This window comes from Crinia signifera, chromosome 1 (genome assembly GCF_055691185.1).
Source record: "Crinia signifera chromosome 1, ASM5569118v1, whole genome shotgun sequence".
Lineage (NCBI taxonomy): Eukaryota > Metazoa > Chordata > Amphibia > Anura > Myobatrachidae > Crinia > Crinia signifera.
Window position 1 is genome coordinate 107,397,417 of NC_139217.1, and position 285,230 is coordinate 107,682,646.

Below are 285,230 nucleotides of genomic sequence, written 5' to 3' on the forward strand. Positions count from 1 at the left end.
AGTAGGAGTGGTAGACAGTCTTATATGTGAAGAAATCACTCAAATTACGGGATTTGCACCACTGGCGTTCTATTTTACGTGACTGATTTCATAGTTGTCTTTTTATTTTGGAGTGCCACAGCTGGCATCTAAGCCTGCGTGGGTTGTAATGGGAAGCTGGAGCCACTTCATCAATGGCTGTTTCTAGAGTCTGGTACAGGTAAGAAACAGAAGAGGCAGTAGAGGTAAATGTAGAAATTGGTGAGAGCTGTTGTTGCAGAGAGTAGAAAAGTTGTGGAAAGTTAATAGTATAAGTATTTCTGCAGGTTAGAGTTGGCTTTCTTGATTTCAGTGTCAGTGAGCTTGGAGTAATGGAGGAGAGCGAGAGGGTGATGACATTGTGAAAAAGGGGAAAAAATCCTAATAGAGTCAACTTAAAATTATGTGAATGTGAGTGAAGGAACTAATGGTAGAACTGTGTATGTGAAGGATTGTGACAGTAATATACCTACTCCACCTCCTTTACAGTTACCAGGCCTGGAGGTGTGAGTGAAGTGGAAACCACCATGTGACAGTGCTGCAGGCGAGGCCGTGTCTGAGTGTGTGAGCTAGGTTTCTGTAATAGCCAGCAGGTTGAAGCTGTAAGAGATGAAGAGGTCATGGTCCTGGATAGATGTTAATTTGTGGCAAACAGAGCGGAATAAAGACATGAATAAGTTCATGTTGACCTTATTCATGTCGACCATGTCAACCTAAAGCTTGGTCGGCCTTCTGCCAATGTCGACATAGGATATGTGGATCATTCTTAGGTGTCGACCTAGTCACTGTTGACCATTACTGGTCAACCTAGTGACTGTTGACCTACACATTGTCTATCATCTATACCGTAAACCTTGAAATATGCAGTTAATCCTTGAGATTCATTGAAAATAGGAGAGACGGGGAAGGGTGTAACGGAGAGCATGTACACGATAAGCTCATCGGCACGCACAAGTACACCCAAGTATTTACGCTTCCTTCCATATTTCACATTGCAACCAGAAATAAAGGAATGAAAATCGTGAGGTTATCTGCCAAGAGGTTGCTCCAAATTGGGAAGCCTCTATAAACTGGAATAAGTTGTGGAACTCACAGGGAATACTGTTAAACACATTACAAAGGAAATGCAAAATATAAAACAATATCTGTTTTTGACCTGATCATGTTTAGAAGAATTCTGTTGAAATACTCAGGCATATCACATTTTCAGTAAAATAATCAGTTATGCAGCTGGTGTTGACACTATATTAAATATCCAAAAAGCTATTAGACATCAAGTTTACAGTTTGCCACGCTGATGTAGGTTATTTGCTAAGAAACAAAACCAGAACAAGAACCTAATTTATCACAACTCACAATTATCAAAGTGGACTGGAGGGTCATCCAGAAGTAAGCGTTTAATACCATGAACAACTTTAAAAACATATAATTGTGGGATTTTCTAAATGTAATAAAACAGATAAAACTCAATCAATCTTCAAACAATCTTATTGCATGTCCCTTTTTATGAAGGCTTCCACACTATCTATTCAGAAGATGTAAAATAACCTTTACGTGTGTATTATCTTTATACAATTACTTTGTGAATAAATTAAACCTAAGGCTGCGGCTACACATACTGTAGTGGTGCAGTGGATCTTGATCAGAGGGAGCCGCTAAACCACAAGGAGCCTACACTCTACATAGTTACATAGTTGTTAAGGCTGAAAAAAAGACTTCTAGTTCATCTAGTTCAACCTTGGTTTATTAGCTTAACCCTTGTTTTATGTAGTGAATACTGATATTTAAAGATTGTTATTTTTAATTGTACCCCTGGATGTTTTTAGCCAATAAATGTTTGTCTAACCTTATTTTAAATGTATTTATTGTGTCTGCCGACCCCACCTCACCAGGAAGAGAGTTCCATAGTTTGGCTTCCCTTACCGTGAAAAATGTTTTCCTTCTAAGAGAACAAAATCTTTTTTCTTCTATTCTGAACTTGTGCCCTCGTGTCCTAGAGTCCTTCCTTGTAGTAAAAAGGGCACCTGACAGTTCCATATATTGGCTCCTGATTTGTACATGTTAAGAATGTCCCCCCTTAAACGTCTCTTTAGCGCAAATAATCCCAATTTGTTCAATCTGCCCTCCTAGCTTAAATTCTCTATTCGCTTTATTAGCTTTGTTGCTCTTCTTTGTTTTTTCCAGTTCTATGATGTCCTTTTTATAGTGCGGGGCCCAGAATTGTGCTCCATATTCAACATGTGGTCTAACCAATGCTTTGTACAATGGCATAATTACTTTTGAGTCCCTAGTTTCCATACTCCTTTTTATACATGCTAGTATTCTGTTTGCCTTGTTTATTGCTAAGTGACATTGAGCACTACACCCAAGTTTGTTATCTATTTGGACTCCTAGATCTTTTTCAAGTTCTGAATTACCCAATGCCTCCCCGCTTAGGTTATAATTAGCACATTGGTTATGTCTCCTCGGGTGCATAACCTTGCATTTATCCACATTGAACCTCATTTTCCACTTTTTTGCCCATTGATTGAAGCTCCCAATCCCGGTATTTCGGGATTAGAACCCCATGTAAAATTCACTTTTTTTTTAAAAAAGCTGGGCAGCACTGAGCACCTTAGTATATGGCTCAGATGCTTGTTTATAATAGATTGAGTCTGTGTTTATGGCACTGAATTCCGAATGTCTGCAGCACTGGTCACTAGAGTTACTCCCTTAGTACCTAAATTTACAATTTGGAAAATGGTGATTAGTGACTTTGTGCGCTGTCACCTTTCTATTTATAACCAATGAAAGTGAGTTTAGATACAAAAAGTTTACTCTCCTTATCTTACTTTTCTTCACCTCTTCAGAGGCTCTCCATTAAAGTGAGTTTGTTGGAGACAGGGTAAAATCAAAAAAGAGACCACTATAATGTGTCTTAATGCAAGATGGAGGTTTACCAGATTTTGGAGATAAAAAGCGCCTGCAGAGAGATCTTTCTCTCACAAAGGACACTGGTTCTTCCGGATAAACCAGGCCGTCAGGTAACTCTGAAGTCCAAAAACCTGGATTCCTCCCACCAGCTTTCTGCAACGCGTGTCGGAACTACCTTGTTCCTTCCTCAGGCTGTATATATCTCTACAGGCGCTTTTTATCTCCAAAATCTGGTAAACCTCCATCTTGCATTAGGACACATTATAGTGGTCTCTTTTTTGATTTTACCCTGTCTCCAACAAACTCACTTTAATGGAGAGCCTCTGAAGAGGTGAAGAAAAGTAAGATAAGGATAGTATCTTACTTTGTATCTAAACTCACTTTCATTGGTTATAAATAGAAAGGTGATTGTCTATTTAACGGTCACGGGCCTCACTGGGAGGGTGACAGCGCACAAAGTCACTAATCACCATTTTCCATGGCTCAGATACTGCCCGGCTGACTGCTACTGACCACCCGGCGGTGCCGCTGTTCGGGACAATGATCTGTGCCGACAAGCATGACAGCGTCCAGGCTGTGCAGCGTGACCCCTGACATCACATGCCCCGGCCCCACCATGCCTGTTAGCACAGATCACAGTCCCGATCCCGAATGACCAGCCGCACGCCAGCTGTGCTGCACCTAGCTGCCCGTCCGTAGGAGGAGGACTCCTCCTCCTTCCTGTCACCACCAACATAAGTGACTGCACTGTCACAGGAGGGATGGGAGGATTGTCGGGGGTGGCTTATTAGGTATTTTTAATGACATGTGCGGGGCGGGCAGTTTGGGGGGGAGGGGTCATTTTTCTTTTTATTATAAGAGCAGCCAATCCTGGGGATCCCGGGATTGAGCATTTTTCAATCCCAAATCCCGGGATTGAAAAAATGCCCCGGGATTGGCATCCCTAGTGGAGACAACATAGGTTGATCTAATTACTCTGCTCAATTTTGTGTCATCAGCAAAGATGAATACATTGCTGAGTATTCCCACCCCAATATCGTTAATAAATATGTTAAATAAAATGGGCCCTAGTACCGATCCTTGTGGCACTCCACTTAGTACTTAGATCATATTTGATACTGCGCCATTCACAACCTCTCTGTTCTCTATTACACAGCCAGTTCCCTACCCATCTATAAATTCTTACCTCTTACTCTCTGGTATCTTAGATCTGCGGGCTTCCTGTACAGGAAGAGGGTGGGCAGCTGACATCAGCTGCACGCCCACCGCACCCGCATCATCGGCAAATTATCATGGGAACGCCCATGAAAAACGCTGGGCGTTCCCATGGGCACAATGATGGCCTGTCATCCCACGCCCTCCGCCGCTGTGTGCAAGCAGATGCCGAATAAACAATTTGCCGTGGCCGCTCACACCAAGTGGATGCACATACGCATAAGATCTCTCACCGTTGCAGATTCACACCGGTGTGTGATAACCAGAATGACCTCCATAGGCTCCTATCGGCTGGCCACACCATGCATCTCTAATAGTTTGACAAACCTCTGCTGCGGGTGGCCACACCCCTTCTGGAGATTGGCCACACCCATTCTGGAGATTAGCCAGACCCCTAAACAAGGGCCTCTATTACAACATCCCCTGGTTGACCCTTCATGCCTCAGTCCAACTCTGTAATTCACAATCAGAGCAGATGGGCAGCATTCACTACATGCCTTCTAATGAAGCTCCAGAGGCTCTAGCCAGGGAGATAGATGCCTCCTGGCTCAGCTTGCTCCTGCTCAAGGGCCTCTAGAATCACGGGGCCATGGGCGACTGAACAGCGTGCCTATTTGTTTCATCATTTTTTCACACACAGAATATCTGGTGTTTGCAGACTATGGGGTTTATTCTGGTTCGGGCGCGACGACTCCACAACGCTCACGGACGGTTCTTTCCGCGCGAAAAAACCTGTCCGCAAGAGTACGGTCATTGTGGGCGGCATATGGGCGTGTTGAGGGGAGCGGCCGAAATAATGAGGGAAACTGGGCGTAAACATGGGCGTACACGGGGGGTGTGCACAAAAAATGTACGGTGCTACTACCGCTCGATCGGCGAAAGCACCGTGCATTTCGGACACAAAACAGGCGGCCGCCACCTCAGACCACCCACAGATAACGTGAGAGCGGACGCCTGGGTCTGCTAATTAACGCTGATTACTACTCAAACACATACACCTGAATGTAATAAGCAATGCTGCAGCCTATTAAGTCCAAACCATTATTTCACTACCTGCAAGCCACACACAGCCCTCAAACACATTGGAAGCATATCTTTCTACACTTCTCTACATGTAAAGGTTGCTTTCATTTTAGTTAAGATTCTTTTTAAGACCTGCTTATATATGCCAAGGTAGTTATTTGGAAACCATTTACACACATTCAGTGAAGGCCCCCTTACATTTGTCCGACTTGTCATAACGACAAGTCGGACCCGATTGTCCCAGCAGCTCCCCGGGAGGGATCACATGCGATGGCACTTCATGTGCCAAGTTTTGCATGTGATAAATCGCATGCGATTTATCACATGCCACTCCCGGGGAGCTGCAGGGACAATGGGAGCGGGGGACAGCAGCAGGAATATGCCCGCAAACAGAGAGTGGGCGGGGGGGGGGGTCGGGGTGCTGGGAGCCGGGCAGGAAGCCGCTGGGCAGGGAGCAGGGGGGGCGGCGGCGCAGAGTACCAGGGAGCCGGGCAGGAGAACACGATGCAGCAGCAGCACTTCCAAAAAAAAAGAAAAACCCCATACAAACGAATAGGAAGCCATTTATTGGCTAAGACCTCTCTCAGCCAATGAGTGATTGGCTGAGAGAGGTCTCAGCCAATCGCTCATTGGCTGAGAGAGGTCTCAGCCAATCGCTCATTGGCTGAGAGAGGTCTCAGCCAATGAATGGCTTCCTATGTGTTTGTATGGCCCTTTTTTTTTTAAGTGCTGCTGCTGCAGCGTCTTCTCCTGCCCGGCTCCCTGGTACTCTGCGCCGCCGCCCCCCCTGCTCCCGCTGATGCTGCCCGGCTCCCTGCGCCTGACTCTGGTAGGTCCCCTGTTGTGGGGGAGCACGGCTCCGGGCAGCACATAAGATTTAGCAAATCTTATGTGCAGCCCGTCCGACCTCCCATCTCCGATCCGATGCGCACGGGGCCGCGCATCGGGTCGGAGGGGATGTCACCATATGCGATTTGGGACGATTTCACGGCCCGATTCATCCGAATCGGGCAAAATCGTGCCCAAATCGCATAATGTAAGGGGGCCTTAAGTGTTTTCATATACTTTAAACAGCAGCACACTCAATCTACACAAGTCGACATGTGTCAACCTTTTCACTCTAATACAAACATATTTTTTGTATTTATGAGAAAAATACATAAACCACATCTAAGAGCTACAAGGATGTTTCAGCAATGTTTTAAGGCCATGGCCACTATTTTGCACACAATCTTTGTATTGTACCCAAAATACATAACTTTACCACTTTCTGATGTGCTATGAATTGGATTTTACTACACTCCGGATGTAAGATGCCACCAATCACATTATTGCAATCACATCTCTCTAACAAAGGATTCGGTACTTGTGTAGTTTCACGGTGCCAGTATGGCGCTGTGCGTCTGAGTCCCCTTGCGGGGCTCGCTTCGCTCGCCCACGCTGCGGGCTCGGTGGCTCGCTACGCTCGCCACGCTATTTAAAATCAACTCCATGCCAGCATGGATAGTGGGGATATGAACTATCCATGTTGGCATGGAGTTAAGTGACTTTTTTAACATAGTTTGTGGCGAGCGTAGAACCCGGAAGTAGCACGGTGCCATGCTGGCGCCGTGAAACTACACAAGTACCAAGGATTCCTACATCTGCTTATGACACTGAAAACTCATATATATTTAAATATTTAAACATTTTTGTTCACAAGCAATTTTATCATGTTTGGTCGACTCACACATCTTTATACCTGTACCAAGACCTGACTGTTTTTTTATGGAGGACACATATGCATTCCCAGTGGCGGATTCAGGGGGGGGGCACCCGGGCACGTGCCCCCCCTGTCATTAATTTTGTAGCTGAGGACCAGGGCTTTCCAACGAGCCCAGCCCCGTGTCTCTAGCCTCCCGGGAACCAGAGATATCGCCTGGCAAAGCTGTAACGTTTTTTTCCCCATAGGATAATATGGGACCCGTCAATTCCGACCTCCCACCCGGTTCCGGCGCTGCCAGTTCCCCCCTGGCATCGCAGAAGCTTGTGGTTCCATTCCAAATCGCTGAGCCTTCAATATGATACCAGGCTCGTCCATATCGGTCAATCGGTTTCAGAGATATTGCATGTAAACCAATTTTTTTTTATTTTTGAAATGTAATTTCATGGCTGTTCATGTTCTTTGAGGGCAGATTACTCTGGAACCAAATGTTCCAGTTTCACTGGACCAAAATCATTCAAAGCCCACTCAAAAGTTCTTCAATATGATATTTGTCTCATGTAAATGGGTCAGTTGGTTCCGAAGATATAACCGGTTAAATTAGAGAACTGGTTAAAGGGGGGAAGGGGTGGTTTTCTCTCCCCCTCACACCAGAAAATGCAGGGACTAGGCTGGTGTAAAAGGGGCCAACCTGGGAATGCATTTTCTGGTGTGAAAGGGGTATTTTTTCAAATAGCCGGGACCTGCAGTGCTCTGAATACAGCCAGGCTCTGCCACTGTCAGTGGCTATCACTTCTGCCTGGCGGCAGCTGTCCCCGTTTACCGCGAGCATGTATTACCCCTTGGCAATGAGCATATAATCCCACATGGCAACAAGCATGGAACCTCTGGCGATGAGCATGGAACCCTTGGCAATGAGCATGTAGATAAGCAGCACTTATGTAGCATAATTTTAATAGGCATTATGGTGTTTGGCATAATACATAATGGACATAATAGCGTGTAACTTAACGTGTAATGGACATTATGGTGTAAATGTTTTATGCGCGCGTTTGGCGCACAATGTCCCTGTTTATGAAGAGTATTGTGAATTTTGGCTTAATCTGTGTGGCATTATGTGAATTCTGGCTCAATCCATGTGGCATTATGTGAATTTTGTCTCAATCCATTTGGCATTATGTGAATTTTGTCTCAATCCGTGTGGCATTATGTAAATTCTGGCTCAATCCGTGTGGCATTATGTGAATTTTGGCTCATTCCATTTGGCATCATGTGTAAGGGGCAAGTATAATGCGGTGTAGTATTTTGTTGCATAATGTGTAGAAGCTGTATATGGTGTTGTACACTACACTCAAGGACACGCCCCCTGTTGAGTGGCCACACCCCCTTTTCTGGAACGCGCCTTCGGCGCGCGCACAATTGCATCCTTCACATTTGTCGTCATGGTGGGCCTGCATACTTTAATTGCTAGGGCCTATTTTTAGTCCCATTCCCACCCTCTCTCTGCCGCTCTCTTAGCATGTACACTGGCACCACTAACACTGCCCCTCCCCCACCTAAACCCTCTTTTATCATGGTGCCCCCCCTGTCATTTTATCCTGGATCCGCCCCTGTGCATTCCTACACAAATGTCCCTTTTGCCCCTTGTTTGCCTACCTCACCCACTCCATGAGGAAATCATTGTTCTGAACCTGGTTTTACCTACTAATGTAGGAGTTACCTCACCTGCACAGAAACTGCTTTCTCACCTATTAAGTTGGTCTGCACATGTGCAGACACAAACAAATTAGCTGGGAAAAGTTGGATATGAACATGTGAATGGCCATGGAGAGGGTTATACATGGGAAACTTCTACAACACTTCAATAAATGCACAAAAATACCCTGGTCAGTAAGTACACATAAATGTATTATTTCTTTGACACAAGAAATTACACATACAACAATTGTTTTGTAATTGTGAAATAAAATGTATTTGCTGTTCAGCATCACAGCTTATTAGAAAATGTAATTTCATAAATAAAATTAAAATATGAAATATTTACATAAATAACAATCAGCCAGAACAAGAGGTTGCATATCTCCAAACATGTGTTACCCAGCAACTGCAATGGTGAAAGAAATGTGGACACCAGAATACGACCTGCAACAACCAGGGAGAATACTAAGCACGATACACACCACCAAAAATAAAACCCGCATTTCAAGAGGTCAAAATAAGCAGTTTACTGCCCTTCGCACGAAAATGGATAGATGGCCAACTCAGGAAGTGGATCCACAGTGCAAATTAAAAATTTGGGGTCCAATCAGAGAGGAAGTGACCCAGGTGTCATTATTTTGGCCCTTTTTTCCCCTTTTTGGATGGGGCCTTGGGGACAGGGGCCTTTGGGACTGAAGGCTTGCGCCGTCTTGGGCCAGTGGACAGAGGAGGGTCAGCAGAGGTGGAAGCTTGTGGAGCAGTTTGGGGTGGGGCAGCAGATGGGGGTTGTCCCTTTGGGACCTGGCGGGGGTGAGCAGCGGCTGAGTTGTTGGGCAATGCTTTGCATGCCAGCCGCCAGAATGTCATTCTGGCGTTTGAAGGCCTCAAACTGCTGCGTGTTGGTCTCCTTCCAAATCCACATGAACTCCACAAACTGATGCTGACGGTCTGCACCCTCCACCCGATGCTGCTCGATCCTGTCCAGCATCTCCAACAATCTGCCATCATATGAGGCCAGTGGATGGGTGTGGCGTATTGGTGGAGGCTGGACCACTTGCTCCACTTGTGGCTCTGAAGAGGAAGATGCTGCCGGTTCATCAGGTGCTTCCTGTTCTTCTAGGATCAAAATTGAAACCAATGTCACCATCACATACACAAACAATCTCTCTTACCACAAACAATGCATTACTGTGACTTACCATCAAAAGCAGCAGCAAAGACCTCCACGGGAGCTCACTATCCATATTGGATACCCCCCTGACCTCGCCCACATCAATCACATCCAACGAGTCCTGCTCCAGGGGGGTATATTCCAAACTGGATGGGATAGGCCCCCTCCCGGTGGACATGCTGTAGTTGTACTGGTGAGTCATCTTCCTCTTCAGTCCAGTTTTGAAGTCTGACCACCTTCAAATTTATTCAAAAATAAATCAACATGAGATATGTGCACCACTTGCTAGTGAACATCATTACTACGTTACATTTCCTAGTGTGGGTGATATTTTTTTTTATGCATACGTTTGACACACACACATTAATGTCTCCATTATGAGGCATTTCAGTGTCTCATCTCATTCATTATGCCTCTAAATGCACATACATATCTCACTATGCAGAAATGTCAGCAGCCATGGGCAAATTATCCACCTCCACCTGTTGTGAAAATACACATCCCACCATAGCTTGACAGTGTTGATATTATGGATTAATTTAACTATGGGAAGGCATGCTGGGATGTGTAGTTTCTCAACAGCTACATGTGCACAATTTGGACATCTACAACTCTTTTTCAACAACACACTTTCTGTTGTCCCATCACATACTTCACAGGAGCAGAACTGTGCCCATAACCTCACATCACACCAATGGTGCATGTTTCATATATTAATGTGGGTTATTAGACATGGTTGTGTAAAGATGTGTCATTGAAGTGTAGCACTATCTACAAACACACCTTTCTATTATTCTGAAAACATACATGTAACATATGTACACACATATGACATTATCAGGGGGAGAAACACACTTGCCTTTTCTTCACTGATGGCAAATCTCTTCCCACTGTTGACACCTGGTTCACTTTCTTCCAAAGCTTTCTCCTTGCACTGCCAACCGGCTTCCTGGTAGCCAATTCTATCCATTCTCGTGCTCTGGGCACTAAAATTCTCATCTCTGCCTCTTGAAATGCAGGGTTTCTCTTTTTGGTGGTGGTATCCTGCTCAGTACTCGGCCTAGATGGTGCAGGTCGTTTTCTGGTGGCCCCAGTTCTCTCACCATGCAGCTGCTGGGTCACACATGTTTGGAGAGATGCAACCTCTTGTTCTGGCTGGTTGCTTGGCCCTTGTGGTGCTGGTGGCGTTGCAGCAGTGCCTGTTAGTGAGGGGCCCCCTTGCTCTTGGGCCCTCCTTTTCCGCTCCTGCTCCCTCTGCCTCAAAGTGTCAAGCAGGGATTCTGATCTTGCTCTTTGAAGGGCGTCCTCAGCTGCGGAATCATCTGAGCTAGACATGTTTGCAGCAATTATGGCCTGCATCTGACTGGATATTTATATGGTAAACTCCCGCCTTGAACAAGGGGGCGTATATTTTTCCCCGTAATGTAGTAGCTAATTTACACCGATATTTCCCGCCGATAATTCCCGCTTAAATTACGCAGGTCACAACGCACCTGAGCATTCACCTGTACATGCACATACACAGGTTGTTGACCATTGTGTGCTACATGGTTAAATGTGTGCACATGTCACTTCAATGATGAGTGTTTTCAGGTGATCTCTGTTGAAGTACGTCTATGCTTTGTTAAACAAATTTAAAAACATACCAAGTTACAATGCTTTCCTTACATTTGTTATGAGTAATAATTTGTCATACACCAACATGTTGTATGTAGTAGTACGTTTATTTATAAGGCGCCGCAAAGTGTCCGCAGCGCCGTACATAGCAAACAAAAAACAAATGACAAGGTAACGTACAGGGTGTGTTGAAAAATACAGTATAAATAGGGGTATAGCTGGTAGAAATAAAATCAGCATCAGTTCAGAAGTAGGTGTCAAAATTGACGAGGAGACTGAAGAAGAAGTAGAGGAAGGTAAGAACAGGACAGGAGGACAGGTGAGGTAAAGAGGTAGGGTGAGTACGTGAGGCAGGAGGACCCTACTCATAAGAGTTAACATACTAAAAATAGGTGGGTGGACGAACGAAAAACAACAGGATAAGTAGGAACGGAGGGGAACGGAGGCAGGATAGGAGGATCAAAAGAGGTTAGGTGCGTTGTTATCAGCGTATGTATTAGTACATGGTTGCGTGTATAATTTTTCGCACACTGTATATACAGTACGTGTCTCCCTACACTGAAAGCATAATGTATGTTATGGTGTGCATATCGGAACGGTCCGCGAAAGTGTTGATTCGCATACATATTGTTAATGTAAGATGGATTAATAAAGTTAACAAAAAAAAACTACCTTTTCGTCCAATCAGCAACCACCAAAACTTATATATGTACCTGCAATTAATAACTGCGCCATTGACAATATGTCTTCAGCAAGGGCTAACCCCTTTTCCACACAGGAGCTGCTGGCGTTGGTCCAAGTCATGGACCAGCGCCTGGGGCCCAGGGGCCCATATGTATCAAATTCTGAGAAGCGGCGGGTGTATAACGCTGCCCGCCGCTTAATCTACGCCCGGACCGGCGTCCGCAGGAGCCTGGGGCAGGTGGTGCGGCGCTGGTCTGACCTGCGGCGGCGGCAGCCAGTGCTGCTAAGCACAATTCGGCGCCATATTGGGCGATGTAAGTATATATTTACAAATATGTCTGCATTTGTTAGCAAAGATTTCTGTCGTTTTTATAAATATGTGCATGAGTATGTGGGTGTATATGGGGTATACATGGGGGGTACATGTGGGGTATATGGGGTATATGGGGTGTACATGGGGGGGTATATGGGGGGTATATGGGGGTATATGGGGGGTATATGGGTGTATATGGGGCTGTTTATGGGGGGTATATGGGGGGTATATGGGGTGTATATGGGGGTATATGGGAGGTATATGGGGGGTATATGGGTGTATATGGGGGGTATATGGGGTGTATATGGGGGGTATGTATGTATACGGCCTGATTTTGTGTGTAGTATATTTATTGATTAGCATGATAAATGTATTAAATATATCTTAAATGTTCATTTGGAATGTTATGAGCATGACTAATGTAAATTTTTCTTTCCCCCATTTTCATGAAACCCAACCTTCAATTTCTATACAATCAACATGAACATTTCAGCACGCGCCAGGGCACGCATGGCAGCCCGTGAGGAGGCAGCCCAACAGGAGGCAGCCCGGGAGGAGGCAGCTCGGCAGGAAGCAGCCCAGCAGGAGGCAGCCCAGGAGGAGGCAGCCCAGCAGGAGCCCGAAATGCTCCAGGAAGAGGAGGAGGAGGAGACATTGGGGCCTGCTGGTGCCCACCCCATATCCACCTCACCTTCCACCAGCCACTCCCCTACCCCCACCTACTCCACTACCCCCATCCCCTCCCCACCCCATTGCCAACCCCCCTACATCTCCCCACCACCCACCCCCAAGCCTTACCAATCCCCACTCCAACCCACTACCTCTATCCCAACTCCCATCCCCCTTGCTCCTGACCCCCCCCCCCCCATCCAGAACCACAGGACAGTGGAGACCAGGATGGCACAACTAGCCGTAAGTAAATAATGTGCCTAATGTTTACATACACATTTCTACACATAAACAATCACAGCACCCACATATGTGTATCCAACATCATCATTAGTTGCAACATATCATTGCAGTGCGACCCTGAGGTGTGGCCTGTCCTCCTCCAGGAACAAGGGTCCCCTTGGTGTATTTTTTGAGTGTGGGCATGCCTCACCCCTTGAGTAATTGACATAACAGTACATCCAATGACATATCCAACAGTAGTGGTGTTGAAGTTATGTAGGCCCAGCTGTTGTGTAACTACACTTCCCAGAATGATGTGCAAGATTAATTTATAGATTGGTTTGTTAATAGTGTGTGAGGCCATGCGGATGCATGCTTTTCGAACTTAGGTGTAGGCCTATAATTTGTACAGCAATGGCCAACATTTTACTAAGTAAGGAGTGGTTAAGCCACAACAATGACATTACCCTTAAATAGCACAGGTTAATTGTGAGGTTACAGGTGAGACCCCCAGCACAAACCTTCCAATTGTGATACGGCATACATTCATCCAAGAAGGAGGAATTTATTTCATGGTATGTAATATGTACAGTATGTGTGTGAAAACATTATAGTCTTTTGTACCGTGTTTACAGCAGACCCATCTTTAATGTAGTAGAAAAATGTATGTGGCCTTCACACTTAACTCACAACTTCTTATTATGTTCAAATACAGCAAAGATTTGGGTATATTCTATATTAATTATAATGTTTATTTTTCCCTTCACTACAGACACTGAACAGCACCAGGATGAGGTGGCCCGGATAATGAGGGAAATCTTCCTGACCCTCCTATATTTGGTGAATAGGGGTTTTGGGGGGTTCTGCACACAAAGAAAAGATTAATGCCCTCTATTGGACGGGCAATGGACCACTGTATGTCGGTTCGCAACAGTGGGGGTGCTATTCCAAACGGTTGGCATACAAAAACAAGATAGAAAAAAAGTGTTTGTATGGATGCACTCCTTATGAGCAATCAAAGGAAAAATTTTTTGGAGTTAATTCCTTTTCAAAAGGTTTTTACTTCTAAAAGTGTGGTAGCTCCTTTTATCTTTATTAATGTCTGAATGGATAAGGGGACAACCACATATAGCGAAATAAGAGGTTAAGAACACAAACAAAAATTTTTTTCACATTAGTCAACATATAGTGTTACATAAGAGAGAAAGTTGTGATTTGAAAGATTTAAAAGTGTAGGTAGATACGACTGCTGGTGCTTAGTATTCTGTTCTAAGTTGGGGTAAATTCCCCATTCGGGTCCTTGTATCTATTTTTATATCAAAGAATCTTGTATTAATAAAGACTATTTTACCACTGGTGTTTATTTTGTTATTTACTTCTTCATTTTGGCTTTCCTAGAAACCGAGTATCACAATGCTACAGTAAATATTTGTACATGGTATTTGTAAAAATTTTCCCCAATACGGTTATTTTACCTCCTCAAACACTCTGAAGGTCCGAATACCTAATCTATGTTTGTTTGGTTATTTGTTAGGGGGTAAAATTCCCGACCACTATTCAGGGTCAGCTTGAAGAAGCTCATTAGCGAAACACGTGTTCTGTCCGTGTAGCGCTAGGTAGACTGTGTGGTGCTTAGCCTAAAAATGTATTTTGTACAATTATAATGTGTTCAGCGTCCTTGTGAATCTTTATCCAGATACCTAGCAATAGCTGTCAGTAGCAAGACCGCGCAGCGGTCTGGGTATCTATACACCCCTGGCAAACTTTGTAGCAGTATAGCACCGTATTTAACATAGATGGTGTTTGAATATATACTGTATATCCCGCATCTCGCCAGTAGAGGGTGCCATATACCTGTATAAAGCAACCAGTACTATAGAGGCAAATTGTTTGCAACATAGTAAATAATTTGTATCTCCATTGTCAATTGGTATCAAACAGAAATAAGTTGCAGTATACTGCTCTGGCTATATGTAAAAATTCTGGATCCACATAAAGTGGCAATAGAATCAGTACCACTAATATTTTAAAATTGTTTTTGCAGTAAATTTGAAGTAAGGGACATATCCCTAGAAAAAAACACAATAAAGTGACTCTGCATATATGATTTAAGATTGACTACCACTATAAGTGGAGAAGACACCACATCCTAATTGATTACCACGAATATAAGTGGGACTCTACACCCCCCAAAAAATACTGATTGGTCTATCCTAGAAACGACTCCCTGGGGACTCCTAGAAACTATCCCCCGAAAAAATTTCAATGGACTTTATCTGTGGGGAATATACCCCTAATTAAAACAGACTCTACAATCCCTCATACGAGATCTCATATAGAGGCTCCTGCGGAGAACATATCTCTAAAAATTCCACGAAATTACATTCGTGAAAAACCTGTGGAAAATACATCGCAGGATATAAGTATCGTGTATATAAGTGAACCAATTTTGATGTTACCTGGAAAATCTTAGTGGGGAATTTACCCCTAATCCTCATACACCACATCTGTGAGGCTTCGTCAGGGGAACCTGCCCCACAATATCAATACAGCATCACAGTGTGGAACATATATTAGGTACCCGCACCTACGATATATGGGGAATTCACCCCTAATTTATGATTAACATAGCATAGATGACCCGCATGGGAAATTTATCCCTAATTTCAACTAGCTGTACCTAATATACAGATACCCTTTCCTTTGAGTACATCTGAGAGGTTCCATCAGGGGAATTTGCCCCATAATATCCAGATAGCTTCACAGTGTGGAACACACCTATGATATATGGGAATTTACCCCAAATTTGCTATTAATTCAACTTAGGGACCCGCATGGGAAATTTACCCCTAAATTCAACCAGCTGTACCTAGTACACAGATATCCTCTCTTTTTGAGTAAAACTCTCCACAGGAGTATATTAATATCAGATACCTCAACCACTTTAGAGACTCGAGTGGTAAATCTATTCTGAACTTTGATAAAGCATATCTGAATAGTGGTCGGGAATTTTACCCCTAACAAATAACCAAACAAACATAGATTAGGTATTCGGACCTTCAGAGTGTTTGAGGAGGTAAAATAACCGTATTGGGGAAAATTTTTACAAATACCATGTAAAAATATTTACTGTAGCATTGTGATACTCGGTTTCTAGGAAAGCCAAAATGAAGAAGTAAATAACAAAATAAACACCAGTGGTAAAATAGTCTTTATTAATACAAGATTCTTTGATATAAAAATAGATACAAGGACCCGAATGGGGAATTTACCCCAACTTAGAACAGAATACTAAGCACCAGCAGTCGTATCTACCTACACTTTTAAATCTTTCAAATCACAACTTTCTCTCTTATGTAACACTATATGTTGACTAATGTGAAAAAAAATTTTGTTTGTGTTCTTAACCTCTTATTTCGCTATATGTGGTTGTCCCCTTATCCATTCAGACATTAATAAAGATAAAAGGAGCTACCACACTTTTAGAAGTAAAAACCTTTTGAAAAGGAATTAACTCCAAAAAATTTTTCCTTTGATTGCTCATAAGGAGTGCATCCATACAAACACTTTTTCTCTACCCTCCTATATTTGTCCATTCTCTTTGGCCAACTGGAGGCCCTCGTTTAATTTTTTGTTGAAGTTTTATATTTTTGTAAAAAAAAAAATTTTTATGTACAGTTAGAAGTTGCCTGTGTTGTTAATCATAAATATGTTTGAGGGTTTGTAAGGGCAGGTACATACAGATGTGTAATGTCAGTTATATTGGTAATTTGACGTGAGGGGTAACAATTGCTGTGTGAATGTGTGAGTTTTTGAGTTAAAGAACACATAGTGAAAATGCATGAATGTTTAATGTTGTTAGATTAAAACATCACACATAACATCAGGGTAGGTATACATGTTAAAAATTCGGATCACACTAATTATGGACATAATTTAGTACATACACAGAAACACCAACATAACTTGATTTAAAAGTAACAGCAATGTGGGGACACATAGATAGTGATTAAAATGCAACATTAGAACATAATAAATATACATGTAAGGAGGGATAAAATGTATTTTTATTAGGGTGTTCATTAAGGTAGACAATTGAGGTAATAGAAAACAATAATTGAATGACAATTAGAATAATTCATTTAATTGCCTTAATCATAGTTGAAAGGCTAGATTAGCAGGTCCATTATGTGAAGGGTATGCCAGCGTGCACGGACGTACGCTCACTCTCACGATCAGTGTCATACGCTGAGTTTTCCATTGAAAACAGTGGAGACCCGTCCGTGCACGGTGGCGTATGCTCAGATTGCCGCAAGATGCCGGTGGGAAAATGGACAAGAGACATCCGTAAACGGTGGCGTACGCTCTGTTGTACACCAGTTGTCGGTGTCTAAGAGGTGATCCGTCCGTGTACGGTGGCGTAAGCTCAAGTGTACGCCACTCCCCTTTGTCTGTGTTTGTGGCCATCCGTATGCGGATGTTTTGTGGGTGGACTTTCGTTCACCGTCCGCGTACGGGAAACGTACGCTGATACGGAACGTACGTACGTTTGGCCGCCTGAACCAGAATAAGGTCCTATGAGAGCTGTATAATATGTGACAGTGCAGCAATATAAATGAGCATCTTAGGAAGTTTACTCGTTTTTTGTTTTTTTTTGTATGTACACTATCTTTATAGTGTGTGTTATTTCATATGATATTGAATATATTAAATGTTTTTATATTACATGAGACTTGTTTACTACCAGAGACTGCACATCCATTTTTCCTTGCTTATTTCTGGGTGTGAAAGCTTTGCACATACCTTCTATTAAAAGGAAGTAGCACCTCAGTACTTCATAAAGTGCCAAGTGTGACATACTTTTTTTATTTGTATTTTCTTTCCCTTCAAAGCTTTGTTCTATTTTCTCTATACCCTGCTTGCTTTACTTCTCTTAGCAGCATCCAAGAGTAGCCTCCAATCCTGTTAATGTTCCATCATCTCTTATATCACCGTTCTATCACCTTTATGTCTTGTGGAATCTTTCACCTTGCTTCATGGTGTTCAGGAAACTATTCCAAGTTATTTTCCAGAAAGTGTACTTTCACGCTTATTGAAACAACCTGATGCTTTGTATTTTCTAACTTGTTTTCCACTGTTTGCTTGTATTTGGAATCCCTGCAGTTCCCTAAGTTCCCCATCTATTCCTCCTCTTGCATTTCTTCTCATTTCCCCCTACCCCCCTCTCTCATGTCCTCCTCTCTATTTTCTCTCATTGGGGCAGATGTATTTAGCCTTAACAAGAGAGTAGAGTATTAAGCCTGAAGAAGATATAAAGTGGAGATAAAGTGAAAGGAGATAAAGCACCAGCCAATGAACTGTTTAAAAATTACAGTTGGGAGTTGATTGGCTGGTGCTTTATTTCCTTACACTTTGGGGGAAATTTACTAAAGGAAATTTGTAAAAAATATGCTATCAATACGAATACGATTTGCCGTATTTTCGGGATAGTAAATGTCAAAAATAAGTGTATTTATGGATACAAATACACCTATTTTTTACAAATTTCCTTTAGTAAATTTCCCCCTTTATCTCTTCACCAGGCTTAATACATCTTCCCCATTATCTTCTATTCCTCCTCTCTATCTCTCATCTCCTCCTATTCCTCCCCTCTCATTTCCTTTTCCTACTTCCCTACTTTATCACTTTTGAAGCTTAGTACATCTGGCCTATAATATCAACAGTGGCTAACTTATCTTACATATGTGTAGAGATACACATCCTCAATCCCTGCATTTAGCCCTATTTGGCATGCCATGAAAAATGCCTTTTCTTTAAGAAAGTCACATTGCTGGGCTTGGAGGATGGTGTCTCTCGATTTTATAAGAAACAGAACATAATTATATTGACCTTGGAAGATTCTACCCAAAAATAGTCTAAACTCTTTGAGGCAACCACCTGGTTTCTGCGACAATTTCAATTCCAGGCTGATCTATGCTGTGTTTTACCACTGAATTGATATACGGTCCCTGGGTCGACAATGTCTAGGTTGACAGTCACTAGGTCGACCACTAATAATTGACAGTGAATAGGTCGGCACCTAAGAATGGTCGACATATCCTATGTCAACATTGGCAAAATGCTGAAACGAGCTTAAGGTAGACATGGACATGGTCGGCATGAAAAAGGTCAACATGAGTTTTTTTGGTACTTGTTTCCTAGAACGGCGCCCACTAAGCAATTTGCTTAGTGGGCTATTCTGCGTAGGGAAATCGCATCGCATTGGCCATTTTAGGGCCATGTGATGTGCGATGCGATGCAATTTTCCTATGTAATTTATTCACTGCTCTCTCAGCCCCGGGCCATCTCATCGCATCTACCGCAAAATCTCATGTGATCGCATGCGATTTTATATGGTGTGCGATGCCATGACATTAGGTATACAATAATATGATTGTATGTCCCCAAAAATAGGTTTAACGCACCGCCCACTATTCACGCCACCCCGAAGCGTGGCGAGCACAGCAAGCCCCACGAGGGGAGGCGGAACGCATCCTCTGACTTTTTCATTACCCCACTATCCACATCGGCATGGAGTTGATTTTATATGGTGTGGCAAGCGGAGCGAGCCACCGAGCCCGAAGCGTGGCGAGTGCACACGGAATACATGTAAAGTAATCCGCTGCACTCGCCACGCTTCAGGCTCAGTGGCTCGCTGCGCTCGCCACACTATATAAAATCAACTCCACGCCGACATGGATAGTGGGGTAATGAAAAAGTCGGAGGAGGTGTTCAGCCGCCACTCGCCACACTTCGGGGTGACGTGGATAGTGGGGGGTGCGTTAAATCTATTTTTGGGACATACAATCATATTATTCTATACCTAATGTCATGGCATTGCACACCCTATAGAATCGCACGCGATTTTGCAGGACATGCAATGCAATGCGATATAGTGGGGTACAATGAGGTAAAAAAATGACATGAAAAGATGCGATTTTCCTACGGTTCCGTACGTAGGAAATCTGGGCGCCGTTCTAGGAAACAAGTACCGGGGTTTTTTTAAAGGTAGTTTTTCGTACTTTAATATACAAGTAGGAATAGAGTGAGAATATAATAGTGTGCCGAGCGCAACAAGACACCATGCCCAAAGCATGGTGAGTACAGCGAGTGCTGCGAGGGGACGCGGTACACTTATACGGTGTCCATGTCGACATAGACACCAAAAAAAACTGAAAAACTCATAACGACCTTATACAAGTCAACCATGTTCATGTTGAGCTAAAGCTTGTGTCAGCCGTCTGTTAATTTCGACCTAGTGATTCTCGAGCTAAACATTGTCTATCATCTATACCATAACCCACTGAATTCTGCCCTAATCTGCAATTCTGTACCCTTAACTCATGACAGAGTTTCTGAATTTATAAGTCTTGTGGATAATTGTCTTGTGTATTATGCTTTCCGCCTCCCTCATTTCCCTTACCAACTTTATATTATGATTGCTTATCTCCTTTATATTTAGCCAGATCTGTCAATTATGTGTGTGTGTATAACACTGGGCGGAGTTACACAGCCCCCCGCCCAGTGTTATATAAACACAATCTTTTTGCATCCTCTCCCTTCCTGTGTCCCCCATTACCCGCAGTATCACTTCACTGGAGCGCTGGGCCAGCCGCTGTTGTAGGGACACCTGACAGCCGAAAGGCTCTCTTCGCTGCCTTCCGGCTATCAGTATGCGGCTGCTGCTCTTAGGGGTGCACACGGGGGGCTGTCAGTATGCAGCTGCCGTTCATAGGGGTGCGGATGGGGAGGTGGCTATTTGCTGCTATATTCTCTAAAGAGCCTATTTTCTGTCTATTACTATCTGTGCGGGGACCTACGCTATGTGCTCTATTATTGGGTGGGGAACTTATGTGCTGTATTAGTAAATGAGTGTATGTGCTATATTCATTTCTGGGGGCAGGGGTTTGGCCCGCTGTATTGCCCCTGCAGTTCAGGCCCTGTCGCCACACATGTTATCGTGCCCAGTGTGATGCGATGATGCCATATTGTGTATAGTGTTGTGTATAGTGTAAGGACCATTACAATGTTTGATGTAATGTGTACGGGGAATTACATTGCATAGGGTATAGTTACATTGGCATTACGGTGTGTGTATAGTGCAACTGGCATTGCAGTGTGTGGCGTATAGCGTAAGTGGCATTGCAGTGTGTGGCGTATAATGTAAGGAGCATTACTGCACCAGGCATATAGTGTAAGGGCCATTACAGTGTGGCATATAGCGTAAGGTGTATTGCAGTGTGTGAAGTATAGTTAAGTGGCATTACAGTGTGTAGCGTATAGTGTAAGGCACAGAACGGTGTGTAGCATATAGTGTAAGGCGCAGTACAGTGTGTAGCATATAGTGTAAGGCGCAGTACAGTGTGTAGAGTATAGTGTAAGGCGCAGTACGGTGTGTAGCATATAGTGTAAGGCGCAGTACAGTGTGTAGAGTATAGTGTAAGGCGCAGTACGGTGTGTAGCATATAGTGTAAGGCGCAGTACAGTGTGTAGAGTATAGTGTAAGGCGCAGTACGGTGTGTAGCGTATAGTGTAAGGCGCAGTATGGTGTGTAGCATATAGTGTAAGGCGCAGTACGGTGTATAGCGTATAGTGTAAGGTGTATTGCGGTGTGTAGCGTATAGTGGAAGGCGCAGTACGGTGTGTAGCATATAGTGTAAGGCACAGTACGGTGTATAGCGTATAGTGCAAGGTGCATTACGGTATGTGCCGTATAGTGGAATGTGGATTATGGTGTAAGTGGCATTACGTTGTGGGGCATATAGTGTAAGATGCATGACGGTGTGGTGTATAGTGTAAGGGCTGTTGAAGCACCCTGCCGAAAATGCCAATAAAGCATTAAAACGTTGGTATGATATACCTCTAGTGGGACCTTTTCCTTGGCTGAGTGCCGCCGACCGGACCATATTGTGATTCTGGACTCAGTTCCAGCTTCTTGGAAAGCACCGCCTGTGTACAGCTATTGCTGATTGTCTGGAGTCGAATGCCACCATCTACAGTTTAATATATATATATATATATATATATATATATATATATATATATATATATATATATATATATATATATATATAAAACACCATCCAAACATATTAAGCTTAACACTAACACAGAGAGTTTTTCAAATTAATTCTGGCCAGCAACTTTACAGACAAAGAAGATGTTGATACATTTGTCAGAGATGACTGATTAATGTTCTCTGTAGCCAAAAACATTTTGAAGCCTAAAATAGCACTGGGATTTAAGTTTGACGAGAAAGGTATGTATGATCTATGTAACAGCGCTGATGAACCACTCGATGTAAACATTAGTCTTATTTTAACATGCACGATTTAACAACAGTAGTCTATATGGTGTAACACCAAATTCATATTTAGAAAGACAAGACTTGTCCATAGTTACCCAACCACAGAGGGCACTTTTGTCTCATATAAGTGTATATATGTATATATATGCAACCAAGATCTCTGTATTATCTGATTAATATGTAGTTATTTTCTCATTCAGTGTGCAGGGGTATCTCCAGGTAAGCTGGCTCTCAGACGTTATAAGCCATTATCATGTGGCCTTACACTGGGGCCCTTATTCTGATCGGTGCGGATATTCCCGCATTCTTACGGAGCGGTCCGCACGCCACGGTGTTCTGCCGCGTGCGGCCATCGTCCGTAGAAACGCCCACGGGTCCTCCGCATTCGGACGGACTCACTCTTTAAGAACAGGGCGTGTTTACGGACGACATACAAACCATGCGTGTGCGGGAGAAACACTCCGATTCTGCACGGTATTACAGAGTATTACAGAGTATGCTCGGGAATACCGCATCCGAACGGGAGCCAAGCGGTGCTACCGCCCGTAAGCGGTGTATTTACGCCAAACAACCCACTATTATGTCAATTCTGCAATACATCACATGACCCACTTATTCAATTACCTATCCTCATAAAAAAATGCTTATTTGGAATTGGAATCAATTAGATTCCAATATATCCTTACAAGCATGCCTAACACATGCATTGCACACATTAACCCTTACAGCAATTGAAGTGCAATGGTTTCAATTAAAGCACTGACAAGCGTCCTATTAGTGAGTAATGAGTAAAGGAGTCGATTTTATTGGGTTCAGGTGTTAATGCTTGTAGTCATTAGGCGGTCCGTTCGCCTCCCGCAGGAACGAGTGGTGTCCGCAAAGCAATAGTGGCCTTTTGGACACCGCACATTTCTTCCCTTTTTGTTCGCGTGCATTCGGAGTGCTATCCGAATGTACGCCCCCCAACATAAGTGTACTCCCCCGTGTCCGCCCATGTTTCCGCCCCGTTTTGCCCACTTTGAAACTACGCCCATGTGTCATTCCGCATGACGCCCATAATACGCCCATATTTCCCGAATGATTGCGGTGACCAGTTTTGTACGGGATTTGCCCGAACAGGTACGGAGTCAAGGCGTGGCACATGCGCGTAGCGTTCTCCACGCATGCGCAGACGCCGTAAAGACGCGATCCGAAAGTATGCGGTAAAGTACGCGTCAATCAGAATAAGGGCCTGGGCTATTAAGCCCAGACATAAATGTTATTGCTTATGGGATGGGTTTGGGAATGTGGTGCCCCCTGTGTTGGTAGGGCTGGTCTGCTCCATGTTAGCACACCCTAACACTTTATTAACTCTTATTTTTCCTATCACATTGTATATATTTTGTATTTTAATCCCACCTTCACTTCCCTACATAGCACTTATGTGCTTCTCATTAACCCTTACTAATTTTCATTTGTGTGCTGCCCTGGAGTACTCAGCCTGTGTCGGCATGTTGGGGGCCCACACCCCAGACCCATACCCAGTATTAGGGACCCCCAGTGACAGAGAGGCCTTGACGTACGGCCTGGGGGCTTAGCCCTATATCTGCAGATATATGCAACCAAGATCTCTGTATTATCTGATTAATATGTAGTTATTTTCTCATTCAGTGTGCAATTGGGATACAAACTGGTTTTTTTTCCTAACCAGATTTACCCCTCCCTTTTGGCACCTGAATGACACACCTCTGATTGAGCAGCTTACCAACAAAAGTGTTGTGCAGTTGAGAGGCATAGATGGGTCAGCATTAGGAGGGATTGCTGACACCTGAGTGCCATTGGAGAAGCCAGGGGTATCTCCAGGTAAGCTGGCTCTCAGACGTTATAAGCCATTATCATGTGGCCTTACACTGGGCTATTAAGCCCAGACATAAATGTTATTGCTTATGGGATGGGTTTGGGAATGTGGTGCCCCCTGTGTTGGTAGGGCTGGTCTGCTCCATGTTAGCACACCCTAACACTTTATTAACTCTTATTTTTCCTATCACATTGTATATATTTTGTATTTTAATCCCACCTTCACTTCCCTACATAGCACTTATGTGCTTCTCATTAACCCTTACTAATTTTCATTTGTGTGCTGCCCTGGAGTACTCAGCCTGTGTCGGCATGTTGGGGGCCCACACCCCAGACCCATACCCAGTATTAGGGACCCCCAGTGACAGAGAGGCCTTGACGTACGGCCTGGGGGCTTAGCCCTATATCTGCAGATATATGCAACCAAGATCTCTGTATTATCTGATTAATATGTAGTTATTTTCTCATTCAGTGTGCAATTGGGATACAAACTGGTTTTTTTTCCTAACCAGATTTACCCCTCCCTTTTGGCACCTGAATGACACACCTCTGATTGAGCAGCTTACCAACAAAAGTGTTCTCATATAAGTGTGCAAGATAATTGTCTCAACCCGGACTCTGAAGAATAGGCAATCATTAGTGACAACGCTTTGGTGCGCTGGTTGCTACCAGGGCCGAATTAAATGCCTAATGAGCCTGGAGCTAGAAATATTCAAGGGCAAATTACGAGAATTGAGGAGGTGAGGTCAATGCCATGTAGGCGTGTAGAATCCATGCCCCAATGTCTCCCTAAATATCTAAAAGCACGGAAAATTCATAAATGTGTAAAATAATAATGCAATTTTAATAATTATGGTGTATGATCAACTAGGGTGGCCAATCCCAGGATCGGGATCAATGGGATTTCAATCAATTTAAAAACCGCAGGTATTTCAATCCTGGAATTGGAGTTTCCAATCCTGGGAGTTCAGGATTAGACTGCGCATGCGCAGTCTAATGCCGGGCAGCACCTGTGCACTTGCTCATACGCTGCATGACTGTTCCCGATGCCCGGCCTGCAGCACTGCGCAGCGTGATCGTCAAGGTCATGCTGCGCAGACCGAGAAGCTGCTCAGCCCACCCACAGCTGCACTGCATGCCCCCAGACTGGCTCCCAGATGCGCCTCCAGCTCGCCAGTTACCTGGCCCCGGGTTCCAGATACCTGGCACCAAGCCGCACCTCCAGCAGCACAGCATCGCTCCCCGGCCCACCTCCCAGCCACCCGCCAAATTCTGGGATTGAAAAAATGCCCTTGGATTGGCATCCCTGCCATGTGGCCAGCTTGTGTCTGTCTGGTGAATATCATTCTGTCAAGATGTTGGGCCTATTTTTATGTGGAGTCCTGGAGCTCCATCTGCTCCATTGTTAATCTGGCCCTGGTTGCTACTAATTCTATATTCAATCTAACTAGTGTGCACTATTCTGCTGGCTCCAGTAGAAATGGCAATCAGGAGACTGTCATAGCAAAAGTGACACTGTATTAGAGCACATTATTGGGCATATGGAAATGTGAGTGCTGACTGACTTTGGAAGTATATATGGTACTTATATGTTAGTTGGGCGCCCACTAAGATATTTGCTTAGTTTTACGCAGCCACGCTTCGGGCTTGGTGGATCGCTGCGATCGCCACACTATATAAAATCAACTCCATGCCGACATGGATAGTGGGGGTATGAGCGTACTAACTATAGTGGGCGCCAAACTAACATATAAGTACCGTATATATGTGTGTATATATATATATATATATATATATATATATATATATATATATACACACTACCATTCAAAAGTTTGGGACACCCCAGACAATTTTGTGTTTTACATGAAAACTGCCTTTTATTTATCAAATGAGCTGTAAAAATGAATAGAACATATAGGTAAGACATTGGCAAGGTTAGAAATAATGATTATTTGAAATAATAATTTTATCCTTCAAACTTTGCTTTAGTCAATACTCATTTTGTACCAATGACAGCATTGCAGACCTTTGGCATTCTAGCTGTTAATTTGTTGAGGTAATGTGAATACATTTTACCCCAGGATTCTTTAAGCACCTCCCACAAGTTAGATTGGCTCGATAGGCACTTACCATACAGACAAGCTGCTCCTTCAATAGCTGGTGTCTATAATGGCCACTCCATTCCAGGATACCAGCTGCCTGCTTCTTCCTTAAATAATTCATTCAGAATTTGGAGGTGTGCCTTGGGTCATTGTCCTGTTGGAGGAGGAAATTGGCTCCAATCAAGCGCTATCCGCAGGGTATGGCATACCCTTTTACCTTGTACAAATCTCCCACTTTACCAGCACCAAAGCAGCTCCAGACCATCACATTACCTCCACCATAATTGACAGATGGCATCAGCCCACTTGCTCTGCGTCTCACAAATGTTCTTTCTGATCCAAACACCTCAAACTTAGATTTGTCTGCCCATAACCCTATTTTCAATGTTCCTCTGTCCAATGTCTGTGTTCTTTTGCCAATATTAATCTCTAATGTCCTTGTCATCTTGCTTAGTTGTTCACCACTTATCTTTCTACTCTGGTTAGAGCCTGTTTGTGCTGTTCTCTGAAGGGAGTAGTACACATCGTTGTAGGAAATGTTCAGATTCTTGGCAATTTCTCTCTTGGAATAGCCTTACAATTAATGAACAAGAGTAGACTGTCGAGTTTCACATGAAAGTTCTCTTTTTATGGCCATTTTGAGAGTATAATCGAACCCACAAATGTGATGCTCCAGATACTCAACTAGCTCAACTAGGAAGGACTGTTTTATAGCTTCTCTTACAAGCAAACCCATTTTCAGCTGTGCCAACATAATTGCACAAGGGTTCAAGGGTTTTCTAATAATCCATTAGTCTTCTAACACAATTTGCAAGCATTAGAACACTGGAGTAATGGTTGCTGGAAATGGGCCTCTATACAACTATGTAGATATTCCTTTAAAAAACAGACATTTGCAGCTAGTCATTTACCACATTAACAATTTATAGAGTGTATTTCTGATTCATTTAATATTATCTTCATGTGCTTTCTTTCAAAAATAAGAACATTTCTAAGTGACCCCAAACTTTTGAACGTTAGGGTCTTCCCAAAAACAGACTCTCAATCTTAATGCTGCTGCTAGGTTGATCTTCCTAGCAAGATGCTCATTGGCTGCTGATCCGCTCTGACAATCCCTTCATTGGTAGCCTGTATTTTACCATATTCAATATAAAATTCTTCTACTCACATATAAAGCTATTAACCATACTACACCAGCATATATCTCTTTACTTATCACAAAAATATCTCCCAACTCGACCACTCCACTCTGTATGAGATCTGCATCTCTCTTCTGCTTGGATCACTAGCTCCCATTCACTATTACAGGACTTTCATGCCATGGAATGCCCTTCCACACACACAATAAGACTCTCTACTAGCCTCCAAACTTTCAAGCGTTCCCTGAAAACGTACCTCTTCAGGCAAGCCTATTAAATTTAAGTACCACACGCATAACCCTCTGAGGCACTATAGGTATTATATAGCTTCCCTTCTGGACTTGAAACTTGGTGGGACTGCTATGCTATTACTGGTGCCTGTCCTTGTGTTTTCCTCCTAGATCCCTGTAGATAGTAAATTGCAGCAGGGCCCTCCTATCTCAATGTCTGTCTGTTTTTACCCAGTTTGTTTTATCACAGTACAATTGTAAAGGGCAACGGAATCTTCTGCGCTATATAAGAAACTGTAAATAAATAAATAAGTATATATATATATATATATATATATATATATATATATATATATATATATATATATATAGAAAACAATTTTCATCGATGCGCCCAAGTTATATCATAAGTTTCCAATAAGAATATAAAGGCTGCCCATCACACACTGTTTCCAGTTGGCATGGAAACCACAGAAATACTACAACAAAGAAGTGATGGCGCCACAGGATGACTTCTTACACTATAAAACCTTCTAGGGTCATCAACAATAATAAAAAGTCCCAAAAGTCCTTGAAAATATTTATTTTCATAAAAGGTTCTTAAAAGATGATAAAATTTTCACTTTACAGCTGATGCTTTGTTATGATGTTTGCGACACTTGTTTACAGAGCTGGATTATTTTCACATAGGAGGAAAGCCAACGCGTTTTGTCAACATGTGACTTCATCAGGGATTTTTCAGTTCTGACATTAGAAGTCATAAATAGGAATTCCACGTAATTTTCTCAACAGTCCTTTAGGTCTGTGACATAGTAATCAAGGTGTCATGGACAAATAAGAGGCTAATCAAGCTCCCACACAATTGACCCTATTAGATGTGCTCTGCTGGGGTATCTGTGTCAGATTATTTGTCCATAGGAATAGGAAAATTAACATCAATCGGTAGAGGAATATGTTTCATTACGTAAGGACTCATAGTATAGTCCATGTGGCTATTATAAAAAATTACTAAATATTTTCTTACCATTTAGGAGGCTACCACCACTACTTACTGCAGATGAATATGTGGACTCTGAAATAACCATGAAGTCACCTGAATGGGACATGTAAATGCTTCTGCATTGTTTCAATGTTCATTTCAGGATTAAAACATACGTCATACAAAGAAAATGGACATTTATCACATGATACAGTAACATCACTTGTTGACATGACACTCAGGGCCTTATTCATGTATAGAAAAATCGGTACTTGTGAGTTATCCGGGCGTCCGATTTGTAAATCGGGTCGGATCGGGACATCGCATCGCATCGCATGCGACCATCGGATGCGATGCGATGACCCGATTTTTCCATAGGAATCAATGTTAAAATGGACTGAGTCCATTTTAACATGGAATTCAATGGGAAAAAGGGTCCTTTTCATACCCCTACTATCCAAGTGGGCATGGAGTTGGATATAAACCTGTGGCGAGCGTAGCGAGCCACCGAGCCCGAAGCGTGGCGAGCGTAGCGAGCCCCGCGAGGGGACACGGAATACCGTCCCCTCGCGGGGCTCGCTACGCTCGCCACGCTTCGGGCTCGGTGGCTCGCTACGCTCGCCACAGGTTTATATCCAACTCCATGCCCACTTGGATAGTAGGGGTATGAAAAGGACCCCTTTTTCCATAGGAATCATTTTAACATTGATTCCTATGGAAAAATCGGGTCATCGCATCCGATGATCGCATGCGATGCGATGCGATGCGATGCGATATCGCATCGCATCGCATCTGATTGTATGCCTTAACTTAAGGCATACAATCAAAAAATCGGACGCCCAGATAACTCACAAGTACCGAAAAATCTAGCAAATTTGCTCCTTTATTGTTTTCAGTGCAATTGCCATATAAGAATAAAGTTATCCAGTATTTGTGGCCTACTGGACATGCACATTTTGCCAGTATTTTTCCTGCATGCAAAACAAATAAATTAATTTGCACCACTTGTATTGCAACACTGTTTGTCCAGATGCTAATTGGCAAATAGCTATTTACACAAACATGTCAAGACCAGTAAATTAGGCTAAATGATGCAGGCGATTGAAAAAATAAACACAGTTTACATATTTTGTGCATAATGTGTGCATATATAAGCTATTCAACTCAAGTCAATTGTGGCTTACCCTAATCATTGTGCACCATGTGTGCTGACCGAAAAAGGACATGGTTTACACCTGCAAACGTATTCTGTACTTAAAAACCTAACAGAGGCTAATTAGAGCTAATTACAGTAAGTAAAATAAAGAGAACAGTAATTTGTTGGGGGTTGTGGACCAGGCACCACAGGAAGTTAAGTACAGCTTCCAACTGCAAAACATTGGCCCTTATTCTGATCGGTGCGGATATTCCCGAATTCTTACGGTGCGGGCCGCACGCCACGGTGTTCTGCCGCGTGCGGCCATCGTCCGTAGAAACGCCCACGTGTCCTCCGCATTCGGACGGACTCACTCTTTAAGAACAGGGCGTGTTTACGGACGACATACAAACCATGCGTGTGCGGGAGAAACACTCCGATTCTGCACGGTATTACAGAGTATTACAGAGTATGCACGGGAATACCGCATCCGAACGGGAGCCAAGCGGTGCTACCGCACGTTAGCGGTGTATTTACGCCAAAAAACTCACTATTATGTCTATTCTGCAATACATCACATGACCCACTTATTCAATTACCTATCCTCATACAAAAATGCTTATTTGGAATTGGAATCAATTAGATGCCAATATATCCTTACAAGCATGCCTAACACATGCATTGCACACATTAACCCTTACAGCAATTGAAGTGCAATGGTTTGTATTAGACCCTGTGTAAAAGATTATAAACAATCTACACATATACTGTTTAATGTGCAAATAAAACCAACAACTGTGAACTTGCATAAACCATTTATTTGAATGCAAAATTAACATTTAAATAAAAAAATATAAAATAATAAATTAGATAAGTAGATCTCGCAGGTCCTGGAGATCGGCTAGTAATAGCCGCAAATGGTGCTCCGCCCGCAGGAGGGCCCCACGAACCCCCTCATCTGCCGGTGTGGTGTCATCTGTGGGCATGTCAAAGGGGCAAAAATTAGTCATGATATTCATGCATACATTTCACATACTGCGACATAAATTGCACAAATGCTAGGTGACATGTGTATATATATATATATATATATATATATATATATGTAGAGAGATAGAGACATACATAGATAAATAGATATGACACACACATATATACATACATGCAAACTTATTTACTACATACTGTGTTTTTTTCCCTCTACCCTTTACTCTGCAGAAGACATAACAGTTATAGTGTTTCTTCTCATTCACAACCCACCCATGACTAACCAATGACAAGCATGTCATGGCCTCCGTCAATAAGAACTTGTCACAATCTCCTCAGTCTAAAGGCCCCCATACACTAGGGCGACTTGTCCTTAGGACAAGTCGCCCCCGAATTCCCCCTGAGCTTCCCCGGCTGCTCCCCGGGGGAGCTTGATTAGATTGGCACTTGATGTGCCATTTTTTACATGTGATAAATCGTCTCGATTTATCACATGTAAAAAACCCGGGGAGCAGGGGGGGGGGGGCTAAGAGGTGAGAGCTGGTGGGAGCAGGGGGGCTGGGGACGCTGCGGGGGACACATCTGTGTCCCCCGCTGCTGGGGACGCTGCGGGGGACAGCGTCTTTGCGGCGAGAAGGTAGAGGGAGCAGGGGGGGCTGGAGACGCTGCGGGGGACACGTCTGTGTCCCCCGCTGCTGGGGACAGCGTCTGTGTCCCCCGCTGCTGGGGACAGCGTCTGTGCGGCGAGAAGGTAGAGGGAGCAGGGGGGGCTGGAGACGCTGCGGGGGACACGTCTGTGTCCCCCGCTGCTGGGGACAGCGTCTGTGCGGCGAGAAGGTAGAGGGAGCAGGGGGGGCTGGAGACGCTGCGGGGGACACAGGCTGCATAGAGCCGGGCAGGGGGAGCCGGCCGGGAGCTGTCAGTAATGAATAAAAAAAAAAGCCCATACAATGAATGGGCAGCCTGTGATTGGCTGCTGAGCGCTCTCTCAGCCAATTGCTGACTGGCTGAGAGAGCGCTCAGCCAATCACAGGCCGCCCATTCATTGTATGGGCTTTTTTTTTTATTCATTACTGACAGCTCCCGGCCGGCTCCCCCTGCCCGGCTCTATGCAGCCTGTGTCCCCCGCAGCGTCTCCAGCCCCCCCTGCTCCCTCTACCTTCTCGCCGCACAGACGCTGTCCCCAGCAGCGGGGGACACAGACGTGTCCCCCGCAGCGTCCCCAGCCCCCCCTGCTCCCTCCACCGCCCCACTAGGTCCCAAGTCGGGTGGTCGGACGTGCAGCAGGTCCGACCACCCGACGCAGATCCGATGCGCACGGGACCGCGCATCGGATCTGAGGGGACATCAAAACTAGCCGATTTTGGTCCGATTTCGGCCAGATCCGACTGATCTGGCTGAAATCTGACCAAAATCGGCTAGTGTATGGGGGCCTTAAGTTCAGTGATGGTTCGTGGCATGGGAGTTATGCAAATGTCAGGAATGCACAGTACACATCCTCAAAATCATAATTCAGTCTAAACCAACCTACAATTCTGTGAGGGCCAAAAAACAATCTGAACTACAGGGGGTGTTTAGGTAGAGGAGGCTCCAGGGACACTGGCAACTTGTGACTCCATTCCAAGGTAGGCCGGCCCATACTCCATTTATAGCATACATCCTATAGTTTATAAATAACATTCAACAACAATATAGATTCCACTATATGATGGGTCAGAATCGAGCCTTGCAGCAGGTGAATTTAATCCACAAATGATCCACTCATCCCTTTACTCCAGGATCCTGTTTAACTACAACGGTTATGTGGCAGTCAAAATGGAGCTCCAAGCCATCCCACAAACCTGTGTAATTCAGAGGTGTCCTGGATGAAAGGGATGCCTTGGACACCCCATCTAACCCGTACCTGTATCTGTAGCTACCCACTTTGAGTTCTGTATTAATAGTATTGTACCAAATTTTTTCTTCACCACTGCTACATAACAAATACCAGTACAACTACTTCATGAATGATGCATTATGTAAACATACCGATCTGATGGGACTCCGGTGCCTCACACGCCTCCTCCCCCTCGGATTCGTCCAACTCCGGGGCAACCGTGGCCTCCTCAGCCACCTCCTCCGCCAGCTCCTCCGCCACCATCACCTCCTCCACCTCCTCCTCCGCCACAATCACCTCCTCCACCACCACCACCTCCTCCACCTCCTCCTCCTCCGCCACCAACACCTCCTCCACCTCCTCCTCTGCCACCAACTCCTCTTCCACCTCCTCCACCACCACCTCCTCAGGCACCTCCTCCTCCTCAACCACCTCCTCCACCATCTCCTCCACCTCCTCCACCATCTCCTCCACCATCTCCTCCACCTCCTCCACTTGCTCCTCCACCATTTCCTCCTCCTCCTCCACTTGCTCCTCCTCCACCCTCGCCGCCACCTCCTCATCACGCTCTTGGAGCTCTTCCTCGGCCAGGGCTGCCTCGGCCTGTTCACGTGCCTGTCGTGCTCGGGCTCGTGCTGTGTGGTAGAAAAAAAAATCATGGTCAATGTCGGGTCATTGGGGCACATGTATTAATCCATAACAAGACATACATGGAAGGGTGATAATGTTGGCAAACGATGCTTGAAAGTAGCTCCTTACTGGTAATGGACTCCAAAATGTGACATTTAAGTTATTAAGTGATTGTTAGTAATTTGTTCAATCATTACAACCCTGGCATTTATCAATGTTGAACACATATTAGATCTGGCACATTGTATGCATCAGAATCATGAATGCTATGTCATTACATATAAAAGCCACATGACTGCATGTTAACCAGGAAGAAGCACACATAACAGTCTATGGACTTTTAAACCCATGGACACCCACTTATCATGAGACACATTTTATTGTTTATATTTGCTATGATGTCAGTGCGAAATTTCCTAGCTAAAATACTCACAATCAGCTATTTCGCCCCTAATCTGCTGTAAAAGCTGGGGCTGGCGCCTGCGGAGGTCCGACCACCGCCTCTCTAGCTGCCCGATGGTCCTCCGCACCCGAGTGCGTGCGAAAATCCTGCGCCCTGCCGCAGCATAGGCCCGCCGCTTCTGCCCATTAGTGATAAAGGGCCCCGCACGGCCCAGCCTTGTCTCCATGACGGAGACCAGAGCCCTCAGTTCCGCAGGCGAAAAAGGCTCTGCCCTGCGTGTCTCCGCCATGTTAACAATGGCATCAATCAACCAATCAGGTGGTGGCATTGGTTTATCACAGTTATTTGTGTTAATAACTTTATTGTTCATCTTTACATGAACAGCGTCTCTGCGCCAACACAAATGGTGACAAATTCGCATGCCTTAAATACAGTAGTGCTGATGTATGGGAATGAACAAATCTGATATATATAAAACACAGTGTGTATGCACTTAGCTTAATGGATATCATATCTACAAGGACCATGGAAGAGCTTACCTTAGACCCTGACAAGTCCAGATCTGGAGAAAAATGATTCTAGCAGCAATTCACTATTTATAGGCCTCTCACATGTGTGGTCTATAACAGTAGTGATGAGTATTGCATGACTTGTGGCCTGGATTTTCTAAGGGATTGGGCTACTTTTAGCTTGCAATCAAACTCCACAATACCACAGTAGTCATGAACCAAATGTCATGTCATGCTAGCAAATAGCATGTGTATTGTGCGATAGTCACAGGTGTATCAGAAGATTCTATGCAATGTTAGAATTGGTGACCAGTATTTCATGTCGAAGTTTCGCCAGGTTTTACACACGTATGCGGCGCGAAAAAACAGCGACGTACGCTCGCGCACGGAACGCAGCTGCCGCTCATGTCCGCCAAACAGGATACACAAACAGTATATAAAGGTGTATTAGAATGTGACAATGTTGTTGCTAACATGTCTGGATCACAAGCAGAGGTGGACCAGGAGCTGCAGCAACTATTTGACCACATGGACTCCAGCACCTCCTATGTGCCACTGCACATGCGGCCAGTGGGAAATGAGGAGGCTGCTGGCCCTTCTACAGCAGGGCAACCTGCACCTGACCATTCTACAGCAGGGCAACCTGCACCTGGCCCTTCTGCAGCAGGGCAACCTGCAGCTGGCTCATATGCACCATCAGCAGAATCATTTGGAACACAACCGGGGACTTCACAAGATAGTACCATGGCCAGCACTTCAAGTACAGCGACACGTGCCAGTAGGCGTGGGCGTGGCAAGGGGAGAACGAGGGCAACAGAGGAACCAAGTACAAGAACTAAGGCATATGAAGCACAGGAGCTTGCCATCCTGGTTCCCCGAGCACGTGATTGGATTGAGTGTCCATCGGAGAGGCTGACACACACACGCAGATGGAAGATTTGGGAAGACATAACGGCAGAGATTAATGAAGTTGCGCCACAAGTTCGTGAGGTGGACCATGTCAAGAAGAGGCAAGTTGTTTTGTGATACATGTGCCCAGTAATAGACAAGTAATGATTGAATTTATGCTTAGATGGATTTGGCAAATGGCCGGTGAGGTTGTTACGATACACAGACATTATTGACATGTTATTTAGTTGAGAGTTAGAGTAGGGTGATTGTGAATGTGTATTGTAACGGTTGATATCATAGTTGCATGTAATGTTATCTTTTTGACATTAAGCACATGTCGTAATATGGAGCACAGAGCAATGGCTGCAACAGCAAACATCTGGAGTGACATGTATTAATATGTCTACTTACATTGCAGGTGGCAGGACTTCAAAACCAACCTGAAGAGGAAGATGACCAAGCGGTGGGAACACAGCCAGAGATCTGGGGCCGGGCCCATGCCATCAGGGCTAGAGTTCACCCCCCTGGAGTTGATGGCCGAGAGCTGTATATCAGTTGAGGAGGTCAGGGGGGTGAGCACGATGGATAGCGAGGCCCCAGCTGAAGTGTTTGCGTCTTTTATTGAAGGTAAATATTTGTCATGCCATAAGCTTGTGCAAGTAATTATCTTAGAATGTGTCCTAATTGTGTTTATCATTTTCCACAGACACCCCACTGCTTGGTGACGACTCTGCTCAGGAGGTGGAGGAGTCCGTGCCACCTGGCCCCAGTGGTAGGCCTGTGCAGCAGCAGCCATCGGCCCAAGCCGATTTGGCCGCCTTGGCCCACATGCTTGGGGACATAAACCAGCAGGGAGAGTTGGCATCAGAACGGATGCGTAGGACCGAGGAGATCATAGCGAGCTTGGTCAGCACCCAGCAGGCCATCGCTGGGAGCATGCAGGCCATGGCTGAGGCGCATCAGGCCATGGCTGCAAGTGCTCAGGTGCAGGCCGAGCAAGCCACCCGCCAAAATGATCTCCTCCTCCACCATAATGAGCTTATGGTGGAGCTAGTTAACAGCAACAGGGTCCTAATGTCATCCGTTTCTGGTGCATTACCACCAGCAACACTCCCTGCTGGCAGGAGGGGTAGACCAGCCAACCCCTCACCAGCATCTGCTCCACCTGCCCCAGCATCTGGCCGTGGCCGAAGAGCTGCTGCACAGGCCAAGGAGCCTACCAAGGCCAAACGTGGTCGCAAATGAACTTGTGGCTGCATTAATCTCCACCGTTATGTCATCCCAACTCTTCCATTGTGCTGTGTGTGTCAGCTTCTTGTGTCCAATCACGTGCTGAGGGTAACCAGATGAGCCCTTGCTTCAAATGTCCTTTTTGGTTCCCCTGTTGCCCTCTTTTGCCTGCCATTACTGTCAGCTGTACTTGAAGTGATGTTGCTAAGTCCCCGGTTGTGTTCCAAATGATTCTGCTGATGGTGCATATGAAGCAGCTGCAGGTTGCCCTGCTGCAGAAGGGCCAGGTGCAGGTTGCCCTGCTGTAGAATGGTCAGGTGCAGGTTGCCCTGCTGTAGAAGGGCCAGCAGCCTCCTCATTTCCCACTGGCTGCATGTGCAGTGGCACATAGGAGGTGCTGGAGTCCATCTGTGTGCAATTATATTTGTTTTGTATTATAATTTATTTTGTTACATTCCTGCCATGGGTTTTTTTTTGGGGTTTTTTTATTTTTTTGTCATTGCATCACAGTGGCATTGACTGTGAAATGTATATAAATAAATTTCTTTACTTTACCAAAATTGTGTGGTTTAATTAGTACATGTAGAATACACATGTGTATTGATAGGATTAATATTCAGTGATGTCCATTCTTAGCAGTTTTAAAGTGTGGGACAAGTACAGCATATGTGTGTGTTTAGTAAAGGTTCCTTGAAGCAGCAATAGTTTCAATTAAAGCACTGACAAGCGTCCTATTAGTGAGTAATGAGTAAAGGAGTCGATTCTATTGGGTTCAGGTGTTAATGCTTGTAGTCATTAGGCGGTCCGTTCGCCTACCGCAGGAACGAGTGGTGTCCGCAAAGCAATAGTAGCCTTTTGGACACCGCACATTTCTTCCCTTTTTGTTCGCGTGCATTCGGAGTGCTATCCGAATGCACGCCCCCCAACATAAGTGTACTCCCCCGTGTCCGCCCATGTTTCCGCCCCGTTTTGCCCACTTTGAAACTACGCCCATGTGTCATTCCGCATGACGCCCATAATATGCCCATATTTCCCGACTGATTGCGGGGAACAGGCGTGGCACATGCGCGTTGCGTTCTCCACGCATGCGCAGACGCCGTAAAGACGCGATCCGAAAGTATGCGGAAAAGTACGCGTCAATCAGAATAAGGGCCATTGTACAGAAGATGATGTTGCTCAAACCAAATATACATATAATAACAAAATAAATATTGTTCAGGGTGTGTGTTACTGTGGAGATGACCATCAAAATGTTAACACCAGAATGATGACATATTCTACATGTCAACATTCACAATGTCACATATAGAACCCCTTATAGGAAAGTGTATGCTGCTAATATCCCAGGGTTGCCGACTTTCAAAAAATCCTCTCCGGGAGAAGCCCGGAGAGGAATATTGCATTACGAGTTTTGGGGGCGGGGCTTAACGGTGACGTCATTAAGCCCCACCCCCATTACGACAAATAGTCAAAATAACTGATATCCATGGAGGGGGCGCGGCTAAAACGACACGATTGTGCCGTTTTAGCTCCACCCCCTCCCCTGAGACCCGCGGATTGCGGCATATAAATGCCGCGATCGGGGGGCTCAGTGGGGGTCCCCCTGATTCCGGGAGGGTTGCCCACCCTTCCGGGGGCCGGGAGGAAGGACCCGATTTTCGGGAGACTCCCGCAAATTCCGGGAGGGTCGGCAACCCTGTAATATCCTAGATATGTGCTGCATTCCCAAGGCACAGCAGATCCCATTGGAATCTATGGGACTGCAATGTGCCTATAGGCTGAAAGCTCCAAAAAGCTTAACTCAATGGACAGTCTGGCCAATGGCTAATGCCATCATTATAAATTCGGGCTTTATTAACCTTGTTACAGTGTATCATTGATTTAGTTTTAACTATTGCATATGCAGTAGATGTATTAGATCTACATAGAAAATCAGATGCCCTGGGCATATGAACAAACAGATCTGGGCATGAGGGCCCTGGCTTTTGGTAATCATGCTAGTCCTAGTATGATTTCCTGACATTCAAAATACAGATGGTCAAAATGCTGTATTTTGACTGTCAAGCATTGGCAGAAAGTCACAATACAGACATGTTCAAAATGCCGACATTTACTATGCCAACATGGTCAAAATGCAGACATTTACAATGCCGACATGTCAAAAAGTTGGCATTCTTCTGTCTAGATCACTTCGTGTGTACAGAATGAGCGATCGCGATCTACTATTTAAAGTAACCTTTTTTTTTGCTTAGCCCAAATTGCTTAGCACAAATCTCAATGTGCGTATGAGTGAAAGATCAACGGAAATTGCCTACCCTACATTGCTTAGCACAATAGGCTAGCACAAATCTCATCCTGTGTATGTCCCTTTATACCGCTTTCCACCAAAATGCTTGATCCAACCAGAAATTTCAAACACGGATCCAACTCATGCCAGAGCTGGGTCAGACCCGTTCACATCACAGGATGGACCTGGCATATTGACGGGTAGGAGCCCTTTTCAAATTGCGCTCATTTGCAGTCTTTCTGTTCTGATTTCACTGCAGGTGGCATCATCTCCAAGTTCCGATGATCCTGCTCTCTATACTTTTAGTATGACCCAAGTTGTGTTGTTTATATCACAGGCTACGCCCTTCGATAGGGGTGGATATGTGACTTTTGTTGAAAATTAATGTCCCACTGATGCCAGTTTTAGAATTAAAGGAACCTGCTTATGCTTACTCTGAGCACCATCAGTGTCAGAGTACTACTGTAGGTCTGAAACCTTATAATCAAACATTAATTATGCCTTGCTTTTCCATGTATCAGACCCCACCTTTAACAAATTTGAGTTTGTAACCATGACCTCAGCCTGTTAACCCTATATAAATCCATGGCCAGATTTACTGTAAGTCTCAGCCCGCCCCTAGGCACCACATTATTTGCGCCCCCCACGCCTATTATAGGGAGGGAGTTAAAGGGGGGAGCAGCACATTTACGTTCAGCAGCGCAGGCTCCTGATCCCTGGCAGTGCAAAGCTCCCTCTTCTCAGCCAGCGTAGCATCTCCTGACTGGTCTGACTGGGTGCAGGGGGAGCTTGCTGCGGGTCCTAGAAACAGCTTGGGCCCCATAGCAGCTGCACCCCCTGCACCAGTGGCGTAACTACAGGTTTTGCGCCCCCCTGCCGAAATTTCGGCAGTGCCCAATAACACATTACACACATAATAATAACTGTACCACATACGGCGGTATGGACCACTGCAGTATAACACATTACACACATAATAACAACTGTACCACATACAGCGGTATGGACCTCTGCAGTATAACACATTGCATACATAATAATAACTGTACCACATACAGCGGTATGGACCCCTGCAGTATAACACATTACACACATAATAACAACTGTACCACATATGGCGGTATGGACCCCTGCAGTATAACACATTACATACATAATAATAACTGTACCACATACAGCGGTATGGACCCCTGCAGTATAACACGTTACACACATAATAATAACTGTACCACATACGGTGGTATGGACCCCTGCAGTATAACAGGTTACACATATAATAATAACTGTACCACATACGGGGGTATAGACCCCTGCAGTATAACACATTACACACATAATAATAACTGTACCACATACAGCGGTATGGACCCCTGCAGTATAACAGGTTATACATATAATACCACATACGGCGGTATGGACCCCTGCAGTATAACACGTTACACACATAATAATAACTGTACCACATACGGCGGTATGGACCCCTGCAGTATAACACGTTACACACATAATAATAACTGTACCACATACGGTGGTATGGACCACTGCAGTATAACACATTACACACATAATAACAACTGTACCACATATGGCGGTATGGACCCCTGCAGTATAACACATTACATACATAATAATAACTGTACCACATACGGGGGTATGGACCCCTGCAGTATAACACATTACACACATAATAATAACTGTACCACATACAGCGGTATGGACCCCTGCAGTATAACACATTACACACATAATAACAACTGTACCACATATGGCGGTATGGACCCCTGCAGTATAACACGTTACACACATAATAATAACTGTACCACATATGGCGGTATGGACCACTGCAGTATAACACATTACACACATAATAACAACTGTACCACATATGGCGGTATGGACCCCTGCAGTATAACACGTTACACACATAATAATAACTGTACCACATACGGTGGTATGGACCCCTGCAGTATAACACGTTACACACATAATAATAACTGTACCACATACGGTGGTATGGACCCCTGCAGTATAACACGTTACACACATAATAACAACTGTACCACATATGGCGGTATGGACCCCTGCAGTATAACAGGTTACACATATAATAATAACTGTACCACATACGGGGGTATAGACCCCTGCAGTATAACACATTACACACATAATAATAACTGTACCACATACAGCGGTATGGACCCCTGCAGTATAACAGGTTATACATATAATAATAACTGTACCACATACGGCGGTATGGACCACTGCAGTATAACACGTTACACACATAATAATAACTGTACCACATACGGCGGTATGGACCACTGCAGTATAACACATTACACACATAATAACTGTACCACATACGGGGGTATGGACCCCTGCAGTATAACACGTTACACACATAATAATAACTGTACCACATATGGCGGTATGGACCCCTGCAGTTTAACTGATTACACACATAATAATAACTGTACCACATACGGCGGTATGGACCACTGCAGTATAACTGATTACACACATAATAATAACTGTACCACATACGGCGGTATGGACCACTGCAGTATAACTGATTACACAAATAATAATAACTGTACCACATACGGCGGTATGGACCACTGCAGTATAACACATTACACACATAATAATAACTGTACCACATATGGCGGTATGGACCCCTGCAGTATAACACATTACACACATAATAATAACTGTACCACATACGGTGGTATGGACCACTGCAGTATAACTGATTACACAAATAATAATTAACGGTACTTGTGTAGTTTCATGGCGCCAGTGTTTGTTTATTCATCCAGACAGCTGTGTTTACATTTTCTTATAAAATTGGCAGCCTGCCAGAGTCCGTCTGTGATTACTTGAACTGTGAAACTTGGCTGGTTTCCAGACTCCTACACTGTAGCGTGCAGGCTCAGTCAGTGTGTGTAGCGCGCAGGCTCAGTCAGTGTGTAGTTAAAGTATGAAACTTGGCAGCTTTTCAGAGTTCTATACTGTAGTAAGGTAGCGCGCGCTCACTGTAATAAGCTACGTTTGTCAGTGAAATAGTGTTATTTTTTTGCGCTGTAGTAGCGTCTCAGTCACAAACTGCATCTGTAGCCATTAACAGCGTCTCGTTGGCCGCAACAAGAGGTTGCGTCCCAGTAACAGTAGTACTCAGAAATAGCGTTAGAAATAGCGTCTATTTCACCTGAGTCACAAACAGAGTTGTGTCAACCTGTTAATAATGACACCTGTCGACTTAACAGCTGTTGTCTTTGTTTACTCCACTATCCCGAAGCATGGGGAGCGCAGCGAGCCCCGCGAGGGGACGCGGTACGCATCCGACCGACCTTTTCATACCCCCACTATCCACGTTGGCGTGGAGTTGATTTTATATAGTGTGGCGAGCGCAGTGAGCCACCGAGCCAGAAGCGTGGCGAGCCCCGCGAGGGGACGCGGAATACATGTGAAGTAATCCACGTCCGCTCGCCACGCTATATAAAGTCAACTCCACGCCAACACACATATTAATAACAGTACCACAAACAGCGGTATGGACCAATGCAGTATAACACATAGCACACATCATAATAACTGTAGCTGTGTACACACAGGCCCTTATTCTGATTGAGTCGGACAGTTACACATTCGTTCGGATTGCGTATTTCTGCAGAGTGCGCAAGCGTAGCCTACGCATTGCGCATGTGAAACTGCGGCACTCCAAACTCGGTCGGATCGCTATACAAAAAATGTCCACCGAAAATGCTTGGACAATATGGGCGTAATGTGGGCGTATCTATGGGAAGTCAAACATTTGTTTGAGAAGTGTCATGAAAGAAATTAGTATCTATGGTACTTGTTTCCTAGCAGGGCGCCCAGATTTCTTATGTACGGAAAAGTAGCGAAATCGCATCGCATTACTTTATAGTAGCATGCGATGCAATGCAATGCGATTTTCCCGTTCCCGCTCCCTGTCATTTCCGCCCCGTCAGATCCTCTCAGAAATCACTCTGAGGTGATATTCTGTCGTGAGAAGAAGCATACCTCAGAGATGGTGGTGATTTTTGGAGATTATTGAGTATTTTATTGCGATTAGTGAGATGGCTGCATCTGTGACCGTGTTCACACTGCCTCAGATGGCATATTTAAGGCATGCGATGCGATTTTTCATTGTAAAGACCCGATTTTTCATTGTATAGTCACCCATGGGTGATTTCATACCCCCACTATCCAACTACGCATGGAGTTGAATTTATATAGTGTGGTGAGCGCAGTGAGCCACCGAGCCCGAAGCGTGGTGAACGGACGCGGATTACTTTACATGTATTCTGCGTCGCCACGCTTCGGGCACGGTGGCTCACTGCGCTCGCCACACTATATAAAATCAACTCCATGCGTAGTTGGATAGTGGGGGTATGAAATCACCCATGAGTGACTATACAATTAAAAATCGGGTCTTTACAATGAAAAATCGCACCGCATGAATTGTATGCCACTATATTGCATGTGATGCGATGTAATACAATGAAAAAATCGGGGGCCCAGATATTACACAAGTACCATAATCAATTCCACTCCAACGTGGATAGTGGGGGTATGAAAAGGTCGGAGGACGTGTTCCATCGCTGCTCGCCACACTTCAGGGTGGCGTTGATACTGGGGGTGACGCAAAACAATGGCATACATGCTTACAATTGTAAGCACCCATCACATGTAATACTATACACAAATCACATTTCATGCCACTATCACCATGTCATAGTAAGCACCCATGACAACTCATCGTATGGGTGCTTGTACAATGAAATATCGCATCGCATCGCATTTAGTGCCCTGCGATCCCATGCGATATTTCATTGTATAAGCACTCCTGTGCACTTCATATGGACATCGCATCGCACAGCACTATACACGCTGCGCGATGCGATTTCACTACGGAGAATAGCCCAGTAAGCTAAATGCGTACTGGGCGCCCTGCTTTGAAACAAGTACCGTATCTATTATCGATGCCATGTGCGTTCTCTTGCACCATTACTACATGTACACCCTGGTCACAATTAACAGTAGTCGACATGTGTCAACTCTCATCTTTGTATGCAAAAATAACCATTATGTGATTATGCATTTATACGATCATGTACTCTAAGCTCACTGATGTGTTAAAAAACATGATTGATGCCCTTGTTTTGCGTAACTTTAGTTTGGCCTGTCCTGCCCATTTCTCCCTTACCATCCATCCATGCTGTTTAGGGCCATTGCCCCAAAAATCTGAAGATATGTCTTGTACTTTACATGTGATGTTGCTATGTCCAAACAGTCACACCCTCTCTACTATCTTCTACAGCAGGGCTGAGCAACACCGGCCCTCCAGATGTTGATGAACTACACATCCCAGCATGCCTTGCATCAGTTTCAGCATGGCCACATAGCAAAACTAATGCAAAGCATCCTGGGATGTGTAGTTCATTAACATCTGGAGGGCCGGTGTAGCCCAGCCCTGTTCTACAGGGTGCTACATCAATAGGAAGTACTCAGATTGGTTGCCCATAGCAACCGCACATGTGAAGTACAACTCCCTTCTTAGTACATTTCCCCCAATGCACACGTGTCCATTCCTGAAACCAAAATACTGTAAGATTCCTTCATCACTCTCCAAACGCAACACAATATGGGTGTGGGGACCCACATTGCACATAAATCTAGCTGCAAATCTGCAGATATATAATTTCACAAACAACACAAAGGTCACTTTAAATCAGTGTTTTATTTAATTTTTTTTTCCTGTTCTGTTTCACAGGCAAAATAATCCTGTCAAAGTAAAACATAACTGAAATAAAAACACAGGCAGGACAAAATATAGCATCAGCAGAATCATCTCTCACACAATAGAGGATTGCCCAAGTGATACACCACACCAGCACTGACAATGCATCAGCCACAAATCCTGGCAGCCATGTTCAACATGAAGGAACAAAGAAATAACGGCAGAGACTAGGGCCCAGTTGGTGGTGATCATCTCCAAGCTCATTGTGGCGGAGGAGGAGGTCATTCTGGCGGCTAAGGATCTCATTTTGCCGGATGGCTTGCTCAGCTATAACCTGTTGGCTTGTAGCTATCGCTTTCAGGACCTCATGGTTCCTATCCTGCCGCTCTGCTGCTTCCACTATCTGCTGCAGAATGCCCCTCAGCAGCTGCACACCAATATCCCCCTCGGGCTGTGTGGGACCATGATGCAGATTGGCAGGTTGAGGGGTGGGAGGTCCTTGTGTTGATGGAGTGCCTGGGGACGGTGGAGGCCAATCTTGGTCTATAAATATAAGGGGAAAAAAAAAAACCTTTTAGACCCATGCTATAATACAATGGAAGAAAACCAGAAAATGCCACGTTCAACATTTACCTCCAAGCTCAGCCGCGAACACCTCCACCGGGGGCTCGCTGTCCATATCGACCACTCCCCAGATCTCCTCGATTGTCAGACAATCCTGTGCCAGGAGATCCAGGGAGGTAAGCTCAAGATGTTTGGGCATTCTGCCAGCCCCGGTGGTCTGGCTGTGCCTCCACCGTCCTGCCAGCTTCTTCTCTAGGTTGCTTTTGAAATCGTGCTACCTAAAAAAGAGAAATTATCATCGAATACATAATATACCAATTGATATAATTTTGGCAACATCATTTGCATTAAATTTAAAGCATGCACATAGCACTTACAGCAATGTACCATATTTATATGGTGTGTTCATACCGCCTACTTATCACATCCAATCCAAATACACATAATTGTAGAAGTGTTTAAGGTAACAAAATCTATATGTTTCCTCCCATAAGGTGTGATACAGCCCATGGGGTCTTATTTGGTAAGATGTGAAATACACCTAACAGGTGATGTTGGTTTGGGCAACCAATCACATGCGGTCCAGCAGCCATCAATTCTGCTTCTGATTGGCTGCTGGACTGCAAGCACCTATTGGCTAGCGGTCCAGCGGCAGACTTAATAGCAGCGGGCAGGGCAGCTGAGCGAAACCGGGCAGAGCAGGGAAGGGAGTGGGCTGCACGGCTCTGATGCCCTTTGATATCTCAGCGCCCGGAGCTTATGCTCCACCCTCCCTGCGCCCCTGTCCGAACCAGCCATGTGGGAGTCAGGTGCATGGCTTATATGACTTTATTATATGTTTCACATTCATTTGCTGTATGTTAAATGTTCATCTATGTCAGTGCTGAGCCAATCTACTTTCTTCCCCTAGATGCAGGCAGCCTACTATGCGAAATGTAAGTATTACCCCTATATTACATACACTTTTGGTTCAGGCATAACTAGTATCACCAGCAGCAGTTCCCTGGGGGGCCTAGGTCATGCCCACCAGCTGATGCACCTCCGTGTGCATCATGTGATGGGTAATCTCAGGGGTAGGGATGGTCTCCTGGGGAAGGGGTAGCAGAGTCTACAGCTGACATGGGGCAGCATTATCTGCTGCTCTGAGGCTCAGCTGGTGGGTGGCTTATGCACTGGGGCTAATGGGGTTTAGTACAGGGACCCAGATCTGGTTACCAGGCACAGGAAGTGACCCACTCTGCTGATTCCTAGGACAGGGATGTTGTATAGACTATATACAGATGTGTCCTCCTGCTTTGATGCTACATAGTGTACGCAGTGCTTCTCGCATCTCCCAAGATGAGTGGGTGCGAACATAAGAGGACCGAGAGTGCAAGTGTATGAATAGAAGGGCAAGGGGGCATGCGTATAAATGGGAGCTCCGCGGGTGTGAGTATATGATTGGGAGGGCTGCAGGTGCGAGCGTATGAATGAAAGCGTATGAATGGGAGGGCCGTGGCTGCGAGTGACGGAATGGGTGGGCCATGGATACAACTGTATGAATGGGAGAGCCACAGGTGCAAGCGTAGGAATGGGAGGGCCACGGGTGCAAGCATACTAATGGGAGGGCTGTGGCTGCAAGTGTAGGAATGGGAGGGCCACAGGTGCGAGCATAGGAATGGGAGAGTTGTGGCTACGAGTGTAGGAATGGAAGGGCCACAGGTGCGAGCATAGGAATGGGAGGGTTGCGGTGTGAGTATAGGAATGGGAGGGCCGAGGGTGCAAGAGTAGGAATGGGAGAACCGGGGGTGTGCATGCTCACAGCTTCCCTAGCATAGTCGCAGAGTTATAAGAGGACACATCTGTAGGTGCTACACTGCCTTACTACCAGCACCTCACATGGGGGGTTCTATTGGTTTACTCTTTCTGACAAAATCATGTGCACTGCAGGGGGGGGGGGGGGGGGGGGCAGATGCAACATGTGCAGAGAGATTTAGAATTGGTGAGTTATTTTGTTTCTGTGCAGGGAAAATACTGACTGCTTTATTTCCACACTGCAATAGAGCTCACTTTGAAGTAAAACCCCACCCAAATCTAATTCTCTCTGCACAAGTTATATCTGCCCCACCAGCAGTGCACATGGTTTTGTCCATCTAAGAAGGATTTTGTCAGAAAGAGTGAACTAGAATAAGGCCCATGGTAAGGAAGCTGCTGTATAACTGTATGACATGAGGAACTGATATGTGATACTAATTCTCCCAATCTCATTCTTTTTTACATAGGGATTAAAATGATCATAAACATAAAACATATGAGCATTGCGGCTGCCGTAGTCTTGCCGATCGTATTAATTGTGTGCATTGGGTAAGTTAGTAACCACCTACACAGCGGCTTACCTTTTATATAGCTACATATTATTATTATTATTATTATGTAATGTCTCACAGACTGCATCTGGCTTCACTACAGTGGCGGATTTTTCCTGGGGGGGTGGGCTGCAGCCCTGCAGCCCATAGGTAAAAACCGCCACTGATTATTACTATTATAGAGTGTATGCCTGTCACATATACCATGTCCCAGCCCTAGGGGACAGTATACTATACAGGGCACTAATAGAGGGAGGTCTGTAGTAAGGAGGAGACACTACACTCGCACATCACTATATATATTATAAAAATATATATATAGTAGGTACAGATAGGCGGCACTCACAGGATTTCTTGATGAACAAACGTGTAATTTTATTTCAAACACGATCCAACATGTTTCGGGTCTTGCCCGTCCTGAGGACAGGCAAGACCCGAAACATGTTGGATCGTGTTTGAAATAAAATTACACGTTTGTTCATCAAGAAATCCTGTGAGTGCCGCCTATCTGTACCTACTATCTGCAAGGGCGTAAGACCCCATCGTGGAGGGCACCGGGTATTACTAACTTATTCAAACAGCGAGTGCCAGGCAACAAGAATATATATAGATATATAGATATATATATTAGGGCGGAGTGAAAAAACTGAAATTGAGAAATTCAAAATCGGCTAGTGTGGGAAAGTTGTGACTTGACCTGAATAAGAAACGTGCAAAAGCATTTTGATCTGAGTCAACATCTTCTGTTCTGGCAAGAGGCCTAAAGTTTCACTTTTTAGGTGAAAATGACGAAACCTATGAAGATGCTCCAATCTAGTTATAATTATGTCCGGATGTCTTAGAGTGGTTCATTAATATACTTTAGCATAGTAAAAAACAGTACGAGCTTGTCCTAGTGCAAAGTGACTGACTGGCGGGAGAAAAAATCCCTAATAATTGACCCATTTTCATGGTCACAATTGTGAATATTGTGTGTTTTCTCCTGAACGTGTTTATAATAGAAGAAGCACAAATACTCTAAATGGAATTTCATTGACACTGTGTGAAATATAAAACTGCATAATAGCCCTTAATCAGACCTGATCGCAGTACAAATTTGTTCTCAAAATGGGCAAAACAAATGCTGCATTGCAGGTGGGGCAGATGTAACGTGCTGAGAGAGTTAAATTTGGGTGGGGTGTGTTGAAACTGAAATCTAAATTGCAGCAGGTATTTACCCTGCACAGAAACAAAATAACTCAACACAAATCTAAAGGTGGCCCTACATCTACAGATCGATTGTCAGATCTGGCTGGTTGGAACAAATACCTGGTAATATCTGAATGACAGTTTTTGGCAGTTTTCCAGCATTTCAAAGCAAAGTGCTCTCATCCATTACCAGTATTTTGTTCCAAACAGACAGATCGGACAATAAATCTGTAGATGTATGGCCACATTAACTCCCTCTGCACATGTTACATCTGCCCCACCTGCAGCTGCATTACAGCATATAATTATGCCAAAGATAAGCCAATATATTAACAGATAAATACATTAAAGTGCATTATGCTGTAATAAGTATTGCTGATCAATCCTGCCTAGCAGGGCTGTCTTTTTGTATGGGCTTAATGGGCACTTGCCCAGGGGCCCCCGGCGTATAAGGGCTGTATGTTGATAGCTGAGGATCCCCTTTTTCCAGGGATACCAAAATTTTGAAAATCGGCCCTGGGGAACTGCAGATATCCAACTTCAAAGCAGCAGTCCACATCCGACCTGTTAATTACAATTTCCAGTCATATTTCTCAGGTTCTCTCTGACACTAGCGGCTTGTCTCTATCATGCCCAGAACCAGAGATATCAGCCTTCAAGCAGCCGGTCCCTGCTCCAGCTCCAAACGTCTGGTGTAGTTTTATATTTTTGTCAATGGATTGCTCTGGCTCCTGATCTCTGATACCCAAGTTCCCAGCACCTCCTGAAAGTTGGGACTCTAGGTTTTTATACTAGGCTAAGAAATCTATTTCCAGATAATGGCGATATCTGCAGTCAAACAAGCTGCCCTTCCACCGGAAAATGACGAATATTAAGCCCACTCCATTATCCAACCGTCCCCTGTGTATAAAACACCCCCTACCTCCCTGGAAGTCATTTACAAGGGACATACAGCTCAGTGCCCCCTTCCACACGTTAGTGTTCACCCTCCCACCACCTGTGCAGTAAAGGAGTAATTAGCAGAAGTTACTGCTCCAGGTCCTACATGTTGAATGGAAGATAGAGCACCCCCTGCCACCCGTAGGACATCAAAGCTGCTGCTGATATCACCCCCCACCCCTAGGAGGGGAGAATGGGTAAGGGCCCCAGTGCATTGCTTTGCCCAGGTGCCCACACTGCTGTTAAGACGGCCCTGCTGCCTAGAAATGAACACAGTGATTGGCATATATGTACTGCTGGACACCACTCATAGAATGATTAACCTGTTATTTTTTGAATAAATGTTCTTGTTTTTTTTCCCCTAAACATTAGATGTATTTGTTTATTTATTTATTTACAGTTTCTTATATAGCTCAGCAGATTCCTTTACGCTTTACAATAGTAGACAGTGATAAAACAAACTGGGTAATGACAGATAGACTTGGGGGTTAGAGGGCCCTGCTGCAAGCTTACAATTTATTACATCATAATACACTTCAACGTATTTAACAGTTAATATATTGGCTTATCTTTGGCATAATTATATGCTGTAATGCAACTCAATCATGTTCCCAGTATAGGGGATGCAACACTGTTTTTCTGTCAATAAACAGAAGTGATATGTAAAATGATACATTAGACAGTTTACACTTACTTGTAATACTTATTGTAACAGTTACTGTTTTTCAATAACAGACTGCAACAGTTATTTCTTATTTATATACACAGGATTGTCTATCTTTGTATATGCACTGCAAAGAGAGCAGCATAAATCCAATTTCATGTATTTCAGTGACACTGTGTGAAATATAACACTGCATAATGGCCCTTAATCAGACCTGATCGCAGTACAAATTTGTTCTCAAAATGGGCAAAAAAATGCTGGACTGCAGGTGGGGCAGATGTAACATGTGCAGAGAGATTTAAGGTGGCCATACATCTACAGATTTATTGTCCGATCTGTCTGGTTGGAACAAAATCCTGGTAAAAGATGAGAGCAAATGACAGTTGAGCATTTGCTTTGAAATGCTGAAAAACTGTCATTCAGATATTACCAGCTGTTTGTTCCAACCGGCCCAATCTGACAATCGATCTGTAGATGTATGGCCACCTTTAGATTTGTGTGAGTTATTTTGTTTCTGTGCAAGGTAAACACTGGCTGCATTATTTTTACACTGTAATTTAGATTTCAGTTTCAACACACCCCACCCAAATTTAACTCTCTCAGCACGTTACATCTGCCCCACCTGCAATGCAGCATTTGTTTTGCCCATTTTGAGAACAAATTTGTACTGGGATCAGGTCTGATTAAGGGCTATTATGCAGTGTTATATTTCACACAGTGGGCCTTATTTTGGTTCATTCTTTCTGACAAAATCCTTCTTAGATGGGCAAAACCATGTGCACTGCAGGTGGGGCAGATGTAACATGTGCAGAGAGAATTAGATTTGGGTGGAGTTTTACTTCAAAGTGAGATCTATATTGCAGTGTAAAAATAAAGCAGTCAGTATTTTCCCTGCACAGAAACAAAATGACTCACCCAAATCTAATTCTCTCTGCACATGTTACATCTGCCCCCCCTGCAGTGCACATGGTTTTGTCCATCTAAGAAGGATTTTGTCAGAAAGAATGAACCAAAATAAGGCCCTGTGTCACTGAAATTCCATTTAGAGTATTTGTGCTTCTTCTATTATAAACACGTTCAGGAGAAAACACACAATATTCACAATTGTGACCATGAAAATGGGTCAATTATTAGGGATTTTTTCTCCCGCCAGTCAGTCACTTTGCACTAGGACAAGCTCGTACTCTCTTTTACTAAGCTAAAGTATATTAATGAACCACTCTAAGACATCCTGACATAATTTTAACTAGATCGGAGCATCTTCATAGTTTTCGTCATTTTCACCAAAAAAGTGAAACTTCAGGCCTCTTGCCAGAACAGAAGATGTTGACTCAGATCAAAATGCTTTTGCACGTTTCTTATTCAAGTCAAGTCACAACTTTTCCACACTAGCCGATTTTGAATTTCTCAATTTCAGTTTTTTCACTCCGCCCTAATATATATATATATATATATATATATATATATATATATATATATATATATATATATATATATATATATATATATTAGGGCGGAGTGAAAAAACTGAAATTGAGAAATTCAAAATTTTTTTTGCCCATTTTGAGAACAAATTTGTACTGCGATCAGGTCTGATTAAGGGCCATTATGCAGTGTTATATTTCACACAGTGTCACTGAAATACATGAAATTGGATTTATGCTGCTCTCTTTGCAGTGCATATACAAAGGTAGACAATCCTGTGTATATAAATAAGAAATAACTGTTGCAGTCTGTTATTGAAAAACAGTAACTGTTACAATAAGTATTACAAGTAACAGTGTGAACTGTCTAATGTATCATTTTACATATCACTTCTGTTTATTGACAGAAAAACAGTGTTGCATCCCCTATGCTGGGAACATGAATGGGCTGCATTACAGCATATAATTATGCCAAAGATAAGCCAATATATTAACCGTTAAATACGTTGAAGTGTATTATGATGTAATAAATTGTAAGCTTGCAGCAGGGCCCTCTAACCCCCAAGTCTGTCTGTCATTACCCAGTTTGTTTTATCACTGTCTACTATTGTAAAGCGCAACGGAATCTGCTGAGCTACATAAGAAACTGTAAATAAATAAATAAACAAATACATCTAATGTTTAGGGGGAAAAAAACAAGAACATTGATTCAAAAAATAACAGGTTAATCATTCTATGAGTGGTGTCCAGCAGTACATATATGCCAATCACTGTGTTCATTTCTAGGCAGCAAGGGCCGTCTTAACAGCAGTGTGGGCACCTGGGCAAAGCAATGCACTGGGGCCCTTACCCTTTCTCCCCTCTTAGGGGTGGGGGGTGGTATCAGCAGCAGCTTTGATGTCCCACGGGTGGCAGGGGGTGCTCTATCTGCCATTCAACATGTAGGACCTGGAGCAGTAACTTCTGCTATTTACTCCTTTACTGCACAGGTGGTGGGAGGGTGAACACTAACATGTGGAAGGGGGCACTGAGCTGTATGAAGGGTCCCTTGTAAATGACTTCCAGGGAGGTAGGGGGTGTTTTATACACAGGAGACGGTTGGATAATGGAGTGGGCTTAATATTCGTCATTTTCCGGTGGAAGGGCAGCTTGTTTGACTGCAGATATCGCCATTATCTGGAAATAGATTTCTTAGCCTAATATAAAAACCTAGAGTCCCAACTTTCAGGAGGTGCTGGGAACTTGGGTATCAGAGATCAGGAGCCAGAGCAATCCATTGACAAAAATATAAAACTACACCAGACGTTTGGAGCTGGAGCAGGGACCGGCTGCTTGAAGGCTGATATCTCTGGTTCTGGGCATGATAGAGACAAGCCGCTAGTGTCAGAGAGAACCTGAGAAATATGACTGGAAATTGTAATTAACAGGTCGGATGTGGACTGCTGCTTTGAAGTTGGATATCTGCAGTTCCCCTGGGCCGATTTTCAAAATTCTGTTATCCCTGGAAAAAGGGGATCCTCAGCTATCAACATAGAGCCCTTATACACCTGGGATCCCTGGGCAAGTGCCCATTAAGCCCATACAAAAAGACGGCCCTGCTAGGCAGGATTGATCAGCAATACTTATTACAGCATAATGCACTTTAATGTATTTAACTGTAAATATATTGGCTTATCTTTGGCATACTTATATGCTGTAATGCAACTGCAGGTGGGGCAGATGTAACATGTGCAGAGGGAATTAATGTGGCCATACATCTACAGATTTATTGTCCGATCTGTCTGTTTGGAACAAAATACTGGTAATGGATGAGAGCACTTTGCTTTGAAATGCTGGAAAACTGCCAAAAACTGTCATTCAGATATTACCAGGTATTTGTTCCAACCAGCCAAATCTGACAATCGATCTGTAGATGTATGGCCACCTTTAGATTTGTGTGAGTTATTTTGTTTCTGTGCAGGGTAAATACCTGCTGCATTATTTTTACACTGCAATTTAGATTTCAGTTTCAACACACCCCACCCAAATTTAACTCTCTCAGCACGTTACATTTGCCCCACCTGCAATGCAGCATTTGTTTTGCCCATTTTAAGAACAAATTTGTACTGCGATCAGGTCTGATTAAGGGCTATTATGCAGTGTTATATTTCACACAGTGTCACTGAAATTCCATTTAGAGTATTTGTGCTTCTTCTATTATAAACACGTTCAGGAGAAAACACATAATATTCACAATTGTGACCATGAAAATGGGTCAATTATTAGGGATTTTTTCTCCCGCCAGTCAGTCACTTTGCACTAGGACAAGCTCGTACTGTTTTTTACTATGCTAAAGTATATTAATGAACCACTCTAAGACATATTGACATAATTATAACTAGATCGGAGCATCTTCATAGGTTTCGTTATTTTCACCTAAAAAGTGAAACGTTAGGCCTCTTGCCAGAACAGAAGATGTTGACTCAGATCAAAATGCTTTTGCACGTTTCTTATTCAGGTCAAGTCACAACTTTCCCACACTAGCCGATTTTGAATTTCTCAATTTCAGTTTTTTCACTCCGCCCTAATATATATATGTGGAGTTTCCACAATGGGATGGTCTATGCTACACCACCACCAGGATTTTTCTGGAGGGAGGGGGCTGTGTTTCTAAACCTGATATTACTAAAGTCCCATACACACTAGGCAATCCCCTCCAACTTGGATATTGGTGGCGACGGGAACACGGCAGGATGCTGGCATCAGCAAGTCTATACACAATTGCAAATGCCAGTGTTAAAAGAAAGTGAAAGCTGGGGGGAGGGGGGCCACATGGGGTTGGGGTAAGGGCTATGCTGCATAGCTGTTGTTAACAAGGTCCTTCCTTGTCTGTACATGCAGGACAAGGGAGAGGGCTGTTAACAATGCGCTGGAGCGTGCATTGTTAATGACGCAATAGTAAAAAATATCATTTAGAAGGGCCCTTCTGAGCGAAATAAATTTTTTTCAATTTCTTATATAGCGCAGCAGAATCTGTTTCGCTTCACAATTGTAGACAGCGATAGAACAAACTGGGTAACAAAAGACAGACAGAGGTGGGTGAGCCCTGCTGTATGATATCTTTTACTATCTTGTCTAGTTTGTATGTAACACATTAATCCACGTTAGTAGTGCCCCTTAAACATTGAAAAAGCTCTATTACAGTGCGAAAAGTGTTGGTGGACTTTACAAGTGACTGAACTCTCCAGATAGTACCACAACAGCTGCTTTGAGCCCTGAGAGACCTTAAATCCAGCTGGTCATTTTTAATACGGTACCGTATGGACACTATATATATATATATATATATATATATATATATATATATATTTTTTTTTTTTTTTTCAGTCACTTTTTATGAGGCAAAACTGCCCCCCTTCCATTTATTTATTTTTTCTTCTTTTATAAACCCACTTCAATGTCATGTATTGATTTTTATGCTACATAATTGTTTCCAATATGTGCTGCTAATTCATTTTAGTTCATTCACTAATTAAAGACTGAATATTTTATGAAGGTTACTTGTATCTACTTTTAGTATTCCATTATTAATGTTAGCGCAGTCTACTTGTTTTCCTTTTTGTATTCTGTGGTACTCTTTACATAGAAGGGCTCCCATCGTGGCCATCTCGGGCATTGAATGCACTAAAAAATCGGGTGCGATGCGACCGACGCGATGCCCGCGATTTCCCATAGGGAACAATGTTAAATGTCTCAATTGACCCGATTTTCCTGTTCAATGCCTCAATTGACCCGATTTTTCCATAGGAAACAATGTTAAATGGGCCACAGAGGCCAAATAGGCACCCTGAAGTGTGAAATGGCCACCCCAATTGTTAACGCCACCCCACGATCAACGTCAACCCGAAGCGTGGCGAGCGCAGCGAGCCCGCGAGGGGCGGCGGTACGCGTCCTACGACCTTTTCATACCACCACTATCGGGTCTGGGTGGGCATTTAACATTGAAATCGCATCGCATGCCATTATAATGGCATGCGATGCGACGCGATATTAAAATTGTACACTCATCCCGGGAAAAGCCTCAAATCGGGTCCATCGCATGCCTTAATTAGTGGTATGCTATGCGACGCGACGGGCGCCGTGATAATACACAAGTACCCATTATGCCTTACAGAAGTAGCACCCCCTACACATTATGCCACATATTAGTAGTGTCTCCTACACATTATGCCACTCCCCTTGCAGCAAAATGCATTCATTTGCAGGTCTATAGGGAGGAGTTGCGGCTAAAATAATGTAATTCTTATGGAATAGCATCATATTGGCTTTGTCCTTTCCCTATTGACATGTGCTTTCCTGGGTGGGGGTTCGGTATCCAGCTCCACCCCCCTGCCTGCATGCACCACTGAGGGGGAAGGGTGATTTTTAACAGTATATCAGAATAATAATAGCCTCATCAGTGACAACCAGATAGTCCTGTACTACTTTTTTATTACTGTGTACTGTACTGTACTACCATATGCTGCCATGTAACACTGCTCTCTGACACCATGCAGGACATGTCTCATGCTGGTCTGTTACTGACCACTTTCTCTTATATTTACATATTTATATTTACAGAATTATATACACGCACAAGGAAGGGGAGGATATGGAGATTACCCGGAAAGAAGGTAAGGACAACTAGGATCTGACCAATAATCCATGACATCACGCCAGAGTAAAGGAGGCAGCATATTAATGAGAGATAGGGTATATGTCCAGGGGAAATGGGTTTGTTATATATGGTGGCTACTACTGCCGCCTTCTGTTACACATGGTGGGTGGTATGTACAGTGCCTATGTACATCCTTGCTGGCGGGTCGCCAGAACGTACGCGCTGGCGACCCGCCAGCGAGAAGACTGAGACGCACGTGCGTCTCACGCGCACGCGCGACGGAAACCCTGTCCGTCTCCGCCTCAGGGAGACGGACAGGGTTAGGGGGGGTTAGGGGGGGGTGCGGGCAGGCGGCGGGGACCCCGGGTTACCGCCGGCAAGCCGGCGGGGACCCGGGGAACTGATGGAAGCGCCGTCGGAAGGGGACGCGCGCGCCCTCTCGTGCGTCCCCTTCTCACCATCGCCATGGCGCTGGCGGGGGATGGCGGCTGGCGACGCCAGCGCCATCCCCTGCAAAGATGGGACCTGACCCATCTGTACTAATGGTAAAATGGGTCAAACCTTAGTAAAGGGTTGTTTTTGGAAGTTCATCTGCAATTGCCATATGTACATTAAAACTTTACGGTGCTTGTACCTGTATGTCTGGATGGCATGCTTAATAGAAGCCTATGGGCTTCTTTGTACAAAAATCCCTGAAAGGGATCCAACATCTGGAAGCCCATACATCACAAAGTAAAGCCCTTATCGGAAGTGCATGTAAGCAGCATTAATAAATGCATTTGATAGGTGGCAGGATGTAGTCCATTCAAAATGCAATGCTTAGTACATAATGCCCAATGTTGTGTTAGACTTCAAAATACTTAACGCATGTTTCCTTATGTCTCCTTCCCACAGGCTTAGAGGCACAAAGAACAATCTGCCAAGGACACCTTAGCCCCCTGCCTCCCACCATCTGCACACCTACCACTTGCTCCTCCACTACCATCTCTACTACCACCTTCATCACATCTACCGCCATTCCAAGACCAATGTGCCCCCTGGCTGCTCTGAAATGCTGAGCCACACCACCACAGATGGCGTATACCAAAGCCTGAAGCCAGGAACAACTCTACACTGGGCAACTTCATAGAGCACTGATAATGATGAGGCCCAGAGCTGATCTGCCTTGATGGGTCACACATCATAGAGCACTGAGAATGGTGGGGCCTGAAGCTGATCTGCCTTGATGGGCCACATCATAGAGCACTGAGAATGGTTGAGCCTGGAGCTGATCTGCCTTGATAGGCACATCATAGAGCACTGAGAATGGTGGAGCCCGGAGCTGATCTGCCTTGATGGGCCACATAGAGCACTGAGAATGGTGGAGTCTGGAGCTGCTCTGACCTGATGGGCCACAAGATCAAAGATGCCATATGGCGAAGCCCGGAGTCAGGGACATGAAGCAAAAGACAATGGGGGTTATTCTAGTCCATTCTTTCTGACAAAATCCTTCTTAGATGGACAAAACCATGTGCACTGCGGGTGGGGCAGATGTTACTTGTGCAGAGAGAATTAGATTTGGGTGGGGTTTTTCTTCAAAGTGAGATCTATATTGAAGTGTAAAATCATGCAGTCAGTATTTTCCCTGCACAGAAACAAAATAACTCACCCAAATCTAATTCTCTCTGCACATGTTACATCTGCCCCCCTGAAGTGCACATGGGCCCTTATTCTGATCTGTGCGGATTTTTCCGCATGCGGTCGGACCGCCGATGGTTTCCGACTGCGCATGTGCAGAGGTCACTCTGCGCATGTGCAGGCGGTTTCGCCGTACCTAATCTTTAGACGCCGCACAGGGGGCGGAGAGGGGCGTGCAGGGCTACTTAGCCTCATTACCCTATGCATACGCCCCGCGTTTCATGGGCGTTCCCATGCAAACGCAGGGCGTATGCATGGTAATGAAGCCGTGACGCATGTGTAGGGGGCGGGCATCTGACATCGCCGGATGTCAGCTGCCCGCCCCCATACATGATTTCATACGGACAAGTGTCCGTGTGGTCTAGGGTGGTGGGCGCTGGTGGAGCGTGCGGCCCTGCATTCAATGTTCGGCGACCATCGAATGCAGGGGCTGCTCCCAAGATGGAGGAGGCGTATCCCCGTCCACTTTCATGCGGACCGCCACATATCCGCGTACGGACGGAGGTGGCGATCCGTATGGAAGGCGGGGATTCGCCTGCACGGTCCTGGCCGCATATTCTGATCTGGCCGCACAGATCAGAATAAGGGCCATGGTTTTGTCCATCTAAGAAGGATTTTGTCAGAAAGAATGAACTAGAATAAACCCCAATGTGAGGGACATGTGTTTACCGGCATCTGGTAGCTGAAGACCCCAAAATGTTAAAATTTGCCAGTGGTGCCCATACCACAATGGTGCCATTGGTTATTGTCATCCAACAAGACCTCCATTCCCTCCCACAGCAATAAACCTTTGCTTAATACATTCTTGTCTTTGCTGCACTTTCTGCATGTTCTGTGTCTATGTATTTACTAGCTATAGAGGTTACATACAGGGTGAGGGAACATACGCTGATTCTTCCACATTACATACACAGCGCTGTACACGGTCTACACATCTGACCTCTGCATAATAGGACTATTCTCCAGGACCTGATTCTATAGCATTTAAGTTACACCATACTCTCCCAGCTATTCATTTCGGGGGCAGGAAGCGGTCCATCTTGCAGAGGTTCCTGATAAAAACTGAGATTTTTGGTAGACTACGTGGGAAAAATTGCAATTTCCATCCGTGGTTTTTACAATCATACATTAGAATAAAATGGAATGAAATATCAAAGCACCTTTATTGTTTTAGACCATGAAAAGAATAGAATAGAAACCCTTAATTTATCCAGCATAGAAAACCGCAAACCTGCCCATACAACTGATTTATAAATACAGTATAGCTAAAAAATAAAATCATACTGCAACAACATTAACCAACCCAAACTGGGTCCAGGGCCATAACCCCTTTAGAAAGATGGAACCCCTGCAAAAATGGGGGTCCGGTACTTGTGTACTAGCACGGCGCCTATCGCATCGCAGACCATAAAGCATGCGATGGTATGCGATGCCATGTTATACAATTTTAAATTGTACTACGAGGTGACAGAAATTACGTGGCGCAGTGCTGCCTCAATTCACAGTTCCCTGAAGTTACACCCTAATTTCACAGAATATACATATAGAACAAAAAAATTGGGAACATAGAAAAGATGGCGCAATAAGATACTTGATATTCTTATTCTAATGGGCTTCTCTCGAGATTCCAGCCGGAGTTATTCTCGTTTCGATATTGACAACCGGGATCGTGCCAGCTAAGAGTGAACAGCCACCTCTTTTTTCCTGCGGATGTATGTATTGTTTTTATATTTTTTAACATTAGATTTTTATTGAGAAAATATTTCTTGTTTTAGTTGCACAAAATATCAACATATGATATAAAACCATTACAGTAATTGAGCAAATAGAAAGGAGGGATGGGGGTACAGGGGTACAGAAAAAAGAAAAAGGACGAGATTGGGAGGGGGGGTATGGGGAAGGGGGAAGTACATCAGGTACACAATGTCTCAACGACCACAAGTTGTAAATATTCTACTTGGCAATCAATCAACGGGTCAATCTCAAGTCAGGACAGGGGCCCTTGGGCTTAAACTAGGGGATCTGAGGGAAGACAGACCAATCGGGACGTTTTGCGTGGAGAGGCAGCCCGTTCTCTCCCTATAATTGGACCACTTAAGCCACTTTGTGCGTATAGATGGGGACATTGTGGAAAAACCGTGATCAACTGTCTCGAATACAAAATGTTTGTGTATCTTATTTATAATCACTGATATGTTGGGGATTTCGGGTGATTTCCACAGGTAGGCCAGGGAAGCTTTTGTGGCTATCAGGATATGACCCAGGAGGTATTTGTCTTCTCCAATCGTGTCTTTGGGGAGGTAGTGGAATAGCGCCACTAGAGGATCTTTTGGGACAGTCACCCCCAGTACCTCTGAGATAAGTAGGAAAACCTCACTCCAGAGTGTGTGAATTGCAGGGCAGCGCCAAAAGATGTGCAAAAGGTCTCCCGTCATTCCACAATTCCTCCAGCAGCTAGCTGAAACATCTGGCCAAATTGTATGTAACCGCACCGGGGTGAAGTACATTCTATGAATCAGTTTGTAAAACATTTCTGAGTGGTTTACACACCCAGAAATCTTAAAGCTCGATTTAAAAATAGCTTCCCAAATTTCTTCATTAAAAGTGTTAGGAAGGTCTCTCTCCCACTTAACTTGTGCTGGGAACTTCACTTTTTGCTGTACGCTGAGTAAATATTGATACCACCTAGAGATATTCCCTTTCGTAGACTGGGAGGTGAGGAGGAATGTTAGGATTTTAGGGAGACCACTCTGGACTGGGGATTTTGGCATGTGTTTCTGCACCCAATTCCGTACCTGCAGATATTTGTAAAAATCCTGCTTCGGGATGTTGTATTTAGATTGAAGGGAAGAGAAGGGGGCTACAGTCCCATCAAGAAGAACATCCTGTATAGACTGCAGGCCTAAATCTCGCCAGGTATTTAGCTGTAGGTCCTGAATCGTGAGGGCTATGGAATGGAGGGATAACTGCGGGGTGGGCAAGGCCTTATCCTGAATGCTATGGATCAGACCGTGCCAAGCGGACAAGGTCGCCAGAATCGCTCTACAGTTCCTGGCTTCTCGGGTAGCCAAGGCCTCCGGCATCCAGGGAAGATCTGATAGGGAGAAAGGTGAAACTGCGTTCTGTTCTATGGATACCCACGGTTTGAGAGCATCTCTAGAGAACCAGTCCCTAATCTGGCCAAGCATACACGCCGAGTGGTATTTTTCCAAATCTGGGTACGCCACCCCCCCTACATTTTTGGCCAGAGTTAGAGTTGATCTAGCTATTCTCGGCCTTGCCCCGCCCCAGATGTATTTGGATAATAAGCGGTTAAATTTATTGCACAGAGCTTTAGGGAAGGGTCTAGGGATTGTACGAAAGAGGTACATTAGCTTGGGGAGTAAAACCATTTTTGCCGCTGCCACACGGCCGACCCAAGAGACTTCCTGCATCATCCACTCTTTTGTGATCTTTTCAAATGCCCTATATAGTGGGTCAAAGTTACAGTTCATTAGGTCCCCTTCTCTAGAAAGATTAACTCCCAGGTATTTAATCGATTTTGATTGCCATGAGTATTTGTATTTTTCTTTTAGTCTACGTAGGACCTCTTCCGGGACATTTATAGGAAGGGCTTCTGTTTTTGTCGTATTTAATTTGTAGAAGGAAATGTCTGTATAGGAGTCTAGGATACTGTGAAGGTGTGAGAGAGAGGTCTCAGGTTGGAGTAGGCATAATAAAATGTCATCAGCAAAGAGGCTGATTTTATGAGAAAGCCCGCCAATCTCAGGTCCAACGACAGATTGCCTAGATCTAATACATTGCGCTAGGGGTTCAATGGACAAGGCAAACATCAGGGGCGATAGGGGGCATCCCTGACGTGTCCCATTGGAAATATTGAATGGGGTGGAAGAACAGCCATTAGTGAATACCGAGGCCGATGGGGCGGAGTATAACGCTAACATGGATTGTAATATTCCTCCCTTGAACCCAAACCTAGTGAGAGTGGCCTTCATGTAGTCCCAGTTGAGCCTATCAAAGGCTTTTTCCGCGTCCAGGGAGAGAATTAGCATTGGGAGGCTCTGGAGTTGACAATACTCCATTAGGTTAATGACCCTCCGGGTGTTGTCGGACGCTTGCCTGCCCAGCACAAAGCCCACCTGGTCCTGGTGAATGAGTTTGGGGAGTAATGGCGATATTCTGTTGGCTATCATCTTCGCAAATATTTTGATATCCGTGTTTAATAAAGCTATGGGGCGATAGTTTTGTACCGCAGTGGGCGGCTTGCCTGGCTTCGGTATAGTAACTATTCGGGCCCCCAACATCTCCTTAGGAAAGGAGGAGGAGTGAGAGGCTTCGTTAAAGACCGACAAAAGCACAGGTGCAAGTGTAGTCTTAAATGCTTTGAAGAAATTAGAAGGGTAGCCGTCTGGGCCTGGGGCTTTATCTGGGGGGAATGAATCGATGGCCGCCTCTACTTCACTCAGCGTCCACGGGGAGCCAAGTGCTTCGCATGTCACTGAGTCAAGAGAGGGGAGGTCTAGCTTATCAAGGAACTTATTTATTTTAGTTAAGGTTGGTTGGGGCGTGTTGGGATCATCTTTTAGATTATACAGTTGCGAGTAGTACTCCGCGAAAGTGTCGGCTATGGTAAAAGGGTCAACTACTTTGGTACCCCTGGGGGTGTAAATTGCATGTATGCGTTCTTTGGCTCTACGGCCTCTCAATTTGCGGGCCAACAGGCGGCCTGCCTTATTGCCCAGCGTATAATATCTTTGGTTAAGCCTTTGGATATTACGGTGGACTTCTGTAAGGGAAAATGTGTTGACTGTATCCCGGGCGATTAGGAGTTGTCTAAAAAGGGCTTTATTATGAGGGTCTGCTTTATGGGCTTTTTCTAGTGTGGCTGATTTCCTTTCTGCCGAGGCTTGGCGTTGTTTGTACTGTCGCTTCATTCTAGAAGCCACTTGTATTGCTGAGCCTCGGACCACTGCCTTCAGCGCACACCAATGCGTGAAGACAGAGGTATCCGAGGGGGAGTTGGTTTTGATATATGAGTCCAGCGAATCTGACAGAGTCTGGCGAGCGTCTGGTTGTGCTATAAGATGTGTACCAAGTCTCCAGGAGCCCGGGGCGATTGTGCGTCTACTAACCTCCCAGCTAAGCAAAAGTGGGGAATGGTCTGACCAAGATATTGGGAGGATACTAATCTTGCTAATGGATGCTAGTGTCTCTCTATCCACCAATGCCATGTCAATCCTAGAGTACGACCTGTGCACATGGGAGTAAAAGGTATAGTCTCGCACTGAGGGGTGTTTGGATCTCCAGGCATCGAATAAGGCATATTCAGCGAGCAGTTGACGAAATTTAGAGGAGGGGTCGTTAGGTGGCCTCTGCTGCCGGCTTTGGGTTGGGTGTGAACGATCAATACCAGGATCGAGGACCATATTGAAATCTCCTAGTATCATTAAGGCCCCTTTCATGTGCTGTTGGAGAGTTCTGCAAAAGTTTCTGCAGAATGCTATTTGTTTGGCATTTGGAGCATAGCACGAGACCAAAGTGGTTTCAATATTATTTAAATGGCCTACAAGAATCAGGAATCTCCCTTCCGGATCCTCATATTTAGATGACAGCTGAAATGTACAGTGTTGAGCTATAAGTATTGCTACACCAGCCTTTTTTGTGGGACCGTTGGCCGTAAAACAGTGAGGGTATCTGGAGTCAGTGAAGAGGGGTGGGTTATTTTTTTGAAAATGAGTCTCTTGGACCGCTACTACTTGTGCTTTTAGTTTGTGAAAATAATTTAAAGCTACCTTTCTTTTAGAAGGGGAGTTTAAGCCCTTTGCATTGATAGATACTATGTTAACCATGACGGGCATAAGGGACAGCTGGCGTGGCGTTGATGGAATCGAGAGTATAAATTACTATACCTGATGTATAAGTAGGAGGTGTACAAGGCGACATAAAGGGGAGACATAGGGGAACTAAAACAGAAAATAAATAAAAAGACTAAGTTGATCTCTCTTGAGATCCTAGCCAGTCGCCATAACGAGGCGGCTGTGTACATAGAGTAGGGGGGGTAGTGGCATACCCCCCACCTTCTACCGTATCTCAGTAATTTAGCATAACTCTAACTAAAGGGGGAGGCCTCAGCCCCACACGACATATAACTATAAATACTTAATCAGAACATAACTGGAGTGCGAAGTAACATGCATAGGTAAATAGCAGGACCTTAAATTCTTGACTGAGGGAACTGAGGGATGTCCCATAACGTGGTAAGTGCTTCAATATTAAGCAAGACATACAATCACACTATAGGTACTTAAACCAATCCTAGCTGGAATACAAAATAACATATATAGGTAGGTAATAGGACCCTAAGTTCTTGATTGAGAAAACTGAGAAAAGTCCCATAACGTGGTAACTGCTTCAATATTAAGCAAGACATACACTCAGACATTAATGCACATTTAGATAATGGGGAAAAGAAGCGTATATCAAACAGGTAACAGTCAGAACAAGATAACTAGGAGAGCTTACCCCCTACTCAACCACAGACCAGTCCTGCTGAAGCCTGCGGTTGGAGGAGTCAGTGGAGATGGGGTCGGTAATGTTCCACGACTGTAGTAGCCTCAGGCCTTCTTCTACAGAGTTGATAGGGACAATGGAGCCTTCACGCGTCACCAACAATTTTGTGGGGAAGCCCCATCTGTAGGGGATACCAGCTTTCTGTAGAGCAACTGTGATAGGCTTCAGTGACCTGCGTTTCAGGAGCGTTGCGGCAGATAAGTCCCCGAAGAGCTGGATATTCCCAAGGGATGTAGCCGTGTCAGAGGATGGTCTGGCAGCTTTAAGCAGAGCTTCCTTCGTCTGGAAGTAGTGCATCCGTAAAAGGACATCACGAGGGGCATTATCCGGAGCCGCCCTGGCTTTAGGCAGGCGATGTATTCGGTCGATAAGGAGGGTTGCAGTAGAAGACTGCGGTAAGAGCCCCTTAAAGAGGTTGATAGCATAGTCATGAAGGCTACTATTCGACACCGATTCAGGGATGCCACGCAGCTTTATGTTATTACGCCGCAACCTATCTTCCAAATCCGTAACTTTGTCACGTAGCGCTCGGACCTCCGCCTCAAGTTCATTATGAGAATCTAGTAGGCTGTTGTGTGACCCCACCACCTCCTCCATCTTAGTCTCCAGGTGATTAGTGCGCCCACCTAAGTCGTCAATCGAATGTTGGCAGGCTTGTAGTGTGGCGCGGAATTCCGCGGTGACGTCATCTTTAAATTGGGATAGAAGACACTTCATCGTGCCCACCGTCAGAGCGTCTCCATCTCCCATGGGGACCACCGTGGAGCAAGGAGCTGGCGAGGCGACCGGAGATGTCATGGGAGACGGGAGATGAGAGGCCGTGGGAGTGGCGGGAGGGATCACGTCTTTAGGTCTAGGTTGTTGAGAGGGCGGTTTGAAGAAGGAGATTTGGGGGTTTGGTTTTGGGGTCTTGGAGCGTTTGGCTGGCATGTCAATTGCGCTGTTCAGCTATGGAAGGTATCCGTTCATTGAAAGTTACATAACAATGGGTTCCGTTTTCATAGGTGAGACCGAGGAATCCCCCTACTTTTGGCAGAAGGCGGGAGGGATCATACGTGCTAAATTGGCATAGATAGGAGTTTTAGCACTTTGAGAAGTCCCATAATTGAGACCAAAATGTAGGGCAGTCTTTTCTTTTTCAAGCTGAATCTGCCACGGCTAGTACCCCTGGTGGAAAATAAGGTGGACCCCGTAGCCCACCGCAGGGATTCTGTGTCTCTAGGTGTTGGTGTGACAGATCACACAATGATTAACCCCAGGAAGGTCAGTGGCGATGAAAGGCAGAGCTGTACCTTTAAATATGTCCCAATATAAAGCGATATAGAGCAGTCACAGCAGTGGGGACGGGAATGTCTGTATTCAGTTAGTAAATGACCAGGGCCTGTCACAGGGGGGGAGGGCCAGGTATGAAGCAGCCCGCAGCCCCCAAGCTCAGGGAGTAAGATCCCTTTATCACTCTCTGTGTGGACGCAGAGCCTAAGAGGCCCTGACTGGTGAGAGTGAGGGGTGTCTGCCCCACTCAATATGGCCGCTGTCCACTACCTCCAACGCCTGGTGTGGGGTATGGAAGGGCGCTTCTCTCTGGGGGTGCCTGTGTAGGTAAGGGCTATGAGGTGCTGTCCTCCGCTGCCCGCTGTCTGGGGTGAGGTGTGTGGCTGGGGGAGCAGCAGGGGGAGCGCAGCTGCAGCTAAGCTCAGCTCCCAAGATGGCCGCCGCGTCCTCAGTGAGAAGCCTGAGGCGGCCTCACAGGCTCTCCCTACCTTCTAGGAGGGGGGCTGAGCCCCTGGTGATGTCTGGCAGCGGTGGGGGGCACCTCCGGAGCAAGAACTGCTGAAAAACGGGTTCTCCCGTCGCGATCGCCGCTGCGGAGCTCCGGCGGCGGGTGCGGCTCAAAATCGAGGCCCCGGCTTGTAGGGGTACTAGGCCGCAATCCGCAGAGACCTCTAGAAGGGGTCTCCCGATTCCGCAGCTGTTCCCACGCTGTCCCCCGCTGGTCTGGGGTGTTGCTGGGGTGGGTAGGGGTGCTGATGATTACCCAAATAGTGGGTTTTAAGGCACTTTGTTGGAAGGGCAAGCAGGAGCTCTGGCTTCTTGCTTCCTCCTTCTTCCTCGCTCAGGCCGTTTTTATATTTTTTATTCATCTTGTTTTTTATTGCTGAAGTTTTTTGTAAAATATTTTGAAGTGGATTTTGTGTGAGGTTGGCCCTCACAATCCATTTTTTACGGGATTTGTAAGGAAAATGTTTTTTTGGATTAAAGACTTTGTGATACCTTTTTATATCCACTTCTGGGCTCCAATTTTCTGGTTCCACATAAGGAGTGGATCAAAAGAAACCGCTACGGGTGTGTTCCCCCCACTTAAAGGGGTGAGTAGGGTACGCACCTTCTCCCTTTTCTAGGAAAATATATCCAAGTGTTTCGCATACACCAAATTATACCTTGGGAAATATTTTTCCTTTATTTCTATGATATCTGCATCGGGGAAGATCCAGGGTGATATCCATATTCATTGAATCCATCTTATCCAGAGAGAACCGTGAGAAAGAAACCTTGATAGGTTTTGTACTCTACAATTACATCGTGAGTAGGGGTACGCCTACACTTGTTACCATCTATGAAATAAAGTAAAAGATACTTTTATATGTGTTCCCCCATCACTTCCTTACGTAAGTAAGGTATGCGCTTTAACCACAGCCCTTCTCTTTATCCACGACACCCCCCTAATTATAAGGTGTAAAACCTTTTGAAAAAAGATCGTAGACATCACCTCGTTTTCTCTTTTTTTATGTACACACGAAAAATTTGGGTCATACCAAATACCCCAAATCTGAGGCACCCCAAATCCTTTAAATCACAGGATTGTTCACACTAAGGAAGATCCTACATAAAGAAACCTTTATGAGCTTTATACCATCTAAATGCACCGTGAGTAGGGGTACGCCCACTTATCTCCAAATCTTAAAGAAACCTTTATGTGTGTTTTCCTTCTGTTTATCACGTAAGTGAGGTACGCTGCCTTTGGTCTAAATACCCTTGTTCAGCGGCCCCACGCACTTATTCAATTGTGACATGTGGAGACTATAGTGGAACTAAGACACCTTTAATTTCTTTCGAGCACAACTTCGGACAAATTCCGTCAACACATTGAGGACCCACCAGTAACATCTTCAGGACGTACCAAAGAAACCTTGATGAGAGGACCATCCCCACGACACAACGTGAGTCTGGGTACGCCTGCTGAATGCACTTACATCACGCTTTGTCACTACCATAAAAATGGTTTATATTAATTGACACTTCACACACAGTTGTGTTAATCAATCTTTGTAATCTTTATTTTTTTTGGATTGCCTTACTCGAACACTTACCTGTAACCGGTTGTCAATATCGAAACGAGAATAACTCCGGCTGGAATCTCGAGAGAAGCCCATTAGAATAAGAATATCAAGTATCTTATTGCGCCATCTTTTCTATGTTCCCAATTTTTTTGTTCTATATGTAAATTTTAAATTGTATACCATCGAATTGTATGGCATTGTATGCCATTCTATCGCATATACAATGGTATGCGATTTAAAACTGTATAAGCATCCTAATGCGAGCGCAGCGGTACACGTCCTACGATTTTTTCATACCCCACTATCCACGTCGGCGTGGAGTTGATTTTATATAGTGTGGCGAGCGCAGCGAGCCACCGAGCCCGAAGCGAGTGGGCGCGGAATACATGTAAAGTAATACGCGTGCACTCGCCACGCTTCGGGCTCGGTGGCTCGCTGCGCTCGCCACACTATATAAAATGGACGTGGATAGTGGGGGTATGAAAAGGCCGGAGGACACATACCGCTGCGCTCGCCACGCTTCGGGTTCACGTTCATAGTGGGGGTGCATTTAACATTGTAAGCCACCATTAGGGTGCTTATACAATTAAACATCGTATAGGGGGTTTATACAATTTGAAATCGCATCGCAGTGCATCGGGTGTATGCCATGCCATGCAATGCGATGCGATTATATGTCGTGCGACCAAATATCGTGGGCGCCGTGCTAGTACACAAGTACCGGGAGTCCCCTTCGCAAAACCAAACCTGCTACGTATAATTGTATTTTAAAACTGTCTGAGCAAAGTCTACACAGAATTCTTCTGGCCAATCTGAAAAAAAGATTTTATGGGGGGAATGTAATATGATGTGATAATCTGGCCTGACAGATCTTATTTATTTCTGTTTAGACCAGACATACACTGTTCCAACCTGACCTTCTGTCAACTACTGATTATTAAAGTGCAACATCTGCCTGCCACCTTAGTTTTAAATGTGTGAATCCCACCCATGTCTGTCGTTATATGTGTTTTTTATTTTCGCAGTTCTTAAAATAAACTAATAAAAGCTATATTTTATACTGTTATAGGACCACCAATATAGGACATCTCTTTTTCTTTTTCTAAACTCTCTCCATTTCCATATGTCCAGTGGTAGCACACCCCCGATCCTTTCAAAAATCATTTACACATAAGGACATTAAAGGGGGTCCGCCTGTATTCACCTTAGTCTTGTGCGACTGGCTAACTTCCCTCTCCTTTTCTACTGATGTGAGAATCAGAAAGAGACGGTCAAATGTGCAATTTTAAGCCAAAAATCACACATGTAATAGAGTTCGATTTCATAGCACACACCAGAAATCGATTGCGATTTCTGGTGATTTTTGTCAGCAATGGGAATGTGTAGATTTGTTAGGCAAGGTGCAATTTTTTCAGTAACGGAAAAGCGGTTTATTTGTTAAAAGTAAACAAAAACCAACAAAGGGACCCCTGGTGCAGTATGGTTTATAGCTTTATATGTGAGTAGAAGTGTTTTATATTGAATACGGTAAGATGCAGGTAAACAATGGAGGGATGGGCAGAGTGGATCAGCAGACGATGAGCGTCTTGCAAGGAAGATCAGCCTAGCAGCAGCATTTAAAATGGATTGTAGTGGGGAGAGTCTGTTCTTGGGAAGACCAGTTAGGAGACTATTGCAATAATCAATGCGGGATATAATGAGTGCATGGATAAGAGATTTGGTAGTGTCTTGTGTGAGATACAGTTTTGGATATGTTTTTTAGATGCATGTAACATGATTCGGAGACAGATTGAATGTGGGGAAGAAAGGACAGGCCAGAGTCGAGGATGACCCCTAAGCAACGAGCTTGTGGGGTAGGGTAGATTGCTGAGTTGTCAACAGCGATGGAGATATCAGGATGGTAACTGTTCTTGGTTGGCGGGGATATAAGTAATTCCGTTTTGGAAATATTGAGTTTGAGTTGGCGAGAAGACATCCAAGATGAGATGGCAGATAGACATTCAGAGACTCGGCCCAAAACCACTGGTGACAACTCTGGGGTTGACAGATAGATTTGAGTATCGTCCGCACATTTATATTGTCTTATTTTGGGACTGAAGAAGAGAAAATGACTGATATTGATATTAATAGTATATTCTGTGTAATAGGAGCTCTATATAAATACGCTGATGACTGCATGATTCTAACCATCTCAAGAAGATTGTAAGCTTTCCTACAAGCTATAGGCATTATTAACTTGTTTGCTTTAATATGATGGCACTAGTATTTTACATTTAGTAGCCTCATCCAGTCTCTTAACAATATTCTCATTTTGAATTAGTATAAATAAAGATTGCACGTAAAAAGCCCTAGTAATTAATTCCCCCAACTGACCTTTTCGGTCTTTCTTACTTCAAACCACTTCCGTGCGTCAGTAAACATCTTGCACGTGTAAGAGCCAAGGCTGCTTTAATCATCCTCTCCATTGCTCCATGCACAGCTGCTAAAGATTAGAAAGTCATATAAGACACAGGCTTTGCCATGGTAGCTAACTCTCGTTATAGAGTGCAATATGAATGTTGATATACAAGCTCTGATATTTTGTCTTGCTTGCTTTTTTCTCTTACCTGTATTACCTGAACAATGACTCAAGATGAGCAAAACACTTCAGCAGCAACGATGATTTAGGATGCCCAAACAAACAGGCGCAGTACGTATCCCTCATTAAAGATGTGGTCAGTGGACTGTACTAAAAGGACTAATTTAAGATAACTGTATATATAGAAACATATGGACTAGCCAGTCTGTCCTTTAGGGTTAAGGCATTAGGTATTATAGTTAGGATTAGTTTAGCGGATTAGGGGCCTAATTCAACATGGATTGCTAGTCAGAGTAGATTGAGACAAAAAATGTGTTTTAACATAGAAAAATAGAATTTGACAGCAGATAAGAACCACTTGGCCCATCTAGTCTGCCCCTTTATTAAACATGTTACCTCAAACCATATTCAATCCTTATTTTTTTTGTAAGGATATCAATATGCTTATCCCAAGCATGTTTAAATTGTACTACTGTATTTGCCTCTACCACCTCTGATGGGAGGCTATTCCACTTTTCCACTGCCCTTTCTGTGAAGTAATTCTTCCTCAGATTTCCCCTGAATCTTCCTCCCTCTAGTTTCAGTGCATGTCCTCGTGTTCTGTTGCTCCGCTTCCTGTGAAGAAGGTCTGCCACCTGTACCTTGTTAAAACCCTTGATATATTTGAAAGTTTCTATCATGTCCCCCTTTCCCTTCTCTGCTCTAAACTATGGACATTAAGATCTTTTAGTCTTTCCTGGTACGTTTTGTGATGTAGGCCATGCACCATTTGCCCTTCTTTGTATAGTCTCTAATGTATTTATATCCTTCTGGAGATATGGCCTCCAGAACTGGACACAGTACTCTAGATGAGGTCGTACCAATGATCTATACAGTGGCATTATTACTTCTTTCTTTCTACTGCTGATACCTCTCCCTATGCAGCCAAGCATCTGACTTGCCTTCTTCATTGTTTTGTTACATTGCCTACCTGCCTTTAAGTCCCCTGAATTAGTGACAACTAGATCCCTCTCTTCCTCAGTAGTTTCCATTATAGTGCCATTTATATTATAATTAGTCTTTGGATTTTGCATTTTTTGGCATTAAAGTGTAGTTGCCATGCTCTTGACCATTCCTGTCTAATCTACCTAGATAATCAATCATTTGTTTTACCCCTTCTGGTGTGTCTACCCTGTAGCATACCTTTATATCATCTGCAAAAAGGCACATTTTACCCTCAATTCCATTTGCAATATCACCAATAAAGATATTAAAAAGCACTTGTCCAACTACATATCCCTGGGGGTACTCCACTTGTAACCTTTCTTTTTTTTTTTTAACGCAACACAATCGCAATTTGAATGACAAGAAGCTGGCGTTTGTGGGTGGAAACCTACTGTTTTTGGGTGTAACACAGCCATGTCCAGGTATGTTTGAGGTGGGTCTGGGACATCAGTGATGACCGCTTCCAGCCTATCTTAGTTGTAGATTAGTGGCAGCTTCAGACCTACTCACAATTGCACAGACAGAAAAAACTCTTAGATGGTTTGGGAATTTAATATGGATTTGTGAATGGATTGCAATTACCAATCCATTCGCATTTCTCTCGCAGTTTAGCAATGGGTGTGTTTTCTGTTCCTTTCGGAGTGGTGGTTTTCTTCTGGCAATTCACTGCGGATTCTCACATTAGCGAACCATGCTAAATTAGCCCCTAGATTAAGTGGTTTTGGCTAGGATTAAGGTCTGTTTGGGGGTTAGGGTATTAAAGATAGGATATTCATTTTGGTTTAGCAGTTTGGGTAAAGGTATTAAGGTTATGGTTGAGAGTTTTGGCCTTGGATAGTTAGGGTATTAGGGACAGGAATAAGGTATTAGAATTAATGTTTAGGTTGAGGGCTAGGTTAGGGTACTAGGATGAGGGTTAGTGTAGGGATGCTATACATCCTGGATTTACAGGGATTATAATGGATTCAAGTTACAAGCCCCAGCTACTGGGAAAAGTGGTGTAGAGGGGGTGGTTTAGTTGTCCGGTGGGAACAGAACCCCAGCCTAAAGCAGCATCAGGAAGAGAGTCATGAAGAAACAGACGGACAGGTCATCGAGGTCCAGCTGGAAAAAGTGTCCAGAATAGAGCACAGGAGCTGTAGACAAAAGACTGAAAGCAGTAAAAACAGAAGTTTACCAAGCAAGTGTTATCTCCTTGCGATATCCAAGTAGGGTACTCAGCAAGTAGTGTCCAGGTCAATTGTCGGGAGACCAAAAAGCTGTTTCCTTAAAGTAGCAGAGAGTAAATGTAATGAAACTTAAAAAATAGAAATAACACTTTGAATAAGAACACCACAGCCTATATACTAGTTAAACAAAGGCATGAAAACGATCTAGGAGTATATGGTGAGAGGCTAAAATGTGAAAACAATAAAAGCATGCAATGATATATAAATGGAGAGGGAGGGGGAAGAGAGGCCATAGTTGGCTATGCCTGATGTAGGTAACTATGGCCCTCCAACTGTTGTGAAACTACATATGCCAGTATGCCTTGCCATAGTTTTAGCATTCCCTAATAGCAAAACCTTGGCAAGGCATGATGGGACTTGTAGTTTCACAACAGCTGGAGGGCCATAGTTTGGTCATGCCTGACCTAGCTCTTACTTGACCCAGATTACCGGTCATTACCATTTTTCCTTCCTTTCATCATAGGCACTTTGAAACTTATAGAAATAGCTATCTGAGATACCCATTCTCTATGTGCTTTGCACATGACCTGGAGGCCTACGGAAGCACTGAGGTTCTTTCCTGCAGCAGTTGGAATTAGCGGGGGTTGTATACAATGTGGAATTTCCAGTTATAGAATCCTAGAGTGTTTTAGGCTGGTAACAAAAATCACAACTTGACAGCGGACCTACAATCTTGGGGACTTACCATATACAGTTACCAATCTGTCACTTGATGTGTAGGTCTCATGTGTGAGGTCAGCCCATGCTGCAGGTGTACGATAAATCACTGGACTGGCCTTACTGTAGTGTAATGCGATCAAAACTGCAATTTACATGTTATATGGTCATTAGGTTGACCACTAATTGCCAAAAGTCATTAAGTTGACATGGATTAGGTCAAGGTATTCTAAAGGTCGACACAAGCAAAGAGATGGCGTTTAAAGTTTGACACAAGAAAAAGGTTCAACATGGAAAAAGGTAGACATGAGTTTTTCATGATTTTTTTAATGGACTTGTTCATACTTTACTATCCCAGTGGGCAGAGAGGAAGAATAAAATAGTACGCCGAGCGCATCGAGGCACCGTGACAGAAGCATGGAGAGTGTAGCAATCCACGAGAGTGGACACAGTACACTTATACAGTGTCCATGTCGACCTTTTCACAAAATTGTGAAAAACCCATGTCAACCTTTTCAAGGTGGATATTTTGATCATGTTGACCTAATGCATGTTGACCTTTGTAATGTGTCGTCCTAATGACTGTCGAGATAACTAGTGTCGACCTAATGACCCATACCCATTTACATAACCTTCCACATATGAAGGACCAAATTGATCAGCGACCTGATGATGGCATGTGACCATAAGTGCATTCAGGCAGTCTGCGGGGGGTTATTCTGGTTAATTTGCTCGGATGCGAATTTGCAGCCTTGCAAGTACACCAAACCCTGCCTTGCGAATGATGGCTTGGGCTGCGAATGGATGTTTTACATAAACATCCATTCGCAGCCTGCAGGGTAACACCCACATAATTCGATGGTTGGCGACCATAGAATGATGTGGAATGTGCATGCATATGTAAGGTTGTGCCCATGAAACGCTGGGCATTCCCATATGCTAATGGACCAGCCCGCCGCAAGGTCAGATGCATGCACTCGGCGAACATGGGCCTGTTCGCCATGGCTGCATGCACCAAGTCCCTTATTCAGATCTAATCGCAGTACAAATTTGGGTACTTATGTAATATCTGGGCTCCCGTTTTTCTTATGAGACGGCGTCCCCTCGCTGCACTCGCCACACTATATAAAATCAACTCCATGCGTAGTTGGCTAGTAGGGGTATGAAAAAATGGGGTGCATTTAACATGGGAGCCCAGATAATACATAAGTACCCAAATTTGTTCTCAAAATGGGCAAAACCATGTGCACTGCAGGTGGGGCAGATGTAAAAAGTGCAGAGAGAGTTCCATTTGAGTGGGGTGTGTTAAAATCTAAATTGCAGTGTAAAAATAATGCAGCCAGTATTTACCCTGCACAGAAACAAAATAATTCGTCCAAATGTACTGTAACTCTCTCTGCAAATGTTACATCTGCCCCACCTGCAGTGCACATGGTTTTGCCCATTTCGAAAACAAATTTGTACTGCGATCAGATCTGAATAAGGGCCCAAGTGCATGCACATGCGCAAACATCAGCATCAGCCTAGTCACTGCCATCTAGGCTTCCATTACCATCACTGCTCCTTCCTACAGTGGGTGAACGTAAATGTTTGGAAACAACTTTGCATAAAATTGAAATAGAGGCACTGTAATAGCAACAGGCTTGTGTGTAGCAGAGCGAATACACTGCTGAGAGCCCAGAAACTGACTTGCATATAGAGGTTAGTACATATTAACACTGATTTAATGTTAAATTCACACTACCCCATTAAAAATAAGCATATACATTATTGGGAAGATTGTGCAATGCATCTCCTCAGTAAAACTTTCAGCTAGCTAATAAAACCAAATTAGAATATGTATCATACTGTATAAGGGATTCATATAAAAAGCTTGCCAATAGTTCTGCATTACAGGATATAGGAAATCATGGACACCATTTTATTGCTGGTGTAAATTACAGCAAATATCCAAGCATATGTTTTAGCGATGGTTTTAGAAATTACAGATATGATGTATGTTGTGTTTTATGAGATTAAGAGATAATATATTGGCATCATTCTGGATATATTATATCTGCTGAAGTAAATACCTCTTATGTTACATCATTCCATCAGTGTGAACTCAGTAACTATCCTACTATGTGAGAAATAAAGAAACATTGTGTTCTCTAGCGGTCATAGAAATATTATGTACAGTATGCCCTTAGCAGTTGTTTGTCTAGTGGGACAATAGTCAGTGTTACTGATTTTATACCCAATTGCCAGGTCAAAACTGGGAATTGGAACTCGGGACAATCCCAGGGTGGACCCTGCTTTAGACCTATTTACATTGACCCTGGTTATTGCTGTAATCGGATCAATATACTGGATGAAAACTGGCCAAATTGGACACTTATCTCCTCCCTTTATACCTGGGTTTGAGTGTTCAGCAGTAGCTCGTCTGAGCTCCGATGCGTTACGGGTCCTCACTTGGCGGCAGTGACCTCCTGCCACTACCGTTGGGTAGCGGTTCCTCGCTTGGCGGCAGGAGAGGAGAAAGTGACCTCCTGCCGCTTCGCCGTCGTGTAGTGTTTCCTCGCTTGGCGGCAGGATGTCACTCTCTTGCTGAGTGAGGTGACTTCCACAGCGTGAGATTTTGCGCCTTCTCCATTGCCTCATGCTGTGCTCATTTGTCGCCACCACCGCCGCTGGTCCAATTGGACCTCCTGTATCTGGTAAACTTTCATAAAAAAAAAAAGAAAAGAAAAACCTGTGTGTGTGCTGGCTATTTGTGCAGTGCGCATCAGCTTTGTAAAGTGCGCATTAGTTCAATTTGACTGTGACTCCAGCCTACATACTGCTTTCACTGCTGTATAATGGGCATCATGTTTGCGGCATTTGTATAATGGGCATCATGTGTGGACATATGTATAATGGAGCATCACGGTGTGGGGCATATGTATAATGGAGCATCACGGTGTGGGGCATATGTATAATGGAGCATCACGGTGTGGGGCATATGTATAATGGAGCATCACGGTGTGGGGCATATGTATAATGGGCATCATGTGTGTGGCATATGTATAATGGAGCATCACGGTGTGGGGCATATGTATAATGGGCATCACAGTGTGGGGCATATGTATAATGGGCATCATGTGTGTGGCATATGTATAATGGAGCATCACGGTGTGGGGCATATGTATAATGGGCATCACGGTGTGGGACATATGTGTAATGGGCATCACGGTGTGTGGCATATGTATAATGGAGCATCACGGTGTGTGGCATATGTATAATGGAGCATCACGGTGTGGGGCATATGTATAATGGGCATCATGTGTGTGGCATATGTATAATGGGGCATCACGGTGTGGGGCATATGTATAATGGAGCATCACGGTGTGGGGCATATGTATAATGGGCATCATGTGTGTGGCATATGTATAATGGGGCATCACGGTGTGGGGCATATGTATAATGGGCATCATGTGTGTGGCATATGTGTAATGGGCATCACGGTGTGTGGCATATGTATAATGGAGCATCACGGTGTGGGGCATATGTATAATGGAGCATCACGGTGTGGGGCATATGTATAATGGAGCATCACGGTGTGGGGCATATGTATAATGGAGCATCACGGTGTGGGGCATATGTATAATGGGCATCATGTGTGTGGCATATGTATAATGGAGCATCACGGTGTGGGGCATATGTATAATGGGCATCACGGTGTGGGACATATGTGTAATGGGCATCACGGTGTGTGGCATATGTATAATGGAGCATCACGGTGTGTGGCATATGTATAATGGAGCATCACAGTGTGGGGCATATGTATAATGGGCATCATGTGTGTGGCATATGTATAATGGGGCATCACGGTGTGGGGCATATGTATAATGGGCATCATGTGTGTGGCATATGTATAATGGGGCATCACGGTGTGGGGCATATGTATAATGGAGCATCACAGTGTGGGGCATATGTATAATGGTGGGGCATATGTATAATGAGCATATGTATAATGGGCATCATGTGTGTGGCATATGTATAATGGGCATCACGGTGTGGGGCATATGTATAATGGGCATCATGTGTGTGGCATATGTATAATGGGGCATCACGGTGTGTGGCATATGTATAATGGAGCATCACGGTGTGTGTGGCATATGTATAATGGAGCATCACCGTGTGTGGCATATGTATAATGGGCATCATGTGTGTGGCATATGTATAATGGGCATCATGTGTGTGGCATATGTATGATGGAGAATCACTGTGTGTGTGGCATATGTATAATGGAGCATCACAGTGTGGGGCATATGTATAATGGGCATCATGTGTGTGGCATATGTATAATGGGCATCATGTGTGTGGCATATGTATAATGGAGCATCACAGTGTGGGGCATATGTATAATGGGCATCATGTGTGTGGCATATGTATAATGGGCATCATGTGTGTGGCATATGTATAATGGTGGGGCATATGTATAATGAGCATATGTATAATGGGCATCATGTGTGTGGCATATGTATAATGAGCATCAAGGTGTGGGGCATATGTATAATGAGCATCAAGGTGTGTGGCATATGTATAATGGGCATCATGTGTGTGGCATATGTATAATGGGCATCATGTGTGTGGCATATGTATAATGGGCATCACGGTGTGGGGCATATGTATAATGGGCATCATGTGTGTGGCATATGTATAATGGAGCATCACGGTGTGTGGCATATGTATAATGGAGCATCACAGTGTGGGGCATATGTATAATGGAGCATCACAGTGTGGGGCATATGTATAATGGAGTATCACGGTGTGCGGCATATGTATAAATGACATATGTATAATGGAGCATCACGGTGTGTGGCATATGTATAATGGGCATCACGGTGTGGGGCATATGTATAATGGAGTATCACGGTGTGGGGCATATGTATAATGGGCATCACGGACTGCACTATTGGGGTAATATGTGTATCACACCCCCATTTTCATTAGACGCACCCAATGTGGCTACACTAATTTTTTGGCGCGCGCACACAGTACGGTATGTGGCATAAATAATGTGTCTGGGGCATAACAGTGTGTGGCACGTGTAAAGGGCATTATTTGTTTGTTAGGTACATTTTTCATGTATATAATCGCACCATCCAGTAAATTTGACTAAGCAGCAAATAATTAGTAAGGAATACTTATAACAGTCCCATACTGGGTAAAATAAGATCACTCAGAAACAGACATTGCTTTATCATGAGCATGCATCAGAATAGCACGCAAGTCTGGCTACCCATTCTGGACACTTCTAAGATATGGTGCTCTTGTGTGTGTGTTCCCCACTGACACTCCCAGCTAACACCCTGAAATGTCATGCACAAAGAGACCCAGTGGCACATACAGCCTCCTCCAAGATGCATATGCTTAGCTCTGTGCATGAGCAGGTGGCTACAAATCGCTACTTGTGTCAGAACCAGGAGCAAGATATGTATTCTAAAGAGTATGATGCAGACGGCAAAGAGGAAGTGGTGGCTATTTGATAGAAGCTTGAGTCTAGATAAGCCAACATACTAATTTTTTTGATGGCCACATCGAGCCCATTCTTTGTTAAACCTACAAGTTAATGTCCATTAAATAAAGTGAAAGGAGGATCTCATTCAAAGTGTAAAAGTGTTTATTTGATACCAGTGCATTAGTTCTCCTTACTTAAAAACGAGGTTCTCCATGACAGTGCCAAGTTGGCACTCTCATTTATTGGGCATCTACCTCAAACCTTTAATCTAATGTCGCTAGACATGCCCTCTAATGATGAATGAAAGATAAATTCTGTAAGATGACGTAATAAGTTAAAAGGCTTGTGCTAATCTTTGGAAAACTTGGGGGAAAAGAAATGAAATGTTCGGAACTAAATTAAAGTAAGAGTTTCATTAAATATGTACTTTAAGGGTACACCCGGGATGAAAAGAAAGGAACATAGTTGTTCCAGCTGCTATAATCTTTTTTTATACATATTTTGTGGTTTTTCAATAGAATGTTTTACAGCTTGTCGAAGCATTAGAAATAAATCAAACCGCTCCATCCCATTCCATTCTCTTTACAAGGTTTTCACTCACCACTGGGAAGATAAAATATCAGTTTGGCTTGGACTGTAGAGGAGTATATCATTTCTCAACACAGGTGGCCTCACTGTTTTCTCCCCACTTCCTCATCCTTGCCACCAGAATTACCAGGGGCATCTTCTAATACATGCTTAATGACATCTGAAAAACAAATAGCTGTGTACATGTTTTAGCTTCATTTTTCTGGATCAGATTTTGAAACCATTCTGATAAATACAGAAAGTAAACTTAGGATTTCGGAAGGATGTATCTGTGTTTGTAGTTAACTTGGTCAAAACACAAATAATGTCCTAGTGAAAAGTTAGCGATTAGCACAAAAATGAATAAAACAGAATGGTTTGCTGAAGGTAAACTCAGGTCTTGTCGAAATTGATAATATCGGCAAGCAGCATTTGGGCACCAGGAAGCCGGGGCCAGGAGCTTGAAAAGTGGGCTGAAAGAACAACTGTATACACGATGGTTAGTCATCATTGCACTGCCGAATCATATGAAATGCTTTAAACAGCAATCCACATTTGTCCATTTCCCATGGCTGGTGTCCCAGGGTCTACATTCTGCATGGCAACATTATGATTTTTGAGAAAACCATACAGTGTTTTCAGCAATGGCCAATTTATTTAATTGTATTATTATCATTAATTTATATAGCACCACAAGGCAACCCGCAGCACCCAGTTACAGTGTTCATAAACAAGTAAACGAAACAAGACAACAGTGAGCATGTGACAGTGGGTTAGAATGAGAGTTGGCTGGGTTAGGTGAAGAAGAGGCTTTGAGAGCCAGTTTAAAGTTTTGTAGATAGGTGGAGTTTGAAATGGAGAGGCAGAGAATTCGGAAATATGCAGCAGCATGTGATAAATCTTGAAGGCAGGAGTGGACCAGTTGGCAGGAGAGGTGCAATGGGTAGGAGTGTAAAGGGAGATAAGGTCAGAGCTATAAATGGGATAGAATTGCGTGAGGGTTTTGTAAGTGAGTGTGAGAAGCTTGAATTCTGACAGTGAAAGGGAGCCAGTGTAAGTGAGAGAACGTGGATGTACTGCATTTGGTGTGAAAGATAAGCCTGGCTGCAGCATGGAGGATAGATTTGAATGGAAATGTTGGTCAAGGATGCCACATAGGAGAAGATTATAGTAGTCTTGTTGCGAGATTACCATTGAGTGGATGAGGGTCTTAGTAACATCCTGGAATAGAAACGTTCTGGTCCTGAAAATATTTTTGAGATAAATACGGCATGTTTGCGAGAGGCGCTAAAATGTGTGATTTGAAGGAAAGGGAATTACTCCAAGACAGAGCACTTGGGGACTAGAGGAGATAGGAGTGCCACAGAGGTGGGGTAGTGAGGGAGGGTGGAAAGATGATCAGCTTAGTCTTAGCCATGTTGAGTTTAAGAAAGTGCTGGAACATCCCAGAAGAAATAGCGGAGAGACAATTTGAGAAACGAGTTAGGAGAGCAGGTGAGAAGTCAGGGGAGGATAGAGGTAGATTTGAGTATCGTCAGCAAAAAAGATTTTTGTAAGAACTTACCGTTCAAATCCCTTTCTCGGAGTCCATCTTGGTGACACAGCTTTAACCTTGGGATGTAGGAGGGTCCGCAGGAGCAAGGCAACTATGCTGACTTCTTTGAGAGCAGGCTCCTCCCTTCTGCATCCCAGAGTTCCTCAGTTCAACTTCTAAAGCACACTGGAGTACATTACGCAGTACAACGCCTGAACATTTTATAATGCACAATCAACATAACAATGCATGAACGATATACTTACTGAGCGTAAGGGAGGGATCGCTGTGTCACCAGGATGGACTCAGAGAAAGGGATTCGAATGGTAAGTTCTTACAAAAATCCCCTTTTCTCGTCCATCCTGGTGACACAGCTTCAACCTTGGGACGTTCAAGAGCTGGTCCTTTGAGAGGCTACGCTCAGGCTTACAGTTCTCATTACTGCTTGCCCCAATGAAGCATCCTCCGACGCGAACTCATAGAACCTATAGACTTTGGTAAAGGTGTGAAAAACATATGACCAGGTGGCAGCCCTGCATGACTTCTCCACTGTGGTCCCATGACGCACAGCCCAAGAAAAAAACACAAACCTAGTGGTATAGTCTCTAATCCTATGGAAAACAAACACCTAGCTACTCTCACAAAATGGCTGCAGTCAGCAGCCAGTCAGCACAGCACCTACTCCCGTGGGCACCTAAAACGAACTGAGGGACTCTGGGATGCAGAAGGGAGGAGCCTGCTCTCAAAGAAGTCAGCATAGGTGCCTTGCTCCTGCAGACCCTCCTACATCCCAAGGTTGAAGCTGTATCACCAGGATGGACAAAAGAGAAAGATAGTTAAAAGGGCTAATGAGCTCATCTAAAGAGGATGTATACAGCTTGAAAAGGAGAGGACCAAGAACAGAACCTTGGGGGACATTTACTGTTTGTGGAAGTGGAGTCACTTTTAGATGTGTAGTAAGTGTCAAAGTCCAGAGCAGAGTGAGGAGAGGTGAGGAGGCGGAGACAGGCAGAGGAGTTATTTTATATTGAACAAGAGGAGTCGGGGGTTTTAGACTGGGAGATGTGGTTCTTGATGTATCACTGTTTAGTGAGGGAAAGGACAGCACTAAAGGATGAGAGCATAAGATTTAAATTGCTGTCTTGTAGCAAGATTTCCTCCACTGTCTCTCAGCAGCACGTGAGCATTTTGCCAATATCTGGTGCATTTGGTGTGCCAGGGTTGAGTTGCTGATCTGCAAGGGAGAAGAGTGGTCAGTGGAGCTACAGAATTAAGAGCAGAGGTAAGGGATGAGTTGTATAGGGAAGTGGCTTGTTCAGGTCAAGAGAGAGAATAGGAGAGAGCAGTGAGTCTAACAGGGAGGTGGTGTCAATAGCTTCAATGTTACACTTAGTGATGGCAGCCTTAGGAGGTAGGTATAGAGAGGAAGAGAGATGACTTTAAAAAACAGAAGGTGGTGGTCATAGAAGGGAAATGGGGAGTTGGAGAAGCAATGATGTGAGGTTGAGGTGTTTAGTGGCAGGGGATTTTGTGGGGTTATTGATAGGGATGTTAAAATCACTTAAGATAAGTGTGAGTGAATGTCAGAAGAAAGGACGTGAGTGAGCCAGGAAGCAAAGTTGTCAAGGAATTTAAAGGGAATTACAGGGGGAGGTAAATGACAGCAGGTTAAAGATAAACAGAATGGGGGGCTTGGCCACGGCAGGGAGGACGTAGGAGGCAAACCTCAGAGGTCCCTGGTCCGATATGCTGTAAGATACCCCTGTAATACCGCCTGACCGCAGAGCCCGCTCACCTGTTGCTGCCCTGTGTTGCCGGGACCCCTGCGACTGCGGCGGTGTGGTCTGCCCGTAGGTATCCTGCGCTGGGGAGCTGTGGGAAGCGGCGTGGCCTGCATACACCCAGGCCTCCACTTCCGCTCATGTACATTCGCCCTCCGCCGCCTGTGTGCTGCTGTGCGGCTCCCTGCAGAGCGCCGTGATGGGCGGATCCTTGATAACACCTCCGATCAGACACCCGACGCTCACTGCTCCCGCGGGTGCCGATCCCTTCTACTGCTGCCATCTTGCTGCTGAGACCTGCCGGGACCCGCTGAGACCCGCTGGAGAGGCGAGTGGTGAGTGCGCTGTCCCTGCACATCAGCCCTGAGCTGCCCCCGAAGTGTGTGTGCTTCCTTGGCTGACCCTAATACACCACTCCCGGCTTGTCTGCTGCCTCCTTGGCCGGCCCCATTACATCTCCTGGGAGCTGGTGACAGGGGGGCCTCCCTCCATACTCGGGCACCTGGTTATCCTGGGAACTGAGCTGGTAGCAGGGGAGCCTCCCTCCACATTTGCCGCCCTGTGCATCATTATACGCGGAGGAGTAGTGATCTCAACACAGATCCCGTGTGCGGCCTGCTGCTTGGTGCAGGCCTGCACATAATATATACCGATCGCCCTACTTGCTCTCTCACCTCCCTGGTGCATCATGAGGAAGGCGCAGCAGGCTGCTGCCAAGCTGGAGAAATTTGCCCGCGGTTCTACCACGCAGACCACCGCACCGCCTGCTGACCTCGAGGCACCCCAGCAGAGTCTCGCTGCCTCCGATGCTGCCCCGGGGACTTCACCGACTCCTCCTGTCTCATTCCAACAAATACTGGAGGCACTTGCTGGCACCGAAAAGCGGCTTGCAGACAGGATCGGCCAGGTATAAAGTGATTTATCATTACTAAGACATGATGTACAGCCCATCCGGGAGAGAGTGGGGGAAGTCAAAACCCGTGTCTCTACTATTGAGGACACTTATGGCCCCCTCAAGGATAATGTGTCTACGCTGAGTAGTCAGGTGGCGACCATACAGAATAAGCTACTGGATATGGAGGGGCGTTTACGCCGCAACAATATCCGTTTTGTTGGGCTGCCGGAGGGGGAGGAGGGTGCTACGCCGGAGGCTTTCTTGGAGGCCTGGCTCGTGGAGACTTACGGCAGAGACTCCTTTTCTCCCCATATTACAGTGGAACAGGCTCATAGGGTCACCTTTCGTCCTTTGCCCCCAGACGCACAGCCCCGCACGTTCATTGCCAAACTATTACATTATAAGGACAGAGACGCTGTTCTACGGCTGGGCCGCACTGGGGGGCCGCTGATGCGCAATGGGGTGAGGATCTCGGCATTCACGGACTTTGCAGCGGGGGTCCAGAAGGACAGGGCGCAATTTGCTTCTGTTAAACGGAGATTCCGTGATCTGGATTTAAACTATTCAATGATCTTCCCTTCCAGGCTTCGTGTGGTTGCAAATGGCGAGACCAAGTTCTTTAACACTCCTCGGGAGGCTGCCACCTGGCTGGACCACTTTGCACCTGCGGCCAGACAGATGGCCCCTGAGTGATAACACTGGCTTATTTAATGGTGATATCCTAATATTCATTTGAAAGTAAATTTGCTCCGTACTTGGCCCATCATTGCAACACGTGGCTTATGGCATGGGTAATCCTTGCTTGTAAAACATGCATGCTGTTCTCAGAAATTATGCCTCTGTATTGGGAGTTGACCGCTATGGGAGGTGCGGGAGGTTCTACTTTTGGTTGAGTTGGTTCATTGATACGGCCTTTTGTATTCTTATGCTCATACCGGTTTCTGGGGTTATATGTTTATTGGGCAAATGTATATTTATATATATGCTATAGTTTAATTGATTGGGGGGGGGGTATTGTGTGGGCGGGCGGGAGTCATATCTGGCTATCAAGGATCAGGGGGCTCCCTCATTTTGGTGGCTGGTACATAGATTGCCCTCAACCTTACTACTAGTCGGGCCATTCCACCTGCGCTGGTAGTTTTCTGGGGTTAGTTATTGGGTAGGGTGGAAGGGTTCTTTTAACCCTTCACCTTTTTTGGGTGTTGTTAGGGATAAAGTATACCGTGGTTTGGGATGGTATGCGGGGTGGCTGGGTGGGGTTTTGACTATATGTCTCTCTGTTCTGTTCTGTTAAACTTAATTTATCTACAATTTTTTTTTTTCTGGATGTGATGCTATTTGTGCTTTTCCTTCTAACTGCTGCTCAACTGATGGAATTAAGTATTCGGGATATGCATCTCGGCTGCCTGCTGGTGGTTATAAGTTAGGATATGATCCGGCGGCCTTGCTGCCCCGAGCATTATTACCAAAACCTCAGAATGTCTCAGCTCACCTGTTTGACGTGGAATGTCCGTGGTTTGAATGACAAAATCAAACGCTCTCTGGTGTTTAAACTGCTTAGGCGGTATAACTCTGATGTGATGTGCCTGGTGGAGACACATTTGGAAGGAAGCAGGCTTCTATCACTTCGCAAGCCGTGGATAGGATGGGCCTATCATGCCTCACACACCACCCACTCTAGGGGAGTTTCTGTATTAATTAGAAAATCTGTGCCATTTGTGCTGGAATCTGTAACCTCCGACCCCTACGGAAGATATGTATTTATAGCTTGTAAATTGTATTCTACACCTATTCTCATTCTGGCCATGTACGTCCCACCTCCCTTCTCCTATGAAACCCTGAAGAAGCCTGCGGCCTTCATGGCAATGTCACCTGGCACCCCTGTAATATGCCTTGGGGACTTTAACAATGTGATGGATTATTCCCTTGATAGATGGAGGGAAAGCCGGGGTCCTACTGGTATGCCTGGTCCCACGGTTTTCGCTTCCTTTGTCAACAACTTGGGCCTGGTGGATGCATGGCGTTCTGCTCACCCACTTGACAAGCAGTACTCCTGTTTCTCTAAATCTCATAACTCCTTCTCTAGGATCGACCTTGCCCTGGTCTCCCCTTCCCTGATCCCTAAGATACTAGAAGTCCATTAAGAGTCCATGGGGGTGTCGGACCACTCCCCATTACTCATACGGGTTAACACGGAGTGCCAAAGGGGTCAGGTGTTTTGGAAATTACACCCAGCCTGGCTCTTGCAGATGGGGGTGGGCTTAGAACTAGAAGCTTTATGGGAGGATTATTTTTAAAGATAATGAGGGCTCTGCTTCGGTGGCTGTGGTGTGGGATGCTTTTAAGGCTTTTCTGCGAGGCACCTTGATAAAGCGTGTGGCCACCTTAAAGGCCTTTAGTAGACGAAGAGGGGAGGAATTGGAGGCCCAGTGTCGCTCCTTGGAGTGTCAGTACTTGGTTGATGGGTTGGCGAGCTCTAGGGCTCGCTGGCTTGATGCCCAGTCTAACTGGCTGCAGTTCCAATCTAATCGAAATTTGCGCAGCTTGCTGTTTGGTTCCCATAAATATTTTATGCACTCTGACCGGCCAGGTAGCTTTCTTGCTCACTTGGTACATGCGGATAGACCTGGGGCGACAGTTATGGAACTGCTAGATGACAGGGGAAACTTGGTAGCTACTACCCCAGATATAGCCGAAGTTTTTCTTTCCTACTATCAAACTCTCTATAAATCCCAGCTAGACTGTACCCAGGAGGCTCTACAGACATTTGTGCAGTCAGCACACTTGCCACAGCTAACATTAGCAGCTAGGGAGACGTTGGAAGCACCGTTAATGCTGGGGGAGGTGGAGGGGGCCATCGTTGCCTTTCCCGGGGGTAAGGCGCCTGGCAGTGATGGCATTCCTACAGAACTGTACAAAAAGCATGTGGAGGTCTTTGCCCCAGGCTGTTAGCGCTATTTAACAAACTGTTTGAGGAGGGTGTTTTAAATTCTTCTTCTATGTCGGAGGCCGTCATTGTCGTGCTGCCCAAACCTGGGAAGGACCCTAAATTACCAGACTCATATAGGCCTATCTCCCTGATCCCTACTGACGCTAAAATACTAGCTAAGATCCTGGCTGTTCAACTGAATTCTGTTATCTCATCTGTTGTACACCCAGACCAAACTGGCTTCATGCCCGGAATGTCAACTTGTGTCAACCTCCGACGGGTGTATACTCATCTTCAGGCTCCCCATGGGGAGGAAGGCACTCCGGCACTGGTTTCCTTGGATGCTGCTAAGGCGTTCGATTCCGTGGAGTGGTCCTTTCTGTGGGAAGTCCTGGGGAGTATGGGGTTTGGCCCATCCTTTGTTAAGTGGGTGTGGCTGCTGTACCACCAGCCCCGAGCTAGGATTGCTGTCAATGGCTATATTTCCCCTCCTTTTCTCTTGGCAAGAGGCACAAGACAGGGTTGCCCCTTATCTCCTGCACTGTTTGCCCTCGCTATTGAGCCACTGGCCTGCCTGATACGGAATCACCAGGGTATACAGGGCCTGGGGCTGGATACAAGGACTGATGCTATAGCCCTGTATGCTGATGATGTCCTCCTCTTTTTGAAGGACTACAGTGTTGCCATGCCCCTGGTTCTTTCCACGTTTGCTACCTTTAGCACCTATTCAGGTCTCACCATCAACTGGGGCAAGTCAGCTATAATGCCACTGCAGGGTGCCCCACCAGCTTGCCCGGTGATCCCGCTTCCCTTGTGTTGGGTGTCCCAATTCAAATATTTAGGCATTGTTATTAATAGTACTCCCTCTGACTACACACCTCTAAATCTAGCTCCAATCTTGGCATACATTAAGGATAGATCCGGCCCCTGGTGCAAGCTACCCCTCACTGTGACGGGGAGGGTTAATTTGATAAAGATGGTGGTGTTGCCAAAGCTGCTGTATGTCCTACAGCAGTCCCCTGTGTATATTCCTATTGCGTTTTTCAGGAAACTAAATGGCATGCTCAGCTCACTGATTTGGGCCAACAAGCGACCCAGGATAAAAATAGACACACTGACTAGACCTAGGGTCGCTGGTGGCCTGGCTCTACCACACTTTAGGTATTACTACTATGCCACACAGCTCGCCCATCTTAGGCCGTGGGTTCAGGATGCCAGTGTGGATTCATTACATGCTGCATTTATTCATCAAGTAATCCCTAGATGTACTCCGGTGCAGCTGCTCTTGGGGGCCAGGTTGCCTCCTCGCTGCCCCCCTATATTGTCCCAGGCACTAAAGGTGTGGAAAAATGCCCAGGCCCTGGTTAGGTTCTCAGATATTGACCCTGAGACTTCCCTGTGGCACTCTACTCAACTCTCCGAGTTGCGAACTCTTGTGGGGAGGCGATTATGGGCTTCCAGGGGAGTTATGTCGCTAGGCCAATTATACCTGAATGGGGTGTTCAAATCTTTTCAGCAACTAAAAGAGGAATTTGATCTACCACAACATTTCTTCTTTCGATACTTACAATTAAGGCACGCCTTACAGGCACAGTTTAAAGACTCCCCTCCTACCTTATCTCCTTCCCCCGTCAGGTCTTTCTTAGCTACTCTCAGTGGACGGAAAACAGTTTCCTTAACTTAACTCCCTTCTGCTATTCAACCATCATTTAGACCCCCTCACTACACTTAGAGCCCAATGGGCGCTTGACCTGGGCCCTATGGATGAATATGACTTGATAGCCGCTAGGGAATTGCCTCGCCTGGTGACCACTAGTGCTAGAATTCAACAAATTACATCGCACATACTTGACACCGGTAAGACTAGCCAGGTTTGGGGCTCGCTCTTCCTCTGCTTGTCCAAAATGTGGGGCTGGGGTGGGTACCTTCTGGCATCTACTATGGGACTGCCCGCTAGTAAAGGTCTTTTGGACTAAGGTACAGCAAGCTTTGGACTCCACGGGTATCGCCTCTAATATCTTGACACCTAAACTATGCGTGCTGGGAGCTGCTGATGAGGGGGCTTTGCTTCTGGCGGATTTACTGTACGTTATAAATGTGTGTGGTCATCATTGCCTGCTCCTGGATGGCCTCCACCGGCCCTGACTTCTCCACCCTTCGGGCTTTGATCAATTCCACAATCGATCATGAACGATATGTCTATACGAGTAGAAAGGCAAGTGTTAAATTTGAAAAAATTTGGTCTAGGTGGATGGAATCTACTTATTATCCACGAGAGGGAGCTGTTTAGGAGTACAGACCATTTGTTATCGAGCAGCCAGGGGCTTATGAACGTAGGCAGCTATTGACATTCGGGGTATGATAAATGGCTGGGTGGCACATCTGAGGTCAATGCATCGAGACATCCAATTAGCTACAATACTATTATTATTGTTGTGGGTTAGTTAGGGAGGGTGAGGGAGACTATGTTAAGCTCTCAAATGTTTTGATTGTTTTGTTTTCTTGGTTTGTGTGGGGAGAGAAAAGGAAACTGTAATTATATGTACAAGTACACGTGCAAATTTTCATAATGTGGCATGATGGCGATTGCCAGTCAGATACATGTACTCTATTTGCTTTACTCAATACGCATTTTATAGATGCAACGAGTTCATCTACCCTAGCAATGTACCAATCGAGCAAGTTAATCTTGGTTCTGTTATGTCCTCATATTTGTAATCTCGGTATATATGGACTGTAAAAATTGGCGAAGTAATGAACACGCTGTACCACAATTACTGCTGTTAATAAAAATCAACTTTATTCAAAAATAAATAAATAAATAAACAGAATGGAAGAGGTGTATAGCATGGACCTCAAATGTAGAGAATTGAGTAGGGACCAGTTTGTTACAAACAGATCTAGCATTCCAGAGGGCACAGAATAGGGTGTATGTGAATGAAGTTATCAGGGTTGTTGTAACATTGAGGTGATATAATTTTGGAAGGCTGGGGCACAGAGGGTATAGTGGAAGTGCTAGATCCTGTGCTAGGAAGGGAAACTGCAGGAGTAGGGCATGGAGGGAGTACATTTTGAATCTGATGAAGGTGATTTGAGGGGACAGGGTTAGAAGGGAGGGAACAGGGCAGAATGGTTGGGCAAATAGGCCGTGATGGGGCTAAAGTAAATGACAGTGGGGTAACAGAAGAGTAGGGGGAAGGGAAACATAGGGGAGGATGAGAGACAGAGGAGAGATTCGAAAATGTAAGAGACTGGGGGGTAAATTTACTAAGATGGGAGTTTTATTTCACATGGGATGTTGCTATGGGCAACCAATCAAATACTATCTAGTATCTTCTGAAAGGTGCTAAATAAATAAGTAGAAGATTCTGATTGGTTGCCCATAGCAGCATCTCATGTAAAATAGAACTCCCATCTTAGTAAATTTACCCCTGGGTGTTTATTTACTAAAATGGAAGTTCTATTGAAGACGGGATGTTGCTATGGGCAACCAATCAGGTTCTATGTATTATATGCTAGAAGGTGCTAAATAAGTAGATTCTGATTGGTTGCTATGGGCAACATCGCATCTGCAATATAACTCCTATTTTAGTAAATAAGCCCCTAGGATAGAAGGATAGATGTGGTACCATTGAGCAAAATAAGGGATTAGGTAGATTGGAGTGTTGGGGGTGTTGACAGCCTGGACATATTGTTCATGCAGCAGGTATTGCTAATAAGAATACAAAATTGGGTGCAAGGTTTTTACTGCGCTCTCCCTTCTCCCTTCTGCACCCTGCTGCTGTGTGCAGTGTTCAGCACAGGCAGGGAGGCAGCATCTTCCCTGCCCTCCACCAACCTCCCGGCTCCGGGACAACCGCTGCTCCCAGAACTCTATGGCCACAGCCAAGGTAGGGGTGTGGGGGTGGCTCGAGCGGGACTCAATCCCCGCTGCCCAGATCCCTGCTCCCTGGGTCGCTGCCCCCCACTGACCAGATCCCTGCTCCCAACTGCTTGCCAGTCTTTCCCATTGGGATGGGCCCTAGAATTGTTGTGCCCAATGGGAAAGACGGCCCTGGTGTAATGTCAGCAAATTTCAGACTCAAGTGCCAAACTGAAATTCATTTCATGAGAACATAGTCTACACAACATGGCATCCAATGCAGATCTAAGGTAGTCTGTCTACACTGTGTAATATGTAACAGAATAATTTCTGAGTTGCCATTTATCAGTGGTTAACACTGGAAAAGACAGGACCACATTTGCATGGAACCCTAAAGTTGTATGTTATGAAGAGGATAATTTTTTTTTTTTTTCGGACATCTGGTTCCCTTAGAAAAGTTCTCAGCCTGATGGTCAGCAACATGGAGTTTGTACTGAGGCAAACATTAATAATGATATCTAATATTAGTATTAAAAATTTATCGCAAAGTTTAACAGTGAGAACAGTTCCTTTCCTACTCTATATATATCATATATAGATCTACAATAGTTTAATTTCAGATATGTTGTATTCACATTAACATGCTCTTCAATTTCAGACTCATTTATTGAAATCACTATTCTGCCCCCAATAGTCCTATGCATTTACAGCAAAATCACTTTTCTACTTCATCTGTTTCAGAAATGTGCAATTACTACATAAATGTGTCCCCATACATCTAGCCTCAATATGTAATACATACAGATGACAAGCGGATGGGATGCCAGCGGTCAGTATACCACACCGGCATCCCAATGCAGGGAATCCCTCCATTACTACAGCATAACCCTACCCATTCAGCTATCCCTCCCCTAGTGCCCAACCCTAACTCAGTTGCCCCTCATCCTAGCCTTAAGTCCCCCTGCTGGTGCCTAAACCTAACCCTTCCACTCCCCTGCCTAACACTAGCCCCATATGATCAGGATGATGGCAGTAGGGATTGCAACGTCATTCTCATCATCAATGTTGACATTCCAGCTCCCATTTTCTAGCCAATAGTCCACGGGGATGCTAACTGCATCCCCTTAATATGCCATGCAACCTTAGTTGCAATGTGATGTGACTAAATTGCTTCATAACTACACTGATTCATTTGTGACACTTAATAGTATCTTGAAGCTGTTTTGGTGCACTACTTCGCAACGAAGACTCACATTCACATGGAGTGGTTATAGGATGATTGGCTTTGATTTTGCAATTACTCTGAAACTATGGATATGTACTCCATCTAGTTGCTGCCTATACTGCGGATTTGTATCTACCCAGTCTCCTAGTAGTGGTGCTATTATTATACACTTTATCTTTGTATATGCACATTGCCACTTTTTATGGCGACAAACTAATATATTGTGAAAACATTGGATGTTGCTGGCCTTTTTATTTTTAGATTTTAACAATATTATAATAATTTTATTTATAGCCCTTTTTCTCCAACAGGACTTAAAGCACTTTACATACTGTACATCAAAACCAACTCATATAATAGAAGGTGCAAATAATACAGCAATATAAAAGCTACATGGCAGCTAGTGATGGCCAAGGAATCCCAAGCTGTGGCAAAGGCCGGGCGAAGGGTTGCTCCCTCATTTGAAAAAATGGACTTTAGAAATTGTTTAATTTTCCTGTCAGTGGGTTCTTTAAGGGAGGTAACATCAGGAATGGGGAGGGTAGAAGTCTGCACTAAATGAGCAATGTACGCGTCTACAGCAGGTGGGGCTTCCCAGCACTTTCTATCACTTTCAGATATAGAAAGTTCCTTCTTACTAAGCGTTTCAAGGAATTATTTCCTATTTGAATGTTTCCATGCTTCTTTAAATAGGAAGAGAAAAAATATAAGATACAGTGCTTGGGTTTTTACTGAAAATTATTTATTTCCTATCTAAAATAATTTTAATGAATAAAAAACATCACATAAGATTACAAATTGATAAACAGGGAATTCCCACAAGAAAAACATATATATATATATATATATATATATATATATATATATATATATATATATATATATATATATGGGCAGGTGTGGTGCGGCACTCTCGGCATAATAAGACACACGAAGTCAACTTGTAGTCAACGTTTCAATTTTATAGGCAAATTTTGCCTATAAAATTGAAACGTTGACCACAAGTTGACTTCGTGTGTCTTATTATGCCGAGAGTGCCGCACCACACCTGCCCATATCTCTACCTGTGAGGGCACCGGCTCAAGTTACAAACCTGTCTCTGGGAGTGCCGATTCTTGGACAAGTATATATATATATATATATATATATATATATATATTTAAAATCATTAAAAATGAATGGGTATCAATGGGTATCAATGGGTTCCAGCGATGTATTGGGATATATTGGAGAGAGTTTGTATTATGTCCAAAAACACCTGTAGAAATATATTTACCAGACCAATGGAGTCTCCTTATTAAAGGGAGATTTGAAGAGAGTCCCGGTGATTGCCCAGTAATGAGGTTTGCAATGAATTCCCATCACATTTGGGACTACTTTCCCAATTAATTTAGGGTATATAAAGGACAACCCAGGCTACACCAAATATTCTATCTCCTGATGAAGGCGTGTGAACACGCCGAAACGCGTTGAGCCAACGTCACTAATGTTCCAGCCTGTATTTGGAGAAACTCCCTTTCTAAACCTTTTCCAGCTTAAACCTTTGGAAGTACCACACCAGACTTTGGCCCTTATTCTGAATCGGACGGTACGGCCCGCGTGCGGCCGTACCGCCGATGTTTTTAGTCTGCACATGCGCAGAGGTCAATCTGCGCATGTGCAGCCCCATTCGCCGCAGACGTATTTCGTCCGCCGCAAAGGGGGCGTATAGGGGCGTGAGGGGCTTCATACCCTCATTTCCCTATGTATACGCCCCGCGTTTCATGGGCGTTCCCATGCAAACACGGGGCGTATGCATGCTAATCAGGGTATGACGCCACTGATGGGGTCGGAAAGCTGACGTCGCCGGATGTCAGCTCTCAGCCCCCATACAAGCTATCACACGGACGATTGTCCGTGTGGTCTCAGCTTGCGGGAGCTGCTGTGGCGTGCGGCCCTGCCTTCGATGGTCGACGACCATCGAATGCAGGGGGCAGCTCCCACCATGGTGGAGGCGTACGCCCCACCATTTTTATGCGGATCGCCAGCCGTCCGTGTACGGACGGCCGTGGCGATCCGTCTCGTGGGCGGGGATTGGTTTGTGCGGCCGGAGCACCGTGTGCGGCTCCGGCCGCACCAACCAGAATAAGGGCCTTTATCCGGACCAGTTTTTTACCACCATCTTGGAAGCCAATACCCAGTACCACTCTGCAGTGACCAAGCGAGGTATTTGCATACCATAAAATCTGCACAATTAAATTAATTGAGTGACTTTGGAATCCATTAATGTGCAATCACTTGGTCTGAGATTGAGGATCTGAGTCTGTAATGTGTAGAACCTCCCTTACAGCCTTTACCAGGGCTTCAACTCTATCAAGAGTTATATACTCCTCCCTCTTAAAAATACAAGAGTCCAGGGATCTAATGTTAAAAAAACAAAACATAGGGAGGTGTTGTGTATAATGCAAAGTTTGGGCTATTGCCACCAGGGTCCATCCACTGAAGACTAATGGGAATATAAAATCATCAGTAGTTTGTATGTATTTTCCTTAATATGCAGTGGAGATAGAGGAAGCGTAGCTGCGCATTCCGTAAGCATCTACGATCTCCCCTAGATCAGCTTTTCAGGCAAATAGTACGGAAACAAGGCCATTGGTGGTAGCTTATCATAGGCACAAAGATTGACAAGCTGTGAGGGGTCTTTTCTTTACTAGTTGTGAACTGACAATATGGAAGTGTAGTAATTGGAGAAACTGAAAGACAAATATATGAGGAATATTACATTTCTCTTAGGAAGGTGGAATCACTGGTAATAGTGCTTAAAAGGGGATTTTTGTAAGAACTTACTGTTCAAACCCCTTTCTCTGAGTCCATCCTGGTGACACCGCTTCAACCTTGGGTCCGCAGCAGCAAAGCACCTATGCTGACTTCTTTGAGAGAGGCAGGCTCCTCCCTTCTGCATCCCAGGATACTTCAGTTCAACTTCCAAAGCACACTAGGATACATAACTCAGTACAACGCCTGAACATCTTATATGCACAATCCATATATAACCAATAACATGACAAAACATGAATGGTATAACCTACTGAGCGTAAGGGAGGGGTCGCTCTGTCACCAGGATGGACTCAGAGAACGGGGTTCGAATGGTAAGTTCTTACAAAAATCCCCTTTACTCTTTCGTCCATCCTGGTGACACAGCTTGGGACGTTCAAGAGCCGGTCCTTTGGGAGGGTACGCTCAGACTTACAGTTCTCATCACTGCTTGTCCAAATGAAGCATCCTCCGATGTGAACTCATGGAACCTATACAATTGTGTAAAGGTATGAACAGAGGCCAGGTGGCAGCCTTGCACAACTGCTCTGCTGTAGCCCCATGACGCACTGCCTAAGAGGAAGCAACTGACCTGGTGGTATGGGCATTAATCCATGAAGGAATAGGTCTACCTACAGATGTACTGTAGTAGGTCTCATCCTTGCTGGCGGGTCGCCAGGACGTCCCCTCTGGCGACCGGCCAGCAGCCTCGCCAGCGAATATACTGAGACGCGCGTGCGTCTCATGCGCACGCGCGTCTCAGTCTCCGTCGCCAGCGCGACGGAAACCCTGGCCGTCTCCGCCTCAGGGAGACGGACAGGGTTAGGGGGGGTTAGGGGGGGTGCGGGCAGGCGGCGGGGACCCCGGGTTACCCGACCCGGGGGAACGGATTGAAGCGCCGTCGGAAGGGGACGCGTGCGCCTCTCGTGCGTGCGCGTCCCCTTCTCGCCATCGCCATGGCGCTGGCGGGGGATGGCGGCTGGCGACGCCAGCGCCATCCCCTGAAAGGATGAGAGCTGCTCCATCTGTACAACATCCAGTTTTTTTCAACTTGTCCCTATTTTTCGCCCCTTCCGGAGGAGAAAACACCGGGAGCACAATCTCCTGGTTCAAATTAAAAGAAGACACTACCTTAAGTAGAAACTTAGGAACTGTTCGAAGCACAGCCCTGTCTTCATGAAAATTAAAGAATGGGGACGTGCAAGATAAGGCCCCTAACTCCGAAACATGCCTAGTCGAAGCAATGGCCAACAAAAAGGCGAGTTTCCAAGAACAAATTTAAGGTCAGCCAACATTAACGGTTCAAAAGGAGGATTCTGTAATACAGACAAAACCAAAGACAAATCCGAAGGCGCCACCGGCTGCCTATACGGGGGTTTAATCCTCATGACTCCCTGCAAAAAGGTCTGAACCTCAGGCAGAAAAGCCACCCTTTTTTTTTTTTTTCAAGAAAACAGATAAGGCTGATAGTCTGCAGTCTTTAAAAGTACAGCTAAGTCCTGCTGAGAATCCATCCTGGAGAAATTGCAACAGCCTTGATACCTTGAATCTAGAGGTGTGCACTCTCTGATGCTCACACCACCTGATATAGATCTTCCAGACTCGATGGTAATTAGCTGCTGACACAGGCGTGCGAGTCCTGAGCATAGTCTGGATGACCGCTTCCGAAAACCCCCTCTTCCTCAATATGGAGGTTTCATAAGCCAGGCCGACAAATTTAGACGAGCTAGGTCCAGGTGTAGAAATGGGCCTTGTTTGAGTAAGTCCTGTCGAAGAGGAAAGCGCCAGGAGTCAGTCAACAACTGCAGTATGTCTGAATACCACGACCTCTTGGGCCAGTCCGAAGCAATCAGAATGGTTTGCACATTCTGGGATCTGATTCTCTTCAACACCCGGGGAATCATGGGAAATGGAGGGAACACGTAGACAAGGTTGAAATGCCATGGGACTGTCATGGCATCCACTGCCCAAACGGTCGGATCCTTGGTCCTAACACAGAACCTGGGAACCTGACAATTTTTCGTGGACGCCATCAGGTCTATTTCTGGGAGGCTCCAATGAGACACTATCTTCTGAAAAACCTCCTTATGAAGCATCCACTCTCCCTCCAGCAGCTCCTCCCTGCTGAGAAAATCTGACAGCCGACAGAGCGGGAATGTTCACCTCTGCCCAGCTGAAAACCGTTGAGACCTCCAGCATGGCCATTCTGCTGTGAGTCTCGCCTTCATGATATAAGTACGCCACAGCCGTGGTATTGTCCGACTGTATATGGACTGGTGATCCCTTCAGAAGATCCTCCGCCTGAAGAAGAGCGTTCCAAGCAGCACGAAGTTCCAAGATGTTGATTGGAAGTCTGGATTCTTCCCTGGGCCACAGACCCTGCAACCTCAGATGAAGGGCCACCGTCCCCCAGCCCCTGAGACTGGCATCGGTCGTAAAAACCAGCCACTCCCACGAGCGAAGGGAGCGCCCCAACTACAGAGTCTCAAGATCCGTCCACCAGATCAGGGACTCCCTTGTCTCTCGAGACGGCAACAAAGACTCTTGCTTCATGGTCTTTCAATTCCCTGACCAACTTGAGAGAATGTGCCACTGAAAAATCCTCGAGTGAAACCTTGCAAACTGCAGCGTTTCGAAGGCCGCCACCATCTTGCCAAGTAGTCTTACCCCTTGCCAAACCGTCGGATTGGGGGACTGTAAGATTAACAGTACCAAGTGGCGAATGTCCACGACCTTGGATTCCGGTAGAAACACTCAGTGTGTGTGTCCAAAACCACCCCCAGAAACTGCAGTCTCTGCGTGGGTGTCAAATGAGACTTCGGAAGGTTCCACAACCACCCCTGATCCTAAAAAAACTTTGTCGCAATAGTCAGATGTTTTTGTAGTACCTCTGCTGACTCTGCCTTGAACAGTAGGTCATCCAGGTAAGGGACAATTACTATCCCTTTCAACCGTAGGAACGATGCCATGACCGCCATCACACTTGTAAAGACTCTCGGCGCTGTTGCCAGACCAAAAGGCAGAGCCTGAAACTGCCAATGCATTTCCTCTATTGAGAACCGTAGCAGCAACTGATGTTCCTTGAAAATAGGTACATGCAAATAAGCATCCTGGATGTCCACTGACGCCAGAAATTCTCCCGATTCTATGCTTAATAGCACTGACTGAAGAGATTCCATGCGAAAATGGTCCACCCATAGATGCAGGTTTAAAGGTTTAAAATTTAGAATGTGTCTGAATGACCCGTCCAGCTTGGGGACCAGGAAAATAATTGAATAAAATCCTTTCTTCCATCCCTCCTGAGGTACCGGGACCACAACCCCTTTCTCTACAAGAGACGTTGCCGCCTCCAATAGAGCCCTGCGCATGCGAGCTTCTCGTGGTAAAGGAGTAGAGAAAAATCTCATTGGAGGGGGGGGGGGGGGGTGTGTTTAAAGGCCCCAAACTTGGATCCAGAAAATTTTGAAGTAGGAAGAAAGGTACTCTACCCTCCTGTGGTTGCTTTATAATGGAGCGTCTCCAGAGACTTCTTGGATTCCCCGTCTGCCTCCCAAGCTATTAGCCACAGAGCTCTTCTAACAGAAATAGAAGTGGCTGATACCGTTGAGGCCATCCTAGCCCCTTCTTCCCCAGCCTCACAAATATATTCTGCAGCACGCCTAAGCTTCTCAGCCAGTGAGAAAGCATCTGAATCAGGCTGAACTTGATTTCCTTAGGCCTCAGCCCATTTAATCATGGCTTTGGCTATCCAAGCAGAAGCAATAATGGGACTAAGAGCAAACCCCACCCCTTCAAACACTTCCTTAAGGCAACCTTCCACCTTTTTGTCCACTTGATCTTTAAAGACTGCACCCCCTTGAACAGGCAGTGCCATAGCCTTTGACAACCTAGCCACAGGTGCATCCACTATGACTTTCTGCCATAATTTTACATGTCCCTCCGGCATTGGGTACATGTTAGCAAACCTCCTTGACATAAGGAGCTTTTTATCAGGACATTTCCATGCTTCACCTAACAAGGAAACCATGCCCTCCTCCGAGGGAAAGGTCACCGTATCCCGGCGAACCTTCTTAAAGACACAGTGTGAAGACACTTTTTCTTCCTGAGTCAAGCTTAAAAAGTCTGCTTGACTGCCATAATTAAATCCTCAATACCGGGAACAGAAACAGCAACCTCCTCTGACTGATCCCAAACTGTACCTTCTACGGAAGCTCGCTCCCTCTGAATCCAAATTTAACAGAGGAGGAGTGGATAAAGGATGTCTAGGAGAATGACACTCAGAAGATTTGGCAAACTGTTCCATCAATACATTTAACTTATGGACATTCTGAGCAGTGTTCTGCATGACTTGCAACATTAAAGGGTCCCCTTGGGATGGGCCCACTGAACCCCCATAAGTCTGGGAGGATGCAAAGGGCCAGGAGAATTAACTAAATCATCTCTCTGTTTAAAGCCTTCACTAAGGCATCCATAGACCTCCCCAATGCAGCTGCCCACGCAGGTTCAGGCTGCTCAGGCCGCTGTGCTTGTGCACCACTGGGTACAGACTCACATGAAGGGCACAAATCCCCCTGATCCATCTGTTCACTTGATAATTTTTCACCACAAAATCTGCAGTAAACTAATGAGGCTGGCGCTCCCTCCCCCACAGCAGCAGGACTACACCCTTCAGCCATGTTAAAAACACAGTGCACAATGTCAGGCAATCGCACAGAGCAATATATACTGTGTACTTATCTGCTTGCTGTGATGACCTCAGCAATCGGTGGGGACAGCGCTGCCCAAGGATAAAATTCTCACTCTCTGCTGTACAGCAAAACTTGCATTAAGCCCTGTATCAGCTCCGCAGTCTTGGAGAGAAATGACGCCAGCACCAAGAGCAGGAAGAGACCAATTCCCTTGCTGCAGCAGGGGAGGAAGCTAAAAAGGGCACCCTTTTCTTCCATCTGCTGCGCCCTAGTGTTTCATCTAACTCCAGTGCCTACCCTTCTTTGTGGGATCATTTGGAGCTGTCCAGCAAAGCTGGACTCCTGTAATAAGCTTCACCTCCCTGGACGAGATTTCAGCTTATAAGCTCGTCCAAGATGGCGCCCGCAATCACGGGGGTCCGTCCCCTACGATCCCCCCCTGAGCAGGGAGCCGGTTCTGGGCCCCCAAGGGCCAAGGAAACCTCTATTTTAATAGAGGTAAGCTCTGTGCAGAGGGAGCAGCCTGCTTCCCTCCGCACACAGAGCGCTGAAAGGACGCGCTTCTGTCAGCCTCTGCTGCGCTCTCAGTGTGTGAGAACTTCAAAAAGAAGTAACACACTGGATAAAACCTGCACTTACTTGTATATTAATAAAATAAAAAATTCCTAGCTATTCTATCCAAAATAATCCAAAAGAAACGGCTGCAGTATGCACAACACCCACTCCAGTGGGCACCTAAAACGAACTGAAGTATCCTAGGATGCAGAAGGGAGGAGCCTGCCTCTCTCAAAGAAGTCAGCATAGGTGCCTTGCTGCTGCGGACCCAAGGTTGAAGCTGTGTCACCAGGATGGACGAAAGAAAAAAACTAATGGTACTTATGTAGTACCAGGGCGCCCTATTAACATGCATACGATTGCGGAAGGAAATCGCATTGCATCGCACATCCCATTTTAGTGCCATGCGATGCGATCTCAGTAGTTTATATGGATGGACGTTTGTCAGTTACCGTAGCTATGCTTTCAGAATAAACTTAAGCTACGGAAATAGCATAGTCAGTCAGAACTTGCGTAAGTGTTCACGGTCACTGTCAGATTCATTCTGAGGTGATTAACTGAGTGATTGCTGCTTCAGTGAGTACTCAGAACGTGACAGAGGTGACAGGCGTGGCAGGTGATCAACTCACCATGTTCACCTTGCCTAATTCTGAGGAGGTGCTGTTTTTTAAGCGACACCAGCAAAATTGCGTGAACGGCCATCCTATGCAGCTGTCCATGAAGGAAAGCATGTGGCGCTGCCACATAAAGGCCTGCCGTAAAAAGGTCAGTGTATGAGCAGCCCACTTGTTCCCGGTTACCCTTCATCACCCTTGTCCTGTTCATATACTCGTGGGCGGAGGAGATGATCAGTGTGGCATATTGCGAAAGGGAACTGCACATGTCCATCAAAACCACCGTGCAGTACAATAGTTTGATGAGGAAGGCATGTGCTATCGATTTACTGTCCCAGCCACATAGGCAAATTGGCGGTCGAAGTTGACTAAAGTCTCTTCGTGAACTCAGGGGTCCACACCCAAAATATTGAGCGGATGTGGGGGGTATGCAAATGGAGGAACAAAAGCCATAGAGCAGGGCTGGGCAATTGCGGCCCTCCAGATGTTGATGAACTACACATCCCAGGATGCTTTGCATTAGTTTTGCTATGTGGCCATGCTGAAACTGATGCAAGGCATGCTGGGATGTGTAGTTCATCAACATCTGGAGGGCCGCAATTGCCCAGCCCTGCCATAGAGGAACATCCCGGCAACTTTTGGAGTCATACCTCCAAGAATTCATGTGGAGGAATAGTCTGGGTGCTGCAAACCCATTTCAACGTATTCTGCATGCTCTCACTCCTGCCCAAGGCAAATTCACTGCCTTAATAGTGACAGAATTTTTTCTTGTTATCTTCATTAATTGACATTATTTTTGTTACTTTTCTTTATTACTGTTTATACATGTCATTAATTATTGTGTTTTATTGATTAATAATTATTAAGTAAAGTTACAGTTTACGGTTAACACATGTCCGAGACCGAAGCGTGGCGAGCGGATGCGGAAAACATGTAAAGTAATCCGCTTCCGCTCGCCACACTATATAAAATCAACTCCACGCCGACGTGGATAGTGGGGGTATGAAAAGGTTGGGAGGACGCATTCTGCCGCCCCTCGCCACGCTTCATGGGGGGGGGGGGGGGGGTTTGTGCCTAAAAATCACATTGCATTTCATTGCAGTGTAATAAAGTTAATTGCACCGCACCTGATAAAACCGCATGCAATCACAAGTGTCATATGGTATTGATAAACAAACTGCGGGCACACATACATATCAAAAAGTAGGTGACTAGCTGCTTGGAAACACTATAGACGCCACAGAACGCAATTAGCGCTGGACCGGAAGTCCAGTATGCGTTCCAAACAGGTTTCCGGAAGTGACGTCTCCGTTCCACCCGGCGCAGAAGTCCGAAGGTATCAGAGCTAGGGTGTCAGAGGTCGCGCAGAGCCACTTCCACTAAATGAATCACTGTAATGGGAAGCTCCATTATGAAACAAGGCATAATATATCGAGCTGCATCAAGTGCATTCCACATCAATAGTAGCCATTTTAGAAATGGGTTCAACAGTGTTATATAGTCTACCACACAAGAGAGTAGAGTGCGGTCTCTCTGGAGAGAAATATATATATATATATATATATATATATATATATATATATATATAAATAGTGGAAGAAAGCAGCGGCACTCTGAGTCTTCAAAACGGTGCAAAAAAAGTGAAAACTTTACTGGTCTACAGTTTCGGGGATATCACCCCTTCATCAGGACAAATACATGGTGCAAATACAATCAATAAATACACTCCAAACAACTCACCCACGCCCCCCCGCGTTCCCGCGTCTCCGTGGTCCTGCCCCGTACTTCCGGCCGTATCCAGGTGTGTCATGCTGCGGGGCGGACGTGCGTCACTAGCCCGCCTCACCGTGACGCTGGTGGTTACCTTGGCAACCTGTAGTCTCTCACTCTACTGGCTAGCCCGGCCCCCGTCCTGTGTCACCGCTCCCGCAGCATCTGATATGCTGGCTGCCCGTAGGATTCAGGGATGGTTGCCACGGTGATCTGGGGCGCCCCTGAAATGTAAACACAAACATTTGTAAAATCGTGTACATTACTGTGCATCATAAAACATACATAGTGCATATCATACAGACGGGTACTAACATCCTGTCTGGAAATATCTTGGGTACTGAATGTGTCACATAAAAAAACATGTCCAAGTGCCTGAACAATTCTCCACACTATCTTGAGCCTTACTCAAGTGAAACAGGAGGCACTTCTCTATTTACACCCTTGTGTTACCAGCACCTAAGGTCTGGTTATCAATATCGTGCTCTCCTACTGGTAAGTGCATCATCTTTTTGAAAAAACAAGTATCTCATGTTGACATTAGTGAATTTAGATAAAGTGCTTAAATGTTGAGAAAGATTTCTCTAAAGTGTTTTGGTGCTAAAAGAAGGGGCCAGGGTATATCTGGAAGAGCCAGCACCCAAGGCCCTGTGCAAAATAAACTAATATTAATATTAAAAAGCTGAGTTAAGGTGCTTCCCATCAGCACACATCAGGAGATCTTATTTCTAACAGGGATAAAAAGCCTTTTCACTAATATCTTTATGAGTAACAAGGATGGGTTAGAGGTCTCATCGATCCCCCCCCCCCCCCGAGGGGCAGTGTGGACACCTGAACACCCCAATATAGCCTGTATAAACCAGTTATTTCTATTTAGACTGTAAGAATAACCAATATGACTATAAATTTACAAAAAATTGATCAACCCTAGGGACTCATTGAGTCCTTTGGGTTTCAGAGCAGACATTACAAAATATTGTGGAACAACAAAACAGGTCACAGAGCCCCATAAAATTAACCCTTACCAGCGACAAAAAAGAAATTTGTTTTCTAGACATTTTACTGAAAGTGGAGGCAGGAAAATTTGTCACATCGCTATACTCTAAACCAACGGACCGCAACACATTGTTGCAGTTTGATAGCCACCATCCCAGTTCAGCAGTCCGTGGACTGCCCTATTCCCAGTTCATCAGGGTCTGCCGTGTAACCAGCGACTCAGATGAATTGGAACATCAACTCACCAAAATGTTTAAAAAATTCAGAGAACGAGGGTATACTGCCAAGGAATTAGAGGAAGCCCAACTCAAGGCCAGCAAACAAAGCAGGGTAGACCTGATAACCCGGAGGGAGAAAAAACAAAAAACATCGGTATTCCTGTGGGTTAATCAGTTTAACAGAAACAGCCCCAAGACAAACAAAAAGGCCAAGGAGTTGTGGCCAATCTTGACAACAGATCCTGAATTACAGTTCCTCAAAGACACACGGCTGATGTCATGCCACACCAGAAGTAGGAACATCAGGGATTATGTTGTCAAGACCGATATTTCACAATTTAGCAAAGCTGCTCCCAGGTATGGCTTTCTTAGCAGACGGAATGGCTGTTACAAATGCCTAGGATGTCGTACATGTAGCTATATGGCCACAGGTGAAGACATTCTTCATCCCCACTCAGGGAAAAGGTTCAAGATCAAGTGGCCTCTCTTGTGTACGTCTAAATTTGTGGTGTACGCGGTGATGTGTCCATGCGGGCTCTATTACATTGGCAAGACAGAGTGCCAGTTTAAGGTCCGCATGGCGCAGCACCGCCAAGCCATCCGCTTGGCCCTGAACACAGGGACCAGCGAGCAACTGGTGGCACGGCACTTCGTGGCCATGAAGCATAGCATGGCCACGTTGAGATATAAAATAATAGATCAAGTGCCAGACAGCCCCCCCGGGGGGGGGGGGGTAACAGAGGCAAAGCCCTGTTACAATTGGAATCCCGCTGGATTTTCAGGTTGGAAACTCTGAAACCCAAAGGACTCAATGAGTCCCTAGGGTTGATCAATTTTTTGTAAATTTATAGTCATATTGGTTATTCTTACAGTCTAAATAGAGATAACTGGTTTATACAGGCTATATTGGGGTGTTCAGGTGTCCACAATGCCCCTGGGGGGGGGGGATTGATGAGACATCTAACCCATCCTTGTTACTCAGATATTAGTGAAAAGGCTTTTTATCCCTGTTAGAAATAAAATCTCCTGATGTGTGCTGATGGGAAGCACCTTAACTCAGCTTTTTAATATTAATATTAGTTTATTTTGCACAGGGCCTTGGGTGCTGGCTCTTCCAGATATACCCTGGCCCCTTCTTTTAGCACCAGAGCACTTTAGAGAAATCTTTCTCAACATTAAGCACTTTATCTAAATTCACTAATGTCAACATGAGATAATTGTTTTTTCAAAAAGATGATGCACTTACCAGTAGGAGAGCACGATATTGATAACCAGACCTTAGGTGCTGGTAACACAAGGGTATAAATAGAGAAATGCCTCCTGTTTCACTTGAGTAAGACTCAAGATAGTGTGCAGAATTGTCCAGGCACTTGGACACGTTTTTTTATGTGACACATTCAGTACCCAAGATATTTCCAGACAGGATGTTAGTACCCGTCTGTATGATATGCACTATGTATGTTTTATGATGCACAGTAATGTACACGATTTTACAAATGTTTGTGTTTACATTTCAGGAGCGCCCCAGATCACCGTGGCAACCATCCCTGAATCCTACGGGCAGCCAGCGTATCAGATGCTGCGGGAGCGGTGACGCAGGACGGGGGCCGGGCTAGCCAGTAGAGTGAGAGACTACAGGTTGCCAAGGTAACCGCCAGCGTCACAGAGAGGCGGGCTAGTGTGGAGGGCGGAAGCCGGAGAGGTCAGGGGGGTGAGAGTCCTCTGGTCGCCCGGACAACGGCAGTAAACAACTGACGCACGTCCGCCCCGCAGCATGACACGCCTGGATACGGCCGGAAGTACGGGGCAGGACCACGGAGACGCGGGAACGCCGGGGGGCGTGGGTGAGTTGTTTGGAGTGTATTTATTGATTGTATTTGCACCATGTATTTGTCCTGATGAAGGGGTGATATCCCCGAAACTGTAGATCACTTTTTTGCACCGTTTTGAAGACTCAGAGTGCCGCTGCTTTCTTCCACTATTTGCATACTACTGGCTCTTTAGCCAGCACAGGAGGGCAACTGAGGTAGGGAATATAGATTGTAAGCTCCACTGGGGCAGGGACTGATGTGAATGTTCAACTATTCTCTGTAAAGCGCTGCAGAATATGTATGCGCTATATAAGAAACTGTTAATAAATAAATATATCAAAATGAACCTGTGTCCTCAACTATACATTAAGAGACCGCATTACAACCCTTGCAAGATGTACCTTGAATTAAAGAAACAAAAAAATATATATTTTAAAGACTAGGGACAATTAATAATTTATTAGTAATATGTATAAATAAAAATAAATCAGAGTAGAGAAATGGAATAATTTTAGTATTTTTTTTAATGGAACATGTTTAAATATCAAAAGATACACAGAGATAAAAAGTGACTTAAGTTACAAAACAGAAAAATTATGTTTGGTACAAGATACTAAATACTATTTTACAGAAAAGCAAACAAAAAATGGGTCATACAGTATTCTATGTTACACAAACCTAGAAAAATAAAACAAAAAATGTTTAATCAATAAAAACATATTCAAATAATGGGTACTCTTTACCTAGAAGGGCGCCCATCGCATGTACTAAAAAAAATCGCATGCGATGCGACCGACGCGATGACCGCGATTTCCCATAGGGAACAATGTTAAATGTCCCAATTGACCCGATTTTCCATAGGGAACAATGTTAAATGGCCCACAGAAGCCAAATAGGCACCCTGAAGTGTGAAATGGCCCCCACAATTCTTAACGCCACCCCACGATCAACGTCAACCCGAAGCGTGGCGAGCGCAGCGTGCCCGCGAGGGGCGGCGGTACGTGTCCTCCGACCTTTTCATACCCCCACTACCCACGTCGGCGTGGAGCTGAGAATAGAAAGTGTGGCGAGCGCAGCGAGCCACCGAGCCCGAAGCGTGGCGAGCCCCGCGAGGGGACGCGGACACCTTCACAGGTATACGCGTCCCCTCGCGGGCTTCACAGGTGTCCACGTCCCCTCGCCATGCTTCGGGCTCGGTGGCTCGCTGCGCTCGCCACACTTTCTATTCCCAACTCCACGCCGACGTGGATAGTGGGGGTATGAAAAGGTCGTAGGACGCGTACCACCGCCGCTCGCCACACTTCGGGTTGACGTTGATCGTGGGGTGGCGTTAACAATTGGGGGGGGGCCATTTCACACTTCAGGGTGCCTATTTGGCTTCTGTGGGCCATTTAACATTGTTCCCTATGGAAAATCGGGTCAATTGGGACATTTAACATTGTTCCCTATGGGAAATCGCGGTCATCGCGTCGGACGCATCGCATGCGATTTTTTGGTCGCATGCGATGCGACCGACGCAAATTTTTTTCCTTACGATGCCCACGATCAAAATCGTGGGCGCCCTTCTAGGTAAAGAGTACCAAATAATGTAGACTAGGATCACATTATTTTTTTTACAATAACGTCTTTTTTTTGGTCATCTATAGGTCATCCTATAGGTAGTTTACTTATCTGAACGTTTCACGTTAAACTTTCCACAGCAAATATCATGTAAGCTATAACAGTTTACCATATCATGCTGTTTAATTCTCTAACATTTACAATTTCAGCCATTTCCCAATATCATGATGGCACTTCCACCTTTATATTAATTAACATAAGTATATATTAAATACGTATTAAAGGACACATTGGTACATGTGCTAAAATTTACCCACAGAAAAAAAACTTATCTTGAAAAACAAATTTACAAATTAAAAACAAAAGTAAAAAAGTGCATAAAGTTGTTCTTGTGTAGGTCTTTTGTTGGGGATAATTAAATTTAAAAAAAGACTACCACAATATTTAAACTGATGAACATGGATGAGATAATACCAATACTTCTCTCAAAAGGCTTAAAAAAGCTTGGAAATTAAAAACACAAACTTGGGGTTAGGCGATAAAATTATATATTTCAACAATAAAAAATAAAAATTGAAGTTTTCATATGTGAAAATGTTAATGTTAGCCATTTATTGGATCTTGGTTAAATCACCTGATGAAACGATGCATCATGAAATCAATGGTTGTACATCTTGGGAATTTGCCAATGGAGCTCTCTTCTACTGGTGTAAAGACTTTAATCTGTCGCATGTGGGTGTCTCTTCCATTCTGATGATTTGCCAAAACTGCTATCTGAATCATAAAGGTTCGAATAGGCTTTTTATGTGCATCGGTTAAAGGGACGTGTATCCAACCACTGGGCTCCACCAATTCAAGTTGCTGCAAAATAAAGCACATATTGAATATATAGATTAAAAAAAAAAAACAATCCTAACGTAACATTTTCTTTTATATTCTAAGCAACATTTATTGTAATAAGGGTATTGAGTTAATTTACTGACGGACGAAATACCGATTGACAGAATCCCCACAACCGAATGCCGATGGACAAAATACAGACAGGTACAGAACACAGCGATCTTAATACTGACAACATTTAATATCGACACTCAAACCACAGACAAGCCACAATGTTGACAGCCAAAATATTGACACAAGTACTGAATAGTTTTTGGTGTTTTTTCCACAAAAACCATCACGTTCATACTTTTCCAGCCCAGTGGGCATAGAGGGAGAATATAATAGTGCCCGAAGCATGTTGAGCCATGTGAGGGGATGCGGTACATTAATACAGTGCTTACTCTATGTCGCCATTACAAGTGTGTCGGATATTGATCATTGGTAATTACACCCTGTCTGTATAACAGTGTCGGTCAAGTGGTTGTGGTATTTAAATTTTGGTAAATCATACTAAACCTATGTTAAGATCAGATATTGTAATGTGAAAAAATAAAAATAAAAAGACAATGTCATATCTGCTCTGCTGACAAGTAGGTCATGAGCAGAATGAACTTTCTGGAAGAAATGTTGTCCAATTAAAGCAGGAATATTTTTGCCTAGTGTAAAACTTTTTGTTTTTTTACTATTTAGGATTCCAGGAGGTATATGTAACAGGGTCTGAGCTTTCCGGAGGTGAAGGATGCTGGCCAATCACGGACGTAAACACACCTCTAGATCTCCATCTACCTCTAGATCTCCATCTACCTCTAGATATCTATACACACACACACACACACACACACACACACACATATACATACACAAGAGGTTTAGGGCAGCACTCGCTGGACTTCACAGAAGAATAACACCTGGACACAGGTCTGTTCTGTTCAAAGTCACATAGATCACAAAACTGGCCAGTATTTTACCCATCCCAGATCTGGCAAAAGATTTCCCATAAAGCATGTGTTGGGGTGCACTTCTCGTTTTGTGATCTATATGATCACTTGTCCCTGCAGTCTCATATACGTGGGCAAAACTATTTGTACGTTCAGGGAAAGAGCTGGTCAGCATCGCTCTGTGATTAGACTGGCATTAAATGGCAAAGAAGTAGACCAGCCGGTGGCTCAACATTTTGTCGAAGCAAAACATTCCCTTGCAACCCTGAGATACAGATTCATTGACCATGTGCCGAAGTCCAAGAGAGGGGGAGACAGAGAGAGAGCGCTATTACAGCTAGAAACCTTCTGGATTCATAAATTGAACTCAGTGGCACCATTGGGCCTCAACGTCAATTTCGTTTGCCTGTTTCTCTTGATGCGATATTTCCACATCCTCTCTTTTTTACAGAATTTTTTGGTGTTGTTTTTGCCTGGTTGGCACTGAAACCCACGGGGAGTACCGTGGGTGCAACATTTGTTTTACATAGGTCCCGCCTTGATAAGCCACCTTATTGGTTAACAGTTATATCGTGTATGTGGCTGCATATTGTTTAGTAGGTCATTGTATGACACATCCAGGATTAGACCTTTGAAACGAATGAAGCTCCCTGGTGCTTTGACCGAGGGTTCTGACATACAGATGGGGCAGGCTTCATCCTGGCTGGCGGATCGCCAGAACGTCCCCGCTGGCGCTCCGCCAGCAGCCTCGCCATCCATCAGACTGAGATGCGCGTGCGTCTCACGCGCACACGTGTCTCAATCTCCGTTGGTGGGGTGACGGAAACCCTGTCTGTCTCAGGGAGATGGACAGGGTTAGGGGGGGGGGGGGGTGCGGGCAGGCGGTGGGGACCCAGGGGAGCGGAGGGAAGCGCCGTCAGAAGGGGGTGCGCGCGCATCCTTTTCTCGCCATCGATATGGCGCTGGTGGGGGATGGCGGCTGGCGTCGCCATCGCCATCCCCTGCCAAGATGGGACCTGCCCCATTTGTACATTGTATTTATTTAGCATGAATAGTTGCCTTGTAGTGTTTCGCTTACATTGAAATGTAATTGATTGTCATTTTGCAACATTGTAAAGTTCAGATGATATTACACATTAGTTTGCCTTGCTCTGATAATGACACGGGTCAGAGGTGCATTTTGTTTTTAAAAATGTAAATTGTCTTGTTGGTTTAGGAGAGTCGACAGCTTGTCGACCAGGGTTCACATGTCACTTTGTATCACTGTCAAACATATACAATTTTTTGTATATATTATTTGTTGTGCTTTGCATTTTCCCCAGGCACTGGCTCAGGTTGTGCGAGTATTTGTTTAAACTGGTGGTCATTGTGTTTATTCCTGGAGGAGGGCACCTTGTGGAGATTGTATGGATCTCCAGCGTGCATACGGCGGTGCAAGAGATTCCCTGTCTGACTGAGATTGGCCCTAACACGATCACCAGGGGATTGACATGCGCAGTAGGGCGCACATCCCGAGAAAAGAGATTTTTGTCCACTCTCGTTTTCAGTATAACGCAATTGCGCACAGCACGGCAACCTGACCTGACGCTGGGGGAGGGACACCGCACGCACTTGCACTTTCCAGCATCACTTGATATTTAAAAGTTGGTGAGTTTGTATTGTCAAATTGTGTTCTTGATAAAAATCTGCAATAGATTGAAACTTAACAGAACAGACCTGCGTCCAGGTGTTATTCTTCTGTGAAGTCCAGCGAGTGCCACCCCAAACCTCTTGTATTGTTGGTGGAGAGAGAGTCCCTGCCAGGGAGGGCACCAGGGTCCGTCTTTTTCGTCTTTCTGGTGGAGTTGCCGACCGCACGACAGATAGATATATATATATATTCTGTGTTTTGACAGTGTAATATTCTCCTGTGCAGTTTGCGTCCAGTAATGAAAAGTGGGAGATGGCCCCCTTATCTAAAGTAACCTGGCCCTGACCCCCCCCTTCAAGAACACAGTACCCGAAATGTACAGAATCATTGTTTTTATTCACTCTGCACAATCATCCCATTGCATTATATAAACCCTTCAGCTAAAAGCAAATAAAGGTTCCTGGCTGTACAGTAAGTTGCATCATGGGGGCTACCTTTCAACAGCATAGATCCCAGCTGCTAGCTTAAGGCAAGTGTGCCAAGTACCTCCACTTATCACAAGCTGGGCCACTGCAAAAATGTTGGGCGCTATGTGAATGCTTATGGTGTATTTATGTTAATCCACCAAATAAATGTAGTAGTAGTAGTAGTAGTGATTCAGTGTAAGAGATGCAATGTATGCAGAAGAATACAAATAAATAAGAGGGCCATGATGAATAGTTCAAATGTATCTATGTGATCAGAATTTTTTGACAAAATAGTAATTAAATAGTAATTAAAACAATACAAAACTGCTTAGTGAACATGAATTAAGAGCATTTTGTTGTGAAATCGTCAAAATACAGCATGTTAAAAATTCAGAGTTGCTGATCCCTAAACCATAAACTTAAGGATCAATTCCTCTACGCAAGAGTACCTGATATAGCGAAGTCTGTACACAGTAGTATTACCAGATGTATAAAAGCTTACAGGAGCGTAGCCTAATGGGGGACCAGCCCTCATTGCATCATGCTGCTACTTCATTCAGTTTGTTTTGATAACTGGTGGTGCTGTAAGTTATGTCACAGCAGATTAGGCACTCCCAAAATTGGAATTATGAGGCATGATAGAAGAAAAGACGTAGGAGCTTTGTTTTCTGGAACAAAATGTCTCATTAGAAAAAGAAAGCTAATGAGGTTTATAGAAGAGATTACAGCATAAGACTTATGTTGACTGGGAGCAGGGGAAAAAATGGCAAGCACCTCAATTTGAGGGTTTTGGCCACCCAAATAAATTAAAGTTTATTTCATGTATCTCATAAAAAAAATGTTAACACCAATAAAGAGGACAGTTAATAAGCGTGTTGGACCACCAGTATCGCACCATGGCATGGAGCCTACCAAGACCTGGCAAATGTAAAGTAGGAATGGTACAATTCTCTCACTACAATGTGACTCAGAGAACGTCAGTATCATGCTCATCAAACTACAGGGTGACCACAAGTGCTTTGCAGTTTGTGACTGTCGTTCTGGAAGACAGCATGGATGTCAGGATAGAAATATTTCAACAGGGATAAGATGATTACTCACACTCACTGAGCAATACATAGTGGTGTTCAATCTAGGATTTTTTTTAGGGCAGGGTGCTGACCAGTGCCAGATTAAGGTCTAAATGGGCCTGGAGCTGAAAATTATCAAGGGGCTATTATGCGCAATAATTGGGGTTTTGGCCAGCACCTTATAATGTGGGGGGCGTGACCAGTGTTCTGGTTGGGTGGTCTGCTCATGGGTGTGTCTCTGTGTAAATATTTCAACTAATTTTATATATATATATATATATATATATATATATATATATATATATATATATATATATATATAAATAAATATACACAGTATATATAAAATGTGTGTCTGTGTGTGCTGGAAAAGACAGGAGGCTGGCACAGGAAAAATGCAAGGGGTTTAGTATAGGGTGCAAAATGGCAAAGGCATTGGCATATGCAAGGGTCTTGCACAGAAAAGAGGGAAAATAGAATATACCTTCCAGCGGTGGCTGCAGACTTTGGGCTTCATTGCCGACCATGTATCTCCAGCACTGAGAGCATTGGATGATATATATGCACACTCCCTCCAGCCAAAGAGTGCAATGGAATATAATATATATATATATATATATATATATATATATATATATATATATATATATATATATATATATATACATACATACATACATACACACACATACAGTATAGACGCATGCACACACAATATCTTCCCTGGCAATCCGGTGTTCTAAACCTGGGAGTCCATTCTGTACAGTCGCAGGAAAGTAGGCGGCACACATAAGGCTCCAAATTTATTAAAAGTAGTGCTGGTGCATTTTAATGCGCATATATATATTACATAAATATATATATATATATATTACAAATTCTGACACTCGCAGGGAGATATATTTCCGGGTGCCCTTCAAAAGGTGGGGTAAGGCAGCATTCCAGTCATAAAAAAAATACTGAAAGCCAAAACTTTGCAGACAACATTTCAGCACCTTTTATGTGGTCACCTGAGTTTACCACACCACATACCCCTTATACAAATCATGCAACATAATAGTAACCACCTTACTTGCCTCTTACACATTATGCCACATGGAATGAGCCAAAATTCACACCAACTGAGCCAAAATTCACACTATGGCAAATGGATTGAGTCAAAATTCACATTTTGCCACATGGATTGAGCCAAAATACCCATTATACCAAATGGATTGAGCCAAAATTCACAATATACTTCATAAACAGGGGCATTGCGCACCAAAGGCGCGCATTAAAAATTTCCACCATAATAACCATTACATGTTAAGCCACACACCATAATTTTCATTATGCCAATTAAAAATGATGCTACATACGTGCTCATTGCCAGGGGTTCCATGCTCGTGGTAACTGGGGGACAGCCGCTGCCGGGCAGAAGTGACAGCCATTGACAGCTGGGCAGAGAGCAAACAGTGGTATCTAATTCATACGTTTATAATGCATTCTATTATTTATATGTATATATATTTTCACATGAATAAGGTTGACATGCAATAGGTCGACATGAAAATGGTTGACAAAGAAAAAGGAAAAAGTTCAACAAGAGTTTTTGCTGTCGCTGTTGACATGGACCTCCAATTAGTTTAGCGCTTCGCTTGCCATGCTTCGGGCTCAGTCTTCAGGGCTATGCCGACATGGATGGAGAAGTAACAGGTCCATTTTGCTTGTGTTGATCTATTGCATGTCAACCTTGTTCATGTGTTCACCTACTGCCTGTTGACCAATAGTGGATTAACCTAAACACTGTCAACCGAATACCAGGAACCATTTTTGAATGGGTGTTTATTGTGTTAACACATAGTCAATGTAACTATGTATTAACACGTGTTAGCACATTTGAATATATGTCTCTATATATCCTCTAACAACCATTTGGTATCTGTAAAGACAGTGTGAAGAACACTGAAATCTTGATTAAAAGCATATTGTATTTGCCTTCATTTAAGGATAGGAGTGGTACATATACATGGTGGAACATAGTGATTTCCAATTTAAGTTGTCAGCCCCTAAAAACTTCAACCAATTCCCCCAGCTTAGACACTTTCTCTCCCATTGACTCATCTTACCGATTGCATTTAACATTCCTCAACAAAAAAGGGTCTAATTGTTCTTCAATACACCATTTAAAACTGCTGCTTCTTCCTGTGACCTCCATGAGAACTAGGGAAAGTGCTGGATCTAGAGGACTGGACAAAGATTTGAAGATGTTCCTCTGATGGTACTTTCCACCAAATTTGGTGGACATGTCGACAACTCTTGTATATCTGGTGAGACAGGCCTCCTGACACAAAAATAAATGATTATGTTATATAGTCACTGCCACCACTTGCCATATAGCAGCTGACCTAAATAAAGCTGTCCCTTCATTATTTCAAGAGATAACTTCCAGAAAACCGAATTTACTGTATGGAATTCAGAAGTAGTATATTTAATAATTTATATAAATCGTTCTAAGTTTCAAGACCCTGGCTCACTACACAATTCTCACTCCCAATACGAGTTAGGCTGAAGCATCCTGATACTCTGATATGATCCCATCATGCCACATCCTGTGACACCCTTTCCCCTCTCTCTTTCGCTCTCTTCAAATTGCGATTCATCAGATCAAAAAGACCTCCTACCAATCTTCAGTAGATAACTGGCGGTGTTTCACTCAGCAAACTTCTTATTCACTGCTGCAGAAAAATTGTAAGTTTTTAACACTTTACTAGTCAACAATTTTTTTTTGAATAATTGATTATGGGTAACTGCTTCACTGAGGACTATACCATTAACTCCAACATGAGCCGCTGCTTATTGGGTCTGTTTTACCAGCCTGAAGCAAAATCCCTGATAAGCAGCAGTTTTTCTGGGCTGCGGCGGTGAAAACACACAGGTATGAATGAACCTCTGTGTTTTTGCACGAAACAGTATTGTTTTTTTTACAGATCTGATTGGTTACCCAGTATAAAAAAATAGTTTAAACTGATTTAAAAAAAATAAAATAAAAGAAACTCCAGTTTTACACTACTGATGTTCCATCACACCTAATTAAAGGGGGTATGCAATTAGGTGTGATTGCACTAGTGTGATTTGGGCTTTTTTTCATCTGATTGTAAGGCATCAGGCTGAGGAATCAAATTAAAAAAGGGCCCAAATTGCATGCGTTTATTCTCCAATTCAGATCTGATGGCAGAGAGTGTCACTGCAGCACCAAGGAACCATTGGATCCCCCAGGTAGGAAAAGGATTGCATACGATACATCGTATGCAAAAGAACCGTGATCCTGCTGCTCGGGAGGTGCCGTGATATCGCATATAAGGCACGGCATGCAATGTCTCACTGTAGTGGATAGGGGCAAATTTATTTATAATCCTTTCAAATAAATACCAATGAATAGAGCAAAATAATATTCTTTAGTTTTCACTTCATATTCAAATAATTATTAATGGGCCAATAGGACCACTTACATTATACTGACAAGACATTAACAAAGTAAATACATTTCCCATGCTTTTCTGATTTATGATTACGGTAATCGCAGCTACATAACGTAAGTATCATCATTCTTCAAACAAAGAATTCTGCTTCCTAAACTTCTGTAACAGGCAGTTAAACGCATACATAATCCTGCACAGCACAACCCTTGTCGCAAGTCGACATTTCAATCTTTTTTACCTCATAGGGGTATATTTAATCCTGTTTAGGCGAGCTATGACACGAGCAGTGCCTGCCCTCAGTATTCAACCCACCCCCCTACACTTGCCGTTTCCACCTTGCAGTTTCTAAAAAGCAAGGTGAAAACAGCAAGTGTGGCCGTCGAAATGGTGAGGCTCATGGCTATATGCAATTGCGGTGGCTGCATTTGTGGCGAACCTCGCTGTTCTGAGGAATCCTCGCTATCAGAGGATGGCAAGGATTTCCCCGGAACAGTGAATACAGTGAGTGGCCGGCAAGGGGGATTGACGGCGAGGATGGCTTGTTTCTGTCAAGCCATCCTTGCCATACAAACCCCCTAGCCAGCCGCATTGAATATACCCCATAGGGCAGTATTCAATGAGGCCAATTCGCCATGTTTTATGGTGAATTTGTGCTATTTTCGCGTTGGAAGGTGATTTTTTTATGTCAGAAAGTGAATCACCCTATTCAATGTGCACTTTTCGCCTTCTTTCTAAGTGATTTTCGCCGTGTGTCGCCGTGTAGCAAATCTTTTCATGGTGAAGTGGAAAGTGAACTTTTAAAATACGTTTTTTTTTTTTTTTACATTTGGTGTAAAAAAATCAGGAATTTTATTCTGTGAAGGGGCATGCTATTTTTATTCATGTGCTTATAGCACATGAATATATATTTAATATTTTTTTTACACATAACAGCCAGCAGGGGGCCGGGAGCCGCTCATTAGATATTCATATATTCACTGCTCCCGATCATTACATATGCACGATCAGGAGCAGTGAATATCTGGTCCCCTGCTGGCTCTCCCGGGGGCAGCTTGTGCTGCCTGGGTCCCAGGGAGCCCTCCTCCCCTCCACATACATTCTGGGGCAGGCAGGGAGACTTCCATCTCCCTGCCTGCCGCTGTCCCACGGCTCCCTGCGGGACGCCGCAGGGGTTAAGATTTTCTGTCAGGGGCAGCGAGCCCCTGCGACGTTGAATAGGGGGATAGCAGGGGGACAGCGAGGCTCCGGAACATGGTGACAGTGCAGCGAATCCTAAACAGGATTCGCTGCATGCCGCGATTATGTACATTGAATACTGCCCATAATCTTAATACAACAACATCCCATTCTTCACTTTCACATACTCTTAACCCATGGGCAACTTTCCTGAGTAACCAGATCAAACAAAGATCCTTTGCAATCTGACTTGACCAATATGCAATTGCTCCCATCCTTGTGTCTCAATGTCCATTTCCATATACAGTGTCAGCCTGTGAGCAGGGTCATCCTATCTCTGTGTCTGACAGTTATTACCCAGTCTTATTTAAAATCGATTGTAAAGCACAACGGAATATTCCGGCACTATATAAGTAACTTAATAAAAAATAATAAATATTAAATATTTGGCTAATAATAGAACGGTAACAGAAAAAAATGTAACCAAGACAAAACAGTAGGGTAAAGGAACTAGAACACAGATAAAAATATATGAATTTTGCTCTGGGAAATACTGTACAAGCCAGAGTTTCTACTTCCAACACGGCGCTAGATAAAATGAAATAACTATTAAAGCCACTATTTATTATTACTGCAAATTTTGCTGAAAAACAAATAATCCCATTTTAATGATTCATATAATTGTCATGTTTGCAAAGGATTAAGGTAGTGAGCAAGGTTTACTTACAGAAAGTGATGCCTACTTGTACTGTACAAAACATTTCATAATTTATTAGCATTAAAGGGAAATTAGCCATCATTTATTGAATTACGGCACTTCTAGTAAAAAAAAAAAAGTAAAGGAGGCTGAGAAAAAAAACAAGCCATTTTGTCAGAAGATCTGCATGTATGTTTTCCTGTCTGGAAGGTTCTCAATAACAAAATTTCACACAGAAAAAAAAATGCCTGCTCTCAAATTTATAGACACTTGTCCTTTAACAGATATCATAGCTGTGCCATAGCACTGTACCTGTCAACACTTCAAGTGTTACAATCTGGCCTGAAGCCATTTCTTTTTTATGTAGGAAGAAGACGATCTTGTAGCAGTGAGGCAGTAGTTCCAAAAAGGGAGATGTTGCCTGATCCAAAAGAAACTTCCACAGTTCCAAGCAAGTTGAAAGGAGAGACCCTACAAGAGACGCTTTAAAGGAAAAACCCAAACAAAAACAAGCAGAATGGATTCTAGTGAAAGAGTCAATTGTAGGAATAAAGCTCTTTCACAGCAGCAAACAGCTATGAGACATTAAGACCACCATGTAAGGAGATGACTTCTGCATCCTTGGCAGTTCCTTGTGCAAGATCAAAAGCTTTGATATTCACTTGAAATAGCTTGAGAAAGGTAAAGCTAAGAGAGGTGCAGGGCTGACAGAACAAGCTTGGTGGCAGGAGTAAACAAGTTCCCCGTGTAAATCACATGAAATAATAAAATGTACAATTAATAATGAACGGAAATATAATTAGATTTCTTAAAGAGAACCTCTTACAATTGTGTTGGTGGTTTAGGTTGTGCTGAAGGCACCATGTTATAGCATATTTCTATGCTATGTATAGGTATACTTTCTGTGCATCATATGAAACATGTAGGCGTCCGTATAGTTTTCAGAGCTGCTTTCTATATAAAGCATGGGTGACTTAAGGTAGTTTGTATGATCTAGACTGTATACTAACTCTTCCATGGAGTGGCTCTATTCGCCTACAGAGGCCAATAACCAGAAATGTGACCGATACTCTACGCCATAAATTATGAAATTGAAAATGAAGCCTCCTATGTGAAATATTAACCAATTAAAAGCCACAAACAACTGCATGCATAATTTAACTATTATTTTACCATTGACTGGTAAAGTATGATTTTAAAACTGTATATATAAAGGTTTATCAGTATTTAAAGGCTATAAAGTATAAAGGGCTAGTTAAAAGATTTTACAAAAGCATACAAGTATCTAGGTACTATGACCGTTTTCTCCACAGTGCTGTTTTTCATAATCAGCTTTATTGGCCAGGTATACTTGCGTATACTAGGAATTTGTTTTTGGTTTCCAGCCAGGTGGGTAACAAGTAAACAGCATAAACAATATAAACAGATGGGGGAACATGTACAGCCATACAGAAAGTTATTCAGAGGGGACAAAGTGTTAGATTATGTACAAAGGGTTATGGCGTGACTAGACAGTGAGGTGTTCATGAGTTCACGTGTCAACAGGTGAACCGCTTGAAGGAAGACACTTTTTAGGCTTCTGGTGGACCTGGTGGGAATAGCCCTGTAGTGTCTGCCTGATGGCAGCAGGTGGCCAGGCCAGGATGTAGTTGGTCCTTGACTATCTTCGTTGCCCGCTTTTTTGCTATGGACAGGTACAGGTCCTGGACAGAGGGAAGGTCCGTCCCGATTATCTTCGCAGTTCTGACTACCTTTTGGAGTCTGCATTTGTCTCTCTCGCTGGCGAAGCCATACCAGACCAATATTGAGGAAAACAGTACAGACTCCACAATCGCACAGTAGAAGAGGAGCAGAAGCTACTGTGGGATGTTGAGCTTCCTCAGTTGCCTAAGGAAGAATAGCCTCTGCTGCACTTTTCCAACAATAGTATCAGTGTTGGGCCCCCATTTAAGGTCCCGGGAGATTGTGGTTCCTTGGACCTTGAAGGAGTCCACTAGCGACACCACACTGTCAGTAATTGTTAGCGGAGGAACACCAACAGCCTTCTTCCTAAAGTCCACTACCATCTCAATGGTTTTGAGTGGGTTGAGCTCTAGATGGTTGCTGCTACACCGCCGGGCCAATCGGTCTACTTCTTGTCTGTAGGCTGTTTTGTCCCTGTCCTTGATAAAGGCCAATGACGGTAGTATCATTGGCGAATTTGATTATCTTTACTAATTGCGCCTCTGAGGTACAGTTGTTGGTGTACAGGGAGAAGAGCAGGGTGACAGTACACAGCCCTGGGGGGCTCCTGTGCTGATGGTCCACACTTGGGAGGTGAATTTCCCTGCTTTCACAACTTGTTTTTTATCAGTCAGAAAGTCCACAATCCAAGAACACCTAGCTTCAGGGACTCCTAGGCGGAGTAGTTTGGGGTGGAGGATGTTGGGGATGATTGTGTTGAAAGCCGAGCTGAAGTAGACAAACAGGACCCTTGCATAGGTAGCAGGCATCTCCAGGTGCTGCAGAATGTAGTGCAGGCCCAGGTTGATAGCCTCCTCAACAAATCGTTTCGCTCGGTAGGCGAACTGGAGGGGGTATAGCTGGAGCCAGTCACAGCTTTCAGGTGGTTCAGTACCAGGCGCTCGAATGTTTTCATTATCACAAACATCAGAGCTATTGGCCGGTAGTTGTTCAGATTTGTAATAGTGGATTTCTTGGGAACCGGAACAATAGTGGAACTTTTGAGGCAGGAGGGAACCTTGCGTAGCTCCAGTGATTTGTTGAAGATCCTGGTGAATATGGGGGCAAGTTGACCCGTGCATACTCTCAGGGAAGATGGTGACACCCCCATCAGTACCTGGTGCTTTCCTTGGTTTGGCCCTCTTGAACATCTCCTCCACCTCTACTTGGGCGACCTGGAGTGACTGTAGTTGGCTGTCGACATTTGGGGCAGCACAGAGGGTATGGTTTGGTTCACAGTGAAGGACTTTTTGAAACCTGCAATAGAAGTTGTTCAGCTCATTAGCTAGGTCTTGGTACATGGCGGTGGGTTTGGGTGTTTTCTTGTAGCTGATTATAGATTACATTCCTTTCCACACAGATACAGGGTCATTAGTGGACAGGTATTTTGTCAGGTTGTCAGAGAACCACTTTTTTGCTAGCCTGATTTCTTTTGTTAGGGAGTTCCTGGCTCGGTTGTATTGTGCTCTGTCACCGCTGCTGTAGGCCACCTCTTTGGCTCGGCGGAGTTGTCTGAGCTGGGCGTTGAACCAAGGCTTGTTGTTTTTGAAGATGCGGTAGGTCTTTGTGGGTATACACATGTCCTCACAGTAGCTTATGTAGGATGTGACTGTCAGTCAGGTCATTCAGGTCAGTTGCCGAGGCTTCAAAGACCCTCCAGTCCGTTGCAGTCGAGGCAGGACTGGAGTTTCAGCTTAGCCTCGTTAGTATATTTCTTAACTGTCTTGACGACAGGCTTAGCCACTCTCAACTTTTGCGTTTAGGTAGGGAGTAGGTGGATGAGACAGTGGTCAGATAGTCGGAGTGCAGCACGGGGGATTGACCAGAAGGCAGACTTAAGGGTGAAGTAGCAGTGGTAAAGGGTATGCCCTTCACTGGTGGGGCACGTGACTTGTTGTTTGAACTTGGGTAGCTCCTTGCTTAGGTTAGTTCTGTTGAAGTCACCCAGCACTATGAACAGAGAGTCCGGGTGTTTTTGCTCAATGTTAGATATGCTGGTGGCCAGGTGGTGCAGGGCTCCCTTTGCCCAGGCAAGGGGCAGGATGTACACTCCCACTAGGACAATCAAGGCAAATTCACAGGGGGAATAGAAGGGTTTGCAGTTGATACATAGCATCTCTGGGTGAGGGCTGCATGATTTGACTAGGATCGTGGTGAACCAACTATCATTGCTGTAGAAGCAGATGGGCTGTGGCTCGGTCTGGGGCCACCGTCACACTGCTACCTCTGTGAATGGTTCTCCATGGGCGCCGGTCCACTATCCAACATCTGCCTTTCAACTTTGCTGCATCCTTTTCTGCACAGGGCAGCGTGGACTGTGAGGGCTGCCGATCTACCCACCTCCCGCTCCATCAGGCCCATTACGGGTGGTCTGCTCCAGGGGTGAGCTCCATTTCAGAAGGGTTCTCTGCTGTGCTTGGTCATCACACTTGGTAGGGTCACAGCACTCCAGGGGGTGATGAATGAGGACAAGGACAGGGGGAAACATAGTTTGGTTGATCTACACAGCTTCGAGGCAGCCTTCTGCGGTGCCATATTTGTGGTATCCAGTATGATAAAAACACTTTCTCATGTCTGTGAGTGATCCAGGTTATTGCTGTGTCCAGTTGCTTCTTTCTTGTACAGGGATGTATTTTGAACAGGTATTCATTAAATAAACTACAAGTAACTTTCTTTTTCAGTTGCTAATTTAGTGATTTAGTCACAAGCAGGCTTGTGGAGAAGTGTTAGAAGCCATTCCCCATGTGGGTGTGAAACCCCAGTGTGAGACTTTCGAAGTGTATATTCTTTGTAGAGATAACATGTCTCTTGGGAATAAACTGGGGCCCTGTGTTATAACATGGTTGAGGAATCGTGGAATCCAGGGGCTGGGGATATTGTAAGGGAATGGATCCGAGTTATTTTCTGAACAGAGAAACATATGTAACTGGATGAAAAGCATAGGTAACTGATGTCAAGGGGTCAGAGATAGTTAGTTTTCCAGTACATTGTTTTGTGATGTTCCCTGAAGATGTAAAGCCAGTAGAAGGGGCAGGGGTTTAAATCCAATCCAGTGTGCATCTCAGTGCAATAGTGCAATCCGTTTGTTCTGGAGAGACATCCGTATAGTGAAGTACAAGTTAAAGGTAAGTTCCTGGATATTTTTGTTGATTCTGAAGTCAGCTGTGTAGAATTTAAGCTGTTTTGTAGAGATGTTCAGGAGCATGTAAAGTGTGAGGCAGCAATCTTAAGCACCTTCTCCTTCGGTGCTCCGCCCGGCAAGTGCACCCTGCAGCCCGGTATTCCCCTGGCTGGGCAGATTGGTGGAAAACCCAGCCAGCAGGACTACAGCTATTTCAAAATGTGTACTAGCTCAGTCACGATCCAATCAAAGCTTTTGGTCCTGCAGCTAATCAGAAGCAGCAGTGGTGGCTCCAGATTGGCTGTCATACTGCAAGCTCTGATTGGCTTGCGAGCTTGCACAAGTTTTGAAATAGCCGCTGACCTGTTGGGTGGGTTGTCCACCGCACTGCCCTCTCACCGTGCCTCCCTCTCTCTAGCGCGGTGTCTCCCATCTCACCTGGCCGGGGCTCCCTCTCTCCGGTGTGTTACCCCCCCTTGCAGCGAGGAGGGGGAGGGGTAATCCCTCCTGGCAAAGAGCCTGCAACCCCTGGCGAAGAGCATGTAGGTAATACCGCTTTCAGACCGCACTCTAGACCCGGGTTATTGCCGTGTTCTTGCGGCCCCAACACGGGTCAAGGTGCGCTCTGTAAAGGCCACCACGGGTCGAGCAACACGGGTGTTCAACCCTGGTATTGACCAGGGTTGAACACGGCTATAACCCGTGTCAAGTGCAGTGTGAACGGGTGCCTGGGTCAAGCGACCCGTGTCCCGTTCACAGTATGGAGGAGGTAGCACTGTCAGCTCCAAGTACTGCCTCCTCCCGAGCCCCCGATGACGCGCCGCCACCCAGCTCCGCCCCATGAGACGTCACTGACTCGGCAATATGCCGTGTCGGAACTTTAAGACCGCAATGCTGTTGCTCTGGGGATGGGACCCGTGTCCTAATCCCGTGTGCGACACGGCATTTGCGGTCTGAAAGTAGTATCAGCGGCACTTATGTGGCATAACTTGTGATGAGCATTATGGCGTGTGGTATATGTAATGGGCATTATGGTGTGTGGTATAATAAATATGTAATCGGTATTATGGCGTGGAATAATGTGTAATGGGCATTATGGTGTGTGGCATAACGTATAATGGGCATTACAGCATGTAATGGGTGTGTGAAGTGTAGTAGGCATTACAGTGTAAATTTTTAGTCTTTGCTTTTAGTGTGTTTGGTGGTGTAGGACTTTTTTTTTTTTTTTTAACTGCAATGATTGCCAATAGGCGGTGCTAAACGCATTCCTGACAGTGCAGAGCCCCACCTTTTTTTATTGCAAAGACCTCCACCCAGCTACTTCTTGATGCCACCCGGTCTTGAAAAATATTCTGCGGAGAACACTGTATGAATTTACATTTTGCAAGTCTACCTCCATATTATATACTACTGTACACCTCGCTTTAATTTATAAGCAGTAATATAAATCACAGAGCAGTACAGTAACCATATACCGTCATAATACAGCAGGTTGAGAGCTTATGAACCCCATCATAGATAGCATAGATTGTGCACGTTTACACAACATACATCAATGTACTAATAGTGAGTAGTGGGGATGTTGCCCATATTAAATATAGTAACATCTCTTATAAGTATTACATACTGTAAGATTGGATCACTTTTTTATTTCGCTAGTGCAGCCTTCTGATTTATGTTCAGAGATTCTTTATTATATATATATATACACATACACACACACACACACACACATATATATATATATATATATATATATATATATATATATATACACACACACACACACACACACATACACATACATACACACACACACTGTTCATTCTAGCACCCGCTATATTTGAAAATCCATGCAGTTCCTCTTCCCAGCCTGGGGTGTCGCTGTCTGCTTTGGTGTTTCTAGCACAGGTCTGGTTTGCATATCAGTGCTGATATACAGACAACACTGTGCCAGAAGCACTACAGCAGACGGCGACACCAGGCAGGGAAGACGAACTGCATGGATTTTCAAAAATAGCACGTGCTAGAATGAACACTATATATACATATACTAGGTGATTCATCGGGTGCTCTTCACACCGTTTTAAGGGGCTCCGCCCCCTTAACCGGGGAAAACGGTTGTTGCTTGAAATATGGTTTGTGCAGGAGGGGGCTTGTGGGGAAATACTGGTGGTGTAGGAGTTGTGGGTGTTTAGTGGTGGTGGGAGATGGGAGCGGGTGGTGCGTGACTGGGACAGCTGGGTTTGTGCGGGGACTTTCTCCGGGCACAGTTGTTTAGTGGTGGTGGGAGAGGGGTGTGGGGTGGGTGGTGACAGGGACGGGGGGTTCTGGGCGGGGACTTGCTCAGTGATATACCTGGGCGGGGTAGGTGTTTAGCAGCGGTGGTAGACTGGAGCGGGGTGGGGGGTGACTGGGACAGTCGGGTCTGGGTGGGGACTTGTTTCGGACACACACACACACATACCTGGCCGGGTCAGCTTTTATGCGGCAGCGGGGTGGACGGTGACAGGGACGGTTGGTTTTGGGCAGGGACTTGCTTAGTGATATACATGGCTGGTTATAGAGATGGGCAGAATGGGTCATTAAAAAGAGCTGGGATCAAGGGATCAATCTGTGCGAAGTTCCGGATCTTTTAGACGGATCGCCGACTGGCTTAAAAATGGGGTAATTGGATAATAACGAATCATAATTTGTTGTACAATCTTTTATTGGCGTAAACGGTAAAAGCAACATTTTTTTTTTTAAACAGTGAGCTGAACAAATAAGAACATACATGACCGAATGCCCTGTCTGTACCCGGGTAAGCTGTTTAACGGTGGTGGGAGAGAGGGGTGGGGAGTGGGAGACTTGCTGAGCATAGGGGGATTTTAGCGATGGGGCAGCTCTGGCAGCTATGTGTTCAAAAGCCATAGCAATTTCCCCTGCCGCATGGAGTCCTGTCTGTCATTCTGGGACTGTGTGTGGGCGGAGTAAAAGAGGCTCTGAGTGAGCCTTGACTCCGCCCAGCGTTATAGACACACTCCCAGAATGATTGACACATGTAGCTAAATATATAAGAGATATACACAACCCAGTGCCCCATTCAAAGTTATTGTCTGTCCTATATTTAACAGAGATACTAAAGTCGGTTTATGTATTTATGTATATGCTGCAAACACTGTCCTATACCTGCATTATATAAAGTATTATATAGAATGGAGCCAGAATAAAGATCCAGATATTGCATGGAATTCAACACCACATTGGGTATGTTGAAAATAGTCATGCAACCTCATGAGCTAGATAGGATTTGTTATATTGCTGGTTCAACAGATTTGACCTTCACTAAGATACAGTCCAATTTAAAGATAAATATAACTTTCCTACAGCCATTGATTCAATGGCAGTAGTATGCCATTTATTGCCATTGATACAAATACTCAGAGGAGATCCTGTATGGTCAGAAACGGCCATGGACTGTCAAACTCGTGGCCAGTTTTTGCCAAAACGGCCACGTTTTCACCAATCCACGGGTTTTCCAAAATTGAAATCTGGCTGTCACATTACCGTCGGAAGAACTGAAAATGGCACGGGATTCCAACTGTGGGGATGTTCCAACAGTTGGAATTCCGGATTGAATACCCCCATAGCGGCAAAAAGTGTATTTCCATAGCTGTTGCAATTTGCTGGTCCCTAATGTGCAGGACTTAATTTGTTTTGCAATCTATAAGATGATGTCTGCACCTGATCTCAATAATTAGTCACTTCGTTTAGGAACAAATGGTAACTGCATTCCAATAACTAAAACATCTCTTCAAGTAACTGCAGACCACTGTAAATACATCATAATGTCACAATCCATAGGGGAAAAGTGTGGCTCCCTGTCTGGGACACTGCATTGATAAGTATGGGATCACAGGTGACCATCTTCAATTTATGGGTAATAGTAAACACCCACCGATCATGTCCATACATACAATGTGCAACAGGACAGGGAATAAAAATAAATGCACAGTTCTGAATTCCTGCAATCCTATTCATTACATTAGGCTTATATCATATAACTTGTCAGCACATCTTCCGTATTTTTGGACAAGCTTTATGCTTTATATTGTTTCATATCATTATACAATTTTTATATTTAACCAAGAGATAGACAACTATCAATTACCACACAGTGTAAAAAGCTGGCACCATTTTAACACCCAGCCAGCACTTCTAACCTGAAAAGGACTTTTCAGTGACTTACAACAGAGGATTCATAAGGCATCACTGATGTCAACATTGGAAGTAATTAAGGGACCTTCCCTCTTGGCCACACACAACGATGCAGTACATGAAGCGTCTGTGTTTGCAGACATATTAAACATATCCTCATGGTAAATTGTAACTGCATTTGAGAACAGTGTCAGGCCAGAAGCTTGGCTGCGATTGAGAAGCTTAATTTGAGAGGTCTTGATGTCATGTTTGTATTGCATGCGTAAATTACTTGAATTCCACTACAGGCACCGCCCTGCAGAAGATTAAGAGTACGACATTACTCACATTAGTCAAATAATCATCAATAGAGAGCAGTATCAGACATTATCCGCATTACATAATAAGCATTACCAAACCGCAATAGACTAATAAATTTAGATATTGCTTAGTTTCCAGTCAAAGAGGACCAGTAAGTTGATTTAGAGCCCATTCTCACTGGCACTATGCTTGCCGTATATAATGCAACTTCAAGACGGTGTATATACAACACTATGCACTAGTCTCTGATCAGCATTTAATATACAAAAATGTGGTTCATATGCACTGGATAGGTGTGCATACATTTGCAGAACAAAGCTCCTCATTCATTTAGCTTTGATTTCTCTTTGCTCACATGAAAAGGACGGCTCTGTGCAAAATACATATGGGCCATGCAACAACACTTTCCAACCACAAACTCCTCAGCCATGAGACAGACAGCCAGGGCTAGTTTGCATTAGAACAAGAGGATGCACATGGGATCTTCCATCATAGGGCAGTATTCAATGAGAAAGTTCTCCGTGCATGGAGAGCGTATTATTTCGCTCTCCATGCACTCTCCGTGTTTTAGCGGAGATTCTCCCTGTTCCAGAGCCTCCTGCTCCCACTATTCAATGTAGTTAAGACTCGCCGCCTCTCGCGGCGAGTCTTAACCCCTGCAGCGGACGAGCGTCCGCGGCAGGGAGCTTTCAGGGAGCCGGGGGACGGAAGCAGCCAGAGAGATTAAAGTCTCCCTGGCTGCTCCAGAGGAATGTGGAGGGGAGGTGGGCTCCCCTGGACCCAGGCAGCACAGGCTGCTCCCCCCTATAGCCAGTGGGGGACCCAGTATTCACTGCACCCGATCATGCATAATAACGATCGGGTGCAGTGAATATATGAATATCTAATGAGCGGCTCGAGCGCTCCGGCCCCCTGCTGGCTGCACTGTGTGTTTTTAAATTAAATATATATTCATGTGCTATAAGCACATGAATAAAAATAACATGCCCCTTCACAGAAAAAAAAACCTGATTTTTTTACACCAAAATTAAAAAAAAAACCTTTTAGTTTAAAAGTTCACAGTCCAGATCTCCATCAAAAGATGGAGAATTTCTAAACGGAGAGAGACGGAGAAAATCACTTAGAAAGACGGAGAATATTTCACATTGAATAGGGTTGCTCGCTTTTGGAGAGCAAAATGCTCCGTCCAAGGCGAACAAAGCACAAATTCTCCATAAAACACGGAGAATTTTTCTCATTGAATACTGCCCATAGAGAGAGAGAGAGAGAGAGAATGAACTTTTAATAAAAAATAACTCCCAATCTATAAATATTAAAATGTTTTCTTTTGTAATCAAGTGAAATTATTATATTCTAATTTTTATTATTGTAATTATTGTAATGTTAAGATTTCCTATGTTTTTGTTATTCACAGGCATTCTTTAAGGGGCATATACACGGAGCGATTTAGTGCTCTTTTCTAAGAGATCTGACTAGATCACTTAGAAAGTAAGCACAGATCACTGAGTGTATGCCACCAAGCCATGGCGATGCACGGTCCCACACGTCACTATCACCCACTAGTTAAGTCAGTGCATGCAGTTAAAATCTAATGACTGCACATCTGTGTGTGTGCAGAATGAGCGACAGTGATCTACGTCATGCTGAACCACTAGTCTGACTTTTATTATGCTTAAGTAAAATTTTCAAAATTGCTTAGCACACATAGCTGCATGTGTATGGGCTCCACCCAAGGCAATCTAGACACCGGTAAAATCGCCTGCCCTAAATAGCGTAGCAAAAACATGTTTACTAAATTGAAGGTTTACAAAGCTGGAGATATTCCCAATAATAACCAATCAGTTTATACTTATTTATCTTAAGCACCCTACACACAATGCCAATATTTTCGGGGTTGCGGCATCAGCAAGTGCATACTTGCTGACTCGATAGGGAGCGACGGTGGGGGGGCGGCAGGGGAAGTGACTGCCATGCTGCTGTCTGCAACGAGGACCTCCTTAGCTTGAACCTGCAGGAGAAGGGATGGGAGTATGCATTGTTAACGGTATTGAGCCCTTAATGAGCTATATTGTTCATAATATCATCTAGTGTGTATGGGGCTAAAACCCTTCTAGAAGAGAATAGCAAGAATTTGATACATTTTTCGTCTTGTAATGAATAGGAATAAAATGTAAAAAGAATAAATGTAACTGCTGACTGGAATTAGCCTTATGGTGTATACACACTGGGAGATATTTTGAACAGTAGCCTTTGTTTTGCCTCTATTAAACAATTTCATTCAGGATATCATCTAGTGTGTATGCAATGAACAATGGCCCTTATTCTAGTTGGTTCCCACGGGGGACCAATGTTTTGCGTGTGTGCAGGCCCATTTCTGCGCATGTGCGGACACAGGGTGCGAGCAGGCACGGCGAACAACATTTTCGCTGTCCTGCTCACACCTAGCAGTCCAGCTGGGCTAGGTGTTCCCATGGTAATCACCTGCTTCCAGCACAGAGTGCTCGGAGATCAGAGACACCATAGAGGTATCTCTGATCTGCGAGCACTGGAGAAATCATTGGATAGTCGATGACCATCGAATGATTTCTTCCTGGCTGCGAATGGATGATTATGCAAATCAGCCATTTGCAGCCTTGCGGGGATTCGCAGGGGATCGTAGCATGTGAGGGGGGGGGGCAGTACTGCGAGCGGAGTCTGGTATACTCGCAAGGCTGCGAAATTCGCAGTCTTGTGAGTCAACCAGAATAAAGTCCAATGTGTGCTCCCACAGGTAATTAACAATGGTTTCTGTCAAATCTAACAGGCAGCTGAATTTTGGCTCTGTTGTTCAAAAAAAGCTGCATTTTACTACACTAACTAGACCGTTTGTCTTTCATTACATGCACAATATCGTTTGTCTAGGATACTGGAAAGTTCAGGGGAAATTGTTTAACAATATCTTTCACTGAACAGATCATCTTTTGTGTATGGGCCATTAGTTGCACAGCGTGGTGGACATGGTGCGATTATATGACAGTAAGGGTAATCCCAGGAAGACAAAATTGGCAGGGCTCCCCCTCCTCCTTGTGCTATCAACATTAATAGCCATAGTGTCAAAATGTAGTCTTAACAGGGGTGTAAATCTAATTCAGAACACATACCCTTTTTTTACGGTGAGGATGTAGATTGTTGCATGTTTAGTTATGGGGTCACTAATCCGAGCCAAGGCTCACAAAATGGGGAGGGTGAAGCTCTCAAAATCCTCCGTATACACTGGTGCACACCTGCATCAGACAACATAGTGTGATGCTGGTTATACGTAAGCCCAGTAACAGAGCACAGGAGCACACTCTTCCTGGCTGTACATAAGTATAGTGACATGATGGCCTATAGGTAAACTACAGCTGCATATGACAAAACGCAACCGGAGTGCACGTGGCACTGCTGCTGTGGCTACGAGTACCTTTCCCTTCTCTTTCCCCTGTATATACACAGCTGTGATCTGCCACCCTCAACCCGCAGATGGTCAAGTACGGATTCTTCCTCCTCGGTTCCTTGCTCACTGTTCCCCTGGAATGAAGGATGCTTGACCCGAGGAGGAGTCATGAGTATGAAAAAGTTTGTACTGCCTGAAGTATGAAGTTATCTTGCTGAGGGAAGCGCTTCAGGAAGCACAGGGCTTGTGGACCAAAGTATGCCACAACCTGACAGGCTATAGAGCAAGGGAATGGTCAGGTCAGGCTCAGCAATCCCTGCATCAAGCTTGGGTGTTATAAGAAGAGGCCCTGGTAGTAGAAGGGGTGCCGGATTACATCCTGACCGGGATTCCAGCGGTGAGAGTACAGACATCGGAATCCTGACTGTTTAAATGCCTGACCGTCGGGTTCCTGACTGACAGGGGCTATTCTTCATCGTGTGGGTACACAACCCCCATAGAGGAAGAACAGAACCTATTGTGAGCTCTTAAGGGGCTTTGTTGTGCTCACCCCCTGTTTGAGTACTGGTGGTCAGGATTCCAATGTTTACTGGAGTTATACTGACTGTCAGAATCACAACTGTCAGGCCAACATACCACACCTGTTAGAAGTCAGGGGCAAACCTCTTTTCTATCTGGGAAACCTGTTCCTACAGACCCCCCCCCCCCCCCCCCAAATGACTGTCCTAATTACATCCACATCTGAATTAGACCCGCTGGGCTGTACTCTGACAACAGGCTGCTATACATTTGCACAAATTTAGCAAGTACTCTCCTCCTACATAGAGTAACTACCGTATTAGTGCCGGTAGGGTGCAAAAACCCTTTTTGTTTAATTTACTTATTAAAATAACATTTTTCTTAGGTACAAGTTCTGAATCTCATTAATCAACTTGACAGTGCCTTTAAGCTGGCACTGTCGAAGCCGAAGCATCAAATTCCATGTAGGCATTTACATCCTGTCTGTATAATAGTGTCGGACAAGTGATTGTTGGTCAATCATACTAAACCCCTTAAACCTATTCAAAAACCATTTTCTAGAGACCCCCCCCAAAAAAAAATAAAAAAAAACCCCTTTGTACAGTAACTGCCATTTTGACTGCCACAAGGAGAGCATTGGAAAGTGATACAGCAAAATATATTAAAGCTATATGCATGCTGTTTTATGCAGAAAAAGTGAAAAAGAAAGCAGTCTGTAGAAAGGGTTACAGTTATACAGCGTGTAAAATGTAGTGTAAAACTTTTTTTTTTTCCCCATGAAGACATTTAATCTTGGACTCTCCTTGCCTTCTGATGTCTAAATATAAAGGGTTTGGTGTTTGTTGTTGGTCTGTGTGTCCCATTACTTTAAACTCACTATTAGTTACAGATGGGTGAGACCTTATTACATATCTGACTCAGGGACCAGCATCCGTTAGAAAACATCACACAGAACTGTATAACATTATCTAGTAAATGCACTTTTGCCAAGTCACTAAACATCTGCTAGATCTGTATATTAGGGTATGGATCATTAGGTCACAGCATTAGGTCGACATGACTTTAGGTCGACATGGGTCATTAAGTCGACATGGGTAGGGTCGACAGGGTCATTAGGTCAACATGGGTAAAAAAAGTCGACATGGGTTTTTTTTTTCGCGGAATGTCAACACAGTCAACGTTAACACTAAAACGTAGCACCACGTCACCTGTCATGGCTCGCTACATTATTTTATTCTCCCACCACGCCCTAGTGGATGGTAGGGCATGAAATACCTCCTATAGGCACATGTCGTGTCGACATTAACATCTTCTGCTGACACCTATACAATGAATTTACAATGAATTTACGCCGCCCTTAATCAAGTTTAGGATCATCTTTAAGGTCTATAAACACAGGTATTTACAACAAAGGTTGCAATGACTGTACAGCATATAGCCCAAATATTCTTGTTTATAAAGATCATGTATTTTTCCCAGCATTAGAATGGAGCATTAGTAGAATTCAGTGGAAAGGAACTTTTAACAATGTTACAGCATTAAAGGTGTGTACACACGGGGGAGATATATTGCTAGCAATATATTGCTTGCAATATATTGCTGAGTAATATATTGCTCAGTGTACTTGCAATATATCTCCGCAATATATTTCTCAGCAATATATTGCTCAGTTTCCAGTTTTTCAGATGGACCAGCAATTTCCCCTGAAAATTGCTAGCAATTTTGACTAGATTTTTTTTACCCTCTATTTAAATTCATTTATGATTGACATGGGTTGTGGGAAGTCCTTCTGGAAGGGAATAAAAGTGTATATGGTGTATATACAGATGTAGCAGGGGTCATCTTTGTAGGGGCAGGATAATCTAGCGGCAGCAGCCGCTAGTGCCCCGCTCCTGCCAGGGGTGTGGGGGCACAAGACGGCCGTGCGGCCCCTGCCACCCCGACACCAATGCCCCCTTCATTTATATTGAGCCCACATACTATTGGTGTGGGGCAGCATGGTAATGCTCATGCTGCCCACCGATGGTGCAAATCACCATCGATGGGCAGCATGAACATAATCATGCTGCCCGACACCAATGCCCCCTTCATTTTTTTTCATGTCACATACTATTGGTGTGGGGCAGCATGGTAATGCTCATGCTGCCCACCGATGGTGCAAATCACCATCGATGGGCAGCATGAACATAATCATGCTGCCCGACACCAATGCCCCCTTCATTTTTTTTCATGTCACATACTATTGGTGTGGGGCAGCATGGTAATGCTCATGCTGCCCACCGATGGTGCAAATCACCATCGATGGGCAGCATGAACATAATCTTGCTGCCCGACACCAATGCCCCCTTCATTTTTTTTCATGTCACATACTATTGGTGTGGGGCAGCATGGTAATGCTCATGCTGCCCACCGATGGTGCAAATCACCATCGATGGGCAGCATGAACATAATCATGCTGCCCAACACCAATGCCCTCTAAAGACAGCCTATGCACTGACTAGTGCGGCTGTGGGGCGCGCAGGAGGTGTGGATGCTGGCACAGTGGGGGGGAGATTTGCGCAGCAGCTTCTGTGCTGTATGCGCTGGCATTGACGGAGGAGGAAGCAGGGGGGGGGCGTGTGTCACGCTGTGACAGGGCGGGTGGGCGGGGCCTGCCCGGCATGTCACGCTGTGACAGGGCGGGTAGGCGGGTCCCGGGCCGGCATGTCACGCTGTGACAGAGCAGGTGGGCGGGTCCCGGGCCGGAATGTCACGCTGTGACAGGACGGGTGGGCGGGTCCCGGCCGGCGCTGGAGGGTAGATATCGCTGGTCTCTGGTGCACAGTGCTTTGTGCACCAGCGACCAGCAATTTTTAGGCAGAATCGGAGGAGCAAGCTCCTGCGACCAGCGACCATGAAGGGCTGGCCGCGGGAGCGCGCTCCCAGCCATTTATCGCTGACTGCACATTAAATCACTGGCAATATGGTCACTGAGCGACCATTTTGCCAGCGATTTCATGCCTAATTGCAGCAGTGTGTACACAGTGCTTAATGAAGCGGATGAAGAAAAACAAATGCACAGTCAATGGCAAAACAAAACAAAACAATGTGAACATTCACAAATGGTACATTATTCCTGCTGTGGTTTCTATGCTTCATTGAAATTAAATACCTCATAATTGTTTAAACTTTTTGGATCAGACCCAAACTATTTTGAACACCAATTGATAAATTATTTTTAAAATAGTGTGAATATTATCTAAAATACAGTGGATGAATTGACTGATGTTTTTCTGAAAAATTAACAGGAAGGGCACTGGATAGGCAACCAATGTGAGGATCCAAATTTTGACCTGGTCTAATAATGTCGCTTTTTATTTTCCATGTACATGCGTAAATCCAATCAGTTTACGATGCAGAATATATAAGTAATCAACAGAGATTAAAATATTTAAAACAATTCTGAGAAATATTTCACCATAATTTAGTTGCATTGTATCACGTTTGCCAACAAAACTAGGCTCCTTACAAAATAAGGGTACTAACTGAAGGATATTCAACAGATGCTGACTAATGTTGTGTCCACACCATTCTCTCTATATTTATCTGTCTATCTATCTGTATATACTCAAAGTGTGGCGACTTTTTTTTTTAAGAATGTTGGACTGCCTACTGCCTTCACTCTCCTGAGTCCTGAACACTGTGGCCGACAATGGGGTGGCCTGTTGCACCCCTCACCTGGTGGCTGTAAGGTTGCAATCTACTGCTGCTGCCAATTTAACCACCAGTTGCCTGCTCGCAGTGCCTCCCTGTCCAGGCCTCGCTGAGTGATCCTGTGAAGATGTTAAGGATGGGATGATAGATGACATGGTGTGCATTAAATGGATTTGGATGCTATGAGAGTGTGTGCAGTGATGCTGCGTTGTATAGCCCACCCGTTTCCACTCAGCAGCAGTGTGTAGCCCCTCCCAAAGCGGTTTGCATCTGTGTGCGTGTCAGCATCTGAGAGTCATTATGTCTGTGGCTGTCTGTGTATGAGCGCCTATATGTAATCAGCCTTGTGTCTGTGTCAGCTTCTCAGCATCTGCCTGTGTTTCAGCGTCTGTCAGTCGATCCATGTGTCAGAAAATGTGGGTCAACCCCTAACACTAGTCATGATGCTGGGACATTACTAATGAAGTTGCAAAACAGACAAGTAAAAAAAACATCTGCCAGTAACAATCAGAACAAAAACAGGGAAAGCTACTGTTCTTAAGGGCATTGTATTAAACAACAATGCTCCATATAGTGTAAATAAGTTTTTATTCACAAAACATCACACCTAATTACAAGAAATTAATAACAAGGGGCAAAGTACCGTTTCTGGCCTTCTAATCAAGGCTATGGATAAAGGTGTTAGACACAGTGTTCTACCCCTTTCACACCAGCCTAAATTCCCGGGTTGGGTCCGGGAACAACCCGGGACTAGTTCTGGTGCTCCAGGGTCCTTCCAGGGTTACTGGCTGGTGTGAAAGGTGCAGGGACAGGTCCCTGCTTCCCGTGTTGCCTCTGCTAGTGCTGATTTGCTAGCAGGGCAAATTCCTGTTGTGGTGGACACTCACAGACACGCCCAGGGACAGCATACAGCGTGCAGGGAGACAGTGTGCATGTTCTGTGGCACAACAGACCCCAGAAGTTCATTTTAACCCCTTAAAGCCTGCAATGTGTGCCATGTCTTGGACAAATGAGGAGGTGAGAGAGCTATTAATCATTAGAGGGGAAGATGCTTTCATATGCCTTTTAATTTGTTTTATACAAGTAAACAAAGGCTGAAACACTACAAATGCTTTGGGTCTTAATTATTAATAATCAATAATCTAATGTGAGCCTAAAAAAGGCCATTTTCAATGCTATTCTCATAGAAATGCAGGGTCATCCCGGGTTCAGTGTGAAAGGTGGCGACCCGGGTTGTCCCTGCTTCAAAAGCATGTGTGAATGGGGCCCAACCCGGGAATGTCCCTGCTTGTCCCTGGAATTTAATTCCCGGGTTTGTCTCTGCATTTCTGGTGTGAAAGGGGTATTAGGAGGTCCCGGGTGTCCACAAGTCCACTCACATTTGTCTTCTTGTTTAAAAGTTCATTTCCACAGCACCTACCACGTATCCACGTTTCTGCTTATAAAAAGCCTTCCTCAGGGTGTCAGAGGCGAATGTGAGTGGACTTGTGGAGATACGGGACCTCCTGAACACTGTGACTGATACCTTTACCCATAGCCTTGATTAGAAAGCCAGAAATGGTACTACGCCCCATGTTATTAATTTAGTTTAATTAGATGTGATGTTTTATGAATAAAAATGTATTTATACTATATGGAGCATTTTAGCTTTATCCGAGGTATATGAAACATTCTAACTAGTGGAACGCCGGTGGAAATATTGGAGGATATACATACCATGGAGCCTGAGGATATACCTTTAATGCATTATCAAATTTTCTATTCAATGAAAAGTGCAATTTGTTTGAGCCTTGTTTGAGTTACACGGATTACAACGTTGGAACAATTACTGTGGAATATCGCACCTATCATACGGACATTTATATCCAAAGTGGGAATGCTAGATCTAATCTTTTGTTATATGGTATTGTCTTTTGGATTTAGTTGGTGACTATTCATTGGATTATAGCTGCACCCTTTGGCCCTTATTCAGATCTAATCGCAGTACAAATTTATTCTTAAAATGGGCAAAACTATGTGCACTGCAGGTGGGGCAGATGTAACATGTATAGAGAGAGTTAAATTTGTGTGAGCTATTTTGTTTCTGTGCAGGGTAAATACTAGCTGCATTATTTTTACACTGCAATTATATTTCAGTTTCAACTCACCCCACCCGAATATAAATCTATCTGCACGTTACATCTGCCCCACCTGCAGTGCACATGGTTTTGCCCATTTTGATAACAAATTTGTACTGCGGTCAGATCTGAATAAGGGCCTTTTTTTGAAGCGCAGATTCTCTATCCGTTTTTATTTGCATTTGGTTAAAACAATACTGATTGTTTTTAGAATATTTAATAATCATAATTTGTGCCCTGCCCATTAATTTAGCAGACACATTGATAAACATTTTGAAACCCCTATTTCCCTGGAGGACTACTTCCACCCCATATTTAGGTATTCATATCCCTCCCACCTCTAGGTTGATGTTTGAGGAGAACTGGCCTATAATGATTGATGATCTCTCCACCCTTACTAAATCATTGCTAACATGTAAAAAAAAAAAAAAAGGAAGACCCGTTAGTTTAACATCAATTGTGGGTAAACTATTTGAAGGATTTTTAAGGGAAGGTATCCAGGAATATTTAGATCATCACCGTCTACTCAGTACTAACCAACATGGGTTCGTGAAATATCGTTCATGCCAAACTAATCTACTAGGGTACTATGAAGAGGTTAGCAAAAACCTCGATAATGGAAATGCTGTAGATGTGATTTTCCTAGATTTCGCTAAAGCATTTGATACTGTCCCACACAAGAGATTAATAAAATGGAGAACCTAGGATTGGTAGGGAATTGGCTATGTAATAGAGAACAAAGAGTGGTTGTGAATGGTGCCGTATCAGATATAATACCGGTACTAAGTGGAGTGCCCCAGGGTTCGGTTTTGGGGCCCATTTTGTTTAACATTTTTATTAACGATATTGGGATAGGGTTACTCAGCAATGTATCCATCTTTGCGGACGATACAAAACTTAGCAAAGTCATCAAATCATCAGAAGATGTCACCATGCTTCAAAATGATCTTGCAATTCTAGATGAGTGGGCAAAAAAATGGAAGATGAGGTTCAATGTAGATAAATGTAAGGTTATGCACCTTGGGAGACACAACCAGTGTGCAAGTTATAACCTTAGTGGAGAGTAACTGGGTAATTCCATACTTGAAAAGGATCTAGGAGTCCAAATAGACAGCAAACTGGGATGAAGTGCCCATTGTAATGTAACTACAAAAAAGGCCAACAAAATTCTGGCATGTATTAAGAGGGGAATGGAAACTAGGGACTCAAGGGTAATTATGCCACTGTATAAAGCATTGGTGAGACCTCACCTCGAGTACGGAGTGCAGTTCTGGGCCCCACACTATAAAAAGGACATCATAGAATTAGAAAAAGTCCAAAGGCGAGCAACAAAGCTTATTAGGGGAATGGAGAATTTAAGCTACGGTGAGAGATTAAGCAATTTGGGACTATTTACATTAGAAAAGAGACGTTTAAGGGGGGACATGCTCAACATGTACAAGTATATCAAGGGCCAATATAAGGAACTGTCACACACCCTCTTTTCTACTAGAAAGGAATCTAGGACACGAGGGCATGAGTATAGATTAGAAGAAAAAAGATTTCATTCAGCTAGTAGAAAGAATTTCTTTACGGTCAGAACAGTCAAACTCTGGAACTCTCTTCCCAGAGAGGTGGTAACGGCTGGCTCATTAAATGCGTTCAAGGCAAAGTTGGACAAACATTTACTGGAGAAAAACATCCATGGGTACAAATAAGAAATATAATTTGTCTGTAAAATACCAGAACCTACCAAATCAGCAATGGATATCTATACCAGGTTGAACTAGATGGACGCAAGTCTTTTTTCAGCCTTACCTACTATGTAACTATGTTGTTTCTTGGTTAGATACTGTAGAGGCTGGTGGCATTTAAAATGATTAGACTCCCAAAACTCATGTACCTTTTTTTCATACAATCCCGTACTCCCCGCCACTTCCTAGTCAAATGCCAGGCCCTGGTAACTATTATTTCTGGAAGAAGCCTCCTCCGAGGTTAGCAAAATCACGTATGTCACAACCTCAACGCAGGGGAGGTCTAGCTCTTCCAGACCTTGACCGTTACCGTGAGGCTTGTGTACTGGCTCAGCTGCAGAATAGGGCTCATGATCTCTCTCCCCCCCCCCCCCCCCCCCAACAGCCTGTTCAGCTGTAATTGAACAAGATAGTTGTGCTGGATTATCCTCAAGTGACCTTCTGTGGGTTCCACAGACAATGCGACCGAGTGTGTTACAGCTCTTACCCGCCATCAAAGCTACCAAGTCTAAAACAATTTTAAAACAAAGATTCCTTTACTCATACTCCCACCACTCATACTCAACACACCTTTGAGAATGTTAAATATTCTTATCCCCAATATTAGCCTCTCTAAATGATTCCCCTTGCGGCTGACAATGTTAGGAGATATTTTTGAGGGAGTTCTCCTGTTACCCTTTTCACAACTGCAGACGCAATTTGCTTTACCAACCAACAAAGTTCCTACACTATATGCAAGCACCATACTGGACAAGGAAAGCGGTAGGTGCATTTGTCACATTGCGTCCCTTGCCAACTGTTCTTCTGCCTGAATTGAGTAAATAAGGAACTAGGGGCAGCATCTCCTACTGGTATGACCGCCTTAACAAGCTGTGCCATCTGCCTAAGTCCTCCACCCAGCAACGTTGGGAGAGAGATATAGGCCTTCAGTTCTCTGAACATCAGTGGGAATTAATCTATACTACCTCTTTCACTTTGTCAAAATGCTTGAAACACTCCGAAATGCATGTTAAATAGGCTTTATTTGACCCTGGATAAACTAAATCTATTTTGGCCCACATGTTCACAGTTCTGTAGGAGGAACTGCGTGGAAGTGGGACATATTTATCATGTGTTTTGGTCATGTCCAAAGATTCAAAGTACTGGACAGGTGTTTTTTCGGTACTTATGTAGTATCTGGGCTGCCGATTTTTTGATTGTATGCCTTAAGTTAAGGCATACAATCAGATGCGATGCGATGCGATATCGCATCGCATCGCATCGCATCCGATATCGGATGCGATGACCCGATTTTTCCATAGGAATCAATGTTAAAATGATTCCTATGGAAAAATGGGTCCTTTTCATACCCCTACTATCCAAGTGGGCATGGAGTTGGATATAAACCTGGGGCGAGCGTAGCGAGCCACCGAGCCCGAAGCGTGGCGAGCGAAGCGAGCCCCGCGAGGGGACGGTATTCGTCCCCTCGCGGGGCTCGCTTCGCTCGCCACGCTTCGGGCTCGGTGGCTCGCTACGCTCGCCACAGGTTTATATCCAACTCCATGCCCACTTGGATAGTAGGGGTATGAAAAGGACCCATTTTTCCCATTGAATTCCTATGGAAAAATCGGGTCATCGCATCGCATCGCATCGAATCGCATGGTCGCATGCGATGCGATGCGATCTCCCGATCCGACCCGATTTAGAAATCGGCAGCCCAGATACTACATAAGTACCGTTTTTTCATTGATCTATAAAGTGCTTGGAATTTTATTGTCCCCATCCCCACAAGTGTCCTTTTTACATATCTATCCCCCAATAGTGTTAGTGAATCAACGCTATGTATTGGGCCATATCTGTATTGCAGCACGTGCGGCCTTGGCTCAATGCTGGAAACAAAGCTTTCCCCCATCTATTCAGAAGGTGATTTCCAAGGTTCAGCTCCATTTCTTAATGGGATCTCCGCTCGCAAAATGGTAGGCATGGTATGAATATGTTACAGAGGGTGAGGGAGCGGCCCTTATACAAAACTTGACTAGGTCCGACCCATTGTAATTTAGTCTCAATGAACTTGCTTGAGTGATGGTAGAGGTTTATGTCCTTACCATGATATCCACAGGGTGCGCAATGTGTATCCTGGATAATACGACTTCCATGGTTGCTTATTGTTTTGCATTCAAATGGTTTATATTTTGTATTAAGTTCCTAGCATGTACCGCCTGGAATGTACCGACATTCCTACTTTTGTTTGGTACATTATCACCTCCCTCCTTTCCGATCAATGTTTCTTTTGCATGAAAAATATAATAAAAATTATAGATGGAAAAAAAAAAATCAATTTATGTTTTGCTTAGGTTTTTTTAGAATCTGGTCACATGCAGATGCTTGGCACCTATGCAGCAGCCAGTATCCTGCCAATGTCTGAATTCTTACATATACTGCTGATGAGCTGCAATAGTCTAGTTTTCATGTACCTGGTACTGTAAAAAAGGATGGTGAATGGTATGTCCATATTACATGAGGGCTCTAGAATGATAGGAATCACTCTGCCCATCTGGTCTGCCCTAAACATACTATGCATAAATGAGAACCTGGTAAACAACAGGTTGTACATCAGGGATAATTTACCATCAGTCACAGCCCAAATTCTTAACAAATAATCTAGCAAATCCTCCTTTCCAGTAATGTCTGTACATTGCGATAAAAATGCTGATAGATCTTGGACAAAGAAAACGTCTGGGCTCCCACAATGCAATCCACTGACTACCCAGAAAATACAGATTTCTACTCTATGAATTACTGTGCAAGAATCTGTCTAAAGCCTCAAAGTGCCAACATTCCGTACACAGAGTCTTCTGCTAACCTGGCTGCCAGCAAACTCCGTACAATGCGCTATAGCCTAATAAGATTAAAATGAAAAAAGGCACTCAAGTTTTAGTTTGTAAGGTATTTATATTACGGTTTTATTGCCATCTCGGCAGGAAACCAGCTCAGATAAAATATCTGTACTTACCCAATTACAAAGCTGCTGTCGCTAAGCCCATAAAGGACAGCCATGAAAAAAAGGTATCTGCATGCCTTTATATTTTTGCCAAAACATTGTTTAAAATGTTTTGATTCGTGAAGTAGTGTTTTATAATTCTTTCCATTTTTCAAAGTCATAATAAAATAGTTTCAGGAACGCCCGTCATAAAGCACAATGCAGAATACCATCTCTTTCCATTAATACATAATGTTCCATTAATACTTAATACACTAAAAGTATAAATTACATTTTAATATTAAAGTTAAATAATACTTGCAAAGGATAATATGTACAAGGAAGTATTACATTTACTTCTTACTTATATACTTACAGTATCATAGCTTCTCATTTTAGCCAGTAAATATTACTTAGACCACCTTCTGTAGACAAAGGGCTGTATTCAATGCGGCCAGCGAGGGGGGTTAAACGGTGGGGATCGGCAAAAACAAGTGATCCTCGCCGTTTAAGCCCCGCGACAGGGAAAACCTTGCTGTCAGAGGACGCAGAGGATTCCCCCAAAGAGCGAGGCTTGCGGCTAATGCTGGGAGCCTGCTGCATTTAGCTGTGAGCCTCGCTGTTTAGTGGCCGCATATGCCGTTTCCCCCTCGCTTTGCACTGCTTGCTGTCACAGCTAGCAGAAACCATTGAATACACCCCAAAGTCTGCCCTTTATCTGTATAGCCACACACTGGATACACACCTGCCTACACGGAGGAGCAAGTCTTCAGCTTTACATACTTGAAGCTAATATTTAATCAACTGTGAACAAGACCCACTAAACCTCCCATGGGGGTTACCTTTGTGCTCAAATTGGAAACTTGGCAGCACTTACATTGGTCACTTTAAGAATGACTACAAAGTAATCTTTTCTTATATTAATCAACACTCATCAAAAAAATTTTGGCCTAGGGAGGGCGTGAAAAAAATTCTGATACTGTACCGCAGGGTTCCTCAAAGCACATGGGAATAGGAATGGGGGTCGATCCTGTTAACCCCGAAGGGTGCGAGTTGCCATTGAAGTGCCATTTTCATGCTGGAATTAACCCTAACTCGCACCCTTCGCAGGGCTGAATTATCTGAAATTTGCTTGTACCCCTATGGAGGTGTGAGCACTTTCCAGCGAATTTGGCATGTCATAAAGTGCGCCTAGTGTAGCGATGATTCGCACTCTGTGAATCATCCGCGCACATCAGGGTTAATAGGATTGACCCCTAAGAATCTAGAAAGAGGGTTGTTTTCCATAAACATCTTAACAAGGGTAAGGGGGTATCTGTACCAACAGGACTAAAACCTTGAATTGTGTTTCAGTCACAGAATAACTTACATAACAATTAAATGTATCTCGAATTTTAGCACATATTTCACCTTAGCACCTTTATTAGTGAAACCCCCCCTTAAAATACAGCACACCCACAATTGTCTTTTTACAATTTGTATTGAGGCTTGTGTCTTGGATTTTCTCCTTGAGTTCTTTATTTGCAAACATATAAATGCTTGACCTTTCAATGCTCATATACGTGAATATTGTTCCTGTTGTCAGTTCTACTTGTTGTTCTAGTGCTAGCTAGTGTAATTTTTTTAATTATTTCTATAAATGGTACATTTTCAATCTAATTTGATAATACCCCTTTTACACTTCCTGAAATAGCCCAGGTTTTTCAGGCAGTGTAAATGCACCCAGTTGAAAGATCCCAGGTCGAGCGATCAGATATTTGAACGAGGGTAGCGAGCAGGGTTGAACACGGCATCAACCCAGCTCGCGGGGCAGTGTAAATGGGTAACCTGGGGCGATGCGACTCTGGTTCCGTTCACCGCAATCAAATAGCCAGCACTGGGAAATACAGTCACCTCAATGCACCGGCTCAGGACAGTCACACCCAGGTTGGAGCCACGTCCAAAATCCTGGGTGTGACTCGGCTGTAAAAAAGAGGTACAGGTTGAGTATCCCTTATCTGAAATGCTCGGGACCATGAGAATTTCGGATAAAGTTTTTTTTACTGTTTTTTGGATTTTATTTTATTTAACCCCCCCCCCGATGGTCCCATGGTGTCCGTCAGGATTTTCTTCAGCAGTCCCAGGGGTGCATTGCGCGAGGTTTGCAGGCACGCCGGTGACGCACAATCCACTCCTGGGACCTCTGAAGAAGTTCCTGAAGGCCACCGTGGACATTGGGGGACTACAGTAGGTAAGTATGAAAAAGGGGGGGGGGGGAATAAAAATTTGGAATATTTCGGATAAGAGATCTCCAGATATGGGAGACACTATCTGTACTAGAGAGAGTGCTCCTATGCCAGAGTAGTTTATTTTCCTGTTTCTTGCTCCTGGGTACACCTTTTTCTTATAAGCCAATCACAGTCATAGAAATAAAGCACGCTATGTTAACAATTGTTAACAAGGTTATCAGGGACTATCAAAAGTCCAATTGAATAGCCTCAAGCAATAAAACCCGAGATGACTCTTTTCTTCACTGCGGGTGATTGAATTCCCCCCCCATAGTTATATTTCACACTTTATACTTTTGTAAATCTTCCTAGAAATAAAAGAAAATATAGAAATGGGTCTTTCAATAGAATTTGTAATGTAAATAAATTGTAATGAACATGATAAACCACCTTTTTCAATTAAAAAAAACCACTGATTTAAATAAGAGAAGTGTGCAAAAGATGAGGTTAATAAACACTGAAAAGTAAGACATGCAAACAAAATTAATCTGGTGCCTTTACAAATACAGAACAACAAATGTTCCAATGCCCCTGACTAACACAGAGCCTTTATTCTAAACAGAACTTTCTTTGAAAAATGATGTGTGAACAGCAGGCAGTGATGTTCACACAAGTATACTGCATGCAGCCCAGCAGGCAAGTTTTATATATTTTTTGGATTGTGCTCTGGAGGTGCTGGCACAATAGAATTTAAATACCATAATTGCTCGTTTCTCTGAGTGCCAATCCCCTGAAATACCAGGTACAAGAAAACGCATGTAAATTATGGTCAATAAAATACATTCATCTAGTCTACTCAAAAGATGTAATTTCTAATCACGACACGTCAAAGACAGAAGGAGTAAAGAAAAAAAAATGCAGCAATAATGCAATGTTCCCAAGGTTCGTTTTACAAGGACCGCACACAAAGTGCTTTTTCCCTTCCTTCCCAACTCCTACTAGGAACAGCATTATTTGCTAAAATAGTAAAAGCTGCCAATAGAGAAGGTACGTCAAAAGAAATAGAATTAAAGATGGAAAAAGAACAAAAATGCAGAATCTCAATAGAAAAACACATTTCTGAAAGAAAGGAATTTACAGCAATGCGATTTTGTTTGCGATAGTCTTATTGGTGAAAACAAGTTTGTCAATTAAACAAAACGGACACCTCTAAATGAAGTGGTTCAATATCATACTTTCTAATTAGACTCTTTTCAAGGGTTTGAGGGCACTTTTAAAAAAAAACAGCCTTGGTTCACATGATAGAACAATGAGAAATTTTTACGAATGGCTGAACGCTAACCCTGACAAGTGTGGAGAGCCAACTACAATACATTATATAGTAGCATAACCTGCCACCCACGTTGCTGAGAGAACAGCTTTCGAGGACAAGCACTGAGCTGTAAAACCACAAAATCCCTTATTACACATTGTATTTCGCAGTTTAGGTAAAATACAACATTTTGTTTCTACAGCAGAGTTAAGGTTTATTTTCAGTTTGGCTAATTTTAGGGTTTATTCAATAGGCGTAAAGTAATCTGCTTTCTTAGCCTGTATTCCTGAGTTGTCTATTTTGTTCCAGAGAAGAAAACAAAAGTATCTTCTTGCAGAAACACACTGAGGTCTGACATCTGCTACCTAGCTGTTTCTTTCACTCACTTTCATAGACTTCCATTTCTTATAGGACAGCCTGTGCAATTGGAATTGGATTTCAACCACTCGGGACTGTCCTCGGTGTATGAACACTGTACTCATTCTTTAAAATATTTAAGTTGTACAATAACTTCAAGGAAGTTAAGAAAAAACAATATGTAGAGTATTAAAAAGAAATGCTCAAAAAGCAAACATTACATTTTTGAGACCCAATGCTGTGTTGTTCAAAGAGCTTATGGGATCGTACTGTGCGACAAAATAAATGAAAGAATACATTTAATAACTAATACCTAAACGCTTTGTGAGTATTCAAAGAATAAATAGTTGCTTGTTAAGTTTGTACAATATAAATGACAACAAATTGTCTCCTGATAGATTGTCACCTGTCTCCCCCTCTATCTAGAGCAGTGGTTCCCAACCTTTTTTCTCTCCCGTACCCCTTCATTAGGATTTTCATTGAGGAGTACCCCCTCCTCTCAATTTAAAATATAGATAGTACTTACGAGTGGAGAGGAAGTGAGCGGTATGCGTATCCTTATGCATGTCCTTATATTAAGGAGTACCCCAGGTTGGGAACCACTGATCTAGAGTGTAATTTCCTTAGAGCAGGGTCCTCTTCTCTTGCATATAGATAGTGGTAGGTGCTCAATTAGTTTAGTAATACCACTCAGGTGCATGGGAGGAGGAGTACTACTGAGTAAGTAACAATACATGGTTTCTCCCAGCTCACTGAATGGTATTAGGAACCAGTCTAGAACACTACATGAAAATAGAATTCAGAGATATTGGTTACATATATTTGTGCAAATTTATGTGAGAGCGCCCAAGCCGTCGTCAAGGCTTCTCTGTATATTGGGGGTCCCTAGCGCTATATCTAGGTGCAGGGTGCGGCACCCCCCCAAAAAAACAGCATAAACTAGAAAGCCCAGAGTAGCACACCAGTGAAAAACTATAGTGTAATAGAGATTAGGGAGAGGAATCTGAAGCTATATACCCTGCACCTAGATATAGTGCTAGGGACCATTTTACTAAGATATTCTTCAGAAGAACCCTTCTAAGTGATATTTTTTTAACAGGTCTAGTGCATATGGTTAATGACTTAAATGATGCACACCAAAATCCCCCCCCCCCCCCTTCCTTCATCATCTGTGCATGCAGCTGAATCTGACTAGATTGTCGCAACTGCATGCACAGCCACAGGCCCGGTGACGTCACTGAAAGAGAACAGTAACCAATATCATTCAGTGTGTATGCACTATATCACATGACCAGCGGCACAGAGGAGCTCTACTCATTGACAGCTTCTCACTCGTAATAACTCATCTCCTCCAATGGCATCCCCCCCCCCCCAGTAGTTTGCAAACAACCCCTTATATATGTAACCTAAAGAGGTTACATAGTGTTCATTCTAGCACCCGCTATCTTTGAAAACTCATGCAGTTCCTCTTCCCTGCCTGGGGTGTCGCTGTCTGCTGTAGTGCTTCTAGCACAGTGTGGTATGTATATCAGCACTGATATGCAAACCAGACCTGTGCTAGAAACACCACAGCGGACAGAGACACCCCAGGCAAGGAACAGGAACTGCATGAGTTTTCAAAGGTGGCGGGTGCTAGAATGAACACTAGTTACATATTAGACATCCTGCAAATGATACAATGTTGTCAATAACTTCCCTTGATTTCCCGGACAAAGGCTATAGTAGTGACTACACACTGAGCAATCTTGCTAAATATATTCGCAGTGGCCACATCCAGTAGTTGCGGTCGGTAACGATATTTACAAATCTTCTGGCATGTTCAAAAGATCAGAAGAAGTGACCGATGACCAGTGGGAATGAGTATTGGCATTTCGATAGTGTGTACACACTGGACGATTTAAATGATTTGTCATTCTGATCCATTAACCCCTCCTTAATGCACCTGAGTAATATTACTGAACTAATTGAGCATCTATCACTATCTGTATGTATGTTGTTAGAGGCAGAAGGGAGCCCATATTAGATGGAGATGTGGGTCCTGATAGGCCACATGGAGTAGTCTGGGGTTGCTCCAAGGTAGGTAGCTCTTAGTTTGAATATATCAAGTAAGGAGCCATTATCATGTGGCTCCTTGCTGGTTAATAGTAGACCCAATTTAGGGTAACGGTGGTGTGGGGTGCGGTGCTCCTGGACTGGTTGGACTGGGTGGCTTTAGAGCGGCATGCCCTTAACTTCTATTAACACTTTTCCCTCACTAACACTCTCTCTCTCTTATTTTAATTACATTTCATTTTATCGCTCTCTCTTTATATATAGCTTCGGCTTCCTATCACTAATTATTAACACTTAGTATCTCACTGGCGTGCCGCACTGGGCTTCCTAGCTTATGATAGTTTTTGGGGTGCCACACCCTGCACCTAGATATAGCGCTAGGGACCCCCAATATACAGAGAAGCCTTGACGTGGCTTGGGGGCAAATCATACACCTGCGCAGGTATATGTAACCAATATCTCTGAATTCTATTATCATGTAGTGTTCAAGATTGGTTACTAATACTACTCCGTGTGCTTGGGAAAAAATGTCTTGTTTACTTACTTAGTATTAACCCCTCCTTAATGCACCTGAGTAATATTACTGAACTAATTGAGCATCTACCACTAGCTGTATGTATGGTCAAAAGATCAGAAGTGACCGATGACCAGTGGGAATGCGTATTGGCATTTTGATAGTGTGTACACACTGGACGATTTAAATGATTTGTCATTCCAATCCTTTGGCATCATCCAAATCTTTTAAAATGCTGTCATGTACCCAGCTTTACATGTCAGCTGCATTGTGTATTAAGAATTGTGGTGCTAATTGTTACTGTTGTCTGATTAAGGTACACGCACATTAGCCGATTATGGTCAACAATATGAATGACAATGTTTTCATGCACCTCAGCATACTGTACATACTATATCCTTAACGATGCATGATCTTGTGGATTGTTATTGGCCTCCTCTGTCATCTGATAATATAGTCAGGATGTGAATGAACACATATTGCCTGTATAACACTGCGTAAAGTTAAGTGAACTACACATACACAAAATTAGTAACATTTAAGGGGATAAGGTCATTAGGTCTACAGCAACTAGGTCGACAAGCATTGGGTCGACACCACTAGGTCGACAGGCAACAAGGTCGACATGGGTCTAAGTCAAAACAAGCATTAGGTCAACAGTCAAAAGGTCGACATGGGGTTTTTTACTGTTTTTTTGAGCTGACAGGTGGTATTTCATGCCCTACCATCCACAAGGGCATGGTGGGAGAATAAAATAGTGTGCCGAGCGAAGAGAGGCACTGTGCCCGAAGCATTGCGAGTGAAGCGAGCATTGTGAGGGGATGCGGTGCACTTCAAACTGTGTCCATGTCGACAGTGTTGACATTGGGGTAAAAAAAAAAAAGGTGAAAAAGCCCATGTCGACCTTTTGACTGTCGACCTAATGTCCTGTCGACCCAATGCTTATTGACCTAGTTGCTGTACTGCAATTAGCAGGGTCTCTGAATCAAAGAGTACCGCTAAGGAATGGTTTTAGCCACTAAAATCTTCCTTAAGCATTATCATGGTTAGGACTTCTTTTGACAAGTCCTTATATTTAGACTGATGGAGATTTTCATTTACAGTTCACTGGATGTGCAATAGGCTCCAACATGGCCTCACTTTTACCCTTTTTTATTCCCAAAAGAGAGAAATGGATTGGTCAATCCACATATGGTTAGAAATGAGATTTATCCATACATAAGGTACAGCATATATAAACTATTGATATTGTTACCAAATGGTGTGGATTTATTACTCTCAAAGGATACAAATCCATAAAATAGAACAATGGATATAATATGAATAGTATGGATGTGAGAAATAGGATAACCAAAAGGAACAGTCTCTGTATTTGAAATACACAGACAGAAATATTTCTATAAGCTAGTATGCACACAAAACAAAGTATACCTATTAAAGCTGGCCATACACAAAAAGAAATGGGGCGGGATGCAATAAAGGAAAAATGCAGTAAAACCCCTGTTATCAGTATGCCGGAAAACCGGTTTTTGCTGCGGGGGTATCGCCTAATATTGTATTGCCCTTATTGTTCAAATGCACTTGTTGAATCTATCAAATAACATATGGGAGTAAATGACAAGTGACCATTTGCTCTGAAATGCCATTAAACTGACAAAATGGATTTAACCAATTTGACTGATTGACCATGTGTGTCTTTTTCAGTGTTTGGGAGCAAATTATCAATTGTCATTTGATCCCTTAGATCACCAGATTTTTGTTTCCGACTAGCCAGATTAGTCAATAAACCTTAAGGTATATTGCCAGCTATACTCGAACATGCTGAGGGCTAAACATATTACCAGAAATCCTAGAGATTGGTTAAGTGGAAAAATAATGTATATTTCAGGTTGAATGATGCAATTTAAAATTGTAAAATATACAAGATACTTTGTAGTATGTTTGTGAAAAATTCCTTTTTCTAGCAGTCTAAAAACCTAACGTATATAGGTCTATTCTTATATGCATTGCATAAGAGCAATGCTGAAAGAAGGGCATCAAAGTGCACTTTAAAAACACAGAAATTTTCTCCTGGAAATTTTTTGCACCACTCGGAATGCGAGTTACATGATTGGTGTTGTGTACCATCAAAGAAAGTCACCCACTGGCAATCAAAGGGCCACTAAATTATGCATCACAACCCCTATATAAACACCAGACCCACCATTTTGTCTTTTGATAAGGGTGTGAGGCATTCTGGGAAGGAGGGGAGGATTTTTGAGAGAGAATGAGAGAGTTAGAGTGCATTGTTTTTTGGGCAGTATGGCTTCTAATAGGAGAGCAGTAGTTCAGTACAGGATGAAGGAGGTTGTCTTCATCATACCAATGACCGTTGGTGGGGATGCCAGGGTTCAAAATACCAATGCTGTTATCCCGATGGAGGTAATCCTAAAAGGTGGTCAGGTAAGTATACTTACCGCCACCCTGCCATCCCTTAAATCTAAGACTTGCTTCCTGCAGAAAAAAACAGGCTGAGGGAGCAAGGGTGTGGGTGTGTGTGTGTGTGTGTGGGGGGGGGGGGTGTCAGAGGAGTAAGAGGCAGGAATAAACATTCTTTTTACTAGCTACTTGGTGAGCAGGTTCACCACATAAGGCTATGTGAATGCTGTGAGTATTTACATATGTGATTAATATTTACTTATGTGGTAAAACATCTGGAAGCAAATTTGATTTGCGGCTTTTAATAAAGGCAGAAAACATGCGGTTTGAAAGGGGTGCTGAATGACTCACCTACAGTCGGGACCCCCACGGTCAATATACCAACGCTGAAATCCCAACTGTTCAACTGCCCGACAGTTGCGATCCCGACACACAGGGGCTATTCTCCCTTGTGGGGGTCCATGACCCCTACAGAGGGAGAATAGATCCTGTGGCGAGTGAAGTGAGCCAATGAGCCCGCAAAGGGCTTTTGTGCACTCCCTTGTGTGTCGGCATACCAGCGGTTGGGATACAGATGTTAGTATACTGACCATCGGGATCCCGAACGTCGGCAAGTCATACGAACCTTTTACATTACAAAATGCATGTTTTGAAAAATTTCACCTATTACATCTGGCCCAGTAACACACTGTATATAATTGTTGGTACGTTATATAAAAGTGCAAGCAAACCGAACCAAAAAAAACCCATTAATATATGTTTTATGTGCCGATATATATGTCTGTGCTTTAGAAGTACTTTTGCAGAGATGATGGCTTACAAATTTGTTAATACGTTCTTGCTTTACATAACTGGCATGCAGAGCTCTAGAGGAAACATTTAGATAATTTATATACTCTATACGGTTTCTAAGGCGGATCATTTTGTAAATGTACAGTTGGAGTTTAGGCAATGTATTTATCTGTCAGCACACATACTCCACCCGCATTACACCATAGGGCTTATCAGCCAAGAACTGTTAGAAGAAAAAATAAAAAGCCTGGGAATAAAGGCAGCACTATAAGAACTACCGCAGACATGTCACATTTAACTTCCAAAATTAAATATGTGGTCTCCTTCATGAGGGTCTCCTTCCACAATTAATGAAGAAAGGTATTAAAGCAGAATGGTTGGGGGCGGATGTCTCTATGGAGCCTTCATGGTCATTGCTCCACAAACACATGAGTTCAGAGTTATGCTGTGTACACACGGCACAATTTGACATTCAATTTTGACTATATAGTTCAAATTGAATTGGAATTGCATAGACATTAAATGGAGATAGAACATGTTTTTAAGCTTTCTATCCCGATTCGATTTGAATTCGCGCTCCCGTTCAGCTCAAATCAAAAAGCCAAAAAGAAAGTGCAGCAATGACTATATAGTGCAGATTGAATGTAGATCTTATGAATTGTGTGTAAAAAGCACATGAGTTAGCAAAGATTGCATAGCAATCGAATCTCAAAGGAATCTCACAGTGTGTATACACCTTACTGTACAGAAAATAATCAGGAGTAATGCTGCCCATATATTTGGGAGATATTGCATGCAATCATTCGATTTTGACCACATCTGGCCGATAAATAGAATGACTGTATGCATTCGAACATCGCGTTGATAGATCTTATGTGCTGCACATAATATCTATCGAATTGCAGGAGGGATTGCATGTGGTTTTTAACCACATGTGATCACTAGAAAGCAATCCATGGTTGGGGGGCAGAGGGACCACTTTTGGCGGCATAGGGTTTGGAGAGAGGGGGCCAGAAGGAGCGCTCGTGGCATGGGAGAGGGTGGCGGAGTAGCATAGCGCTAGAAGTAGCATTAGCGGGCGGCAACAGAGTTGTTTAAAACACTGGACAGCCCAATGCTTGACAGAGAGCTCAACCAATCAGAGGACTGCCAAGTGTTTTAAACAATTCTGACACCACCGCTGACCCCCGCCGCCCGCTAGCGCTACTTCTAGCGATATGCTACAATGCCACCCTGTGCCTGACCTCTTCCAGCACCCGATTTGCCATCTCCAGATGGCATGCAACATAAGGTGCTGAAAGGGGACACTTTTTGCACCACAAGCTGCAATCAGATTCGATGGACATCTCACTTCGATGTCGAATCGAATCCGATCGCATAAGTGCATGGGTAGTACAAGAGCGATTTCAAAACAGACTCACAGTATTGAAATATAGCACATGGACAAAAACGTAATGTTACTGGCAGGGTAGCAGCAAGTTTATTTCTGTATTTTGTTAACAAACATGCACTATTTCAATAGGAAGTATTCTACACCATTTCAGCCAGCCATAGGACAGGTGACCAGTCCCCCCCCCCCCCCAAATGACTGCGATAAGCAGTCTTATACAGTGGAAATAGCCAAAGAATTAAACTTCTGGAAATTTACTAGTGATTATTACAAAACAAAACAATTTTGCAGTAACCTATGATAACTGGTTCCTACATACTACTTCATAGAACATTTGAAAATGAAAAAAATGTTTTGACTGGTTGAGACAGCCTACTGCACAATACCAAATTTTCAAAAGGCATTGGCAAAAATGGTCTCATAAAAGGACTAAAATCGGCCGCAATTTTGCCGGCAATGTAGCAAAAACACGTGGATTGGCAACCTCTTTGCCACTTCCAAATTTTCCGCCTATGCGAAAAATCTGCACTTCAATTGAATAAATCCAATTCCCCACTAACCCTAAAAAAATTAGAAAAGTACAGATTTTTCACCAAGGAAAAAAATGGGTACTAATTCTATTTCCTCAAATTATTCTGTTATCTACCAAATTTTCTCAGCTTTAACAGAATTATCTCGGTGTTGCACTAATAAGCATGACTTTCGAGGTCTCAAATTTTGAGTGCCAAGTTAATTTGTCAAAATAGGTGTGAAAATTGCCAATCAAACATTTTTATTCATCTTAATGACCTGTAACTTTTACCTTTTATATCAAAAATATTACCGTATATACTCGAATATAAGTCAGCCCGAATATAAGCCGAGGCACCTAATTTTACAACTAAAAACTGGGAAAAAACGTATTGACTCAAGTGGGACCCTCACTCGAGTATAAGCCGAGGGGGGCTTTTTCAGCATAAAAAATGTTCAGAAAAAGTAGGCTTATACTCGAGTATATATATGGTATATAATTTTTTTCACAAAAAACTTTTTTATTTGAATTTATATAAAAAAACGTGAGTGACGATGGCATTATTAGCAGATATTTTGAAAATCTCTCAGATGATGGCACTCAAAGGGTTAATGATAGAAATACACAGCATATATTTTATTTTACATCAATATGCAGTCTGAAAATGGGCAAGCATTTAAAAAGAGCCAAAGCTACAATTGAACATGAGCAACAAGCAACTATTTGAACTAAAGCAATATGTTCTCATTTAGTATAACAAACAGATTAGACAATGTAATGAAATGTAAACTGTTGAAGTAATTAATCTAAAGTGTTCACCAGCCAACTGGTCACCCTAGTGACAGATGACCATAAACATAAACAAGGGTCAAGACAGATAATCCTAGAAATAGGAACAACAGAATGTATTGAACTGCAACAGAAACCAAATGGCTGAAGTTATTTTGTATAGACCATTAAATATTATTTAATATAAATTTAAGAGCCCTTTAGTAAGATAAAATTAATAATGATATTCCTTATTTCAAAACGCTAAATGGGAAATTAATTCATAGCAGCCTCAAAACACAATTTTGTATTAGCTGAATTTAGCATTGAAAAAATAAATAAAAAAGTTAATATTCTAGATACGTTACAACCACCATTTACTTCCTGCCTAAAAAAGTAGTAATGGTAATATCATCACAGTGCCTATGGGCCAAAATATACGCCTCTCAGTGTCCATTATATGCCAAACTGTTAAAATTTTTATAACAGATATTCATCACACATTGACCAGAAAGACATCATCATGCCTTCTGCTGGGGCCACCAGGACGTGCACATTTCAAATGCATTTACTTAAAGGCCTTCAAAGCAAAAATCTGTGTGTTTGGTAGTCTGTAACCCTGGAGGAAATGAAACCGGTTCTTAAACAGAATGGCCATTCAATATTGTATACTAATAAAAGTTCTATTTCACTGTAAAAAAAATGTAAAACATGTTGTAATCTCTTCAACTAAGTCAATGTCCTACTTGTAATGGGGGACAAATTAGCAAAATACTGTTAAAAATATAAAGCACATGCTACGGCGGCAAGCGGGTGAGACACGTTGTGCAGGAGCTCCCCGGCCAGTTCTCCTTTTCTATCCTGAGTGACGCTGGGTTTCCCCGCACCCCGCTACCCCTGAAACTGCAGTACTCTTACTGCAGCCGCCCCGACTCCAATTGTGCGGCGCTGACTGTCCGTTCGGCTGGGCGGACCGAGGAGAGGACTGCGGCCTGTCACCCGCGCCGCATCGCGGACTTTCTTGTGTGCGCGCCTCCCGCTGCTGAACTCCTGCCCGGCGCCACCTGTCTGCTTGGCGGTGGTGACCTTGTTCAGCGGGGGCTGTGTGGCTGCTGAGAGCCCGGGGGGGGTGCTCTGTGTTCCGGCGGCCATCTTGGCAACGGAGCGTTCCCATACAGTGAATAGGGGGAGCCATATACAAGTGCTGACAGCCTTAGCTCACACAGACTTACTACATCAGTGGGAAGGGGCCCTTGCTGCATACTTTGCTGACCCTTGCTGCATACTTACATAGGACCTGGTCCTACAATATATTGGCTGCTATAGTGTGGATATAAGGCACACTTCCCTACACACTAAACCCTGTACCCTGCGCAGCCCACAACTCTGTGAGCGTCTCAGCTGGCGAGACGGTCTACGCTGTCTAACTATGGTGAAACAAAACCACCACAACACCCCTGCTGCAAAGCTGGCCAAATATGCAAGGGGTCAGGAGGCGCAGGGCCCACCGGCAACACAGGTGGACGCTGTCTTAAACCCTGAGGACCCAGCCAACCTTGAAACCCCCCCTAATGATGCTTCACCAGCACCTCCATCCCTTCAACAAATCTTGGACGCCATTACTGGTACTGAGAAACGATTATCAGATAAAATTGAGAAGGTACAGTGACCTGTCCCTGCTGAGGCAGGACGTGCAGCGCATTAGGGAGCGTGTGGGTGAGATGGAGACGCGGGTCTCTACGGTGGAAGATGCAGTTGATCCTCTGAAGACCACAGTTTCTACCCTGATGCAGCAGGTCGCAAGTATACAGAATAAACTTATGGACATGGAGGGACGTCTGAGGAGAAATAATGTCAGATTTGTCGGCCTGCCGGAAAGGGAGGAGGGCCAGGCACCAGAAGCATTCCTGGAGACCTGGCTTATCGAGATGTATGGTAGGGAGTCCTTCACTCCCCAGTTTGCGGTTGAGAGGGCCCATAGGATTCCCACCCGTCCACTTCCTCCTGGGGCTCCTCCTAGAACATTTATAGCCAAATTTCTACACTATAAGGATCGTGACTCCGTCCTGAGGCTGAACCGCACCAAGGGACCTCTGATTAGGAACGGTGTTACCATCTCTGCTTTCCCTGATTTTGCCATGGAGGTACAGAAGGAGAGGGCTTAATTTGTTCCTGTTAAGCGCAGGCTGCGCGACTTGAATCTTCCCTACTCCATGCTCTTCCCGGCCCGGCTGAGGGTGGTGGCGGAGGGCAAGACGAAATTCTTCAGCAATCCCCGTGAAGTGGCGGCCTGGCTAGATAGGTTTGCACCTGGCCCTCGACAGCTGGCTCCGGCCTGATCCTTTATCATAGCCTGGTGATGGACATGGTTTGTGTCTCTCTGGACATGTTGCAGTATCCTTGAACATTCCTCGGACTCTACCTGGATGCCTGCTTGAAACCAACGCTGTCCAGCCAACGTGACTATAACTATTACTGTGATATAACTGTTATGCCTTTTTATTTTTTATTATTTTCTTTCTTTGCTATATGAGGGGTGGGGGGAAATGTTATTAATATACAATTTTTTTCTCTAAATATGTGTCACTCTAGGCGAGCTATGGGCCTACTGTATGGCCGGGGGGCCCTGATGCTTGCATTGGTAGTTATTAATTGATTGCCTTCACGGTTAGCTAGATATTTCTAGACCTTTTTTTTTGGTCTTAGTGGTTACTAGGTTAGGGATATAAGTATGCCACAGTTCGGGGAGGTATACAGGGAGGGGGTGTATTGTGTTGGGATTGTTTTCTCTACGTTTCCCTACTTTTTCTTTCTTTCTCTACTTCTTTGTCATGCAACATGTATTAGTTCACTACGCCTGGATAAGGAGGGTATGGCGTTTGATGATGTGATAGTGATGGTGTGTACGGTTCTGGGAGGTGGCTATGTAGGTAGTGACTGTATTCGATTCTCACACTCTATTACCCAATATGACGCAGCTTAATATTCTAACCTGGAACGTCCGGGGTATAAAGGATTAAACGAGTTAAAAGTTTCCTAGTTCTCAAAATGGTCCGGCAATATGGCTCGGCCATTACCTGCCTGCTGGAGACCCGACCCACCTTGAGGGAAATAGATTACTCTCCCTACGTAGGCCCTGGGTGGGATGGACATATCACTCTTCTCACACTACTCACTCTAGGGGGGTCTCGGTACTAATTAATAAATCGGTACAATTTGTATTGCTCAGTGTTAAGACGGACCCACTGGGCAGATACGTTTTCCTAAACTGCAGGTTGTACTCACAACCCTTCTTTATATTGGCGGTGTATATCCATCCCCCCTTCAATTATGACGTTTTAAAACAAGCGGCTACCTATGTGGCCCAATCCCCTGATACACCAGTTATATGCCTCGGGGACTTAACAAATGAATGAACCATGGTCTGGATAGGTGGTGGCCCCCTGGCTCCGTCCCTCTAGATGACCGCCCCTCGAGATTTGCAAATTATGTTGAGTCGCTAGGTCTGCGAGATGCCTGGCAACAGAGGAACCCAGCTGTCACTCAATTCTCCTGCTTCTCTAAGACTCACCACTCCTCCTCACGTATAGACCTGTCCCTAGTCTCCCCCTTGATATTACCTAGACTCCGGACTGTCTGTTACAAGTCGAGGGGTGTCTCAGACCATTCTCCTTTATTACTAACGGTTGAGATGGAATGCCAGACGGGACAGTCCTTTTGGAAACTACACCCCTCCTGGTTGCTGCAATTTGGGGAATACTCGGGTCTCCAGACTCTATGGGAAGGATACTTTGGTGTTAATATTGGTACGGCCTCCACTCCGGTGGTATGGGACGCATTCAAAGCATATTTGAGGAGCACTTTCATATCTAGAATTGCTTCCATTAAACGTACACATAGAGAGAAGGGTATGGAGCTGGAGGAAGAGTGTAGGCACACAGAGATTTTGCACCTGGAGAATGGCTCGGAAGAGTCTAGAGTGAGGTTGGAGCTTGCACAGAATGCCTGGGTTTCCCACTTAGAGGAGCGTAATGCTCGCAGCTTATTATTTAAGTCTCACAGACTATATATGAATGCAGACAAGTCGGGCAGTCTCCTGGCTCATTTGGTGCATTCAGATCGCCCAACCAATTCTATTGCACAGATATATGGCACTGATGGAGTGTTGAGGACATCCACTGGGGAAATAGCTGAGGTGTTCCTGAATTTCTATCAGGATCTATATTGCTCAAGAATGAGCTGCTCGCAGGGAGAACTATTTGACTAATTAGACCACATTGACTTACCCATGTTATCCGAGGAGGCCAGGTCCCCTCTTGAAGCCCCTATCACGGTTGTTGAGATAGAGACTGCAGTTAAGTCCTTTCCCGGAGGGAAGGCTCCGGGCGTGGATGGGGTCCCGGTGGAGCTATACAGGTCGCACTTGGATTTGTTTGCTCCTCACTTATTGAGCCTATTCAACGGCCTTTTTGATGTTAATGCAATGCCGGACTCGATGTCAGAGGCCATTATAGTAGTTATACCCAAGCCTGGTAAAGACCCTGACTACCCCGACTCGTACAGACCTATCTCACTGATCACCACCGACACCAAGATTTTGCCGAAGATCCTGGCTATTCGGCTGAATGGGGTGATACGGTCCATTATCCACCCGGACCAAACTGGTTTTATGCCAGGTATGTCTACCAGCACAAATTTAAGGCGGCTCTATACCCATATCCAGGCAACACACATGGAGGAGACGTCCTCTGCCATTGTGTCGTTTGACGCCAACAAGGCCTTCAACTCTGTCGAGTGGCCATATCTGTGGCAGGTAATGCGATGCATGGGCTTCGGCCCACAATACCTAAAATGGGTACGGTTGTTGTACCTTCGCCCAATGGCCAGGATCTCTGTTAATAATCATATCTCACCAGCCTTTGCTTTGGGGAGGGGTACAAGGCAGGGGTGTCCTCTCTCCCCTGGTCTTTTTGCTGTAGCTATCGAACCGCTTGCCTGTATTCTTAGAAATCCTCAGGGTATGGTTGGACTCCAACTGGGACAGAGGACAGATAAAGTGGCACTCTACGCTGATGATTTACTCCTGTTCCTAAAAGACTATAGGCTGTCTATGCCAATTGCTTTACAGCTGATGGAGGAATTTGGCGGATTCTCTGGTCTCACCGTGAACTGGTCCAAATCATCCATAATGCCCCTGCGGGGTCCCCCCACCCTTGGATACAGGCGCCCCTCTCCCACTTAGTTGGGTGTCCCAATTTAAATACCTGGGGATAATTATTACTAATGATAGCCGAGACTTTATACCCAAGAATTTACAGCCATTATTGTCCGTTATCAAAGATAAAACATTGGTGTGGACTAAATTGCCCCTAAATGTCATAGGTAGGGCCAAGCTGATAAAAATGATCTTGCAGCCCAAGATATTATAGGTCTTACTTCAGTCTCCGGTGCATGTGCCAGTTTCTTTCTTTAGGCATTTAAACAGCTTGCTCTCTACATTGATATGGGCGAACAAGTGTCCCAGAATTAGCGTCAGTACCCTCACTAGACCAAGGACGGATGGGGGTCTGGCTCTGCCTCAGTTTAGGTTGTACTACTATGCTAGCCAATTCTCAAATCTTAGGCACTGGTTCCAGGACACTGACCAGTCTTCACTTACGGCTACATTCCTACATCAAATTTGCCCCACCCTCACCACTGCTTTTGGGTGGTAGGATCCCTGGGGGTGCTCCCCCATTAGTGATTCAGGCCATTAGGATTTGGCAGGAGGCCCAATCCTTGATGGGATACACGGCTATAGATCCTGAGGCTCCCCTCTGGCATTCCATCAAACTATCCAAGCTCACCTGCTTATCGGGCAGGAGACTGTGGTCGTCTGAGGGGGTGGTGACGATTGGGCAGCTATACGAGGCAAATATACTAAAATCTTTTCAGCAGCTGAAGGAGGAGTATGGCTTATCTCAGGTCTATTTTTTCAGGTATCTACAGCTGCGTCATGCTCTAAATACACAGTTTAACAACAGTCCCCCTGTATTGTTATCCTCTCCAGCAAAAACATTTCTGACTAATCTGGGGCAGGTTAAAACCGTATCCTTAGCGTACTCGTTTATGCTATCCTTTCTACACAAGGATTCACTACCCTCCCTGAAAACCAAGTGGGATGCAGATGTGGGTAGTCTTGAAGAGGAAGAATGGGAGGAGGCACTGGCATTACCACGACACGCCACGGTTTCCGCAAGATTCCAGCAAGTCCAGTTATTTATTCTACATAGAACATACTTAACACCATGTACTCTGGTTAGATTCGGTGGCCGAGCCTCCTCGGACTGCCCAAAATGTCATTTCTCACAAGGGAACCTATGGCACCTCCTTTGGGACTGCCCCCTGGTTAGTTCTTTTTGGGTTGCTGTCAAATCAACGATCATATCCACTGGGATCTCCGAGCAGGCTTTAACGCCTAAATTGTGCATCCTGGGAAGCAAAGAAAATACCCCTCTGACTAATGTAGAAGGTCAATATGTGACCAACTTATGCTCCCTAGCCAAAGTCATAATAGCCAGGCATTGGATTGCTACCTCGGGGCCTACACTAGTAGAGTGGAGGGCTCTAGTCAACACCACCGTGCAACATGAAAGATATGTTTATATGTCTCGTGGCACCTTGCCTAAATTTGAAAAAATTTGGAATAGGTGGTTGGAGTCTCCGCATTCCTCACACTCTTGATACTACAGGGCTGAGTGTTGATGCCACGATATACCAATAAGCACTGTTTCAATTTATGACCTTCCGAGAATGTATTACCCTATATGGGATGGAATTCTGGTTATACCCATTCAATGCATGACAAACGTTCTTTCTCTTTCCTTCTCTTACGTACTTTAATTTATAGCTAGAAAATTTGAAATACTGTTACCCATTCAGAAAAGAGCAGGGACACCATATCCTTCCATTAACTAGTATCTTTATTGTACTTACATGAATATACATTACAACAGCATTTTATGTTAACAATATGTGCACTACAGCATGTAAGGCTGGATATCATTTGACATCTATGTATGTACATAACTCGAATTATGCTCTGCCTTTGTACTTATAATCTGTTGAATAAAAATACTTTATTTAAAAAAATATATATAAAGCACAAGTGAGACCATCACAAAAGACAAAAGTTTAGGAAACATTACCAGTCCTTCTCATTCATGAAAAAAACGGTTATGCAATATATTTACCTTCCACAAGATGTCAAATTCAAAGTCAGTTACACTAAAACAATGAAAGTTTTGCTCACATAATGATCCAAACTTTATGGCAAATTAAGGTGACTTTTCTACTTAGAAGTGTTTTGGATAAAAAAATTATTATTATTATTATTGTGGCTGATTTGAAACGAACAATAATATTCAATAGAAGATATATAATACACGGACAAACTAGGGCAGACAACATAAATGCGGAATTTAAAAGAAATGGTAAATTGGGACCTCTACATGAGAGCTTGCATTATTATCTGAGAGTGTGAGGTCTCTTTTTTACAGACGGATACTTGAGGTGGAAGCAGTTAAAAAAAAAATGGCTTAATGTGAAAGATTGGTGAGGTGGGAAAATAATGAAATGAAGAACAGAATACAGGAGGGATTAATACAAAAAGATACAGTGCATCTAGAAAGTACTCCCCTTTTCCCACATTTTGCTATGTTATATCCTTATTACAAAATGGAATAAATGCATTTTTACCCTTAAAATTCTACACATAATACCTAAAACAAGTTTATGGAGATTTTTGCTAATTTATTTAAAATGAACAACTAAGAAATCACATGTACATAAGGGTATCCGGACTGATCATAGCCGACTCATGATAGACAGTCATATGGTCGACCACTAATGGTAAAGTCAAGACGTCGACAGGCAATAGGACGACATGGTCAAAAGGTTAACATGCATTTTATTACTAAATTTCCAGCCAACATGTGCCGACAGGCAGTATTTTATGACCACTAGGGCGTGGAGGGAGAATAAAAGTGTGCCAAACGCAGCATGCCATGCGAGGGGACGTGGTACACTTAGACAGTGTCCATGTCGACATATGTCAACATAGACACCCGAAACACTCATGACGACCTTTTTCCATGTCAACCTTTTTGATGTCGACCATTAGTGGTCGACCATATGACTGTCTATCATGAGTCAGTGTATGTTTTATACCATAACCTTACATTAGTATTTACAGCCTTTGCCCTATACAGGTTGAGTATCCCGTATCCGAATATCCGTTATCCGAATTATTCCGAAAACCAGACATTCCAGAAAGTGGAAAAAAAAATGTTTTTTTGCTAAAAACTCACTGGGGACATTTGTAACAGCCCTACTGAGGACATGATATGTAACTGGCACTATATATGTACAAGAAAATGATTGCTTGGCATTCAAATTCAGTGCTGAGATAGTACACACATTTTGTTTCATGTTTTGAAACCTTGTTTTTTGAACAAATAAAATATATTTGTGTGCATTTCATGTGGTAATAAAATATATATGTGTGTATTTTATATGTGTTTATACAGCATAAATGCAAGATGCTTCAAAATACATCATTTAAATATTAAAATATTCCGAAATACGGAATAATCCGCTATCCAAAATTCTCCTGGTCCCGAGCATTTTGGATACGGGATACTCAACCTGTACTTTGTTAATGCACCTTTGGCAGCAATTACAGCCTCAAGTCTTTTTGAATGCCACAAGCTTGGCACGCCTATTTTTGGCCAGTTTCGCCCATTACTCTTTGCAACACCTCTCAAGCTCCATCAGGTTGGATAAGAAGCATTAGTGCACAGTCATTTTCAGATCTCTCCAGAGATGTTAAATCGGATTTAGGTCTGGGCTCTGGCTGAGCCACTCAATTACATTCAGAGGTTTTTTTTTTTATAAATATATTTTTTAGGGTTTGACAACCCTGTGCCAGCAGCTATTGATTGCGCACTTCACACCACCTGTACATTCACAGAGCTGTCCTGAAGCTGCTCCTTTTAAATCACAGATGTGTGCTCAGAGTCGTTGTCCTGCTGGAAGATAAACCGTCACCCCAGTCTGAGGTCAAGAGCGCTCTGGAGCAGGTTTTCAATCCAGGATGTCCATTGCTGTATTCATCTTTCCCTCTATCCTGACTAGTCTCAAAGTTCCTGCTGATGAAAAACATTCCCACAGCATGATGCTGCAACCACAATACTTCAGTGTAGGGATGGTATTGGTGAGGTGATGAGCCAAACATGACACCTGGCATTCACACCAAAAAGTTGAAGTATTCACAGACTTTGCCATGAAGCTCAAAATTGAGCTCAGGTGCATCCTGTTTCCACTGACCATCCTTGAGTTTTTCCTACAGCCTAACTGGAGTCTACCTGTGATAAATTCAGTTTATTGCACATGATTTGGAAAAGCACACGCCTGTTTATATTAAGTCCCACACTTGACAGTGCATGTCAGAGCACAAATCAAGCATGAAGTTTAAGTAATTGTCTGTAGACCTCCTAGACAGGTTTGGCTCAAGGCACAGAACTGGGGACCAAGACCCCGATGGTCACTCTGTCAGAGCTACAGCATTTCTCTGTGGAGAGAGGAAACCTTCCAGAAGGACAACTATCTCTGCAGCAATCCATGAATCAGGCCTGAGTGGTAGAGTGGGCAGATAGAAGCCAATCCTTCGTTAAAAAAAAAAAAAACCATTGCAGTCCTTCTGGAGTTTGCCAAAATGCACCTGAAGGACTCTGACCATGAGAAAAAAAAAATTCTGTCCGATGAGACAAAAATTGAACTCTTTGGCTTGAATGCCAGGCGTAGGCACCGCTCATCACCAGGGCATTACCATGCCTACATTGAAGCAAGGCGGTGGCAGCATTATGCTGTGGGGATGTTTTTCAGCAGCAAGAACGGCAAGTCTAGCTAGGACAGAGGAAAAGACGAATGCAGCAATGTACAGACACATTCTGGATGAAAACCAGCTCCAGAGCGCTTTTGACCTCAGACTGAGGTGACTGTTGATCTTTCAGTAGGAAAAGGACCCTGAGCACACATCCATGACATAAAAGGAGTGGCTTCAGGACAACTCTGTGAATGTCCTCGAGCGTTAAAGCTCAGACTTTAACTCTATTGAAAATCTCTGGAGAGATCTGAAAATGGCTGTACACTGACGCTTCCCATACAACCTGATGAGAGGCGATGCAAAGCGGAATGGGCGAAAGTGCCGAAAGACAGGTGTGCCAAGCTTGTGGCATATTCAAAAATACTTTAGACTGTAATTGCTGCCAAAGGTGCATCAACTAAGTATTGGACAAAGGCTGTGAATACTTATGTACATGTGATTTCATAGCTTTTTATTTTTAATGAATTTGCATAAATCTCTTCACATTGTCATTATGGGGTATTGTGTGTAGAGTTTTGAGGGGAAAATTTATTTAGTCCATTTTAGAATAAGGCTGTACCATAACAGAATGTGAAAAAAGTGAAGCGCTGTGAATACTTACCGGATGCACTGTAGATTTTAATATCAAGCCAAGATGATGTCCCTGCAGGGGAATAGAAGGCTGTAATTTGGGAGAATATGTAGGTAATATGGCTTGATAGACTCCTGCAATCAATAGATTTATTATTATTAGAGGATAAATAACTTAGCAAAACTGCTTGGGTATTTGTCTTAAGTGAGTACAAAAGGGAATATAGTAATTAATATTAGTAACATGTTTTATTGCACTTATTTGCCCCTCATGTAGATACAACCAAGTTAAAAAAAAAAATACCATCCTCAAAATGATATGCACTGTATGTATATGGATAATCTGCAGGTAGTCCCATAGATAACTTTGTTGAAGTCTATGAATAGACAAGTGTATGTGCCACATAGGCAGCCTCAGGTGAAGGTTGTATTATAAAAGGTGGCACAAGAAAGAATTGGATATGCAAGTTAAACAGGGCTCGCACTGTAGCGGAAATTACCTTTGCCACATAGTGGTTAATATTTTGCTTTTCCTAGGGAGAAGTGAGACTTGCCAGTGATTTCTAGGCAGATAAGCACCACAGGCTGTCCTGAGCAACGGAAACTTCATTTCAGATGTACTGACATTACAAGACTATTTGAATAAGAAATTAGTACTATGTAAAGCAATCCAACAGCCCCTGTTGACTGGAAATGAAATCAACTATAAAAAAAGAAATATTTCTGTCATTTTAAATTGGTGTTTGCAGCAAGGACACTGCACTCCTCCAAACTAGATTTACGGACATAAAATACTACCAGACAAACCGGGTGTATTCAATGTGGCCGGCAGTAGGGTTAAACGGCGGGGGATCGCTGAAAACAAGCGGCCCTTGCCATTTAACCCCCTCACCGACCACACACACTATTCAACGTGCTGGGGAAATCCTTGTTGATAGAGGACAGTGAGGATTCCCCCAAAACCCCCGATGATGCGCCACCACTCCGCCCCGGCTTATTGCAGGGTTGCTATGGGGAGCTTTACCTCACAGCTACCGGGACGGACCCGTGTCCAGATGCGACACAGCATTTGCGGTGTGAATGGGGTATTACAGGAATTTATTTTTTTTATTGTCCCAAAAAGGGGGGCTTTTTAATTTTTTCCATAATATAATGTAGAACCTGAGTTTTTGGGACAATTTTATTGTTTGCAACTATGTACTAAGAACATAATGCAGGGGATTTCACAGAAATCTTTCAGAATGCTAATAATCACATCAGATCACAGTTCCCACAATTATCATTGGGGACTACAATCTGACCCCTATTTCAGGGTAAGAATGTCCATCAATGATTTTAGATCATTGATGGTTTATGCCCGATCGACGGTAAACATACTGATGATCATCTCTATTTTAGTGTTTGGCCATGGTAGTTTCCACCATCTTCAAATGGTGTGAACAGCTTTAAGCATAAGGATACATAGTGACATGGATAGAGTACTATTGATCGCCCGCCAGACTCCATCCAGTCCTGGACCAGATTCTGGAAAAGGATACTGTTCACATCCAGAGTGTCAGATTCCCCGGAGGAGTAATTCACAAATGTGAAAAGCTTCTTAGAAACGCTGGGGAAGTAACTCCCTGCCACTGTCCATGCGGGTTCTCCTACATATATAGGGGGCTATTCAATCCCTGCCGCTATTTCCGACAGGGGAAATAGCAGCGGGCACCTATTCAATGCTGACATTTCCTACAGCAGTGGAGACGCAGCTCGACAGAACGGACCAGAGTTTAAAAGCAGCCGGGTCAGTTTTGCAGAAAACGCCCGTGGATTATCGAGTTCACAGCTGGATCTCTACAATCCATGGGCGTTTTAGCCGACACGCCTCTTTTTTGCCGCTTGGCAGGTGTAACATTGAATTTTGACATTTTTTCCCTCAGCACACTGAGCAATGCTAGTAACCAATCTAGAACACTACCTGATAATAGAATTCAGAGATATTGGTTACATATACCTGCGCAGGTGTATGATATGCCCCCAAGACACGTCAAGGCTTCTCTGTATATTGGGGGTCCCTAGCGCTATATCTAGGTGCGGGGTGCGGCACCCCAAAAACTATCATAAGCTAGGAAGCCCAGTGCGGCACGCCAGTGAGATACTAAGTGTTAATAATTAGTGATAGGAAGCCGAAGCTAAATATAAAGAGAGAGATAAAATGAAATGTAACTAAAATAAGAGAGAGAGTAGTATCTCACTGGCGTGCCGCACTGGGCTTCCTAGCTTATGATAGTTTTTGGGGTGCCGCACCCTGCACCTAGATATAGCGCTAGGGACCCCCAATATACAGAGAAGCCTTGACGTGGCTTGGGGGCATATCATACACCTGCGCAGGTATATGTAACCAATATCTCTGAATTCTATTATCATGTAGTGTTCTAGATTGGTTACTAGCATTTCTCAGTGTGCTGAGGGAAAAAATTTCTTGTTTTACTTACCCAGTATTTAACCCCTCCCTCATGCACCTGGGAAATGCTACTGAACTAATTGAGCATCTACCACTATCTGTATGTATGTTGTTAGAGGCAGAAGGGAGCCCATATTAGGAGGAGATGTGGGTCCTGATATGCCACATGGAGTAGTTTTGGGTTGCTCCAAGGTAGGTAGCTCTTAGTTTGGATATATCAAGTAAGGAGCCATTATCATGTGGCTCCTTGCTGGTTAATCGTAGACCCAATTTAGGGTAATGGTGGTGTGGGGTGCGGTGCTCCTGGACTGGATGGGCTGGGTGGCTTTAGTGCGGCATGCCCTTACATTCTATTAACACTTTTCCCTCACTAACACTATCTCTATCCTATTTTAATTACATTCATTTATCTCTCTCTTTTTATATAGCTTCGGCTTCCTATCACTAATTATTAACACTTAGTATATCACTGGCATGCCGCACTGGGCTTCCCAGCTTATGATGGTTTTTTGGGGTGCCGCACCCTGCACCTAGATATAGCGCTAGGGACCCCCAATATACAGAGAAGCCTTGACGCGGCTTGGGGGCATAGCATACACCTGCGCAGGTATATGTAACCAATATCTCTGAATTCTATTATCATGTAGTGTTCTAGATTGGTTACTAGCATTGCTCAGTGTGCTGAGGGAAAAAATGTCTTGTTTTACTTACCCAGTATTTAACCCCTCCCTCATGCACCTGGGAAATGCTACTGAACTAATTGAGCATCTACCACTATCTGTATGTAACATTGAATTTTGCCTGCCGATAAACTGGCGAGCATTCTGAGTGTTGGAATGTTCCAACAGTAGTACCCCCGGGATTTAATACACCCGATAGTGGTATTGTTTAATTAAACATTTAAATATCTACAATGCAAACTGGTGTGTTAATAAGAACAGCAATTCTGTGACAAATATATATGCCACTAAATGCACTTTTTCATAGTTATCAATGTGCACTGAATGTAATTTTCACAGTAGAAAACGTGAAAAACAGATACTAAGATATATGAATAGTGTGCCTGCATTAAACTGCCTTGTCAAGCTGCAACAATAAAAAGGGGCAAAAAAGCTGCATGAGCAGCGAAACGCGTCACGATTGGTACACCAGAATTGCTGCCATAATCTACCTATCAATGACTCTCCAAGTGCCTCTTAAAAAACTGCAGTGGCAGTTAAACCCATTTGTGTTGTCCCGGATTGCAGGACCCATACACAGGCTTCACCATCAGCTGTGGAGGTATGCCCCCTCTCTAATTTGCCTGCCTGGGATCAAGTGAACCTCTTACTTCAGATAATCACTCTTTGCGGAGGAAGGACCCCCCTTCCCCACTTTGATTGGAGGAAGTACCTTGGAGGGACATTACACAAAACCGAATATCGGGACAAATATACCTTTTTGGGCCCAAAAAGAATGGAACACACAAGGCGTTGAGGTGACTGCGAAAAACAGTCCTATATAAATGCACACACACACGTTTATTTTTAGGCAACTCAGCTAATCTTTTTAAAAAGTGTTATAAAGCAATACATGTTATTTTTCTTAATGATTGCACAACAGGAATTTACTGTGTTTATATATAATTTTCACAGTAGACCAAAATATAAAAAACAGAAAAAAAAAAACCATAATAAAAATGTACTGAAATGGCCCTTCTTCTAAACACCCCACCATTACAGAGAATAAAAATGGAACACTTCACAGTGACTAGTAATGGGTGCCGGACGGGATCCCGACAGGCATTCACCCGACGTCGGGATCCCGACTGTCAAAACACCGACAGCCGGGTTCCCGACGGCCGTCAGCTATTTTCCCTCGTGGGGGAATAGAATAGGTGCCCGCAAGGGGCTTTGTTGCGCTCGCCATGCTGTCTGGGTCCAGCCAGTCAGGATCCCGACGTCGGGATAATGACTGTCGGGATCCCGACTGTCGGACCCCTATACCACAACCCTGTTAATACACGGGGCAGTATTCAATGAGCACAGTCGCCATGTTCCGGAGGGCTGGAGCATTCGCTGCCAGCACTTTCTGTCACCGTATTCAATGCCGCAGGGGCTCGCTGCCCCTGACGGCGATTCTTAAACCCTGCCGGACACTGTGGGGCAGAAGCAGGGCTCCCGGGGACACAGGCAGCAGAAGCTGCCCCCCGGGAGAGCCAGCAGGGGACGCGGGTACGGAGCCGCTTGCACTGCTCCCGATCGTGAATATGTAATGATCGGGAGCAGTGAATATATGAATATCTAATGAGCGGCTCTCGGCCCCCTGCTGGCTGTTAGGTGTAAAAAAAAAAATTAAATATATATTCATGTGCTGTAAAATAGCATGCCCCTTCACATAATAAAATTCCGGATTTATTGACACCAAATAAAAAAAAAAAAAAAAAAAAACACCTTTATTTTAAAAGTTCACATTCCAGTTCACCATAAAAAGATAACGATTGCTACACGGTGACACAGAGAAAATCGCTTAGAAAGCAATTCGCCATCTGATCATTGAATACACTCACGGTGAATCACATTGAAAAACCATAGCGAATTGCGGTGACTATCAAACGGCGAATTGTCGGTCATTCACTGTTCGCCGTCGGCAAATATTGCACGTTGAATAGGGTGAATCACTTTTTCAGTAAAAAGATCACCTTACAGCATGAAAACAGCACACATTCGCCGCAGAACATGGCGAATCAGCCTCATTGAATACTGCCCAAGGAGTTTAAAAAAGAAAATATCAATAAATCTAGTAAACTACAGGTGGTCTCTCAATTACAGCACCTATAGCTTAGACAATGTGTACCTAATGAACGCCATCCGTTGGAAATATTACAACATCCATTTCCACTCAGTGAACACTAATGGCATAAAAATGAATAATAACGACATAAATATACTCTACAGGACATCCAACCTTACAAATAAGAACTGGGCTTACTGCTAAAACGTATCGCTGAATCCAATGCAATCCTGACATCTAGTGGATAACAAACATTCTATCCATAGGCGACTCACTTTTCTTTTAAAGCGATTTAGATATGAAGAGATGTGGCCTTAGTTTAGGAATTGTACAGTTTGTCATTTAAATTCACTGCAAAACATTGCAAATTTGCAGTGCTATACTGGAAACAAACTACATAATCATATAATGGGAATAACATAGCTAGCTGCAACAAAATGATAGTCCTAGTAATAACAGTGCAATTACAGTCATTCTGAACACACATAAAAAGTGCATGTATGTAATGAAAACAGTTCCAATGTATCCTATATGACAGTAGTTTGGTCTTCTGCCCAGAGCACTTATTAGATGTGCTTTTTGTCTCCCAACAGACCTACACAATCCCAGCCCTTAGTATATGCAGTTGGTGTGTCAACTCATTTTCTGCCAACATTTACTTCCGAGAATGTCCAGAATCATAACATCCTTTGCGGCATACTTATTGCAGTGTGCGGCTTGGCATGGTCCAGACTTATCTGTTTACATCGACACATGAATAAATGGCTTTTTCCACCTTAAAAATCAATTTTACTAAATAACTTCCCTTACCAACAATAGTACACAGACCTCTGCCAACAGCAAGCAGTGCCAAGGGAAGCCGGCAGGGGTCCAGGACAGCCCTGCTAAATGCTGCGATTGGTGAGCGTCCCAGCACCATTTAGTAGGGCCCTACTATTATCACTTTAATAAAATGGATTTTTAATGTGGAAATCCTCTTCAATGTGCCACCAGCATTTGACATTTGATACTGAGTTTTCCAAATTAGCTTCTGGAACATCCTGGAGCATATTTGGACCAGAGTAGATGCCATCTTCATATGTCCCTTCTTTTTATAATTGTGAAACGGTTTCAGCACCTCTGGGGAAAGAAGCACTGTAACAGTTATTATCAGCAGCCTAAACACACATGCAGACTAACTACAAACAGTGTTCAGCCAGACATCACTCACACGGACAAGCGCACAGCTGTGTGTACCCAGCTTCCATTCTAAGGTTTTTATATTCTGCCTACTCAGGAAGAGGCTACCTCTTAAAAGGAAAATGCATATAAAATAAATCCCCTGTGGGCTAGAAATAGCACTGAAAATCTATTTAAGTTGAGCCCAGTGAGACACAAGTACACGTAAATGCTACTTATTTTTTTGCGCTTCAACAAGCCCTTTACAGTGCAAAATGTAAGCGCTGCTCACACGTCTTGTGGTAGAGAGCATTGAATGTTTCTATGGGGGTTATTCTAGTTCACTCTTTCTAACAAATTCCTTCTTAGATGGACAAAACCATGTACACTGCAGGGGGGCAGATTTAACATGTGCAGAGAGAATTAGATTTGGGTGGGGTTTTACTTCAAAGTGAGATCTATATTGCAGTGTAAAAATAAAGCAGTCAGTATTTACCCTGCACAGAAACAAAATAACTCACCCAAATCTAATTCTCTCTGCACAAGTAACATCTGCCCCACCTGCAGTGCACATGGTTTTGTCCATCTAAGAAGGATTTTGTCAGAAAAAGTGAACTAAAAAAGGCCCTATGTGTTTTAGCAAAACAGAAGATGTCCCACTACATTGGCCCTGCTACTGGTTAGCATCAAGAGGAGAAGTTGTTTCATGGACAAGGTGATGACTGAAAGGGAAACAATGTTTATATAGCTGCAGATACCAAAGTCATTTTAGCAAAATACCATTACATATATTTGCACTTAATACCTTATTACAAAGCATACATAAACAAGCAATATTATCTAATTTAGGGGATTATTCAGACTTGTGCAAAATTATTCACCCCTCCAGGGTGAAATCTTGCCCCCCCGTGCAAGCCTGCGAATGGCTTCCGGCTGCAAATCATTACGCAACTCACTAACCATCTAATGATTTTCCCAATCTATGCAAGTGTGCGGAACTCTGGCTCCTCCACAGCTCTGCGACAGACAGGCTGCTCGAGGGCGGAGCTGTTGTCTCACACCCTCCCTGAACTCCAGAAGCGTGTTTAGCCTTACACATCCGCTCGGAGCAGACTGCCTTCCCTCCCAGACAAGATGCCGGCACTATACCAGATGGGTCAACAGAAAACAGTCTGTAAGCTCTAACAATTCAAGTGAAATTTAAGGTGAGCTACTACTATTATAACTTATTTTATCTTAAAGAACTGGCAGCGGTAAAACACTAGTACATATGCATTAAATTATGCTCTGGCCAGAGCACTACTATTAAAATATGTGACACCGTGTTAATTAATGGTTTATCTCTATGCCATTTTTCTCCCGCTACTCTATTTTTCATGGTAAATATCAATTGGTAAAAGGATATTTTGCCTAAGGGGCAACCACATACCTGACAGGTTTATTATAAGGTTCATATTAATCAATGTATTTTTAATTATTGTCTTTTAATAAAACTTTATATATAGGTATACATGCGCTCTCTTTAGTTTTGTTCCCTTATGGTGGACCACCCAGAGTTAGATGCATAAAGATAAAGTCAGCGGCCGCTAGAGCAGCAGTAACGCTAGACATCGGCAGGACCATGGTCAACGGGACTTTTTCAGGATTTTTTGTTGCCGAATGACACAGTGGTCCCTGTGGACACTTTATATGTGCAGTGTCCCCTCGCATGTTTCACTACTCACACCATGTTCGAGCACGGTGCGTCGCTACACTCGGCACACTATTCTATTCTAATGGGCCCCATACATCAGCAATCACAATTAATGGATTTCTAGATAAAGGAATTTTTTGGCAACATAAATGGATTCTACAATCTATTTGACTTGCCCACACATTACAGATTTATTTCAGTGATCGGCAGATTTTTCCATCTAAAGATTGCATCTTCATATCTGGAAATTGCCCAATCGATTGTCATTTCAGCTGTTCATAATATAAATAGAAGAAGAAGACGAATTGGGAATGCCCACACATATTAAAAAAAAGACCTGCAGATAATACCAGATTATTAAGCATGTTTAAAAATCTGATTAAGCAATCGATTGGCGATCCCTTTTAATTTTTGATTGGGATTGCCAAAAGGGGGAGCCCACACATCTAAAATTAATTGTGGCAATCATCTCCAGATCTCAGGATTGTCACAATTAATTGCTGATGTATGGGGCCCATAACTCTATGTCTACTTAGATCATGGGTCTTCAAACTGTGACCCTTCAGATGTTTTGCCACAGTTTTAACACTCCCTTATAGCAAAACTGTGGCAAGGCATGCTGTGATTTGTAGTCTCACAACATCTGGAGGGCCACAGTTTGAAGACCCATGACTTAGATCACAGGTCTTCAACCTGTGGCCCTCCAGATGTTGTGGAACTACATTTCCCAGCATGCCCTGACAGTTTTGGCATGCTCTTATAGGAAAAACTGTGGCAATGCATGTTGGAACATGTAGTTTCACAACATCTGGAGGGCCATAGGTTGAAGACCCATGACTTAGATAGTAAAGAATGATCCAAGTGGACCGGCATCAAAAAAACCTGAAAGAGTCATGCCAATCATGTGACCGTCAACCATGGTCCCGTCGATCACCCACTAGCGTTACTGCTGCTCTAGCACCCACCAATGATCATTACATTTCTAATGCCGCTCGGCTGACTGATAGTGGTCGAGAATAGCATGATTGATCTAAACCCCCATCGACCAGGCGCCTGGATACCCTTGCAGCGACAGTGTTGAACTTACATACTATAATACATATATATTTCTATATTCAGGAGTGGTAGTGGTTAAAAAAACACTACCTATTTCTCTATACCCTCCCTGAAAATGCCTAGGCCAGTGATGGTTAACCTTGACACTCCAGCTGTTGTGTAACTACACATCCCAGCTGCATCTGCATGGCCAAATAGTAAAACTGCAGCAGGGCATGCTGGTATGTGAAGTTCAACAAGAGTTGGAGTGTCACGGTTAGCCAAAACTGGCCTAGGCACAACTGCATTTTTCCAGGTTCTCCCAGAAAAATGACCAGTTACTAACCACAAACAGAAACTTTCTGTAAATCAAACTGCGGCCGGACTGTGAATAAAAGAGCTGATTTTTGACGCTGTGTGCCACACGCGTTTTGCGAACCAGGTTTAATAACCAGTTGGTTTACGAATTTGCAGCACAGCTATCAGGTCTGAATAAGCCCCTTACTGTAAAAGTGGAAGCAAACTAGGACAGAAAATCGCATAATGTTAATAATAATAATAAATTTAACATGTTTGTCATTTCAGATATGAGGAAGAAAGTAGTTGTACACTTGACTTGCCCCTCAAACATACAAAACCGCAAATACATAAAAACTAAAGGTGTGTACACACTAAACGATAATCGTTAATGATATACACGATAACGATAGCACGTAGTGTAGTGTGCACGCACTATATCGTTGATGATGCATGAGCAGACGATAGGGGACATCGTTAACAAGGGACATGCTGAAGAACGTGTATGCACTCGGCGATGCTGGCACCCCCGACTTAAGGGAAAACGGTATTAAAGAATGAGGCGTATATATGAGGAGAAGTCATTTTCTATATATAAAGATCATATTACTGGTTGCACACTTATGCAGTTTCATTTAAATCAGACTTCTCCACCTTTAATTTGCACCATAATACCAAACACAATTTAAAAGTGAAGAGTTCCATTCCAAGCCGCTTGGTTTTACCACATAATCGCTCTATGCCCCGAACAACTGTGTACATCTATATTCTCAAAAACACATCACCAGTATGAAAGCGTAAAATTGGGAAAACAGGATAGAGGAGGTGGTCTGTAAGATACTAATGTACTGAATTCTTCTAGAAAAAAAAGTACAAGTGCTGAAAAGTGGAAGAATAATGAAAACTTGAAACAGACTCCTGCTAGTGTGTATTAACATATTCCAGTGTATTGTCGGCCTGCATATATAGACCACGTTGTTACATGATGCAGCACAGTCCCAGGGAGTTCCGCGATCTAGCACCATTTTTCCAAAGTCCATGCAGATTCATAGCAAACATCAAAAGACTATGGGGGTATTCAATACCGGCCGCAATTTGCAATGGGGCAAATAGCGACGACCGCCTATTCAATGCTGTCTTTCCTGAGAGCATTGAAGAGGCAGATCGACAGAATGGGCCTGACTTTTAAAGCAGTCGTGCCTGTTTTGTCGGTTTCGGCTGTGAATTGTCCCGATCACAGCCGAATATCGACAATCCACGGCCGTTTACACAGACACGCCCCCTTTTTGGCAATCACGAATTGGGACATTGAATCGCACCTGGCGATCTGTGGTCGAACAAAACGAAAACCAGGGTCACCGCTGTCGGGCCGGATCGACAGTCGTGACCCGGGATTGAATACCCCCCCTATATAAGCAGCTAAAGAAGAATAAATGTAAATAGCCTTAAGGAACACAACTTGTAACTCAAAATACAGATTATCATTCAATGCAAGCTATATATTCCCCTTTCATATAATCAATTAAATGTGCTCTAGTGACATCTATTGGTGAGAGAAGAAATCACCACCAGTTATGAAGTAGTTCTCTAAAAATGTATATAAATTAAAAGGTGCATTGACCATCACTAACAGCATCAAAATAACACAAATTATATACACAAACCCACAAGCCTACAGTGTAACCCATCCATGCAGTATTTGGGAATAATCAGTAGTTACTTGGGTACTTGTGGATAATCACGGCTCCCACGATGTGCATCGCATAGCAAAAAATCGCATTGCATGCGTTTTTTAACAGAAAAGCATCCAAATGCATTGAAATTAGTATCAAACATGTTCAATGGCCCCCAAATGTCATTTTTGAGGCTGTACCACCCCCACTATCAACGCAAACCAGAAGCGTGGCGAGCACAGCGAGCCCCCGAGGGGCGATGGTACGCGTCCTACGACCTTTTCATACCCCCACTATCCACGTCGGCGTGGAGTTGAGTATATAAAGTGTGGCGAGCGCAGCGAGCCCGAAGCGTGGCGAGCCCCGCGAGGGGACACTGATACCTTCACAGGAATACTCGTCCCCTCGCGGGCTTCACAGGTGTCCGTGTGCGCTCGCCACGGGCATGCTATTTTGTAAAAAATTGGTTAAAGACTGCAAAAATCGCATCCAATCACATGCCACTATATATGGCATGCGATGGCATGCGATGGGAGCCGTGATAATCCACAAGTACCGTTATTTGCCCTAGATGCGGAGCCTGTGATGCGGGCTTTTGGCATACAGTATGGGACTGCCCTATGGTGCATGCCTTTTGAGGGAGGTGTGGACTGATAATATTCACAGAGCCAACTCTCATACCTATGACTCCAGCCCTCTGTATGTTTGGCCTTGACATTGAAGAGAGCCACTCTCCTGTAACCTATAGATATGTCTTATGCCCCACCACTCTAGCCAAGGTTATAATAGCACGTAAATGGTTCGCTACCTCCTCCCCCTCCATTTACCACTAGCGGGCATTGGATAACGAAGTCTCCGGCCACAAGAGATTTGTGTATCGCTCACGAGGCACACTTCCAAACTACCATGCCAAGTGGGACAGGTGGAATGACTCCACCCTGGCACTCAGTGCTGTGACAATGATTGTTATATATACTGTCCTCCAATCGGGGTATGAGCATGTATGTTACACCTTGCCATTGATATAATTACACCTATCTGTTTTCGGTATCTACTACTACTTATCGTTGTACTGGTTGATCAAACTAGTCCTGTAAGGAAAAAAAAAAAACACACACTGAAATGCATCTTCTTTATCATATTACTTTTATTGTACACGCCCAGATTACATCGCAGAGACGTTTGACATTATTGTTTAATATCTTTTCTTGGTAATTGTTGTTTTTTTTTCTTTGTTTTTGTGTATGCAAAAAAAAAAAAAAGAAATAAAAATGTACACAATTAAAAAAAAAAAAAAAATACACTTAATTTGTAGTTCCCTCTGTAAAAGTAATTGTATGAATTGTCATCACATCTACTTTATTACCAGGAATGTGCTATATTCCCGTACATCTTATTTCTATATGGTTAGAAAAAAATTGTTATACCACTGTATTATAAATGAGACTCAGTTTTATGATCGGTCTTTAACTACATAAAACAGCTAAAAAAATCTTTGCAGGGTGGACACATATTATGAAATAACGACTGTTGCATTTATTAAATGTGTACTCCTAATTGCATCTACAAGATATTGCTGTTGTATAATATAGGAGAGTTGAATGCATTTGTAACAATCTATTGGTTTATAGTGGCCATAGACTACCGCATGAAGTCCAAGCAGTATATGGTCATCCGATCCCCCTTGACCCATCCAGGACCTCCCAGGGTGACAGGATTGCACGTGGTCCTTCTGCTTGTGATGTATCAAATGCGACCCCGTTCAAAGCCGCTGGGAAGGGGTCTGAATCGGAGGCCGGATGTGCATGCAGGTCTGACCTCCGACTTCGATCAGATGTGTAGGGGGCTGTGCATCGAATTGGATGTCAAACACATGCGATGTGGGCTGATTTCACCCACTTGCTCAGCCTGATCTGTTAGATTCAGGTGAGAATATCACAAATCGCATTGGTGTACGGCACATCATATGGGTCACCCTGGCAGACAATGGCATGCAGGGAAATACGGGGGTGTCTACACGTGAGATCGTGCAGCGTGTACCAGTGCAATATATTGGTACACAGGTTGCACCACCGATGGGTATGCACATCATGTGGTGTGTGCTCAGCCTGATGGTGTAATTTAATTAGCTGCAAAAATCTCTCTATAATCATGGTAAAGCCTTCTTTGAAATGGCCGAATCTTTAGTAGTAGTATGACGCAATGTAATGGCCTAATACCGACAAACTATTAAGAAACCAAATGAGTAACTGTAAAGTACAAGAAAGGGTACATCAATATTCCCCAGTTTATACATTGTAACAAACCATCATCTATGTAGGACGTACTATCTATCCATTGAAGTTCATGATAAATATATTACACATTGAGGATGGCAGTCCCATACACACTAGACCATTTGGCTCCATGAGCGATACTCCTAAATATATCGTCATAGCTCCCGGGCCCACAATATAGTACATACTTGTTCAGTCTTAATACATTTGGCTCTTTATGCTTAATGAATAGCAGCAATTACATTTTGCTGCTTATAATACATAAATGATGCAGGATCGGCGTAGAGAAAGTTTTAATACAGTATATGAAAAACAGAAAAGTAGAAAAATAGAACATTTTGTTAATAGCACAGATTTACTATAGGGTGCCATACAAACTGCATACAGACACATCAATATATATTACATAAACACATAAGATGTGCGCTACATAAACAAACCAATTACAGCTAACACAAAGACCAACATTGAAGTCTATGGAGGAAGCAAGCAGCACAAGGGTTACACAAATAATTTGTGGTAGCACAGAGTTTAGGGCCCACTTCACAAGCTTTAGTAAGTATTTACAATAACCATAAATACAATTGTAATGGTATGTATTGCATTTTCTGCCCAAACTAAAATACTACTTTCAGGTTAAAATGATTTGGGGTGATTAATCTGGTTTTTGCAACCTGGTAGGAAATGGGCACCTGACTGAGCTATTCAATTGTTTTTTGGCTACTTGTTTCCTACAACGGCGCCCATCGCGGGCATTGCATGCCATTATAATGGCATGTGATGCGACCGATGTCCGCGATTTTACATAGAAATGCATGGTAAAATGTAAATCGCGTCGGTCGCATCGCATGCGATGCGACCGACGCGATTACCGCGATTTTACATAGGTTACAATGTTAAATGGCCCAATTGACCCGATTTTACATAGGGAACAATGTTAAATGGCCCACAGACCCCAAATAGCCACCCTGAAGTGTGAAATGGCCCCCCCAATTGTTAACGCCACCCCACGATCAACGTCAACCCGAAGCGTGGCGAGCGCGAGCCCGCGAGGGGCGGCGGTACGCGTCCTCCGACCTTTTCATACCCCCACTATCCACGTCGGCGTGGAGTTGAGAATAGAAAGTGTGGCGAGCGCAGTGATCCACCGAGCCCGAAGTGTGGCGAGCCCCGCGAGGGGAGGCGTAATACGAGCCCGGAGCGTGGCGAGCGCAGCGAGCCCCGCGAGGGGATGCGGAATACATGTTAAGTAATCCGTGTCCGCTCGCCACGCTTCGGGAGCGTGTTCCGCGTTCGCTCGCCACGCTTCGGGCTCGGGCACTTTCTATGCTAAACTCCACGCCGACGTGGATAGTGGGGGTATGAAAAGGTCGGAGGACGCATACTGCCGCCCCTCGGGTTGACGTTGATCGTGGGGTGGCGTTAACAATTGGGGGGGCCATTTCACACTTCAGGGTGGGTATTTGGGGTCTGTGGGCCATTTAACATTGTTCCCTATGTGAAATCGGGTCAATTGGGCCATTTAACATTGTTCCCTATGTAAAATCGCGGTAATCGCGTCGGTCGCATCGCATGCGATTTTTTGGCCGCATGCGATGCGACCGACGCAATTTTTTTCCTTGCGATGCCTAAGATCAAAATCGTGGGCACCCTTCTAGGAAACAAGTACCTTTTTTTTTTTTAAACTTGACTTACCGTGCTTGTCACACCCAAATGAACAAAATAGCTTAACCTATATAAGGTACTGAAGGCGAGAAAAAATGTTTGGGCACCCAAAAAACAACTTTTATCATGTTTTTTTGCTACCTTAGGAGGGTGCAAGTAGAAATGAGGGGCGTCTGAGGCACCCTAGACGATCAGTGCAACACTTAAATTGTTCTATTGACAGCACGCAAAAAACAATTGAATCACACCTTTTAGGTCTAGTGAGGACACGGTCTTTTAGAAAAGCTTGGAAAAAAACTTCTGAGCATATTTTGACAGTAGTACATATTGAGTAAATCCATTTTTTGTGAAGTGATATTCCATTAAATAACTACTGAACTTAGAATGCAAATTATGTTATACAAAAAGCTAGTAACAAAACAATAGCATAAATATGCATTTAAACATTTTCAGAGCTTTTCTCCACAATAACTAAGGTTTTGTTTTTTTACTGTGTTTTATCATAAATTAAAAGCCAACAAGGTAGTGATGGGAAATCTAGTTCGTTTTGGTGACTAGTTCATTATGATCTAGTTCACCCAAAAGATTAGATCAGAAGATTAGTTCATCTAGTTCATTTAGTTCATTATTCCAGCACTGACTCAGAGACTGAGAGGAGTGCATGGATCTAGATGAACTAGACTAGATTATGACACACAGAGCAGGGATTCCTAACACTAGCTCATTGTAGGAGTTATAGTCTTGTTAGAATGATCATATACTGTATGTTTAATAAATCAGATTATTTTCTAGTTTAGAAAAGCAATAAGTTATACAGCACCCTTCTAGTGACATGCTTATTGTTTAGCTCTGCAATATTAATCCCATTGTGGTTATTATTTTACCTTCCATAATATTCCATAATATGCAAGTAAAATACCCAAATACAGAGTAATTTAATAAGTCAATTTTTTTCTGCTTTTAAAATACAGTAATTAGAAAAAAACATGTCCCCTTGCCCCAATTAGGTTGACCTTAGAGAGAGATAAAGTAGAGACTTTGCAAAGTAACCAGTTGCTGATTGGTTGCTAGGGGCAACTGCTCCACTGTATGCATCATGAAGGTTCATACATATCCATCTCTGACTGTAATGTGGAGTAAACAGAGCTACTACAGTATACTGTATAACAAGCAGCAGCCAGCACTGTGTCTGTGGCTGCATACACACAATACATATGCCTGAGCACAGCAGTGCCACACATGGTAGCTCACAGGTACTGTACAGTCTCATTATGGTGTATAGTCAGAGATTAGTTCAGGGATCTGTATGATCCGTGAACTAATTGAACTACTGAACTATTTGCAGGACTCATGAGTCATCAGGACAATGTAGTTCATTTGGATCCGCAGAGTCCAGACCATGTGTGAGCTCAGCACTGCCATCTTTGGCTGCTACCATGTACTGCCTCCTGTGTATTGCATGAGAGCTGATAACATGCTGCTGCAGAAGCTCCTTCACAGATCCCAGCAGAAGATTTAGCACAGCAGTATGCTCAGGACCCTGTACCAGAAGCAGCAGCAAGTGTTTGGACATCTGAACTAATCATATAATGATAGCATCACATAAAGGTGAGCAGCATGAGCACACATGCTCACTCACATACACACCACACAACTTTGGCTAGGCAGTGCATACTTTTATTTTATTAGATCTGTATTTGCTGGGCTTTGTTGTACTTTTAACTTTAGATTCAGGAAGTAAAGATTCAGTAAATGAGCCTTGGATCTACTGGGCTCTGTCTGTCTGTGTTACACCTCCCACTTGCTTTACTTCCTGGTGAACTAAATGAACTAATCTTTGCCAGAGCAGTGATCTGAACGATTTAGTTCACTTTGAAGATTAGTTCATTTTGATCTAATCATTCACGAACTACCCATCACTACAACAAGGAGTTAAAACTTGAGGACAACCACTTTAAGGGGGTATGCAATCTGGGATCACGGCTGTCGATCCCCGCCGACAGCCGCGATCCTGGCCCGATTGCGGTCAGATCGACCGCATAACGACAGACGGGATTCAATGTCCCGCCTGCCGATGGGCGCAAAGAGGGCGTGGCTGCAAAACCTGCCATGCATTGTCGATCTGTGGCCTGGATCATGACAATCGGCAGAACGGGCCCAACAGCTTTTGAAGTCGGGCCCGTTCTGCCGTGATCCTGCCGTGATCCCACATCAATGCTGTCGTTAATGACAGCATTGAATAGGGAGCCGACGCTATTTCCCACGTTGGAGATAGCGGCGGCACATTGCATACCCCCCATAGTCAACCAATACACAGGTGATAACGAACATACTAAATTATATTTCCATTCAAAGTTAAAATTTCAGTTTTTGGTATTCCTTACCTACAACATGGTCTTCTAACACCAATATAAAAAATATTTATAGGGTTTGTCCTACAAATTCTTTAATACACTGCAGAATCTACAAGAGCGAAGAGAGCAGAAACTATTTAACCACTCTCCTAGAAACTTCCTACCAAGCCAACAGGAATGTACAGGAGTGAGAGGAGTAGAGGCTTAAGCCAGCAGTCTACTCATTCAATACTGCATACACAGAAACTTTTATCATAACCTGTAGTTAGTATAACTCAGCTTTAAGCTAAATTTTTACTTAAACAAAAAAAATTATACACACACACACACACACGTGTGTCCGGTAAAAAAAAAGATGCAATATAAAACGCAATTTAATTTTAATGGCCATTAACAGAAAAGAAAGTGGATGTTGAGGAACCAAAATACAATGGAAGCGAGTTACATAATCAGGAAAAGCTTCAAACCTCAGGTCAACCTGGAAATGTAAAAGCTTACAAGTCTAACAACCCACCAGTGTTGCTGCTAAATACTACAACACATTGGACTGTGTTATTAAGCAAAGCCAAAACACACAAAATCATCATCCTACCCGAATCTCTTGAAGGTTGTGAAAGTTGTTTCCAACTCTGACCGATATTTTGCTTGGTGTGTAGCTCTCGTCTGACTTGTAATCAGCGTAAATGCATAAAGCCTTCACAGTTGTCTTTCTTCTGCAAGCCAGGAAAACAGAAAGCATAGTAAGGTGACCACAAAGAGCTAATCAAAATGATTTTACAGCGCAGTTTCAATTTGGGCACCATGTACTTTTTATGCACTCAGTAATCTGTAGTCTTGGAGCATACTGCTACAGATAAACAGGTCTTCTTACACAACTACAAAAGCCTCTACAACGTAGCAATTATAAGACCGTTAAAGCAAAATAGTGGTTTCAGGTTTTTTATGGTTAAGAAAATCAAAACGCATGTTCATTTCCAATTACAGCTACAGTCGTAATTACGGTACTTATGTATTATGTGGGCGCCCGATTTTTTCATTGCATGCCAATACTTAAGGCATGCGATTTTTCATTGTAAAGACCCGATTTTTAATTGTGTAGTCAACCATGGGTGATTTCATACCCCCACTATCCAACTACGCATGGAACTGATTTTATACAGTGTGGCGAGCGCAGCGAGCTACCGAGCCCAAAGCGTGGCGAGCGCAGCAAGCCCCGCGAGGGGAGTGGATTACTTTACATGTATTCTGCGTCCGCTCGCCACGCTTCGGGCCCGGTGGCTCGCCACACTATATAAAAAATACCACCATGTGTAGTTGGATAGTGGGGGTATGAAATCACCCATGGGTGACTATACAATTAAAAACCTGGTCTTTACAATGAAAAATCGCATCACATGAATTGTATGCCACTATATTGCATGCGATGCGATGAAAAAAATCGGGCACCCAGATATTACGTAAGTACCGTAATTACATTATCAAATTGTCAGATCCAATTTAGTTATTTTTAATTAGTAGGCTTTAATTAAATGTAATGATAAAACCATATTTTGTATCTGCCATACTAATGAAATCAGCCGACATACATGCAGCCAGGACAATAAAACAATATATGTTTATATGAGTGACCCTCTTTTACAATAGTTCCTCTTTAGAAGTGTCTTCTGGGGTGTCACAACATTTAAACACCAGCAACAGCACCCAAACTCACTTGCTTAAAGGGAAGAATTCACACTAAATGTGTTTGAAGCCTTATGGGGTAGCAAATCTCGCCAGCCACTTCCAAGGTGAATCACATTAGTGAAATCATTGAAGATAATTGGATTGACCCCTTACTAGGCTGATGCACTATGGCAGGGGTGGCCAAACCGGTCCACATGTTTCTAATCACCTAGCTGGTGCACAGATGTAATCATTACTAACGGTCACATTTTCAAACCTGCTGCATTCATTTCTACTATAGATCCACCGATGGCCTGAAACACATGAACTGTTGGTAGATTGTGAGGACAGGTTTGGCCACCCCTGCGCCATGGGCTCTGGTGGAGATAGCCTCTTGTTTATACATATTGTCGGTGTAGCTTCTTGCCTGGTAAAAAGGCTCCGGCTGCAGGGGTCTGTGTGCAAGATACTTAGCACAGAGATGAGCCATAGCACATCCTCCGCACTGTGAAAGACTAGTACATTGGAGAGGTGCAATAAATAAATTGCTGAAACGGTGTTCTAGGATCGGGGACTGAATTAGATTACGCTCGATAACTGCTAAAATGAAGAGTAATCATGATAGTTTACTGCAGTATAGTTTTACACTTGATATGGATTACTGCATAGTTTTGGAAGCTAAATTATTCAATGAATGCTCATTAGACGCTGATAGGTATGGAGCATTAAGAATGATTTACATGTATTTCATAAATTATGATTTTAGGCACGTAAGTAAGGAAGTCGAGACAGTTGACGGTGGTCAGCTAGTATCCATTAGAACATGGGAGTAAAAAAGCAGGTATAGCAGGTTTATATTTCTAATAAAACTAATTATAATCGGGGGGCGTGGCTTGGCCGGCAACGTGAGCGGGTGCGGGGAGTGAGAGCTCCAACACCATCCTACATACACATCCTTTCCCGGGACCCCTGGACGCCGTATACTCACCTCCAATTGCTCCGGAGCTGCTCATGTGTCCGCTGCGCCTTCTGCGAATCTTCTGTGTGGCGCTCGGAGGTCGGGCTGGCTGGCTGCTGAAGCTTGTGTGTCCTCTCCATGTGCGGCCGCCATCTTGGATCTTCGGGCGGCTCTAACTGAACGGAAGTGCGGCCCTGTGACTTGACTGCGCTGGTGCTCCGGCGGGTGTCTTGGTGGGTGGAGGTGCCTGGTGAACCTCTGGAAGCTTGGCGGAGAGAGCAGGAGACGTCTCTTCCAGGGCGCGCTGCTCGGCCGCACGGAGGCGCCGGCGCCATCTTGCCCTCCTGGTCTGAAGAGCCTGGGCTGACCTACTCCTGTATACGCTGGGCTCCGCTTCCTGACCCTGCGCTGGACTCAGGGGATGCCTCAGGTTTGTGCTTTCTGCTGGGTCCGTACACTATCTGCTGCACACCTTTTGGATAATCAGTATATATATATACATATAATTATATGCATGTTGTCTCCATGTACCAATTCGATATATTGGTAGTGGCTACCTAAATATCCCTCGTTCTCATTATAATTCCCTTTATCACATAGGTTGTGCACCATTTATAGCGATGAAAATTGCCCTATACCCCCCCCCCCCCCCCTTTATTTCATATACTACTATTTCATTAGCTATATTTATTGCGATGTAAACTACTAGCTCAAACCCCTCCCCCCCTTTTTTTCATTCTCATACTACCTTATTATCTCATAATCATTTTTTAGCCAATGATTGTTTAATTACCCATCCAGTGTATAAAATCTGTCTTATATAATATTTATGCATTCTACTGCAGTAACATTATTTGCCCATCATATTTTTTTATATATATCTTTTTTAGCTTACAGAGCTACCTTAGAGTTTGTTCATTTAACGCTATCAAAACCTACATCTAGTGACGTATGTCACCACCTTCTGTATCTTCAGTGCTTTGCTGGATTGAAATGCTAATTAGCGATCGGAATGTAATCTATTTTTATTTTTATTATGTGATGTCATGCTGTATTGAGATGCTAAATTAGCGTCAGGCATTCCGCCCAGTTATTTCTATTTTTTGATGCGCTAATTACTCTATACGGATGTGGAACGCATAGCCCACCTCCAGGACAACTGCTGGACCGCAAGCACGCGCGACCAGCGTCACTACATCCTGTCTTCACAGGCAGGATACGGAAGCCACCTCAATCAGGGTGGAACGCATGAATGGAACGCATACGGCGTTCAATGCACTGTTTACACAGTTCTCTTTACATTTCATACAATTCGCTGTCAGAGTGAGTAGAGCGCCCCATACCCTTAATTCACCCCGCTATGGTTCACTTATTTAATTTGCCACTATCCCCGTTTTTACAAATTTATCGCTCACACTCTCCCGGAAGTGATGTCATAGATGCCACAGCATAAAACTAGGCACACTTTACTCTGCAACATATTGGACGTTGCTGATGCCCTTTTTGCTACATTTGCGCAGGTAGGATACATTGTGATACACCTGATTGAGTCTTTCTGTCTCTGTAATACAGTGCATACTCCATTGTCGATAAATTTGCTTATGCTATGTATCCTAAGTCGAATTGATTGCACAGTGCATTGATACAATGTATCAGAACTAACCTTATTTGTAACATCTCAAGCTATGCATTTTTAGCTGAGCCATTTATCCACTATGTACAATATACAATATGTAAATGTGTCTAGATAATGTATCCTAACTGCATGTTAATATATATTGTGGCTGTTAATCAACACCATTGACACCCCGTGTTTACATTGCTTAGCAAGCCATACTGTGTGATCTGTGAATCTACCTTTATTTAATGCTAATAGGATGTTCATTCACATCTAATAGTGATTGAATGATCACTTATTCACATACATTAGATCACCTTTGTCCAGCTTAGTACCCATATGTGGGACAGTTTGGGACATTTAGCTTGTTATATGGACCCTATAATTAAGGTCTTATATTATTTTCCTTTTAGAATCACGGTTGCATAAAGCCGCCGTACAAGTGTTTTTTGCAGCAACGCCAGTTTGCACGGAAGTAGTTCCATCCTTTACCACCTTGTTCACCCTAAAATTAACATCTGGAAGGTAATGTCTATCCTCCTTATGATTTTGCCCAACACAGCCACACTGCGGATGAGTTTAGAATATGGACCTCATAATTATAGGATTTTTTTGGTATCTCTCCCTTATAGAACCACTGTAGCATTAAGCTACTTTACAAGCATCTATACAGTAACATCTGTTTATGCGGATTAAATTACACCTGCACCATCTGGTTCACCCTAGTTAACCGCCTGGAAGGTAATATCTTATTCCACTTTAAATCTTGACCCATATGTATATAGTAGAATATGGTTGAGCATGTATTCTCTCACCTCCTCGCTTCTAGAAATTACGGTTGTTTAACCCCGTAGAACGTCCATCCAGTTTCGTTCTATTCAGTCCAGTCCTATTTCAGACATTTTACATCATACGGCAGGTGCTGGTTTGAGTATCCTGTGAAGGTAATATTACCTCTATTCCACTTATAAATTTAGATCACTTATTATTCAGTCTATTAAAACTTATCCTCCATCCAATAGATTCTCCACATTGAGTATGGGACCTACAATAGTCTCATCCCATATGGACCTATAACTTCTCACCCAGTTCTAACTCCTATTTAAGGTATATATATCACCCAGTTCTAACTCCCATTTAAGGTATATATATATATATATAGTATTTGAACATGGAAAACATTTCCTATATCTATTATCCTTTCATCATTTACACGTACTCCCCTCCATCTCCATCTATCTTACGCTACTATTGTTTGATCCTCCAGATTGCGAGCCTGCTCTTATCACTGAGCATCATCATATACTTTGAAAAATATTTGAGGCATCTCCTTGTATTATTTGGTATGTACAAAATGTTTGGAACCATGGATATTTTCTGCTAATTATCTGAACTGTCCTACCTATTGGACACAGTTGTACTTACTTTCGATATGTTTTTACCACTTGCAGTGTCTATTTTAAAACCCCTGATGAAGTCTTTATAAAGACGAAACGCGTTGGGTTGTTACCGTCTTCAAAAGAACTGAGACACCACACGTTTTCTCATAAACGTTTTAATAAAATATGTCAATTTTTAAAAACATGCTTTGATCATTTATATATCTGATTCATGCACTGCACTTAAGGTGGTGGAAACCTCTGGCGCTCTCTATACTTTCTATTATATATATATATATATCGGAAGATCCCTCCCTTTTTGGAGGGGGGGAAGTGAACACTCTCCTTATAATAATTGAAAAAAAGTCACTGGGGTTGTAAAGTCAACAATAGATAATTTATTCCAGTGTGTACAATTCCATCAATGCCCCGACGTTTCGGTCCACAAACGGACCTTCCTCAAGGAGCTATATGACTGCCCTTCGGCTCACTTCGGTTCCATCCGGCAATTTCCGTATCTGCTTGGAAATCCTCGTCTATTTCCGGACACATCATCCAATCCCATCTTTCCTTGCAAACGTCGGGGCATTGATGGAATTGTACACACTGGAATAAATTATCTATTGTTGACTTTACAACCCCAGTGACTTTTTTTCAATTATTATAAGGAGAGTGTTCACTTCCCCCCCTCCAAAAAGGGAGGGATCTTCCGATATGTTTGGGGCACATGGTGAACCATGTTAACCCCTTGTGGACACCCCGGAAATTACTACTCTAAACAGTGAGAGTGCGGTCCTTTTCGACTCATATATATATATATATATATATATATATATATATATATATATATATATATATATATATATATATATATATACACACATACATACATACTGTGGTATATATATATATATATATATATACACATACATACTGTGGATGTAGTAATGGAGGTTCAACAAATCCTCCAGGCCATATCTGCCTCAGCTGCCAGACTCTCTGACAGGATTGCTGCTGTCCAACACTCCATCTCTCATGTCCCAGACAAATATCCTCCAACTGTTCACCCCATAACACTGGAAGCATCCGTTCAACATACTCCCTTGACTGTATATGCCTCCAATGACCGGCTTATTAATAGATCTGCTGACAAGCAGGGGAGTGATTACTTTGCTTCTCATGGTCCTGATGAGCATATCGCTGGGGAAATGAAGATTTTGTCTATGTGCCATGCTCCTGTGACCCCTGCAGAGCCTACGTATGCATACACCTCGGATGGGCTCTCTACGATGGATCTCCCTGGCTTTGAGTCTCTGTGGCACCTTCTATTTAGGTTTTCTACAAGGATCTCGTATAAAACTGTGGCTTCATATTTTTTCATGTCTCTTGGTATGGTTCATCCATACGTACTCCATTGGCCTCAGGTGCTAGATATGTGGGGCTTACAATACTGGATAACGTATCCTGGACGCTCTCCTGATTTTTCCCAAAAGAACTGGGCTGTCACTTGCTTATCTCTGATGCTTAAGGAACTGGAGTCTTGGCCTGATTAGTGGCTCTAATTATATAGCAGCTTAAGATGCCTCTCATGCCCTGCTTTGGACTTTATTATTTTTCTTATTTACACCGGTATCACTTTATCCTGTTTTTTATTTTATGTTGTGTAGCGGATTTTCAATACATTACCCAATCTGGAGTTCAACTCAGTATCACGTATTGGCTCCAATATAGCTATGTGGAATGACCAGACTAATGTCTTGCGCAGAGTTTGTATTCCTAAAGTCTCTTCTGATAACCCTTGTATTAGTTTCCTCACTGATGTATACTTTTATATTTAGATCCTGTTTAAATTTTCACTGCCGATGCTGTGATTTACTGCGCATCAAATAGTTGATGGATATATTCAGTTCTACTGTTATCTATACGTATCCTATTTGTATTTTTTGTCGCGCACACTTTAATCTCTAATATCTGATATCTTTAATATGTGATATATATACTATATACCATATATGATATGCATAAATCGTTAGGTACGTTGGTGGGAAAAACGGATTTTGATTATACTCCCCTTGAGGCCTAAGTCCACCGCCCCTGCAATGCCCCTGTTATGTATCCTGTTTCTTGGGGGGAGGGGGAGGGGGAGGGGGGGATTTAGTAAGTTTAGTATAGTTTAGTATAGTTTAGGGATGGTATAGGGGTAGTTGATGGGATCCAGGTACGCCTCAGTTGGGGTTGGGTTGTACAGGGTGGGGGGTTTTCGGGGTTGTTTGCTTTGGGTTTTTTGGGTGGCTTATTTTATTAGAATTAGGGGTTTAGGATAGAATTCCCGACAGATAACTTTTACTTCATCTGTCTCTCTCCTATGGGTTGTCGTACAATTTAAACCATAATTCTGCAACGGTGTTTCAATATCCTTTGTTGCACTGTTTGTCCGGATGGCGCCTTCGGGCTAACAGGCTTCACTTGTAGCGGTGGAGGGAGCTGGTGTAGTCTCTCCACCCTTCTTGCATACACCACTTTATGGAAATTTAATTAATGCTTACTCTTACAAGCTATCTGATCACTTTGTCTTTGTCGGGAACCTGTTTTCATGTTTATTATGTAAAATGCAAAACTCTTAATAAAAAATATCGAATTTAAAAAAAAAAAAAACTAATCATAATCACAAGCTAGAGGATACTAAGGGAAGTGTAAAATTATCTGATTGGTTTTTGAAGTAACTGTAATGCTAATACATAGGATTGTTAAACCACTCTTTCATCAGCTCGTAATTAAACTCCATGTGATCCTTCTTGCTTTGCACACCGACTACTGTGAGATCACAGGAGTGATTGTGCTGGAACAGTTATGGGATCCCGTGCAGGGATAATAAAGGATGTAAATAGATATTAGTAAGTGAAATGTTCATGGGTATTGGCAATATGTTTTTAAATGTATCCAAGACTCAAATCAAAAGTACTTAAAACTAAAAGATGTACCGAAACTGAATATTCACTAGATGAGGTTGAGATCCATCGGATTGCCAGTAGGTTTCAAGATTGTCATCTCGTAACTGGTCGACTCCAAATCCTTAAAAAAAAAAGAAAAAGAAAAAAAAAGCATATTAACATAATGGGCACATATTTTAAAATGGCAGGTCTAAAAGTTAACAAATCAATGTGGTAAACAAAATGTGTGCCGGTACATTTTCTGTTATAAAGGGCTGAATCTACCACTGCTGAGTATTGATGCATTATTGGCTTTGACTGCAATGGTATTTACTTAAAGGCACTCAGCAGCATCTTGACATTGTTAATTATCAGGACTGATAAAAAAAAAAAAAAAAACCTGCTTTCAGCATGATTTTCGCCATGATTCACCGTTTTGCATTCGACATCGTTTTAAGGTGAACTGGAATGTGTTCTTTTAAAATAAAAGTTTTTTTATTGTTTTTTTTTGTGTCAAAAAATTACTAATTATTTTTTTCCCCCCTTTTTACACATGACGTCAGCAGGGGGAGCCACTCATTACATATTCACTGCACACTGGTCCCGCTCATTACATATGCATTAGTGGGACCAGCGCAACAGCTCCCTCCACCGCGTCTCCTGCCAGCTCTCCCGGGGGGCAGCTTCTGCTGCCTGTGTCCCCGGGAGCCCCCCTTCTCCCCCACAGTGTCCGGTGCAGGCAGGGAGGCTTCCATCTACCTGCCTTGCACCATCCCCCTGGCTCCCTGCAGCATTCGCCATGGGGGTGGGGGGTAAAAAATCACCGCCAGGGGCAGCGAGCGTCATTAAATAGGGTGCACATATCAATTTCTCTCATTGAATACCGGCCATTGTATCAGAAGGCTTGATCAACCATGTTTTATTGCTTTTGAACATTAACAATCCAAAGTTATTAGGTTTTGATATGATTTATTTGAAATCTTTCAACAAAATAAATTTTATACTAAACATAATTAAAACAAGCAAAATAACTTCTCAGAGACACACAAAAAAACAAAAAAGGATTAAAGCATTAGCACTGCATATGTCACAAGGTTTTAAATTGAAGTAAACATGAAGATTAAACCAGGAAGTGTTTGTCTGTATGTGTTGGTGTTGTTTACTCCAACGGTTGCGAGTGTAAACTGTGATTTTTTATTTCCCTTTCCTATGGGAATGTTGGGAGAGAAGCTTGATGCTAGTCTGATATAGCACCTCTCTTATCTGATTCACCTTCTCATGGGGCCCATTTGCTATGAAATACTTGGGGCATGTAACACGGAGGGACTGCAGCAGGATCCCTCCTGTCCAGCTCGCAGTCATATCCTATAGTCTCTATGGGGGTGCAATACTGATAGATGTATCAATATCGGGCAGCATCACATCAGGTCCCTTGGCTACCGACATTCTGAGATGGAGGTAGCCTATTGTAGCATTTGGGCTACCAACCGCACTGACGGCAGGGTAGCGCGGTCATCTGCGTAGCACTGACCGTGCAGGTGCAGCCCTCCAATCTCCTGGTGATTGCAGGGACATACATTCCCCCAAAAGGATTGAATATTGCAATGGAATCCTGGGCGGTAAATCGCATCCAGATAGCATTGCGTATGCAATCCTTTAGTAAAATCTGCCCTATATCTTTGTGTTGTTTGTGTTATTAACTGAATTGGTTCAGCTTACTTAAATGAAGACCACAAGCAACAAGAATGTGGAATATTATGAGGGATTCCCTTACAATAGGCTTTTTTAAAGTAATTTTTTTTGTGCCTGTAGTCACAGCATATTAAAAAGAAACAGTGTTTCTTAAAAAAAAAAAAAAAAAACACACATTTGGTTTAAACCAGCCAAACCTGTTAATTATGATTCAAGATTTACTAAATACTGATTTTAAAAGCAGGTACCACTTCATTATTTGGAGTATTTGAACATTAATATGAAGAATGACACTTCTAATTTGTGGATATCCCTACATGGCTTTTTAAATCACCTTACAAGGATCCCTGGTAACTTTAGATATCTAGTGTTCACTCTAAGCTTCTTTTGCAGGGTGCTGCACCCTGCCCATTTTTAAAACCTCAAAATGCACCCTGCCCTTTTTTTGTGTGGCACTGCGCGCCCTTACGCTGGCCCCCAAAGTGCTGACATGCCGCTGAGAACTTTTGGTGTGTGCCATCATGTGTAATTGGCATTACGGTATAGGCCATCACGTGCAATGGGCATTATGGTGTGTGGTATAATGTGTAAGAGGAATTGCAGTGTGTGCCATAATGTGTTATTGTCATTGCAACAGAATATGTAATGGGCATAGCAGAGTATGACAACGTTTAATAGGCATAATCCTAGTTCAGTGCAATTTTTTTATATGTTTTTGTTGCTAATGTAAATTTTGAATATAAAATGTGCCCTTCTGATTGAAAAATGTGCCCTCCTGATTGAAAAATCCTAGAGTGGACACTAATATATAACCCATTGGGTAGTTTGAGAATTTGTCTATTATTCCCAGCATGAAATAACTTGAGACTACATGCAGGTTTTATCTTTGCTGCTTACCTATGTGACCACCATTATATTTCAGCTTATAGGCATATTTTGAGCTGCAATGTTTGACTTTGTAGCCATGTTAAATGATTTGTAACGTATGTATACACATGTATGTTACATTCTATACTGGATATATTTTATTTTAGGATAACTGATTGATTAAACAATACAGAAGCCACCTGACTCCTAGGGGGTAATTCAGTTCAGGAGCTCAGTATAATGCAGGCATATAAAACATCTATATGGATTTTGAATTTTTTGCTGCCATGATGATCTAACACAGTGTAATGTGTCCATTTCTCAGCAGCAAAATACTAATCCCTGGTATGGATTAATGAAAAACTTATTTTGTGGCATGTGCCTCTTTTCCACGGAGCATGTCAATAGTTTGAGAGAATTTGCTCTTGTCACAAGTGGCTGGGTGCTAATTAATTTGGTTTTGGGCGTCCAATCTCAAAGCTGCATTTATTGCAAATTTCTGCTTGCACCGTTCTGAGGTGTGAGCAGAAATCTGCATCAAATATGGCTTTGCAGAGTGTGAATGTGCGCTGGTCGCACAAACAATTGAATTATGTCCTGACCACTTTAAACAAGAATTACAGATTATTTTTTTTTTGTACTTTTCAGAGCTACCTCTGTCTTCTGTTCTCTACTTAATCTTGTAAATCACGGAGAGATTTATTAAAAGTAGCAACAGCTGGTATTATTAGTGTTTAATTTCAACAATTGGGTACTTTTTTTTTTCAATTGTTGTATATAGCAGGGAAATCCATTACTTAGTACAGTGGTTGCCAAACTGGGTGCCTTGGGGCACTTGCAGGGTGGTGCCCCTGATTGATGGTCCATGCAGGACCAACTCATCAGTGCGTAGGACTTCCAGTTATAATTTTTTATATGTGTAAAAACAGAAGTTAATCCTTTCTCTCACCACATACTGTACCAGAAACTAAGGATGACGAAACATAAATTTGCTTAATTTACAAAAACCCTTCTACACCTGATATTATGTTCTGTGCCTGTTTTACTAGCTTCATTCCCACTGGCTCCTACTGTCTCAGCATTGACTATTCTGAGACTTAGGTCTCCTAAACTTGGCTCTCTTAACTCTTTGGCCCTTATTCAGATCTGATCGCAGTACACATTTGTGTGAGTTGTGACCTGGTGTCTGTCATTTTGACAGGCTTATAAATAGTTGCGTATAAAAGACTAGTACAGTTGAGGTTGGGAAGGAGGTACAGATGTGAGACAAAGGCCCTTATTCAGATCTGATCACAGTACAAATTTGTTCTCAAAATGGGCAAAACCATGTGCACTGCAGGCGGGGCAGATGTCGCAACTCACACAGGAGCTTGCAGGTTGCTGGAACTGCAGTACAGCGTTCTGAGACTCAGCTGACGATACAGCAAGAGCAGTGGGTGAGAAGGAGCATTTGCTCAGTGGTGTTTCGAGACCATTTTGTTCCCAGTATGAACACTAAAATATATGCGCCAGCACCAGAGCAATATTTCATTGCTCCAGTATCCACAGCAGTTTGACGCATTGAATAATGAATAAACCTCTAAATGACCTTAACTTAACATAAGTTTTCAGTTTTGGGTGGCACTATTTGAAGTAAATAGTAAAACAGAATCACACTGAGCATGTCATTTTTATTCCTGCAAAGGTCATAAACCATTAAAACGGTACCTGGCTTACACGACGACAAAGACCACACAGCCTGGGAGCCAATTTCTCGTACAGTGCCAGTTCTTTTTAGCTGGTTGGGATCAGCACCAGGCGGGGTTTTGTTGGGTGTTGTCATTTTCTATTTTTAGAGGAGAAAAATTAAACAAAATCAGAAAAAGGTCCTTAACCTTAATGCTGCTCAGTATAAGTGGTACTCAGGTAAAGCAAATGCCATGATAAATATAATGCAGCTCCAAACATCACCAGTGTATTTAAATGGTTTCCCACGTCCGTCACCTTATTAATACAGCAAGCCAATGATCATCAGCATATAAATAATTTGTCTAATAAGACACATCACAGTAATGCCACCACATATTACCATCAACATATAACAAATATCCACCAATGTACAGAGTGTCAACCCTATGACATTTTGCATACAAAATATCCCCTTAATGATCAGTAGCTTAGTAATAGGATCTTCTAAATACTTCCGCTCAATCATTAAAAGAATATTAATAGTAACATCAATAATACACCCTCTCAACGTCCACCAGCATGGCGGATAACCAAATGTCACATTGGGGACCATGCAATTGTTGTTTTTTTTATAAACAGTGTGAATTAATGAATTAATGGGTGCATGATGTAGCAATACAATCGTTTTTAGGCAACCAATAATGATAAAGCTTGTTGTGACTAAACACTGGGTTTAACTACATAACGCAGCTAAAGTCGTCTAGAGTCCTCGTTTGGGAGCCCTCAACACCAGAGATGGCTTTAGACCTCATGGGGCCCTAGGCAAGATACTAGTTTTGGGTCCTCTTCCCTAAAACAATTCCTAGCACTATATTTTTGCTGTTAATTGCAGCTAGCATCAATACGGATACCTTGGAGCTTGTACAGTCTATTGATAAATGCTCAGCTGCGTTAACATTGACTCTTCCCTCCTGTTGTCAAAGCCCACTTCTCTTCATATTTCACTCACAGCTCTCCTATACTCCAACACTCAGTGACCATCTTTGTCCGCATACTCATCTCCATCATTGGCATCTAGCCTCTAGTTGTATGTTGATTGAGTCCTCACTACTTATATTTAAACTGTAATGTGTATTGAACTGTGGTGCTCTTTATTTGTACTCTATTTTTGTTATTTATTCAATGTTATGCCAAGTTTTGTCTCCCTGTATTGTTCCTTTGTACGGCGCTGCGTAACACTTGTGGCGCCTTATAAATAAAATGATAATAATATTAATAATAATAATTGTGTACAAATTTGAATAAGGCTCTAGGTCTTTTGAAAGTAGGATATTAGCTGTGTCACAGTTAAAGTAAATTGAATGCCCACATACAGTGGATGAAACCATTTTGTGTGTCCAAATATTAATTATTCTATCAAAGGGACTTTGGAAGTGTGGTCAGGTCCATATGATTTAATGACGTCCTGTGGTAGTCGTGCAATACTCCTCTGGGAACATTTTGGATGGCCAAAATATCTATATGAGGAACCTTGGGACCTGCTGGGCCTAAGGCAGGCACCTACGTTGCTTTGTGGAAAATACACCTCTGCTCAACACAGACTTTTCATACAATTCTGCTCACCATTTCAGACGGCCACAAGAAGAAATGTGGGTGTCTGGGGCATTCAAGGCCTTATAGAGCAACAATTGAATTGCTCAATGCGGGCGCACACCGTAATAAAAACAAATAAATTGCTCCCATTGTGCAAATCAAATTTATTGCAAATTGCTACATATATTGAAACATTGTGTAAATTTGGGTGGAATTGATTAGGTCTGTAATACTAACTCGCAGACCAGTGTGTGGTGACAGGCAAATATAAAGTGGAGATGGTATTTCTAACGGTGTGTTGAAGTGCGGACTATACAGGGAGTGATAACAGACTAGTCTATGGAAGTTCTGTATAAACTAAATGCAATACATAACCGTTGTTAAGATTTTATAAAATGTATTCCAACATAACATGTTCTGTAATTAAAACACAGCAATAAGAAGAAAATAATATTTGAAACAAACACAAACCTGGCTAATGTTCTTTCAGATGGTCTAATAGAGGAGAGATAAAATCCAAAGTAGACAACCTAGAGAAGAAATTTAGAAGCACATAATGAACAGAAGTCATTGGAAGTCTCCAGACATCAAATTTAACATGTTGAACAAACACAAAATTCACACAAAAAAATACGCGTACCGCCGCCCCTCGCGGGCTCGCTGCGCTCGCCACGCTTCGGGTTCACGTTGATCGTGGGGTGGCGTAAAATACTTTTGGGGGGACATTTCACTGTTCAGGGGTGTTTTGGGGGGTTTCTGGGCCATTTACCATTGTTCCCTATGATGATTTGGGTAAATTGACCCATTTAACATTGTTTCCTATGGGAAATCGGGGGCATCGCGGCTAAATTGAGGCATTTAACATTGTTCCCTATGGGGAAATCGCGTCGCGGCCATCGCACCCGATTTTTTAGTGCATGCGATGGCCGCGATGCCCCCGATTTTTCCTCACGATGCCCACGATCATGATCTTTGTGGCCGTGCTAGGAAACAAGTACCAGATTAATTAACATCTAAAAAAGCTAATACTGTGTCTGATTAAAATCAAGCAGCCTCCTACCCAAATACCATCTCTTGGAGTAAGGAGGAAGAGCTGCTAAAATCCAACATTGACACAGCCTCCCGCTCCTACCAACGAGAATCCATTACAGTCTTAATACAGCAAAAGTTAGGAACAAGTAACACGTCCAGTGAACACTTTTAATCTTTACAAACACACTTTAATACTACCTAAGTGCACAAGCACTTCACCCTATATCAGGGCTGGGCAACAACGGCCCTCCAGATGTTGATGAACTACACATCCCAGCATGCATTGCATCATTTTCAGCATGGCCACATAGCAAAACTAACGCAAAGCATCCTGGGATGTGTAGTTCATTAACATCTGGAGGGCCGGTGTTGCCCAGCCCTGCCCTATATGTATGTGTGATATGTAGGTCTCTTTTTAACCTTTTATTATTTCACAAAAGCGGAGCGGACCTAGACCTGCGGTTCCATATGATAATGAAGAACGCAGATAACTAAGTCCCCTCAACATATTTTATAAATAAATCAATTTTAGAAAAGAAAAATAAATCATCCCCTTTAAGGTGTGCATCCCTCGAGCAAACCCTTTTCTTTCTCTCCAAATAGTCCTATACCAATTGCCTGGATAGCACCCCCGCCACACAACCCTAACAAAACGGTGGCCTCTCTTTCAAATAGAAACCCTACATCTATATCAGACTAAGGGTATACCTGATGTGTGTGCGGAACCGAAACTCCCTCTCTCCCCCTTTCCCCTTCTAAAAGCTCATAAGTAAGAATCAAACTTGTGGTATATAAACAGCATAAGGCAATATGCTTGTTGTTTGCATTATATTTTGCTATTTTAAAGAGATTTAAATTGTAAACAATATTTTGTCAATTTAATGCATCTTCCATTTTAACTGTACATATTTGATCTAAAGTAAAGGCCTCACTATTGCAAGAATATTGACAATATCCCATTTAGTTTGCATTCAATTTATAAATAATGAGACTGAACCATACATCAGGAGTTAAAGGGGAGTACAGGATCCAAGGATACTAAAAGAGCTTAAAGGGGAGCTGGTAAAACCAATGACAGAATTATTCAACCAGTCACTAGCTATTGGAGTAATCCCAGAGGACTGGAAAACAGCGAATGTAGTCCCACTGCACAAAAGTGGAAGCAAGGAAGAGGTAAGCAACTATCGACCAGTGAGCCTTACATCAGTAGTAGGGAAATTGATGGAAACACTCTTAAAACAAAGAGTTGTAGAATATCTCAAAACCAGCAATTTATACCCCTTTCACACCGCCGAAAAATCCAGGTAAGCTGCGGATCATCGGCGGTGTAAATGAGGTATATCCATGTCCATTTACACCGGTCCTCTACCCAGGTCCTGACCTAGGTAGAACCCGGACAGGACCCGTGTAAATGGCGGTGTAAATGGACGCTGGGGAAGGTGTGCCCAGCTGCTGCGGGAGGAGGGGGGTCCCTGCGGCTGCTGAGGGGAGGGTGGGTACTTGTCAGCCTGAGGTAGGAGCTCAACGGAGGGGATGATGTGCGTCGCTGCTGTACCACCCCCCGGCAGCCGGTCCCTGCGGCGAATGGACAGTCAGTGTCGGCGGTCCCTCCAGCGCATGGGAACTAGTACTAGTTCCCATGCGCCAGAGGGACCCCCGCCACTGACTGTACATTCGCCGCAGGAACTTCGCGGCTGCGGGGAGAGGTACAGCAGCGGCGCACATCATCCCCTCCGCTAAGCTTTGACCGCAGGCTGACAGGTACCCCCCTCCCCTCAGCAGAGGCAGGGACCCCACTCCTCACAGCATTAACCATCTACCCCCTCCAAAGGAGGGTCCGGCACCCAGGACTTAGAATGAGTCCAGGAAGGTAACTTGCCCTGGTGCCACCCTAGGGGCCTCACAGCCCGTGTAGATAGAGTCAGTGGAAGAAGGGCACTCAGGGACTAGAGATGCTGGTGAACGTAGGACAATTTTTATTGCCTGGTAGTCATTATATATATATATATATATATATATATATATATATATATATATATATATATATATATATATATATATATAGACTGGGTATATGGACTGGGGACATTCATGCCCCTAATCTTTCCCAAGGCACCTACTACATTTCAGAAAGAGATATCATTTTAATTGTATTGTATCGACACGGGTGTCAGCACTGTCTACACAGAAGACACCATGGAACCTGTCCCAGAGGACATATCAGGATACCGTAGTGCCACGCAACTTATTGGAGAAATTCTATCTCTATCAGATGTGGATGCAACGCGGATACTGTCCAAGGATAAACTATCTACCACCGAACCACAAGAGACAAATGAAACAAAATACCTACAACTACTAAGATTAAAAAACAAAGAGACGGACTTTTACTTGCATGGGGTCTGTCTTTCAGACTACTACCGGGAAAGAAAAATCCCCAGAGGATTTAGGATAAAAAACCAACCAACTATAGGTCGTAATAACCCAGACTTTTGTAGAAAATGGGCGGCAGTGCTCAATAAGGCATCATTTGATTTATTACTCCTTGTAATTGAGGAAGCAACAAGAGAGATGAATGTATTGAAAGAGAGAATTGCCAATAATGAGAGCATCACTGTACCCATACTCCTGAATGATAAAGCATGCGACTGGATGGACAAACTTACTAATGAAGTGGAGAAGTATAAAAATGATCTGATCACATTTAAGAAGAAAAAATTTGCAGCCGTTAACAAGGACTACGAAGAAAACCGGGTGTACAATTGGACAGGCTTTCAACCAGGGAGAGGGAGACCGAACAGAAGAAACACCAGACGTCCGCTCATAAATAGATTTGACACAGACACCTCCAGCGCTAACAGTGAAACAGACAGTGCCACAAGAGAACAAGCCACCACTTCTCATGCCCACCCTTTAGGGGCACGTACCAGAAATCCACGAGGGGGCACAAACCCACAAGAACAAGGCGCGGGAGGCAGTGTGAGAGAATACAGAGACAGGAAGGCAAAAAAAGCCAGATAGTTTACAATCTCTCTACCAGAAAGATCACACCAACAGAACTATCAGTACTTAATAGAGGATTAAGTTTTGTCCCTACAAACAAGCCAAACCAATTACGCAACCGGGTGGACCTCACCAGACTTAACCGACAATTAAGACTGAAAGAATTCTTTGATAAAGCTGACAATTCCAAACAAAAAGAAAATACCTGCCCAATAAAAGTAAAATCGAAATTTGACCCAATGTCCAATAACCCAGCCATAAAAACGTTCACTAGAACGATAAAAGAGGAGATCAATAAGAAGCAACATTTTGAAGTACAGCATAATATAACAAAAGAAGAACACAAAGCCCTCAGAGACTTGTCCAATTATGAAGACATAGTAGTCCGTCCAGCGGACAAAGGAGGAGCGCTGGTTATACAGGATATCGAACAGTATAAAAAAGAAGCCTACAGACAACTGAATGACTCGCAAGTATATGTTAAATTGGAACAGGACCCCACTCCCACTTATTATAAAGAACTGGAAAACATCTTACAAACAGCACTTAATAATGGATACATTAAAGAAGACACTAAAAAGGCATTATTAACCACTAATTCTAAAATTCCAGTTTTCTATACAGTACCGAAACTACATAAGGACAAGAACAATCCCCCGGGACGCCCGATTGTCTGCCAAAGAGTCCCTATACTACAATGTAGCCCGGTACCTTGACTACTACTTGCAGCCAGTAGTCCAAAAACAGAGGACATACTTAAAAGATACGAATATGTTTCTACAGAAAATAAAAGAATTGGGAGAACTACCGAGAGATAGCTGGCTATGTACGGCTGATGTAACCAGCCTCTATACTAGCATACCTCACGAGAGAGGCTTGCAATCTGTACGTGAATTACTGACAAATAACCCTGTATACCAAGGTCCACATATTGATTTTTTCCTCCAGCTATTACATCTAGTCTTGGAAAGAAATTTCTTCTTATTCAACAAAGAACTGTTCCTTCAAGTACAGGGCTGTGCGATGGGGGCGTGTGTCGCTCCGTCGTATGCGAACACTTTTATGTTCCAAGTGGAAAATCGACTCTTCTTCAAAAATGAACAGTATACACCCAAGATTCTCATGTATACTAGATTTATAGATGATGTCTTTATTGTATGGCTGGGAACTAAGGAAGAGTTCGAAATATTTATGGGAGAAATTAATGAATTAGATGAACATATCAAATTCACATCAGTCATCCATGCGCAGGAAATTCATTACTTGGATGTGAAGCTAACAGTCAGTGATCAGAAAATTGTAACGTCCATTTATTCTAAGCCTACCGATAGTAATAATTTACTATTAGCATTGAGTCACCATCCAGAAGCACTCCTCAAAGGACTTCCATATTCCCAATTCCTCAGAGTCCAACGCATTTGCAGTGACCCACAACAGAAACAGGTAGAAATGAATAAAATGGCGACAAGATTCCTACAAAGAGGATACAATAACAAATTGATACAAGAAGCTAAAAATAAGGCGATGAATCAACATGAACCAACAACTATACTATCCACTAATCAAACAGCAAAAAATCCTGAGAAAGAAAAGATCATCTGGGTAAATAATTATTCCACAGAAACGAAAAGAATCACAAAATTGGCCAAACAAATCTGGCCAATAATTCAGAGCGATCCAGACCTCAAAGGGTTCAAAAACAGACGCCTCCTACCTTGCTATACGCGAGGAAAAAATATCAGAGAACACATCGTCAAAACTGATATATCAGACTTGGATAAAAAAGAAGAGTCACATTTCCTCAGGCGAAAATCGGGAAACTACAAATGTACAGGATGTATCACATGTACTTACCTGTTAACAAAGGACTATATAACACATCCACATGATGGATACAAAATACCCATTCAGCATAAACTCAGTTGCAACAGCTCACACGTCATCTATTGTATCATCTGCCCGTGCAGCAAATACTACATGTAGCTTCAAAGTAAGAATGACGCAACATCGGAGCTCAATAAAGACTGCACTGGAAGGCAAAGGTGCCGACCAGCCGGTAGCGAAACATTTTTTGCAATATAAACATAACTTATCGAGCCTGAGATATCTGATGATTGACCAAGTTCCAGCTGATAGAAGAGGAGGGGATAGAAACCTCAAACTTTTGAGAAAAGAGTCATATTGGATACATAAATTAAACACAGTAGCGCCGGCGGGACTTAATGAACAACTACCGCTGAACTGTTTTCTCTGACGGATACCAGATCGGTGAACACCCGTTACACACATGATTATGGACATTATTGTTGGACTCATGATTGCCTAATCTCACCAGTGGTTACATAATAGATTAGTTACCGCTACTGACAGTGATAGTAATACAGGAATTGTTTACAGGTTTCCATGGCAACCTAGTTTTGTGCCGGAGCCTATTCCCCCCTGCACTCTGTACCGGAAGTGAGCGGAGGAGGAGGGAGGAGGCACGGCCAGCACCAGCACGAGAATGGGGTGAGAGTATGTTATTTATTTGGTGATTGTACTTGTATTGCACATATCTGATGAAGGTTGAGTAAACCGAAAACGTTCATAACGAACCACTGAGTGGTCTCAGTCATTTATTGCCAGCGAGTGCCGCCTGTTACACCAGGTATATTGGGACAACCGTCCAGGGGAAGGCACCGCCAAGAAAGTTTGCTATTATTGGATACAGAGTGCCGGGATCGCTGCTATTATTATTATTATAATATATATATATATATATATTATTATTATTATAATATATATATATATATATATATATATATATATATATATATTTTATTTAAGGCAGGGCTGACCCAGGTTGAGTGTAAATGGTGCAGACCCAGGTCAAAGTGCTGTGTAAATGGGGTATAAAGCAGGGTCAGACCCTGGATACTCCAGCGTTCAAAGACCAGGGTTTTTGGTGTAAAAGGGGTATTACAGGATCCAAAACAGCATGGGTTTACTGGGGGAAGATCATGTAAAACAAATCTTATTGATTTTTTTGACTGGGTGACTAAAGTAATACCCCTTTTACACCAACGAAAAACCCAGGTCGGACCCAGGTCAGTGTTGGTGTAAATGGGACCAACCCAGGTCCATTGACACTGGTCTCCTACCCAGGTCCTGACCAGGGTTGAACACTGGTCGGACCTGGGTCGTGAGCGGTGTAAATGGTCCCAACCCAGGTCGGGACATCTCGGTAGTGCTGAAAGGATACCAGAAGCATGGGACGCCTTTCCGTAAGTCAGTACCATGCGTTCCACAGTGCATTGCAGCAGCAGAAGATAGCACCCAGTGCGGACAGTGCACACAGGCTGCTACCTGGCACTCCACAGGTGGACCTGCCACAACCCTATCTGGCACTATGATGCAGCGCTGTCAGGCAGTAGTGGGACCAAGAGCTTAAAGGAGGAGGGTGCATGATGTGCCTCCCACTCCAGTGACATTTTTTTAAGGGATATATACCCTACCTACAGAAATCATTTATGTTTGTTTTGGGGGGGCTGGGGGGAGGGGTATGGATTGTATGGTCGACCTAAAGATTGTCGACAGTCATAAGGTCGACAGGTGTCTAGGTCGACATAGGATAAGATCGACAGGTCATCAGGTCGACACAAGCATTAGGTCGACATGGTCTAGGTCGACAGTCAAAAGGTCAACATGGGGTTTTTCACTTTTTTTTTTACCCGAATGTCGACATAGTCGACATGGACACAGTTTTAGGTGTCCATGCACTCTGAACACTATTTTATTCTCCCACAATGCCCCAGTGCAGTGATGGCTAACCTTGACACTCCAGCTGTTGTTGAACTACACATCCCAGCATGACCTGCATCAGTTTTAGCATGGCCAAATAGTAAAACTATAGCAGGGCATGCTGGGATGTGTAGTTCAATAACAGCTGGAGTGTCAAGGTTAGCCATCACTGCCCTAGTGGATATTAGGGCATGAAATACCGCCTGTCGGTATATGTCGGCTCATTAAACAGTGAAAAATCCTATGCCGACCTAATGACCTGTTGACCTTGTCCCATGTGGACCTTGCAGTATGTCGACCTAGTGGTGTCGACCTAATGACTGTCGACCATCTTTAGGTCGAACAACTGACTGCTGCTGCAGGGGCAGAGGACTGGGGGGAGCACATGGGTGATGCTGCACTTTTATACCGCTACAGTATGTGCGCTTCATCATTGAATATAACTTTTTGACAAAATATTTTGCTAAATAAACCAACCAACATTTTTCAATGCTAACTTTTCATGTCTTTTAATTTTTATTTAAATCATTGAGGGAAGGTTGGCTGGCAGTTTATCAGTCCTAAAATTGACATTTTTAATGTCATCCATAGGGAAAAGCAGGGCTGACCCAGGTTCAGTGTAAATGGTGCTGACCCAGGTCCGACCCAGGTTGAAGTGCTGTGTAAATGGAGTATGAAGCAGGGTCCGACCCTGGAAACTTTTGTGTTCAAAGACCAGGGTCCGACCAGGGATTTTGGTGTAAAAGGGGTATAATAGATCAAGGTGGGGCTGTAGATGTAGCTTATACCCCTTTTACACCGCCAAAAAATCCAGGTCAGCGGCGGGTCAGACCCGGATCTTCGGCGGTGTAAATACCTAACGCCGTGTCCCTTTACACGGGACTTCTACCCAGGTCTTGACCTGGGTAGAACACAGCTAGGACCCGGGTAGAGGGCGGTGTAAATGGGAACGCCGGGTCGGATGACTCGGCTCCCATTTACATGAATGGGGAACGTCCAACCTGCGGACCGCAGCGTCCGCAGGTTGGACGGGTTGTCAGCCTGACACTGACAGCCGGCGCTGCTGTTTGCTATACCCTGCAGACAGCAGCGGCGGCGGGGGAGGGAGGTGAACGGATGCCTGTGTGCGGCATCCATTCACCTCCTGTGCGACGGCGGAGGGGTGCGCGCGGTGACTGGGGGCAGCCCAGCAGCTTACCTTAGTGCTGGGCTGCCCCCAGCAGCGTTCCGGTCCGGCGGTGATTGGCGCTTGGAGATGACATCATCCTGTCATCTCCAAGCACCGGGAGGGGAGGGGGGGGGGTGCGGGCCGGGCTGTCTGCCCGGTGTAAATTGCACTAAACGCCAGGTCGCACCCGGCTTGAACCTGGGTCTAAAAAAGCCGGGTGCGACCCGGCGTTTTGGTGTAAAAGGGGTATTATCTAGACTTTAGTAAAGCTTTTGACACTGTCCCACATCGCAGACTGTTAAATAAACTTGAAGCTTGGTATTGGATTCTAATACCCCTTTTACACCGCCGAAAAATCCGGGCCAGTGGCGGGTCAGACCCGGATCACCAGCGGTGTAAATAGGGTATATCCGTGTCCATTTACACGGGTCCTCTACCCAGGTCCTGACCTGGGTAGAACCCGGATAGGACCCGTGTAAATACTGGTGTAAATGGTCCCGCTGCGGGTCCAGGCACCCGCAGCGGGTCCACAGCGTGCAGCACTGGGAAAGCTGTGCCCAGCTGCTGCGGGAGGGGGGGTCCCTGCGCCTGCTGACGGGAGGGGGGTACCTGTCAGCCTGAGGTCGATGTGCAGCGCCGCCGCTGTCCCCGGGTGCTGGGAGGAGGGGGGTGTCTGCAGCTGCTGAGGGGAGGTGGGGGTACCGGTCAGCCTGGGGGATAATGTGCGCCGCTGCTGCTGTAACTCCCCCCGGCAGCTGGTCCCTGCGGCGAATGGACAGTCAGTGTCGGCGGTCCCTCCAGCGCATGGGAACTAGTACTAGTTCCCATGCGCTGGAGGGACCCTTGGCACTGACTGTACATTCGCCGCAGGAACTTTGCGGCTGCGGGGGGAGCACACGGGGACAGCTGCGGCGGCGCACATCGACCTCAGTCTGACAGGTACCCCCACCTCCCCTCAGCAGCTGCAGACACCCCCCTCCGACCTCAGGCTGACAGGTACCCCCCCCCCCCCAGCAGCCGCAGGGCCCCCCTCCTCCCAGCACCCGGGGACAGCTTCCCCCATCTACCCCCTGTTATTCAAGTAGTATTTATATATATATATATTTTATACCCCTTGGCAACGAGCAAGCATTTTTAAGGAAAGGCAGGGCTGACCCAGGTTAAGTGTAAATGGTGCAGACCCAGGTTAAGTGTAAATGGTGCAGACCCAGGTCCGACCCAGGTCTAAGTGCTGTGTAAATGGGGTATAAAGCAGGGTCAGACCCTGGAAACTCCAGCGTTCAAAGACCAGGGTCCGACCAGGGTTTTTGGTGTAAAAGGGGTATTAGATAGTTGAATGGATAAGAGCAGGGCTGGGCAACACCGGCCCTCCAGATGTTAGTGAACTACACATCCCAGGATGCTTTGCATTAGTTTTGCTATGTGGCCATGCTGAAACTGATGCAATGCATGCTGGGATGTGTAGTTCATCAACATCTGGAGGGCCGGTGTTGCCCAGCCCTGGATAAGAGTGTGGTTGCAGGACAGAAAACAGAGAGTTGTAGTAAACAGAGTACAGTCAAAGGAGGGAAAGGTTACAAGTGGAGTACCCCAGGGATCTGTACTTGGGCCGGTGCTTTTTAATATCTTTATTGGTGATATTGCAAATGGAATTGAGGGTAAAATGTGCCTTTTTGCAGTTGACACAAAGATATGCAACAGGGTAGACACACCAGGAGGGGTAAAACAAACGATTGAGGATCTAGGTAGATTAGAGGAATGGTCAAGAGCATGGCAACTACAGTTTAATGCCAAAAAATGCAAAATCATGCACTTGGGTCTCAGAAAAGTATAAATGGCACTATAATGGAAACTACTGAGGAAGAGAGTGATGTAGGTGTCACTATTTCAGGGGACTTAAAAGCAGGTAGGCAATGTAACAAAGCAATGAAGAAGGCAAGTCAGATGCTTGGTTGCATAGGGAGAGGTATCAGCAGTAGAAAGAAAGAAGTAATAATGCCACTGTATAGGTCATTGATACAACCTCACCTAGAGTATTGTGTTCAGTTCTGGAGGCCATATCTTCAGAAAGATATAAATACATTAGAGACTGTACAAAGAAGGGCAACTAAAATGGTGCATGGCCTACATAACAAAACGTACAAGGAAAGACTAAAAGATCTTAATATGTATACTTTAGAGCAGAGAAGGGAAAGGGGGGACATGATAGAAACTTTCAAATATATCAAGGGTTTTAACAAGGTACAGGTGGGAGACATTATTCACAGGAAGAGGAGCAACAGAACACGAGGACATGCACTGAAACTAGAGGGAGGAAGATTCAGGGGAAATGTGAGGAAGTATTACTTTACAGAAAGAGTAGTAGATAAGTGGAATAGCCTACCATCAGAGGTGGTAGACGCAAATGCAGTAGTACAATTTAAACATGCTTGGGATAGGCATATTGATATCCTTACAAAAAAATAAGGATCAAATATGGTTTGAGGTAACATGTTTAAAAAAGGGGCAGACTAGATGGGCCAAGTGGTTCTTATCTGCCGTCAAATTCTATGTTTCTATGTTACAGGAACATTGACATTGGACTATCCCAAAATGGTTTTGCAAGATTCACCCCACTCTCAGATAGGTTGCCATCACACAGCATTCAAAAAGTTGTGATTTCCCTGTGCATCATAAAAATGTTTGTTCAAAAGTAGAGCAATTTGTTTACTTTATATTTTACGTTTAACTGAACAAAACGCTCCTCAAAATGTTCCAAAACGATAACGGAGGCTTACAGAGCAAACTTTATATCACATACGTGCTTGTTTGATTAGCACAAAAGATTTTGTGACGGTCATGAGGATGTTGATTATGAATGTCCCAAAAAGGCTCTGTACATCAAAAAAAAAAGTGGTACCTTGGAAAAGAACATGCAACAGTAAGTCAATATACTACAAAAATGTTTTAAAAACTTTGTGATGAAGAATCAGAAGAAAGTGGCCAAAATTGTGGGAAAATGGTTTTATCCTCCATCATGACAATACACCAGCCCACACAGCTCTCTCTGTGAAGCAGTTTTGGGCTGAGAAACAGATTCCAGTGCTAGAACATAGTCCATACTTGTAAAGCTGTGTATACATGGGCAAAAATCGCTGGCAATATGGTTGCTCAGCAACCATATTGCCAGCGATTGTAGTGCACACCGGCGATAAATCGCCGGGTGCGCGCTCCCGTTTTTAGCCCCCTTATGATCGCTGGTCCCAGGAGCTTGCTCCTGCGACCAGCTGATTCCCTCTGCGTCTCCCCCGGCAGAGGTTCCCTTTCATCAGCGACTAGCTCTGGTGACCAGAGATGGTAGCAGATGAAAGGGAACCTCTGCCGGGGGAGCCGCAGAGGGAATCAGCTGGTTGCAGGCAGCGATCATAAGGGGCTAAAAACGGGAGTGCGCACCCGGCGATTTATCGCCGGTGCACACTCCAATCGCTGGCAATATGGTCGCTCAGCAACCATATTGCTAGCGATTTTTGTCCGTGTGTATGCACCTTAAGACCTAGCACTGTATGACTTCTTTCTATTCCCTAAAGTCAAAACCAGGGCTGGGCAATTGCGACCCTCCAGATGTTGAGGAACTACACATCCCAGGATGCTTTGCATTAGTTTTGCTATGTGGCCATGCTGAAACTGATGCAAGGCATGCTGGGATGTGTAGTTCTTCAACATCTGGAGGGCTGCAATTGCCCAGCCCTGGTCAAAACTGTACTCAAGGGAACCAGTTTTGCATCAGTTACTAAGGTAAAGAAGAAAGCCATGGAGCTGTTGTGATGGGGACACATGAGCTACAGCATGGCTTTGACCAATGAAAAACAAGAATGCAGCAGTGTGTGGAGAAGTGGAGTACATATAAGAGCTACTGAGTAAAAATTTACTTAATATAATTAAACTTAAATAATGAGATTGATGCTATCATTTAATAGCCACACCTGGTAAGCTTTCTAGTGTCCATTCTAGCACCCGCCATCTTTGAAAACCCATGCAGTTCCTCTTCCCTGCCTGGGGTGTGGCTGTCTGCTGTAGTGCTTCTAGCACAGTGTGGTCTGTATATCAGCACTGAAATGCAAACCAGACCTGTGCTAGAAACACCACAGCAGACAGGGACACCCCAGGCAAGGAACAGGAACTTCATGGGTTTTCAAAGATGGCAGGTGCTAGAATGAACACTACTTTCTATACAGGACTGATATATATATATATATATATATGTCCCAACTGCTTCTCATGCACCCAGATTGAAGAAAACGTAGTCAATTCCTTTATACACATAATGATTACAGTGCACGTTTATACTGTTTTTTTATCCATTGATAATGGTCATAAAATAAATGCCTTTTTAAAAACAGAATGCTTCTGCACCTTAAAAACAAATGGAAGTAAAGGTGCCCACACAGCGCAAAAAAGTTTGTGGTGCATGTACTTTTTGGTCTAGATCGCATCACCCTGTGTGTAGGCAACTTTAGTGGGGTCATGTCCCCACTCACTACATCGCTGCTACTCCAGCAAAATATGAAAAAGGTAGAGTAACAGGTCTGTATTACTGGCACACAGCTCACGTACAGAACATGCCCCCCCACCCAGGAGACCCCATTTCTGAACTGGAACCCTGGCACACTCACATGTACACCTCACAGCTAGTGCACCTGTGTTCCTCATGAAAGACAACACAACGTAAGTATAACATGCAGCTGCAAAAAGACCGAGGTTGGCGGAGGCAGCACGGCGGGTAATAAGACAGCATGCACCGTGCCCTGAGATAAGGGATCAACAGCACAGGACGTGAGAGAGTACGGACACACCGGATGCTCCCCGGCTCCTGTGCCTCCGCCGCTCACCTCATCCCCAGCCACCGTCGCAGCACTAGCAGCCGGTTCAAACGATTCTCACCCAAACCGCCGGCCTCTGCTTGCCTGGCGCCTGCTGGTGACGTAACGGACGCGACCCGACTGCTGAGCTGGCTGATTGGCCAGGGTGACGCTGTACGTCTTACTGCACGTCAGGGGTGCGGGGAGGAGTAGCGGCCATCTTGGCCGGTGTATCTCCGTGTGTCGTGCACGCTGCCGCCGCTGCCACCGTGAGAAGAGCGAGCGTCACCGCGGAGGACGAGGTGGAAGGAAGAAGCCGTCCTACACCGCACCTGCCGGGACCTACCACCCACGTCTACCGATTCTCTTCCGGTGAGTCACCCCCGGGGCCCGGCCTTCTGTACATGTTACCTGCCGCCACAGCTACACAGCATGATCTCGTGCGTCAGTCACTCGACTCCTAGGTTCCCGTGCAATGTGTGAGGATGACAGGGCTCCATGTGCCGGCTGCTGCCGCCCCACTCGGGGCTAGGGCCAGCGTGGGCAGCTACTGGACAGCGATACCCGAACAGTGCAGTGTCCTATTACATGCAGTGCGGGGAGCAGGCACAGGCTGTCCCAGTAATTGCAGGTAGCGGCCTGGCAGTGTGTGTGTGGTGTGCGCGAATCCCATGTGTCCCTGACATATGGTGCGTTCTGTGCCCGGCTCATTGCGCTGTACATTTCTCACATCATGTCAGCATGACATGATGTGAGAAACGACATGTCTGCATTCACAAAGTCGGCATCATGTCTGAAATGACATGTCGGCATTCACAAAGCCGGGATACAGCAGTGTTTCCCAAGCACGGTTCCAGGGACCCGTACAGTACAGGTGTTACACATCTCCTGTTTGCACTGGTGTGGTCATTTATACCTGACATAAATGATTCACAGGTGGTGCTACAGTAATTCAGTGGTTATACTGAGGAGATCTGTAAAACATGCACTGTTAGCAGTTACTGGGGACACTGACATGTAGAGAACTGTGTGCAGTAGGTCTGTAGAGCCAGGCCAGCTATAGTTGCATCGTGCAGCACTTGCTTTCTTATCTATTTAGCTTTTGTGTGACACTTGCTGAGTCCTGTTTCTGTGTTGTTTGACGTTCTATACACGGCACATTGTCAGCTCACCCAGTGATACCACACAGCATCTTGGACCCGGGATGTTGCTGATGTAACAACCCAGGTAGGGCTGCAGTGTGAAAGCACCAAAGCTTATAACCCAGGTTATAAGAAGGGTTAAACCCAGGTCCCACTCCGTATAATGAATAGCCCGGGTTTAATGTGAATGCGCCAGACCCGGGATTGCTATAATGGCAGCGGCAAGTATGACTCTGGATAAGATCTAGCTAGGTTTTGTCATTAGAATCTTTAAACTTCCTGTAGAGCAGTGGTTCACAACCTCTGTCCTCAGGACCCACCAACAGTGCACATATTCCAGGTCTCCTCACAGAATTGCAAGTGAAATTATTAGCTCCACCTGTGATCTTTTAAAATGTGTCAGTGAATAATGAGTGCATCTGCCGGGTGACCTGGAAAACATGCACTGTTGGGTGGTCCTGAGGATGGAGATTGAGAACCACTGCTATTGAGCTATCACATTAGTTTGTAACTTTGCCACCAGATGAAGTGAGGGCTCTTTTTTTGTTGATTGAGCAATGCAGGCACATACTAGTAGTTGCCCAGCTTGCTCAGTCTCTTTATCTCCCACCCCCAAGTCTCTCTACTGCCCTTCATTCTGACAGTGTCTCGCACACACAGTGTTGCATATTAAAATACTGTATTTTCAATAAATGATTATTACTAATGTTCCTTTATGACCAACCCTGTCTAACCAAGCCTGGAGATACCAGACACTGGCAGCATCCACACTACTTTACACAAGTGGATTATATAGAGTAATCACTTCACTGTAGCATCTGAATCTAAACTTTCTTCCCAAGCAGCACCCACACACAAAAAACTATACCCATCGTCTCCCTCACCTGTATTACCCCATCTCTGTCCATCTTTCAGTATGTTGGTCTTGCACCACAGTAGAAGATCATACTGCTGCAGAAAGAGCAACTAGTTGGACTTGCAATATGATGATGTCGTCATCTTGTACGCCTGATGCCTCAGACAGCGTAGTCACCCAGAATGACAGTCTTTGGGTGTGTGCACAACAGATAACAGTACACCCACCATGGACATAACATGTAGTGCATGAACCAACACAATAACTGATTTTAAATAAGCAATCATTATGTAGATTTAATAACATTATTAGTTTTATTCTGCTAATGTATATGTGTTGATGGACTCTGAAACCACAGACGTGGCTGCTGTCATACATTTTCCAGTGCTTTGAAGTCTGTAACAATTTAAATGTTTGATTTTCCCACTTTTAGGCTTTGCAGATTTATTACTAAATGCACATGCCTTGCTTGAAACATGGATTCTGCTTACCAATCATTCTATTATTATCGTTTAATAACATTATTGTTACTTGTTTTTCTCTTTCATCCAGCAGGGGCCACTGGAGTACAATACAATAGGGTATAGAGGTGTGGCTAGTGGGAGCTGGGCACTTCTAAATTTAAGAATGTGAGCTTCCTCCCGCCTCTACTACCCACAATCCCCCAGTTAGAAAAATGTGCCCTAGGGAGCTGGTCATGCTGGACCTTGCTCCAGTTTTCCACTTATTTATCTTATTTTCTTTTCTTCCTTTTCGTTTCTTTTGACTTTTATTTAACTTTCACTATCCCTTCCCCACTCACTCAAGAGTAGGGGTCCGAATTTTTATTTTAATTTTTTTTATATTATTTTTTTTTAAGGCCCTAAAATCTTCAGGATTAATGTCAGTCAGGACTTCCATTAAAAGTACCTGCCCTGACTTCTGGGTACCTGCAGCCCCTCACCAAGGGGGCTGTCATACCCACTATGTGACTGGAGACCTGATTGGGAGCACGCTCCTGGGTGCCTGCAGACCCTCACCAAAGGGGCTGTCATACCCACTAACCTGGGTGCCTGCAGACCCTCACTAAAGGGGCTGTCATACCCACTAACCTGAAGTCTCCCGGGTGCCTGCAGACCCTCACCAAAAGGGGCTGTCATACCCACTAACCTGAAGTCTCCCGGGTGCCTGCAGACCCTCACCAAAAGGGGCTGTCATACCCACTAACCTGAAGACGCCTGGGTGCCTGCGGACCCTCACCAAAGGGGCCGTCATACCCGCCACGCAGATGAAGACTCCTAACTGTGAGTACAGTCTATTGGGGTTCCCCTTCTCCCTCCCTCCCGTCCATGCCTTGGGTCTCTCCCTTCTATCGCAGCACCACCCGCCATGCTACTGCAGGGTGTCTGCTTGATGCCGACATCGCGTCCGCCGCCGGGTGCTCTGTATTACAGGCACAGGCAGTGAGTTACCGCTCTGAGAAGCGTTATTAGTGCGGGATCTGCCGGACGCTCTGGGAAGCGTTATTAGGGCGGGATCTGCCGGACTGCCATTGGTGGCTGTCGGGTGGGCCATGCTGCGTTCATTGTAGCTACATTTTGCTGAATGGAGGGCCGCCATTTTGGTGACTCAGAGCGGGCCGCGGACGGGAGGGAGGCAGGGTGGGAAGAGCTGCTGCAATTGCCTGCGCGCCGACTAACTGCTTCACAGCAGGGTGATTATATTCATTGCAGCAGCTATCACACTGTCCCTCTCCTGGGACAGAGCAGAAGGCGGCATGTTTGTCTGGGACCGGAGCTGCATTACATGCAAGTGCTCCTGCCAGGCTTATTGATATGTGTACAGTGCAGCATTGTCTACTTATTGCAATAAGGTGTTATGTATTGTTGTAACTCAAATGTACAGTACAAACACTTGTGGGGAAGTGTACAATTTGGTCTCTGGCCCCTCCCTGTCACACTGAGCACCAGAGCCAGTTAACACAGGGTTACAGAAAAGTGCTTTCACTTTGCACTGCCTTTCCAGTTCTGTGGCTGTATGAGTGTGTGTGGAAATTAAATAAATAAATTCCACTTTGGCTTCTCACAAGCTATCCCAGGTGCAGGCTACAGTAACATATATTAGCCTGACTACAAGCCCATCCTATGTGAGTCTTGGTCAAACTGATACACCATAGGGTAAGCTTTTAGCAAGGACAGCGCGGATGGTGTGAGGTTTAGCATTGCTGCCTCACAGCACATGGGTTTTCCCACCGTGGCTCTGGCTTTGCGGGGTTTGTGTGTTTGCTCTGGGTAATCCAGTTTAGAGAAGCCATTGTAGCCTACTAGTAGAGCAATCGGGCTTACAAGGGGCAATGGTGTGTTCGCCCTCTGGATGGGATAATGCCCACATCTGACTTTATAGTCACAGCACACTGGATAAGCCCATTCTCCACTGCCCAATCACTTAGCTTGACAGCTGGGGTGGGCATGGTTACAGAATAACAGGGGCTGTAGTTCTTATCCGGCAGGGGCATCACGTCTCTCTAGGTACAGGTTTCTGTGGCCTAGAGGTTATAGACACAGTTATTCCGGTAGCAGCAAAGCCCAGGCTGTGGCCTGGGGGGATAGACGTCTGGTCCGCTGAGAGCAAGGTCATAGGTTTGAATACAGACTAGTGTCTATCCTATGAATGACCATTCACTATAGATATCAATGCTTATGAAGAGTGTAGTTCAGATCCCTGGGAATGCTCTTCTTACACATACAGCCCTAAACCTTCCATCCGGCAGGTTTTCTATTTGCCATAGGGAACAGCTTCTGACCACAGGAGTTCGTCTTTTAGGAAAACAACACATGCCAGTGGTGGTGGTTTCCTTTCTTCGATCTAGAACAGTTTGCATCTACTATAGCACAGTAGCCCTATTGGCCTAGTGGTTAAGACCACAGCATGCCTTGTGCAGCTCCTTGTGTTCGGATCCCGCTCGGGAACATTACTACTTTGTAGTCCCTGAGTGCTCCTTCCCTAAAGGATCCCTCAAACCGTGAACTTGATTTGGTTCTCAAGCCCATATATACCACGTAACCACGGGGTACACGAGACCTCTCTATACTGACCTGTTGGTAGCTCAACAGGGAGTACCTGCAGTCTTTCCATCTTCACTAGGTTACCTCAGGCATACATTATTGGCTCCGTCAGGGTGTGACATTATTCCTATATGTCACCTGAAACAATTATTACTGCTGGTCTCTCAGGTGGTGGTATCAGTTCCGGTTCACCACAAAGAAATTGGTTTTATGACTCTTTCGTGGGCTCAGGACTGGACCTTATTCAAAACTTCAAGTTCCTCATATATTAGGTCTTGTACCAGCAGTTCCACTTGGAGTCCATTCAGGGATGTCCTCTCTGTAAACAGACAGTATCTATTCCTCAATGCCGAGGTTACGAGTCCGGATGCCACCTGGGGCAGCATTCATTTGCTGTTTATTCTTTTCCTAATACTTTGTGGTCCTGGATATCAAGGACGCCTGTCATTATGTTCCCTGTAGGGAACCTCGCATATTACTACACTGTATAACCTGTCAAGTTCCTTTCCAATAGGGTTCTGACAGTTGACTTGTTATAAAATCCAAGCTCCTTTTCGAGAGTACTATTGGTGTTAATGGCGCTTCTAAAGAGCAAGGGGATCACCATGGTTCTTTTTATCGATCTTCACGGCATAGTTCATTTGTTTTGTAATGTTCAGATCAGTGCTCTTGGCATAGTCTCCTCTTCTGGCGACACACCCAATGTTTTGGGTGGCGGACTTCTAGACTCAGAGCCAAGTCTGGAAAGGAGGAGATCCTTTTTCCGGAAGTCATGGTCCAGAATATTCGGTACCTGTTCCGACAGGTTCTGAGGCTAACAAGGATGTCCATGCATTTATGTATCCATAGGTGACCCAGGGGCCATGGCCACGCTGTAAAGGGTACTGAGCTAATGCTCAGCGGCCTGGGTTTGATTTTACAAGGTGTGAATGCCTTTTGGGAACATTGTTCACTCCAGACCATTTCCACAGGATCATCTATCCTCAACGGTCAGACACCATTACAGGTGAATTGCACGGTGGAATTGGATTCGCTTGGCCACAGATTCAAGACTGTGGTGCACCAGTCCTTCTCCTTCAGTAGGGGTAGTCTATTCCCAAAAAGCCTACTACCAACACGTGTTGACATTCATGCTATCTTCAATAGCATGAGCTAGATGATCACCAGGTCAGGTCCTATAGTGAATCCGTAGTCGTGTATATAGAAGACTCATCCTTCAGAGGGTCAGTTCATTACGGAGTGTGTCCTCTGCCCCATGGGGAAGATCTTCTGGCGTCATGGCACATTCATCATCTGATGAGGCATGTGTTCAGACCGGGGAATTAAGCAGCAGTTGGGGCTGCGCAAGCCTTTCTCTGGCTAACTAGGATGAAATATCTCTTTCCTTCCCTTCCACTCCTTAGTTTGTTTCTCAAGTGGCAGAAATGAGAATCCGTTTGACAATTCCAGTGACACCACTTTCATCGTGGAGTAGCTGTTTATCCAGCCTACACTGGCTTTGGGCGGAAGACCCATGTCCTCTGACTCTAGGTCCAGTCCCTCTTTATAGGGGTCCATTAGTCCGTAATTTACATCAGAATTTGTTACAACCGCTGCCCTATTGGTAGATAACTTCCGGATTCTGTCATTCTCATAGGGTTGAGTGCTAGATACACAATTTCGGCTGGCCAGTACCAACGGATTTGGAAGTCCTATGGGACGTGGGATTTGGATCAAAGGTTCTTCCTTCTAAGTCTCCTTACCTCACCTTTTGCGGTTCTTGCAGGCAGGTTTCGAGGGGGGCTTTACTCTGGGATCCTTTCCCTTAAGGATTTCACTTGTCTCTATTTGATCCAGAAAAGGCTGACCCTTTTGTTAAAATTGTAGTCCTTTCTACTGAAAATCATTCTAGTCCATCCTCCTTTCATTCCTTCTTCTATTTTAGGGAATACTTACCTGGTTTTCTCACTTTACAATCAACAGAGGGTTGGCTTGAAATGCTTCTCTTGGAGAAGGGTTATACTTCTAGCCTTGGCCTCAGTTTTGCGTGTTTCAGAACTGGGAGCTCTGTCCTGTGCAGTCCTGTATGTGATGATCTTGACCTTCAGGTCGAACTACGTATGTAGGCACCCTTTCGGGCTAAAGGAGTTTTGACATTTCATGACAATCAACCAATTCTGGTTCCTTCGTTGTTGAATACTTCTGGTAGTGCTTCTGCACTGAAGGTTGTCCATGCTTACACCAACAGTCTTACATTAGACTGTTTGCCTCCTTTTGGTCCAGAATGTCATGTTGACTATCTTCCAGACAGATGTTGGCAGGGTGGCTTCAGCTTGCCCTACAGCAGGTTTATATCAATGCTGAAAAACACTGCCACTTTCTGTTTCTGCCTATTGCACTTCATCAGTAGGTTCGTCAGGGGCAGCAATACATGCTTCTTTTGTTGCGCCCTTGCCATAGGGCAGTTTGCTATTAATTTTGCACAGTTATAAAAGTTTCCACAATTTGGATTCTTTGGCTGTTCAGTTTGGCCATTGGATGTTGCAGGCTCCTCAGAGCTGTCCCTCCCGAGGGGATATCTTTGGAACCTCCCCATTGTATTGTACTCCAGTGGCCCCTGCTGGATGAAAGAGAAAATAGGATTTTGGTACCTACCGGTAAATCCGTTTCTCTGAATCCGCAGGGGCCACTGGACGCCCTCCCTGCTCTTCGTCACCTGTCAGTTTTATTCCATTGACATGTACGAGTTTCTAGTTCCTCTTACTTCCCATCTCCTCTCGGTCTACATTTTCCTAACTGGGGGATTGTGGGTAGTAGAGGCGGGAGGAAGCTCACATTCTTAAATTTAGAAGTGCCCAGCTCCCACTAGCCACACCTCTATACCCTATTGTATTGTACTCCAGTGGCCCCTGCGGATTCAGAGAAACGGATTTACCGGTAGGTACCAAAATCCTATTTTAGCTTGCATCTTTTGGCTTGACATTTTAGAAAATGTATTAAAACTGTAATAGATCTAACCAATCTCCCATTTTATTATTATTTTTTCTGCTAAATATTGCATACAATTAGCAATTCAATCAGCGCTGCCCATTCCCTTTTTTGTCTTTTTGTTCATTCATTTTGCACAGGACTAACTACCCTGTCCCAGGGCAGCTGCTTAGGAAGACAACTCGGGTCTGGCGCACCTGACCCCGAATCACCCAGCGTGATCCGGGTTCACTCTTTTTTTAATCATTCTAGAGAGGGTTGGGTTATCATGATGGTTAAGGTCCATACACACTGGGCGATTTTGCCCAGCGTTTAGGGACCGCGATGATGTGAAAATTGATGACCTGAAAATCACCCATTGCATGGTTTTCCATAGTAGGACGCTATGGAAAGACATTCAATCTGGGACGCTATGGAAAGACATTCAATCTGCTGGTAAAACCAGAAGACGACCAGCTGCCGGCAATGATACGGCAGCACACATCACCGCTTATCACCCAGCCATACACACTGGGCGGCTTGGCTTGAAAGCTGCTCAAATGACAAAACTGAGTTGCTTTCAGCCCAAAATTGCCCAGTGTGTATGGGCCTTCGGTGTGGAAAGGATTCATTTCTGGCAACGAAGATGCTTCTATCCTCCACCTCTTAGCTTTTTATTCTACTGTATTTGTTTCCACTGCTGTGGGCATCAGGAGTTATGTAGGGTACACACCAGGACGACCCGCTCACGATGCACATCGTGAGTGTCGGAGCGCACGACCCGCTCACGATGTGCACCGTGAGCGGTACTGATCCGAACGCGACCCGCACCCGGGTGTATGGTCGTTTCCAGATCCTACCTGCTGCAGGTAGGTACTGATTAGTGACCGACCGACCCGCGGGGCCACGCATCCGATCGGAATCGGATCACAACAGGACAGAAAAGGGCCCAATCACCGCACAATCTACATCCAATCGATCGGAATTGGATCTAGATTGATGTGATCGGACCCTTGTTGTCCTGGTGTGAACCCAGCATTACACAGTCCAAAGCTCAATATTCTCTGCAGCAGTAGTAACAGTTAGGATGACTTCTGAACTAACGGAAAGACTTGGTGGTTACTGAAATTAGCATGATTCTTGGCAGTGCCCAGATGCTCCAAAATAGTAGACATACTCCATAATGGCATCTTGCAGAGAGGATTCCCGCACCAGAATAAATAGATATCTTTTGGACTGCCCTTACTCCGATATTTTAAATATGTGGGATTAATACCCTTTATTAAGTGGATGCAGAGGTGCTACTCTTTACTTTGAATATAGTCAACAAACACACAAGAAAAGAAAGTATTGTAGGGTGCACTGGACGTCCTTTACAATGAATATAAAATATAACTTTTAAATGTTATAATGGTACTTGTGAGTTATCCGGGCTGCCGATTTTGTCCTTAAGTTTAGTTAACTTAAGGACACCCGACCGACGCGATGCCCGCGATTTAGCCCCAAATCGGGGGCATTGCGTCGGTCGTGGCCGTTATAAGGGGCCGCGACGCGATGCCCGCGATTTCCCATAGACAGTAATGTTAAAAGACACGATGGACCCGATTTCCGACCCGATTTCCCATAGACAGTAATGTTAAAAGACGCGATGGACCCGATTTCCCATAGACAACAATGTTACAATAAAATGACAATGTGAAATTGGCCAATATGGGCATTTCACATTGGATATGTTTTTTTAAAAAAATGTTTCATGGCCCCCCACCACCGTTAACGCCACCCCGCTATTGACGCCAACCCGAAGCGTGGCGAGCGCAGCGGTACGCGTCCTCCGACCTTTTCATACCCCTACTATCCACTAGGGCATGGAGTGAGAATAGAATAGTGTGGCGAGCGCAGCGAGCCACCGAGCCCGAAGCGTGGCGAGCGGACGCGGATACCTTCACAGGTATCCGCGTGCCCTTGCGGGCTTCACAGGTGTCCGCGTCCCCTCGCGGGGCTCGCTGCGCTCGCCACGCTTCGGGCTCGGTGGCTCGCTTCGCTCGCCACACTATTCTATTCTCACTCCACGCCCTAGTGGATAGTAGGGGTATGAAAAGGTCGGAGGACGCGTACCGCCGCCCCTCGCGGGCTCGCTGCGCTCGCCACGCTTCAGGTTGGCGTCAATAGCGGGGTGGCGTTAACGGTGGTGGGGGGCCATGAAACATTTTTTTTTAAAACATATCCAATGTGAAATGCCCATATTGGCCAATTTCACATTGTCATTTTATTTTAACATTGTTGTCTATGGGAAATCGCGGGCATCGCGTCGCGGCCCCTTATAACGGCCACGACCGACGCGATGCCCACGATTTCGGGCGCGATGAAAAAATCGGCAGCCCGGATAACTCACAAGTACCTTTATAATTTATATTCATTGTAAAGGACGTCCAGTGCACCCTACAATACTTTCTTTTCTTGTGTGTTTGTATACTCCATAATGGCATCTGGATCAGTTCGACATGACAATGGTCGACACAAAAAAAAAAAGGTTCACATTAGTTTTCTTATGATTTTTGTTGACTTTTTCATACTTCAACCTACTCTGGCCTAATGCGATACTCATTGGGAGGTACACGGTCTGAGATGTTGACATTTACATAAAAATGTAAAAAATGCACGTTGACCTAGATACAGTCAACCCTTTTATCCACCCTCCTCCCAAATAGAATCAGTGTTCCGTTTTAGATCACCATACCCCCTCCTCCTGGGGGTGTGGTATAGGGTTCCGACAGTCGGGATCCCGTCAGTCATTAGCCCGACGTCGGGATCCCGACTGCCTGGACTCAGACAGCGTGGCCAGTGCAAAAAAGCCCCTTGCCGGTTTGCTGCGCTCGCCACGCTGCGGGCACGGTGGCTCGCTATGCGAGCCACCCATTCTATTCGCCCTCTATGGGGGTCGTGGACCCCCACGAGGGAAAATAGCGGGTGGCCGTCGGGCACCCGGCTGACGGCGTTTTGACAGTCGGGATCCCGACTGTCGGGACCGTGTCCGGCACCCCCTCCCGGAATAGGCGGGAAGAGTCAAGGGGTGCATGTATAATTGACATACTATAAAATTTTGCGTACCTGGAAGTTGACGGTTATAGAGAGCAGCCTCTTTGGTAGCAATTACCGTATTTTCCGGCGTATAAGACGACTTTTTACCCCAGAAAAAAATGCCTCCAAGTGGGGGGTCGTCTTATACGCCAGGTGCACGGCGTGACATACTGGTATTATTATTTTCCGGGTGCGTCATACAATTATTACAGGGTAGCTCTCCCACCCCCCTCTTATGCATACGGTACCTTGAAATAATAGTATCCAGGTATGCCAGCGCTGCTCCTTCCGTTCTGCCTAACCGCCGGTCACGTTGAGCATTGAAGTCGGCGGCAGGCTCAGGTGTTTTCGGCGCGGCTCGGGAGGACTTGTGTGCCTGAGCGCTCCCGAGTCCCCCCGAGCCGCGCCGAAAATACCCGAGCCTGCCGCCGACTTCAATGCTCAACGTGATCGGCGGTTAGGCAGAACGGAAGGAGCAGCGCTGGCATACCTGGATACTCTTATTTCAAGGTACTGTGTGCATAAGAAGGGGGGTGGGGGGGCTGAGGAGAGCTACCCTACAATATATTTTATGCCTGGGGGGGGGGGGGGGAAGGACAGCGGCATGAGGGGGTCTTAAAACTTTATGTGGTGGGTTTTGCTGGGGCAGGACAAACCTGCCCTGATAGGTTTGTCCTGCCCCAGCAAAACCCACCACTCAAGGGGTTAATATATGGTACGGTACTATAATACTGGTCCCTGCTCCCTGTCTGCCCTCCCTGTCTCCCTGACTCCATGTCAATAGCAGCAGTCTGTGGAAGGTGTGCAGAAGAGGGGGTAGTCTTTTACAGCGAGTATATAACAAACTCTGTATTTTGAGTGGAAATGTTGGGGGGTCGTCTTATACGCCGAGTCGTCTTATACGCCGGCATATACGGTATGTCTAGAGGAAATTGTTGCACTGTATGTTATACTCATATTTGGCACTTAAAGCAGTGCCAACAGCACAACTTTTCTTGGCACCCAATGGGCATGATTTGCCCTTCCAGAACATCACATCTTGCGGATGTCTGGGAATTGAATTTCTCCCTTTATGTTTTGTGTTCAGTGCAGGCTTTTAAATGTTATCATTTCAGCTCTAGTTAAACTACAAGCCTACAGATATTTCCTATATGCCTGTCCTCAAATTACAGTTAGTCTGCTATTTTATATCCATTCCTTTGCCACAAAATCATTAATACTAAATACTATTTCCATATGTCTCCCTTCTCTCTTTGTTTCAGTTTTGGGTCCAAATTGTGGTAGTTTTGAACACTTCAGTCATGGCAGACAAGCTAACAAGAATAGCAATTGTTAGTCAAGACAAATGTAAGCCAAAGAAATGCCGTCAGGAGTGCAAAAAGAGTTGCCCTGTTGTACGAATGGGTAAGTTAATTGTTGAGATTCATGCTCAATGCTACATCTGTAATCCTCTTCATTATTGTATCCATCTAGCAGATTTCTAGTGATTTTATATTTTGTGGAATAGCCTTGTAGCATATCACAATTTTTTTTTATCTTCAGTGTTGGTAATGGTTTAAGGGAGATGTATAATGGTAGAACTTAGAATTGTCTTCGATTTTGTGGTGCAAAAAGTTACTACGTTGTCCCCATGGTATTCTAAATTACTGTATACCAGGCATTCCCAACCACGGTCCATAAGGCACACCAACAGTGCAGGTTTTAGAGATATCCAGGCTTGGGTACAGGTGACTTTAATTAGTACCTGAGTGATTCTGATTAAACCATCTGTGCTGAAGCCTGGATATCACTAAAACCTGCACTGTTGGTGTGCCTTGAGGACCGTGGTTGGGAATGCCTGCTGTACACCCTCCAGTTTAGAATGTGAAGTGGTTTACGGCAATTTCCAAGGATATCCAATTAGCCCCGAAAACCTGGCACTAAGGAGCTGATTCTGGATGGCACGCTCCACAGGGGAGCGATGTTTCACGTATGTGTATAAACTAGGGTGGCCAATCCCGGGATCGGGATCCCGGGATTTGGCCCCTAAAATGCCGGGATTTCAATCTCGGGATTGGAGTTTCCAATCCCGGGATTTCGGTATTAGACTGCGCATGCGCAGTCTAATGCCGGGCAGCGTCTGAGCTAGTGCTCAGACGCTGCCCGGCTTCTCCCGTCCTGGGGAGCGCGGCTCTGCGCAGCGTGACGGCGTCAGAGGTCACGCTGCGCAGGCCACACAAACAACCGCCTCTTCCATGCGCGCCGCGCTGACCTCCGGCCGCCTCGACAATACCGCCCACCCACCCAGGCTGCCTGCACTTACCGGACCCCAAAGCATCGCCCGATCAGCCAGCCACCCACCTAGGCTGCATCCTCATCCATGCCCAGCTCCATCGCCCACCGGCCCAGCCGCACCACAATTGTAAGTAAATATGCGGGCGGCCGGGGCGGGATTTTGTATAGGAAGCCAATCCCGGGATTGGGCATTTTTCAATCCCGAATCCCAGGATTGAAAAAATGCCCCGGGATTGGCTTCCCTAGTATAAACATTAATGAGCATGTGCAGCTGCATTGTGCGAGCGGCCACAGAGAAATAGATTATTCGCCGGCCGCTCGCACACAGCATTGCGCGGGTGGGGGAGGCGTTCCCATGGAAATTTTGTGATGGGGCAGGCCGCTGACGTCAGCGGATGTCAGCTGCCCGCCCTCTTCGCGTACAGAGAGCCTGCAGATCTAAGACACCATAGAGGTTTCTTAGATGTGAGAGTGCATGCAAAATCATTCGATGGTCGGTGACCATTGAATGATTGTGTCCCCGCACGTAATTTTGCAAATGAATGTTTATGCTAAACATCCATTCGCATGCGTGCAGAGATATTCGTCGGACATGCGTGCTGGCGGCGCATAGATGATGTGCAAAGCTGTGTAAGTCGCAGCTTTGCGTGTCAACCAGAATCACCCTCTTAGTGCAGATCATGCAGAAGCATAATCCCTGATAAGCAGCCCATCAATCTGCAATAATGCATTGGTCTGGGAAGTGATCCTGGATACCATGTATTATTGCCCCCAAAATAACGGGCTCTAATTGGATAACCCAATAATGACCATAAAAAAAGCACCAGAGCTAATTGTATTCCTGCCTAGAGTGTTAATGATAGAAATTTCTATTTGAAGTATTCCATTTTGTTTCTATTTTTTTTCTTCCAGGAAAACTGTGCATTGAAGTCACACCCCAGGCTAAGATCGTGTGGATTTCCGAAACTCTGTGCATTGGGTGCGGTATCTGTATCAAGGTAATGTGTTTATTGATATCTACTCTAAACCTATATAAACAATTTTGTACAGCTTCATTTTTTTTAGGGGGGGGGTTCCTTTCTTTGTAGCTAGACTGATAGATTTGATTTTATTACAGAAATGTCCTTTTGGAGCCTTGTCTATTGTCAACCTGCCAAGCAACCTGGAGAAGGAGACCACCCACCGATATTGTGCCAATGCCTTTAAACTTCACAGGTAAGGAACTATAAGCCAGATATCTATGTGGCAATGAATAGGACTGACGAGAGGTGAAGGCGTCTCAGAGCACACAGATTGGAGAAGTTGTGAGGGATTGTGTTCACGCTCTGACTATTCTTAGGGCAGGGTGCTGATTACAGGAGGGCAATTTTTCACTTTGAGGGTCACAATTTTGATGTACTGTCCCTGAGGATACAATGGGTAGTCAGCTCAAATTGCACAGCACATATGTGTATAGTTTTTATATGCATGTGCCCCTAGTGTAGTATATACCCTTACATACATGTAAAATATATTTTAGGTCTATTCCTAACCCTCAACCATAGAAAACATACAGAGCCCAGTTTTAAACTCTGCAGCATTTAATGTCAACTTAGTAGAAGGGAATTTGATATGAGGCCCATACACACGGGTAGTTTTTCCCTTATTGCTAAGTGATACTGCAGTCAAAATCTAGTGAAATCGCTCAGCACACATCGCTGTTGCATCGCATATGAGTCAGGGATGTGTGCTAAGCGATCTGTGCTTAAGTACATCGTTCAGCACGGGGCTCCTGACGCCCCGTGTGTATGGGGTTTTAGTGTAGTTGCCAGAAGAGACCATTCATTTTGGTTAGTTACACACTGCAGATTTGTGCTCTGTACCACATAGTCATTGAGCAACAATGATAGTTACTGCATATACTGTATTAGTAGTTAGACTGCTCCCAGAAGTATGCAGGTAATAAAGGTGTGTTATTGGAGAACAGGTCAGGCACATGTCAGAGGTAGATTTAAGACTGCATGATGAGAATATTTCAGGATGAGGTTTGAGATTTTTGAAGTGACCAAATTAGTGTTTGGATATCTGAAGTCGTGTAAGTTGGTATTGTGGATGCAGCATTTCTGATTGATTAAAGTAGCCCTATATGGGGTTAATAATGCCAGGTAGGGTGCAGTTGGAGAGGGGAAAAAACGTTTGTTGCGTCTTTGGAAAGAAAAGGGCATATTCTTGCAATATTTTGAATTTGGAGGCAAGCAATCTGGGAGAGAAACTTTGACTACTAGTCCACTAGCTACCTTAATGTTTCAAGTACTGTAAACAAATGAGACATTAATTCAGTGTTTCCCAGCCTCAGTCCTAATAGTCCATGCTTTAAGGATAGCCATACTTAAGCACTGGCGGCTTAATTAGTACCTCCGTTATTTTGATTTTACAATCTGTGCTGAAACATAGGTACCCTTAAACCCTGGACTGTTAAGGTCCACACACTCTGGATGATTTTGAGCTGAAACCGCTCAGTTTTGCTGTGTGAGCTGCTTTCAGCTCAAAACCGCCCAGTGTGTACGGCCGGCGCTGATGTGCGCTCCCGCATCATCCCCGGCCGAAGCCACCACCACTTATCTTCTGGTATGATCAGGAAGCTGTTTAAAGCCGTCCATCCCATAACTCATCTGTGGTATGGAAAGCCATCCACCCCCAGAAAAATCGCTTGGACAGGTGAAAAATCACTGTGTACTGTATATGCTTTTAGTGTTTTTTGGGACACACTGCATTAATTGCTCTTTGTACACTGGTAACCTATGAAATCTTCCTTTTATTGCTTTAATGTCTAAATCTTAAACTAGCATTGTGCATAAAATCAAAGCACGTGTTCAGAAGATGAGTGTTATTTTAAATTTAAACCTGTATAAAGTAGCAGCAGTGTACTAAGGCTGCCACTCTGTAATTTACCCATTTGTCAGATGCCTTGGAATATGTAAGATTTCAGTGCCTGTAAACTTTCTACATGTAGGTTGCCTACTCCCCGGCCTGGTGAGGTGCTTGGATTGGTTGGAACCAATGGTATTGGAAAGTCAACTGCATTGAAAATTCTGGCTGGAAAACAAAAACCTAACCTTGGGAAATATGATGTAAGTTGGGTTATGCATCCTATTTGGTTTATAGATTTGTTTGTTTATTTGTGGGGGAGATGACATCTCTTGGTGCCTTAGATCAGGCTTCAAGCACCCTAACAGTCCAAGGTTTTTAAGGTATCCATGGTTGTGTGCAGATGATATGAGGTGACATGTGTTTGTTTGAAATCCTTAAATACTGGACTATTAGCATGCCATAAGGACGGAATTTGGTAACTGCTACCTTTTGATGACTGAGGGTTAGATGCAAGAAGCAGTGATAAGGGAGGAGAAGTGATAAAGTGCCTGGTACTTTATCACCTCCCAACAGCTCCTAACTGTTAAATTACAGGCAGGGTTTAAAAAGGGACAGGGGGGGGGGGGGTCTAGAAATGCACACCCTAATAATATACATGTATCAATAGGTGACGTCAAGCTGGGACCTGTAGTTCGACAAAGAAAGACATGTGGTGCCTGATGCACACTCTGTAACAGGGGTGGCCAAACCGGTCCTCGAGATCTACCAACGGTCCACGTTTTCCAGGTTACCTGGCTGGTGCACAGCTGTAGTCATTACTAACTGTCATATTTTTAAACCTGCTGCATCCATTCCTACTATAGATCCACAGGTTGCCTGGAAAACATGCACCGTTGGTAGATGTTGAGGACAGGTTTGGCCATCCCTGCTCTATAATATTAAGCGCGTCTATCTCATAGAGCAATAAATTGAGGTTCTTGGAATATTTCTTGGCCAAGCACATTAAAATACTTGAGTGCTAAGGTTTTAGAATACATGGTCATCATCATTTTAGCCAATTGGTAATTAGGGCATTTACATAATTTTAGTAACAACCCTGAATATGTTTAAATGTCTTTTATAATTGTTACATAATATTTGTCTTTATTTTAATTTTTTTAAAGGATCCACCAGATTGGCAGGAAATTCTGACTTACTTTAGGGGGTCAGAATTGCAGAATTACTTCACCAAGATTCTGGAGGATGATTTGAAGGCCATCATTAAGCCACAGTATGTGGACCAAATTCCAAAAGCTGCAAAGGTTAGTGTGTACGAGGATTGTTAGACATAAGTAGACTATCTACGTTGGTTCCTTTAACAACCCCCATGCACTAATATGACTTGCCACTTCTATACATGATTTTGATGCACTGGGCCTATAATTTCTGTGAATTGTCAAATCGAATGACCTATACGTATGATGCCAACAGTATGATGTGCACGTAGGATAAGGAGATTGTTACTGCAGCCACTAAGATGTATTGTACCCAGAGCTGTGAATAGAATTCCATGCAGTAAATTGCATGCAAAATGACCGCACGCAATACTTCGGCCTAGTGTATGGGAGCCCCTGGGAAGTGGATTGCCATGTCTGTTTACCCCTGTATTTTGAGAATAAGCTGGTATAGAAATTTTTATTGTATACCATTGCAGAATTTTATGTCCACATGGTTTTTTTATTAAACACTGGCAAAAATTTACAAAAATTGAAAGTAGACAGTAGATTAACAAAATTGTATTTTCACAGGGCCCAGTGGGGACCATTTTGGATCGAAAAGATGAAACAAAGACCCAGCATATTGTTTGTGCCCAGCTGGGTAAGTCCTCTATAAACTCACAAAATATGACTTTAATTTTACTTTAAAAATGTTGTTAAATGTTTAGGATGTTTCTTTTATGGTATAAGTGGAAATATGAATTACGAGGAAGAATGAACGCTACACTGTCTTAGTCCAGTGTCAAAACATAAGAAGGAAGCATTCTAATACTGGCTTATATCAGTGAGCTGTCTTAAAATACTACAGTATAACTTTATATTATTGTTAGCAGGCTAATTCTGACTGATGCATAACCCTGAAGTTTAGCTGTTCGATCTTTGTTGGGTTATGTTGTTCTTTCTGCGAGTAGGGCAGAAATTCCAACCTTGTTTGCAGCACTCATTACATTACCCATCCACCCCCAGTCCAATTAACTGATGACCATGCTGTGTGTTTCACAGATCTGACTCACCTAAGAGATCGAAATGTGGAGGACCTTTCTGGAGGAGAGCTTCAGAGATTTGCTTGTGCTGTTGTTTGTATCCAAAAAGCAGACATGTAAGACCATTTAAATAATTACAAACTTACCCCTCAGCGCTGCTACAGGTCATTTTTTTTACATTTAAAATTAAATTTAACCTTCAATTTACTTACTTTTTCCTTTCGATTTTATCTCGAGGCAGCTTCATGTTTGATGAACCATCTAGTTACTTAGATGTAAAACAACGTCTTAAGGCTGCCATTACCATCCGATCGCTGATCGACCCTGACCGGTATGGAAACGCTTCTCCCATTTTATCTTCTTTTTTTGTTTCTTCATTTAAAAAAATTAAGTACATTAAGAAATGTCATGTTCCGTGTTCCATATTGAAGCGATATTTAAATTCACGCAATAGTATTGGCGTGAGTGGAATGTAGCTTTTAGAAGCATAATGACACCATTTTACACGTAATTGGAACAGTGTGAGGGGGGGGGGGGTCCTTGGGAGTGTGTGTGTGTGTATATACATATATGTATGTATATACATATGTGTGTGTGTGTGTATGTATGTATGTATGTGTATATATTATAGTGTGTGTGTGTGTTTCTTATATAGCGCACACATATTACGCAGCGCTTTACAGAGTATATTTGAACATTCACATCAGTCCCTGCCCCAGTGGAGCTCACAATCTATATTCCCTACCACATTCACATGCACATACAACCATTCTAGAGTTAATTTTGTAGGGAGCCAATTAGCCTACCAGTATATTTTTGGAATGTGGGAGGAAACCGGAGTACCCGGAGGAAACACACGCAAGTACGGGGAGTATATACAAACTCCACACAGGTAGAGCCATGTTGGGGATCGAACCCATGACCTCAGTGCTGTGAGGCAGTAATGCTAACCATTACACCATCCGTACTGCCCAATACCCTTTACTACTTGTTATGATACATATTGGAGAATATTACCGTTCCAAAATTCAACAATACGCTTGTTTTATATCATTGTTTTAATAAATGTTTTATTTCTGATTAAAACTTGGTTGATCATGGTTGTATAAATTAGGGGAAGGACTATTATCATTTGGGCGCTTGTTAACACTATTATTTGTGGCTTTGGATTGGTTGGTCTCTCTAGTAGGAGACTTAGGCCCTTATTCTGGTTGGTGCGGTAATATCCGCGTGCGTTCGTGCCGCTGATGTTTTGTGTCTGCGCATGTGCAGAGGCGTCTCTTCGCATGTGCGAGCGGGGCGTACGGCAAAATCCCGCATGAAATGTGATCACTACGAACAGGGGGTGGAGAGGGGTGTGAAGGGCTATTTGGGCTCATTACCATATGCATACGCCCCGCGTTTCATGGGCGTTCCATGCAAACGCTGGGCGTACGTATGGTAATGCGGCCGTGACGCACGTGTAGGGGGCGGACATATGACATCGCCAGTTGTCAGCTGCCCGCCCAGATCCCTGCTTTTGCACGGAAAAATGTCCGTGTGGTCTGAGGTTGCGGGAGCTGGTGGACCACTCGGTCCTGCATTCGATGGTCTACGACCATCGAATGATGGGGGAGGTTCCCTGAGATGGAGGAGGCGTATTCCATGAAAAATACACGTGCGGTCCGTTCGGCCAGCTTCTTACCGCGTATGGACGGAGTTGGCGATCCGTATGGAAGGCGGGGTTTCGCACGCACGGTCCTGGCCGCATATTCGGATCCGGCCGCACCGATCAGAATAAGGCCCTTAGTGTTAATAGCGACCACACATATTCAGCGCAAATTCTACAGATAGTGTGTGTGTGTGTGTGTGTGTATATAAATATGTATAATATATTACACTAAGCACTTGCTCGGCAATGCCTTTTTTTTTTTATATGTGAGAGACCAGAGGAACCAATTAGAAAGAAAATATATGCTTTTTATATAATCATTGTTAGGGAACGCAAACATATTCAGCTGTAGAAGGATGTAGAGTATTACATTGTGCAGTCACTACACCATCTCCTCATTGATGCACTGCACGCTGTTACACTAGAAACTTATGTAGCGTTTTACAGTTTTCAGATGGACATGATATTGCCTATAATTGAACTCTATTGAACTCTAATTCTTCAAATTGTAGCTATTTACACATTTCTAGATCACTGATGCTTACTTTTATGGTAATGTAAAATATATCTCTTTTTTTTTTTTTTCAGTTACATCATTGTTGTAGAGCATGATCTGAGTGTCCTAGATTACCTGTCGGACTTCATTTGCTGCTTGTACGGTGTTCCAAGTGCTTATGGTGTAGTCACCATGCCTTTCAGTGTGCGAGAAGGTATGTTTTACTCTGAAAACAATTAACTCGATGTATATATTAGAGATAAAGATATTTGGGGTGTTTGGATAAGGCAACATAGCACCTGTCCTACATGAAAATTCATATTGTTCTCAGACTTCTAAATAAGTCTCACGTTCAGCCTGCGTGCGGACAGTTATGCTATTTGTGCCTAAAGTAGTAGCTTATCTAACATTTATGACTTCTGCCCGATACATCGGGGAATGGAATGTACCGGAGTACATAGGCTGCATCTCCACTTGCAAGTGTGGAGAATTAAATGAACTGCAATAGGGCATTCTCACATAGGCACTGGCATGTGTACAGAGTTAGAAATGAGCATCTTTGCCCTAGGAACAGTGCTGCATTTGTGCAGTGATTATTAGAGGCTAGGCATAGGTTTGGGTGCTCTGCAAGATGAATACAGCTCTGCATGTGTCTGAACATAGGCATTTATTTCTGCGCATGCAGTATGGGGGAATATATTACTGATCTGTGCTCAACGTGATATTATGCCCTGTGTGTGTGTGTTCCTTTTTAATTAATGCCTGTTGTCTGTCCATATCACAAACTATATTGTTTGATTAATTGTCCTGACTTAATTACTTTTTTTCCATCCAAGCTTATAATATTTCTAAACATGCTCACCATCAGGCATCAACATCTTCTTGGATGGTTATGTTCCCACTGAAAATTTACGATTTAGAGATACCTCGTTGGTGTTTAAAGTGGCTGAAACGGCCACGGAAGAAGACATTAAAAAGATGTGCATGTATAAGTACCCATCAATGAGGAAGCTGCTGGGCGAGTTCCAGCTGCGCATTGTTGCTGGCGAGTTCACCGACTCTGAAATCATGGTCATGTTGGGAGAGAATGGTAAGTAGTATATAAAAATGGGGCAATCAGAGCTTCATTCAATCTTCCATTTCAAATATCTCTATTAACACAAACTGGAACATTAATTGCTGAGGTAAAAATACTTATACATAATTTATTGGTGTTCTTTTGTAGAGGTGTCAACACAACCCACATCTAAGCTAAACATTTGTGATTCACTTATCTTTCATTATGTAATTAAGGTACAGCTCTACATACATAGTGTGTGTGTGTGTGTGTGTGTATGTATATATATTACACACACATGCTGGGATGGAGGGCGACAAGATGTGGTGTTATATGTGAAGATATATGTGTGTGTGTATGTATCGGGGCTTGACAAATTCATGGGGTCCAGGTCGCCTTGGCGACCATATTCTGCTTCCAGGCAACCGGATTTTGCAGGGAGGAAGCAGATCCTGCTCATGGCCTGGCAGAGTGGTGCATTTGCGGTAACAGCAATAGCCGGGCAGAGCGATGTACAACCCACCTGGCTGGATCAGAGCGGGTAAAAACTCGAGCCGGCTTGCGAACCAATCAGGACCGGCAGTGATCGCTCAGATTGGCTCACGAGCTGCCTCCAGTTTTGAAAAAGCTGAGTACCTGCTCTGATAAAGCCGGGTGGGTTATCCACCGCTCTGCTCGGTTGGTGCTGTTAATGTGCATGGTAACGGTGGGAAGGGAGGGTTGAGGAGGAGGGGTAATCTACCATGGCAAAGAGCATGCAACCCCTGGCATCGATCAAGAAACCCGTAGCAATGAGCATTTAGATAAGTGGCACTTGTGTCTGGCTCATACACTTTCATCTTAGATTTTTTTTTTTTTTAATTGTCAAGCCCTGATATACAGTATGTAAATATGGGTGTGTGTATATAGGTAAAGATATATCTAAAACTCTCTATATAGATAGATCTATCTAGACAGAAATATATAGATATATGTATGTATCATAAAGGGTGATTCAAAAGTTGCAGTACACCTTTTTGTTTCAAAGGTTGTACAGGAAATGGGAAAACTGAAGACTCCGGTGAGGTTGGGCTATGGGTATGTACCGAACATACCTTACTGTGTTCAGTTTTCCTATTTCCTGCGCAGGCTTTGAAACAGAAGAGTACTGCGACTTTGGAATCGCCCTGTTTAACTGTTGCTGGATTACTTTGTTGCCAGAGATACCCATTATTAGATGTTACATATACAACTTGAAGGATGACGTGGTATCTAAATTTATAACATGTCGTTTTATATATTTTTAAAGGAACTGGTAAAACTACCTTTATCCGAATGCTGGCTGGAAGGCTGAAGCCCGATGAAGGAGGTGATGAAGGAATATCTTTAATAAGCTTTTGTAATGTTCTTTTAGATTGTGTATACAAAGTACATTAAGTAACTGCGTATATTTTTATTTGACAGGTGATGTACCAGTTCTTAATGTGAGCTACAAACCACAGAAAATCAGTCCCAAATCAACGGTAAGTATAAAGAACGGCTCTTTACCACAATTTAGGAACTTCTAAAAATTGCTTCTGTTCAATTACTGACTAATCTGTGCTGTTGTTTGCCATTCTGAGATTATTTGGCAGGGGTTTGCAAATGCTGCTGCCATCGATGGTGCAATTTTTGAAGGCCATTTGGGCTTGCCTTGATTTTAGTTGAATGCAAATAGCATCTATTATTAGTTTTGGGGGGGTTCTATACAATTTATTTGGACAACAATGACTTCAGACTGTTCTAATGGTACCCCAAAGGGCTGTATGCTTTTGATTTGACCACATGTGTTTACAGAAATCCAGCTTTCCAGTAATTTTTCTGTCCATTCAAATAGGGATCCGTTCGCCAGCTGCTGCATGAAAAGATCAGAGATGCCTATACACATCCCCAGTTTGTCACAGATGTGATGAAGCCAATGCAGATAGAAAATATAATTGATCAAGAGGTAAACTTTTATTTTATTTTTTTTCCACTGTTGCTTTATTGGAAATGATAGGAGCAAAACGAATTTACACTTGTTTATTTTAATTTTGGTTAAATCTACTGTTCTTGCCACTAAGTTTGTGTTGCTCTAACAGGTTCAGACATTGTCTGGAGGAGAGTTGCAGCGGGTGGCTTTGGCTCTATGTCTGGGTAAACCGGCTGATGTGTACCTTGTTGATGAGCCATCTGCATATCTGGATTCTGAACAGCGTCTCATGGCTGCCCGAGTCATCAAGCGGTAATTGTATTCTTTGGTCTTTAGTGTGAAAACATAGACTTTTGCTATGGAGTTACGCACACATCTTAGATCAGAAATGTTGTCTAAGTGAATGAGAAGCACTGTAGTGTCCAGCATTACAGAAGGAGATGTATGCATTGGCTCTTCTTTGTGGATCACTATGATAAGTAGGCTTTTCTAGATCATTACTCGTGTTTTTTAGATTATCATCATAGGGGTGTATTCAATGCAGCTGGCGAGAGGGTTAAACAGTGGAGGTGGCTGAAAACAAGCGATCCTCGCCGTTTAACCCCCGTGCCGGCCGATCACCATATTCAACGTTTTAGGGGACTCCTTGCTGTCAGGATGGCGAGGATTCTTCCAAACAGCAAGGCTTGTGGCTAATGCAGGGACACAACAAAACAAAGAATCCAAAGCAATGACCGCGCCTGATGGTACTGCAGTTGGTGAACAAATCCAAGGATCTACCTAATCCTTCAACAACCTCAAAAATATTTGGAAATGTCACTAGCTCTGTACCTCAACATACATTGGGGCTAATCGCTGAGTTTTAATGGTTTAAATCAGGCATGTCCAACCTGCGGCCCTCCAGCTGTGAAACTACACATCCCAGGATGCCTTACCATGGTATTGCTAATAGGGAATGCTAAAACTATGGCAAGGCATGCTGGGATGTGTAGTTTCACAACAGCTGGAGGGCCGCAGGCTGGACATGCCTGGTTTAAATGATCCCTCCTGTTTCTAGCAGGGGGACTCAAAATCACTACCTGACTGTAACACTAAGCCATATATACACATAGGGGTTTCTTTACAGAAGTCATAGGGGTTCCCTCCTCCTCCAGAAAAAAAATCCTCAGACTGGTGGAGACAATCCCAAGTACCCCCAATCCGGATATGCTGAGATGACCTTACAGCATGCCTCAACACCTAAGTCAGAGAAAAATCCTCCATAAACTAATGTGTTTCAGGCTCCAAAAACAGCCCTTTTTCAAGGTATGGGGGCATACTGCATAATCAGGTATGTATACCTGTTTGGTATTTCAGTTGACCGAATCATATTAAAAACATGGTGGACCGCATGGACTTACATATCGAACCACATATTTCCCTATATAATACACACATAAAAAGTCTATCTATATATTAAGAAATATATTCACTTTTATAAAATCCCAAAACTTTGCCCCGTTTTGTGAGGCTTAGGAGAGTCTTCTCTGGACACTATGCCACCACCGCAAAACGGGGCAAAGTTCTGGGATTTTATAAATGTGAATGTTTCTTAATATATAAATAGACTTTTTATGTGTGTATTAGATGGGGAAATATGTGGTACAGGTAGGTAAGTCCATGCGGTCCACCCCATATTTTTAATATGATTCTGTCAACTGAAATACCAAACAGATATAAATACCTAAAATGGTGTAAATTAATTGTGAACAAACTAGTACCATAAAGATACCCTTATGTGTTTCCATCTGCCATCTCGTATGTGAGTAGGGGTACGCTTACACCAGTTATTTGACTTTATCTCTCAGAAATACATCTATCAAAAATTCCTATGAAAGATAGCTTTTATAGGAGTTACTCCACCTAGTAACCAGTGAGTGGGGGTACGCTTACTTATCTTCCTTGCCAACCGCATTTAAGGGGCAATATTAAAAGAAACCTTTATGGGATTGTATCGTGTACAGCTTATGTGAGTAGAGGTACGCCCCTGGAATATACCTTAATACAAGACCAGGAAAAGCAAACCCCTCACACCTACATTTTATAGGACAAAGGAAGAATACCCTAGATTCAAAGCATTGTAGAGTGGAACTTTATTCTTCATTTGTTCTTATTTTTCACTTTATTTACTTACACAATGTATGCTTTTTCGTTTTTTATGACCACATTGGGACAAAAAAACGGACCACACACCTTGAGAAATCTTTTATTCAATTTGAAAAGGGATCGTTGTACTTAATTTTGTCCATTGGAATATACAGAAGGGAAGTTCTCTCATCTTATTTTTTGTGCACATTGATTTGTTCACCATTAATTTGCACCATTTTATGTATTTAAATTCAGCGCTGTGTACCGTTTGGAACTCAAAATCTCCCTTTTTGCTCTATTTCTAACAACCTCAGGTGTAGGTCTGACTGAGTTCCAGATACCACTCATAGCTGCTCCAGCGCAAACTTTCAGTCACGCATAATTTTGTTCTTTCAAGGTATAAATACCTGATTATGCAGTAATACCTTGAAAAAGGGCCGTTTTTGGAGCCTGAAACACATTGGTTTATTGAGGATTTTTCTCTGACTTAGGTGTTGAGACATGCTGTAAGGTCATCTCAGCATATCCGGATTGGGGGTACCTGGGATTGTCTCCACCAGTCAGAGGATTTGTTTTGTTTTACTTTTGTTCTGCTTTTATGTCCACCATTAAATATTTTTTTTACCGAATTTGGTACATAAGAAAGAGTAAAGAAACCGGAAAAAAGCATCAGATACCTTTTTTATATGCACATAGGGTAATTTTAAAAGGTCCGTTCTGGCGAATCCAGCTTTCATTTCACTGCTGATGATGTGCGCTGTTCTGGAAGTAGATCTGGAGGAGGGAAGCTCTATCACCTCTGTAAAGAAACCCCTATGTGTATATAGGGCTTAGTGTTAAGGTCAGTTGGTGATCTTGAGTCCCCCGACTAGACACAGGAGGGGATTATTTAAACCATTGAAACTCAGGGATAAACCCCAGTGTATGTGGAGGTACAGCGCTAGTAACATTTCCAAAAATTTTGGAGGCTAATGCAGGTAGCCCGCTACATTTAGCCGCAAGCCTCGCTGTTTTAGCGGCCGCTTACGCCTTTTCCCCCTCGCTCCAAAAACCTAGCGAGGGGGAAACGTTGTGCAGGAAGTCAGTTGAATACTGACCCTGTGAGCTGTCACAGCTCGCACAAATCATTGACTACTGCTAATAATGTGTGTGTTTTTATTAAATATGACTGTGTCTGGATGTAAATGGCTATTTATATTTTTGTACTCAGGAAACCTTTTTATTGGTGAAAATTAATTAATTCTCTAATTGTAGATTCATTCTTCATGCTAAGAAGACTGCTTTCATTGTGGAGCACGATTTTATTATGGCTACCTACCTTGCTGACCGTGTCATTGTCTTTGACGGTATCCCATCTAGAGATACAGTTGCAAACCGGTAGCTATGAAAATGTTTTGGCTTTTGAAATAAAAATGAGTTTAACTTTTATAATATATATATATATATGTTTTTTTTATTTTATTTTTTTATCCTTGCTCCGAATTTTGAAAAAAAAAAAAAAAATTTATTTTTTTCTTCAGCCCTCAAACACTTCTAGCTGGTATGAACAAGTTTTTGTCTCAGCTGGAGATCACATTTAGGAGAGACCCCAACAACTACAGACCAAGAATAAACAAACTACATTCCATCAAGGTAGGAACATGGTTCAGAATATATTGGGCCAGATGCACCAAGCTTTATAAACTGGTAAAGTGGAGTGATTACCAACCAACCAGTGGCCCCCAACTGTCATTTGTAAGCATTCTGTAACATGGCAGTTAGGGTCTGGCTATTGATCATTCTTCACATTATCAGTTTTTGGAGGTTGGTGCATCTGGCCCATTGTGGGTGATATTGTATTTAATGCAACAAAGTCTATTTTGTTGAAGCTGTCGATTTTAATAAAGGAATTAACAAATTTCTTTTTGGAAATGTTTTTTTATATCCACAAAACACAGCTGCTTGTATGGAAGAATGTAACAACTAGAAAGGAAATGTTAAACATAAATCCATTTACATTACAAACATTGCAATATAGTCCCAATTATTATAAAAAAAAGATTAAATAATGTTTTATAAATAATGTTTTATATTGTGGGATAGATTTTAAGGCGTAGGCACACACCCTAATAAGTAATAGGACAGTTGGGAGATTGGGGGAACTCGGACACCTGCTGTTTATCTGTGTTAATCTTTCACTTAAACAACTAGAGTGAACATTTATGGTACTTGTTTCCTAGCACGGCGGCCAAATTTGCTACGTACGCAAATGTAGTCAAATCGCATAACGCATTGTACTAGCATGCGATTTTCACGTTCCCGCTCCATGTGATGGGTGCTTACAATTGTAAGCACCTCTGGCATTGTTTTGCGTCACCCCCTGTATCCACGCCACCCCGAAGCGTGGCGAGCGGAATGCATCCTCCGACCTTTTCATACCCCCACTATCCACGTCGGCGTGAAGTTGATTTTATATAGTGCGGCAAGCGAATACATGTAAAGTAATCCGCCGAATACATGTAAAGTAATCCGCGGGGCTCACCACGCTTCAGGCTCACTGCGCTCGCCACACTATTCTATTCTCAACTCCACGCCGACGTGGATAGTGGGGGTATAAAAAGGTCGGAGGACGTGTTCTGCTGCCCCTTCGCGGGGCTCTCTGCGATCGCCACCCTTCGGGATGACGCAAAACAATGGCAGAGGTGCTTACAATTGTGAGCACCCATCACATACAGGAGGTGATGCAAAACAATGGCATTGGTGCTTACAATTGTAAGCACCCATTACATGGCATGGGTGCTTGTACAATGAAATATCGCATTTGGTGCCATGCGATCCTATGCGATATTTCATTGTATAAGCACTCCTGTGCACTTAATATGTACATCGCACAGCACTATACACAGTACGCGATGCGATTTTCCTACGCAGAATAGCCCACTAAGCTATTTGCTTAGTGGGCGCCGTGCTAGGAAACAAGTACCAACATTATCACTATATAACACTGATGATGGAAATAGTTTTGAACTAACTCTAAGCCAGAGGTTCCAAAGCTCTGTCCTCAAGACACCATAGCAGTCTAGATTTTAAGGACAACCATCATTGGACACGGTGACTTAACCCCTTGAGTGGAATGCTCTAACATTTTCTGGGGCCATCTGCCCTGCCAACACTGGGAGATTTCTGTTCACTTTCTGGCAACACCACCTACATGGCCGAATGCCCACCAATCTGCTTCAGCTGACACATCGACAGCATGTTTGAAATGACTCAGCAAGGGTATGGAGGAGTGTGATCTCTGCTCTTCTCCCCTCAGAGAAGGAGCTACTGGGGGCAAATAAATCCTCCCTGAAAAGAGGTCAATGCCCCACAAAACCCTCTAATGAAGGGGTGAATTAGAACCTCTGTCATTTTTTTATTTAACCATGGATAGCCTTTAAACCAGGGGTAGCTAACTCCACTACTCCAGAGCTACCAACCGTTTACGGTTTCCAGCTCACCTCACAGGTACACAGGTGCACTCATTACTAACACATTTAAAAAGATCCACAGGTGGAGCTAAATACTTCACTTGTGATTTTGTTATTGTGATTAACTGTTGGTAGCTCTCAAGGACTGCAGTTGGCTACACCTGCATTAAACGGTTTGGGTACCTTGAAGATCAAGATTGAGAACCACTGCTTTAAACATGATCTAAATAAAGGGATGTTTAAAAGATTTAAGTTTATACTTTTTTTTTCCATTACTTGATCTGATATAATATTCCACTATCACTTTTCATTGTACTTTACTGTTACTTTACTTTCAGGATGTGGAGCAGAAGAAGAGTGGAAACTACTTTTTCTTGGATGATTAAAGTGAATCCAGAAGTGTCTTCATCTTCCTTTAAACAAAAGAAATACAATCTATTCTGTGAAGCCGACTGGCTTCCTTGCAGCATACCTGATGTGCTGTATTGAGATACAACAACATAAATGCACAATGTTAAATGCCTGGCAAAGAAAAGGAAATTGTCTCCTTTCTGCACCAATGCAAAACCCAAGGTGTGTACACGCGCTGTGATTCTGGCTCATGGCCAATTTTTTTTTTTTTAACTATTACATTTTGACTATGCTATTCGGCCTATGGCCAATTATGCTGTACACATAAATATAGTCAATATCGTCTTGTCTGCAGTCTAAACCTCTACTTGCGATACTGACCTTGTGGGGCAGCGCATCGATATTACATGCAGGGTTAACACTGGGCAATTTTGGCTAACTTACTATATGATTTTGACTAATCAAAATCATAAGTTAAAATCACACCGTGTGTACACAGCTTTAGTTCTAATTGTTATGGTTTCATGACATGGTATCTAATTTATTCATCATGGATTTTCCCCCCCTAATTTTAGAGCCTTGTGAACTGTATTTGTCTAAAATATGGTTTAGAAAAATGCTGCCATTATGAGTGGAATGTTATCTGATGGTTTCTAAACCTTTTTATAGGTTTTGGAAAATAAACCTTCTCTAATTGGTCAATTGCTCTTGGTTATTTTTGTTAATTTTACACTGTGAATGTTTATGAACTGCTAATGAGCAGTTCCAGCAAACTTTGTTTTCAGTTACCTAAAAACCCAAGCATTTTCTGATAAATTACCATTCACTTGTTAGCAAATGCCTGGTTGCTTTTAATTTATGTAGTAGTTGAACCTAGAAATTAAATAGGTCAGCAATACCACTCGCTTGACGGCCACACAGAAGCCCAGATGCACCGTGGAAGGACAAGGAAGCAAGATGCCGCTTCCGCCCGACAAGTAGAGCAGAGCGGACACTGAGGGACCCGGAAGTCAGGTAAAAGTATACTGTGGTTGGGACGGGACGCCAACCTCCCGCGCCACTTGAAACCTGCACCATTCCGACCGAGACTGCACCCTTTCATCATTGCTGACTTTAACCCCGTTAACAACCCCACCCGGCATAGCCCAGCAGTGCCGTTCCCATTTTGCACCATCCCCGCAACCTGACCCCTGCACTTGTTAAACTTTGATATAAAGTAATTTTTATCACTGCATAATCCATTCATTCAAGAAGTGCATTTATACACCGCGCATTTACCAACACTTATCTATCCCAAAGAGCGCAGGTTACAAAAACCTATTTTGTAAGCATCTAGCTTTGCCTTGGACTCACCCAGATAAAAAAAATTGTTATTCCCAAGTGCATTTTGTCTTCCTACCCTTTCACTCCTGAGATTTGGGCTAAAATAGAAACCCCACCTACGGTGGATTCTTCAGACTAACTAAAAAGATGGTACTTCTGGTACCAGGATGTAAAACATTAAAAGCTCCAGGTGATAGGAAGTTAGAGAACATCCTTAAAAGTATGGGCTACTGATGGGGTGGCCTTATGCCCGTCTTTAGTTGATTCATGGGTTAACCCCTTCACGACATTTGACGTATATATACGTCATGGCCGGGAAGTACTTCCCGACCGTTGACGTATATATACGTCATGGCTTCAAACTGTCACTGCGTCTAGAGACGCAGTGACAGTTTGGAAATGTCTGCTGTCCCTGACAGCAGACATCCCCCCTCGCCGCCCGGGGGGGGCAGGGATGCCCCCACCGGTCGGCGATCGCTGTGATTGGCTGTTCAAATGTGAACAGCCAATCACAGCTATTTCTGTGTTACCGGCGGCTAAGCCGCTCGGTAACACAGGGATCGGCGGTGATCGGTGCTGGCACCGATCACCACCGATCCGCAGCTCTCCCTCCCACCCGCCCGGCAGCCGCTCTCCCTACCTCCGACCCGCCCGGCAGCTGCGCTCCCTCCGGCAGCCGCTCCCCCTCCCTCGCTCCCTGTCATCAAGATGCCGCCCCCCCAGCTCCAACCCCCCCGCATGTAAAAATCCACAAAATGGATAAAATGAATTCATATATATATATATATACACATATATATATATATATATATATATATATATATATATGTATATGTATATATGTATGTATATGTATATATGTATATATATATATATATGTATATATGTATATATATATATATATGTATATATATATATATATATATATATATGTATATATATATGTATATATATATATATATATATATGTATATATATATATATATATGTATATATGTATATGTATGTATGTATATATATTTTTGTGCACTGTTTGCTTGATTTAATAATGGTTCCCCTTCTCCACAGTCTGCCCAAGCCCTCCGGTAGCCATGACAGCCCGGATGCGTCTCCTGGTTGCTAGGTAACAGACGCCAGGAACCAGCAGGACGTCCAGCCTCCCAGTGACGCAACCGGAAGCCGCGTCAGACGCTGCAGGGACGGCCAGACAGGAGAGTGAACCTCTTCATGCGCACGGTATAAAGGTATGCCATTTATCTTTTCACACTTGTTATTGTACACTTGAAGAAGGGGTGTTTGTATCCCCGAAACGTCTGTTGTTTCCCAGTAAACTTCGTTTGATCACCAAGCCCGCTGGAGTGCCTCTACTTGTTTCGTATCACCATCCTATTTATCTGGACCTGAAGGCACCCGCGGCAGTTGCACCCAGACTCACGAGGAGTGCCAGGCTGACCACGCACCTATATACACATATATATATGTATATATGTATATATATATATATATATATATATATATATAGACAGATAGATATTCCAGACATATGACGTATATATACGTCATGGTCGGGAGGTACTTCCCGACCGTTGACGTATATATACGTCATGGCTTTGAACTGTCACCGCGTCTATAGACGCGGTGACAGTTTGGAGATGTCTGCTGTCCCTGACAGCAGACATCCCCCCTCGCCGCCGATCGCTGCGATTGGCTGTTCAAATGTGAACAGCCAATTGCAGCGTTTTCTGTGTTACCGGCGGCTAAGCCGCTCGGTAACACAGTGATCGGTGGTGATCGGTGCTGTTAAGTACAGCACCGATCACCACCGATCGCCAGCCCCCCCCTCCCACCCGGCAGCCCCCCTCCCACCCACCCGGCAGCCGAAGCGCCAGCACCCCTCCCACCCCCCACCAGTCGCAGCGCCAGCCCCCCTCCCCCACCATTCATTCCACCACCAAAAATCACTCCTTCCCTTCTGAGTCCTGCCATGCACCCAACTGGTATTTTTTGGTCACATGTGAGGCATTGCCGTACTCGGGAGAAATTGGGGCACAGATTTTGGGGTGCTTTGTCTCCTTCATTCCTTGTGAAAATGAAAACTTTTGAGCCAGATCTGCATTTTTGTGTAAAAAAATTTAATTTTTTACACAAAAATGCAGTACTGGCTCAAAATTTTTCGTTTTCACAAGGAATGAAGGAGACAAAGCACCCCAAAATCTGTGCCCCAATTTCTCCCGAGTACGGAAATGCCTCATATGTGACCAAAAAATACCAGTTGGGTGCATGGCAGGACTCAGAAGGGAAGGAGTGATTTTTGGTGGTGGAATGAATGGTGGGTGCTATGTCGCATTAGCAAGACCCCTGAATCACCCATACAGTGGAACCCCCCCACAAGTGACCCCATTTTGCAAACTACACCCTTTAGGGAATTCATCAAGGGGTATAGTGTACATTTCAAACCCCCAGGGGTTTCACCAATTTTGATACAACTGAGCTGTGAAAATGAAAAATTAAATTTTTACATTTTCACAGCCCAGTTGTATCAAAATTGGTGAAACCCCTGGGGGTTTGAAATGTACACTATACCCCTAGATGAATTCCCTGAAGGGTGTAGTTTGCAAAATGGGGTCACTTGTGGGGGGTTCCACTGTATGGGTGCTTTGGGGGTCTTGCTAATGCGACATAGCACCCACCAAAATTCCACCAGAATCTGAGCTGCAAAATCCAAATATCACTCCTTCCCTTCTGAGTCCTGACATTTTTTGGTCACACATGAAGCATTGCCGTACTCGGGAGAAATTGGGGCACAGATTTTGGGGTGCTTTTTCTCCTTCATACCTTGTGAAAATGAAAAATTTTGAGCCAGAACTGCATTTTTGTGTAAAAAATTTAATTTTTCATTTGCACAGCCCAGTTGTATCAAAATTGGTGAAACCCCTGGGGGTTTGAAATGTACACTATACCCCTAGATGAATTCCCTGAGGGGTGTAGTTTGCAAAATGGGGTGACTTGTGGGGGGGTTCCACTGTATTGGTGCTTTGGGAGTCTTGCTAATGCAACATACCACCCACCATTCATTCCACCAAAATCTGTGCTGCAAAATCCAAAAATCACTCCTTCCCTTCTGAGTCCTGCCATGCGCCCAACTGGTATTTTTTGGTCACATGTGAGGCATTGCCGTACTCGGGAGAAATTGGGGCACAGACTTTGGGGTGCTTTGTCTCCTTCATTCCTTGTGAAAATGAAAAATCTTGAGCCAGAAGTGCATGTTTGTTTAAAAAAATGTAATTTTTCATTTTCACACCCCAGTTGTACCAAAATTGGTGAAACCCCTGGGGGTTTGAAATGTACACTATACCCCTAGATGAATTCCCTGAGGGGTGTACTTTGCAAAATGGGGTGACTTGTGGGGGGGTTCCACTGTATTGGTGCAACATAGCACCCACCATTCATTCCACCAAAATCTGTGCTGCAAAATCCAAAAAACACTCCTTCCCTTCTGAGTCCTGCCATGCACCCAACTGGTATTTTTTGGTCACATGTGAGGCATTGCCGTACTCGGGAAAAATTGGGGCACAGATTTTGGGGTGCTTTTTCTCCTTCATACCTTGTGAAAATGAAAAATTTTGAGCCAGAACTGCATTTTTGTGTAAAAAATTTAATTTTTCATTTGCACAGCCCAGTTGTATCAAAATTGGTGAAACCCCTGGGGGTTTGAAATGTACACTATACCCCTAGATGAATTCCCTGAGGGGTGTAGTTTGCAAAATGGGGTGACTTGTGGGGGGGTTCCACTGTATTGGTGCTTTGGGAGTCTTGCTAATGCAACATACCACCCACCATTCATTCCACCAAAATCTGTGCTGCAAAATCCAAAAATCACTCCTTCCCTTCTGAGTCCTGCCATGCGCCCAACTGGTATTTTTTGGTCACATGTGAGGCATTGCCGTACTCGGGAGAAATTGGGGCACAGACTTTGGGGTGCTTTGTCTCCTTCATTCCTTGTGAAAATGAAAAATCTTGAGCCAGAAGTGCATGTTTGTTTAAAAAAATGTAATTTTTCATTTTCACACCCCAGTTGTACCAAAATTGGTGAAACCCCTGGGGGTTTGAAATGTACACTATACCCCTAGATGAATTCCCTGAGGGGTGTACTTTGCAAAATGGGGTGACTTGTGGGGGGGTTCCACTGTATTGGTGCAACATAGCACCCACCATTCATTCCACCAAAATCTGTGCTGCAAAATCCAAAAAACACTCCTTCCCTTCTGAGTCCTGCCATGCACCCAACTGGTATTTTTTGGTCACATGTGAGGCATTGCCGTACTCGGGAGAAATTGGGGCACAGATTTTGGGGTGCTTTGTCTCCTTCATTCCTTGTGAAAATGAAAAATTTTGAGCCAGAACTGCATGTTTGTGTAAAAAAATGTAATTTTCCATTTTCACATCCCAGTTGTACCAAAATTGGTGAAACCCCTGGGGGTTTGAAATGTACACTATACCCCTAGATGTATTCCCTGAGGGGTGTAGATTGCAAAATGGGGTGACTTGTGGGGGAGGTTCCTAACTTTTAGCACTTATGGTGCCTAGAAACCTACATGGTGCCTAAAAAAAAATCTCATAAAAAGGAGGCTCCAAAATCAAGTAGGTGCTCCTTCTATTATGAAGCCTGTGGTTTGGTCAACGTGCACACTAGGGCCACATATAGGATATTTTTGAAAACAAAATAATTGGGGGAATCAATTTTTAGTCACATTTCTCTAGTAAAATCTACTGTATTCGTTAGAAAAATGTATTAAAATTGAAACTCTGCAAAAAAAAAGAAATTTTGAAATTTCACCTACACTTTGTTTTAATTCCTGTGAAACACCTAAAGGGTTAACAAACTTCCAAAATGCTGTTTTGAATACTGTGAGGGGTGCAGTTTTTGAAATAGCATCATTTATGGGGGTGTCTCACATACAAGTCCCTCAAAGTCACATCAGAACTGAACTGGTCCCTAAAAAAATCAGTGTTTGAAATTTTCTTGAAAATTTGAAAATTTGCTATTCATATTGTAAGCCTCCTAGTGTCCAAAAAAATGAAAAGGAAGTTGAAATAATGATGGAAACATAAAGTAGACATATGGTCTATGTTAGTTATTAACTATTTTGAGTGGTATGATTATTTGTCTCACAAGCAGAAAATTTAACATTTTGCAAATTGCTAAATTTTCCATTTTTTCACGATATTTTGGTATTTTTCACAAAAAAACACAGACTGTATCGACCCAAATTTACCACTAACTTGAAGTACAATGTGTCACGAGAAAACAATCTCAAAATCACTTGGATAAGTAAAAGCAAAAAAAAGTTATCCCCACTTAAGTGAGACATGTCAGATTTGAAAAAAAGGGCTCTGTCATGAAGGCACAAACTGGCTCTGTCATGAAGGGGTTAATAAGGCCCATAGAAAACTGGGTTGATTAGTTATCTGCAGGTTTACAGGACTGCTTGGAACTGGTAGTGTTCGTCCTGAAGGGTGAATCTCAGGTAGGCCTGATGAGGAGGCCAAATGGGTATATGAAGGTAAGCATCCAGTGAAGCCAGAAATTCTCCTTCCTCCAATACCGATATCACCGCTTTCACAGATTCCATCTTAAAATCGTTGAACCCTTTTCTGAAGGTCTTAAATTTAAGTTCAGGATAGGTTGTACCGAGCCGTCCGGCTTTGGCACCACTTACAGGTTGGAATAGTACCCCGATCCTCATTGTTGTAGTGGGACTAGAACAATTACTCGAGACTGGACCAACTTCAGAATGACCAGCCTTAGGACAACTTAAGCATCTTCAGCAACCTGTAGGCCCGACCGAAAGTACCTCTGGGGTGGAGACTTGTTAAACTCCAGCCTGTAACCGTGAGAAATAATATCCCTGACCCAGGAATATTAGCACAAGGCCTCCCACATGAAGTGTAACAAACGTGCTCCCACCTCCAGAGCGTTCCAGGGTGGGGGAACACTGTCACGCTGTGGGCTTGGAAGCAGTGGCACTGGAGCTTCGATCCTGAACTCTGGCAGCCGCAGGTTTTCTGGACTTACCTCTGGAGCCCCTGTTAGCATTGGAAGCACCTCTGAGCCGATCCTGGAAAGGAACACTTAACCTGTGGGGTTCCAGTTGGAAGAAAAGTAGATTTCTCCTCCCAGCAGCAGGGGACACTGCAGTCTACACGTGTGGGTGCATTGGAGGAGTCGGCACTTTAAGAAATTTGAATACAACTGGCTCCTCCCCCCGCTATCCCCCAGCAGACTCCAGTCTTAGAAAAAGTGCCCGGAGGAGTCGGACTCCCGGGCTATGTCTCCTAAGGAGATTAGGCTTTTTATTTCTTTTTTGTTTTTTTTTTAACCTTGGACACAGACAGGCTGGGAATGCCTGTCTGCGACGCGGGACCCTGGAGGGACGTGGTCGGGCCTGCATGCAGCCTCCCTCCACAGTCCAGCCACCGGAGCCACCGTTCCGGGGACCCGTCCGCAGCTGCATGCGGTGTGCGTCGCGGGTCCTGGGCTATCTCCCCCGAACTCCAGGGACGCCGGTGACAAGTAAGGGCGCTGTGCGCCAGACAGGGGGCGGCCATTAAGCGCGATGGTCGGTGGCAGAGAGAGAGCTGAGTCGCGGTAGTGACGTCAGCGCACCCTCCAGTATGCCGGCTGTTTAGGGCGGGCTTGGATTTCGCGCCTCAGCGTAAGAGAGGAGGGCGGAGCTTGCTTCTCTCTGAGCTTTTGAGCTGTGAGGTAGCCTTTGCGGTGCTCTCTCTCTCTCTGCAGTTGCTGTACAGAACGGGACCTCTGTTACCTGTGCAGCTCAGCGCTCCCCAGCGGACTACAGGGACACTAAGTCTTAAGGGGTACATTACACACACAAGAATCGGGGGTTATAAATTGGCTCCTCTTCCCCTGTAACTTGCCAGACTTCAGGGCTACTTTCTGGGTATTTCCCTGCTGTTGGGCTGTATTTGGGGTGTTTCTTGTGTGACTGTGGTTTGTGTGTCTGTCAGTCTTGTTACATTAACTGGACAGGATGGCAGGAAAAGCAACTTCATCTAAGGCTGCTTTGAAGGTTTATTCCTGTAAGAGCTGCAAGCAGCAATACACACAACATGTTAGAGGGTGTTCCCTCTGTGAGATTTGCTATAAGGCTTCTCAAATTACTGCTGCTCCTGCAGCACCTGTGCAGGCAGCTGCTGTTTCCTCAGATGTGCTGCAATCACTGCGGTCTAATCTGAATGCTGAAATGGCTGCCTCTAGGAAGGATAGAGAGGTGTTTCAGACTCAGCTTTCTAGATTGACCTCTGCAGAGCCTGCATGGGCTCAATCCTTAATTCAGTCAGTGGACTCTTTAACTCAGTCTATGGCAGGTCCTGCTAAGAGACCTTCGGCTGCTGCTGTAACTAAAAGAAAGGCTATGCCCTCTCTGTTTTTGGCTGATGATTCAGACCATGAGGATTATATTATAGAGGAAGGAGAGGTTCTTCCCCCTGTGGAGGATATCCAACCCTTGGATGTAGGGGAGGATGAATCACAGGGTGTGGAGGGGCTTATTAGAGCTGTTAGGTCCACTCTGAAATTAGAGCAGCCTGAGGTCACTCCCCAGGTGTCCATTTTTGGTCGCTCTCAAAGACAGGAGTTGTGTTTTCCGGATTCGGAGGAATTAGACTCTCCTCTCCTCTCTATATGGAAGTGTCCGGATAGGAAATTCCAGGTGTCAGCTCGCCTAAGGACACTATATCCTTTTTCTCCTGAATCCAGGGCCAAATGGGAGACTCCTCCCACTCCAGATATCTCGCTATCTAAGCGAGCCACTCTGCCTGTACCCGGGGTGGCGTCTTTGAAAGAGGCGCAGGATAGGCGTTTAGATTGCTCACTAAAAACCATTTATTCCACGGCAGGGGTTCTTTTGCGTCCTGCTTTGGCCTCTGCTTGGGTGGCCAGGGCTATGGAGCAATGGGCCGCTGATCTTGTGGCTGGTCTGGAGCAAAATATTCCTGTGGCAGATTTGTTGCCTATGGCGGAGGGCATCAGGGATGCTTCAACTTACATAGGTGAGGCAGCGGCAGACATTTCGACTCTAGGAGCCAGAATCTCTGCGTCAGCTGTGGTGGCCAGACGGTCGGTCTGGTTGAGGTCATGGCAGGCTGAGGCTGAAATTAAAAAAGCTGTTGAAGCCTTGCCGTTCACAGGGGATATGCTTTTCGGGCCAGAGCTCGATAAACTTATCTCCCAGGCCACGGGGGGTAAGTCTACATTCTTGCCTACAGCCGCACCTCCGCCTAAGAGGCGGTCCCTCACTCAGTCCTTTCGGTCCTTTCGAGGCTCCTCTGCCTTTAGAGGCAGGCCCAGAGGAGGTTTTACGGCCTTTAGAGGCTGCAGAGGTAGAGGTGCAGGAACAGCAGCGGCCGCTGCCGCCCCAGCACGTCGCCAGGAGCCCAAGGCTTCCGACAAGACCGTGGCATGACGGTCTTCCGGCTCTAGTGGGAGAATCCAGGGTGGGCGCTCGTCTGTTGTTGTTCCCTCAGGTTTGGAAGACTCACTGCAGGGACGAGTGGGTCTTGCAAATTATTGCACAGGGATACAGACTTCAATTTTCAGCGCCACCTCCAGTAAGATTCTTTCCAATGGGCCTTCCAAAGCTGGATCAGACAAAAAAGGCCTTACAGGATTCAGTTCAAAAGCTTTTGGACGCTTCTGTAATAATACCGGTGCCAGAACATCAGAGGGGATGGGGGTTTTACTCCAATGTGTTCGTAGTTCCCAAACCGGACGGCTCCGTAAGGCCTATCCTAAACCTCAAGGATTTAAATCAATACATCTGTTACAACAGGTTCAAGATGGAGTCCATACGGTCCGTGATTGCATCACTGGAACCGGGAGAATACCTTATGTCGCTAGACATAAAGGACGCCTATTTGCACGTCCCTATTTGGGAACCTCACCAGAGGTTTCTATGGTTCGCATTACAGGCTTCTCATTTTCAGTTCAGGGCTCTGCCCTTCGGCCTGCCGTCCGCTCCCAGGGTCTTTACCAAGATCATGGCCTGCATGGTGGCGGTACTCAGGTTACAAGGGATAACGATCATCCCGTACCTGGACGATCTCTTGATAAAGGCGTCTTCTCAAGACAAATTGATTGCAGACGCTCTGACCACATGTTCTTTTCTGGTCCAAAATGGTTGGATCTTGAACTTCAACAAGTCCCAACTCAATCCAACACAGAGGCTTCAATTTCTGGGCCTTATTTTGGATACGGCGCAGGAGGCGGTGTTTCTTCCAATGGACAAGATCGCGGCGCTGCAGTTAAAGGTACGACAGGTCCTAGCTCCCCGCAGAGTTTCGATCCTGTTGTGCACCAAGATGTTGGGGACGATGGTAGCCTCTTTCGAGGCCATCTCGTACGGCAGATTCCATACCAGAACGTTCCAATGGAACCTACTGTCACAGTGGTCAGGGTCGCATCTACAGATACACAGGAAGATTGTCCTGTCAAGAGCAGCTCGTCAGTCACTTCAGTGGTGGCTTCACACTCCCAATTTGCTCCAGGGCCTGAGTTTCAGTCCATGCAGTTGGACGATACTGACCACCGACGCCAGCCTCAGGGGCTGGGGAGCTTTTGTTCTCAACCAGTCTTTTCAGGGGCGGTGGTCGGCTCAGGAGGCAAAGCTTCCGATAAATGTCCTGGAACTAAGAGCAATCAGGTTGGCTTTGGGTCAGGCACACAACTTGCTCAGGGGACGTCCGGTAAGAGTCCAGTCGGACAATGCGACTGCGGTCGCATACATAAATCGACAGGGAGGAACCAAGAGTCGTGCGGCCATGCGCGAGGTGCGTCCTATCTTGGAATGGGCCGAGGCGTTTGTCCCTCGATTCTCTGCAGTGTTTCTGCTGGGCGTGGAGAATTGGCAGGCGGATTATCTGAGCAGACAGGACTTCCACCCGGGAGAGTGGGCCCTTCATCCGGAGGTTTTTCATCAGTTGACTGTCCGGTGGGGCATACCTCAGATGGATTTGATGGCCTCCAGGTTGAATCGGAAGGTACCTCTGTATTGTGCCAGGTCTCGGGATCCGGAAGCTCTGGCGGGGGATGCATTCTCCATCCCATGGCATTTCCAGCTGATATATGCGTTTCCGCCGTTTCCACTCATAGCAAGAATGCTCAAGCGCATAAAAAGAGGGTCCGCTTCAGTCATTCTGATTGCCCCGGACTGGCCGAGACGGGCCTGGTATTCGGACCTCAAGCTTCTTCAAGCGGATGTGCAGTGGCGCCTGCCTCTCAGACAGGATCTTTTACAACAAGGACCATTCATCTACCCCGGCTTAGAGTCTCTACGTTTAACGGCGTGGCTGTTGAAGCCGACTTGTTAAGGAGACGTGGAGTACCGCAGTCTGTAGTTTCAACTATGCTGAAAGCTAGGAAGGAGGTGACCGCTTCTCATTATCACAGGATCTGGAAATCCTACATAGCCTGGTGCGAAGCTAGATCAGCGCCAAAGGCAGTGTTTCATCTTTCTCGTTTGTTGGAGTTCCTACAATCGGGTTTAGAGAAGGGTCTCAGACTGGCGTCTTTGAAGGTTCAGGTGTCTGCCCTATCGGTGTTTTTTCACAGAAGACTGGCTCTAATTCCGGAAGTACAGACCTTCTTAAAAGGGGTTGTTCGTATACAGTCTCCCTTCGTTCCGCCTTCAGAACCATGGGATTTGGAGTTGGTTCTGAAATTCCTAAGATCTGATACTTTTGAGCCCTTGGATTCGGTGGATCTAAGGTTCTTAACGTGGAAGACGGTCATGTTGATGGCGCTGGCTTCGGCCCGCAGGGTGTCGGAGCTTGGGGCTCTTTCCTGTCGTTCCCCGTTTCTGGTTTTCCACAAGGACAGGGCGGAACTCAGAACTCGCCAGGGTTTCCTTCCGAAGGTGGTTTCCTCGTTCCACGTGAACCAGCCTATTGTGGTTCCAGCCCTTTCGCGAGATATGAAATCCTTGGATGTGGTGCGCGCTCTGCGTATCTACGTTTCCAGAACGGCATCGTGGAGGAAGACGGATAGTCTTTTCGTGTTGTATGGAGCAGGAAAGAAGGGTTGGCCGGCGTCCAAGCAGACGCTGGCTCGGTGGCTGTGTCTCACAATCAAGGAGGCCTATGCTAGGGCTAATGAGGTCCTCCCTTCAGGGATTTCCGCCCATTCAACAAGGTCCGTAAGCACATCGTGGGCTGCGGCCAGAGGTGTTTCGCTCACACAGGTTTGTAGGGCGGCCACTTGGGTGGGTGCTAGCACCTTCGCCAAGTTCTATAAGTTTGACAGCTTTGCCAGTGCGGAGGCATCTTTCGGCAGAGCTGTTTTGCAGGATTCTCAGCGCTCTCCCACCCGGGTTTAGTGCTTTGGTACTATCCCACACGTGTAGTCTGCAGTGTTCCCTGCTGCTGGGAGGAGAAATAAGGAATTTGGTACTTACCGGTAATTCCCTTTCTCCGAGGCAGCAGGGGACACTGCACGCCCTCCCAGCGCTTTATTCCTGCCATCTTACAAGTTGTTTTACTTTAACATTGAATGTTTGCCGATTGCAAGTTGTGAGTTCTTGCTATGAGTTATTCTTAACTAATCTTTTTTCTTCTGCGAAGTGTCTCCTCTGTTCCAGGGAACGAGCCCTGGCCCCTATCCTCTCTCGGTCACAGTTTCTAAGACTGGAGTCTGCTGGGGGATAGCGGGGGGAGGAGCCAGTTGTATTCAAATTTCTTAAAGTGCCGACTCCTCTAATGCACCCACACTATCCCACACGTGTAGACTGCAGTGTCCCCTGCTGCCTCGGAGAAAGGGAATTACCGGTAAGTACCAAATTCCTTATTTCCCAGTCGTAGCCTTGGAAATCCAGTCATCTCATTCATGTCCGAAGAGTTGTTTACCTGAGAAAAAAAGAGACTCCACGCTGTGCTTTGAGTCTGCATCCGCAACCCACTGATGCAGCCACAGGACCCTATGGGCCAATACTGCCATAGCAGAATTTCTTGCATTTATAGCACCCAGCTCTTTCTGTGCTTCACATGGGACTTTCGCAGAGTCCTGTATGTGATGTAATCTCATCTCTCATAAACTTGTGCAACAGATTTGTCACCTAAAATGCCTTCTTGCATGTGTTGCCCAGGTGTATATGGACTTAGCCATCCAGCAACTAGCCAGGGTTGGACGTTGCGATGCACCACTGGTTGTGTACATAGCCTTAAGTGTATTTTCAATCTATTTATCCCACATCCTTCAATGTGGATGTCCTGGGTATGGGAAGCACCACTTTCTTGGAAAGGCGTGACACAGAGGCATCAACCAGTGGGGGTTCTTCCCACACCTTTCTCCATGACGGGGTCAAAGGAAAAGGTATAAATAAACCTTTTTGAAACCTGTTCAGGGTTTTTTCATGCAGCTTTAAATGTCCTCCAAATTCTTTTGTTCAGAAAAATAAATTGTAGCCATTTTGTGATACAAAAAAGGGGTCACCCTCTGAGATCTGCAAGCGGAAGATCTAACACGTCTCTAATAGCCATAATGGAAGACTCTGTGCCCTGTAGTAGGGACTGAGACTCCTGTCAAGGGTCTAGCTCCTCCTCCCCTTCCTCTACAACCTCCTCATCAGAGTCTGAGGTAATCGCAGCATTGCCGCACTTATGCAGTTGCCATGGGGTAGGCGTGAGAGTATCCACTCTATTTGACAGATAGATATATATCCTGCTGCATCTTTTGCATTTTTGTCTGCTGCGCATTTGCAGCAACCTGAGAGGACACATTTTCCAGCATAGCTTTCATACTGCTTGCCCAGGAAAGCTCCTGTGAATCCCCCAGAGAAATACCACTGAGCTGAGGTGACATACACTGCTCAAATGTTACTTGTGAGGCAGACATAGAGGAAAACTTTGCACTGCAAACAGGATACGGTCATTGGGTCTACAGCAAGTTGTTCGACACCGTTAGGCCGAGATGGTTCAAGGTCGACAAGTAATTAGGTTTACACAATCATTAGGTCGGCAGTGTCTAGGTTGACAGTCAAAAGATCGTCATAGGGTTTTTCCACTGTTTTTTAGCCGACGTGCCGATAGGCGATATTTCATACCCTACCATCCACTAGGGCAGGGCAGGGCAACACCGGCCCTCCAGATGTTAATGAACTACACATCCCAGGATGCTTTGCATTAGTTTTGGTATGTGGCCATGCTGAAACTGACGCAGTGCATGCTGGGATGTGTAGTTCATAAACATCTGGAGGGCCGGTGTTGCCCAGCCCTGCACTAGGGCGTGGTGGGAAAAAAGTGTGCTGAGCGCAGCGAGGCACCGTACCCGAAGCATAACGAGCGAATTGGATGGTTGATGGCTTTGTGAGTGTAAGGAGCTTCAAATTGTATTCTGGAGGGAAAGGGAAGCCAGTGCAGGGCTTGCAAGAGATGGGAGGTGGACATAGTACGTTTGGAGAGAAAGATAAGACGGGCAGCAGCATTGAGGATAGATTGGAGTGGAGAGAGGCGTTTTACAGGGAGGCCAGAAAGTAGATTACAGTAGTCCAATCTGGATATAACTAGTGAGTAGATGAGAGTCTTTGTAGCATCCTGTGTGAGATAGGGTCTCATCCTGGAAATATTTTTGAGGTGGAAACAACTGGACTGTATGAGAAGCTGAATGTGTGGTTTAAAGTAGAGCGGAATCAAGAGAGACGCCAAGGCAGCGTACTTGGTGGCTAGAGGAGATCATTGTTCCATCAATAGAAAGTGAAGTTGAGGTAATGGAGGAAGGCGGGAAGATGATCAGTTCAGTCTTAGACATGTTTAGTTTAAGAAAGCGCTGGTACATCCAAGAAGAGATGGTGGAGAGACAGTTAGAAATATGAGTGAGGAGGTCAGGAGAGGAGAGTTACATTTGAGTATCATCAGCATAAAGGTGATATTGGAAGTCGAATGAGCTTACCTAGTGATGACGTATAGAAAGAGAAAAGGAGAGGACCAAGAACAGAGCCTTGGGAGATACCTACTGACAGCAGAAGTGCAGGGGAGGTGGAGCCATGACAAGAGTCAGAGAAGGAGTGGTTAGAGAGGTAGGAAGATAGCTAAGAGAGTGAAGGATTTGGAGGAGGAGGTGGTTAGTCTCAAAAGCAGCAGAAAGTTAAAGAAGAATAAGTAGAGAGTAGTGGCCTTTAGATTTGGCAGCATGAAGATCATTGCAGACTGTAGTGAGAGCCATTTCAGTGGAGTGGACGGAAGCCAGACTGGAATGGATCAAGCAGGGAGTGGGAGGAAAGAAAGGCAGTAAGCCAGGCATGTCCAAACTATGGCCCTACAGCTGTTGTGAAACTACAAGACCCATCATGCCTTGCCGTAGTTTTAGCATTCCTAATAGCAAAACTGGAAAGGGATAATGGGACTTGTAGTTTCACAACAGCTGGAGGGCCATAGTTTGGACATGCCTGCAGTAAGGCGGGTGTAGACAATACGCTCAATGAGTTTGGAGGCAAAAGGGAGAAGAGAAATGGGTCGGAATGTAGCGAATTAGGATCAAGGGTAGGTTTTTTAAAGATAGGAGAGACAAGAGCCTGCTTAAAGGCCGAAGATACAATACCCGATGAGAGGGATAGATTGAAGAGGTGGGCAAGATGGGAACAGGCAGAAGGAGAGAGGAAGGGGGGGAGGCGGGAGGGTATAGGGTCAGATGGGGGAGAGGAACAGATGAGGCCCATGACTTCCTCACCAGATACATGGGAGACGGATGTCAGAGTTGGTAAGGGGAGGGATAGTGAGGGAGAGGAAGTGGTAGGTTGCAGGTGGTCTGGTTGGATGTGATGTCCTGACGTATGGAGTCAATTTTGGATGTAAAGTTAGTGGCAAAGTCAAGAGCAGAGAGTGAGGAGGGAGTTGACAGTGGCAAAGAGGCGCCGGGGGATTTTAGACTGGGAAGAGATGAGGTTCTTGAAGTATGACTGTTTAGTAAGGGAAAGGGCAGCACTGAAGGATGAAAGCATAAGTTTGAAATGGAGGAAGTCTGCCTTGGAGCGTGATTTCCTCCAATGTCGTTCAGCAGTACATCAGCAGTTTTGCAGGTATTTGGTGTGCCAGCTTTGGGGTATTCGTTTGCGAGGGTGAATAGTGGTTGGTGGAGCGACAGAATCAAGAGCAGAAGTGAGGGAAGCATTATATAGGGAAGTGGCCTGTTCAGGACATGAGAGAGATAATAGGAAAGAGAAGGGAGTCAGAGGGAGGATAGGGAGGTGGTATCAATAGCCTCTATGTTACGCTTGGTGATTATAGTTTTGGGAGATGGTGAAGCAGTGAGGCATAAGTTAAAAGAGAAGGTGGTGGTCAGAGAGGGGGAAAGGGAAGTTGGAGAAATCAGAAATATCATGATAGGTGAAGACCAGATTAAGTAAGCTTCCATTTACATGGGAGGGTGAGGAGGTCTACTGGGAGAGACCAAGAGAAGAGATCAGGTTAAGGAGTTTTGAGGCAGAGGTTTCTGTGGGAATGTTGAAGTCACCTAAGATAATAGAAGGAATATCAGAAGAAAGGCAGCAAGTGTTGAAGCCAGCAAGGTTGTTGAGGGAGCGCCAGACGGGCGATAAATGACAGCAAATCTAAAATTAACAGGTTGAAAGAGGCGTATAGCATGGACTTCAAATGTAGAGAATGTAAGAGATGGTTCTGGGATAAGAGTTGGAGGGAGTAACTAGAGGGTAGTAGGACTCCAACCCCACCACCATGGCGGCCATCTGGTCGGGGTGTATGCAAGAATGTAAGACCCCCAGCAGAAAGGGCAGTAGGAGAATTAGTGTCAGAGTGGGTGATCCAGGTCTCAGTAATGGCTAGGAGATGGAGGGAGTTGGAAATAAAGAGGACATGAGTGAGAACCAGTTTGTTACAGAGCGATTTGGCATTCCATAGGGCACAGGATAAGGGCTATGAGGTTTTAGGACAGATGTGGATGAGGTTGGCAGGGTTGCTATAGCGCTCGGGCAAGAATGATTTGGAAGGCATAGATACAGCAGGTGTAGTAATGGTGCTGACCACTGAGCTCAGAAACAGCAGGAGTCGGGCATAGAGGGAGTACAGTGTGATACTGATCATGGAGAGGTGAGGTGACAGTGGGAGGAGGAAGAGAGCAGGGTTGAATGGTGGGGTACAGGGCCTGTGGTGGGGCAGCAGTGAGATACAGTTAGGTAACAGGAGAGAGTAGGAAGGGAAGTAGGAAAGGATGGGAGAGGAGAAGATGTAGGAGACTAGGAGAGAAGGACATAGGTGGTTACACGTGGCAGAATAATAAAAACTTAATAAAAATAAATAAAAACAATTGGACTGTCGACCTATTGCTTGTGTCAACCTAAACCCATGTCGACCTAATGCTTGTTGACCAACTTGCTGTAGACCAAACGATCCCAACCCCTGCAAACCATGCATGTCAGTTTTCTTACCATCTTAGCAAAAAACTGTAAAACCACACAGTAAATGTGTATACATGTGTAATATATATGCTAAAACTAGCACGTGTAGTGGGAAACGCAGTACACCCATAACCTGAACTCCCAGATTGAGGAGTTAGTATGATATAACAGGGCTATGAACACTGAACAAGCATTACTTAGCATTTTAAAAGCTGCGGTCTCTGCTGTAAAGGTTTCCCTTCACCACCACACAGCAGAGGAGTGCCTTGTAATGAGCAACATCATCTGCCATCAGGCAGGGAGAAGCAGGAAGCTTTAAAAATGCACCCACAGAGCCCTAGTCCTGCTCTGAGCAGGCTCCGACCCCTTAATGGCGCTGGAGCTAAATAAGACATTTATACTGGCGTTTTTTTGCAATAACAGGGATTTTGTACTTACTGTAAATCATTTTCTCTGAGTCCACAGGTGTCACTGGAGTAACAGTGGGGATAGAAGGGCGACCACAGGGAGCATGGGCACTTTAAATATAATGGAGTGTGGCCAACTCCTCCCCTTCTACTCCCCACCTAGGCAGTCCCAAGGATGTGCCCGTATGGAGCTGGAAGAAAGAACATGCTTTCCAGAGGAGGTTAGTATAACACACAAGGGGGCAGATGTATGATCCGTCGTTATGGGGGAGAAGGGGTATCAGCGCACGTTATGTGCACTGATACCGCTTCTCCCCCATGTATGACGGCGCCAGGATGCGGTAATGGACAGGGGCGCTATGCGCCCCTGTCCATATCGGCGCTGCTATCAAAATGATAGCAGGCCGAATGTATGAACGGTCAGCATCGCTGACCGTTCCGCACGAAGCCGGGTTTGGCTTCGCCAGCATCAGGCTGGCGAAGCCCTATCTAAACAGCAGGGACAGCGCTGTCCCTGCTGTCAGCTGTGGGCTGTGCTGGGGATCTCGCGTGAACAGCGAGATCCCGCGCATGCCCAGTGCGGCCGGCCGGGGGACAGGAGATAGCGCATCAGTATTAACTGATGCGCTATCTCCAGAAAGGGACATCGCCGGAGGGGGGAGTTAACGCTCCCCCGCTTCGGCAGACAAGATGTTAATACATCTTGTCGATGTCCCTTCCTGCTTCGCCTCGCTATTGAGGCGAAGCAGGAAGTATCATAGCGGCGCGATAAGCGCTGCTATGATACATCTGCCCCAAGAATACACAATCAACCAGAAAATATTGAAACAGAAATAGAACAGTGAAAACCACTGAACCAAACATGCCACACAAATAACATAGCAGGCAGTTCCAAACAACATAAGTAGAACTAACCTAGCAATTTAAAAACTGTAAAAGTTTTAAGGCAGGAATTCCTAACAACAAAGGAACAGCGCCGAGGCGGGTGTCCAGTGACACCTGTGGACTCGGAGAAAAGGATTTACGGGAAGTACAAAATCCCTGTTTTCTCCTTCATCCACTGGGTGTCACTGGAGTAACATTGGGGACGTCCCAGAGCTCCCAACACAGGTGCGATGACGCTGAGACCCCCGTAACACTGAGCGTCCAAACTGTGAAGCCGACGCCGCAAAAGTGTCAAAATCGGTAGAACCGAACAAAGGTCTGGCGACCAGTCCAGGTGGCAGCTCTACAGAGCTGCTGAATAGATACCCCTCTGGCAGCCGCCCAAGAGGGGCCCACCGAGCGCGTAGAATGCGCCGTAATGGAGGCAGGAGGGCGTTGAGCACTTGCCACATAGGCCTGACGGAATAGTCAGGCAGATCCATCGAGACAGAGTCTGTTTTGAGGCTGGCCAGCCCCATCTGACCGGATCATAAGTGACAAATAAAGCATCCGACTTCCTCAGAGATGCTGTTCTGGATACATAAATCTTTAGAGCCCTGACCACGTCAAGAGTACTTTCCTCAGGAGAGGCGTCTTGGAAGGCAGGTACCACAATCGGCTGATTTATGTGGAAGGCCGATACCACCTTTGGCAAGAAGGAGACGCTCGTGCGAAGTTCTGCCCTGTCCGCGTGGAAGACCAAAAAAGGAGGTCTGCATGAAAGTGCTCCCAGATCGGAGACTCGCCTGGCCGATGCCAGGGCCAGGAGGATCACTGTCTTCCATGTCAGGTATTTAAGGTCCACCTCGTCTAGTGGTTCAAACACCGCAGACTGCAAGAAATCTAGAACAAGATCCAAGTTCCAAGGAGCCGTGGGTGGACGAAAAGGAGGTTGCAGCCGCAAGACTCCCTGAAAAAAGGTATGTACTTCAGGTAAAAGGGCCAACTTCTTTTGAAAAAAGATAGATAATGCCGATACCTGTACTTTTAATGTAGACAGACGTAAACCTGCAGCTAAGCCAGCTTGCAGGAAAAGAAGACGACGAGCCTTCTTGAAGAGGGTAGTGGAAACACCGCGACTCTCGCACCAGACCACATAAGCCCTCCAGATGCGGTGGTAATGCTTGGAGGTAACATCTTTCCTGGCCTTCATCATGGTGGGTATCACCGCCCGCGGGATACCCGCCTGCCTCAGGATGGACCTTTCAGCAGCCACGCTGCCAAATGTAGCCGACCTAAGTCTGGAAAGACGGCTGAGAAGATCTTCCTGAAGAGGCAGGGGCCAGGGTTCGTCTATCAGCAAAGAGGTGAGACTGGTGTACCACGACCTGCGCGGCCAATCCGGAGCTATCAGGAGGACAGTGACCTCCTCCCTCCGAATTCTCTGCAGCACCCGCGGTATTAGCGGAAACGGAGGGAAAATGTACACAAAGTGGATTGGCCAAGGGGCCACCAGTGCATCCACTCCCACCGCCTGAGGATCCCTCGTGCGAGCGAAGAACCGGGGTAGCTGATAATTGTGGCGAGATGCCATGAGGTCTGCCTGGGGACACCCCCACCTGTGGACCAGGTGTTGAAACACCTGGGGTTTGAGGCACCACTCTCCTTGGTGTACGTCCTGCCAACTTAAGAAGTCGGCCTCCCAATTTTCGACGCCAGGAATGAATATAGCGGAGATGACCAGTGCATGATCCTGAGCCCACAGCAGGATGCGACTTACCTCCTTCATGGCTGCGCGACTCCGCGTGCCTCCCTGCTTGTTGATGTAGGCTACTGCAGTGGAGTTGTCGGACTGTACCCTGATGGCCTGACCCCGAAGGAGATGATGGGCCTGCAGGAGAGCATTGTAAACTGCTCTGAGCTCCAAGATATTGATGGAGAGCAGGGCCTCCTGCTGAGTCCAACGGCCCTGGAACTGGTGATCCAGGATAACTGCTCCCCAACCACGAAGACTCGCATCTCTTTCCCTCTCTGAGGTTGGCAGGGTTCAGCCACCACAGGAGAGAGTGTCGTGCCCGCACTGACAACCGAATCCTGTGGTGAAGGTGTAGGTGAGAGCCTGACCATTGCCGTAGAAGGCAACGCTGTAAGGGTCTCGATCGGAATCGACCATATTGGAGAGCCTCGAAAGAGGCAACCATTCTCCCCAGGAGTCTGGTGCATGTGAGGACTGTCAGTTGTCTGGTCAGAAGAACCATGCGGATTAAGGCCTGGAAAGAGTGTATCTTGTCCTCTGGAAGAAACACCCTCAGAAGAGTGGTATCCAGGACCATTCCCAAGAACTGTAACAGTCACCCCCTGGTTCCGCAGAATCTCCATCATCACCGCCATGACCTTGGTGAAGACCCATGGGGCGGAGGAGAGACCAAATGGAAGGGCCTGGAATTGCCAATGTTGGCTGCGGATAGCAAACCGAAGGAAGGCCTGATGTGGAGGCCAGATCGGTATGTGGAGGTAGGCGTCCTTGATGTTGAGTGACACCAAGAACTCGCCCTCCTCCAACCCAGCGATTACAGATTGCAGGGACTCCATCCTGAACTTGACCGGCTGGAGGTAAGGATTTAGATCCTTCAAGTTCAGGATAGGACGCGCCGAGCCCTCCGGCTTGGGGACTAGAAAGAGGCTGGAGTAGAACCCCAGGGTCTTTTGATCCTCTGGGACCGGGATCACCACCCCCACCGAGACCAATATTTGGATGGCTGCGGTCAGTAGCAGGCTTTTTTCTCCTGAAACTGGCAAACCTGTTTTGAAAAACCGGTGCGGAGGCGGTTCATGAAAATGTATCTTGTAGCCGAAGGCCACAAGATCTCTCACCCAAGCGTCTTGGCAAGACGGCAGCCAAACATGCTGGAAGCCTTGAAGACGCGCTTCCACCTTGGGGTCCCCCAGGCGGGCCTGAAGCCCATCATGCAGAGGGCTTAGTGGAGGCCTTGGCCTCTTGAGTGGAAGAGGAAGCACATCTGCCACGACCTCGGGAGCCTCTGCGTGAGGCAGCGCCCCCTGTAGAGCGACCACGGAACTTTGCCTGCAGGCGAAAGGACCGAAAGGATGTCCCCTGGAAGGTTCTACATGTAGAAGGGGGAGGGGCCATGGATGGGAGGAATGTGGATTTTCCACCAGTGGCTTGAAATATCCACTTATCTAACTCGGGCCCAAAGAAGACATCACCCGTGAAGGGAAGTGCCTCCACTGCCCGTTTGGATTCTGCATCAGCTTGCCACTGGCGGAGCCAGAGTGATCAGCGAGCCGATATGGAAAGAGCAGAGATGCGAGCACCGATGATGCAAACATCATTAGAGACCAGGGGCTGGCTGGCAACTTTTAGCCTGGGGGGCCAGAGCTCCGGCCCATAAGTAACAGCGCATTGTTAAATGGAGGTTTTTTGTATATGTATTAATAAAAATAAATTAAAAAAAAACAATAATAGGACACCACAGGCTGCTCCCCTGTATAATATCAGAACCCCCACAGGATTCTCCCCCTGGCTAGTTATGCCAGAACCAGTGGTGTAAGTAGCCATTTTGGTACCCTGTGCCAGAAAGGAAATTGGTGCGTACCCCACCACCACACTAAAAATAGGAGAGTGCGCGTAGTCAAAATGTAGGAGCAATACTTCATGGGGAAGAGGCGAGGCCATATAAAAGTACTAATAACATCGTAATGCCAATAACACATTATACCACACACAGTAATGCCCATTATGTATTATACCACACAGCGTAATGCCCCTTACACAAAATGTCGCACACCATAATGCCCATATGATATTACGATACACATTATGCTCCACGCAATGCCCCAAGTACACCTGCATATGCCTACATAATGCCCAGAGTTAATGATAGTAGTAGCGCTGCATATATATATATAAATAACGCCCACAGTTTTACCGACAGTAGCAGCACAACTTATACTGTACACAAAGTCCACATCAGTTGCCGACAGTAGTAGTATCACAACTTATACATAATGCCCACACCAGTTGCTGACAGTAGTAGCGCTGCTTATACGTAACGCCCAAACCAGTTGCCAAAAGGAGTAGCGCTGCTTATACGTAACACCCACACCAGTTGCCAACAATAGTAGCGCTGCTTATACGTAACACCCACACCAGTTGCCGACAATAGTAGCGCTGCTTATACGTAACACCCACACCAGTTGCCGACAATAGTAGTGCTGATTATACGTAACACCCACACTAGTTGCCGACATTAGTAGCGTTGCCTATACATAACACCCGCACCAGTTTCTGATAGTAGTAGTGCTGCTTATACGTAACGCCCACACCAACACCAGTCATGACAGCAGTAGTGCTGCCTATACATATGCCCCCACCAGTTGCCGACAGGAATAGCGTTGCTTATGCGGGACACAGCACACTGAAAATTTGCCTGGCTTCCCGGCATCCCACTCCGCCCCTACCACAGGCTGCTCACCTGCATAACAAATAGAAGAGGACACCACTGGCTGCTCTCCTGCATAAATAACGATCTTGACACCACAGGCTGCTCTCTTGCATAAATAAATAACAGGACACCACAGGCTGTTCTCCTGCATAAATAAAGAACACGGCACCACAGGCTGCACCCTTGCGTAAAAGACAGGACACCACAGGCTGCTCCCTCTGTATAATAATCATGCCGAGACATTACAGGCCGCTCTCCCTGTATAATAAAAGTAATGCCATGACACCACAGGCTGCTCCCCCTGTATAATATAAAAGTAATGCCATGACACCACAGGCTGCTCCCTCTATGTATAATAATAATGCAATGACGCCACAGGCTGCTCCCCCTGTATAATAATTTGTGTCATGGCATTACTACTATTATATGATACAGGGGGAGCAGCCTGTGGTGTCATGGCATTATTATTATACAGAGGGAGCAGCCTGTGGTGTTATGGCATTACTTTTATATTATACAGGGGGAGCAGCCTATGGTGTCATGGCATTATTGTTATACAGGGGGGGGGGGGGAGCCTGTGGTGTCATGGCATAATGCCATAACACCACAGGCTGCTCCCCATGTACAATAATAATTATGACACCAGAGGCTGCTCCCCCTGTATAATATAATAATAGTAATGCCATGACACAAATTATTATACAGGGGGAGCAGCCTGTGGCGTCATGGCATTACTTTTATATTATACATGGTGAGCAGCCTGTGGTGTCATGGCATTATTATTATACAGGGGTAGCAGCCTGTGGTGACATGGCATTATTATTATACAGAGGGAGCAGCCTGTGGTGTCATGGCATAATGCCATGACACCACAGGCTGCTCCCCCGTACAATAATAATTATGACACCACAGGCTGCTCCCGCTGTATAATATAATAATAGTAATGCCATGACACCACAGGCTGCTCCCTCTGTATAATAATAATGCAATGACACCACAGGCTGCTCCCTCTGTATAATATAATAATAGTAATGCCATGACACAAATTATTATACAGGGGGAGCAGCCTGTGGCGTCATTGCATTATTATTATACAGAGGGAGCAGCCTGTGGTGTCATGGCATTACTTTTATATTATACAGGGGGAGCAGCCTGTGGTGTCATTGTATTAATATTATTATTATACAGAAATATATATATATTTTTTTGTGAGTTTAATGCTCACTTACACTTACTGTATTTTCTCCTGTCCTGCTGCTGCTGCTGCTGCGGGTCCCAGAAATTCCACCTCTGCTTAATTCTGCAGTGCGGCCTGTCCTGCTGCGGCCCCCCGAATCTAACCTGCGGCCTGCCGTCCTTCATCTGCAGACGCGTGGGTGGGAGGCGTCATCGTCATGACGTCCACCCAGCGTCTGCCACTGCCGACGGATGAATAGAGGGAACAGGCGGCCGGGCCCTTCTCCACGTAGCCGTGGAGGCCGGCGGCCATGTTCCTGTGGCCGCAGAGATCTTTTAATAGACTACAGGAACATGGCCACCGGCAGTGCAAAAAAAAAAAAAACGGTAAGGCGCCCGCAGCACACATGCCAGAGCGGCCTGGGGGGCAGATGGCACCTTGCCCCCTGGCACAGGCCTCCACCATATATGATGATGCCTCCGAAATATGTTCTGCTAATTGTACCAGAAGATCAACCTCACCTCCCTGCTTCAGTTGCTGAGCCAACTGTGAGGCCCAAACCCCAATAGCCTTATTGACCCAGCATCCGACCTGAGCCGGACGCTGAACTACCCCTGCCGCAGTGTAAATAGACTTAAGCGTAAGCTCAAGCTTACAGTCTGAGGCGTCTCTAAGAGTAGTGGCCCCCGGTAGGTCAGGCATATCCTCATCTGTGTCAGTGTCTAAGACCTGTGTGAGGAGCCTTTTTAGCACTGGGGGTTGTGAATCACGTACAGAGGGCCATATGGGCTCTGGGGCAAAGGCCTTTGTTAAACCCTCCACAGCTAAGGTTAATTCCCGCTGCTGTGATCTAGAGGATTCTCTGTCCCTTTGTGCATCTGATATTTCAGAGGACAGGCGTGACATCACCTCCGTGAGCTGTAAAGCCCAAGCAGGGGAGGACTGCTGTGAGGTAGGAGGGGGTTCAGTGGTGCATTTTTTTCACACACTGGTGTACCCTCAGCGGATTGTGTAAGTTTAGAATTACACTTTTTGCAAGACCTCTTAGAGCTGCCTCCTGCCATTATAACAGTGCTTGATCTATACAAAATATATAAATATATATGCAACAATCAACAGGTTAATATAACTGTACACACACACCAGGGGATAGTACAGTAAGAAGCCAGGCAGAAAGACAGTATTAGAGGAAAGAGCTGCCAGAGGCCAGAACAACGCTATGGTATGTACCAGGGAGCGCTATAACCCAATTTACATACAGCCCAGAACGGTCTCACCCAGCTCTAACCCCACTGTCTGCGTGCAGGGCTTGGGGAAGCTACTTTGCAGGTCTGGACACCAGGAGGAAGGCTGTACTTGAGTCTGCAGACTGTCTCAGCAAAACAGAGTCCCTCAGCGTGTCAGCAGCGGTGCGCACTGAGAAGATGGCCGCCGCTGTGCTGGGTCACGCTGGGGAGAAGCCGGGGCTCCTGGGAGCGTACCACGCAGTAGCCCCACCCCCTAAGCTACTCCATGCTCTCCAAAATGGTGCCAGTTTTAAAATAACCTAATAAAACCTGCGCTACCGCCATTTCTGTTCGCTGACTCCCCGCGCTGAGCGGGGAGCCAGGCATACGTTACCGCTGCCTTTGCTGGTCGGCGGCGGTAGAGGCTGAGGGAGGACGGGGCACGCACCGCGCGCAGTGGTGGCTGTCCTCCGGAGACGTGGTCTCTGCAGCCGGGGACCGGGCGCGAGCCGCACGCAGCTGCGTCCGGATCCCCTCCGACAGCTCCCGCGATGCAGACAGGCAGCGGCAGACTGCCTGTCTGTTGTTGAATAAAATAAAAAAAATTTCAAGCTTTTAAAACTTATGTCCTGGAGCAAGCAAGAAGTGTGACCAGCTCCCATGAGGGCACATTCTAAGACTGCCTAGGTGGGGAAGTAGAAGGGAAGGAGTTGGCCACACTCAATTATATTTAAAGTGCCCATGCTCCCTGTGGTCGCCCTTCTATCCCCACTGTTACTCCAGTGACACCTAGTGGATGAAGGAAAAACAGTGTTTAAACTAATTTGAAAGTACCCTAGTCGTCCAGTGGCCCTACTTATACCTGCCAGTGTAGCGGGGGGCTGAACGCTGCCGCCCTCATGCCGCACTGTAAATAGGCGGTAAACCCCCCCCCCCCAAAATGTGATCCCTGTGTAACACTCCCCACAGACGTCTTCGGACTTATGCCAGGGGTGTGAGGCGTGCTGCTTCAGTGCAATGCACGTGGTTACAACACCCCTTCAGGACGGTGGTCCTGCAGCAGGGAACAGCTCTGCACATGAAGAGGCCAGTGACCAACCCTACCCCTACCTTCCCTTGAAGCAGGAATGCTGTTTAGTCCCAAACAGCAAACCCAAAATAATAAAGAAAAGTAAAACTGAAGAAACATTTTCTGGAGCTCAAAGAGTGTGCATCCTCTCCTGAAGGCACATTTTTCTAAACTGGATTGTGGGTAGAGAGGCGGAGCCAGTACACCCAGCTGAAGATTCTTATGTGTCTGTCTCCTGTGGAGGTCCTTCTATTCCCAAACATATTCAGACCCCAGTATACCATATGTATGAAAATTCCAATATCACGGGGACAACCAGTGGGATGGGAACTCCACATATTTTATCTATTTTTGAAAATACATGATTCCACGCTAAAATATTGTGAAATTGTACAACATTTATTGACCTCTAGTGGAACTTACTATATTCACAGGTGCAATCTATTTATTTCCTTGTAGTTGTGTGACATATGGGTTGATATCTGCAGCCAATGTTTATAATTGTTTCACATAAAAAAAAAAAAAAAACAACAACAGTTGCTCTTAAGGCATCCTCTTTCATTTCACTTTCTAGCCTTCAGCGCATTAATCTTTATATTATGAACACAGATTTGCAATTTTTTTTTAAATTTTATCTTTGTTAATTTTCCCCCCCATTTAACGTAATCATGACTGTCATATTCAGTGCCACTTGGTAACATTCTGTCTCATTTGATAAAAGTTGGGATTGGTTTTAAAATAAATCAGACAATAATGGATGACTCCCTAAAGATTAACTTAATCTAAATGGCTGTAGAACTTTGTTAATAAGCGAATGCAATATCTAAATTATTGCTGAATTTAATTTAGACATGAATTAATCTTGCTTTGATTAACCATTTTACACATACATAGTTGGTGACTGTCGCTAGAACCTAGCCTCTAAGTACAGATTGAGTATCCCTTATCCAAAATGCTCGGGACCAGAAGAATTTTGGATAACTGATTATCTTGAGGTATCTTGTATTTATGTTGTTTAAACACACAATGAAATGAAATACACACAAATATATTTTATTTGTGCATGAAACAAGTTTGTGTCCAATCTCAGGCACTGAATTTGAATGCCAATGAATCCTTTTCTTGGATATATTTAATGCCAGTTACATAGCACATCCTCAGTAGTGCCAGTCACATACACAAAGTACAGATAAGGGATAATTTGGATCAGGAATATTCAACCTGTATCCCTAAACAAATGCTGTTGATCTTGCATTCAGTTTTCTGTAGTTCTGATATAATGGTCTTATTGTGACTGAAAATATATAAAAAAGTAACACTAAAAAATTTTTATGGATGAATTTGGCCTTTTTATAGTTATTTTTTTAGCTGGATCGACATTTTAATATTTTAGTTTAATCTAAAAGCATGAAGTTTTTTTTCTTCAGAGCATCATACAGTACAGTACATTTCTTAACAGAACATCCTCAACTTTATATAGCTATTTTATTTTATGTTATTATACATAGAGCTTCAATTAATAACAAATATTTTCTGATATTTTCTTTGCAAACAGAATGAAGCAGTTTATTATAAATTATATGTAAACAGAGTAATACATGAGAAATAAGTGTGCACTGAGGTCATGGGTTTGATTCCCAACATGCATTAACTGTGTTGAGTTTGTATATTCTCCCCATACTTGTGTGGACTTCCTTAAGGTACTCGGGCTTCCTTCCGCATGCCAAAAAATACACAGACAGGTTAATTGGCTTTCAACAAAAAAGGGATTTTTGTAAGAACTTACCGTTCGAATCCCTTTCTCTGATATGGTCCTGGTGACACAGCTCAACACTGGGATGTAGGAGGGTCCGAAGGAGCCAGGCACCTATCCTAAAGCTTTAGAGGGTAGGCTCCTCCCCTACTGCATCCCGGACTCTTCAGTTCAATCTTTCAAAGCCACTGGAATACATTAACTCAGTACAAACGCCTGCACATATTATATGCACATTTTTCAAAAATAACTTAACCATATAACATGAAACATCATGAACCTGGCATACTTACTGAGCGTAAGGGAGGGATCGCTGTGTCACCAGGACCATATCAGAGAAAGGGATTCGAACGGTAAGTTCTTACAAAAATCCCTTTTTCTCTTTCAATGGTCCTGGTGACACAGCTCAACACTGGGACGTTCCAGAGCCGGTTCCTTTGGGTGGGTACGCTCAGGTCTGCAGCTCTCATTACTGCTCGCCCGAATGATGCGTCCTCCGACGCGAACTCATGGAACCTATAGAATTTGGCAAAGGTATGAACAGATGACCAAGTGGCAGCCCTGCAAACCTGCTCAGCTGTTGCCCCATGTCGAACCGCCCAAGAGGTGGCAACCGACCTGGTGGTATGCGCATTAATCCTGGCCGGTACAAGCCTACCAACTTTAGTATATGCAAACGCTATAACAGAGCGCAACCACCTAGCAATGGTCTGCTTAGAAGCAGGCCAACCAATTTTGTGTATGTCATACAAAATTAGCAAAGTATCAGTCTTTCTGACACTCTTAACTCTGTCCACATAAATGCACTACGCGCACAACATCCCAATTTGTCCCTTTTCCTAGAACCCTCTGGGGGTTGGAACACAGGCAGATCTATCTCCTGATTTAGATGGAAAGCAGAGACTACTTTCGGTAAAAATTGGGGTACCGTCCGAAGGACAGCCCTATCATCGTGAAATATAAGGAAGGGAGACTTGCATGATAATGCTCCCAACTCCGATACTCTCTTTGCTGACGCCACTGCCAACAAAAATACCAGCTTCCACGTAAGGAATTTAAGGTCAGCCGACCTTAATGGTTCAAAAGGCGCCTTTTGAAGGCACTCCAACACCAGCGATAAATCCCATGGTGCTACTGGTTGTTTGTAGGGAGGTTTCAACCGAGACACCCCCTGCAGAAAGGTCTGTACTTCCGGTAATAATGCAATCCTTCTTTGGAAGTAAATAGACAAGACCGAGATCTGTACTTTTAATGATTGAAGGCTTAACCCGGAGGAAAAGCCATCCTGCAAAAATTCCAACATTTTTGCCAATCTAAAGCGTTGTGTGTGACTTCTGTCTTTCACACCATCGAATATAGGTCTTCCAGACCCTATAATAATTCGCTGAAGACACTGACTTTCTGGCTTTTATCATTGTGTTAACCACCGCCTCAGAATCCTTTATTCCTCAAAATGGCGGTTTCAACAGCCAGGCCGTCAAAATTAATCGAGCTGAATCCAGATGGTTGAACGGTCCTTGTTTTAGCAGGTCTGACCTCAGAGGTAGACGCCACGAGTCCACAGACAATCTCTGAAGCCTCAAGTACCAGGATCTCCTTGGCCAATCTGGGGCCACTAAGATCACTGGGCTTGCCTGGGCCTGTATCTTTTTCAACACCCTTGCCAGCATTGGAAATGGTGGAAAGACATAAAGGAGATTCCCCTCCCAGGGGATAGTCATGGCATCCACTGCTTCTGCCAGTGGGTCCCTTGTTCTGGCATAAAACCTGGGTACCTTATGATTAAACCTGGATGCCATCAGGTCCACATCCGGGGTTCCCCACCTCCGTGTAATCTGGTGAAACACCTGTGAGTTCAGGCTCCATTCCCCTTCCATCAGCTCCTCCCTGCTCAGGAAGTCGGCTTCTATATTCTCCACTCCTGGTATGAATATAGCTGATAAAGCTGGAACATTCTGTTCTGCCCACAAGAGGATTCTGGACACCTCCCACATAGCCAGTTTGCTGCGTGTGCCTCCCTGGTGATTCAGATACGCCACAGCTGTGGCGTTGTCGGTCTGAATCCTTAAAAGGAAGCCTCTGTAACCTGTCTCCCGCCAGAGAAATCACTTTCCACACAACTCTCAGTTCCAAGATGTTGATCGGTAAAGCAGACTCCTCTGGAGTCCACAAGCCCTGCAGACGCAAGTCCAAGACTACTGCCCCCCAGCCCCTGAGACTGGCGTCTGTAGTGACTACCAGCCAGCTCCAGGACTGCAGGGACCGACCCCACTGAAGGGAATCCACCTCTGTCCACCATTTCAGGGAGGATCGAGTTTCCGAAGACAACACTATCTGTTCTGACTTCATGGTCTGCGTGTTTCCTGACCAAGCCGTCAAAATGTTCCACTGGAACACCCGAGAGTGGAACCTGGCAAACTGCAACGTCTCGAAAGACGCCACCATCTTCCCCAGCAACTTGAGGCACCTCCATACTGATGTGCTCCGAGAACCGAGAATCTCCTGGACCAAGGCAGCCAGATCCCTGGCCTTTGCCTCTGGTAAAAATACCCGATGTAAGTGGGTATCCAGAACCACTCCCACGAATTGGAGTCTCTGTGACGGCACCAACTGAGACTTTTGCAAGTTTAAAAGCCAGCCGTGAGCCTGCAAAAAACTGATGGCTTCTGGCAAATGACTCTGCAACATGTCTGCTGACTCCGCTTTGAACAGCAGGTCGTCCAAATATGGTATCACCGTGATTCCCCTCAGCCGAAGCACAGCCGCCATTACAGACATTATTTTGGTGAATACCCTTGTTGCTGTGGCCAGTCCAAAGGGCAACACCTGGAATTGCAAGTGCAGGTCTCCTATCGCAAACCTCAACAGGGTCTGATGTTCTGGGTGTATAGGGACATGAAGGTACGCATCCTGGACATCCATGGACGCCAAAAATTCTCCCTGGTCCAGGCTTAGTAGCACTGACCGTAGAGACTCCATTTTGAAATGGTCTACCCACAAATGGACATTCAGAGACTTTAAATTCAGAATTGGTCTGAAAGACCCGTCTGGTTTGGGCACCAGAAACAGAGTGGAATAAAAGCCTCTTTTCCACTCCGCTTTGGGAACCGGGATAACCACCCCCTTCTCTAACAGAGAGTGAGCCGCTCCCAAGAGGGCTGTACGGAGCCGAGCCTCCTTTGGTAGTGGTGTGGGAATAAATCTTCTCGGAGGAAGACCTTTGAAGGGAATTCTGTAACCCTGGGCTATAATGTCTAATACCCAGGAATCCTGGTCTAGCAATGCCCATGCGTCCCTGAACTGTGACAGACGCCCCCCTACCCTGACCACAGCCGGGCAGATCCCCTGGCAGTCATGCGGAGGGTTTGTCCTCTCCATTGGTGTTAGGTTTCTTATGGAAGGAACCAAATTTTGACTTTGGGGCTTTACCCCTGGAGGACTGAAACTTTCCCCTAAATGACTGTCCTCGAAAGGACGCACCTCCTCTAGGGGAGGGCCGAAAGGACGGCCTAAAAGCAGAAAATCTTGATGTCTGCTTGGCTGCAGGGGCAGGCAGGAAGGTACTCTTGTCACCTGTGGCCTGCTTAATAATCTCTTCCAGCTCAGAGCCAAATAACAGCTTTCCTTTAAAAGCTAATGCTTCTAAGGCCTTCTTAGACTCATTATCTGCCTCCCAAGCCTTAAGCCAGAGCACTCTCCTTGCATTGATAGACACTGTGGAAACTCTAGTAGCCATCTTGAGAGCTTCATCCTCAGCTTCTGGCACATACTCTGCGGCTTTAAGCTTCTCCGCCAGCAGCAACACACAAGGGTCAGCATGTAAAATCGTGCACAAATCATTTGCCCACTCAATCATGGCCTTAGAGACCCAGGCTGAAGCAATCAGGGGACGTAGGGTGTATCCCACCCCTTCAAATATAGCTTTGAGGTTACCCTCCAGCTTTTTGTCCACAGGATCCTTAAAAGCTGCCCCCCTTGCACTGGTAATACAGTAGCTTTTGACAGACGTGCCACAGAAGCATCAACCACTGGAACTTTTTCCCAAAGCTCCGCTTGAAACTCAGGCATGGGGTACAGACTTAAGAATCTCTTAGGAATCTGCAGCCTTTTATCGGGCGCTTTCCAAGCCCCTTCCAACAAATCCTGTAAACCTTCATCTGAAGGGAAGGTAACAGCTTCCTTACGCTGCAATTTAAATACACCTTTAGCAGGAGTCTTATCCTCCACAGACAATTTTAAAGCCTGTTTAAAACAGCAGTAATCAAATCCTCCACCCCTGCGGCTGAGGAATCTTCAGAGTCATCACCCTGCTCCCAGGGAATGTCTGCATATGCTCCCTCCTCTTCATCTACCAATAAAGGCACTGAGTAAGACCTTTTAGGGGTCCCCACAGCATCAATTCTGTCTAGCAAGTCACTAAACCTGTTGATCCCCTTTGCAGTATCCTGCATCACCTGTAGTAAAGCGGGATCTGCCTGGGTAAGAGGCAAGGAGCCAGAGGACTGCTGAGATGATGGCATAGGTCTCTGAGAATCTACCAAGACATCACTCTGTCTGTCCAGCAATTGCACTAAAGCGTTAACAGACCTGCCCAGGGCACTAGCCCACGCGGGTTCAATTTGCTCTACCCTTTGGGGTTCACTCCCCATGGGTCTCACAGCAGCGCAAGCAATACACAAACCCCCCTTGGCCATCTGCTCAGGTACAAATTTCTGTGTACATACATTACAAGCGCTCAATGCATTAAGGGCTCCCTCCCCCAAAACCACAGCTTGTTGCTCAGACATGATGTAAAGTAAACACACAGTGCATTCAATGTACAACAGCGTTTATACAGAGTCAATGCACCCAGCGACTTATCTGTCTGTCGGTTTCAAATGCGGGGAAACAATGCCCAGGAAATCCAAACACTCTGTCAGGATCTGTCAGCCAGCTAAGCTGCAAGAGTTCCGAATGGCGCCAAAACAGAGTGAGGGAAGAGAGACCAAGTCCCTGCTGCTGCGGGGTCCGTGACTTTTGGCGCCAACCACCCCCAGACAGCCGCTCCCTTAGTAGGATCTCCTAGTTCCAGTATCTCCCCCTCGGCTGGGGACCACTTGGAACATGCCTGTAACACACTGCTGTCCTCTCCTAATAGGAGCTCAGTGTGTAAGCTCTGCAGAAAATGGCCGCCGCCATCACGGAGCGCCTGTCCCCCATGATCCCCACCTAGCGTGAAGCCGGTTTCAGAGCGCTCCGGAGCCCAGGCAGCTTCTTAAAAGAAGCTGTAAGCGCTGCACAGGGAGGCCAGACAGCGTCTCCCCTGTGCACAGCGAGCTGACAGGACGCGCTTCTGTCAGCTCCTGCTGCACTAGCAGTGTGAGGATTCACTAGAATAATCACACTGTGCCTACCTAGCTAGAGTGAAAAGTTAATAAAATAATAAAAAACCCTAACTACTCTAATTCTTCGGCTGCTCCCGCAGCCCTTTAGAATAGCACCCACTCCAGTGGGCACCTAACACGAACTGAAGAGTCCGGGATGCAGTAGGGGAGGAGCCTACCCTCTAAAGCTTTAGGATAGGTGCCTGGCTCCTTCGGACCCTCCTACATCCCAGTGTTGAGCTGTGTCACCAGGACCATTGAAAGAGAAAATTCATCATAGTGTGTGTGCTTGAGGTTTGGAACATAGATTGTAAGCTCCAATGGGGCAAGCTCAGATGTGAATTATTATTATCATTGTTTATTTATATTACGCCACAAGGTTTCTACAGCGCCTAACAATACATAAATGACCAAAAAACAAATAACGAATGACAGTACAAGACAATTTAGGACAAGTGCATGGTAAATAAGGATGGTTACATCAGGGGACAGGACACTGAAGCAATTATCAGGGTGGCAGAGATGTATATATTCTAAGAAAAGTACATGATGGGAGAGCTTACATTCTAAGGGAGGGGTAAGACAGACAGGAGTGACACAGAAGGGGTAGCAGTGAGCATAGACAGTTAGGATGAAAGATGGTTGGATTTTATGCAGGAGGGTGGGAAGATGATCAGTTCAATCCTGAGTTGGCTCATCCAAGAAAAGAAAGCAGAGAGACGCGAGGGAGAGAGATCAGGAAAGGAGAGGTAGAGTGGAGAATTATCAGCATAAAAGTAAGCTCACCCAGAGAAGGCGAATATAGATAGAGAGAGAAGACCTAGAAAAGAACCTTGGAAGACACCTACTGACAGTGGAAGTGTAGGACAGTTGAAGGCATTAAAAGGTACAGCTGGGCATTTTCAAGACCGACAGTGCAAATACACGCATTAATGGTTACCACGAATGTTCTTGCTGATGTCAAAAAGGTGATGTTATTATGGAAGAATATCCAGATTAAACAGGCAGGAGTTGTATGGTGTGAGGATAAAGTGAACTCACTCAAAGTAGTCCTTTGGTTTTCAGAGTTGTGGTTATTTGTCCTTCTGTTTCACTTCGGTAGAACACTGGTATAACGCTGCAGTTATGTTTAAATAAAGCTGCCCTTTAAAATTATGCTCTTCAAATATTGTGCACACAGCTATACCATGCACACAGCCTAAACAGGTCACAACCTATGCAATGATCCTTAAATGCTGAGACAATGCATGTGCTCTCCTTAATTGGACTCTACCACCCAATCCCCACCCCCCTACTTCAAATGAGAAGTAATAAGTATCAAACAACCATAGCATTCCAAGATAACATGTATGAATTGCCAAATATTCTCTGTAGAGCAATGCTGAAAATGTGTTGACTATATAAACCCCTTCCCGACATTTGACGTACATTTACGTCATGGTCGGGAAGCACTTCCCGACACATGGCGTAAATGTACGTCATGGATTTAAACTGTCACCGCGTCTATAGACGCGGTGACAGTTTCAACATGTCTGCTGTCCCTGACAGCAGACATGTCCGTGCATGCCCCGGGGGGGCTGCGATGCCGCCCCCCCGTCGGCGATCGCTGTGATTGGCTGTTCAGTGTGAACAGCCATTCACAGCGTTTTCCTGTGTCACCGGCGAATAACGTTCGCCGGTGACACGGGATCAGAGGTGATTGGTGCTGTAAAGTACAGCACCAATCACCGCGGGGTGTAAGGGTGACACTGGTGTCACCCCACCTCACCCCGCCCGCCCCCAAAGGCCGTGATTGGTCCGTCGGACCGACGGACCAATCACAGCCAAGGAGGGAGATTTAAACTAACGGTGACTGCACTGCAGACGCCATTCCGGTCTGGAAAGCGTGCAGTGCGGTCACCGTACCCCCCTGCCGCCATACTGACCAGAAATACTTGCTGCAATACTTACCTGATCGCTGCTGATTGCTTCCTGGATCCTGTGCAATAATTGTGCCATACTGTGATATTGTGCTGCTGCACTGTATTAGTATTAGCTAGATAGATAGAGAGATAGATAGAGATAGATAGAGAGAGATAGATAGAGATAGATAGAGAGAGATAGAGAGAGAGAGATAGAGAGAGATAGAGAGAGATAGAGAGAGATAGTGTCAGAGAGTGCTATATTTTGTGCTGCTGCAGTGTGATATAGTTATAGATAGAGAGAGAGAGATAGAGAGAGAGAGATAGAGAGAGAGGCCTACTGACAGAGTGCTATATTTTGTGCTGCTGCAGTGTGATAGTTATAGAGAGATAGAGAGAGATAGAGAGAGAGAGATAGAGAGAGATAGTGACAGATTGTGCTATATATTTTTTATATAACTGACTGCTGCCCCCTCCTTTTGTGCTGATCAGTATAAATTAACTGATCAGTAACTTTTTGGGGGCGCAGATTTTTTTTTATATATAGATATACCTGTGAGTGCTGCTGCTGCAGTGTCATAGAGTGTTAGATAGTGTTAGATAGTGAGAGATAGAGAGATAGAGAGAGATAGTGATAGAGAGTGCTAAATTTTGTGTCTGCTGTCCCCGCCTTTTGTGCTGATCACTATATCTGAGGTGATCAGCAACTTTTTTGGGGGTACAGAGGTTTTTTTTTTTTTTATATATACCTGTCAGTTGCACCAAAGGTTGTGCACCTGCTGCACCTCACTGGTAATCAGTGTCGCATCACTGATCACCTTTTTTTTTTGTGTGTGTGCTGTGGGGTATTTTTTTAATTTTTTTTTTTACACACACTGTGATTTTGTGGGTGTCCTGTGGCCGCTGTGCGCTGATCAGTGACGTACATCACTGATCATCTTTTTCGGCACAGGGTTGATCTATTTTTTTTTTTTTTTTGATCAAATTCCTGTTGCCTTTGAGCGCTGTTCAGTGACAGACGTTACTGACCAACATCTGTGCTCAATTTTTGGCGCAGGACCTTTTTTTTTTTTAACCCCTTCCTTTTTTTTTTTTTTAACCCCTTCATTTTTTTTTTTTTTTAACCCCTTCATTTTTTTTTTTTTTATTGGTATAAAGCATTTTTTTTTTTTTCTGCACCACATACACACTACATACCCCCCGGATTGAAATAAAGTTTGTGCCCCCCCCTACACTATACACGTGTTGAAACATTTCACTACCGGTAACACAAAAATAAAAATGGCATCCCAAATGTCCTCCCAAATGTCCTCCCAATCATCCAGGAGAATGTATTCAGTGGAGGAGGCATATGCCATGCTTGCTTCTGACTCTGACACAGGCAGTGATGCAAGCGGGGAATTTGAAGGATTTGCCTTAAGCTCCTCTTCCTCCTCTGCTGATGAGGGACCCCCTCAAAGACGCCCCCGTAGATCAGCTGAGATTCCCCCCCCAATAATTGATCTAGTATGGACCCCACCACCAGACAATTTTGAGCCCCAGGTTCCTGAGTTTTTGGGCATGCCAGGAATCCAATTTGATTCCACAGGTCTCAGAGAAATTGACTTTTTCAAATTATTTTTCTCTGATGATTTTATAAATTTAATGGTGGACCAAACTAATTTATATGCCCAGCAGTTTATTGCTCAAAACCCCACGTCATCATTTGCTAGGTGGACCCCTGTAGATGCAGTAGAGATGATGACGTTTTGGGGTCTGGTGTTTCATATGGGCATAGTAAAAAAGCCAGAAATTAGGCAATATTGGAGTACAGATGTTCTGTACAGTACTCCATTTTACCGTATGGCCATGCCCCGGACTCGATTTGAGACAATTCTTAAATTCATACATTACACCGATAATGCACAGTGCCCACCCAGAGATGATCCCACCTTTGACCGGCTATTCAAAGTCAGGCCGGTCATTGATCATTTCAGTGCCAAATTTGAAGAGGTGTACATCCCTGAAAAATTTATTTGTATCGACGAGTCCCTTATACATTTTAAAGGAAGGGTTAAATTCCGCCAGTACCTTCCCAGTAAGAGGGCAAGGTATGGCATAAAAATGTATAAGCTGTGTGAAAGCACCTCAGGGTACACCCACAGGTTTAGGGTTTATGAAGGGAAGGATTCAAGAATTCAACCGCCAGAATGCCCCCCCTCCCTCGTAGGTGTTAGTGGGAAAATTGTCTGGGATTTAGTGCACCCCTTCCTGGATAAAGGTTATCACCTCTATGTGGATAACTTTTACACTAGCATCCCCCTGTTTAAGGCCCTTGGTTCAAGAGGTACAGCAGCTTGCGGTACTGTGCGCAAGAACCAAAGAGGCCTCCCAAAAACGCACATTGCCCAAGTAATGAGAAGGGGTGAAAGCAGGGGAATATGCACCGAAAATATGTTGTTGGTCAAATATAAGGACAAGAGGGATGTCCTTATACTGACAACAATTCACGGAGACAGTACCACCTCCGTCCCTGTACGAGGTACCAGTACCCACACCTCAAAACCTAATTGTATCCTGGATTACAATAGGTACATGGGCGGAGTGGATCTTTCAGATCAGGTACTGAAGCCGTACAGTGCCCTGCGGAAAACAAAAATCTGGTACAAGAAGGTGGCCGTGTATATCATCCAGATGGCACTGTATAACGCTTACGTGCTATTCCGTTCTACCGGCCAGAGGGGGACATTTATGCACTTTCAAGAGGAAGTCATAAAGGGCCTAATATTTGGGAACCAGCAGGCAGAGGGCCCCAGTACTTCTAGTACTGGCCCCCGTATTGTACCAGGGCAGCATTTTCCTGATGAAATCCCCTCCACTGGAAAAAAGGGCAGGACACAAAAAAGGTGCAAAGTTTGCTATAAAAAGGGAATAAGAAAGCAAACTATTTTCCAGTGTGACACTTGCCCCGACAAACCCGGCCTATGTATAAAGGAGTGTTTTAAATTATACCACACATCTATGGAATATTAGGTTCATAATTTCACCGTGCTTCGGGGGTCTTGCTAATGCCACATAGCACCCACCATTCATTCCACCAGAATCTGAGCCGCAAAATCCAAAAATCACTCCTTCCCTTCTGAGTCCTGCCATGCACCCAACTGGTATTTTTTGGTCACATGTGAGGCATTGCCGTACTCGGGAGATATTGGGGCACAGATTTTGGGGTGCTTTTTCTCCTTCATACCTTCTGAAAATGAAAAATTTTGAGCCAGAACTGCATTTTTGTGTAAAAAATGTAATTTTTCTTTTTCACTGCCCACTTGTATCAAAATTGGTGAAACCCCTGGGGGTTTTAAATGTACACTATACCCCTAGATGAATTCCCTGAGGGGTGTAGTTTTCAAAATGGGGTGACTTGTGGGGGGGTTCCACTGTATTGGTGCTTGGGGGGTCTTGCTAATGCGACATAGCACCCACCAAAATTCCACCAGAATTTGTGCTGCAAACTCCAAATATCACTCCTTCCCTTCTGAGTCCTGCCACTTTTTGGTCACACATGAGGCATTGCCGTACTCGGGAGAAATTGGGGCACAGATTTTGGGGTGCTTTGTCTCCTTCATTCCTTGTGAAAATGAAATATTTTGAGCCAGAACTGCATTTTTGTGTAAAAAAATGTAATTTTTCATTTTCACTGCCCACTTGTATCAAAATTGGTGAAACCCCTGGGGGTTTGAAATGTACACTATACCCCTAGATGAATTCCCTGAGGGGTGTAGTTTGCAAAATGGGGTGACTTGTGGGGGGGTTCCACTGTATTGGTGCAACATAGCACCCACCATTCATTCCACCAGAATCTGTGCTGCAAAATCCAAAAATCACTCCTTCCCTTCTGAGTCCTGCCATGCACCCAACTGGTATTTTTTGGTCACATGTGAGGCATTGCCGTACTCGGGAGAAATTGGGGCACAGATTTTGGGGTGCTTTTTCTCCTTCATACCTTCTGAAAATGAAAAATTTTGAGCCAGAACTGCATTTTTGTGTAAAAAATGTAATTTTTCTTTTTCACTGCCCACTTGTATCAAAATTGGTGAAACCCCTGGGGGTTTTAAATGTACACTATACCCCTAGATGAATTCCCTGAGGGGTGTAGTTTGCAAAATGGGGTCACTTGTGGGGGGGTTCTACTGTATTGGTGCTTGGGGGGTCTTGCTAATGCGACATAGCACCCACCAAAATTCCACCAGAATCTGAGCTGCAAAATCCAAAAATCACTCCTTCCCTTTTGAGTCCTGCCATGCACCCAACTGGTATTTTTTGGTCACATGTGAGGCATTGCCGTACTCGGGAGAAATTGGGGCACAGATTTTGGGGTGCTTTTTCTCCTTCATACCTTCTGAAAATGAAAAATTTTGAGCCAGAACTGCATTTTTGTGTAAAAAATGTAATTTTTCTTTTTCACTGCCCACTTGTATCAAAATTGGTGAAACCCCTGGGGGTTTTAAATGTACACTATACCCCTAGATGAATTCCCTGAGGGGTGTAGTTTGCAAAATGGGGTCACTTGTGGGGGGGTTCTACTGTATTGGTGCTTGGGGGGTCTTGCTAATGCGACATAGCACCCACCAAAATTCCACCAGAATCTGAGCCACAAAATCCAAAAATCACTCCTTCCGTTCTGAGTCCTGCCATGCACCCAACTGGTATTTTTTGGTCACATGTGAGGCATTGCCGTACTCGGAAGAAATTGGGGCACATATTTTGGGGTGCTTTTTCTCCTTCATACCTTCTGAAAATGAAAAATTGTGAGCCAGAACTGCATTTTTGTGTAAAAAAATGTAATTTTTCATTTTCACTGCCCACTTGTATCAAAATTGGTGAAACCCCTGGGGGTTTGAAATGTACACTATACCCCTAGATGAATTCCCTGAGGGGTGTACTTTGCAAAATGGGGTGACTTGTGGGGGGGTTCCACTGTATTGGTGCAACATAGCACCCACCATTCATTCCACCAGAATGTGTGCTGCAAAATCCAAAAATCACTCCTTCCGTTCTGAGTCCTGCCATGCACCCAACTGGTATTTTTTGGTCACATGTGAGGCATTGCCGTACTCGGGAGATATTGGGGCACAGATTTTGGGGTGCTTTTTCTCCTTCATACCTTCTGAAAATGAAAAATTTTGAGCCAGAACTGCATTTTTGTGTAAAAAAATGTAATTTTTCATTTTCACTGCCCACTTGTATCAAAATTGGTGAAACCCCTGGGGGTTTGAAATGTACACTATACCCCTAGATGAATTCCCTGAGGGGTGTAGTTTTCAAAATGGGGTGACTTGTGGGGGGGTTCCACTGTATTGGTGCTTGGGGGGTCTTGCTAATGCGACATAGCACCCACCAAAATTCCACCAGAATCTGAGCTGCAAAATCCAAAAATCACTCCTTCCCTTCTGAGTCCTGCCATGCACCCAACTGGTATTTTTTGGTCACATGTGAGGCATTGCCGTACTCGGGAGAAATTGGGGCACAGATTTTGGGGTGCTTTTTCTCCTTCATACCTTCTGAAAATGAAAAATTGTGAGCCAGAACTGCATTTTTGTGTAAAAAAATGTAATTTTTCATTTTCACTGCCCACTTGTATCAAAATTGGTGAAACCCCTGGGGGTTTGAAATGTACACTATACCCCTAGATGAATTCCCTGAGGGGTGTAGTTTTCAAAATGGGGTGACTTGTGGGGGGGTTCCACTGTATTGGTGCTTGGGGGGTCTTGCTAATGCGACATAGCACCCACCAAAATTCCACCAGAATCTGAGCCGCAAAATCCAAAAATCACTCCTTCCGTTCTGAGTCCTGCCATGCACCCAACTGGTATTTTTTGGTCACATGTGAGGCATTGCCGTACTCGGAAGAAATTGGGGCACATATTTTGGGGTGCTTTTTCTCCTTCATACCTTCTGAAAATGAAAAATTGTGAGCCAGAACTGCATTTTTGTGTAAAAAAATGTAATTTTTCATTTTCACTGCCCACTTGTATCAAAATTGGTGAAACCCCTGGGGGTTTGAAATGTACACTATACCCCTAGATGAATTCCCTGAGGGGTGTACTTTGCAAAATGGGGTGACTTGTGGGGGGGTTCCACTGTATTGGTGCAACATAGCACCCACCATTCATTCCACCAGAATCTGTGCTGCAAAATCCAAAAATCACTCCTTCCCTTCTGAGTCCTGCCATGCACCCAACTGGTATTTTTTGGTCACATGTGAGGCATTGCCGTACTCGGGAGAAATTGGGGCACAGATTTTGGGGTGCTTTTTCTCCTTCATACCTTCTGAAAATGACAAATTTGGAGCCAGAACTGCATTTTTGTGTAAAAAAAATAATTTTTCATTTTCACTGCCCAGTTGTACCACAATTGGTGAAACCCCTGCGGGTTTGAAATGTACACTATACCCCTAGCTGAATTCCCTGAGGGGTGTAGTTTGCAAAATGGGGTCACTTGTGGGGGGGTTCCTAACTTTTAGCATGTTATGGTGCCTAGAAACCTACATGGTGCCTAAAAAATAATCTCATAAAAAGGAGGCTCCAAAATCAAGTAGGTGCTCCTTCTATTATGAAGCCTGTGGTTTGGTCACCGTGCACACTAGGGCCACATATAGGATATTTATGAAAACAAAAGAATTGGGGGAATCAATTTTTAGTCACATTTCTCTAGTAAAATGTACTGTGTTCCTTAGAAAAATGTATTAAAATTGCAAATCTGCAAAAAAAAAGAAATTTTGAAATTTCACCTACACTTTGTTTTAATTCCTGTGAAACACCTAAAGGGTTAACAAACTTCCAAAATGCTGTTTTGAATACTGTGAGGGGTGCAGTTTTTGAAATGGCATCATTTATGGGGGTGTCTCACATACAAGTCCCTCAAAGTCACATCAGAACTGAACTGGTCCCTAAAAAAATCAGTGTTTGAAATTTTCTTGAAAATTTGAGAATTTGCTATTCATATTGTAAGCCTCCTAGTGTCCCAAAAAATTAAAAGGAAGTTGAAATAATGATGTCAACATAAAGTAGACATATGGTCTATGTTAGTTATTCACTATTTTGAGTGGTAAGATTATTTGTCTCACAAGCAGAAAATTTAACATTTTGCAAATCGCTAAATTTTCCATTTTTTCACGATATTTTGGTATTTTTCACAAAAAAACACAGACTGTATCGACGAAAATTTACCACTAACTTGAAGTACAATGTGTCACGAAAAAACAATCTCAAAATCACTGGGATAAGTAAAAGCAAAAAAAAGTTATCCCCACTTAAGTGAGACATGTCAGAATTGAAAAAAAGGGCTCTGTCAGGAAGGCAAAAACAGGCTCTGTCAGGAAGGGGATATAAATGATGTGCAATAAATGAATAATAAATGAATTTAAAGATGGCTGGGTGTTACTCATCATATATATATATATATATACCAGGAATCTATATATATATATCTATATATCTATATATTTTTTTTTATTGTAGCCAAGGTCTTTTCGGATTATTTGAGATTTAATTTCCTTATAGCTGTTGAGGGGCATGGAATAACATTTGCTTAAAGGAAACAGGAGCACAAGACAATGGCAGGTATTCAATGCCGGTGCGAGCGGCCGGCGAGGGGGTTAAACTGCGAGGATCACAGACAAAAAAGGGATCCTCGCAGTTTAACCCTCGCGCCGCCCGCTCGCACTATGCAACATTCCAATTGAATCCTCGCAGTCACAGAACGGCGAGGATTCCACTAAACTGCGAGAGCAAACTCGCTGTAATTAGCCTCGATTCTCGCAGCTTTTGGAGGCACATTCGCAAATTCCCCCTCGCTCAAAAAAACGGAGCAAGGGGGAATTTGCTTATGAGATGGGTCAGTTGAATACTGACAGGGTGAGCGGTGACTGCGAGCAAAAAGTCCTGCTCGCAGTCACCGCTCGCCCACGGCATTGAATATATGCCAATGTGGCTGCATAGCAAATAAATCCATGAAAAGCATTGGGGCTGCAAGATTCTTACATATATTTTACTTAAGTTTTATATCCTACATCTGCACTAAATAGCATTAGTAATTATATCTGCATAGAATTGATATGGGATATGCAGTATTTTTGCCACCATACCAAAAAAAAAAAAAAAAAAAAACAAACAAACACACAACAACAACAACAACAACATTGCAGCTACACCCATAGATCCCAATATGGTTTGGACAGATGCATATTTTTAACCTTTAGGTGGATGTCAGTTTAAGCAGTTATTTGTTTAAATCCTAATAACGGCACTTGCATTGTGAATTAAAAAGGTGTACCAGGTTCCAAAATTTGAACAGTTGACACTTTTGTCCACCTGTGTAATGCCACACATGGGGGTAGATTGACAAATCACTGTAGTTGCAAATAAAAATCAGCCAGTCTGAAGCTACCATAAGTACTGGGAGAGTAATAGAATCACCCCTTAGCCTAGTACATGTTATGCTTGCAAACCAAGGGGGGTATTCAATGTTGGGTGCTATTTCTAACAAGGAAAAAAGCACCCACCGCCTATTCAACGCTGCTGTTTACGACAGCATTGAAGGCAAATTTTAACAAAACAGATCTGACGGTACTTGTGAGTTATCCGGGCGCCCGATGTGGTCATCGCATGCCATTATAATAAGGCATACGATGCGACGCGTTTTGCCATCACGTCGCATCGTATGCCTTATTGTATGGTATGAGATGCGACGCGATGTTAACACTTCCCGCCCATTTTTAAACCCGCCCTCTGGCACATCTGGCAGAAAAACAGTGTGAGGTAGTTTCCAGAGGAGAGAGCAAGTGATTTACAGAGAGAGATAGTGGTTTTACAGCGTTGGTGTATATTTGTGAGGTGAATTTTTGGACATTTGCCCCAATATTGCCCCATTTGGCCCCTTACACCTGCCCCATTTTGGCCCTTACACCATTATTCCCAAAATGGCTTTGGTTGATGGCATCTTCAGCCTCCCAAAAACTGAGGAAGAGACAGTCGTATTCCTGCAGGAGAAAGGGCTGCTCCCATTGACTGCCACATGCCCAAATGGCCACCCTATGCGCCTGTCCCTGAAAGAGCGCAAATGGCGCTGCTACATTAAAAGTTGCAGCAAAAAACAGAGTCTGCGGGCCTCCCTATTCTATCCTGGGTGCAGGCTCCCATTCATGACTATCCTGCGCTTCATCTGGTGCTGGTGCGATGAACTGACGTCAATAGAGTTCTGTGCTAAGAATTTAAAGCTATGCAACAAAAGCACCATTTTTTATAACGCCTTGATGCGGGAGGCATGCCAATGTGACTTGATGGCACAGCCTCAACGGCAGATTGGAGGCCCAGGGCAAATGGTGGAGGTTGACGAAACACTGTTTGTGAAGCGCAAAGCCAATGTTGGCAGAGTACTCCCACAGCAGTGGGTGTTCGGAGGAGTGTGCCGGGAGACAGGGGACTGTTTCATGGTCGCAGTTGCCAAGCGAGATGCACCCACTCTCCTCGGTGCAATTGTGGAGCACGTGGCACCTGGCAGCACCATCGTCAGTGATTGCTGGCGCGCCTACCAAACTACTGAACTGGAGCGGGCTGGTTACAGCCACTTGCGGGTCAATCATCGGTTTAATTTTGTAGACCCAGAGACTGGTGCACACACCCAGAACATTGAGAGACTGTGGGGTTGTGCAAAATGGCGCAACAAACGCCAGCGGGGCACAGCCCGCCATCATCTTGATTCCTACATGCAGGAGTTCGTGTGGCGAAAGTGCCTGGCGGGAGACAGCGCATTTGAGCGCATTCTGCATGCGCTCACGTTACTTGATAAATAATGATGTTGATTGATTATTGTGTGCTTTGTGATTGTTTGTTATTCTAATTTATTTCATTAATATGTTAATTACACAGTTATTCCCTTTAATTCAGTTGTCCTTAATGTGTCAGATATGCATGATATTGATGAATGATATTGGATGCTCACAGCCACTCCACTATCAACGTGAACCCGAAGCGTGGCGAGCGCAGTGAGCCCGCGAGGGGCGGCGGTACGCGTCCTCCGACCTTTTCATGCCCTACTATCCACTAGGGCGTGGAGTGAGAATATAATAGTGTGGCGAGCGCAGCGAGCCACCGAGCCCGAAGCGTGGCGAGCCCCGCGAGGGGACACGGATACCTTCACAGGTAAGCGCGTCCCTTCGCGGGCTTCCCAGGTGTCCATGGCGACGTGGACACCTGGGAAGCCCGCGAAGGGACGCGCTTACCTGTGAAGGTATCCGTGTCCGCTCGCCACGCTTCGGGCTCGGTGGCTCGCTGCGCTCGCCACACTATTATATTCTCACTCCACGCCCTAGTGGATAGTAGGGCATGAAAAGGTCGGAGGACGCGTACCGCCGCCCCTCGCGGGCTCGCTGCGCTCGCCACGCTTCGGGTTCACGTTAATAGTGGAGTGGCGTTAACAATGGGGATGGGACTGACATTGTGTCACTTTTTGGGACACTTTCTTGGGGGTTTTACACTGCTAAAATCGGGTGGTATCGCATCGCATGCCATGTGGTTAACATGCGATGCGACGTGATCACTTTACATGGTACCCGATGTAAAATCGGGTTCGGGTGGTCATCTCGTCGCATCGCAT

At 44.4% G+C, this 285,230-nt stretch overlaps 3 protein-coding genes across 7 annotated transcripts; 1 reads left to right on the forward strand and 2 right to left on the reverse strand.

Annotated features, from left to right (window-relative positions):
• Positions 1-44,614: 44,614 nt before the first annotated feature.
• LOC146026313 (uncharacterized) lies at positions 44,615-70,897 on the reverse strand. Its single transcript, XM_083156882.1, has 3 exons — positions 70,311-70,897; positions 45,226-45,434; positions 44,615-45,135 (listed from the first exon to the last, which is right to left on the reverse strand). The coding sequence occupies exons 2-3, from the start codon at positions 45,353-45,355 to the stop codon at positions 44,786-44,788; spliced, it is 480 nt and encodes a 159-aa protein (XP_083013008.1). The 5' UTR covers positions 45,356-45,434; positions 70,311-70,897; the 3' UTR covers positions 44,615-44,785.
• A 35,635-nt stretch (positions 70,898-106,532) lies between these two features.
• ANAPC10 (anaphase promoting complex subunit 10) lies at positions 106,533-209,311 on the reverse strand. 5 transcript variants are annotated; one of them, XM_083171135.1, is made up of 7 exons: positions 209,169-209,292; positions 195,789-195,847; positions 193,764-193,881; positions 189,549-189,639; positions 181,543-181,663; positions 180,981-181,059; positions 107,390-107,526 (listed from the first exon to the last, which is right to left on the reverse strand). In XM_083171135.1, the coding sequence occupies exons 3-6, from the start codon at positions 193,876-193,878 to the stop codon at positions 181,018-181,020; spliced, it is 369 nt and encodes a 122-aa protein (XP_083027261.1). In that variant the 5' UTR covers positions 193,879-193,881; positions 195,789-195,847; positions 209,169-209,292; the 3' UTR covers positions 107,390-107,526; positions 180,981-181,017. The 5 variants fall into 5 exon arrangements, with proteins under 5 accessions (XP_083027252.1, XP_083027250.1, XP_083027256.1 ...); XM_083171126.1 differs by lacking the exon at positions 180,981-181,059 and having other exon boundaries at positions 106,533-107,526; positions 209,221-209,311; XM_083171124.1 differs by lacking the exon at positions 180,981-181,059 and having other exon boundaries at positions 106,533-107,526.
• A 2-nt stretch (positions 209,312-209,313) lies between these two features.
• On the forward strand, positions 209,314-239,330 carry ABCE1 (ATP binding cassette subfamily E member 1). The gene is made up of 18 exons (XM_083171117.1): positions 209,314-209,510; positions 221,467-221,608; positions 223,391-223,476; positions 223,596-223,693; positions 225,471-225,588; positions 226,492-226,629; positions 227,116-227,185; positions 227,587-227,683; positions 227,809-227,898; positions 229,807-229,928; positions 230,583-230,804; positions 232,060-232,119; positions 232,215-232,273; positions 232,627-232,737; positions 232,871-233,013; positions 236,083-236,205; positions 236,349-236,460; positions 238,616-239,330. Exons 2-18 carry the CDS (start codon positions 221,506-221,508, stop codon positions 238,661-238,663), a joined length of 1,800 nt encoding a protein of 599 aa, XP_083027243.1. The 5' UTR covers positions 209,314-209,510; positions 221,467-221,505; the 3' UTR covers positions 238,664-239,330.
• Positions 239,331-285,230: the final 45,900 nt, after the last annotated feature.

Bases quoted from the DNA above. Each gene is read 5' to 3' on its own strand.
- LOC146026313 (XM_083156882.1), bottom strand. From the start codon at position 45,355: ATGCCCAAACATCTTGAGCTTACCTCCCTGGATCTCCTGGCACAGGAT. The intron at 45,136-45,225 runs GTAAATGTTGAA...TTATATTTATAG, and splicing joins GTTCGCGGCTGAGCTTGGAG to ACCAAGATTGGCCTCCACCG.
- ANAPC10 (XM_083171126.1), bottom strand. From the start codon at position 193,878: ATGACAACACCCAACAAAACCCCGCCTGGTGCTGATCCCAACCAGCTA. The intron at 181,664-189,548 runs GTACATCTTTTA...CCTGGCTTGCAG, and splicing joins CTAGTGAATATTCAGTTTCG to AAGAAAGACAACTGTGAAGG. The intron at 107,527-181,542 runs GTAGGATGATGA...TTTATTTTGCAG, and splicing joins ACAACCTTCAAGAGATTCGG to CAACTTGAATTGGTGGAGCC.
- ABCE1 (XM_083171117.1), top strand. From the start codon at position 221,506: ATGGCAGACAAGCTAACAAGAATAGCAATTGTTAGTCAAGACAAATGT. The intron at 227,899-229,806 runs GTATGGAAACGC...TTTTTTTTTCAG, and splicing joins TCGCTGATCGACCCTGACCG to TTACATCATTGTTGTAGAGC. The intron at 236,206-236,348 runs GTAGCTATGAAA...TTTTTTCTTCAG, and splicing joins AGAGATACAGTTGCAAACCG to CCCTCAAACACTTCTAGCTG.